At 37.1% G+C, this 288,358-nt stretch overlaps 1 protein-coding gene across 1 annotated transcript; it reads left to right on the top strand.

The window, feature by feature from the left end:
* The first annotated feature begins 53,035 nt into the window (after nt 1–53,035).
* On the top strand, nt 53,036–247,656 carry THSD7A (thrombospondin type 1 domain containing 7A). The gene is made up of 28 exons (XM_061344712.1): nt 53,036–53,871; nt 128,733–129,564; nt 146,968–147,216; nt 148,780–148,961; nt 156,080–156,235; nt 157,971–158,174; nt 177,572–177,763; nt 185,668–185,902; nt 188,889–189,004; nt 191,757–191,889; nt 194,901–195,004; nt 204,649–204,843; nt 207,177–207,440; nt 216,663–216,841; nt 220,392–220,397; nt 221,072–221,205; nt 222,685–222,838; nt 223,679–223,820; nt 224,273–224,388; nt 230,071–230,188; nt 231,846–231,991; nt 232,529–232,703; nt 234,783–234,956; nt 235,919–236,014; nt 238,089–238,171; nt 238,508–238,718; nt 242,120–242,207; nt 243,762–247,656. The coding sequence occupies exons 1-28, from the start codon at nt 53,712–53,714 to the stop codon at nt 243,844–243,846; spliced, it is 4,929 nt and encodes a 1,642-aa protein (XP_061200696.1). The 5' UTR covers nt 53,036–53,711; the 3' UTR covers nt 243,847–247,656.
* The last annotated feature ends 40,702 nt before the right edge of the window (nt 247,657–288,358 follow it).

The following is a 288,358-nucleotide window of genomic DNA, read 5'->3' as shown; positions in this document are numbered from 1 at the left end:
TTGCACCACGTCTGTAGTCACTGCATAGCCCATGTGGACAGAACTGATTGCACATGTGGGTTCTGATAGTTTTCATGTGTGAAGTGAGTCTGAAGTAGTGTTGGAGAGTATTGAAATTCCTGCATATGCACAGAACTTCTGTGCAAGTAAGCCTTGGAGTTCGTTAGTGAGTGCACAGTGGACACATCAAGGATTATAGACTCCTGTTACTCAGATTCGAATGTTCCAAGTCCTTCTGGGAAAAAAATAATCTGCTAAAGAAAAAGAAGACTTTCCAGGTATGTCTTTGTTCTAGGAGAAGAGAGCTTATACTTAAGATTTTAGGATTTATCTTTATCTATTGAGGATGTTAAATCCATGAAAAAATCAATGTTATTTTGTATTTCTGTATTCTCACTTGTGCTGTATAGTGTCCCTGCAATTGCCTGACGAGATTGTAAGATTAATGATTGACTTTTAGGAGAAGCTGAGATGCCGCATGTGTGCTAGCTATGTCTGATGCCCAGATCAATGTGAATTGATAAGTAACTGCATGATTTTTATTTTGTATTTTGTAGGTTGTATGTGGTGGCTTTTTTTTTTTTTTTTTTAATGGACCTCTCATGTTCTTCCATATTCTCTGACATTTTAAGTGGAGATAATCTAGTGGCTAAATAACCTTGTTGTAAGTCATCCCAGAGACCAAAGAAAGGTCTTTGTGATCATATGGTCAGAAGAAATAGCTGGAAGCTAAAATATCTATGATGGAAAAAAATCAGGAGATGGGTAAATGAGGGAGTGAAGGGAGGACAGAAAGAGAAGTAGACTCTCCTTGAATGCTGTCAGGAAAACAGGCGCATCAATTTTGATCTGAAAGCACAGAGCAGCAGGACCCATGAATGAAATCTGGGGAGTGATCCCACTTCCAGCATCTGCAGAAGGTGTGGGAGACAGCCTGGCAGTGGGGCACTGAAGGAGAAATGACACTGTGTCAAAAAGTGACAAAAGTTGAAAGGTGTGGAAGACATGCTAATCACCTTTGGGGTTATGGATAATGTCTGTGCTATTTTCCCATCTGACAGCATAACACAAGATGATGTAGAGATGTGTCACAGAATGCATAGAAAGGCACATAGCTTATCTGGGCCTGAACTTTTGCATTTATTCTGCATGTCTTATCACTTACCTTGCATAGCAGTCTTGAGTAGATCACTAGTAGCAAAATTAAATATTGCCTTTTTTTTTTTTCTTATTAATCTGATCACTGAGGTGTTTTCTAAACCCAGAGTTTCTAATGGAGAAAAGAGGGATTAGTTAGTAAGTGCTAAAATAGATGACCCTAAGTCAAGGTTTCACATTTGTGATAGGGTAAATCTCTGGTCACTTAAGGAGGGAGATAGTGTCCTGCCTCTTCCTGTGAGCTGAATTGGAAGGAAGAATGGAGATCTGAGCAGGGCAGGTTGATAAATCTGAAGAATGGGACTTGCTGCTTCTCTTGCCAGCCCAGGGACATTGTGAGGGTCTCTCATTCTCTCAGGATATGCTCCTCCTGTAGTAAAAGCTGTATGAATTGGAGGTAAACTAAACCATTAGTGGCTCCCTCTTTGCAATGTCTCTTGACTAGGTAGAGCAACAAAGCTTCAGTGGTTGTATTGCTGGAGGTGGAAAAAAGTCCTGCAACTTTTCTATGCCTTGATGATCTACTTGCTTCTACATATAGTTTTCTGCTTTCATGGGCTGTGCTCAGAGCAGTAATATAAAACTGAGCTAGTTTTAATTTCCTTCAGCACCCTGTCAAACAGCCTTTGAGAGATTGTATATCATGTACTGGACAGCTTTCCTCGAATGTGATGCTTCTTTTAAATGCTAATGATAAGTTACTTTACTGAGCTTTGAAATGAATCACAGACGATCAGAGTAAGCCTCAAAGGGCTCTTTAACAGGACACACTCCAAACATCCTAATAGGTAGATTGTTTTATCCCTTGAGTACCATAAAATGCTTATGTTCATTTAAAACCTACTAATTAGATTACTGCTTACAGCCTGTTTTTCTCTCTAAAAAGGTAATGATATGTCTTCAATTTTATCTTATTGCAGTCTGGCCAATTTAACAGAATTTAGCTAAACTTCAGTAGAAATAGAGAGGGCTTAACTTGGAAAAAGCAAAGCTTAGTTTCTTACTTTTATTAATAAGAGAGTAATATTGCACTGAACAGTTCTGAGGTAGTGAAATCAAAGTGCAAAATGAATTACCCTGTTGTAACTTAAGCTTAAACATGTGTAGCTTTTACAGAAAACTTCGACACTATGGATATTTGTAACAGAAAGACTGGGGGAAGTTTGAGAATACAGATGCATGTAATAGGCTGTTCAAAGACTATCCACAGTGGTATATCATAGAATCATAGAATAGTTTGGGTTGGAAGGGACCTTCAAAGGTCATCTAGTCCAGCCCCCCCTACAAGAGCAGGGACATTTTCAACTAGGTTAGGTTGCCTTTTTGAAAGGAATTGAGTGTCAAATTGATACTTCTGTATAGTTTCTTTCTTTACCAGGCTATCAAGCACAAGACTGATGTGAAAACATTAATAGTAGTTGAGTAATTTGATTTAGAAAACTTCCAAACTGTACTATGTATATAAGCAGAAGATTCATAATTATTCCTCTCACTGGACAGAGAAATAGTGGATGGTGTGGCATGGATACTAAAAGAACTTTTTTTTTTTTTTTTTAATTATTATTATTATTTTTTGCTATTGTGATTAAACTAAGACATACAAATTTTTTCTCCAAACTGAGACTTTACAAATTCTGTACTTTAGAGTTGATTTGTATTTTCAGACCTTTTTGTTCAAGAGTTGAGAAAGAGTAAGAACTATTAGATTGTAAAGTTCATGTATCTGTCTTTCATGTTGATACATAGTGGCATGATTGATCAGTGTACTGCATAAATACCACACACAAAGCCTGGTTATTTTTACCAGTCATAGGATGTGTCCAGCTCCTGTGTTCAAGAAGCTATAGATCAAATTATCCCTTGAAGTTCACATTGCTGCTGTCCTGAGTTCTGACTGTGGCATCTTTTGTTTGTGTTTTGATCTTTCATCTTGCTGAGTGCTGTTGTGAAGAGCTGTTTTGCATTGATGTAGTTTCTGATTGCAGTAATACTTGGCATTGACGTGCATGCCCTGAAGTTACTCTGTGTTGTGCTTATCAGAAACAAGAACAAATCTTTATTCCTACATATTTAAGAATAACAATCGTAGGTTAACATTTCTGTGGGTACCTGTTCTGAATCTGTATTGAGCTATTCCTGTGAGACTCTATAGATTAAATACACAGCTAGAATGGTTAAGGTTTCCAGCGCCCAAGATGGAAATTTTTAACCAATTTTGTGATGCTGCCCAATAGCTGGACACTGTAGCAGGAAGCCCCTTGACCTCTGGGCTGGGGTTTGGGGTGATGCTGCTGTGAAAGGCTTCTTCATCTAGGAGTTGCTGAACAGGAGTAGAGGCACAGGTGGCTGCCAAAAGCCATGTCGTCACCTCTCAGCTCTTCCCCGCTGTGACTGTCCTGGCAACCTCCTCAAAATATGCAACTAGTGCCGTGGGTCTGAGCAGCTGTGAGCTTCCTGGGGTTTCACTGTGTCTGGCCCCAGCCATCTCTTCCTGGATGTGCTCCTTGCTCTGCTCCCTGGTGGGTTGTCACTCCAGGGGTGTTCCCTGACCCCTCACTTGGACAGCCAGAGGTCTACACAGAAAAAACACAATTTGGAATGGGAAATATTAGTCATCTGTGTTGCATTGTGTTCCCTTCCCTGGAGGAGTGTCAAACAACGTGGTATGTGCATGATTTAAGCCCTAAATAATATGAAGAAACTGAATTATATGTAGGTAGCTTTGGTATTTAACCCTTCCTCAATCAAGATAATGGGAAGTCGGTGAATTTGGGTTAAATACAATGTATATGTAGGACTGTGTGCCACTGGTACAGTAACTCTAAGCATTTTGTTACTCAGTTGTCATTAGTTGCCTATTGGATGGTAAGAAGGTTATCTCATGTTTAGCAATCAGTAAACTTGTCAATATTCTCACTGAATCAGTTAATGTAGCATTTTGTGTAAATGGACTGTGTACATTTGTAATGGTAGGCTATCTTTAACAGAAAAAAGTAAAGCATTTGGAATTTTTCAATGGAAATTACGGTATTATGAAGTTTTTTTCTTACTATTTTAAAGATTAGTTTTAAATGTATATGAAGACTTTGTCTTCACTAGTGATTCCAATTAACAGAGAAGTAATGTAAGGATACAGTCATGCTGTAGGGTATTTGAAAATTGCCTCCAGTTTTCTCAGTAGCTCAAGGCATTTTGATGTCATGGGTCTAGGGCTGTTAGAGATCCTGTGACAAATTCTTGTCACATTTTGTATTAGGTTTTGTAAAATTGAATTTACCAGTTCCCCTTTTACATAATCTGTGTGAATAAGGGGTATTTACCATTGAAGAGATTAATGAATTGTTATCTGTGAATACCTCTCCACTATTTGTGGAAACATGATGTGTGTCATATTACAGGGTTATAGATTACTAGGATGAGAAAACTAGGTAGAAATGGTAATCATTCATGTGAAATGAAAGAAAAAGTAGGTGAAATCCAAGCATTCTGAAGTGCTGTGGCAACTGATGATTTCATTTGAGGTTTGATTTCACCACAACACTATTGAAGTCATCTTACAAGCATATGCAAGTGCAAGTTGTCCAGTAGTTTTTTGTTGTGGTCTTTGACTATAACCAACCTCAAATAATAGCGCTTTTTTTCCACATTGATTTTTGGCTATTCATGACACCTGCATATCTCATTTGCTTTACCTTTGAAGTGAAAACCTAATTTTTAATGGAGGTGCTCTTCCCTTGCACCATAGAGGAGTTTTGCTCACATTATATATTTTAGCTAGACATTGTGAATGCTCACCATGAGCCAAACTGTGTGTCTCTGGTTGTTCAGTCAGCTTCAGTGAACTCAGCAAGATCACGTGGATACAGATCGGAATTTGTTTAGTATGGTCTATTAGCATATATTCTATTAACATGTATTCTTCCATTGAGAATAATAGTCTGATATATTATTCAGTGCTTTCATGAAATCACAAGGATGTGTGTAATGGAAATGAACATTATGGGGTTTTTTTCAGGCATGGTGAATTGTTTATAAAGTTCTTTGTAAACCCAACAAAAAAACCCTCTCAGAGATAATTGGTTTGGGTGAGTATGTTAATTCTGTACCCTGAGTAAGACTGTATGCTCATGCTAATCAGTTAATTCTTGAAAGGAATTCCAGTAAAGTAAGCAATCTAGGACCCAAAAATGTGAGCAGTACTAGGTATTTACCACAATAGAAGCAAATTTCTATGGGCTAACTTTCCTGAGTAAAATGGGACAATAAGCATTTCTAAGCCTTCCCTTGGGAGAGAAAAAGACCTTTGGCCTAAATTTACATTCTGATAAAGAGAAAATACATTTTCATCCATTACATTTTAAGCTAATGTTACTTTTCCAGCACTTGGCTCAAAACTGTTCTTGGAAATAGCAGTTTGTTAAGAAACTGTAAAAACTGCAGATGCACTGGATGTGGTAGCATTCTCTTGTCTAAATTGAAGAGTGCTAATATGACTCTTTCATGCTTTTTTTTTACTAATACTTGAACTGTTTGGTTTTAGATGTAAATATCTGGTTTTAGATGCTTTTCTTGTGCCCTAGGATTCCATATGCCTATTCATTTACACAGGATTTCTTGTAGAAAATACTAATCTAAGAATGTCAGACAAAATAAATGAGAATAATGTGAAAATAGAAGACAAGTGTTAAAACTATACATAGAGAAGTCTAATTTGAAGACATGATGTGTGGGATATTTGTGCAGTGGTTTCCCTGATTTCCAAGAGGTAATTACCATGACAATTTGTTGTTAGGTCACTTACATTGCATATATAAAGTCAACATTGGGAGACTTGGAAGACATTAGGGAGTGTAGTGGTAGGACAAGGGGTAATGGGTTTGAACAGGGACAGTTCAGGTTAGATATAAGGAAGTTCTTTACTGTGAGGGTGGTGAGGCACTGGAATGGGTTGCCCAAGGAAGTTGTGAATGCTCCATCCCTGGCAGAGTTCAAGGAATTATTGCAGTGTTAATAAGACCTATTTACTATCAGATTTATTTCTGTGCACAGTAGTTATGGAATAACAGCCTCCATTGGTTTGGGGGTCATGGCCAACAATTCAATAGAAGAGAACTGGACTGTGGTGCAAATAGTTTGATAATAGTGTCTTGTAGATAACAGTAAAACAAGACCATATTTTGACTGAAATGGATGATAAAAGTTGTAAGCTTCTTGACACTTGGGTCTTAATTCAGAAGTGATTTTGAAGAAATGGAATTTGAGGTTCCTGTTTAAAGCTTATTAACATTTTATGGCTAATAGTGTGGGTTGTTGTTTTTTTTTTCAAGGGAGTATTTTGGAACAGCGAAAACAATTTTTAATTTCACGTTTACTTGCTGCAGTTGTAGATGTCAGAAACCTGAAGAGCATCCAGTCTTTTTCAAGTTTACTAGGTAGACCAGTGGTACAGACATTTTCTTTAGTGGTAAGCCTAGTATTTATCTTCTCCTGATCTCTGGAGGACTTGGATCTATAGGTTTCATTGCATGGATGATGGGGAAAATATATTTTTTTGTTAAAGTTACTTGTCTTCATTGAAACATTCTGCAACACAAGATGCTACACCTTAAGAGATGAGCTAATTGCAGCTGGGATAGTCATTCATGCACTTTCCTTTAGTGAATATTCGGTATTGTCTTACAAAACTGTCCAAACCTCCTTGTGGAAGCCCTAATGTGAATCACTCTTGACTTCGATCTCCATTGTTCCAGGGTATACAACTCTTATGGTAGCTCATAAAACACAGCCTGGCCTTTTGTACAGTTGATTCTGAGTGTTAGTGCCAAGATCTTAATGGATTAGAAACTTCCAGAGGGGCATTAATGTCTTCAGAAAGGAATTGCTTTTGCACAAGGTGGCTTCACTTTAGGAGATGTTAGGTAGCTTCTTCAGAACACCTAGTTTCTGTGTTGTCCTTTGTTTTGCTGTGCATCATGTGTTTGTATTATCTAATAAAAAGCTACATGGATTACTGTGAGATGGCTTTCTTGAAAAGGAAAGTGAGAGTAAAAGAATATGTTGCCCTTAGGAGGCCCTAAATTGTCTCTGCCTTTCAGGCTTAGTGATACTTTTAGGTTTGAAGATGAGTTAGAAATAGTTGATATGTTCTACAGGATACAGAAGGAAATGGTCTGTAAATGCCAATATTAAATATAAAAACTTGACAGTAACTAAGGTATATGATTTATTTACTTGAACTAGTTATACATAAAGTTGTTTGTATATGTGTGTATATTTATATGCTTTAGGTTCCCTGAGTTCCTGGTAGCTCTGTAATGAATTTTTTTTTCTGGAATTCCTGATATTTAGCACATTAGATGGAGAAGTAGCTTGGAAGTCTGGGTCCTGCTGCTTTCGCAAAGAAGTACATATGCTCAGTATTTTCAGCCTGCCCAACAGTGTCCCCATGTGCTAGACTCCTCAGTGAAATAAAAATTGCTGTTTATCTCTAGGCATGGTTTACTGAGGTGAACGTGTGGGGCATAAGACTTGTCACACTCCACAGTGAGTGTGTATTGTGTGTCCTAATCGTGCTTCAGAAAGGCTTTTCTTATGAAGCTTGGATAACACACAAACTATTTCTGCTGAAGGGTTGTGGGTTTTTTTTGCCCTTTCCTCTGAAATAGTCAATCACAGTGACATGAGGTAGGATTTTGCCCTCATGTACACCCTGCCTGGGCTTGTTCAGTTCCAGGAGTCACAAAAGGACGTTTTAGACATTAAGTAGAAAATGTCCTTGCAATATCTTTCTACATCATTTCCTTCTGCCAGTGGAAACACACACCACTGTGTCACGGTTATTATTTGGCTAGGGCACTTGCAGAGATTACAGGGTGCTGTCACAATTTCTAGTAACTTCAACAGTCAATTCTTTTAATAGAACAATAGAACCAAATGACCCTCGATCAACAATTTTTCATAATTGTTTTATTTTGCCTATGTTGCACTAACCAGCTTATATCAAACTCTTGTAGTCTGTTCTTGAGCTATACATTCAAAATGTGTTTTATATTTTACTTACTTTCGTATAAATAGAGTGTAACAGTATATGAAGTTTAATGACACTTAGATTATCAACAAGCTTAGCTAGCATCTAGTCTAAGTGTTCACTTAGAGTGGTAGTTTGTTTAGCAAGTTCATATGTGGGGGTTTGATAGATGTGACCATATATCCTGAGAAATACTAGCTGCTATTCCTGAATAATTATTTTAAATATAATTTGTGGGGACAGTTTGAAAAAATAAGTGGCAGTTTGGGAGTTTTTACTTGATTATATGATTATGTTATTAAAAAAAAAAGGCAGCTTTGTTTGCTTGATTAAAAAGTGAGGCTAAATGTTGTCTTTAAGCATGGAAAGGACTACAAGAACAAATTAAGGTTATTCCCTCTTGTAGCTGTGAAAACAGTGTGTTTATTCTAAACTTTCTGTGAGTGAGTTAGAAGGATTTTTGAGCTAACCAATCTGGTTTGCTTATAGAAAAATTGAACTGCAGTCAGTGGAGGTTTTGTTGTTTATCTGCTGTCTGCTTTGTTCCTTTGGCACAACAGGGCTCTGCACAGTAAATATTAAGCTTCCCTGCCTTGAAGATAAAAGTCCTTACGGGTGAATCTGAAATGGTTACACAGACAAGAGCTAACAGCAATCACAGACCTGTGCTTTTCTTAAATAGGCAGAAATACATTTTTTGTGACCTTGTTTTCTGTAATCTAAGAGTACAGACAACTGTATGGTTATAGAAATCACAACATAAACAGGAATGCTTTCTTAGAGCAGCATACTGTTTGCAGTTAGCATATATGTCTGATAAAGGACTGATTTTTATTATTTATTGTCTCCTTGCAGCCAGTTTGGAAGAAAAAGATACTACCTGTACCATCAGTCTTGCCTCACTTAGATCTTCAGGCCATCATAACTCTAGAGGTATACATTTAGCACTACCTAGAGCAAGCCTTCACTGTCTGCATTTCTTCTCCAGTGGAAGAGGAAAGGGAAGAAAGAAGATGTTTTCATATACTGTAATGTGGGAAGATCTTTAGACACTCTTAGCATGAGAGGCATAAGGAAATCCATGAATTCTGAAAGGAACAATAGTCAAAATGAATATAAAGATCTAGTTTTCAACTTATTTCCTCAGTAGCTGGTACCTTAAAAGTATGGGTATATAGTAAATGATCTGAGAAATTTCATTTCATGCACGGCAGAAGATTTGGAGAATTTCATTTTGAGTGATGCATCTTTGAGAGGCACTGTGCTAGCTTTGTGTTCGCAGTTCAGCACTTTCTCTATAAGGGCCATGCTGTGACATGGCAGAGATGGAGTCGATGCTGTGTTCCTGGATGTTTCTCAGACTGTGCACACCAGGTTTAGAATCAAGTGGTCACTGTTGTTCTCTCTGAATTGCAGCCCATGTGGAAGGGTGGTAATTTTTTCATTTCTTTTTGTTTTCTTGTTCAGTATGGATGTCTCATATCCTTAAGTCCTTGTATTCAGAAACTGGAGCCTGATAAACTGAAGTGTTTTGTGTGTGTTTTCTTGAAGTGATGCAACCAATGTGGACTGAAATACAAAATTTAATTTTCCTTTTTTGCTTAAAAGCTTGTCCTTTTCAACTAGCATCCACCATGAACATTCTTTCCACTTTGTATCTGCAGATACTGGCCTGGGTGAATAATTACTGGTGGGTTTCTGTTAACATCAAGACAACAGACTAAAAATGTGAATAGATTTTTTAAATTTTGTTGAATGTAATTAAAAGTGAAAGTGGGAGGAAATTAGATACAAGGGTATATACCAAAAAACTTGCAGAACAATGTCATCATTTGATGGAATTCAGTGTTTGAGAATCAAAAATCCTAATTAAAATGCTAGTCTATCAGTGGGATTGTTGTTCTGTGTTGGTTGTTTGGTTTGTTTGTTTGTTTGGGTTTTTTTTCATTGAAGAAGTGGTTCACGTGCTTTTTGTGCTGTTTCCTTGGAGTTTGGCTGAATGAGAGTGTGCAAACCTGCTTAAAATATTTCATTACTATGATTTTGACTACTATTTCTTGTATATGTTGCTTAGGATTAAGTGTAGTTGTGCTTGGAGAAAATGTAATAAGTTTCCAGCACAATGAAGCACAAACAAGGAATGCTTAAGTGAAGATTAAATGAATGTTATTCAATGCTGATAGTTTGTGTTTTTTGCTTTTTTTTTTTGACCATGTCAATCAAGAAACAAGGCATTGCAGTATGCAGACCTTCAAGTGAAAAAATTGACAGCATGTAGAAGGAAAGATGCAAGAATATGGGAAAAACAAAGCCTGTTTGTGGTAAAAGCAATGTATATGGTTTTGTCCAATTATTTAAAAGTATTTGGGATGTTTTTGTTTTGAAATTATGCATCCATTCAGTTACAAAACATGAAAAAGTCTGCAGTATCTGGAATGTCAAAGTAATGTTTGTGCTTTTTCTAATTTATTATTTCTCTGTCCAGCACTGTTCTAGATTGGACTTCAGTATTTTGTATTTTAAAGACAAATGCATTTAATTGGAATTGTGCATCAACGTATTTATAGATTGTAAGCATTGGTTGATGCTGTTTGTTTTTTCAGTACTACATCCCCTCTCTGCATATGCAGTCTTCTGTGTTCCTCCAGCTCTTTGCCAGACTTCTGGGAACTCAGAGGTCTTGGCCATGCATATGTTACTCATATGTCTTCATGTAACTTGTGTATTTTTACTATTTCCAGTCATAGCCCTTGGTCTTTTGCATATTATTTCTTTTTTCTTGATATTGGATTTACATGGGAAGACTGCTATAGGATGTTTAAGTGAACTTCTTGACCTTGTCATTTCCCTGACCACTGAGATCTGAGTAGTTTTTTTCCTATGGGTGTCTCTACTTGCACCTCTTATGCTATTCCTTTTACTGGCAAATTTACTTTGTTATTTTGCTTTTAATGTTTTAAAATGCATTTTTCCTCTGGAGATACGTGATTGTGTCCCACTTCTGTAGAAAGGAATAAGCTATATAATGGTCTTGTACACCTGAAATTAGTCTTTCTTACTGACTGCTAACAGCTTAAAAATGTGATTTAACCTTTTTTTCTTTGTCACTGTTTTTAGCTTGACATTCCTTTGCACCTAAATGTTCAGATTCATTGGTATTCATGTTTATCAGGTTTAGCTAGCTAGTTTAAGACTGTTTTTGTCAGCTCAAAAAGATGTATTTGGCTTATCTTTCCTAATCTTACATGCCATTTCTCTTCATCTCCAGACATCGTGATCTTTATCATATGTTCTTGCTTTCTTAAGTTAGCAGACTGATCAGCATATCAAAAAAGTTGCTGCAGGCCCATTCTGAAAACTCTGCAGCAATGACGCTGGTTTCCCAGAATCACCCGTAGGGAACCATGTGTCTCCCTGCCTTAATCCTTTATTAATATCAAATTGGGCAAGGACCTCACTCAGTATTAGTGCTTTTCTTTTTGAAACCCTCGACTGTATCACTGTAGTAATTTTATAAGGGGTTCCTGATTGATTGCAGTCCAGAGGTCATCTCATGCTGTGCAATGATTACATGCTTTCTTTAAATCTGCTGTGTACTCTGGTCTTATTTTCTTTTAATCTCTTTCATTATCAGTTATGTGATTTGAAATATTTGAAACACTATTTTCTTATTTCCTTGCTTATTTAAACCCAACTGGATGGGAAAGTTGTTAACAAAGTTAACAGCCCAGGGTTTTTAAAATAATGCTGTGTGAATAGACATTCTTTTTTCTCATACCTTTTTACTTCACAAAAAATACTTAGGTAAGCCAGAGGTTGTTACCACAGTTATGCTTAAACATCACACATTTTTTTAAGTCAGTAATTCTTCAGTTTTCAGTCTCACTATGGGACTTTCTCTGTTGCTATATTTAAAGGAAATCTTTAGAGCAGGCTGTTTGAGAACCTTTGTTTTCTCTAACCAGGAATAACATGGCTGACTGTAGCTTTCTTTTTGGATGATCGTTGTTTCCAGAGATTATACCTGTGGACTTAAAATGGCAGTTCTCTTCCCTGACTTTCTTGAAAGTATTTGTAATGTGTTTCTTGATTAGATTGTTTTGTCCAATACCTGCAGCCCTCTTGAGGCAGAATGCCTTTGCAAACTGTGCATGTAAATATTGAAAATTCTGTCAAAAATTATAAAGCTTGTTACTGTCTTTCATAAAGAGAGATCTGTTTTTGTTGTCTACAATGTCAGTGCATATAGCTGAGTTAGCATAAGCTCCACTAAGAGCTGTAAGGGACAGAGAAGCACTTTATGGTATCTTTCATTTATTTGAGATGTCTGCTAGGAGAATGACTTACTTCATCCTTAGGCAGCATTGCCTGGAAGCGTAGCTTAGGTACCTACCTTATGCTTATTTTTATATGGATTCTGTGCATGATAAAAGGTTAATATGAAGATTGTAGTCTTCAGAGAGCACAGCTTTCACTTAACAGTTTTAAAATTTAGGGCAGCCCCCTGCATGAGTGCTTAGTTTAGATTAAGTTTAACGTTATCCCAGGAAATAGGGAGATATGTAAGAAAAGAATATAAAGTACTTCCTAAGGTGCTGGAATATGAATTTCCTGAGCAGAATATATGGATGAGAAAGATTAATGTCAAGGGGGGAATCTTTTCACAGAGTCTTGATATTTAAACCTGATCTACCAGAGAACCAGTCATGAATATGAAATCCAAATGTCATTTTGTGCTGGTGTAGATTTGTTTCTTTGTGTTGCGGATGTCCACAGCTGTAAGCTATATAATCGTGTTTACTATAGCAGAAACTGTCAGATTTTATTATTATTTTTTTTTTCCTAAAGAACCCAAACAAAATAAGGAAGTCACTGGGCTGACCACTGAATTCTGACTTCCAAAATCAGAAACCAAATAAACAAATGTAGGTGTAAAGCACTTTTCTGGAATTAATGCTAACCTTTTTCACTGCTCTTAGATGGACTTGTATGGTTAAAGGAAGTACGTACTGGTCAGTCTGGTTCATAGATGTGGACAAGCCTGGATATCTGATACAACTTTTTTTTGATCACAGTATACTCCAGTATTTTCTTTCTTGTTGGTGCCATTCTGGAAAGCAGTGATTACTGCTCGTTTTTCCTGGGTGATTTACAGACCTTACTTTGTCAAAAATGGTATAAATTGAAATTTTTCTTTAGGCATCACAGTGAGCAGTCTCTTTAATTCTTCATTTCCCCAGAACTGCAGCACAACTTCCTAAAGTCCAGGCATCCCCAGCCACCAGAGACACCTACTGCAATGCAAAAGCTAAAGCTGAGGCCAATGAGTTGACCGAATTATAATGCTATCCACAGTGTTTCTCTTGCTTGTTAGTTATTCCCAAATCTCAATATATATGAATAGTTTGTTTTAGTTAATAAGAAATATTAATCGGTAAATGAACCTCTGAGGTGCTAATAGAATCTTCTGAATAAATACCAATTATTATTCATTAAAATGCAAATGTGGACGGGCACTTTAGAGACTGTTTAGGTAGCCAAAATAAATTAAATAAAACCCAGAACATTAGTAATTAGGCACTTACAAGGTGCATATGATGTATTACTGTGATTGCTGGACATATGCATCATAAAGCTCCATGTTTTTACTTTGGCTTTGTGCTGCAGCCTCACAACAGTTTTTGTCTCTGATGACTGTTTAATATATTCAGGTACCACAGCTCATACTTATATTTTATTAGATGTGTTCTAAAGATAACTTTTCCTATGGCAGTAAATTTTAGCTGTATGACTTCCACTCAGTTTAATGAATTCTGTAGTTAGATGCCTGTGTGTTTTTTAAAAAGCCTACTTTCAGCCTACAGAGCATAGTGGATTGGGGTATTTTAGTTTAGCATTTATGTGCATGTGCTTCCCAGTTTTATATAGGTTTTGTACTTTCAATTCAGTGCACAGGAAAGCCATTAAGCCCTTTACAGACAGATGTCAGTCAAATAATTAATGAAGAACAGTGACAATGAAAATTTTGTGAATTGTTCCTTCCCAGTGATATGGAGGGCTCGTTGAAGGAAGTGCTCGGAAAGGTAATGCTCAGCTTAAGGATGATTTGTAGTGACTGTTTTGGTTTTAAAGTGCTATCAGGAAACGTGAGTTGAACAGCACGGTTTAGCAGGACTTTGTGACTTGGACACATCAGCAAGTGTTGTTATTAACTTTTAAATGTCCTTTGAGATTATAAATTTACAGCAATTTGCTAATGGCTCTATGATAGCAGAGATTGCCATTGGTCTAATAACAATATTGTTAGGAGTCTGATTCATTGGGCTGTGTCTGTGTGTATGCATACACATGCATAAGTATTTCTAAGTATTAGCTACATGTCAAGGTTTAACCCTTCATTATCTCTTTAGATCTTAAGAAGATCAGTTAACATAAAAATAATTATAGGTAATGTTAATTAGTAATCTGTTGAATCCCTTGAATGTAGAATAAAATGGAGTACAAATATAAATTGAGTAATGGTACCCTATTTACTGCTCACCATATCTGAAAGCAAATTTGTTTTAGTTATTATTGAGAGCAAGACTTTTTATATTTGATAACTAATTTATTTATTTTTCTAGTGGGTTACGTGTCTGATTTTCATACTCTGTAAAAAAAGCTTGTTTTCATCATTTCTTGTGAAATAATATTGTGAAACTAAATCATGTGAGATATTTTTGCAAGTAATATGAAATAGAATGTTAGTAAAAAAAGAATTGCTTTTTAGGCATTTGTTTACCATATGATAGTACCAAAATGGGAGATTATTTTAATGTCATTAGAATTAATTAACATATATTTAGCAAATAGAAACTGTGGTCCAAGTCCTAGGTGAATTCCAAATTACATTCAAATTGCAATGCAATGAGTGGTATTTTACGGAGGACAGTCTCCAAGACTTTTTCCTTTTGTGTCAATCCCAGAAGTATTATGTGAAAGAATCATTAGGTAAAGTCCCACAGGAACTGTTTTGCTCTTTCCTGAACCCAGGCATTCAGTGACATCAAAACCAGATGCAAAGCATACTAGACAACGATCTGGAATTGTAGCGATGAGAGGAAATGAAAAGGGGTGAGAAATAAATATTGCATACTTTCATTGTGGTTACGCATAGTAAAGGCAGAGGAAAGGCAACGTTGCAATGAAATGCCCTGTGTAAATACCAAAACAGAAGTTGGATGATTGCACTTTTTCTTTATGTACATTGACCCTTAAAGGGTTTGGGATGGTGGTGGTTGTGAATTTTCACGCTGGTATCACTCACTGCTCACCCCTCAGCCTTCAAATAATAAAAAAGATGTCAGATCTCATTTTCATATGGGCAAGTGTTTTACTTGTTTTCTTTAGACATGCAGGCAAAGTGCTGTAAATGGTAGAAATGGAAATTGTCTGCATAGTGGCAGGAGTGAAATAATATCACTACAAAGGCTAGAAATAAAAATCCCCATCCCTTCCCAGTGTGAAAACTGTGGGTAACAGACAAAAACTCATTTCTTGCTTTGAATTTATTTCCAGTAGTTACATCAGGACTTTGTGGTACTTGTAACATAGCCTTCACTTTATATTACCTTTTTACTTATTCATCTAACACCTTCATCCATCTGCCCTGCTGTCTGTTATTATATATGACTCTTAAGGTGAAAGGGTATGTCTACAAAATAGTATATTTCCTAATAAATGTTTAAAAAATTATATTATTTTTCATTTTAATGTCATTTAAATGTTAGATATGGCTGCAGTTATGTCCTGCTTGAGCCCAAAGAGTCAAGACTGTGTAAATAAATCTAAAGAAAACCATCCAGTGCCAAAGATTTTAGAGCTAAGGTGGAAATTCAGTGGTTTAAATTTATTAATATAATCCTCTTTGTAAAATTGATCTATCTGATATTATTATTATTCTGTTCTGATACATCTGTGGCTTAAAAAATGTGCAGTTGTAAAAATACTTCATCCTGTGCTGTGATAAAAAGTATATTTGCACATGGGACTGTTAGATACATGTATATGTCAGAAAAGACACAATGAGGAGAGAAAAGATCCAAAGTAGATTTGTACTGCTAACATATCTGAGACACATAATTTCAAGCCAGGATTACATATGCAAAATTAGGAGCCTAAGATATGACTTTATGCTTCTGCTTGGGTTTAATTGCATAAATGATTCTTCCAATGACCTTGTAAGCTCTATCATATGTAACTTTTATGTGCTGTTGATTTAAAAAAAAATATTATTTATTTTGGTTATGTGATGTCTGTTACAGATCAGGTTTCCAAAAAGTTGGAAACTTCTCACACGGTACTCCAAAATGTAGTGAAAGATTTCCAGCTCTGTTATACCCCAGAAAGGAAGAGGAAAAAATGAGATATCAGAAATGCTGTGTGAGTGTGTGTGTGCACATCTTCTGGTCATATTACATTAGAAAATGAAAATTTCTGTTGAGGGCTAGTTATTTGAGAATGTATTGCATGAACTGTATGTATTCACATACAGTTCAACTATAGAGAGGGTGAAAACACTAGATATTAGAATCCAAGACTATTTAATGGATCTACATGGAAATTGCAGAATGCAGAGATGTGTCATAGCTTTATTGGTGTAACAGTTGTGAATAAGTGGGATATTCTGAAAAGAAATCTTTTCAAAACTGAAATGTGTATTGAGAAAAAAATCTGCATTGTTAAATAACTACCTATTTGCTTTGGGAATGAACAGATATGAATCAAACATTGAAAGACTATGTTATTACTGAAAGTGAGGTTTATCAAATGATGATTAAAAAGAAGTACAAATTGAAAATGGAAGCAATGGTAGTTTTACAGTCTATCAGCTGTTTGCAAAATAGTCTAATGAGTTATTTTTGTAGGTTACATTGAATTTCATATAAAACAATCACAAGGTAGCGACACTACGAACAAAAAAGACACTTGAATTTATTCTGAGCTGTACTTTTGCCAAGGAATAGGAAAAATGTATCCTCTGGTAAATAGGAGCTCATCATATTAAGGGTACTTTAAAAAAGTTTGAGGAAGGTTCATGGGTTATATATCTTTTTGTAACTGAAATTAGTACACTGATCAGAAAATCATCTGTTGTTTAGGTCCCTCTTTAAGGCATTTGTTTTGTTTCATGATCTTCTGTGTATTACAATAGTAAAGTGAGACACTTCTGGCATTCCAATTTCAATACAGCTTTCTGTTTCCAAGTCAAATAACAGGATACATATTCTTGATTAAAAGTTTTGAGTGCTGGGTTGGTGTAACGATATTTCCTTGTGCAGTCTGTTGGAGATTCTTGTGATAAATGGCAGCAGACAGCCCTGCACTGTGATTGTGTTTCTTCATGCAGTAGAAACAGCATTCAGCTGTTTGTGGCACCACTATTTATTAGTGGAAGGCCCAGAGCTAGTTTTGGGTAATTTTTTTAAAAAAACCTTTAAACTCAACTGCATGGCAGCAGGAGGGGGAACATCTACATCAATTGCATTGACTCATTGGAGCTGCACTTAAGTCATAAGGGTTGGAATTGAGTCCTTTTTCAAAGGAGACTTCTCTCATTTAAATGCTACTGTCATGTGAGGTGTGATAGACCAGATGGGCTTTAGGGTTGAAGTCTGAAGCTTTTCAACTAGAATTTAGGAAAGGAGAAGAATCTGAATTATCTTGTTGATATTTATGTTACGTCTATCAAATAGAAAAAGCCATAAAGAGTTTACTGTTCTAATACACGGTTACTGAATGTGAACTGCATCTCATTCCTTAAATGTAAATTCACTTATTTTGAAATGTCAACAATAGGCAATCCATCCTCTAGCAGGAAATATCTGGTACAGTAAGGGCTTGTCAGCATTTTATTATAATTTCATTCTTCAGGCTGTAAAAAATTGCTTGAAGCTGAAAGCTGAATATGAAATTTCAGCCTCATGCTAAACTTCCTTTATCAAATTTGGCTGAAATTGGCTTCATCTTAAACAGTTCAGAGGTTCAACCAAAAAGAAATAGTCGTATCCCCTATCATGTGGGTGCAAAGGACAATTGTCTTGTTACTTCAGTTCTTTTGTAGTAGTCTGTATGAAACTGTAATGTTAGAGCTTAAATGTGGAACCAATTTGTACAGTAAGATCTAAATTATATTAATTATTTGCATGAAATTTTGACTACATACAAGTTTTCTGACCCTGATTTATCTCTTTCTTGGGTTTTTAACAGTACAAGCTAAAACAGGGTAGGAACATCCAAATTGAGATTAGATATAAGCCTAGAATTTTCTCAGTGTTGGCAAACATGGGTGCAACTAAGGAGAAAATGGTCCTTATTGTGGTACGTCTTATATTCAACCTGTTCTGCTCTTCTGTGTCCTTTATAAGATGGAAGAGGGAGGTTACATTAGCAATAAGGCTGAGGATTTTCCTGGGCTTCAAAAAAGGAGTTGGGACATGGAGCAAATGGAGCAGAAGACCATGGCTAACAGTCAGGATATTTTTCTTTTTAGCTGGCCTATTTTTCCTAGCTAAGGAAATGTGGGGGTGCAGTTGTCTAAATGCAGAACTGTTCTTCCTGTCCTGTTCATTACTTGGTGCCAGTGTGCTGTACTCAGTATATTAGATTATGCTTATATTATTTGGTTGCCTAGGCCAATTCATTTGTCAAGGAGTTGGACTTTTTTGATTTTAATAAGCATCTGTAAAGATTTAATCATTTTGGGCCGTACTGGCTGGCAGGAAACAGATTGTTTTTATTTTTTTTTTAATACCTTCAGACTGAAAATAAAAATCTCTTTCAATATATTTCAAAAAAGTATGGGCAAGACTAAGACATAGTTCAGAGGAGTGTCCTCTTAAATTAGAACTTTGAAATGGCTGTAAGTGATGTGATCAGATGGCATAAATGGAAAAAAAGAATGAGAGGAGAAAAGGTTGAAACCAGATGCCTGGCAGCAGTTTTTCACGGAAACAAAAAATGTGTGGAATGACCTTCCAGGCATGATTATGCAATGGAGACTTAAATATTGGGCTATTCAGGCAAACTAGAAATCATCCACGGGCACAGGAAGTTTTGAAATGGGGGAAGAGATTAAAATCTGCTTATCTCCATATGCTCTTAGGTATGTAGAGGTGTTAATGCTGAATTTGCTATTGGTTGCACATAGTTTAGATCATTGTAAGACACTGTCTATCAGTACCCTCTCCTTACTGAATTATAGAATCATAAAATAGTTAGGATTGGAAAAGACCTTAAAATCATCTAGTTCCAAGCCCCCTGCCATGGGCAGGGACACCTGCCACTAAAACATGTCACCCAAGGCTTCGTCCAACTTGGCCTTGAACACCACCAGGGATAGAGCATTCACAACTTCCCTGGGCAACCCATTCCAGTGCCTCACCACCCTAACAGGAAAGAATTTCCTCCTTATATCCAATCTAAACTTCCCCTGTTTCAGTTTTAACCCATTACCCCTTGTCCTATCACTACAGTCCCTAATGAAGAGCCCCTCCCCAGCATCCCTATAGCCCCCCTTCAGATACTGGAAGGCTGCTATGAGGTCTCCACGCCGCCTTCTCTTCTCCAGGCTGAACAGCCAAAGCCGATCTTCATACAGGAGGTGCTCCAGTCCCCTGATCATCCTGGTGGCGCTCCTTTGGACTTGTTCCAACAGTTCCATGTCCTTTTTATGTTGAGAACACCAGAACTGCACACAATACTCCAAGTGAGGTCTCACGAGAGCAGAGTAAAGGGGCAGGATCACCTCTTTGGACCTGCTGGTCACGCTCCTTTTGATGCAAGCCAGTATACAGTTGGCTCTCTGGGCTGCAAGCGCACACTGAAGCTGACTCGTGTTCATTTTTTCATCGACCAGCACCCCCAAGTCCTTCTCCGCAGGGCTGCCCTGAATCTCTTCTCTGCCCAGCCTGTAGCTGTGCCTGGGATTGCTCCATCAAAGGGACTCATGAGTAATTAGTTTAATTTTTGACTTCTGACTTTTCATCTGCTTACTTTCAGGTTTCTTCGAAGTTCACTGCACAGAAGTTACCTGTCCCTGTGGTGTTGCTTTAGCATGCTGTTGATCATAGCAGCTGTAAAGTCCCTCATTGCCAGTGGAGAATGAATGTTTACTGTGGCAGAAAGGTATGTTTAGTTTCTACTACTTACAACTTTTTAGACATGGAGAAATTCCATATGAAATAGTAATTTGTCTTTTACTTATTAACTCTTCGATACTTACAGAAAATTTGAAGTCAATAGCAATTATTTTTTGCATAACTGAAACACAATTTATAGATAGAGCTACAATCTGCATGAAACAATCTTAACAAATAGTCTAAGAAAGCAGACATGATTCTTATGTGGGTAACAGTAAACTGCAGTTTGTCTAAATTAGATGTAGATAGTTTCAGGTCTATGTTTTTGTTCCAGTTATAAATATGCCTGAGTAAAGAAAACTGTCTCTAGGCACCATTAGCTACAAAAATTAGGAGACAAAAAGTCCCTTGGAAGGCAGGTATGTCTGGGTTGTATACAAACTACTAAACCACAGTTAAATCCTCTAAAACATCCTTAACAGTGTTTTTGTATAAACTATATAAAATATGCGGTGCTTTTGATAGCGTAGCTGTTGCATTATTGACGGTTAGTTGTCCTGATAGACAGATGGGCAGCCATTCAAAATTCATAGCAGTAAATCCTGTAAAATATTGCAGACAATAAAGATCTTGTTTATTGTCCTACATAAATCGTGCATCTTATATGCTCTTATGAATATTCTAAAACTTCACTGTTTTCCATTTTTTATTTATTTTTATTTTAGAAATAATAAATAAACACTAAGTAGGATGTTAATGTTAACAATTTCATGTGACCAATCGATGATGAAATAAAACCAGAATGTTCAGGTATTCTCATGAGAAAAGGGAGTGAGTAGTAGGGAGTCTTTTTGATTGCTATATTGTATAAAAATAATTGGTTCATTATCATAATTACATTCTTGTTCATGATATCAAGGTTGAACAAAATAATAGTAGCGGCAGAGGGATGTAATTTTACTGATTCTGGCAGATATTAATTGAGGCAGTAAGAGTGTGGTGGTGCTGAAGAGGCAGGTGAATATCAAACCCAGAGGACCTCTGCTGTATTTCATATTCTTTACCATCTGTGTTAGTAATTCCAAATTCAGCCATGGACTGGGAAAAGACGAAAGGTTGCATCTCCTCCTTTTCCATATTAGTTCTTAAAAGGTGCGGGTTTCAAGATAATGTTATAGTGAAATGCATGTATTTATATTTGTAACTTTAAAGTTTAGCTGTTTTAATAGAGTAACATAATGTTTCTGTTAAATGTTTGCATTTTGAAACACTAAACTCTAGATTATTTATTCTGGTTCTATCAATTTTCTCCTTGGTCATTAATGAAAGCAGTTAATGGCTTCAGCAAATGAGCATAGCCGGTTTCTCTCCCTTACCCCAGAAATCTTTAATATTTAGAGGAACCATTTACTTTGACCTTCTCAGTGGTAAAAATGAAATAGTTTTAAAAATATATGCAGTAGAACATGGAGAGCATAAATTGGGCTTGACATTGGTTCTAAACCCAATAGGTGATTAACTGGACAGTATTAATGCATGTTCAGAGACATTTCGATTAGTCCATACTACCAGCTCAACTTACTAGGAGAGAAGACACGGTGATAAATGTGTTAAAAGAACTATGCTGAATAAGCAGTGGTGGTGTTCTACACAATCCCAGGCAATGTAACTGCATATGGAGTATAAAGCCAAAACTTTATCAGGTGAATAAACACAAGAATGGGTGTTGGTTTTTTTTTTTTGGGGGGGGGGGTGTTTGTTTGATTTTTTGTTTGTTTGTTTGGGTTTTTTGTTGTTTTTTTCTTATGCAAAACTGTTGTGGTGGTTAGAAAATTCTTTCTCCTTAAGTTCTCCAGTAACTCATTTAACATTACCTAATTAGATTTTCTACACGTTGAGTAGATATTCTTGGATATAGGTTTGAAATGACGGTAAGGTTACAAAATTGAATATTCAGTGTGTGTCTCAAATTACAGCAGCAGTGAATTTTTCCTGAGTCTAATTGGCTGATTTAGCTAAAACTTCATAAAAATGTCATCTTGATGGACACATGGAGCTTGAAAACATCATCTGAATGCTTGGCAAATGTAAATGTGAGTTTAAAAAAAAACTCAGGAAAAAGAACCTCAGAAAACTCAGAAACAAACCATTAACTTTTGGTTAATGAGATAAAAGTTCTGGATCTTTCACGGATGCATCTGCCCTCAGCTGCCCCCTTACTGCTCCTGGCTCTGACCAGCACTGTGTCTGTATGGTGGCTGGCTCTTAGGCATTTTTGGCTGTTTGAACTAAGGACAAACTAATGTAGGTAAACACTGTAGTCTTATTTAAAAGATAAAGCAGTGTTTGCTGAAGGTGACCTTTATTCTGAAAATGAATTGGACATGTTTTACAGTGGTTTCAGCACATACAGTTTCCTGGGTTATGAAACCAGATTTCATTTTTTCATTGTGCTGCAGAGCACAATGTCTTAAATAGAGTATGAGCAGTACCAAGTTTATGAGACTGAATGTGTTTATGCTAAATATTTGGTCTTTAACACTGGAAGGTTTTTTGTTTGGTTCTATCCTGTGGGTGGGTGGCGATGTGTAATTGAAAGGAAATGTCACAGACGCCCATAGAAAAGTTTAAAACTGACTGCAATAGCTGGACATTTCTCTTAATACATGTGTGTCAGTGTTTGGTTAAAGTTATGTCAATTAAACAGATTCACATTTTGAACTGTTAAAAGGAAAGTGTTTGGGTTCCAGCTGGTAATTAACCCCTTAAGATCTCTTCCTTGGGCTTGCCTCCTCTGTATTCTAAAGGGAGGACCTAATCTGTCTTTTATCCTCTAATTGTCCTTATAATTGAATGTATATGTCCGTACCCACCGCAGTGGTTGTGGCTCTGTTTTCCCATTCAGGAAAACAGATTACTGATTCACATCTGCCACACCTAGCATTAGAACTTCAAGTTTAGAGTGCAGATGGATTTTTGCTTAAATTTTGTAGGATTTGTGGGAAAGGAGAAGAAAGGGCATCTTGGGGTTTTGTTGTATTGCTTTATTGTGCTTATGACCTTTTTTTGTTGCTTGTTTATATTAAATTTATATTTTTTTCCAGTTATTTATTCCCTGTGAGCCTGTGGCAGTTGGTGTTGCTCTTGTGCAGGTTTGAGTGGCATGACTTTTGGCAATAGGCTGCATCAGTTCTCACTGCAAATAATATTTGATCCCTGCACAGCAGCTGGCCCTGCTCTCCAGCTTCTCAGTGTAGGAGAGCATCTTGTATCTGCCCATTAACCAGTATAATCTGCTACTGGCCTTCTCCCATCAGTGCTGACTTTTATTCCTGCTTTACCCTTGCCTGTCAGGTGCTGTGGGACCTGGGAGCCCTCCCAGCTGCCTACGCATCACATTATTTTTCAGTAGCTGGAAGGAAGAATTATATAGTTATCCGTGGACATCTCTACAGGATGCATTTAATGGATGGCCAGGCTGTCAAATATTTGGAAGTGATGTAGGAGAAAGGTTTCTTGCCAGTTTGAATAAGTATCAGAAAACTGCGATTTGCAGTTAAGTGCTAAGGTTCTCAGCTTGCCTGCCCTCAAGAGCTCTGGAACTAGAAATTAAACTGTGGCATGGCTGTGCTCATAAAAAAGTCAGTATTTGCCTGCTCTATTGATGACAATTTTTAGTTCTTCTTGTAAAATGCTCCTTAGTTAAGCACTGGCATGTGTTTCTTTATGGGAACTAATGTTTATTTTCTTCAGAAAGAAAGGAAGAAATATTTCTCAGCCAACTGGGAGGAATTGGCAGCTGTGCCCGAGCTCCTTGATACCGCTTAATCGGTTATTGAACAGAAATGGAAAGCCAGATTAAGGGTTATAAAAGTTGCATGATAATTTTGTTTCCTTCTTACTGATGTGACATGTATGTGATATGCAGCTCCACTAAACTTGTCTTTTATGTGGGTGTGTATAAATATGTTGCTTGTGCTGAGTCACACACTTCCTTTGTCCCCACAATTGCATGAGCAGTGCAGGCAAACAGCTCATTAAAGTGGTGTAATAGTAAAATCTGGTTTAAAACAGTGTTTTAAACACTTGAGTGTATCTTAGGTCTCTACTCTGACCTGTCATAAAAGGCTCACACAGAAGACTGTATTATTAAAGGTATACAGCTACTGTAATATGTGTAGTGATCTTACACCCCTTAAGAAATTTCTTGCTATATATATGCACACCTGCTTTGGGTAAGAGGGGAGCTTTTAGGATATCAGGTACTGTCAAACGTGAGTTAATGCCTGAATTTTGGCACCAAACCTGGTATAGACCATTAGTCCATGCTGCAACACACTTCTTATGCTTCTAAAACAGCAATTTGTCTATTTTTTGGTAGGTGCCTTATCTTTGCTCCAAAGTGAAAAATAGAAATTACGAGAAAAGATCTCAGTTGGAGTGATTTTCACTAAAAGGAGCAAGGTCTAATGGGGATGGCAGATAGCCTGGTTGGGTTGTGCCAGCCAGATCTAAGAAGGTATTACAGTGAGGTGTTCTTGAATAATACATTAACATAAATAGGGCATTTTAATATCAGCTATGGAAATAGGACTTTGGAAATCAAGGGAGTGGGCAAAATTGAACGTGGTCCTTTGCTTCTTTTGTATGTATACATAAGATCTCAGTCTTCTAATGCATGATATCCTGTTATGTATGGGAAGGAGATTCCACCCACCTGGCACTAGTGATGCAGCAACCAGCAATCTGTAATTGCCTTTTCAGTAGCAATGGTTCTTAATGAATAAATTGATGCTTCTTATTTATCTGTTTCTTACTCTTTTTTGTATGCATACTATTTAGAGAACATGTTGACATACTGAATAACAATTATTTTCCTAGTCTGTGATGATGGTATTGTAAACTGTTTGGGCTGGAAAATGAAGTCTTGAAACTCAGAAGGTGTTTCTAAGAATGTGTGATGACTTGCAAACTTCTTAATTAATTAATTGAAAGTTTTGTCTTCTCAGGAATGTGTCTGGACTAGTTTACGATGTACAACACAGTAAAATAAATTTGTAACTTATTTCCTATGGAAAAAGTTTAGAACAACAATGAAGAATGATTTTTGATTCTTTGCATTCACACCACTCTCTGTTTTTTTGAATAACTTTTTGGATGCAAAGTAACTCCTCAGAAATACTGTAAAATGAGAAAAGCTTAAGGGCAAGTTTTACTGTTAGTGAGTGATGATGCTTATATCTGGCAGATCAGTCAGCTTGAATAATACAGGGTTTACATGATTTGTTACCTTATGATACTGAAATAGTATCTACTAATACAAATGTTTCCATTAAAAAGAAAGGGAACTTACTAAATGCAGAAGATAATGTTTTATTAATTTTTGTTCTTGGTTTTATAGTCTTGTGCCCTGCAGCTCTAGTGCAGCTACTCTAAGTGCAAATGCAAATACCAACTTGCTTAATGAGGTAATTAAAGACAGTGGAGGAAAGTTATGCAACGGATACCTACTAAGAATAAAACATACTCAAGCCATCCCAAATTTAAACTGTGGAATTGTCTCGTGGAAAGACCACTTCTTGACTAATTCTTCCTCTAAAATTGGATGAGGAGAAAAAAAAAATTAAAAAAAATCTGTCATTATTTTTACGAATTCTGAATTCTTTTTGTTCATTTTACTTGAGTAGGATAATTTAATGTTTTTCCCTATTATTAACCCAGCTTCCCTATATAGTTAAAAAACAATGTATTGAAATCCTAGCTCGCAGCTGCATGACCAGGAAGACCATTATGGAAAAAGAGTTCTCAGGAAAAGTGCTTTGTCTTCAGATTATATCCAGCATTCCTCTCTGCAGCTTTGTGTAGAGCATCCTGAATGAAATTGAGGACAGAATCCAAGGGCATAGTGCATTGTGTAGTTAGCAGGGGGAAACAAAACCTCCATGTGTAACATGTTCAGAAATCCCTGATTCAGGAATTGAAGACTTTGTTTTCAAAATGGCGGGCTTTTAAAACTGAACTTTATTTGTCTTTTTAAAACTAATATGCAACATACTGGGATAGCTTCCAATACACTAGGCTTCTCAGATTTTTCCAGTGGTGTAATATTTGGGCTACTAAGTAGAATTGTGTTCATGTAGTAATGAAGTGTAAAATTCAAGTGTAATTAGCAGTTGTAACCGCAATGGTAAGGTCATAAATACATAAATGCGTATCTGAAAGGAGATTTCTTTCTTTTGAAATAATGGAGCATAAGCTGGGGTGCTATTAGAAGAAATGTATATGAGACTACAACCTTAGACATGTTTTAAATGAATTAAATAGATGTTTGAAGAAAATACATAGTAGTTTAAATGACGTTTAAAAAATTCTTTTAGTGATGAAATGTCAGACTACAGTAGTGGAACACTTGGAAGGTGTGCTCTGATGGCATATGACAAATTGTCTTTCTGCAGTTCATACCGGATAATTTTAGGTAGGGTCCAGCTTGAGTCAGTCCTGAACTATGAGTGACAGTATCACTGAATGTCTTTCTTCTCCATCCTGTCCTCAAACCTATCTCTTTTCTAAGTTGTTTTCTATTTCCTTACATTCCTTAGAATATTAGATTCTAGTCTGTCAATTTATTTCTACTCCCTGCCATCACGTGCTTTTACGGAGACAGTGCTGGGAACACAAGCCACTGCTCTGGGTCTGCCCTGCAGTGAGAAATGTGATTCTCAGCAAGGTTTGTGCTTTGCTGTTACAGTGATGCTTCTCGTTCTGGCAGGATCACACCTGAGTAATTGGACTGACACACAAGGCAGAGTGTAACTGCTGTAATGAATTCTTTGATCAGTGCTCTCCAATTACTGACTCTGCTGGGAATTGCATGACTTGTGATTCTTAAACTTTTATTATAATTCTGAGCGTTCTGACTGGTCTGTAATTGCCTGGGTCACCCATTTTCCCCTTCTTGAAACTGGGGGTTATATTTCCCTTTTTGCAGTCATTGGGAACTTCACCTGACTGCCATGATTTTTCAAATATGATGGACAGTGGCTTAGCAACTTCATTTGCCAGCTCCTTCAGGACCCATGGACTTGTGTATGTTTAGATTTTTAAGGTGGTCTCGAACCAGTTCCTCTCCTGCAGTGGGCCCAAGGTCTTCATTCTTACAGTTCCTGTGTCTGCCTTCCAAGACTTGGATGGTGTGGTCAGAGCTTTTGCCAGTGAAGACCGAGGTAAAGAAGTCATTCAGAACCTCGGCCTTCTCCAAATCCTTTGTAGCTATTCTCCTGAGAGCTTCCTGAGGGGGCCTACATTCTCCCTAGTCTGTTTTTTTATGCCATCAGCATGTATTGAGCACCGATGGGTCCTAGCAACACCTGCCTCTACAGTGGCTTGTTCTTTGCGTCTTTTTGAATCCTGCTGTAAAAACAATTACATGAAAACAGTGTTAGTTTGACTCTACCATATTGAAAACTTAAAGCTTTTAGTTTTTTAATTCTTTTAGTGTTTCTACCTTCTCTGCTGGATTGACTGCTAACACTCCAAAACACAGCACAAATTCAACTCTATCAGTCAGCCTTCAAATTAACTCACAATATGATGGCTTTTTTTTTTTTCTTTTATTTTTTTTTACCCCACAAGGGTAAAACATCTTCAGTGTTTTTCATTTGTCCCTTTACCATTACAACTGAACAGTGTTTTTCATGTGTCCCTTCACTATCACAACTGAACACATAAGTAAAGAAGAGTTGTACAGGGTAGCAGTTTAGTGCTTATAGTAATTAAAAAAGTAGTAAGATTTGCTTGATAGGATATATTTTTCCATTGAATTATATTGAATGGCACTTCCTGTGTACCTCATCTTTAAGTTATCTGTGTTTTGTGTACTCTCTAATGTATTTTAAAGTTTTCTGATAAAGGTGAGGGTAGTAAACAGCCAGGCTTTGATAAGACACATAAAAGAGTCTGTGTTGAAATTCTAAATTGAAGTTTAGCATCCCATTTTAGCAATAAAAATATGAAGAAAAACGCATCAACTTGATTAAAGAACTGTGGGTGGTCACACTGCAAAAAGAGAGAACTAGGATCATTATTGACTTGTTTATGTTGAAACCTCTCTGCTTTAGGAAACACTGATGCTTTATATTTTACATAGTAGCCTGTTTCAAAATTGTTGCATATGAAACTTGCAGTTGATAAGTTGGTTTTTAGGCAGTGGAACAGAATAGTCCTGGGAATAATCTGGACTGGTTTGTAATATGGATTTATGCAGGCAAAGTATGACTTTGTCTAACCAAAGTCAAAATCATACATCTAGAACAAGACGTACAAACTGTATTTTCAGAAAGCTCCTGGATCTTCGACTGGGGAAAGCACTGACTAGAGAGGGCTGAAGGAGTCAGAGTAGAAAAGTAACTACTCCTGAGCTCCTGGTTTGACAGAGATTAGTTCAGTCTCTGGCTGTGAAATAATGCAGGAAAGACTAGAAGTCAGCATTTTAGCCGAAAGGCTAAAAGACTTATTTTTTAATCTGTGAAATCAATACTGGAAGAGTTCTTAGTGATGGATGCTGATAGTTTAAAAGGCTGCAGAAGAGCAGGAGAAGGTGTAGAAGAATGTCATGTAAATATTGCATGAGGAAACTGCAAACCCCCCTATTTATTTCAGCAGCAACAATCTTAAGTATTACTAGGTATAAGATGCATAAATACCTTCAGAGTGGGAATAAATACAGGGTGCTAAAAATATTCTGTTCAAGTAGATGTGTTTTTGAAAAATGCACATTGGAGAATGGGTTGCACTTAGTGATTTGGAAGTATTTGAGGAGTTTAAGGTTCTGTAATAACCCAGCAAAATCTTCTGGCCCAGTAAACCCTAGGAACCTGTGAAACTAGGGAAACATATTTTATGTATAGTCAGAGGTGCTGTGTGAGGAGTACAAGTATCCCATTATATTCCGCCTGCATTGTGGTAGACACAGATAAGCAAGGTTGAGATTCCATAATGCTGGCATCTCTTCACTTTGGGGTGTTTGGTTTTGGTTTGTTTTTTTTTTTTTTTTTTTTTTGGTTAATAACCGTAGTGATAATTTCAGTATTATTATTGCCTTTTGAAATAGTTGTTGGGGTTTGTTTTTTGCTGGGGGGGGGGGGGGGAATGTTCTGTGGCAGTTGTAGATGAGTTTTTGGTGCTTTGCTGGATGCTGATAAGAAATGTATATAGCCCAGCCCTCAGCTCTCAAATCTGCATTCCAGTCTGGCTTCATACTGTTTGCTTGGTTGTGGCAGCCTGTTCTTCAGGCTTCAGGATTGCTGCATCACTGCATTCTGGAGTTAGGAATAGAGGAATCTGCCCCTATTTTATTTGTTTCAGCTGATAGCTGCACTGCCACTGCAGAGGTCTAGAAAGAAAGCAAGCTTTTTCATTATCATTTAGCTCATGAAAAGTTTTAGCAGGTTGTAGAGGATATTCTTTTCATTGCCTATGTAGATCTCTACTTCTGTATGTCTTGCTGGAAGCAGAGTAGACTGGCTTATGAATGGAAGTGTTAAAGAACTAGAACATGGGCTTAATCTAATTTAGATGTCTGTGGTTGTGTAGGTAGCATGGCATGTCCTCTATATTCAAGGAGCATTTTTAGTATTTTGGGACAGGATTCATCTGACTGATTTCAGATACCTACTGTCAGGCAAGATAAATTTGATCTTATTGACTAGATCTTCATTGACTATAATGAAGTATAGCTGTAAATAGATAACAACAATGGACACTGATGAATCCTATTCAAGCTATGTATTGGAACACTCCCACAGGCAGTGCAATATTGCACATTTCCATCAAAATGAATGTACTTTCTGAAACAGTTGTGAGCAAATTATATCCCTTCTTCCCAGCATAGCAATATGAAAGTTCAAGCACTTGATTAATGGAGAAAAATAATCAAATGCATTGTATGGTTGACTGATTTATGCTGAAAAGTGCTGTTTATCTTTGAACTCTCAGATTGTGGGTCAGGCTGGGTTGTGTAACTTTTCCTTTGTTTCAGAACATTCTGTGCAGATGTGGTTGGACAAATATGTGCATGAAAGATTTCTGTCAGACAAAAGCTGAGCAGACTCCTCCAGATGTTGCCTATCCTGGATACAATGAGTACAGGCTGGGAAGTGACCCTAACTCTAATAAATTGCGCTAAGCTTTTAACTGGTATTACAGAGCAAGGGGAGGAAAGTTCTGATGAGTAGTTTTGTCCCATTTTCCTCAACTTTCTTCCCTTAAGAATTCTAAGTACTTTACTTAATTAATTAACTTTTCGTGTTTGTTCATGTACCTTTCTGCACAGATGTTGAGGCTTTATTTATGTACTTCAGAGAAAGAATTTTACAGGAAGTATGAATATTTTTAAGTGTTTGGCAACATACCCAGAGTAAATGAGACATTGTTCTTTTCACTTTTGTTGTTAAAGTTGCCTGATAAGCTAGTTAACTTCTGAATGCGCTCTAGTTTACTTCTTTGCTTTTAACATAAATTGGGTACTGACATTTGGTGGATTTATATTTTTTTAATGAAAAGACTGAGATTTTTTTTTATGACTTGAAGTGTTAAATGACATGTACGTGTATTATACTAAACCAGAGTTTTGGTGACTTCTTAGTGAAAATAAGCAACAGGATGCTGGTAACTGCCAGAAGCATTGTGTTTTTATATCATCTGGGAAGAGGACTGTACCTTTTAAAAGTCAACAAACTAAGTTTAGGAGAAATTGTAAAAATGAATAGAGGTATTTCTTACAATGCTCTTCTTATTTAGTTTTGGAGCAAGAAAAGGGTTTTTTTTTCTTCTTTACAGTCATACTGGAGTATTGAAGAGTCTGCATGCTTAGTAATTTTGTGGTGTAAGTAATTACTGATAAAGTTCAGAATGTAAGACTGAAGAAGTTGAGAGAATATTTATTCATTAAAAGTACAAAACATAGCATTGATGGCCTGCTCAAGGGTGTAAATGCTTGTCTAAATGCAAGATGAAACCTGATGAAATTCATCCATGGGTCCTGAATGAAGTTGCGAAGCCACTGTCCATCATATTCGAAAAATCATGGCAGTCAGGTGAAGTTCCCGATGACTGGAAAAAGGGAAATATAACCCCCATTTTCAAGAAGGGGAGAATGGATGACTAGGGAATTACAGACCAGCCAGTCTCACCTCTGTGCCTCGCAAAATCTTGGAGCAGATTCTCCTGGAAGGCATGCTAAGGCACATGAAAAACAACAAGGTGCTTGGTGGCAGCCAGCATGGCTTCACTGAGGGGAAATCCTTCCTGACCAATTTGGTGGCCTTCTATGATGGGGTTATGAACTGATGGACAGGGGTAGAGCAGTTGATGTCATCTACCTGGACATGTGCAAAGTGTTCGACACTGTCCCACACAACATCCTTGTCTCTAAACTGGAGAGACATCAATTTGATGGATGGACCACTCGGTGGATAAAGAACAGGCTGGATGACTGCACAAAAAGAGTTGTGGTCAATGGCTCAATGTCCAGCTGGAGACCAGTCACAAGTGGTGTTCCTCAGGGATCAGTGTTGGGACCGGTCTTGTTTAACATCTTTGTCACTGACAGGGAAAGTGAGATTGAGTGCGCCCTCAGCAAGTTTGCCGATGACACCAAGCTGTGTGGTTCGGTTTATACGCTGGAGGGAAGGAATGCCATCCAGAGGAACCTTGACACGCTTGTGAAGTGGTCTGATGCCAGCCTTATGAAGTTCAACCAATCCAAGTGCAAGGTCCTACACCTGGGTTGAAGCAATCCCAGGCACAGCTACAGGCTGGGCAGAGAAGAGATTCAGAGCAGCCCTGAGGAGAATGCTACATCCCTGACAGTGTTCAAGGCCAGGTTGGACAGAGCCTTGAGTGACATGGTTTAGTGTGAGGTGTCTCTGCCCGTGGCAGGGGGGTTGGAACTGGGTGATCTTAAGGCCCTTTCCAACCCTGACTATTCTATGATTCAGTGATTCCAAGATGATTCCATCCATGGAGAGCCCTTTTTAATATCTTACCAGCACTGGTAACTGTAAAATGTCCATGCAAGGTGGTGAAATAGAGAACTTTAAAATTCATGGGTAGCAATTTCTGTTGTTTCTACACTTTTGCTGAATAAAATAATGTAAGCCCCAAGTAATCAGGCACGAGTTCAATCATTTGGATTGTCTGTGTGTCCCATTTTAATACCCTGAACTACTTTGCTATTGTGTGAGACATAATAATTAACATTTTTTACATGTTTTTAGTGTTAGGGAATAAAGGAAACTAATTCAGTGCTGTGTCATGGTAAGTGTGCCTCTTGCTTCTTGGAAAGTCCATGGAAATTCTGTTTTGGAAATTATCAATTATAGAACAACTATATAGAACTATACAGAACTATAGAGCTACTGGATCAGCTTATGTCTTTATTCAAAACTGTAACTGGGAAAAAATAGAAGCATTGGATGTTTTTGTTTTGAAGTCCACTATATGTGTATAAACTTTTTTTTATTTTAACTTTAATTTATCTTATTTTTGCTTCATTTGATAATGCCTAGTGGTTTGCTGTTATAACAGTTCACATCTTAGCTTTATCCTTTTTGTTTTCATGCATGAGATAAGATCGTGTGCCCAATATATTAACTGAATCTTGATGAGAAGCATGTCCATATGTACTAATCATGAAATCTCTATCATTTGCAACATATAGTTTACTTGGACTATAAATAATTAAAGTATTGTGTAGTTCTGTGGGATTTTGTTTTTTTTGGGTGACAAATCCATCTCAGTGTCTTTTTTAGTTGTTGTCTGTACAGTTATTGCACAACTTGGTGCTGATCTCTTTTTTTTCTGTGACTGATTAATAGAAGCCAGAGCTACAGATATTTGTTCCATCACTAGCAGGAAATATCTTTATAGTTAGATTTCTTTTTTATTTTAATTTTTTTTTCCCTCACAGTAGCTCTTGTAATGTTTCCAATAACATGTTCTTTTTCACTTTTTATCAGTATCCATTAGCTTTCATGCCTCCCTCGCAGTATTGATAATGGAATTACGAATAATGAAATAACAACAATGGCTAAGTGTGAGAAGTCTCTAAGAATATCTTGTACTAATGTAATGCCACACTCGAATAGTCTTATATTTTTCTGACACTGTAAATAAAAAAAAAATAGTCTTGGTAGAATGATGGATTTATATGATTCCATTCTAATTTACATGTACTCTCATGTATTAATAGAACTGTTTATAGGTTATAGAGGTAAGTCATAACTTAAAGTTACAGTATTACTACATCTAATTTTAAGGAATTAGTTAAAGTTGTAAGCAGGTAATAGAACCATGTTTTTGCAGTCACTTGGAGCTTAGAATGCTCACATTTTGTATAACACACAGTTTCCTAAAATACCTCTAGCGACCTTGACTGGGAGACTTCGCAACAGTGAATCTGGATTTATTCCCAGCTCTTTATTATTTCTCTGAAAAGAGCAGATGCTACTTGCATATGCATTTCTTTAACTGTTACCTTTAGTTTCAAATTACTGAAAGATTACTAATATTATTTCTCTTTGTGTTGTCAGCATTCTTGAGATGTTTTGCTAGAATAATAAATAATCTTGGGTTTACAAACAAGGTGTCTGGAAATTACATGGTGATCCTCAGTGAACCTGAACTCTAAAGTAGTGCAAAGTCTTGGATACTAAAGAGCAACACTGTCTGGTTGCCCTTCAGTATTCGTGTTTTCTCTGAAGTCCCATCTTTTAACAACCACTTAGGTTCTATAGAAAGATGTAGAATAATAATAATAATGAGAAATTAAAGCTTAGGTCTCATTTTGAGAATTTATTTATTCCTGTACAACTTTAAAGCTAAGTTTAGTGTTCGTGCACTAGTCTGTGAAAGCTTGTCCCACAACTATAAATGCTAATAGTCTGCACAATGCAGCAATTGGAGGCTTTCTAGTCTTCAAAATATTCACTGAAAATATATGAGAGTACTTTTCAGGCTTAGAGTTGTCATTTACTGTGTACTGAGAGACCACCTGGTGAATGAAGCCTAGTAAAAGAGATCTTAAAGGAAAGTTTCTGTTGTTGGATATAGCTGAGAGAGAAACCTATGAGCACTGCAAAAATGTACATATCCATTCAACAAGAGGTCACTGAAGGATAACATGAACTAAATGATAGAACTAAACGATCGGGGAGAAGAATCTTCTTTGCAGACTGAAATGCAGAGCATTTGAACAAGCAGGCCAGTGCTTTGTTCTAAAATAAAATACAATAAGCATAAAAAAAGCAAGCTTTGGCAACCTGTATTTTTTCTGCTACAAAAAATACTTAAAACCTGAACTTCCACAACAGTTTGGGCAAGCTAGTGGTTGATTTTGCAAACAACTGCTTTATAAATTATATATATCAGCTATAACTTATAGCTGCTGATCATCAATGAACTACAGGTTTAAAAGTTGGTCCAAAAGTAAATCTTCCAGGAGTCAGATTTCAGAAAGAAAATACCTGTTGTGTATTCAGACTAATCTTGCTACTAACTGAACATTCTTTTGATCCTCAAAGTACGTTGTAATAACTCGGTAAATTTTAAAATTTTGTGATCACAAGTATGAAGTAATCAACTAAAAATATCAACACCTTTAGTCAAAATAACTAAAAATGACCAATACTGTGAGGTACTTACAAGGTATTTCACAAAAATAAGGTTGTTTCAACCATTGCTTTGGTCAGTTTTTCCTTATTCCCTTTTTCTTTCTAGAAGATCTATTATTCTTTGTAAAACTCAGTTCTAGAGCCTTGTCAGACATTGAGATATAATGGTAGGTCAGTTCAGTTTAGTACAACACAGCTTTTCTGTTGTGGATTGCATGTGTTCACAGTTGAGCTTGCTGGGTACCAGAGCCAATATCTTAGCAATCTACTTCAACACACACTGTCACATCAATTTGGAGCAAATAGGTCAAATTTGGATGTTTACCATGACTTCTAAATATGCATTCTGTCTTTCTGCTGCAGACAAACTGATTCATCAGCCAAATTTGGCTTGAAAACATTTCAAGTTCATAATCTTTGTTGGGAGAACAGCTTCATGTTCAAGCTTATTGTAAAAAAGTGAAGAATTGTGCATTTTTCTAGTAACGTTACATTCAGTGAAAGAAGTGTTTTGCTGTGCTTTATGTTAGAATAAGTAATGTGCATATTAAGTTCTGTTGTTTATTACTCTAGGACTTCAGGTTTGCCCATTACATGCAGAAATGACCATGCATACTTGGGTGTGATATGTGAATACCTATCAACTTAATTGCTTGCAATTTTTCGTGCACTATTCGTTTTTCTAGGGTTTTGAAAATTAGGTTCATATGGGTCAGATTGGTGCCCAGTGGCACAGGTAAGATAAAATGTTGTCTGTAGTTGGAGAGTACTGTAAAGCTATACAGGTAAGTGTTGTGAAGTCCTGCTTTATAAAGCCAGGTGCAACTACTCTATATATGCAACCCTCTGTTAGTGTAATAGCAAATAGGAAGCAGAAGGTAGAAGCTTGAGCACTCCTAGAGTAACCCAGCCTGCATATTAGTCTGAATCATAGAATGATCTCAGAGGTCTTATCTCAGTGTGACCAGAACTGCTCTGCTTATGTATATAGGGGCATACCTTTGTGACTCTATTGTTGAAGAAATGTAGCCATCTTTAATGAAGAGTTACATGGAATGACTGAATGCTACTTGTAAAACCACTTCATGTCAGAATACAAAAATATTGTTTGTTTGTGCTGAAAATAATTATATTACTAATGTTTTATATACACATTCTGAACATTATACTTACTTTTGTGTAAGTATGTAGCTGTTTGACAACATGTTTTGTAGATAAATACATAGTAAACCTTGCTTCTCTCTCCCCCATCGTGTATCACAGATGGAGTAAATGGGGCTGTAACTCCCCCGGGTTTTTTAAAATGCACTGGCTCAGTTCAGATGCTGTGGCTACATCACTGCCTCTCTACTAGAACTGTCTGACTCAGTGTGGCATGCTGAATGCAAATCCCTGCTAGACTTAAACTGACAGCTTTGCTTAAAATCTCTTTATGGATTGTTAATCACCAAAACAGATTGTTGCAGATCTGTGTTGCAGATATTTACTGGACTGCAAGTGCTACCATGCCTGGATAGTCTGGTATATTTTTAAGGCAGTGGTGATGAGATGTTCTGAATTGGTGAGCAGCTATTCTGAATCAGGAACCAGGAAAAATGTGGAAGTAGTATCAGTAACAAGAGTTTTGACTTACCTAATTGAAATGCTTGTCTCTCAACCTGGCAGAAGTCTCTCTCTCCCTGGAGTTCAAGGAAAGATTTCAGGATTTACTCATAAAATGATCATATTAAATGACAAGAAGGATGTTTGAAGTACTTTGTGCTGCATTTCCTTTTTATGTATGGAGCATGTTGGAACATAAAATACCGTTGAAATTAGTCAAAATCTGTCTGCTCATACACTCACTTCCCTTCCTTATTTTTCCAACAAACTAGTATCAGTTGTGGTTTCCTATTTTGTAACTTGCATAAGTTGATGTAATAAAATTTAACTAATCTCTCTATTAATTTAGTTAGGAGTTTGTTTCCTGCCAAGGATTTTGTTTTGGAGACTCAGGTCTTACTCTCTCCTCACCCAATGACAAACACATAGAGGAAGTTAATGTTCTAATCTTCTTGGAAAGCATATTAACAGGAAATGGGGGTTATATTTAAAGCAGAAAAGGAAAGTGTTAATTATAACAGGATGTTGATGAACATAATTGCCATACAGATTTAACTTACTGTATAAATTATATCAAGAAGGTATCTAAATAGAAGAAATGCAAATTGTGACCTATGGTAAGAAATGTGTTTTGCTAATATAACTCATATGTTGCATGAACCTATTGTGTTATTTTGATAGTCTCTGAACCCTAATGTTGACTGCAGTGTCTTGAAACTTTTCCCTTCTTTTATAAAGTTTAGCATGCACAAAAAATCCCCAAACCAAACCACCACATCTGCTTTTATTTTTGAAATTATTTAATTTAGCTAAAGGATTTTCTGTGTTCACAATCTTGTAGCACAGCCATAGAAGTCCCAGTGGATAGTAATCTAATGGACAGAGATGAGCAAGACAGCAGTTGAAGAATGCTAGCAAGATTAGGGTTGTTCTCATTTCAACGATGTGGCTAAGTGCTCTTGACTCAAAGGGATGTCAAGTGTATTCTTTAATCCTGCATGAATGCAGTGCTCTTACAATTTAGCTCCTCTTCACATTCTGTCTGATTTTATGAATTTTGAAATATTTTAATTTCCTCAGTTTTATTCACGTTAATTAGACTTTCACTATGGCTTGGGAAGCAATTTGGAATCAAGCACAAACAACAGCGTATTTTATGAAGCTATCATTAATATAAAGCATTGTGGTAAAGCAGTATCTCCTCTAGAGATAAAGATAAGGTCCAGCCTCTCCAGCACTGCATGTTCAGTTGTCATCTGATAGAGAGTTGCAGGATTGTGGCTGCACAATCCCATTTCCAGCATCCTCCCACTACCCCTAGATGGGGGTCCTGTGCAACACTGTTCTGTTGTGCTGGGTGCTGAGCCCCTTCAGCTCATTCATCATACTACAAGATAAGGTAGCCCAGAACCTTCAGAACAGGACTGGGTGTCATTCTTTTGCACTGTTTAATGGACTGGTTAATACTTACAGTTGCAGGCTTACTTTGTTGGTCTTCTATTTTGGATAACACAAGTGTAGGCCTTGTACTTTTCCTGTGCCGATTTCCTGATTCAGAGTCTGTGCCAGTTCCCACTGACATCAGCACTGGGGCTATTCCAGTAATTGTTTTAGATGGAGAGTATAGGAGGAGGCCTCAATTAGACTCATTTTCATCATGTTAACCATTTATTTGCTGGTCCCTCTTCTAATCACATTTTGTTTATGTGACCTGTAGTTATGGTGTCATTACAATAAAGGTACGACATTTAGGCATTACAAATTGCAAGTTAAATAAAAGGCAGTGTAAAGGTGGCAGATATACTTAAGGAAATTTGAGCTTCCAGTTTCCTGTGGCTAACCGTATCGCCTATTTTGCACTTGTACTCCGAGAGTTATGTTTTTAAAGAGCTGTCAGTCTGACCAACTACTTGTGTTGAAGATCTGGAAAAAACTTCCTTTTGAAGCCTTTTTCTTTTTTTAACCTTTTTTTAATGTATGATGGGTATAATTGGATTAATAGTTAAAGGACTTGTAATCCTGCGTAACATCTAGTGTTGCTTATTTTATCAGTACTATGGCCAGAGTGGATGAAAACAATAAACAGCTAAGTCTTGTGACTGTGAAATGAGTGAGGTCCTGAGGATTTATCAGAATAGACCTCATTATTTGGTTATCTTCATGGGTGAAGATTGAAAGGCTGAGCTGAATGTTACAACTAAACCTAGAAGAGACTGTTTGAAGTTGGAGGAGTTCAACAAAGAGGTGGCATTTACCTCAAAATGTGCTTAATTTAGCTCAAAATGAAACTGGGTACTGCTTCTTTTAAATTAAAGGCATGTCTGGAGTGTGAATTTTATAAAGTTAAAGTTTTTTTTCAATGCCTTCAAAATCTTATTTTACACTTTAATTTTTATAAATTGAGTGATTAAAATAAATTTATGTTTTTAAAATTAAAATATATTAAAATAATAATTATTAAATTATAAAATGATGAAATTGTGTAATTATAAAAGTATTGATAAGCGTTTCTTAGGTAATAGTTATAATTCTGATACTGTACTTCACATATTTTATTTTGCTCCACTATAAATTTATGTGTATATTAATCTTTGAGATAGTTCCTCAAAAATAGGTTTTCTGACTGTAACTACCCTTACAATATCAAATATGTAATTTCTCATTCAACATCTGATAATATTCTATATGTTAAGGAATTTTAATGTAATGCTCAGCTTTTTTAACAAGAGCAGCGATGCAATGACTGGTCTCCAACTCTGAGCCATATTTGATCAAGCCTGTTGTTGCGTGTTGTTTTAGTAACAAGTTTTATGCAAGTTTAGAAGCAAGGCAAAAAATATATCTTCTGCAGCTTTGAGAAGAAAATTTGCTCTGAAGTGTTGAGCCTTATATTGTTACTGTCTATTAAGCTCGACAGTAATTACCACCAATGCTAGTTCTGTTACACTTGTTCTTTTCAAGACAACAGATGTTTATGAATTTTAAGACATATTGTCCTGATCTCCATCATTAGTATTACTGAATCAAGAAATAATAATAAATCATGGTTGCAAGTAGAAGTTGTGTGGGCTTAAAAAAAACCCTCAGTATTTTTACCTTCACTTGGGTGAAAAATGAGAAAAAGTATACTTTTACAAAAGTTTATCATTGAGCAAATATCACTGTTTGAAATAATGAAGACAGATAAAAATAAGCTAACAGTGCACTGTGTCAAACACATGATCTTGATCTTAAGTTGTTTCACTTAGCATTTAATCCCTAGAGTGGGGACTATATTAGCCCCACTGCTGTTACAGGCTTTATTGTATTGTATGAAGTCAGCCACTTGTAACTTTGCCTTTTTAGGTAACTGAAAAAATAAATGCATTTCTGTTATTTTTCTTGTTTGTTTTTTTTTTTTTTTGGGGGGGTGATTTTATTTTTTTTATTTTTTTTTTAGTGTTAGTTAGTTGTTTCAAATATGGAAATAACACAGTTTTAAATGGGTAGGAGAGCAGTGGATTGGACCAAACCTGGAGAGTGGGAAAGTAAACAATGGAGGCATGTTTTCATTAGATTAGAAATATTATTCTTTGGAACTCAAGGTGCAAATTATGCTGTGCCATAATGTCCTTTTCAAACACCCGCGATAAAATTTGCATATCTAAATTGGATCAGCTTGAATGGATTTCCCTGCTGTCTCATCCCCTCAGCTGCAATCTCTCTGAAATGGCCTGCAGGTAGATACAAATAGTAATTTTTAAGCCTGTTTTTAAGAGCATCTCTAAAAGAAATATTTTTTCTTTCAGTTTTATATTGATTTCTTGCAGTGAACATCAGCAAAAATTCTCCTATGCCTCATCTGAGTATAATCTACATGGTAATTGGAGGTTTAAACTTAATCCTGTTTACACTGACTCATAGAATAACAATTTCAACTGACTCAATAAAACCCCAATTGTCTTGTAGTGCTAAAATAGCACTAGTTTTTTTTTTTTTTAATGAAACATAGAATCACAGAATAGTTAGGGTTGGAAAGGACCTTAAGATCATCTAATTCCAGAGACACCTCACACTAGAACATGCCTCCCAAGAGTGTCCAACCTGGCTTTGAACATCTTAGAAATGTATAATTTCTTCAGGATAAATGTGAAAAAAATTGCCATCCAAATGGAGAAGACCCAGCAAACAAACTTATTCTCACTGATACTGTATTGATTCAGTTTTCTCTTATCACTTTCCATAAGCTTCTTTCTTATAAATGAAAATATTTCATTACATTCATCTAGGTGGAGGTGTATAGATTATTCTCCCCTTACAACCATTATATTCTTAATAGGTATTTCTCAAGTACGGTTTTAGTTCATTTCACCCATATGCTCAATTTATCTTTTGTTCATTTGGTAGAATAAGTACTTTTAACAAGGAAGAACAGCAAAAGGAATACTTCTGCGGACAACAGAGCTACAGTCCAGACATAGTGCTTTAACTCTTGTAAAATAGAGTTAAAAAGTTCTAAGGGGAGTATTTTTATAGTGTCTCTCCATAATTACAATTTCAATTATGTGGAAAAAAAAAAGTTTAACATGGTCTTAGGCTGCAATGGTCTCTGTATATGACTCTAAAAAAATAATCCCAAAGTTTGGATGACCTCAAGCTTATGCCACTTCATCTGTGTTTTACTAGCTAGCATGTATTTTATCAGTGCAAAATTTTCACGTAAAGAGCATACTGTAAAGAAAGTCTATGTGTTCTGTTTCATGAACAAATAGAAGCAGGAAAGCGCATGACATCAGCATCTCTTCACGAGTCCTTGTCCAAGGTGCTGAGTGTTAGAATTCGTCTCAAGGTTTTGTGATGGTACCGCACCTGCTGCGACAGGCCTGCTCAGGGTATTTGAGGTGGTCTTCTGTAAATCATTGCTATTGTTGCAAGGCTGTATTCTGGGTGGGTTTGGGGTTTCATGCTTTTTGGTTTGTTTTGGGTTGGGTTTGAGTTTTTTGCTGTTGGTATTTGGTGTGTGTGTGGCTGTTGTGGTTTTCTGTAGGGATTTTGTGTGTGCGTGTGTGTTTAACTTCCCATCTGGTATCTGTAGAATGTTAGAGTGTGATAGAAAAGTGAAATTTGTTTGGTAGTTTTATGCAAGGATGGTTAAAACTCAACACCAGTACCTATCAGTATTGACCTTAACTCTGGCTGGTGCTTCTGTTCCTTTATCTGGAAGAACTGAAGGCTCTGTTAAGTTCTGCATATAGTTCTGATTTATGTATTGATGGAGTTTGCTTCTCTTGTTCAAAATAATCTGAAATTTTCTGAGAGTAAGCTAGAATTATTGCTTTATCCCATAATGATGATACTTATACATCAGTCATAAATCAAAATTCTAATTAGCATTTCTGCATGTAATATCAGCATGTTTTTTTTGAAGTTCCAATAACTCTCTTCTTCTCAGTAACATTCAAAGAGGTGTGGTTGACCTAGAGTTCAATGACTATGTCTAACTCGTGGAGCCTACTCTTTTATGTTACCTCAACAAGATATTAATATTAGTACTTCTGTAAAAACATCTTGGATATCATTGAGGGGTAAGGAATTTGAGATATAATCCAGTGGTTGTTCTTTGACTGTAGGACTAATTCTCTTGTTTTATGCTTTTAGGGAATACAGTTAAGATCTAAATGTTATTTTAATTATGGAGAACATAAAATGCCAGCATTTGGGAGAAGCTTGTATGTTGTGATGGGGAGAGGGGGAATTGAGCCCTAGGCAATGTGGTGAGGTTGTGCTCAATTATTAGTGGACCAAGCAAGGAAGGATGGGATGTGTGAGGGAAAGCTTCTCGCACGTGCAAATGTGCACATACACATCTTGGAAAGTTAACCAACATATGCCCTAATTAGGACTTCAGTGTTTTGGCACATCTGAGCTGGGGTGGGGGGAGAATGCAGCACTTAGCACTGACTGGCCCCTGTGTACCCAGTGTTCTCCTTATCTCTATGAGCGTGTCTGTATGGGTTAGCCAAACAGCCACAGACTGCAGATCAAATCAGCCTACAGTAGTATTAGGATGCACCTTTATAGAGAATTCAGGTGTTCTTCTCCTGTAACTTGTTGATCCATGGCCTGTACTAATGTTCATGACATTTTAACATAAGTGCACATTTCCATAGGTCACATCTTGGACACTATGTTGTAGTTTTGAAAATAGATGAGTAGAATATTTTGTGTGATAGCATAACCATTTGGCTTTGTTTCTGTGATACCTATGTATGTTTGCCAAACTGTAGGTGTGGTATTTGGCTTTTTATAGGAAGTCTTAGGCAAAATATCATCATAGTTTAATGATTTGTAATGAAATTCCATGCTAATGACTTTCTGGATAATCCTTAGTCTTCTAAATTCTGTTTACTGTTTATAATGATGCCAAAGTGTTTCAGTGTAGCAGACATAATATTTGTGCTAAGTGTCCTTTCTCGTTTTAGATCTGTTGAAAGTATTTGCCATCAGATAGAACATGGATTATGCATTCATTAGGGAAATCAGGGTACAGAAAAGTCAATTAAAAATGAAATAGTTGCTTTTCTGTAAGACAAGAAATACCTTGAAAGTTTACCAGTAATCTTTGTTAAAAAGCATTGTATGTGCTTGGCAAAGAAATCATTTGTTCTGCCATAGTGAAGCTAATTATTCTCAACACACACTAGCTATGTCAAATTGTGAAACAAACATCAGACTTTGTGTGTTGTAGGAATTAAAACACCATCGGTTGAGTTAATGAAGAGCATACAATGAATATGATCTCATTTTTGCAATGCAGTTAAAATGAAAGCCATTTGAAGAGCTGTTGCGAAAATCGTAATTTAGGGGAAAACAATAAAGCAAATGTTTACTATCTTTTTTAATTACTTTCTGCTTAAAGGTATGCATTAGGTTTATTTATTGTTTGAATTCAAGTTCTTCATTTTAATGGTTTAAGAGTACAGTGGCTAATGGTCCATTCTGGAATCGAAGGAATACAGTCTTCTGTATTCCATTATATAAAGCCAAGGAAACTCATTTGGGGTTGTTTCATTATATCATTTGAAGATCACTATTTGAAATCGTAGGTTAGCATAAGAACAGGAGTGTGAAAGAGAAAATGAAACACAGAAGAGAAAGAGAATCCTTGCACTTTTTTTTTTCCAAATGGGGAAAAGAATGAGACTGGATTTCAGAATTACATTCTGAAGATGAAATGGCAATGAAAATGCCATTCCCTATTCCTATTTTAATTATTTTTCTTTTGTACAATTGCTTACAAAGAAAACACTACAAAAATATTTTCTGTAACAGATGATTTCCTATAAAACTTGTTAAAAATAAGTTCTGTCCTGGCCAAAGACTTATAGCTATTTTCTTTTTACATACATGTAAAAGTGATAGGAAGATTAATTTTCCTCCTTTCCTCCAAAGATCCAAGATATGTGGTTCTTCCCTTTGTCTAAACTATGTATGCAGCTAGAAAACTCAGGACATGAAGTCAGAAGTTTTGACCCTAACAGAGGCTGGGAACCCTCAGTGCACTTCGTTGGTCCCTTTAGGAATAAAAATTAAATCTTGGGAGCTTAGAAGAAACCCTGTCAAACTGCATATGCCCACATCAAGAAAGATTTCTATTAGAGATCATTGTAGTCAACCCAGTATAGATGAGTTTCACATTAAAAAACAACAACACGTGATTCACACAGTCAGCAATCAAGAAAGTATTTGTTGGCTGTGAGTCAACCAGTTACTGACAGTGAGGGGTGAATTGGTGTAGGAATATGCTTGTTTAAAGTGTTTGACATAATGAATCATATCAGTTTAATACTTTGCTATGGCAACCCTGTAACTTTACAGGAGGTTATTTTATTGAATTGTACCCTATTTGAGCCTAAGTGAGGTACAATGTACCCTGCTATTCAGCAACTTTCAGTATTTAGGATGTATTCAAAGGCCATATAATATTTAAACTCCTCCTTCAGATAAGTGCATGTGCTACAATAAGATACGGGCAAACTTCTATGTATGTTGTGGTTATGACTGTGTGTCTGTAAGAAGAAAGAAGAACTGAAATGATGAAATGATGTGAGGATTTAATATGCAATTATCCTCCAAGGTCTCCAAGCCAAGTTGCTTATAATGGTTTTCTAGTAGTTTTGGGAGGAAACAGTATATTTTTTTTTCTTTCTTCATCTTCAGGTAAATTCTGAATTACTTGGTTTTGTAATTCATGTAAAAAATATTAAAAATAGCTTTTGTGAACACTGACAATACCTCCTAGAGTCAGTATGTGTGATGGAGACATTAATGTTGGAGTATATGTAGAAGTGTTTGCAGACAGTGGGTGGAGGTTGGCCTACTGGTGAGATTATTTCAGCCACATATTACAAAAACTGCCATTTTCCTTTCACCGTGTGGGATATCTCAGAAGGATAAGCTTCTACTCAGGCAGTGATACTTCAGCCAGGCAGCTAAAGTGAAGTGTGTTATATCTGTATTTACATATGGGTGCTAAGAGCATTTAGGCTGACATAAATTATGTTGCTGTTTTGTTTGTAAAAGTGATAGATTCAATATGTACATGAAAAAGCATTGAAATGAAAGAATCATAAATTATTTTTTATCTAATTTTATCCTATTGATACATTTAGGAAACAGCTTCTTATGTGAAGTTTGACCTCTGCTTTATGCTTACCGTGCCTTATTTTGCATTGCTGCAACACATTCATCTTACCTGAACTCAGGTGGTTGTTTTATCAGTGTCATTCAAGCATTGCTGCTGTGGTTTTAAAGTCATGCTTCATTTTTATACTGCGTCCTACTCCACTTCATCTGTCCAGATTTAATTTCCTTGTCCCAGAGAAATCATGCTCCACTCATCCAGCTGGGTGGTAATAATGGAACTCAGTGCTGATCTACAGACAACTGCTTTGCAAGTTTCTATACTATTTCAGTAATAGTGCAACTGCTGAGAAAACTTTCTTCCTTCAGTAATCAGTGTACAAAGTTGTTACATATTCTGAGGAAAGTATATAGATGCAACTGTCAGTTATTTAGACCAAGGTTAGTTTTGAGACTCAAGGGGAAAATTTGTAGAAGTACCAGAGCTGCCACTAACAGTTTAATTGAAAAGCTTTTAATCTCATTTTCAGATACACAAGTATAATACTTACTAAAGAAAAATGGCAAAAATGTCTTTTGCTACCATAGGGAAGAGCAATGGTGCCAATTTAATGGTTTTTTTTCCTGTCCTGAAAGTGTCGCACCACCTTAAGCTTGGTTTGATCCCCCTAGTGAAGCTCTAATTTTAATGCTAATGTTGATAATTTAAAAGATTTTTCAGCAGCTCTCAGAATGTGTTAAGTATGTTGTGATAAGTATGCAGAAAATCCAATTATATGTGGTAGTGATGTCATCTATCTCAGTGCAGAGATTTGGCTACTTGCTTTCTTCTTGCCACAGAAATACTGGTTTAATAGAGTAGGAGAGGTGGTGCTGCCACAGCAGAGGGGGAAGAAAAGTCAGCACTTAGGAGAAGGAGAGGTCTTGTTAACACAGCTGTTTTGTGGAACTAGTTGTCCATGTGGTTTGAAATGTGTTACGCTTTCATTAACATAGTCTTAGAAGACATTAATTTTATTGCCATTATTATTTTGATTTAGTTTTTACATTGTAGTTTGCTACAGAGTTGACTTCAATAAGAGTGACCTATCATTTTCAATAGAAAGATTGATCAGTAGGAACATGTTTCCTTTCTACCCTCCAGTTAAAACATCTGATATATAATGAAAACATGACACCTGGAACACATTTGTGAATGTTTCATATAAAATGAGAGGGTGAAGGATTTATTTTTGGGTATTATATTCTGTGCTGTAACTTTAATTATAACCTAGGATTCTGCAAAACATTATTATTAATGATATAATATATGTATCTTAGGGTTTGGTTAGTTGGCAAATAACAGTTTAACCTTGGTCGTTCATTTAATAGGGTTTGAATCTCACTTTCTCTTACCCCATGTCAGAATGGTGCCAGATCCATTAATCAATTCCCTGAAGTTATACTCCTCTTGTTTACTGTTCTGTTGAAATCGGTGCAAAACACACAGTTGTACTTTGGCTCGCTAAATTAGGACTCTTAAGAAATTAACAAATCATTAAAAGCTATTTCCAACTATATTGTGTTTGTCACCACTACTGAGCCTATCCATTTCTGGAATCCATTAAATGTATTGACTAAGTTAATAAAACCCTAATGGAACAACTTACTAAAGACAGCAGCCTTGTTTAATTTTGTTATTAATTTGTATTACTTAACTAATTTGAGAATTGGTAGCAGAATGTTTGAGTGATTTATGACTTGAAGAAGAAGACCAGCATTTCTCTCCTTGAAAATGGAAATTGGCTTGTCAGACATTTAGATGAAGAATGATCAATCAATAAGGTTTTAATAAGGAGAAGGTTTAAAATTGACTGAAGGTGGCTTTTGTTTAAGGTGACTTGGTATGTGCAGATTACTAAACTCTCCCTAGAGAGGGTTTTCAAAGGCAATAATGGGCACTGATTTTCTTTGTTTATTCCTTTTACCTTCTGTTCCCCTTGCCAGGAATTTCAATACTTACCTCTTCAGTGTGTCTTTGAAATCTCCCTGCCTGCTTCTTAGGTCCTGTGAATTATTCTACTTATTTGCATTTACAACTATCCTTTTTAACTTGTTTTTCTCCAGTAAGCATGTAAACTTATTTATTTCATGTTATATAAGTTCATGTTAGGCATAGGGGATAGATGTTCCCATTCATTTTAGAAACAGAAATTTCAGAAGTATATGCACACATTGGAGGAACAGAGCTGACTTGGAAAGCCCATTGAAATTTCACCTTTTGGTTTTCTGTTGGAAAATCAAGTATAATGGGCTTGGGGATAGAAAATTGTTTCTGGCAATTATGGTCACCTGGGTTGGTTTCTTCACTAGTGAAATCTGCATTGGACTTTCTGAAAATGAGGTAACAAAAGATAGATTTAAAAGCTCTGTTCTTTGTGCAGTCTTAATCACATAGGTATACAAGCTGTAGATCCATTTCAAATGGGTTGAAAGAGTATAGAGTAAATAGCATACTGTATTTTCCTGCAAGTTCCACCAGAGGCTACTAAACAGATCTCTGAATTGCTGAGTAAATATTGAAAGCTGGAGTTCTCAATAGAGGTGACACTTCCTAACAGGGAAATATCACGGACACCTTTGCAGCCAATTCTGATCTTTGAAAAGGTTCTGCTTCATGCAGTCAGCTTTGAAGCCAGTGTAGAGGACAATGTTCATTCACAGAGCTTAAAGCTAGAAGGCAGAATTAGCTCATTTAATCTGACCTTCTGCAGTTCTTGGGTCACTACATTTCACAAAGCTATTGATCTTCTTAGTCAAGTAGCCTTTCCTTGGTTAAAATATGCCATCAAGTCAAAACTAATTTTTTTTTTTTTTGAAGACAGAGATGGTAAGTACTCTTTTACCAGGTAGCTTGATCCAAAACTAGGTGGCATCCTTGGTAAATTCTTTGATTTCTTACTTGAATTCCTCTAGCCTTATCTTCCAGCAAGCAGTTCATGATTTACATCCTGATCATATATTAATGTGCCTTTCTCACAAAGAATACGTTCTTACTGTGGATGTTCCATGTCAGGGATGTTGATTGTTACCAGCCAAAAGGATCTACAAAAATTCAACAGCCAAGTGTTAAAACAAACTGAGAAACTGAGAAAAACTCCGCCCCTTACCAATGAAAGAATGGTTAGGAAAACTTCTATATTAAACTAGATTAAAAGCCACACATCTAATACAATCAAACAATTAACAACAAAACTCAAAAAAGAGAAATCTGTCCAAGAATTACTAACTTAATAAAAACAAATCATTTATAAAGTCAGGACTATATGGCTAGCTAGACGTTTGCTGCTTATGCATTCATACAAGCAGAATGTTAATTAATTTTCCAAAAATAACTTTTTCTTGTTGCAAAGATTTTTGAAGTAATTGAGAAATGGTGAAGAGTTTAAGTGTACATTATTAACATATTCTAGTCATTTTATGCATGTAATGCTTTCTTACTTCTGCACAGCTCACACACATAAGTCTTAAAGTTCCTGATTTGTCTTCCAAATCTGTGATCCAAAAGAATGACATAGATTTGCCAAACAGCGGTCATGGTACTTCTAATGTTTGCAAAAACAGTTACTCTGGAAAAACCAGAAATACTTGTGCTGTTTGTATGAAAGAGGCAGAAATTTGCTGGGGGGTTTGTTGTTTATTTATTTTTTAGTTATAAGTTTGAAAAAAGGATGCGACTTAGTATCACTCCTTGAAAGGAGCAAATCAAGGTCTCTTACCTGCTATAGAAGAATTTTGACATGGTCGAGTGTGACACCTAGAGGCCATGTTTAGGATCCCTACAGAATAGCTTCATCTGCAAGTTTTGCACAGCAGATTTAATTTTTGATTTAAGGAATGGAGCTGCCAGATTTTGAGAGATTTGCAGCATACTATCTTTCTGGGTTTTTTTTGTGCATGTTTAGGAAATTTTTTTGTGGCTTCCCTGACTAGTCTCCTTAGCACTTAGGAAGGAAAATAGTAGACCATTACTGAGTGTGGTGAAGAGTGAAGAGCAAAGCCTAAAAGAGCCCTGTACAGCTTAGTTGAGCCTGAAGTTCTCAAAATCAAATAAAATTCTTGCAAGTCCCATCTCAAGAGATTCCTTAATATACATATATGTCTTGTAAAATATCTGCAGGAAAGTCAGGTGCTTATAAAATGCAGAGCTAGAAGTTTTGGCCCATGAGTTAATGTCTGGGAATAAAGAGAATATAAGATTTTTTTTTTTTTTTTTTAGCTGTTACGTGGATTATTTTTAGATCATGGATCTTGCAAAACAAACATGCATTTAATGAGCATACCACACTTTCCTATCTTCTCGAAAAGTTAGGGATGCAATCATATCTCTGCATCCCATACAGAGGATATAGCCAAGGGCATTGTAAAGTGACTGAAAGAGATCAATATGTTATTGGATATTTGCTGTACTAAACTCATTGTAACTCTAGAACTCTTTTCAGGGAAATAGTTGACTTACTCAACTTTGACAGCACTTGTTTTTTCATGTCTAAGTGAAGGGAAGAAGTCTTGAAGATAAATAAAAATGAGTAGAGTTCAGATGAGGAGGATTTTGGCTTTTCTACACAAGAAAGAAAATATTTTTCTTTCTTTAGAATTTGGGTGATTTTTGTGGTATTCTTGTACAAATGGTTTAGTAGGGTACAAATGTAGGGTTTGTAAAACATCTATGGTATAGAAGAGTGAACTAAAACTTCTCTGAAGATTTTTGGCTTAACCACAGTCTGTGAAATCGAAGGTGGATGAAAATCATGCTAGACCCACTTCTTAGTTGAGTGTTGTTGACTCGAGAAACAAATGTGCCACGTATATGTAGTACTTTCTGCACACTCTCTGACTTTACTATACATAGAAATATAACATAGTCAGGATAGAAAATAATTTGGTCGTGAAGCTTTTATTGATGAAATCTCATAAAAAAAAGAAGGGTGCTAGCATGGGACAGCCTGCTAGCAAGTGAATACCAGCTGAATGAATCCGTCTGGCAGGCAGCAGCAGCTAAAAGGTTTATATCTTGTCTAATTTCTCTTTCCACTAAATAAAAAGTATTACATGGGTTTTGTTTCTTATCCTCTAATTCTTTAATTTTAGGAAACATGAACAGAGTAATTCCAATATTTCATGGCTAGTTGAGGTTATATGTATTTCAAGGCCTTTGAGGTTTTTTTCCTAGAAAATGAAAAGGTGCTAACTTGTCAGTCACTTATGTGAGGAATTTATAGACTCACAAAGCTGTTGTGCCTCAGGTAAATAATTGTATCTGAGTAAAGGTTTTACTAGACACCTATGTTGGTCCTTTAAGGTACAGTGCTGACAATGTTACTGATACGGATACTAATATTGATTGCAATTTATTTCTAGGCTTTTTCTAGAGGTTTCTTCTCTGAAGCACTCTTAACCATTTCTTTGGAATGCCTAAGCTGTAAACAACTGATAAATTGTGATCATTAAGTATGTATTAGAAGGTGGGTTGCCATCATGGGCTGGAATTAGTGGTTGCAGTTGGTAATTGGGAGGGAAGTCCTGCATTCACTGTAGCAAATAAGAAAAGGGTAAGCTTGTATTGGATGTGCTGGGGTGGTAAAGGCTAACAGCAGCTCTCTGGGTAAGGCATACTGATGGTAGCTGAAGCTTGCAATCAAGATAAGTTTCCTCTTGTGTCCGAAGTCTATTTCCTGGTGTGGATGTTTCTGCAGGCATTAGCATGCTCTTTGGCCTGTGGTTTCCCTTGCTTTTCACTTCCCTGATTAATAGAAGATGAGTGTATGTAGTGTAGGAGTGATCTAGTGTTTGTCAAAACCAGCTCTTCAGGAGTCCCTGTTTCTTTCCCAGACACATAAATATATTAGCACAATAAATACTCTCTTCATTCTGTCTCTGTGATACATTTCTGAGTAGTTTCAAACACACCATAGCTTTTTTTTTTTAAAGGTTAAATTGTTAATTTTTAACAGAAAAATGGTATAACCGTATAAAGTAGTGTGAAAATTTTATTTCTATAACATCTATTTTAGTGAAGTTTTAAAAGTATGTGGTATAATGGTTGCATAACTATAGAAAATATTTGAGTGTTTGTTTGTGTATGTGTGCTCACCCTCTCTTGTGTTACTGCTTTGTTCTGCTGTCAAAACCCACTTTGATTCATTGAGCCAACTACATGGATGATCTGTTCCCTGATGATGTTTCCGGATGATCTGAGTCACGTACAAAATATTTTCAGAGGCTTTCTTTGTACATTCATAAAAGCTCTAGGTATAATCCATCCTATTTAGTAACCCTGAAAAGGGTGCCTTTCCCCCAGTCACTCTGTAAACTTGATTTTGCCCCTGGTATATAGCTCCAGCTAGAAAGCCAACATTTTTACTCTTTAATTTTTCAAAGGAATGTATAAGTTATATATGTTTTATTTTATTTCTGTAAGTCAATAAAGCTGTTGCTACATATTTCCTGATGAACTTAAAAGTTTTTTTTAGCCTTTAAATTCTTAGTCTTATTTTTGATAAAGCTGCTGTTATTTTTAGTAGGTCAGATATTCTCAAGTCCTTGTATGTACCATGAAAAAATAATTTGCATGTGACTAACTTAACCCTGAATTAATCAGTGAAATTGCTATGATTCTATAAACTCAGAGGGCATTTGGATTTAGAACAGTATTCTGTCCAGTCCACCGAAGCAAAGGCTGAGGTCCTAAAGAGAATACAGCATGATGTAGCAGATGTGAATAAAATGTATTTCCAGAAGTGCTTTAGCTGAGGGTGTAACTTCTGCATCAGGATGCTATAAATTCGTTAAGATCATGGCTTTCTATGTATCCCTTATCAACCTATAATCTCTTGATTGTTGCCTGTTTTTCAACAGCTGAGGAACAGTAATCCACACTTGCTTATCTCTCTTAATCACAGCCTCATGGTGCTAGAGCTCCCTGAGCCTTTAATTCCCTCTTAGAGGCGTAACAGAGTGGAAAGTAAACAAAGACGAATTTGCAACCTTCAACATTGCTAATTTGCTCTGATGTCAGAATATTTAAACAGGCAAAGACTTGAGAATTATTTGATCACGGCTGATTTTAATCTAATGTATGTGAAAAGGCTGAGTCTGGGAAGGTTGTGCAAAATGACAGGCGTCCCAGGAGAGGTTGACTGAAGGTTTCCTCTCTAAACAACAATAGCTCCATCATTTTCGAGCTATGGGCCCTGTGTTCTTACTGTGTATTTTTGTGGCTGTTTGCATTTTTAATGAAACTTTTTGCATATGACAACAGTTTTTTTGAAAATTCCTCATTTGTTTCCCAGCTTATAGGTGTCCAAACCTGGGTTTTTAGGGTTGTTATTGCCTCTGTTCACTGGGTAGTGGGAGGGAGAGATAAAGAAAGATCCCTGTTTAAAAAGCTTTGTCTCCACGTTTCTGTATCGTCAAGACAGCCTAATGTAACCTGAATACTTTCATGTGTAAAATGATTGATAACTTGATCTTGAAATTATTTTAAATTACACAGTTGACATTTATGCATGTATACATGTGTACATACTTGCTGGAGAGGAAGGGATGTTATCTTGCATTATATATTACATGCACACTTCATCTACCACAGAGGTGATGTACTTACACATACATACATGTTACCATATACGTATATTCGTCTGTCCTCACAGCAGGTATCTCTATGTTATTACCTGAAACAGATTTGATAAATATGCAAGGCAACTTAGCAGATATTTTTTATTATTCTTCATTTTTTCCCCTGCATTGTCTTCTGTCTGCCTTCTTAAGGTCTTAATTGTCTATTTAATGCGTGTCCTAGCACTTATTTTTATTGTTTACAAAATGGTTAATGCAGCATACATATTATTATCTGAACCAATGCCTGATGCTCTCTTAATTAATATATATTGTGTTTATATCTGTTCCGGTTGTACAACTTGTGTTTCTGAAGCGTGTCTGATGTTGATTTCTTCTTTTCTTCTGAGCATGTATCATTTGGGATATTCCAGGGAGAGACGTGTCTGAGAAGCCAGCCTTTTCCAGTCACTCTCTGTGTTGCAATTACAGCACTGGGCTATTTGTGTTCCTCTTCATCCCTGTTTCTCTGTCTCTCTCACTCTCTCCAGCTGGTGTAAATGACTGCTGCTGCCTCCCAGAGAAAGATAACCTGCTCAGTCAGCTGGAGCCCCCTGCGGACAGCTGTCTCGCTTTTAGCTGATGGAAAACTGCTACTAACTGCTGAATGGAAGAGCGTGGAGCAGCAACCATACTAGGAGCAGTAGCTGCTGCCGCCGCAGCAGCAAGAGCGAGCAAGGACTCTATTGTTCCCTGGCGTTAAACAGTTTTTCCATTTCAACTGCCATGCACAATAGCAGGAGAGAGGTTTCCAGTCCCCTTCTCCCCGGGAAGAAATTCTGAAGAGGGGAGTATTGCTTGAAGAAGGTTTCGTGGTCGTGCTGAGGGTTTTGGAGGTGGCAGCAGGCTGCTGGAGGCATGGGGTTGAGCAAGGGGAGCGCTGCTCTCTGCCGCGGTCCAGGGGTTTCTGCCGTGCCAGCCCGGTGCGTGGGAGTTCTTGTGCTGCTGCTGCTGGGAATCTGGGACGCTCGTGCACAAAGTGAATTTCAAACTTCATCAGTGTATTTGTGGAAGACTGGTAAGTAAGGATGCTGCGGTACACAACAGTAGGGTATTTATGGTTTTGTTGTAAGTAATAACCTTTTTGTGTGCTTTGTGTATGAGTAGAAAGTTAAATCTGAATTACTAATGTTTACTTGCAGGGTTATAGGGAAAAAAAAATTAGGTCATCTTCCAGGTATCCACCAGCCAAGCAAATATGGCAATTAAACCCCTCACATTTGTGACTCTGTGACTCTGTTACTGGGATTTCTTATGTATTTTCTATGTCCTCTGAGTTTTTTTCATATATTTTTTAGTAGCCCTGTGTTAAATAGCAAAGGTCAGGGCATTAGTGCCAGTTCACAATGGGAAGAAACGTTTGTTACATAGTCAGCAACGTTAACAGTGCTCTAAAAATATTGACATTTCACGAAGAAAGATGTAATTCAGCATATCTAATCTTTGTGTTCCATGCTGACATGTAATATATTCAGTGTGGTAATGGATGGGGAGATGGGATTGTTAAATTTAGGTTTGTTGCACAGTATATAGGACACGTGAAAGCTAATGATGGATTAGGTGAAATAATCCAAGTGATGCCAGATCTCATAACTAAAGAGCCAAAGGCAAATAGGCTATGTGGATTCAGCATCACACTAGATAGATAATTTCTTCTACTTTGATACTAATGAGTTACGTGTCTGTTTTAAGGGTTACATAGTCATAACAGTGGTCCAACCTTAACTTTGCATTAAAAATCAATAGGGAATTTTCTTGTGTCTATTAATATATTACATTAATTCAGCACTTTAGCAGTGGTGAGTATATGTATTTTAGTTGTCTAATATGGTTTTAGTCCCTTTGTAAGCAGAGTCAAAGTTTCCTTTAGGAAATTTAAAAATTTAAAGCCATTGCATATTTCACATCGGCTTCTGCAGCTGGCTTTCTTCCCTGTACAGTGCCAGGAATAAAACAATCCAAAAAGTAGTAGTTTTATTTCAAAGCTGCTTTTCCATTAAAGGATAATATGGTAGTAAGAGAGAGCGCAAATTAATCATTTGTCTGAAAAACAACTTTAGGACAGTCTCTTTCCTGGATGGAGGGCCCCAGCCTTCTGCCACAGAAGCAGATCAATGTACAATTACAGTGATACCCTGAATTTTTTAAGAGGCTCTATCTATCCAGCAGCTCAGGGAGGAGATTAAAAGGAAATTCATTTAAACAAGAAGACAAGCTTTCCAGTAACACTGGAAAAGAGAAATCTGAAGGAGGGAAAATCCTTTGCAACTTTCACTTCTGACTGAAAGATGGGTTGCACTATGACAGTGACTGATTTTTCTTTTTCTTTTGAAGCACTGAAAAATTCAAAACATATTTCTCAGTTTCACTACAGGTTTGTATATGTTCATCGCACACTTAAAAAGAGAGAAAATTCGTAAACATGTTTATGGAAAAGCCTAGTGATAATGTAGCATTTTCATGAAACACTTTGCATTTACCCTAAGTTGCTAGGCATCAGTAAACTCTCCAGCCTTTTATTATGTCTTCATTTACCGATTTAACAGATTGTATTTAAAAACGTAAAAATAGTAACATAGGTTGAGAATAATAACAACTCTAGCTAATACTTACAAACATGCACTATCAATTTGCTGCAGATGTAACTCTTTTCTTTGGGCAGAGTACATGTGCTCTGAAGTCATGTCAGTTAAGCCAGCAAGAAGGAAACTAGGTTGTCTTTTGCTTTCTCTCCCTTCCTGGCAAAGACCACTCTTAAGAAACTTTTGTTTAGAACAGGTATCTAATTATGTTGCCTGATGAAGAGCTAGTTCTTTATTTCAGCTTCTCTTCTGTGACCTCTCCCTTCTGTCTTGCCTAGGATAAGTATGTTCACGGTACAGTTTTTAATATAACACCAGTGATTTGATGGCAACATGCTGAAAAACAAGTCAGTATGGCTCTTTTCAAACAATGAATGGCAAAATGCAATAAATAAGGTAATGCATCTGTGTTTGGCTTCTGATTGTATCTTCGCACTCTTTTTCTTAACTGTTTACTGAGTTTTGCTGGTTTTCCTCTTCTCTTTGTGGGGGGCTCTAGGAAGTGAATTAGGGGAACCAGTAGTTCAGTGATCTGAAAGAATATCTTGTACAGGGTGTATAAAGTTCAGGTAAATTATCAGAGGAAATAATAAAACTGAAATGAACTCATCCAACTCAAATGGTATTTTGCTTTTTCTTCTGTGAAGGAAACAGGTCAGGGGAATGTATGCCTAAGACTATGTCTGGGAAATCAGCTTGATTATATGCCTTTTGAGACTGGTTATGTCCGTTTTTTGAGAAACATACTATTTTTGTATTGAATTTAATTGGGTGTCACCTTTTGTAAGTGCTGTTCATGACATGCAAGTGTCTTTTTTATTTCTAAAGATTTTTGAGGTAATATGTCTTGTGTATGCTACCCCATGTCTTCTATATTGGTTTATGGCATTGTATATTCTTAAGAATGCCCTTGACAATAACCTGCAGGGGTTGTGAGGTTTCAGTTGAGGCATTCTTTTTCCAATAAAATAAGAATTGTGGTATCTGGTACAGTTTATAGTTTGGTGGGGTTTTTTTTTCTTTTTTGGGGGGAGGGGAGTGATGGGGTTTTGTTTTATGGCATTTAGGTTTTTCTGTTGTTCTGGGAGCATACTTCTAATATAAATTCCAACCTATGGAAACCTGTTGGAGGTGAGGACTTTCCCTCTATATGTCTATTACCATCCTCCTGTCTACTACTGTAGATTTTTGAGGTGTTTGTAATACTCAGATTAACCATTTTGGGGTTTAATTATCTTTGATTCTGCATGGACAATGTTGTGAGCAATCTGCTTTCTGCAGGGAGACAGCTAAATGATCTCCAGAGGTCTCTTCTAATCCCCACCATCCTGTGATATGGACACCATCACCAAGTCATTTCTACCACTGCAACTGAAACTGCTTTGAAGTTTTGGCTTTTGTAACTTTGTTTTGATCTCTTGTGAGAATTTGCTCTTCATATTTATGCTGCTGTTGCGTGGTGTTTAATGTTCTTTCAGTGTGTGGAATGGCAATCAGGTGAACAGTTGGTAGTTACTGGTTACTAGGTTTCTCGCCAAACACTCTCGTTCCATTCCATGCAGACTTGGTGTGTGCATTTTTTTCAGATACAAATACACAGCTGGTTTGTTTTGTGTGGTCAGTGAGAAGGCCATCTGTTTGCTTTAACATAAACTAAAGCAAGGTCTCCATCTGTGCAGAATACCAGGCTCTTCACAGCAGAGTGATGAAACAGCTATATTCCAAGATTTGAATCATGGTGTCTGTTCGAGGTAGAAAACAGCAGTTTTTAGCAACTCATAGAGCAGCAGTTGTGGTATTAAGGGGTGGTGATTCCACTGGTGTGAGGTGTGCACACACTGCTGAGCACTGGACTTTCGAACTTGAAAGAATCTTTGAATTGCCTGTTTTGTTCATCAGTAATTGCCCTTCTCTGAGTCCACTGATTCTATTTGCAGTGAATAATTGTATGGTTCAGGTTCTATACACTGAACAATGAGTTTATGAAATGCTTTGTATTTCATTCATATTCTACCTTAAGTATTATGAAATCTTAACTAAATTGTTTCTATATATGCGCAAAAAAAAAGTAAAATCTATGTGCCACAATTGAGTAAAAACTGCTTGCGTTAACTTTTTAAAATGTAATGTCTTTTATTTTTTAAGTGAAATTTTCATATTCAAGAACACTTCATAATCTTATTTATACTGCCCACCATAGGCTTTTTCATGTATCTGTTTTACCGTGAGCAATGTGAGGAATGCTGATTCCTAAACAGACACTGCCATACAGTTACCAGTCTTCCAAAATAAGAAGATGCATATTTTTATTGGTCAGTCATTTCATGATGCAGGCCATATAGACACCATTTCTATACACAACTGACTGTAAGCATTTATTGTCACATGAGAATTCTCCTTTACTTCTTTCTACCCTGTGCTTTATTTGATTTTTGTTAACCAACACAGTGGTCTGGGATGCGCTCTCAGCATCGGGTGTAATGTCTGCCTACTGTTACAAATACAGTTACTCAAAAGCTGCACAAAATCAGGTTAGATATAAAGAAGTTCTTACTGTGTTGAGGCACCAGAACGGGTTGCCCACAGAAGTGGTAAGTGCTCCATCTCTAGCAGTGTTCAAGGTCAGGTTGGACAGAGCCCTGGGCAACATGATGTAGTGTGTGGTGTCCCTGCCCATGGTGGAGGGATTGGAGCTAGGTGATCCTAAGGTCCTTCTCAACTATAACCTTTCTATGATTCAGTGATCAGCAAGGTTCGATCAGACTGTAAAATTGCTTCTTCTGACAGTTTGAAGTAATGCACATTACACTCTTGAAGTGAAATATGTATCATTGTACTGATATCTCTAGAACAACGGAAGTCCTAAAGAAATATCTGGGAGGCAGTGCCTTTGCCATCATTATCTCTTTTAAAGACTATTGATCACATCTCAGATAGTATAGATCAGTATAGCTCTGCTGAATTATTTACTGAGCTATCTGCAGTTGTGTGATACCAAGATATCACAGTTGGATGTTTTCCCCTTATTTTTTAAAAAAGGTAGAACTTGAAATAGATTTTCTGTAGGGAACAGTGCCTTTTTAAAATCAAAGCAAAAAGGTCTTTGTTTCCTGAATAGAATATCTATATTTTTATACATGTGTTGTGCCTCAATAGGTGAGAACTTGTCCTTAGATAATAAATTGTTTGACATTTGAGGCAGTGAAGACTCAGAGGAAAAGTGACAATATGGGTGTAGGAGACATGTGGAAGATCACAGGTCCTCCTAGAGTAGTGGAGGCCAAGAGTGAAACCAATGTGCCAAGTGGACAAGAGGGCTTTTGCAAGCTCTGCAGCCCAAGAGCTCTCCTTAACCTCTTTATGAACTTTCTCGGGCAGCAGCATCATCTCTGTGAGATTTTTCCTTTTCCATTGTCTTGGGAAGAGGACTGCACAAAGGCCTCCTACTTCCCCTGAAGAGCCTCTGAACAAATGTTTTTGCTATTTCAAGGTGTTAGTGTGGGATCTTGTAACGAAGTCATGCTTCTTCAGTGCTTGATATGAACTTGGGTCTTAACCTCCCCTGATTTTTTAGCCTCTTGGTTTCCCACTTACCTGTGGAGTAGAACAAACACAGCCTCTGTACCATCACATTCTTTTCTGATTTTAGAATTTTTACACATTCCAAGGCCCAAATCTGTTTTTAAAACAGTTTGGTGCCACAAGTGGAATTGGAGAGAGGAGGTTTTCCCACACTTCATCGGAAATTCCTTTTCTAACACCTTTGGTAGCTAACAAACATAAAATCACTGAATAAAATGGCCTTATTTTCCCTATGTATGTCTCCAGGACTGTCCTTATTTTCACAGGACTGAGTGTTCCTATCACATTTTAATGCCTTAGGAAGGCAGAAGTCCTTCCTAGGACCATCAGTCCTGAAGGCATTTCAAAATGTGTCTAAATACACACTGACAGGAATGATCACAAGGGAAGAGGGAGAGAGAAATTACCTAACCATTTCTCTGCTTAAAGCACTTACCTTTCAGGGGTTGTGTCAGCTTGTTTGTTGAAGCTGTTTCATCATACAGCAGAAAACTTTCCATTTGTTTCAGGGTTTTTGTGCTTTTTTTTTTTTGTTTGCTTTGTGTTTTGTTTTGCTTGGTTTTGTTTTCTAAAACCAAAGTAAAGAATTTTTTTCAGTAATCACAACTTGAGACTGGAGATGTAAGCCTGTGTCAGTAAATAGAAAACTCCCAATTTTAAAGAGATTATGAAGAAATGATCTGAAGAGGCAGATCAGATGTGGAGACCTAGGGAAAATGCTAAATGAGAAAAGATGTTTGAACTTGAGGCCTGACTCTCGGGAAGGGAATTCACGTGATGATACAAGAGAGCAATGAGGACCTCTTAAAGAGAAAATAGAGCAATACTTACGGTGTGATGAGCTGGTACCTACACATCTTTGGGGAGGGAGACAGAGAGGTCAAGATCTTTAAACTGTCAATGTAAAAGGTGTTTTTCAGGATTCATCTTTTTGATTCTCAGGTCTTCAGCTACAGAGTAAGATATTACTAAAAGCTGCATTTCATTAGCTTTTCAAAGAATAAAAAAATATTGAAGCAAAATGTGCTAAAGATGCTTTACTGTTACCTCATTGATTTAAAATATAAATGATCCTCCAGGACTGAACGTGGTTAAATATTGGTTACATATGCCCTGCATACATTCATAGTAATTAGAGTTAGAATTTATCACTTCTATTGCATTCTGTAATGTGCATCTAAGCAACCACACTGTTTGGTGTCTGTGTCTCAGTTAAATCTGACGTTTATGTAGTCAAATGGGGCTTGTCAATCTGTGACTTGAATAAGGAAATATTAATTTTCATTAGGCATGTTCATCACTCTTGCTCTTTGCCCTAATTTATCAAATATGCTTTTAGGGGTTTTTTATTCAACAGAAATTATGTGAGGCAAGTATTAAGTCTTCGATCAATGTGAAATGTTTTTGGTGCACCCTGGCAATAAAACATTTGGCAGAGATGCAGAAAACAGTTGCTTAAGGAAATTATTTATAAATGTTTTTTAGTAATCTGTCCTTATTTAACAAAATCAGAGCAAATATTTAAATATTTGAAGAAAAAGATTGTGCTGCTGAAATTCTTTTTCTTATGTGGTTAGTTTGCTGTAGCTGAAATAAAAAAAAAGAAAAAAATGTGGCTGATACTATAAGCCTCTAGTTAAACAAGTAAGGTGATCTGGGCTAATGGTTGACTACACTTGTAGGGTAGCATTTTGAAGCTGTCAGAAAAGTGGAAAATGGTAGTTGATCATCATGTACTGATGGCCGAGAATGTCTGCATTGGTTTTAGCAAGTGCCCTGAAGTGCATATGCTAACGGGATCAACTGAATACCTGACGTTACAGGGATGCTGGGATAAGAGAGTTATCTCAAAAGCTATGGGTTGTTTTGTTCTGTAGGCTGGCTGCCCCAGTGTTGGATTAATTTAATCTATTAGTCTCTTATAGACAGGTTTAACTTTACAGTTCCCAACTCTACTTGGTGTTGATGTCTGCTTTTATTATGTTCATTGTCCTGGGTTCAGCAGTAGCAGTCATTTTTCTCTTTCTTAGTAGCCGGTGCAGTGCTGTGGTTTTGACTTTCAGCCTGGGAACAGCGCTGATAACACCAATGATTTTAGTTGTTGCTCAGTAATGTTTACTCTGACCAAGGACTTTCTGAGTCTCATGCTCTGCCAGGGAGGAGGGGAAGCCAGGAGGAAGCAGAGACAGGACACCTGACTCAAACTATCCAAAGAGGTATTCCATACCCCAGCATGTCATGCACACTATATAAAGTGCTAGATCACTGCTCGGGTCGGGCTGGGTATCAGTTGGTGGGTGGTGAGCAGTTGTATTCTCTTCCCTTGTTGTTTCCCTTATCATTATTATTATTGGTGGTAGCAGTAGTGGTTTGTGTTATACCTTAGTTACTGGACTGTTCTTATCTGGACCAGTGGGAGTTACATCCTTTCAGTTTTCCTCCCCATCCCCCCAGGAGCAGGGGGGCAAAGAGGGGGAGTGAGAGAGCGACTGCATGGTTCTGAGTTACTGACTGCACTTAAACCACATTCATCCACTCAGTTGTTCAGATCTCAGAAGTTTGTGTTTTAGTTATGTAACTCCATATTTAACAGGAAGCCCCATTCATATATAGGCTAGTATTCTCAGAGACAATTTATAATCTATATTTTGAGGTAAAATTTGCATGTGATATATTGCACATTGAACTATGTATTGTGGCTGAGAAAGCAATTTCTGAGGTATAGGGTGACACATATATTTATTCTGTTTATTAAAGGTTCTTTCCTGTATTCACAACTTTCTTCATTAAATATGTGGGGTTTTTTAGTTTGCTGTTGTTGTTTTGTTGTTTGTTTTTTCTTGTGTTCCTCTGTGGTTTGTTTTCTGTCCACAAACAAGTTTTCTTCATGCAGTGGGACTGGGAGACCCTTTTCTGGATGTATGTCCAGACAAAATCTTCATTTATCTTTCTTAGACTAGTGAAACTGAAAAAAAACCCCATGGTTTATTCCTTAGGTGGGTAAAGATATGTTTCAATTCAGATTGATAGAAGTTGAACATCCAGTTGTTTCGTGTGGACCCTCAGAGGAGACAATCGGCTGGCAGAGCCTACAGTTGGAGACGGCAGTAGTATTGACTTCTATGTATGGATTTCTTACTTCTTTTTATGTCTATTTCTGTCTACTAAAGCAGAAAAAATATCTAGAGTTACTAAAATGATAGAAGAATTGGAAGATGTCCTGGGTTCAGCAGTAGCACTCATTTTTCTCTTTCTTGGTAGCTGGTGCAGTGCTGTGTTTTGACTTTCGGGCTGGGAACAGAGCTGATAAAAATGATGTTTTGGTTTGGCCAAGGACTCTGTGAGCCTCATGCTCTGCCAGGGAGGAAGGGAAGCCGGGAGGAAGCAGAGACAGGACACCTGACCCAAACTGACCAAAGAGGTATTCCATACCACATCACGTCATGCCCAGGAGGTAACTGGGAGTTACCCGGAAGGGCTGAGTGGACTGCAGGGCTGGAGGATGTATCGGTCAGTGCTTGATCGGGCCGGGGGGACGAGTTATTGGTCGCCTGGTGATGGGGTGTTGTATTCTCTTCCCTTGTTTCCTTTATCATTACTATTATTGGTGGTAGCAGTAGTGATTTGTGTTATACCTTAGTTATTAAACTGTTCTTATGTCAACCCGTGGGAGTTGCATTCTTTTTGATTCTCCTCTCCGTCCCTCCTGGAATAGGGGGAGGGCAGGAAGGGGGCGGGGAGTGAGTGAAAAGCTGTCTGGCTGGGGTTAAACCACGACAGAAGATAAGCATATCTAGAAACCCTAAAAAATTCACATTGTTTGGTAAAAGTTTTCATAAATGCTCACAATTAAAATAACTACTGTATTGGATATTATATCTCAAACAGAAGTCAGTGTAAGCAGTTTTGCTACCACTAGTACAAATTAAGATTCCCTAGATCGCCCTTATTTAATACTTTTCACATATGAATGTTGTATAGTGCTAAACATATCAGTGTCGGGGATTTCACACAAAATCCAATAGACATTTATTGTAGCAATCAGCATGTTCTCAGCATTAATTAGCACTGTGCATTTTAGTGCAGCTGACGTTTCTGGAAGTTGTCAGTATCCCCCAGCAGCTGTTTTTTTGTTTTTTGTTTTTTTTAATATAAATTCACTTTATTTTGTGAGCATTCCCAGGTTATTTTGGTGGTTTTATATGTGGGGCATAAACAAGGAAAATCCGGTGTATTTGCATGGATTCAGGGAAGGAATGGCATTAGATACACCACTTACTAACTGGCCCAATGGAGGTTTCTTGTGTGATCGGTGGTGGTCCGTATTGCTGGGAACACAGCAAGATCTCCAATGTCCAGATACCACAAAGAATTTTGCATAGGTATTTTGAGACAGACAGATAGTAAGTAACAGTTTTGTGTAGACTGTTTATATTGCCTAAAGTGAGTTTGAGGATATTAATTGGAAATTGTTTCTGATGTAATGAGAGATACTTAAACATTTTAAAGATTGATGATATCTGCTAATCCAATGAGAAATTTCTTAATGAGGTACGTTATTACTTTCCACCTTCTGTATTATGCAAAATGAAATGCTTATATTAGCAAACAGTAAAATAGCTCCCCTTATGTGTGCTGGGGAATAGCTATTTTACCACTAAGCCATTAGAGAAATAGAGACTAGAACAGAGAGAGATTGTTTTATAATGACTTTTGGTTGTACAGTGCCTAGCACAGTTGAATTCGCTTGCTGCTGTTCCTCTGTACTACAGCTTTATACAAAATAACATAATTAAGAAGTGTTAAAGATGCTGTTTATAAAGATACGAAGATAAATTATTAATGTTCTAAAAGAGCATTCAAGTAATTCCAAATGCCAAAAAATAGTTCAAATAGCTGGTATCAAGGTGCTATACTAGTTGATAATACACGAGAAAATTATTTTCATAGGAAAACAGTATTATGGAAAAACTTGGTAGCAGGATAGTCTGTGTAATAGTTTCAAAATGCATTGTTGAGAGAAACTGTCTTCAGTAGTGAGATGGTTTTAAATGTTACTTAGCATTTCCACATTTACAGATTTGGCAGTCATCCCTTCTTCTATTTGAATGTAGCAAAATTCTTGTTTTGAATTTTGATATGAATGCTCTTGATTATCCTAAAAGATCACTTGTGTTGCGTAAAGTTTTGCTTGTTTTGCAGTTTTCTACTGATGGGTTGAATCAAGTGTACATTTTGATGAATTTTGTTCAGTTTTACTCTGCTTTACTTGATTTTTGTGTGATTTTTCTTTTTTTTCGGAATAATGCCCGAAATGGGGAAAGAGGTGGAAGAAGATGGTAAAAGCCATTACAGTAACATGGCTGATGTAATTACATCTTGCAACAGGCAACATCAAGCTTTTTTTTTATTTTTTTTATTTTTTTAAATTATATGCCATTATAAACTAGTAAAGAGGCTGGATCTTGACTTCAGTGTCAGCTCTACAAGCAACATACAATTCCCAAGAAACTAATGCTTTGACACACTTGTAATACCATATGGAAGTAAAACTGGATGTCATAGAAGAGATTAGGACATTTTGGAAACAGGAAGTTAACATGAGTGGAGAGTGCAAATATGAAAAGCATGGGGCAAGCAAACAGCAGCAATTTTCTGTTGAATACATGTTTAAAATTGATTTTTAACTAACATGAGTTTTCTAATGAAACTGTCTGGAGGCTGGTTTTGTATGACATTTCCGACCATGCATATACCTGTTTGGGTATCCTTGCATGTGTAATATATATCTGATGGTCTGAAAACATTACTGAACAAAGCTTTGTGGATCTAATGGCATTACCTTATAAAATACATGTAACAGAAGATTACCTAGGTCTTCAGTATCAGACTAAAATAGTAGTACAGCTTCAATCTGTGGGCACAGCTAATAACAGAAGTGTATCTTTTTTACATAGCACTAACAAGAAATTCCAGTTTCACTGCTGCTGCTTAGTGTGCTGTTTTTAAGAACCATACTGAAGGCTGTCATTGAAATAACTTTTTTTTTTTTTAACTCTAAATTAAATTCACAGTCAGTGTTGTTTTCTAGACAGCAGCAGTGGAAAGACCGATTCATTCCTGTAATTTATGCTTGGTGCCATGCAGAAGATAATGAAAGGTAGAGGAGGGACAGTGATAAAGCAGCGGAGCACACAAGGAAGACTTGTGGTCTTTAACTTGACATGGATGAATGACTTGTAGCTCTCTATATTTCAAACGGATATGTGAATGTCAACAGCTTAGGAATAGTTCGTGCACCTGAACCATAAAGCTAGGAAATTCAAGTTATTTTCTAGACCATACTTCCATGTCGTTATAGGAAGCTGCAGGAGAAGTCTGTAGTCTGTGCTGCACAAAGGTGAGTGGTCTGAAACTGTGCAAAGTGCATACTATGACAGGTTTGCATAGGTGATTCACAAATTTACTAGTGATAAATATTTGATTTCCCCCCTCTGTGTTTAATATACTTTAGGAGTTTTGTGGCATAAATCATAATGAGTATATGTTCTGATGGTATTAGAGTCTTGACTCTTTTGTCATACCACAGATTTAAGCTATTTTATCAGATGTATTACCAATTGCATGTGATGAAAGTAAATCTACATTTATGATTTTGTTATAAGCGTGTAAGACAGCTTGTTTTTTGTGATAGCATCATTTTTGTCTTATTCTATCTCTGCAAGAAGTTGCTTTTATTGCCCTGGAGACATTGTGTATTAGATACCTTCCCTTAAGAACCCCTGAATTTGCAAGATTACATGCTTCATAGTTTAACCTGAACAGTGTACTATTTAGTTTCTGTTGTATCACAAAAGTAATTGCCTTTAAGGTTCAGATTCCAAAACAAAGCTAAAATTGGGTAGTAAAGATTTTACCTTTTGGGTGCAGAAGTAGGTTTTCCAAAGTATGTTTTTCTGAAGCCCCACATGTAAAGGGGCATTGCTGATCAGAAATGAAGTAACAGTTCAGTGAACCAAAAATTAGCACCATGCAAACAAAAAAGAGCCTTTCAAAATGGCAAAATCTGTTGCTTAAATGATGTCACCACTCTCATTTAAGAAATAGAAGTGTGTTCATATTGATAATAAATCTTTCATGTTGTTATTAGATTAGAAAAAGATGAAACACTGAACCTGTGTCTCAGTAAATTATGTTTTATTACTGTTCGTATGTAGATGCTGGTTTGAGTGCAAGCCATTGTAAGAAAGGTGATAATTTGCTTCTAAAGCAGTTTGTTTCTCTTACAAAGGTTGTATATACATCTTCTGGACTAATAACCTTGCTGGTGTTCATCTAATTTGCTGCAGTAGCTTATAAAGGAGGAGTTCATTTGAAATAGTAGTGTTGCTTTTGGTTTTGAATTTTTAAAGTAAAGATGAAGAAGGCTCCCTAAAGATAGAAACTCATTAAGAAAACCAAGGGCTTTTTGGAGAATACATTCTGTTCAGGGTGGTTTTTTGTTCCCCACTTTGTATGTCTGAGAGCACACTGCAGCTTCTAATGAAAAAATAATGCAGTTCATTAATCTGGAAAAACTTCTGAAAGTAGCTACATTCCCACAGTATTCTGGGAATTAGTTTGAACATAATTGGTTGGATGTCAATATTAAAAAGCATTCTAATGAAAAAGGAAATGCTTGAACTATGATAGTTTCTGCTTCTGATGAAAAATTTAATGAGGCTGAATAATTACCCCTTCTCTCTTCTGTTTTCCCAATCTGCCATGTCTTTCCTAAGCTCTGCTTTACATTTATTGTAAATATTTTAAGCAGCAGGATTTCTATTGGTGTAATTGAAAGACTACACTATTGTCTGTGTGTCACACTATTTTACAGCTAGTTTGCCTTTTTTCCCCTCATGACTAGATTACTCAAGAAGAGTACTTGTCAGTTGTTCTGCCCCTCAGCTATCGCTTAGCTGAACTGCAGTTAGTGAACTCTAATCTTTCTTGATAAATCAACCTATTAGTGTTGTGTCATTTGCATAACAGTTACTCTAGTTGGTTTAATGTGACTTTAATGTTCTAACTTCAGGTTGAGAATTACTTCTTTCTGAGATGTGATCGTTGCCCAAATACATATACTTTCCAGTTACTGAGTTAACTGTTAGTCATTCATATAATAAAGGTAGGAAGCACATGGAAGCTGGGATTTTTCATGGTAACCTCTTTTAAGAAAAAAGCCCTAAACAACATACACACAAAACAGATAAACCACAAACCCACATTGTTTCAGTAGAGGGCCTTATGTTTTGATAACTATAATGTCACAGAGTGAGATAGTATCAGTTTTATATGATGCACAGTTTTCTTAAATGTTTTAAATTCTAAGTGAATTACAAATAGATGAGAAATTAAATATTCAGACAAATTCTTTAAAACACAGCAAGGTTTTTGTATATACAGAGGTTTTAATGAGTTTTCAAATCTATCTATGAGTGCTTCTTTCTTTCATTTTGCTTTATTTGGTAGAGATAGTTCAGGTCCCCATCCAAACTTCTCATACAACTCTTTATATCCTAGCCCTTTTCTGTCTCTGGGGGCTAATGGATGTTGTATGAGATGTTTGTCCCCATGGCCTGGGTCTGTATTAGCTGTCTGTTGAATAACTGCTCAGTATTCTGGTGAAGAAACATGTGCTGTTACTGCCATAGGCAGTAAGAAACCGTGCCGCAAGAAGCAGTGGTTCACCTTTTTGTGATGTTGTATTAATGCACTTCCAAAGAGAAAAACGGAGACACGGAGACAGTGTTATATATCTTGTACTGTCAACACCTAAGAATTTTTATCAAAGATGAATTAAAATTTGTTAATGATACTCTAATTTTGTTAATGATATTCTAATCTGTAAATTACGAACCCTGAATATCAGTCACACCATGATGGTAATACAAAACTTGATTTTAATATTCAGCTGCACTCCATAGAGACATTTGGTGTTTCAGAAGTCATTTAGTGCTGTTTCTTTAGAACCTGAAGCCTCAAAGATGACATGGAATGCTAGATTAGGAAATTGATAAAGCCATCAGTGGTTTGCTGTGCTCGACTTCCCAGGTTTCAAGCCACTCTTTCACATATAGTGCTCATGATATCATCAGATATGTGACATCAAGAGATCACGCCTTTTTTCCTCACTTCAGAAGGTGAGAAACTTTTGTTGTAAACTTCATAAGCAAAATATGACACACATTTACACAATCTCTTAACAGGAATTTTTGTCTTTTTCATAATTCCATTTCATTTAATAATTATGTGTTTTCCCATTTTACCATGGTCAAGAGAGAGGCAAATCTGAATCTTTCTATCAGGACATTTAGTTTAAATGTATTCTCTCACTATGCAGATTGCAGGAACAGTGTATTTCTGTGGGATTTTCTCCATTGTGAATATAAAATTTATGGGTTCAACTTTATATGCATTCAGCTCCTATAACTTCAATGTCATGAATAAAGGTTACACTTCAAGAAGTGCTTAACATCAGTTATGGAACATAAGAATAATGAGGTAGAAAAACCAGCAGTATTTTCCCTCAACATAATTTTTAGGTGTTTACAGAGAAAATATTTAACTAGTAGTTTTTATTTTAACTAGAAAATGAAGGCTTGAGATTAAAAGTATAGAAATGTAACTTCATGTTTATTGGATAAAAAGGGTGAAATACTCATCCTGACACATTCCTGGATGAGTTTATAGCTATTTAAATTTAAATTTTATGCTAAAATTTAATCTTTAATGTGTTTTGATCTTATTTCATTTTCAGGAGATTCTTAGATATTAGGTAGATTAGCCTTTATGCTTTAGTTAAGGAATAACACCTAATCCCTTGAATTAAAAGGAATAGGAAGCAGGAGATGAAGTTGAGCTTGGGTGGTGCTTCATTTCCTCCTGTTTTGGAAGGATTTTTAGAAAAGGCTAAGTCTGTATCCTTCAGAAATAGGGTGCCTGTTAGAATTGATTCTGAGCATAACGCCAGTGTAGTTTTGACAAGCAGACCCGTTAATACCCATATGTGGGTTTTGGATTAATATAGGTAATTTTAGAATCCTTTAATTTTTCAGTTGTAATGAAGGATGCATTCTTTGAGCGACAGGGAAATTTTAATGCAGCTTTTTGTTAGTTCCTATAATTACTATACATTTGTATTTGATGGTTCAGGATCTTGTTTAGGAGTCAGGTTTATGTGCACAATCCATTTCTGTCTCCTTTTTGCATTCACCAAGGCCATGAATTTCCACTGAAGTAGTGAAAATGCTGTTTACTTGCGTGGTTCTTGCCCCTTCTAAGGTCCTTTGGTTATGTAGGAAAAAGAATTTAAATTTCAGTGCAATACAGGCAAAAAGAAATTTTGTGATAGCAAAGGAATCTCTGAGAGTTAAACTTTTCGAGTATAACTCCTGTCATTTTGAAATCTGGTAGGTAAGTATCCTTGGCTTGGCTGTTGCAGTGATTTTTTGTTTAAACAAGTTTTTCATTGCTGTTCCATTTGCAAAGCAGAGAATGTCACGTGTGTTCAAAAATAACTGGTCTCAAGAATTTTCAGACTCGGAACATAGTTTTAAACGTGCTGAATGGAAAAGCTTTTAAACTGACATTTGTTTCATGGTAGCTACTTGTGAGAGAGGCAATTCAGTATGGTTCCAAGCTTTTGTTTTTATCTGCCTTGATAGAAGTGTATCAATCATCAGTGGTGGTAAAGATACAGAAATTGATCCCAACAGTATAAAAGCAGTGCCCAACTTAATTTTAAAAGTCATGCATGTGAAATGCTTTTTGATGAATTAGTAATCAAGTGATCTTTTTTGATAACCTTTCTTTTTCTTTATTTTTGTGGAATTTTAAGATGTTTTTACTTTTCCAATGTAGTATTCTTATGTAGCTTTTCAGTACAATGTGGGAAGCGAAACAGTCTTTCTACTGCAGGGGTAGAGAGTTGATCAAAATATAAAATGAATGTATGCCATCCTTCTGTCTCTAAGACTGCCTGCAGTTTGAGTGCCATCCATCTACTGACAGTAGCTGATGAGACATTTTTTGTACTTTGTTTGCAAACAAGAAATTGGGTAAAGCATTTTGAAATGCACATTTCTTCTTGGGGCAGTGCAGTCAAGAGTTTCTTAGTTTGCAAATTATTAGAGTCTATTTTGTTGCCGCTGATGTCCTTGTAAGAGCACATTTCACCAGCATGACCGGGTGTTTCTGTGTTTTAGAATATTTTTAAACACTTTGTGGTCATTAGGTAGAAGTGGCCTGTTAGAAATACCAATGTTGTTATACTGATGCTATAGCATTACTTACGGTAGCTTGCATTATTGAAAGATTTTTTCTTTCTGCTTCTCACTGTCAGGATTTCTGACATCCTGACAGATTATTGTAGCTTAGCAGATGGCCTTAAACTCGATCTTTAATCGCTGAACTCAAACTGAAGGGTTCATTCTTAGCTATGGACTAATAGTGGGACAGATGGATTCACCCTGGTCAGTGAAGTTGCTATATAGAGCACTCTCTGGAGCAGTAACTGTTGCTGTGAAATACAGCTAGCAGCACTGTCATTTTGTATTGTTGTGCTTCAGTTTTCATGTAATTTAAGCCACTCATTTTTGAAATGAAAACCAAACCACTTTTATTCCACTTGCTACAAAAGTCCTTTACAATTTTAAAGGGAAGCTCAACTAATTTCTAGTTAACGTCTAATGTAAGAAAAGGTTAACACCTGAAAACAAATAAGGAAACAGAAACGTAGGTAACCAGTTTCAACTTAGTTACCTATTGTGTAGCGTTTTTATTGCTTGTAGATAACTATTTTTTATGAACATTTAAAGACTGTTTAAAAATGCATTCTTGAAAGTTGACTGTCACAAAATTATTTAAAAAAATAAATTATTTCTGCATGTTAAGTTCTTAAGTGCAAAGGAGATTTGTTTAGCTTTTCATTTTTTTTTGAGAAACATATGTTACAGCTGTCAATAAAATGGTTGTTTATAACTGAAACCCACAGTACTATTAATACTGCTTTATTGGCGTGTTGTTTTCATACAATATGTTCTCTTCATGTCAGAGTACTCTGCCATTAATTCAGTGGATTTTGTGACAGGTTGTTATAACTGCATTTCAGAATATAGAGATAAAATCATGATCTCTGTAAATATATATATCTGTCAACCAGAGCTATCTGCTTCTTTTAAACTCAGAGTAACCTTCATGCCAGTTTTTTAGAAGTTCACATTTTGCGCTTTGTTAGCAACAAAATTTCCAGGAAACAGAGAAAAACTTAACATTTTACTGATCAAACCTGTACTTTTCTGAGTGTTTGTTTTTTAATACTGTGATACTTTCAAGTATGACCCTTAATTTCATCAGCAGAGATTTTGAGTGTAAATCAGCAGGGGAAAAAACAAGTCCCTTATATTGTCACCTTTTGTGTATCCTGAAGTAATCTATCTTTCTTCAAAGTTTGTGCTGCTGTTTGTTTCCCAGAGGAGAATGATGACTGGCTATCCCTGCTTAAAAGCGTAACTTTAAATGATACTCTTGACCCAATCCTGGCATTTAGAAATAATACTCTTTTTTATAATGAAAAATAAAAAGTAATTAAGTGATTGTAAAAATAATCTTAAATGTGTAATGCAGCATTGACATGAGCCTTTATTTCTGTTATTTTGGGCAGTCTTTCCTAAGCAAGGATTTATTAGTGGTAAATAATCTTGCTTTGCTTAAATGTGACTATCAAATGGTATAGTTAGACCTTAATATCAGAGGTGAGAGGTCATGCTAGCAATAAAGCTGACTACTTTAGAGTGAAGTTGACTAATTATTGGTGATGAAGTGCACTAATTATTAGTAATGGTTGGATTTTAACTCCTTTTTTCTTCTCCCTAAGTATGGTGTTTTGGATATTCAGCGTTTTGAACTGCATTAGAAAAATACGCCATATGGTGTTGCTTGTCTTTCCTGATTGGATGTAACACCAGCTGTTACTTTGCAGATTCCTGAGTAGACAGCATAGATTTCATCTGTAAGTGCTGGGGCATTCACTTTCACATGCATTTTCAGCATGGATTGTCTGAAAATTAGGTGATGATTTATATGAAAATATGAAAGGGATCTGAGTATGGATATTGCTTAAAAGCAAGTGCAGTTTCAGTTAGCAGTTTAAAACTTTATATGCAAGATACAAGCACAGCATAGTGTGGCTTATTTGTAAAGCAGAGACTTTTATTTTGTGAAGTTGCACATGTAGAAGTAATTAATGGTATTTCTTAAAAAAAGGTAAATAACTCTCTATGGAGTCAGTTTTTATGTGTCTCATTTTAGTGTAATATAAATGACTACACTGAATAAACATTTCATGCTTGAACTCTTCTCATTTATGGGGATTTTTAGAGTTACTGAACTGGTTTTATTTCATTAAAATAATGAGTTAATGTTTTTTCAATCATACAAACACATGGTTATGACAAAAGTTAAAAGGTTTTTCTTAACATGTATGAGTTTGAAAGTAACTGGATTAACATGGCCATGAAATAGTTTTTTGTATCAGAGATTGGGTAGTATTCGTATTTATTTGTTTAAAATTTCCAGTAAGTATTTCTTCTATTGCATCTTGCTTATTGTGAAAGCAGAGGCAGCAGAACTGACCAGTGATTTTGGAATGCTGGGAAGAGGAGAGTGTTACCAGGGTGACCACAAGAGCACCCAAAATCATCTGATGCAAAAGTTCAAGTCCCGGGTTAAAGGAAAGTGTTTGTACTCTCAAGTTCTAGCATATAGGATGGTGTTTATAGTACTGTGGAAAAGACTGTATTCTATATCATCAGCTTATTAGATTCCTTCTGTTCCCCAAACTGCTGGATGAGAACCCTTCTTCCCTTCAGGTGTTTATGCAGTGGCCTTTGCTGTAACTGCCTTACAGGGACATGCAAGTTCCTCAGCTGCTCTGCATCCACTGTAGCATGGGTGAATATTTTCTCACATTCATAGTAATTCTAGTTGGATGGGTTATTGATGAAATTATAGTTCAAATCTGATGACAGTTTAATACAGTACCTGATAACTGAACTGTGTGACCTTTGCTGCAATTGATATTGGCCTTTCTCCCTGTTAAGTGACCACCTAATTTAGCTAACTTATAGGAAGTACCGTGATTGCTGAATAAACTGTCTTGGACAAAGATATCCACCATACATCTTGAAAAGGTTGAGTGGGCACTAGTAATCAGAAAAGGTCAAAGAGCCTAGTTTAATATTGTTTAAATTTAGTGCTGTTTTTCAGAAGCAAATGTACATGACGTAACTGAGTGTCCAACTCCAGTATTGCTTATTCTGGTGAAGGCAAACCAGTGGTATAGAAGAGTGTTTTAAGAGTGTCACCCAGACTGTAAGTCTGTAAATGATAAACAGAACAGAAGAAAAGTTTTATGTTTTCCTTCAATTTTTACAGTTGTGTAGTTATCTAGTTTTATCATAAAGTTGTATGGGACTTTAATATGCATGTATTTAGTATTTCCAAGAAGCAGACTCAAATGGTTATCTTTAGGGAAAACTGTTAGATATTGATCAGTTAAAATGGGATACTTAATTTATACAGGATATTTTTCTAAGAGTTCCTGCTGTTGCAGAACTCATTGCATTCAAATGACTGTAACTACCATGTCTATGCTGAAGCACAAAACAATCTGAGAGAAAGGAAGAGCAATGGATCTGCACGTTTTTCTTCAACATATATTGATTTAATCCATGCAGATTATTTTCTGTTTGATAATTTTGATTTTAGCAGGAGATGAACACATTTTTGTTCTCTCCTGCTTTCACTGTTGCCTGATCGCATTGGTGCATTATTTGTGATGTATTTGTGCATACAGGGTGCACAGGAATTTAGTGTTTACTTAGAATATCATACAGAATGAGCTTTAGCTCTAAGTACTAACCATGGCTGTTATGATTTTTGGTAGGTTAGCACAGTGACACTACCATTTAAATGGATCAGTTTTTTCAGAGTTTTATGAGACACCCAGGCTATCCTTACATGAGTGTATTCACAACTGTTCCATCTGGACGCCCAAGTTAACTTGCTAGTTCCTTTGGAAGTTAGTCTGTTTGAACTATAACCGGGGATTTGAATTACTTCAAATCATTTAGGTAATCTAATGGGCATTTATCAATTATTTTTATTACTTAATTAGGTGAAGTTCAGTGTGTGGATGGAGTATGCATTTCACTCTTAAAAGGGAAGTAGCAGTATGTTTATTGACATAAACCAGAAATTTTAATGAAGTTGGTAGTAAATGTGACAGTTGTTTAACAAGGTTGAATGGTGAGGTAAGCTTGTTTATTTAACTGAGTAGAAGACAACATCAGACAAAACTGTCAGGGAAGCCCTCCCATTGAGTCATGAGATCAGAAAGAGCCCTCTTGAATTCTGCATTCCTCAGAGAGGAGTGTACGTGCTGCTAGAAGAAGACTTAGTCACAGACTTGGTCAACAGTTTATTTCTACAGGAATATATATATGTGCCAAATCAATCCCTTTTATCTCTTAGCAAAGATTTCAAAATTTAGCATGCTATTTGTAACTCGCCAAGAATCTGCTGTGGCAAGGAATCTCTCAACCTTGAGGAGTAACCTTGAGAGGGGTGTCCATACTCAAGGGCAGATGCTGGTGCACAGCCTACTGCTGTGCAGAACAGCTCAAAAGGCCCTGGGCTATCCATTATTTATGGAGTAAGATAATTGACTCATAGTCATATTTTCCTACCGACTACAGAAGATAGTTTCTTCATGGCTTGCGTGAGACCTTGACCAGTACCATGGTTAGGGGGTTGCATTGCTTAGATTTGGTCTTGGCTATTGTTTTATTGTGTAGTGGTGGTTATTGTTTAAGCAGAGTTATAGGAAATAAAGGTCAGGTTGTGGGGCAGGAAGAGCACACTGTGAGAGTTTCTCAGCATTGATGCACTGTTGCAGAGAAGGGCTATACTTACGTAGTTGTGAGATTTAAATCTTTTTTGGATTGTCCTAAACTGACCTTTATTGACCCTGCAAATAGAAATATAGCCACCTCAATTTCTTGTCCTTATTTTGGTCAATGATGAGACAGAAATACATGACACTTTAGTCTGTGTGTTAGCATGTTTTACTTTTACCTTTACTCATCGCATAGGACTGTAGTAATCATTCCAGTATGTCTACTCACGTGTGTATACATATGTGTTTGTTTACCCAGTGCACAGTGTGACTTGATTGTAGTTTCACTATGAGCTTGTTAACAGCTAGGTTAAAAAAAGAGTGTGTAGACTGGTTGTTAATTAGTTCCCATCACTAAAGTTATTAGCACAGTAGGTCAGATTACTCCTGCCAAATGAAAGCTTCGATAATCAGTACTGTATTTGGGTCAGAGACCAATCTGGTCATAAATACTGTGATTGCTTGGGACTGGAAGGCACAGGGCCAGAGTAAGCATCATCACAAAGCTGGTGATGTAGGATTCCTTCTCTATCACTGATAAAACTAGATGCTGGACTTTAGTAGTAGGGTTTGTTTTTTCTTTAAGTTATTGCTGACACTATGTAATGTTGTCCATTGTCAATAATAATGTTCAAGCATGAAACAGCAGCTTGCATAATGAATTGTCACCACAGGAGATGTGTGAATGGAGATGTGTTTTTTTCTTTCAAAATCCTGAGCTAATAAGGATCCTATCACAGGAGATAGTAGTTAACAGTTAAAATGCTAGAAATAGATTAGTTAACTTGGGAGCTGCATTCATGCTTAATTCAAATGGGAATAATCTATTACATTACACTTCTGTGTTCTGAATCTATACAGGGCATCTTGAATGATGAAGTGTATTTTGCAAAGAAAGTTAACAAGACTGAGAAACTGTCATACTGATTTGTCTTTTAAATGTCTGTTTATGCAGTTCACCTAAAAGGACAGAAATAAAATTAGTCTGGGGACAGCTGATATCTTAGAAAATGGGTCAGGAACTTTCCTACTTTATAAAGGACAGCTATAGTATTGTTCAGTTCCTTAGAGCTGTGTGAAAATATCTTGGCTCCAAAGAAGAACCACTGTCATACATAATATTGGATATGAGAATGATTAAAGGTCTGGAGCATCTCTCTCATATGAGGAAAGGCTGGGGGAGCTGGGCCTCTTCAGCCTAGAGAAGAGAAGGCTTGGGAGGGATCTGATCATTGTGTGTAAGTGTCTGAAGAGATGGTGTCTAGAGATTGGGGCCAGGCTCTTCTTGGTGGTGCCAGGCAGTAGGATAAAAGGTAGCTGGCAGAAACTAAAACACAGGAAGTTCCACCTGAACATGAAGAACTTCTTTACTGTGAGGTAAAGTAATAAAAAAATACTGGAATGTGTTGCCCAGAGAGGTTGTGGAGTCTCCTTCCCTGGGCATATTCAAGAGCCATCTGACATAATCCTAAGCAACCTGCTCTGAGTGACCCTGCTTGAGCAGGGAGGTTGGACCACTGACCTCTGGTGGTCCCTTCCAACCTCAGTCATTCGGTGATTCTGTAATCTGTCGTTTCCATCAAGGTTGTTTTTTTTCAACATTACATGTGTACTCACTGGAGAACTGTAGGACATCTACTGTGATAACCTGAAGCAAAAAGATACAGTTCCCTTTCCTACAGGGAAAGAAATTGTGAGCCAAGTTGCATGGTAGGAAATGTTGATAGTAATTTTCTGGGAAGCAAAAGCATGTGCTAGGTACAAGTAGGCGATTCAAGCAAGTACTTCCCTGGCGAAAATGCACTGGTTTGGTTTTTTTTTTGGGTTTTTTTTTTTTTTTAATTAAAAAATGAACTAGTATTTTCCAATAATACTATATATTTATTAAAATATGCTTCTAATGAACCTGTCCGCCTGTCTACTGTTTATTACACTAGACCAGAAATTTTAAAGGTGGTGTGACTTCCAAATTTTTATTCTTGCTGCTCATAGGTGAGACACCCTACTGCTTGTATATCAGTGCAACAGCACTGTTTTATTTTGAAAACAGAGAATTTTTATTGCATTTATTATTACTCAGTTTAGAAGAATAATATTTCTGTATACTTACTTTTATCCCTCTGGCACTCTGTATAGAATTGCATACAATTCAGATTTCTGTTAGTTGCTTTTTATATTTCCCTTAAAAAACAGGTGAGTGCAACAAAACTATTGGTACCATTTTCCAGGTAAGTGTCAATAAAGGTTTCTTTTTGATCACAGCGGTGTGGCAACTTCAGACTACTTTTGGCATATTAGTAGTTTGTAAAAGGATGCAGTAGATCTTTTGAGAAATTATAAGCTCTGTCTAAATTAACTGTAGATCACAAACATTTGAGGTTGTTTTGTAATGATTTAAACATCATAGATAATGAAACAGCATAGAAAGTTGTGCTGTTACCTGTTCAATTTTCTATGCATTTTTTCTCTCTCATAAATAAAAGTTCCTTGGAAATAACTTTTCTTTGGCCAGTGTTTGCTGATGTATTTTGGGTTTCCAGTTTGCATTCATAAGCAGTATTTTTTATAAGGCTTTAAAAGTAAAATCAAAAATAATGGGAAAGTAATGATTGTTTTGGTGCTCTTTGATTTGCTTTTATAAGTTAAAGCCAGAAGTTCCAATGACAGTGCTTTATTCTCAGCTTTTGCTCCAAAACAAACACCAAAAATAAGGAGAAAATAAGATATCTTCAGATGTTTGTGCATTACTGTTCTGCCCACATATCTAATCTCTTAAATTTTGTGGTTTTTAGTTCCATCATATAATGCTAGCACTCTAGGAATTCTTTTCTTCCCCATTTATCAGTAATTTGCTGCAGTCTTGGAGGACTATAAATGACATTTAGGATAACATTAATGACTTCTATATTAGGATGTTTTAATTTCATACTGTATTTTCTCAGTTGCTGTCTTCATTAACTGGTCTAGAATATAAAAATGTGTTGTTTAGGAGACTTCATCTTTTAGTCCTAAGATCTTATGTTTATAAGGTCACACTCTTTTAGAGCTGGTATGACCTGCTCTTTGATACAGGCTTGCGCTGCCCTGCTTCTTGACCTTGCTTTTGTTACCTCTAGCTTTTCTTTATCCCCCTTATCACAGCGCTCAAGGTGTACTCTGTGGTTTTTACCCTCAAGGTCTTGTGGTGCTGGTGCTTCTTTCCACTCTGTAAAGCTTCATTATTCTGTCAGTGAGCAGCTTAGTGTTGAATGGAAATTGTGTATCACTCCTTTGTTCTGTGGTTGTTTTTTTACCCCCTGTTAGCAGTAATAATCAAGCCAAGGTCTCTTAAAGGGCAGAGTTTTGTGCCCTGTGTCAAAGGGCTTCTGGAATTACTTTTAGTAAGTGTACCTTCTTAGTTGTCATTCTCACATTCATCTTATTGCTCATTGTATGACTGAAACAACATAGTAAATGAGAAATGTCTGGTTATTAGTGATATGGGATAGAGCCATAAAACTCCTAACACACCAGTTTGCATCCAGCCCTTGTAAAACCCCGAATCTCAGAACTGCTGTAATTCTTCCATTTATTTCACAGGTAAGTTTGGCCAGGGGTTTGGTAAGGGATAGATAACTGTGATAATGTGTGGTACTGTGAAAAATAGCATATGCTGTAAAATTAATGAGTGCATAGTATACCAATAATACACACATTTGTATCCCTAAGTATATCTTTTCAAATGTTGCCATAATGTTGTTTTAAACTTGTCTAGCCGTAATGCTGCTCCTCAAGTGACAGTATTTAGTAAGTTTAATTTTTATTCTTATTTTTTTCATCTTGGAATTAAATACTTAAGGTATTAATATATATTCAAGTGAATTCTTAGCCGAAAATAAAAGCACAACTTTATAGTGGACTATGTGTTTGCATGTCAGATCTCAAATCAGTATTTGGGTTTGACTTTCATTTCAATTTTCATGAGAATGTGCTAAGAGGGAGAAGCCCCGGAATGAAGCAGTCATGGATTTTTCCATGCCCATTGTTTCCCTGATTCTGATTTCCTTGATGTTTCTCTTCCCTTCTCCAAAGCCCATGCTTCTTGTAGCATCTGTTTGTAGAAAACTGACTCTCTTGTCCTCCTTTTCACTAATTTTGGACTTAGTTGCACAAAGTCCAGATTTAAACCGAATGCAGTGTTTAAACCTGAGAGAAGAGTAGAGGCTTCAGAGACCAAAATGTGCCTATAAATGTGTAAATGTGAATATCCAGGGAGAAACCCAGCAAAATACTGTTGTCACTGAGGGGAACAAGATAAATGGCTCTCATATGTACTGGCCACCTTTCTATATTGTTTACCAGTTTTATATCAGTTCTTTTACACTATCAATTCAGCTGGAATAAATTACTTACCCTAAATTCACTGTTTGCATCTAATACTTTTTTCATATTTCTATTACTCTTTCATATTTATTTTCAGTGGCCTGGGTTAAAATTGTAGCCAGTGTTTTGGGGCCTTCCCCAGCAAACCCAGCACTTGAGAGAGGACTCTTGCTGTGCATGCCCTCTTCCCATGCTGTCCATGCATACTTTGAAGTGGTGCTGGCTGTTCAGTGAGCATAGTACCATGGACTCTGGCTCATCTGTGCTGTTCTGGCTAAGAAATCACGCGAAAGATCCTGCCCCTTTCACTGTGGTGCCTCTGCTGCCTACATTGTCCAGGGCAATGTCCCTCCCTCCCTCCCTCCCTCTTCCCCTTTCCTTCTTTCCTCCCTGAGCCATTGTGTAATAGTCTGTGTAATACTACCAGATTTGTAGGCTATGATAAGAAGCTGCTGGTACAAGGCATTAGCCAAGTTTTTAAATTGCTATAGCAGGCACTCAGCAATCTTTGAGCAGTGGGGGAGCCTTGTCAGGGAATCTTGCAGTCTTTCATGCAATGTGTAAATTGCTGCTTCTCAGTGAGAAAAACTTCTTGTGCTGTAGTTGTTGCCAGCAGCTGTAGAACCTGTTTACAGAAATCATAGCATTTATTGTGACATTGCAAGTAACTGCCAGAAAACTCCTGGCAGCAATGGCATGACATCTCTTTCTAGTCCACCTTCCCAAAATCTAATCTTAGGGTGCAACTGGTGGTAGAAGCACAAATGACTATAGTGGAAAACGATCTGCTTTGTTAGACACTCGGTGTGTTTGTGCAAGATGTATCTTCCTTTCTGATTTTAAGGTGGAATTTGGTGTTATTCAGTAACTGTAAACAGGGAATTTTGACATTCTGCATTTCTACAAATACAAAGCGATGTACAGAATGTAAAAAAATGCTGTCAAATGCTAATCAAACTTGTAGAGCTGGGAAAGAGAGTTGAGAAGACATTTGACTTCAAAGTCTGAGCAACCTATAAAATACTTCTCAATACCAAGTGCATTATGTAATTTGTGCTTTCAGCTTTGAATTTTTTTAGTTAGAAACCTCTTTTGCTTCACCACAGGATGATCTGAACCAGATATCCAAAAGTTTGAATGTAATGTGAAAGCAGTAATATTTAATATATCCAGAACTAGAAGACACCTAGTTCTGTGTTTAATATCCTCTCTATGGGTATGAGAGGGTCAGAAGTAGTACAAAATAAAACATTTGATTGCTAAAAGATAATCGTTGGATACGAAAGAAAATAGGAATTTGGAGGTACAAAAAAAAAGAGCAGAAACAGAATGAGGAGGGTTAAAAAATAAGAAGTCTAATTAAAAATTTACTATGTATTCTAGACCCCTCAGGCTGCTAGAGTGCTTTGCTCTGACAGGTACAGAAAAAAGGGGTGAATTCTGCAGGTTTATCATCAAGGTTGCCACTAAATCCAGTTCTCGATGCTGTGACTTCGCCTGTGTGTGAGACGCACTTTTACGATACTATATAGAAATCTATATGAAGTATGCATAATATGTTACACGTTATGTATATCACATATGTACACACAGAGCAGCACTTAATGATTTTGGCTTCCTGACCGGTGCATTAGCCTTTGCTTGTAATTCATCAGCTGTTAGTCTTTCTTCTCTGTGGTCACACATCTTTTTCATTTGTTTGTTTTGGATTGGATGAATTTAATTGCAAGCTTTGTGGTTTGAAAGATCTGTTATATTTAGCTGAACATTCAATCAAATTTTTCTTCTGAAAGAGATGTATGTAGGTGTCACTTGTGTCTTCGACTTTGTTCCTTCAATATTCTGTATTGCGACACCACCTCATTTATCCTGGTAGTCAGAATTTTGGCTTGTGTCAGCCACCACTCTTTTGTTGAACAGATAGGATTGCCTGTTACTGTCAAACCTATCTACAATACTTATTAATATGAGCTGTCTTATGAGACTACAGCAAAAGCTCAGCTGGTATGACTTTTGTTTCACAAAGCTCAGTATTTTAATTTCTAACTCATTAAACTATATTGTGATGGCAGTTCTGACATTTGCAGTGTCAATATGTGAACATGCAGTTTTAGGAAGCAAAGTCATACCACTGTAGAAAATAGAACTAGAAGGATCTTTTAGTTCAGCCTTGGCGAGATTAATTTCTTAAACCTACGTTAGTAGAGGTTTCATGGTATTCATGGGCAATCTAATAATATGTTAACAGTTTTGCTGTTATTTAATGAGTCTTTTGCTTTGTAATGTTTTCATCTACTGATCTCTAAACTGAGTTTCCAGAAAGCAAATTTAATTCATTACTTGTTTCGTTCCTTGTGAACTGTTTTTTACTTCCTATGAAACAAACGTTTCCTCTGTGAAGTTTGTTTTGCCATATTTATCTCTCTTCTTAAAACTACAGATACTGCCTTTTTTTTTTTTTTAATCAGTCTTTACAGTAGTTTTTTTTTTTTCCTTTTTTCCCTTCTTGTTATTACTGTTTTGATTCTGTCCAATCACTCTGGTAAAGAAAGTCCTATCTATCTAGGATGAGCTTTACTTCCACAAGGTAATTTAATTTATATTTCTAAAGGCAGCTGAAGAAATAACTGTGTCCAGAAAGTCAAAGAAATAATTCTGAGACATTTTAGAACAAAACAATTAATGAGGTTTGAGATTTTTGAATGTAGACCCAAATAATACTTAGTCCCACCTCTAGAAATATCTTTTCCAAGCAAGCATAAGTAATGTCTTAATTTTATTCCCTTTTGTAGACACATTTCATCAGCTTCCTTGTAGGCTTGTTGAACTTGTTGCAATTAGACTGCTTATGGTACTGATCTTTTTTTCTCCCTCTGGGTGGAAATTCACAGCACTTTAACAAAAGTTGTGGTATTGGCAGCCTGAGCTAAAATTTTATGTCTGTCTGCTTTCTGAAAGAATAAATAAAGTGTGGAGTAAAACCAATCCAAGATAATGGTAGTAAGAAAACAATACCAAGCATATCATTCCCAATTGCTTAAATTGGAACCAAAGCCAAGACAGGTCACAGTGTCAAAAGCTGGATTTAGTGGCAACATTGATGATAAAACTTGCTCCCTCCCACCCCCCTCTAGCATGTTTTGACTTTAAATTTCCTCAAACTGCCTCTCAAAACAAAAATTCAGAAACTATGTGGAGGGCAAAACCAAACTCTTGTTTTTATTTTCCAGTTGATTCTGATCCTCCTACTTGTCTGGTAAGTGATGAAAATGAAGATAACAATTTTAGGAAGCTATCAGTATACCTTTTTGTCTGAACTGAGAGTCTTGTGTGTAACACTGGGTAAAAGCAAAAGAGGATCATAGAATCATAGACTATTAGGGTTGAAAATGACCTTAAAGATGACCCAGTTCCATAGGCAGGGGCACCTCCCACTAGACCAGGCTGCTCAAAGCCCTGTCCAACCTGGCCTTAAACACTGCCAGGAATGGAGCAGCACCTCTGGGCAACCTGTACCAGTGTCTCAACACCCTCACAGTATGATCTTTTGATGCTGCAGACATCTGACTCCAACAAGGCGCAACTGATTGGAAAATAAATCAGGTGGGGAGGGAGATGAGTACATGATGTGGATAATGCTGCTGGCAAGGGGAGGAGAGTGGCATAGCAGAAAAGAGAAGCTATCTTCCTTGCTTGCTGGAAGATGAACCTTTTCAGTGCCTTGTCTTTCACTTGCTGATCCACCTTCTGTGGAAAGGCCAGAAACAGAAAACAGGAAAATAAAGTTTATGAGGTAGAAAACAGTGGAACTAATGACATTCAGATGACTATGGGGAGTTTCCTTATTTTAAACCTCCAAAATTTCATCTTTCAGTTACTTCATACAGTTAGCATTGTGCTTGACTACTGACTATTTCTTCTGTCAGTGCCATAAATATATTGGTCAGATTTCGTAGTAATTATCAGAGCAGAAATAGTAAATAAATACAGCTATTATAGTATTTTAAGTCACAGTACGTGACAATTTCTAACAGTAATGTAAGTTATCTAATTCCATAAATTATGAAAGGCATTCAGTGTACTTGCTAGAATGAGTTGGACACTTGACTGAAGAAAAATGGTCAGTGTTAGAAAGTTGCATTCTCTGAAGAATGTATTTTGAGCAGCATGATTTACTGTGAACATAAATGAAAAGGCTAATGCTGCCATTACAGTAATTAAATGATACTGATTTATTTTTTTTTGACAGCTGACTGTGGAAGGAGAAATACCACCTTGAATGGATTGTTTCCTTTCTGCAGCCTGAACTCCTACCTAGATGTGAAGGTGATAAATCACTGACTGAAACAACAGCAGGGATCCTTATTAACAATAACCTTCATATCTCTCTGCAGTCACTCCAAGTGCAAATGACACTTGGAGTAGAAGTGGTGGTGGTTTTTTTTGTTGGTTCTTTTGTTGTGGTTTGTGATTTTGTTTTTGGTTTGTTTTTTTGTTTTTTTTTAATCCAAACTATGCATTTTCTGCTAGCTAGGAAATTTGCCTACATTGAAGGGAGCCTTCAGTTGCCAGATTGAAGTTTAGTGGTTTGGTTTCTTCCCACTGCCTCTCCCAGAAGAGGCCCACATCTGCAATGAGAAATCCAAAGGAGAGCTGGGAAATAGGCAGCAGGCAGATTCCTAAATAAGTTTTTTTTTTTCTTTTTAATTATTAAACTTTTCTGAGTTATTTATAAGCATATTCATTCTTACCTTTGTCTTCTGGGAAAGCTTTTCTAACCTTTTAATTTTGAATTTGTTTCTTTGAGAGACCTCTATTTCTTAAGAGCTACATCTGTAAGCCAGGCACAATACTGGAGGATGTCTGAGGTATATTGGCATTAGCGTTTTAATTTGGAATAAGAGTGGTTTTTTTGCACTGAATTATGCAGTTCTGTAATTACCATGCTTGCTTTCACACTGTAAACCAGTATGCACAGATTAGTTTCCTTTGAATGAAACCAAACTGAATGATGCTCTTTGCAAGTGAAATTGATCTGTGTCCCACTCTTAAGTGGAATTTGGTCTATGGGGCCACATCAGATCTGGCACTTGATAAAGGGGATTGCTGTTGCTAATTTGATATTACTTGTTTGGGAAACTCAGTGCTACCCTAACAGTGTACAAGTAGTGTGTATGGGAGCGGAATGGGGAATTCTGTGACCACTATACAGTTGTCCAGTTTCTGACATATTCCTTGCCACTTCTTGCAAAAATTTGCATATACTATGTACGTATAAAATGAAGATAATGCTTACTGGAGGTCACATTGCTTCCTTCTTCAGTAGACCCGAGTCAGTCTCTTGTATTTGCCATATGACTGTTCATCTGTGATTACAAAAGTGTGTCATTAGAGTTTGTAGACTTATGATCATTTTCCTTGTTTTTCCTATGTGGAACTCAAACATGGCTTACTATTGACAAGGGAATGTTGCTCCTACTGCAGATTTTTTTAGGTGCCTCTTAGGAATTCATTTGTTGCAGACCAGTGTAAATAAGATGGGAAAAGAACCAGTCTTTCTAATAAAACAGCTCATTCTCTAGAAACATATGTACTTGTAGCTGATCTGAAAGCATATGTAAATCAGGGGCAGCTCTGGGAAACAGGTTTTATTGTCTCAAAACTATTAATAGAAATTACAGAGTGGTTCCGAGTTGTTGATTTTAGGTAGAGAATCTAATCTTCTAGTTTCTGTAGTACAGCATAATGAATTAAAGACTGCCACAGTTATTGTCTGTGCATGAATGCAAACAGTACTTAATCTGTATTAAATGGTTTTTAGTAAAAATAACCCTGCAGATACAGTGTTGTCATTCACTTGAGGACACTAGGTGAATAACAAGAAAAGGTGGGCAGCTCACCAAATGGTTGCCAAGTTTCTGAAGGTACTGTGGGTTGAAACTGTGATTCAGTGTGTCAAGCGGCCTTCCTCATTTAGCATCATTTGCAAATACAGTGCTGAATGCATCAGTTCCTGGGGTACTGTGCTTGATATTGAACACCAGCTACAACTCAGGCTATTGAGTCTTGGAGCCAACAGTCCAGCCAGTTTTCAGACAACCTAGCAGTCTGTCCAGGCCTCCTCTTATTGATGAGAATGCTGTGGGATTCAGCATCAAAAGCCTTCTTGAAGTCAAGTTATATTGCACTGCTTTGTCCTCATGTGCAGCACTTGTGTTGGTCAATCTATTTTGAATATTCATGATGCTGCCTTATTGTCCTTTACGTATTTGTGAGTGCTTTCCCAGAAGACTTGCTTCATGGCCTTGCCAGTGACTGTGGTGGGGCTGCCCTAGCCTGTGGGTCCCTGGGTTTGCCCAGTTTATAGAATGCCTGCATGTATCTCATAAATGTCCAACCAGTAGTGTGAGTTGCTGCAACATAAGGAATCTCCTGCTGGTGTAAACAGAACATGCGTGCTTTTCTGCTTATTCTATCAAACACTCAGACATTCCTTTTTGTAAAAAAATGTGAATGCTGCAAAAGCAATGATGAAAAGGGGCCCACCGCTCTAGCCAGCAGCAGCCAAGCACATGTGCTTGAGATGAAGTGCAGCAGTACTTTGCTTGAAGGGAGCCTTCACACAGGGGTTATAATTTGGTCCATGTAGTTTTATGGTACCTGGGCATGAACCACATGCTTCCCTTGATATTAATGAATAAACTCTTTATAACTGTTGGAAAGGGTAAACTTTATTCCAGCCAGCTCTGTTGGTGCACTCTTTTTGTCATGCTGTTTGCTACAGAAGTGTCATTTTCATATTGGTGATCTTTGAGTTAATATTGCAAGTGGAAAAAAATGCTTTCAGAAGTTAAGTGATTGTTTAAGCATCTCTTGTGCTGCGTGAATAAATGTACTGACCGTGTGACACTGCCTGGTGTGGTTACATCATAATAAAGAAAGAGCCCAGCCTTTTCAGAGCTCAAATTGCGTAGGCTGATGTCATTCAAAGTGAATTGTGATTGGTTTTGAATGGAAAATTGAATCCAGCATTTATAGAAAAATCTGGCTTTGCTATAAAATATTAAATGTATCAGTGCTTACAAAAGGGAATGCTGTGAATGAAAGGTGATGAACCCAGTTGAACTATTCATATTTAAATAATATCAGTAATTCCTTGTGGTATTATGACTTATTTTCTCTTGAACCTGAAATTTTATTTATAACCAGCACTGGGACAATTCTGTGAAGTCCATTTTCTGAATATCATCATAGTCGATGCCAATTTAAGACTATTTGGAGCAAAAGGATAGAAAGGGGAATCATTAACACACATGCACAGAAATCAATCTATGGTATCTGTTTGCCAGCTGACCTCAGGCCAAAATAGATTGAAGAACAAAAGTAGTCAAAAGGGAAATTCTCTGTCATTATGAAATGCTTCAACATGTCTTCTATTATGTGAGTAATGAACCTTTAATTTTGGATTAGTGTGTTTACAGTTGCAGCTTGATACTTGAATCACAATTATACATGGTTTTGATAAGCAGAGATCATTTAGATTGAGAAGCAAATGTGAAACATTCATCATGAATATAAGTATTATTTCAATTCCAGGTGCAGAGAAATAGAAATAGATTTTCAAAACTGGATGGTTAATCTTGATCCAAAGCAAGCAATAAAATATTCATAGTTCCAGCATTAAAAAAGTTGCTTGCAACCATCTGGTGAAAATTATTCCCTGTAATGTGTAGGTTTGTAATGTAAATTGTTATTTTGTCCAGTTCTCCTACCTATAGAGATTCAAGCAATAGGTAGAAGGATATGTTCTATAGTTTATTAATAAATTATCAGTGAAGATGAGAATGAATGGCTTTTAATCAGACATTTACAGGAAATATTTCATAAGCTTTATAGGTAACCATAGACTTTGGAATATTGAAAATTATGAAATTAAGTGCTAAGTTTTTCCCACAGTAACTGTTTCTAGTAGTGGTAACTGTTGACCTACTTGTTTTGGTGATCTTTCATTTTGCTTGGTGTCTTAGCATTTTAAAATATGGTCAGCTACTAGTGACAGTGAGATAATAAGCAAGTTGTTAGCTAGTCTTATGATTTAAGAGCACCACAATATTTATTTTGTTGTTTTCTATAGTTACATTGGCTAGTTTTGATAATTAAATATGTCAATGTGAGGTTTTTTTCAACTGCCTTTTGTACATAGAAAGCATGTCTTTTAACATTTTAGTTAATACTTTAGATGATGGACGTTTCTAAAGTATAAGCCTTTATGTGTTTTGGTATAGTTACTAGAAATTCTGCCTTTTTTGGGTTGTGCTTCTGCTCCCCTTCTTTCTTCTCCAAGTCATGAGTAACTATTTGTTCCACATATATAACACTTTCCCACCCCAGTTTCAAAACTGAAAATATCAACCTACCGCTAACTTTTTTTTTTTTTTCTCCTGATCTAACTGAAAATAGACGAAAATGTGAGTTTTAAATCCAGCAAATATGTGTGTCAGTTGCTTATGGTATATATCCCCTTAACTTCATGAAAGTCCGTGCCAAGTTTAAGTAGCGAAGTATCTGGCCCATTAACTCCCCCCAGAGAGGTGTCATGCGAGGGTCAGAATTAGATATCATAATGTGGATGTGCACCATTGAAAAGCCGTTTTTTAAAACATGCTTAGTGAGCATCTAATAGGAACTCCAGCTGTAGATAATGTTTTGTCCTCTTGTGATGTGTGTCTTAGAGTGACTTTGTGCTTTCTGGTTATGTGAATGTAATGTAGAAGAGTGCTGATAGTAACATTTCCTTTTGAAAAGTCATTGATATAGAATAGAAAATTCTTACCTCCCTCATTTTTATTTTAATATACAATTCTATCTACATTCAGCACTAATTATTTTAGAATTTCCTTTTTAAAAAAACCCAACTTCATCTTTTGTTTTCTTCATTCTGTTAACTATTTTGTTTGCAAAACCACATGAACTTTTCATATGCCTACTTTTACAGAAAGCTGGAAATGAGATACCTGAAATTCAAGAGCAAAACTACTTTACCTTTGTATCTTGGGCATATTTTTATATTAATAACATGAACTTCCTTTGCTGCTCTTTAAATAGCTGCATTGCACTAAAAAAGCATGAAAGGGAAATAATGCGAATTGCTATCTGTTGTAGTACAGAAAAAATAAAAGGAAAAGATGAAGACAAGGTCTTCTTTGCAAGGTTGCATTTTCACAGAGCAAATAATTATATCTTGAGTGGAATAAATCACTCCACCATGCACTCCATCACTGCACCATCACTCCACATTTCTTCAGAGCAAAACACCTGAGGTGCCCAGAAGTGTCTCCATAGACACTCCAAGTAAACTGGTGAAATAAAAAGCCAAATACTTTGTAAGAGAGTAAGCAAATTAAACAATTTTGCTCCAAAATTGGAAGTGATCATATTATAATAACAGCATCTTGTTTCTGCATACAGCTGCTTGTAAGTCCTGGTGATTTGTGATGCCAGTGTCATAAAGGACGTACGTAATGAGACTTCGAGGTTATATTGCAGTCCATACAACATAAAATTCTATGCCTACTCTGGATTCCTGTAGTATTGTTTTGGATAACCATTGGTGGATTCTGGCTGTGCAGGTTACAATATTTTGTGTTAGAGCATGATCTATTCCAAACTGATATTTATGTACGTTTACTAAAATATAATCAGAGAATCATAGAATGCTTTGGGTTGGGAGGGACCTTAAAGTTGGTCTAGTTCCAACCCTTCTGCCATGAGCATGGTCCTCTAGACCAGAGTGCTCAGAGCCCTGGCCAGCCTGGCCTTGAGCACTGTAGGGCAGCCACAACTTTTCTTTGCAACCTGTGCCAGTGTCTGCACAGATGCACCCTACTTGCCTGTGCATGGGTGCACCCCACTTGCCTGTGCATGGGTGTTTGGTAAATGAACTCTCTATATAAATATTGTGTGTGTGTAGGTAGGCTAATATGGGATGAGATTTGGGGCAGGCTGAAGCGGAAAATGGATTGGAAGGAGTAAGAGAGTTTGCAGTTTAAATCTGAATGTGCTGGGACTTCGGAAGATGGGGCTTGGAAAAGCACTAAGAATGAAGAGGCTGGCTCAAATGCATCTGAAAGGGAGATGTGGATGGGGAGGCTGTGTGCGCACAGGGCCAGGCTCTAAGCATGTGTGCAGCATGGATGCAGGTAACCAAGATTTGGGGTAGGGTGGGAACATGCACGTAGTTTTAATAAATGTATTAACATATTTCTTTAGGTTTATTTTTTACTCTTGTAAGTACATGTGCACAGGTACACAGATACCATTATATGTTACCTGTATTTATTAATTATTAGCTGATCTTCACTGAAAGGCAAAAAAGCACCCCACCACTCAACCCATCCCCAGTGGTTATGTTACTGTAGTTACCAAACTTTTTCATCATTTCAAAAGGCTCTTTCTGCTAATAGAAATTTGTTTACAAGAATTTAAACCATTGGAACACTGTAACTGCCATGTTCTTTATCCCTGAAGAAGGACTTGTGAATTGTCTTATTAGTCCCTCACTGAATGATTGCAGCAGTTGCTTGACCTTGAGAGAAATGGGACGCTGCCAGTGTTCTCCAGAGGCCAGTATTATTAGTGTTGGCTGACCTCGGGGAACTGGGTGACCTCCATTTCACCTTCCAATCTCCCAGCACCAAAACAAAGAAGTATTTTGCAATGTAATGTGTATAAAAGACAAAGGATGTCTATTTTCATAAATAGGGGAAGAGTGAAAGAGGCTGCTGTAGCTTTGATTAAAAATCACAATGCAGTATAAATACATCTTGTAACAAATAAAAAATCCAGACTTCTACACATTTTTTATTTATTTATTTTTTTATTTTTGATAAAGCGCTGTATTTGACTTGAAATGTGAGGCCACTGGTATAAAATCCACTAATGCTTATACTAGTGTTTCAGAAAAAATATGTCGATTTGACTGTTGCAACTTCTGAAGAAAACAATAGATGGATTCTCTTCCTAGTAGTTATTGATCAGGTAGAAGCTTGAAGTCTTTCAAGTTAAAAAGAAAGAGCAAACTCAAGCATGTTCTTTTTTATATTTAATTTTTCTTTTTTTTTTTTTCCACAGAAGGTTCCTGTGTCCATACCTATGTATATGCAGTGCAGTCCTACTTAGTCACAGCATGACGTGATCTAATGATGTCAACATAAATGGTAGTAATTATTTGGACCTACCTTGTCAGCAGTGAAGTTTAAAAGGAGATACAACAGTAATTATGGTGTTACTGAGCATGGACGATTTGACTTTCTTTAGCTATACCTATCAGCCTGGCAGGACTCGAGAAGTTGTTCAAGGATGTGGGCAGACAAATGCTTACCAGGTCTTCTAGGGTATAACCTGGAAGTTTTCTGATAAGCCATGTACTTCTGAGGGAGTGTTTCACCACCGTATTTTCTTTAAGACTAAGAGGAAGAAAATTCAGCCTTTCCCCCCTCATTAAGCTGGCTGAAGATCATGATACTTGGAAGCTGAACTCCAGTAGTGGGTTAAAGCTGTATGTGAGGTGTTTTGGAACAGGCGTCTGGGTATGGGTTAACGTATGCCAAATCTGCTGCTACTTGATGTCAGGCTAATTAACACTTGCTATTTAACCCTGTGAAAAGAAACTTTATTTGATCCTGCTGGTGGAGAAGATGAGTTGTATGGTTACTGTTTAGGTACAAGTGTCACTTTATGTAAATTGGCCTTCTTTCACAATCCCAGAGGAGGTAAGCAGGTCAGTTTGGAAGGCAAGTGTATGATGCTGGACAATTGACTTCTGAAGGTAGCTGCCTTTGTGTCCTCTGCTGTACTTTGTGTCCTTTTCAGATCAGTTTGATCTGAAGCTGATACACCTCATTTCTGGTGTGCTTAGGGGATGGTTCTAAAACTGAATTTCAACAGAGCTGTATATGTGAAATTCATTGAAACAGATTTCTTGCTGTGAAATAAATGTGCTGCAGCATAATGTAACATAAATATATTCCTGCTTATAGACCTATGTTTTTGATATCTAAAGCGTGAAAGCTCTGATATTTGTTTACATGCATGCCAAGGTACTCTGGTAATTTTGTGTATATTTATGCTACATGTCTGGTTCTCTTCTCCCTTAAATCACACAAGCAACTTAAAGTGCCTTTCCTTTCAGGGGTCAATGCATGTATTGTTTAGAATTCAGTGAGATGGCAGTCTTGTCAGAATATTGAAGCCAGAGGCATTTTCAGATTGAAATGGATTCAGCTAATCAAATAACCATGCTGACTCTTCTGGCACTGAAAAATTATGATATATTGTGCTATAAATTGGACCTTGGCTCAGTACTACGTAGCACCCATAATTAATTTTGGGTCATCTAGTTTTTGTAGGAGTGTGTGAGGAGGAAGAACTTCATATTTGAGAGCTACTTTTTATCAGAGGTTTGTAAGGTTTACTAGCAGGTGGGGTGTAGGAGGGAAACAATTATGTAATACTTGTGATCCATAATGTGTCTATATTGTCTATTTTTCCATTAATAACTACTGTTTTTTGTTGTTTCTAATAATTCAGCCATTAGGTTTTATCATTTTAACCTCTGTCATACAACTTCAACTTTGAACAAATCCAAGTTGCATCGCAGTTAAGTCATGAACAAGCTATTTCATAGCTGAAGCTATGATAACAAAGTAATAAAAAAGTGGTTATAGAAGTATGTATCTCATATATACATCTCTGGTGTCAGAGTTATGTGTATGTATAGGTCCTATATATAGGACCTATAAAAACTCCTTTTCCATCAGACAGATGGTGACTTTGTAGATGGAAATACTTTTTGGTCAGGCAGTCTAGATCTGCTAAGTATATATATGGGCTATAAGTAAAGGTGTAAGTGAACATGTTTCTCCAATGAACTGTAATGGCTCTGGCTGTCACTGCACTTGGCTGCATTTGTGCTTTATCTCACCAATCCAAAAGTGATCATATACATTAGAAAACTTTATAGATACAACTAATGTCCATTGAGGAGCTATGAAGTACTGTGGTGATGTTCAGGCAACAACTTCATTTACTGTCAAGTGGTTTATTTTAGACGAAGTAGAATTTTTAACTCCATATTTTATCAAATTGCATGGGGGAGCAACACCATCATTTAACCTTTTCCTTAAGAACTACATGGATGTGTAGAATGAGATCCCCAATTATAAGCCATGCTTATGTATCTGGTAACTACCAATGTCAAGCCTGAAGTTCTCCATTCAGAGTGTCATGGTTTAAGCCAGCCGCAACCCAGAAACCATGCAGCTGCTTGCTCACTCCCCCTCCTTCCTCCCCCTGCTCCCGGAGGGATGGAGAAGAGAATAAGAAGAATGTAACTCCCACAGGTTGAAATAAGAGCAGTCCAGTAACTAAGGTATAACACAAACCACTACTGCTACCACCAATAATAATAATGATAAGGGAAATAACAAGGGGAGAGAACACAACCGCTTACCACCCGCCGGCTGATACCCAGTCTGACCCGAGCAGTGATCTAGCGCTTCTGGGTAACTGCCCCCAGTTTATATACTGGGCATGATGTGCTGTGGTATGGAATACCTCTTTGGTCAGTTTGGGTCAGGTGTCCTGTCTCTGCTTCCTCCCGGATTCCCCTCCTCCCTGGCAGGGCATGAGGCTCACAAAGTCCTGGGTCACAGTAAACATTACTGAGCAACAACTAAAACCATTGGTGTTATCAGCGCTGTTCCCAGGCTGAAAGTCAAAACCACAGCACTGCACCTGCTATTAAGAAGAAAAATGACTGCTAATGCTGAACCCAGGACACAGAGTAAGAACATTGATAAAGAGTATTCAAGTAGCAATGAAACACTGATGTGTTCTTGTGTGCATCCACATGATTTCCATGAAATTTCAGTTTAAGGATCTTACTAATATTAGGAATAAGAACTCTGAGCAACAGTAAACAATAATTTCGGCTCTACAGAAAGTAAATGAGCATTTCTCTGCAGCAGAGAGCTGGAAGACAGGTGTTTCATACCCTCAAGGATGAAGGTACACCAAGAATAGGTAGAAGTATTGGGTTGCTCGGTGATTATGGGACCTGAGAGCCTTTAGGATGATTGTGCTTATGATTTTGTGATCTCTTTTTAGCGTGCTTTCTTCCACAGCCAGAGACTTAACTCTGTGTAGTATCCTTGTTTAGCATAGTCTCACTTGGTGACAGATGCACTTTAAATGCCAATAAATGATGTGAAACTCAGGAGTCAGGTTCACTGCCCTGCAGACTTTTAGAAAATCATGTATTTTAAAACAATGAGAGAAGATATTAAAAGAGAAACAGCAGTGTTGAATTTATATTGCGTCAGGTTTTGTTTTCCAAATGCCAATTTATTTTTTGAGAAACAGCCTCAGCATAAGCCAAATCTTTTCAAAGAGAGATCAAAGACAGTGAGTTGTGCTGAAGTAAAAGTGCTGATGAGCTGAAAGCTGCAGAAGGATCCTTGGGGTGTTTGGGCCTCTGGTACTGGCGTATGTATTTTAAGTGAACCAAAATAATTACCTCATTGCTGAAGGATGTGCTTAGTTCTGCAAGCTATTCAGGCACTGCGAGGTGTATAGATACATGAGTTTGAAAAGGAGATCTAGCCGTGTTTAAAAAATTAAAAATTACATAAGCCACTTGGGACTTTTAATAAATGACTTGTACTTTTCTGAAAGTCATATTTGATGTGATTCTTGTTCTGCAACAGAATTGTGTGCTCTATAGAAAGCATAGTCTGCCTAGGAAGCTGGAGTAGAACTGAAGAAATAAATAGTTCATTGACCAGAGGCTGTGATACAGATGGGAAGTGTAGAGCCTATGCATCTGAGATCCCTTACAGTGCACTTGTGCATGAGTGTGGAAAGATCTTACATGTTCACTTAAAATTACACATGCCCATTGTTGTGTTACACCTGGAACTTCATTCTACAGAAGTCAATGGTTCCAGTGAAAAAGGTGGTTCCCAGTCTTCCTTGCTACAGTCAGTTCCTTGTTATTGACAGTCCCACAAGCCAGCTTTATACTTTATATGTGGCGGTTGAATGATGTAATGGCTAGTGCTCAGCTGCATCAGCCCACTGTGTAATTTGACATGATTTTTGGATGATCTTATCATCCAAACAGTCAACCCGAACTGCGTGTATGGTGTTTGGCTTTTTGTTTGTTTAATTTTTTGTTGTTTGATTTTTTTATCTTTTTTTTTAAATAAATTTCTGATCTTATTTATGTCTTACAACCCAATTGCTTTTCTAAGGACTTGGGGTTAGCTTACCTGGCATTGGGTTTACTGACTGATAGTTCTTTCTGGTAAACATTAGAAGTAAATATTTTGTAATATACGTAACTTTTTACTCTTGCGCTGAAATTGTTTAATGTGTGGAAAGCTTGGCATGAATCAATAGATGTGATGTCATGTATCTGTCACGTACTAGTAGTTTATCCATTCAAGTATGATTTCTGACACAGAACTCGGTTCAAAAATCTATTTGTCCTGACTTCTCTATAGTAAAATGTAAGTGAATAATCTGGCAAATGGGATGGAGGTAACAAAATTCTAAAATTCCTATTAGGAGTTGTGAGAGGGTCAAACCCTTGGGTCTGGGAAGAGTTCTGTATGCTTTGAGAAAGACCAGATAGGTGTTTTCATACACCAGTGGCATATTGCTTCCTCTTTTGACATGGTGGCTCCCATAGTTAACCAAAGAGAGTTTGGGGATCCTGAGTGAGCTCAGTATGGAGACTGCTTTTGAGGAATAATGATCATAGATGAAGAGAAGTGTTAGGGATTTACATATTTCTGTGGATTTCTGTATCTCCTGTGTTAAGTATTAATTATAGCTGGATGTAGGTGTTTGTGTATGCTTTAACTGTTACCTAAACTGGAGATCTGAATCACAAGACAAGAATCCCTCAGGCAGAAATGTGGCTGTGTCTGAAGTAACTGGCAGGGTGAAAGCCTCAACACCCTGGTTAAAGCTCCTTGATAAACTGGTCTGTACAGTTCTTTTTCTCTCATGCCATAATGTCCGTTTTTATCATGTGTTAAATGAATAGCCAAAACGGAGTCTGACTTAGGCGACACAGTGTAATCACAATGCAACAAAAATACACACCTTACAGGGTAGACTTCATCAGTCCTATAAGTATGACTTGTATGTTTAGAGACTAGGACACAGCCAGATCCTTAATGGAAGCTGCAGATATAAATAGCTAATAAGCATTTAAGGGTTCATACCATTAGCAATATACAAAATGGTGACCAAACCCATAAAATAGACTCCAAAACTGTGATTCGCATCAGTTAAACTCTGAAAAAGCCTAATTGATAGTTTGGGAAAAATATAGAAATTAATATCACTCTCTGTAGTGACTCCTATTGTCCTGTGACAGCCAAAGTCAATGAGTATGACATGAGCAAGGTTCTAAGACTCTAGCAGTGAAAATGTTAGAGGATACATATTGTAAGGGATTGGGGGAGGTGGAAATCTGTAATATCAGCCCTAGAAGAACACATGAAGGTGCCTATGGAGTAGGCATGCTGTCTGCAAAAAATGAAGGCAAAATCAAAGCTAATTTTGTGTCAGATACCAAAAAAAGAGCAGATCAACAGTTTCACTGGAGAAGAATTAGGGACTTGTAGAGAGTAAAATAAATGAAAGTTTACAATACATATTTGGAGGGTGAAAGGCTTATAAAACAACTACAAAAATACAAAAGGAAAGAGGGGGATCTCTTACTGCATGGTTTCAGGTTGATTAATCAGGAGTTGCATCTTCCTGATTTTCATAGCAATGGCATGAGGAAGCTGTAAGTAGCATCATGTAAATCAAAGGACATGATTAGGAATGGGTGTGTATACTGCAGGTAGAGGAAACAAAGTCTCTGTGGCAGATGGCCTCATGTTTTCAGAGGGTTCACAGGATCAAGAGGTTTAGGGACTGAACCACTGCCAACTTCTTCAGGAAATCCTCATTGCTTCTGTCAGGCAAGGTGCCATGGAAGTCTTCAGGGCAACCTCATGGTAGTCTTCCCCTGCAAGTTTTGCTCAACGCAGAATAGCACGATTTGTGTCAAGTCATCAGAAAGATAAAGCAGTTACTTGATCCTAACCCAGTCCTGAAATACATCATCTCATAATGCTGCAGACTTTGAAGGTGTGCTAACAACGTGTGTTTACATCCTTATTGTGCACGTTCACTTATGTGATCAATTTTCCTTTTGATTGTTCAAGTTGATACAGCAAAGTGATTTTTGGAATATGGGTTAATTTCTCATGGATGCGCTTAATTTGAATAAAGTAATTTCTAAGCAAAGCCAAGGCAGCTACCATCAGTCATCCTTAGTTTACCAGCAGACTTAAAAAGCCTTCAGCTGGAATTGGACTTGATCTGGTTGTTGATATATCTGCTGTATTTGGGTCACAGTATGGCCATGATGAAGTCAAATAGTAAGATGATAGTGTTAAGACTAATCACTTACCTAAATACAATTGAAAAGATGGTTTATGTACAAGCCATTGGTTTTCTGCCCTTTGATAGATGCATGTAACTTTTTTTTTCTTTATCCCAGGCTTAATCTGCTAATGGCCTTCACAGAAGGTGATTACTTTTTAGCTTGGTACAGATTTGATTGGACTTGTGCTGCAACTGCCGTGAGCGTAGCCTTTGTGATAGAGTCAGGATGTCAAATCAGAATCTTATCTGTCGTCTTTTGGAGTGTCTTTTTTGCTAATAGAAGTCTCTCTAAATTACATACATTCAACACAGCTTCTTGTGCAGATTCAGTACTGTCCTAGAGCACTGAAACATCTTTTAAAGTAAAAAAAGCATGAATGCTAATGTTGAGTTTAGATTTTTTTTTTGTAAGAGAAAATCCGTATATACTTTCTGAACATAAGGTTGACAAATACACAGCTTGAGAGTGATCCCAGCACTACTGTTTATGTGAAAGATGCACACACGCTGTTATCCAATGTATAACTGTCTTATTTACCCTTCTTTCCCCCCAAATTCAGCATTTTTAACTATGTAACAAGTATGTTTTCTCATCTTTTTTAGCAGTGCTTGTAAACCATTGCAGATACACATTTTCGTTGTCACACAAGTTACAGGGTATTTTTGTCAAATTTATTAAATTGGGATCTCAAAAAGCCAGCAGTAGATGCAAGCAACAATGTTTAATGAGTACAGAAATGTCAAAAGAGATTGTTATGTGTAAAGGAGCGTTTTGCAGATGGCTCTTCCTTTATTTAGCCTTCTGGGTATTATATACGGGTTCTGGTTTGGAACTAAATTGTAGGTCTCTGTAAGATCATAAAATGGATAGATGACTGGTGATTTTAATTTTTTGCCATTACAAAACCGATAACTTATGAAACTTACATAGCAAAGCTACAGCATTTAAAAATCTAATTGGATGTCAAAACTGATGTAAGACTGATTTCACTGTCAATCTTCGGGGGGGCAGGGGAGAAAAAAGGGTAAATAGAATTAACTCTGGCAACTACAGAAGAATAACACTTGACACTGTCCATTGACAGGAAGGAAAAACTTAAAATGTGGTCAAAAATTCATATACTTTGGGTACTTTCTGAGTATGCTAGGTGAATGGAATTCTGTCTCATTACTGACAAATTTAGGATCACAGCTGGAGGAACATGTTAGGAATGTGGCTTTTGCATCCTATGTAGCCACTGAAAATGTGACATAAAAATGGTGGCTAAAATGCTGCTGTATTATGTGGCAATGTCATTATACCAGGCCCTTTCTACATAAAGGAAACCAAGAGGTATCTTTCAATTTGTAAGGCTGCTGCATAAAACATGTACTTGTGACTATCAAGGGGATGTTCGGCCTGCCTTGCAGGAAGGACTTGTATGAAGTTGCCTTATTTAGTCAGAAAGGGAAACCTGAAAAGGAATGCTTTTCACCTTAGGCTCCAACACATTAAAAAAAAAATAATCAAAGAGTTTGTGCAAAAAACCCCAGCTAATAGTTCATGAGAAGATTGGTTGAAGATGAGTATATGCACACACACACACACATACATACATATATATTTATATATGTATGAAAAATTTGGCAACAAACCAAAATGGAAAGGGAGACCTGGAAACAGGTTTCCAGGTTTCATACCAGTAGTAATAGTTAAGGTAAAAGGCCTAATTATTTTAGGAAAAATATCAGAAATTTAAAAAATGTTTTAGATAAATGGAATGTTTATGAAGAGAATACATGAGATATTTATCTTAAGTAGCAGGCGTTTGTATTTGTTTCCCCTCCTGCATTCCTATTTTAGAAGTATATTGCTGAAAAACGTGAAAGGTAGAAATGCAGAAAGACTGAAAATTTTATCTGTATTGCAGTGCTGTCCAAACTGCTCTGTAAATAAATAGATAAAAATTCTACTTGTACTATCTTTCTAGCTTGGATGTATGGACCTGTAGGAGATAGGACTGTAATTGCAAATTATACAGGAGAGGCATGTTCTGTCCTTAGGGTCAACCTTGTTCAGTTGTTTTTTTCTAGTGCGCTTCATGCTGCATGTGCAGCCTGCTGATCCCGAGCAGCATCTGAGCTGTGAGGCTATTGCATCTTCGTGTGTGGAATGCGCACACTGTAGAAATAACTCTACTGATTGCCAAAAAAAAAGAAAAGAGGAAGAAGCAAAAGAAATAGTTAAAATGATGGAACAAATAAGCTTGTTTGCAGCTCTTCCTACACCTTTAACTTGTCGGAGAATGAAAAAATATTTTGGGTTTCAAGTGAATCTGACCCTCTCTTAACTAGAAGCAAGAAATTGTCACTTAAATGTTGTATAAATACATCAGTTTTTATTTTTTTTTTTTTTTTTTTGAGGGCATTGGCAGGTGAGAGAGGCTCTCACCTTCTAACTGGGCTTTGAAGCAGGAATTATTTCCTCCACTACATCTTTCATCACTGCTGTGCTGATTGCTCTTTTTACAAATAACTGTGCTTCCCTCTGCTTACATCTTCCAAATAGGCTAAGCCAGAGCACCAAACAGAAACCACTTGTCAATATAGCATCACTTTCTATGTACTGTTGCCTGCCTCTCTGCTTCCCCTTGTGCAAAGGCTATGGCGGCTCATTTACAGCACTGCTTCTTGAAGAAAATTTGACCCCGTAGAGAGGCTCTGCCCGTCAGAAAATCCCTGCCCAGTGTACTGAGTGAGGCAGCCCTTTCGGAAAGGAAGATGGCATTAGGAATTAGAAGAGTACTGAAGACACTGATTAAGTGCAGTGGATTTGTCATAAGGCAGTTCTCTGGCACATTCCCTCTTCTCTGTTGCTCTGTAGTCTCATCTGCTCAACAACCTCAGCTGTCATCCATCACATCAATGCTTAATGACAGCTCTCACTTCTGACCCTTCTCACTCTGGCTCTGTCCCATTGCCTTTTGGATTTCCTTACTGATTTCTCAGAGGAATTTAAGTTCATCTGTTCCCAAGCAAGTTAAGCCATGGCCTGCTGTAGCAATTGCAGGTTTCGGATCCCTTTCTTGTTCCTGATCTTTGCATCAGCCTTACTTGCCCGCTTTTCCCGTGTTGCCCACTTGCTGAGTTCTATTTAAACTCATTGAATCACATGGTGACAGGAATTACATTTTACACAGAAATTTTATGTTGCGTAAACACAGAATCATGAAGCTGGCAATGAATTGTTGGTCTTACCGGTCCATGGGCATCATGAAGGGTGTTTGCCTTCACTTATTTTTTAAGGAATTCCAGAGTGCGGAAAGATGTGACATTGTGAGGTGACGTATTCCTGTACTTCATTACTCTTTTCATAAGATTTCCCCCCCTTTAAAATCTAACCTGTATGATGCAACTTTCAACCACACTCCCTCTGCTGCTGCTCGTACGACAGATGTGAAGAGTAGTACCTGATCTTCTTTGCCATCAAAGCCACCTATAAAGATTCTTTTCCCCACCTTGTGTCCCTCTAAAACCCATACCAGTATAAGCAATAAGCCCCCAAATCTTTCATTAATGTCAAGAAATAGGTGGAATTCTGTTAGAAATAGTTTTGATCCACAGTATTTTCATCATAAGAAATACCATTACTGTTTTATATTATAGTATTTATGTATCTCACGATAGATTTTGCTTCAGCTGATGACTTTTAAAAATCTTGAATTTATATTTTAGCTTCAAGGTTGTATAGTAGACATGAAATGTCATAAGAAAATCAACACATTCACTTAGACTTATCCTTTATATTCTTTTAATCTGTAGATTAAATATCAACATTTCTTTATGGTTCATAGAAGTCAGTAATTAAGTAATACGTTAATAACTTCAGGAATCTGTTCTGTCGCTCCAACAGTCTCTGTTGGCAATTACAATCCAGTTAGTTCCTGGTTTACTGTCAAAACAAGTCCATGAAGTGATTCTTCTTAATGCAGCAAATATTTATTCATAGTAGAAATTTCATTGGGGTTTGTTTGAGCTTTCTATCTCAGAAACCAAATATATCATAACTGTTAATAATTTCCCACATATACTTAAGTGAAGCACAGAGGAACAGTACTGTAATTCTTTGACATGTCAAAATAATACCTGAAAAAACCCCCACCAAATTTAAAGACAAAGGAGCTGCTTTACTCCAAAGAAAAAACCCTTCTCCAGATGTAATAATCTGCTAATTTATTTATAGCTCAATTTAATAACGGTTTTCTTCTCACTATTTTAAAATTTTCGTTTCCAAGTTCATTCACTCAGGAAAAAAAGAAACATTCAATGAGTGAAATAGCCTTCTTGCATACAAAAATAAAATGGCATAGAAATAAAAGGCTGATCTAGGATTTACAAATGTCTTTATTCATGCTTTTAAATAAAAACTATATGCAAAAATCAGTATAAATTTGATGAGAACATAAAAGATCAAATGCTGTTACAAGCAAGTCTGGCAAATAATCATTATTCTGATAAGAGGAATGTGCATCAATGTAATCCTTTAAAATAATCTCCAAAATAACTCTAATCCTGAAAATAACTTTTTTGAATTTGTAGAAAGATAAAAAAAAAAAAAAAAGAGGTATTAGGTGAAATGCTTATAATAGAAAATCAGAGTAGATAAAATACCTTAAAGCCATGGGAGTAATTCATTGTTGATTCTTAAACAATTTTTTTTTGGGAAAAAAAATATGTTGTAAAATGTAAGAAACACAATAAAAGCTACACATTGTGTGAAGCCATTAAGGCATTTTTCAGAAATGTAAGCACATATGCACTCTCAAGTGGGATTTTGAATGCAGGCTTTTTTCTGCAAAAAAATTAAATAGAAACCTTCTTTTTCATAGAGAGCAGTGAACCACCTGGAATTCAGAAGGATCATTTTAAAAACAGTATCATGAATGCCATTATGGTTTGGGAGGTAGATGCTCTGAATTTTTACTGGCTGAACCAAGATCTAAGGGACAGTGGTGCCAGATATCCAGTGACCTGAGGATTTGTTCAGCTGCCTTATTCTCCTCTTGTTTCCGAGACTGTGGCTGTTAAATATATTTGTTTATATTGCTTCATCTGTCTAAATACCATAATGTATCTGAAGCTTTAGAAATCCCTCCTTACAGAATAAAAAGCTAGTATGAAAAATAAAATCTGAAATACTTCTATGGCTGCATCTCTTTCTAATGCATCAGCTGGGTGGTTCAGTACATGTAGAACTGATGCTGTTTAACTTACTTCCTGGCTTCACAATGTGGAGCTGGCTGGTAGTTTGTATGCTGAGGGAGTAGGGACTGTGGGCTTTAGTTCTTCTAGGGGTTTTAGGATGTGTGTTTGTAATCTAGTTATTTCTGATTCAGCTGTTACAGTGAATAATTTCCAGCTTTATTAACTTTCAATAGCCATTCTTCAGTAGCTAGTAGATGGACATCACAGTTGTGTCCCTCCCAATTTTCTTCAACCAGCTTACTTTGCATCTTTCACAGTGACTGCTAGTGCAGCCTCTGTTGGCACATGAATACCTTTCAAATGCACACCTATTTCCATGTTATTTGCTGTACTTAAATGTTCAGGGTTAAGCAAATATAAAAATTATGATCTGTTGCAAAGTCTTTTGCTTTCCTTAAGCTAATAGAGAATATTCTAATATAACAGATGATAACCTGAGTTGTTTTCTATTAGTATCACAGTATCACAGTATGTTAGAAATTGGAAGGGACCTCAAAAGATCATCTAGTCCAATCCCCCTGCCGGAGCAGGAACACCTAGATAAGGTTACACAGTAGGTAATAGCCTTTTAACACAAAAGCAGCAGCAACAGGCATTCATAAAATAACAGTACTATACACATTGAAAAGTTTTAATCATACTTTTATAAAGTAAGGTGACTGAAGATGCATTAATGCATCACATTCTCTCAGCAGCATGTGACAGGAATGTTGTGCTGACACTGCAGTCAAAGTGAATCTCAGTCATTTTGCACCCACACTATAGTTTCACACATGGTATTTCACATCAGGAACTAACTAATGTGATAACCTCACACTAAGGTACATTGCCACCCTTGAAATAAAAGTTGGAGTACACTCAGCTCCCAAAGGGTGCAGCCAATTAGCACATTTCTTAATGGGGTCTTGCTGTCAGGGGGTGAGAGGTTTATTTCCCTCAAACTAAAAAATATTCAGGCTCCTTAAAGGTTTGGTTCTTGAGAACTGCTTTGTATTTCCTGAGTGGGGAACAATTAAGGAAAATGCCTGTCATATTATGGAACCTTAAGGTACTGATTTGAAGTAGAGATGCATTTGTTTTATTTTCATATATACTGATTAGGAAACATACTGGCACCAGAAAAAACCAGCTGGTGTGTTGCTAAAGAAGATCTCTACTGGTGCTGCCTGGAAAATGAGGCGGGTCGTAGTAGTAGGGGACTCTACTTTGAAAGGAACAGAGGCACCCATCTGTCGGCCTGACCCGGTCCCAAGGGAGGTGTGTTGTCTAACAGGAACGCGGATCAGGGATGTTGCAGAGAGGCTGCCTGCTCCAGTAATTTCTGCTGACTATTACCCACTTCTAGTGATCCATGTGGGTGCTAGGGATATAAATAGTAGTAGCCTGGAGAACATGAAGAAGAAATACAGAGCCCTGGGAGAGGTGGTCAGGGGCTCTGGAGCTCAGATTGTCTTTTTTTCAATTCTGCAGGATAAAGGGGAGGACCCTAAAAAGGCTAGGAGGATTGGCCAGGATAATAAATGGTTAAAAGGGTGGTGCCATAGTCAGGGGTTTGGGTGTCTTGAACATGGGACTCAAGTTAGTAGGCCAGGTCTACTGGGGGCTGGTGGAGCTGGTCTGAGCAGTTTTGGTAGGAGGCTTGACAGACCGGTCAAGGATGCTTTAAACTAGATGTGTTGGGGGAGGGGGTCATCATTCCATCCCAACACACCCAGTCAGTTGCCAGCACCTGTAATAAATGCTCGGAGCAATGTAGAGATATTCCAGCTGCTCCAGCCAAGGAGCTGGCTTCATTTGGAGCTTGGCTCAGGTACCTCTATACAAAGCCCGTAGCATGGGGAACAAACAAGAGGAATGAGAAATGTGTGCACGTCTACAGGGGTATGATATAATAAGCATCACAGAAACATGGTGGGATGGCTCCTATGACTGAACTGTTGGAATGGAAGGTTACAGGCTTTATAGAAAAGACAGGCCCGGCAGGCGGGGAGGGGGAGTTGCTGTTTATGTTAGGGATAGGCTGGAGAGTATGGAACTCTGTCTGGGGACATGTTAGCAGTTAACAGAGTTTGTGGGTCAGGGTTAAAGGGAGAACAGCTATGGGAGACATTACTGTGGGGGATCTGTTACAGACTGACTGATCAAGAGGAATCTGTGGATGAAGCGCTCTATGGACAGCCTCACGTTCGCAGTCCCTGGCTCTCATGGGGGACTTCAACCACCCTGACATCTGTTGGAACGATGGTACGGCCCGGCACAAGCAATCCAGGAGGTTCCTCAATTGTGTGGAAGACAAATTCCTTCTGCAAGTAATAGAGGAGCCAACAAGGAGAGGTGCCATGCTTGACCTCGTGCTCACCAACAGGGAAGGGCTCGTTGGAACTGTGATGCTGCAGGGCAGCCTTGCATGCAGCGACTGTGAGAATGAAGACCTTGGGCCCACTGTAGGAGAGGATCTGGTTTGAGACCGTCTTAAGAACCTGAATGTGCACAAGTCCATGGGTCCTGATGAAATCCATCTGCAGGTCCTGAAGGAGCTGGCGAATGAAGTTGCTAAGCTGCTGGCCATCATATTTGAAAATCACGGCAGTCAGGTGAAGTTCCTGACAACTGGAAAAAGGGAAATATAACCCCCATTTTTAAGAAGGGGAAAATGGAAAACCCAGGGAAATACAGACCAGTCAGTCTCACCTCTGAGCCTGGCAAAATCTTGGAGCAGATGCCCCTGGAAGGCATGCTAAGGCACATGAAAACAAGGTGCTTGGTGACAGCCAGCATGGCTTCACCAAGGGGAAATCCTGCCTGAATAATTTGGTGGTCTTCTATGATGGGGCTATGAACTGATGGACAGGGGTAGAGCAGTTGATGTCATCTACCTGGACTTGTGCAAAGCTTTGGACACTGTCCCACAAGACATGCTTGTCTCTAAAATTTGAGAGACAACAATTTGGTAGGTGGACCACTCGGTGGATAAAGAACTGGCTGGATGGCCACACACAAAGAGTTGTGGTCAATGGCTCAATGTCCGGCTGGAGACCAGTAACGAGTGGTGTCATTCAGGAATCTGTGTTGGGACCAGTCTTGTTCAACATCTTCGTCGCTGCCATGGACAGTGGGATTGAGTGCTCCCTCAGCAAGTTTGCCGATGACACCAAGCTGTGAGGTTCAGTTGATACGCTGGAGGGAAGGAATGCCATCCAGAGGGACCTTGACACGCTTGTGAGGTGGGCTGATGCCAAACTCATGAAGTTTAACCATGCCAAGTGCAAGGTCCTACACCTGGGTGGGAGCAATCCCAGGCACAGCTACAGGTTGGGCAGTGAAGTGATTGAGAGCAGCCCTGCGGAGAAGGACTTGGGGGTGCTAGTCGATGAGAAACTGGATAAGGCGGCTTCAGTGTGCGCTTGCAGTCCAGAAAGCCAACAGTATCCTGGGCTGCATCAAAAGGAGCATGACCAGGAGGTCAAAGGAGGTGATCCTGCCCGTTTACTCTGTCCTCATGAGACCTCACTTGGAGTATTGTGTACAGTTCTGGTTTCCTCAACATACAAAGGACATGGGCCTGTTGGAACAAGTGCAGAGGAGGGCCATGATGATCATCAGGGGACTGGAGCACGTCCCGTATGAAGACAGGCTGAGAAAGTTGGGGCTGTTGAGGCTGGAGAAGAGAAGGCTGCGTGGAGACCTCATAGCAGCCTTCTAGTGTCTGAAGGGGACCTGCAAGGATGCTGGGGATGGACTCTTTCCTAGGGACTGCAGTGATAGGAGAAGTGGTAATGGGTTAAAACTTAAACAGGGGAAGTTTAGATTGGATATAAGGAGGAAATTCTTTCCTGTTAGGGTGGTGAGGCACTGGAATGGGTTGCCCAGGGAAGTTGTGAATACTCCATCCCTGGCAGTGTTCAAGGCCAGTTTTGACAGAGCCTTGGGAGTCATGGTTTAGTGTGAGGTGTCCCTGCCTATGGCAGGATGTTGGAACTAGGTGATCTTAAGGTCCTTCCCAACCCTAAGTATTCTATGATTCTATGGTTAGAATGGTTAAGAATAGAAAACTAGTCCAGTATTTAGATCTGAGGGTGTTTTGCATTCCTCCTATGGTATTTTTGTTCTTTTGTCCTCCTTCCCTCCGCCTTCAATTGATAAAGGATATTAATTCAGAGAAGTTGTGGGTGCCCCATCCCTGGAAGTGTTCATTCCAGGCAGACTGGGCTTTGAGCAACCTGATGTTGTGAAAGGTGTCCCTGCCACAGGCAGGGAGGTTGGACCTATATGATCTTTAAGGTCCCTTCCAACCCAAACCATTCTATGATTCCATAATCTAAATCCGCTTTGTGTTTTGTGCACGTAATACTAGAATTAAACCAATTTTTATGGTATAAAAACTTGATAGCACACCTATGTTCCACCAGCCCATCATGTTTTTTTTTTAATAGGTGCACACACACATGTAAATGTAAATTGAAAAAAAAAAAAAAACAACCCTGGAAACGTCACCTGTTTCTACATCACAGAAAGATGTTTAATTCTACGTAACAATGATGGAAACTCCCCTCTTACAAATATTTACCTTGCTTATTATTTACTGAAATATCCAGAACTGAAGGAGAAGGAAACCTACAGTACCTGTGGTTCATGTGCTGTTTTAGCTTTGTACAGATAACACCTTTGAAGTTTTCCTTTTTTAGGCTTTCTTTGGACTCTCAGTAAGCAACCCCTTGCCCTCTAAAGCAACACCTTCTTGATGTTTCCTTTCATGTTTTTCTCCCTCATAGTTCTCTACGAATCCATCTTTTTACATAGTTCCCCATGTTAAGTGTGGTGGCTTTTGGTACACACTGGGCAGCATGGACCTAATGAAAGCATAAATGATAATTTGGGGATAGAAGGAAGAATTTTATCATCATGGGGTTTTATACATGCTGATTAAAAAAGAGAGCAGTCATATCAAGGTTGATCTAACACAATCCTTTCTGTGACCCTATCTGTTTCTGGATGCCTGGGGAAGAGTGTGAAATGAGGACAGTCATGTAGTGATACCACATCTAAATGTTACCCTTGCTTTCAGCAGTCTTTCTAAGCCAGTGGCAATCCTGTTCTGTGTAATAACTACTGTTAAATTTTTCTCTGTAACTATGACCTGGTGCTTTTTGGGTATCAACAACTACAACAGGAAGTTCCCAAGCTGTTTTTACATATTATGTGAAGAACCTCGTGTTTTGTTTTGGTTTTAATTGCAATTTGGTTCTACTTTTGTTTGAAGCCACTCAATTTTTCAGAAAAAGATGGGCAATAGTGACTGTTTATTAACAAGTTCATGAAAGATAAGGCTTGTCTGAAGCTTGATCCCCATCATCTTATTTGTATGTGTATGTGTAAATGCTAAGTATGACCCCCAGTGTAGGTATCCAGCACCTTGGGTGTATGCAGTTTTTCACAGGAAAAATAAAAACCTGTTTTTAAAGTGCCTTGCTTTAGGTAGTATTACCTGTTTTGAAATAGCAGATGCTTAGAGAATGATAAAGTTGTTGAGGTGAAGATCTTAGCAGATTTCATAGAAGTAGTATTTTTACAGCTAAGGAGCCAAGCCACAGTTAAGAGTCCGGTCAAACAGAATAGAATAAAATTGTTCAGTTGCAAGGGCCTACAACCATCTAGGCCAACTGCCTGACCACTTAAGGGCTGGCCAAAAGTTGTAGCATATAAGGTGGTAGCCCAGCTAGGAATCCAGCTTTTCATAGGGAATAGACCTCAGGAACTGTCACTCTCACAGCAACAGTTCAAGCTTGTAGATAGTTTCTTGTCCCCCAGTGAAACCTCTACCAAAAAGTGCTTCTTAGCCATGGTTTGTAACTATCCAGCCCCCTCCTGCTGCTTTGGGGGATCAGCTTGTCTGGATCACAGGCTTGGACTTAACCTGGGAAATTTTGTGCAAGTGTTTCTTTATTGGGTTTGCATGACAAGGTAGCGGGGAGGCTACAGGGTGGCTTCTCTGAGATGTTGCTAGAAACTGCCTGTGTCTGATGGAGCCAGCCAGCTCCAGGACAGACCCACTGGTGGCCAAGGCCAAGTCCATCAGCAGTGGTGGTAGCTCTTCTGGGATAATATATTTAGGAAAGGGGAAAAGTTACTATGCAGGAGCAATTGCAGTCAGAAAGAGGAGTGAGAATATGTGAATAAAACAGCTCTACAGACACCAAGGTCAGTGAAGAAGGAAGGGGGTAGATAGTACGGGTGGTGGAGCAGAGGTTCTCCTTCAGCCCATGGAAGTCCATAGTGGAGCCCAGGAAGGACCCCACACTGGAGCAGTGGGATGCCCAAAGGAGGCTGTTGACCCCGTGGGGAGCCCGTGCTGAAGCAGGTTTGCTGGCAGGACTTGTTACCCCGTGGGGGAACCCATGCTGGAGCAGTCTGTTCCTGAAGGAAAGGGATGCACATTGGAGCAGTTCATGGAGGACTGTTTCCTGCGGGAGGGACCCCACACTGGAGCAGAAGAGTGTGAGGAGTCCTTCCCTGAGGAAGGAGTGTCAGAGACAGCATGTGATGAGCTGTCTGCAGTCCCCATTCCCCATCCCTCTGTGCTGCTGTGGCGTGGGGGTAGGTGGAGAAATGGGGGGTGAAGTTGAGCTTAGGAAGATGAGAGAGAGGGGTGGGAGAAGGTGTTTTAGGATTTAATTTTATTTCTTGTGATCCTACTCTGATTTGATAGATAATAAATTTAACTAATTTCCCCAGGTTGAGTCTGGTTTGCCTGTGACAGTAACTGGTGAATAATCTCTCCCTGTCCTTATCTCCACCTGCAAGCTTTTTGTTATTATTTCTCTCTGTCCAGCCAAGGAGGGTAGTGATAGGCACCTGGCATCCAACCAGAGTCAACCCACCACAGCTCCAAAAGCTTTTGTCAGCACTAATGTGATCCAGCAAGTTCGGGTGATGAGCTTCGCAAGTGCTAACCTTTCTAGATGGTAGAGGTTGGAGATCTGCCTGTTTTGAGCCAAAATTTCGACCTGTAATGTGAAGGTTGACCCTAAAGGATTTGAAGAGTGAAGGCAAAGACTAGGAAGAGTATATCTAGCCCAACTGCTGCTTTGCTTTTTACCAGAGGCTGAAGGGATTTTTCATTCAGCCCATGAACATTGTTGAAAGGTTGATTGTTCAAAAGGGGATTGTCAGGGATGTTAAAGGATGAAGGAAAAAAAAAAAAAAAAGCCTGTAATGGTTCCATATACCTGATAACAGCATGGCCTAAGTCGTTTCTGAGATGGTATGTTTTGAAGCATGTTATCTGGGTAGTGGTTTAAAGGCTGTGCATTTTTGAGTTGCAGCTCAGTGCCCTTGACAGCCTATTGTAACTCAAGGGCCTGGAGCTTGTATGGGTATGAGACTTTCAGTCACTGGAGAGTAGCTCCCATTGTCTTGTGTTTGCTGCCTCTAGCATAAGGTATGCCTCTAAAGATGAGTCTGTTGAATGCCATCACCCCTCTCTGCAAACGCTTAGCAAAACCTCCAGTTCCATTCTTGCCATGCATTTTAAGAATATTATCCTGTCATTATATGCCTTGGTAGGAAAATTAATGTGTACACCGAAACTAGTCTTTTGGTAGGTTTAGGTGGTGTAGGAATGTGTACAGAGGATACAAAGGCTTGTTGGATTGTCATTTTTCATCTTGGACAGTCTCAGGAGATGCTGTTATAGTCAGTGTGAATGCAGTTGGGGTATTTAAGGTACAGGGGCACTTATTGGCTTGGGGTTGACCTATGAGAACAGGATTGACCTATCCATTTTGTCTACCTCTTCTGTAAACTGCTGCGAAATAAAATCCATTTTGTTAGTTGGTGCCTAGCACTGTGTAAGAATGTCATTTCAGGTCAAGAAAATTTTCTCTGCCTGAGTATTAATCACCCAGCACCTCAGACCTTTCAAAAAATACAGACAAAAGCAAACTGGACTGTAAAATTGTTATTGGTAATAGAAACCCTACTGGGGCAGGGGTGAGAGGCCTTATCCTTGATTCCTTCATATATCCTTCTAGCAGAGAGGAATGGGAGTGAGAGGACTTGCTATCAGCAATGTATGCATGCTCCCATGAGGCTTTGGTGGTTGCAACCAATGATTTGCAGCAGTGGTCTCATCTTCTTCTGAAACATATTAATGGAATTCTCTTTGATTGGAATGAAAAAAAAGGAAAATCCTTAATTTTGATCTTGAAATTTCTAGGGTTTATGAGATTATAATGGATCAGTCCTTTTACGGTACCCAGGTGTTTCTTGCCAAGTAAAACCAGGACAACTTAAATAATGGCCATTCCCTGTTAGAGAAATCGCTTTCTCTGTTTTACTGTTTTCAAGCCTTTATGTTTGCAAGGTTTCAGAGAAAGAAAAAGAAGCCGAAAAATAATTAGAATGCACCACTGTATTACAAAGCATGTCTGATAATTTGTATCATCTAAAGAAAATACTGGATTCTTTTATAGAAAATGTTATAGAAAATCTCTTGCATTTACATTCAGACTTTCTCTTATTTATGCTCTGTAAGTTGTGTAATACATTTGGTGTATTTAGTTGCTGATAGTGAACAGCCTGTTGGCTGTAAAGAGTGTTTGAAGTGAAACATGCAAGTAGTATTGAATTTGCTCAGATAAGTGTTCCATTTCTTACCAAGAAATTATGAAAGCTTCTGATATGATTCCTGGTAATAGAGGAAGGTCTGTTGGCATCTGGATTAGTGACTGAAACCAAGGTCTTAAAGGCTACCAAGGGAGTAGTAGAATCACTGTCAGAGCTTCTGTTGTATTTTAACTGCTAGTGTTTGAAATATTGAAAAGGAAAGCACTAAAATAACTGAGTTTATTTTAAATCTCTCACTGTAATATGTGCATTTTGTATCTTTATTTAAAAACTGAAGCGTACATCAGTAGAAGCTATTGCTTCAAACACATTTAATTCAAATGTATTAATGGGTACAAATACATTCAGTTACTTGCTTAAAACAGTGCTCTCTGCAGCTTTAAATGAATAGTGATTTGTAGACAGCACATGTATTTTATTATCTCTTAGAAGGCAAGAAAACAACCAAACAACCATTCCCAAAAGCATATTTCAATCTTTCTCTTTTTTTTTGGTGTCATATTTTACTGTTAAGATATATCACAACAGATTGATTGGGTAATAGTAATGGAGTGCTCCAAATGCAATCATGCTGTAAACAATGCTTCCTGGTCCATTCATGGTATTTTGACTTTTACTTTTGAATTAACATCTAGCTTAAACTTAACTGTTTTTTCAGCTGGTGTCTAATTTTAACATATGGTCAGGTACTGAGGTGTGAACAGTAATGAGGTCTGACAACACATTAAAAAACAAAGTTTTATTGAGCTAGTAGGAAAGATGAGCAGCAACATGGCCTAATCCCCAACAGCAAACACACAGTGATAAGCGATGGTGAACTGCCAGGAACACTTGGTGTTCGGGTCATCTGGCATCAATAGCCAATTGTGCAAATACCTTTTGCATGCGGGTGGGAGTCAGGGGCATATCTGCCCCTTGGCTCCAGCAGTGGCAATGTGGTTGGAGGAAATCCTACTTTACGTCAGTAATGTGGGCAGCATCCTGCTTATGCTGCCCATGTCAGGCAGGAGGCAGGGTGTCAGCAGTCTGCCTACACTGCTGACATACTGGTCAAGATAGGGACTCTGGAAGCAGTGTGTCAGCTGTAAGAAAACAGTTACTTCTGCGAACATCTTTAGTTCAATATTTTGTTGCAGAGCACATGACATTATGTGGATTGAAATACTATCTGTTTTGAAAATAATTTAAGATTCTTGCTCAACTGAGGCAAGATAATTTAAGGTTTTGAGACAGCTGAAGCCTCCCACCTGCAGTGGCAGTTGGAGACACAGCTAAAGTAGGGGCTTTTTATATTTGAAATCCACTATTTTGAACTCTTGTCCCTTTCTGATTGACTGAAGCATTTCTTCCTGCCTTCTTCACAGTCACTGTACCTCAGCTGCACTCACTCTTCTCTGCAGTTTTCCCTTTTTCTTCCTATTTCACATAAAACTTAACAGGAAAGCCCAGCAAAGCAAGCAATCAAATAAATTAATCCAACTAACATACGTGAAGTAAACACATATTTTATGCTTTACGTGCATCATGCATACCTCCCCTGAGCCTGATCTAGCTTGTGAGCTAGACCTGTGGCATAGCACCTGGACACTTATTTCTCTGAAACTGCACAATGCCTAACAAAATAAGGTCAGATGTTGGCTTGTTCTTAGATCAGTAAAGTGAATATGAGTAATAGAGTGTATATTCCAGAATAGTATCTACTTTCAGTCTGAAGGGAGAGAATGCTATCTCCTAGGTGATTTGTTTGAGTGGTTGAAAGAAAAGAACTCTTATTTCTGTTTTGAGTTCTTTTGTCGGGTAAGATCTACATGGTCCTGTGATGTTACAGGGAAATTCTCATCAACTGGCATGAAGTCAGGTTTCTTACTGCTATAATCTCTGGAGTGGCTTTATTGCCTTTAAAAGTCAGAACTGGAAGGAAAAATGCAGAGCTTACTAATTAAGCAGAATGCAGTGATTTTGCATATAATGAGATGCATGTGGTTTGGAAAATATTGTATTCTCATTGCTACCCAGCTGACTTTTGTTTCTTTAAGCAGTGCCATACTGGGTTGAGCTTTCCTTTGCTTACATTAACCTGCTGTTGAACAAATAACTGCTCTTCTTAAAGTATGCTCATTCTTCAGATGACTGACCATTTTTCACTCCAAGTAAAAGAAATGTCCTAAATAGTGTTATAATAAAGGGGCAGGGGGGAGGGAAGGGGAGGCAGAGAAAGAAAGGCAGTGGTATTGAGGATTCAGTAGAGGTCAAAGTATAGAAAAGAAATTCAGGCACCTGCATTTGATTTATAATTAGTTATACTTCTGTAAGAGACAAATTATTGTTATCCAGGCATGATCTTTATATTTTAAGAGGAGCAAGAGCTTCTCCTATTCTTCAGTAAAATTGGAATTGAATCAAATTTTACATTAGGATGGAGACTTAGGCCAAATGTATGTGTGTTCCTGCTTACACCAAATTTGTTCTTTGGTAGTGCATCTGAAAAGGGTGAGAGAGCTTTTATGGCTGCTAATGTAGCCTGGATGGATAATTACACATCTAGCAGAAAAATAAACAGTGGCCATATTACTGCAAATGTCCTTTGAGACATTCGGATTCCCATAAGAGTTTTCTTTCTCTCTCTCTTTCTCTCTCTCCTTTCCTTTCTCTTCCCCTCCCTCCCTCCTTCTTCTTTTCCCTTTCTCTCCTTCCATCCTTCCTTCTTAGCCCAGCAAACGTTTTCATGTTGATGAGTTTTAAAAATTGTTAGGAAAAACTTTTCTGTCACTTCTACCCCTTTTTAAAGAGTCTCCTTGAAACAAAATGACCTTTCTGTTTTTCAGAGCCTTTTGAAGATTTTTCAGCATAATTCAGGCTGATAAGGATCTTTGCATCACCTATTTGTCAAGAGGGCGAGTGTTTCTTTGTCCAACACTAACCTTCCTTCTCTACCCATTATCTCTAGTGAGGGCTGTTTTAATTGAAGTCATCCCTTCTGAAAGATATCTCCAACCCAATTCGTTACTGATTTTGAAAGATCTGGCCTGTTAAAATATCCTTTCCAATGAGTTAACCTTTTACCTGAAGGTGAATTAAAATAGAGAATGACATTTCTAATCTCCTGAGTGATGTAGCTGAAGGAGCTGTGCTAAAATGGTATAATGCTAGCTCAGGCTTTTAAAAGGATAAGATCTGTTGTTTACCTTGATGAGCCTGCTTGGGCTTTGCAACAACAGATCTTCATTCAGGTGCAGTTGCTTTCTGGACTGGCTTTTAAAGGAGTATTATTATATCACAAAGATGCTCTTGGATTTGTCTCTCTTTCTTGAAGTTCTGCTGTGATGAAGTTACATGGAGAAATTCAGGTCTACTCACTCATTAGCAAAATTGAGGACTGTAAAGTTAACTGTTTGCTAGCTAAGTAAAATGGACATTTGATTGCCCTTACATCATAGTATTATTTCAGCAGTTTTGATGAACTGGGTTCTGCAGGCACTTTTTTCAAATGTTTTTTTCCCCTAATTCCAGCTGCGGTGGTTTCTTGGTAAGTACTCAGACAGTGTCCTGAAATTTCTGCCAGTGTGACTAGCTAAATTACCCTGTCCCTGTTCACATATATAGATCTCTCTACTTATTTTCTCCTTTAAATAAAATTTGCACGTGAGCTGTTCTTTCACTGTGCAGAAGATGAGCTTCATGTTTATCTAATAAATCGATGTACTGGGAGGAAGAATTTTAAGAATGAGTATCTGTATAGAAATACACATTGTTCAATGGAGCTTGAACAAGGGGGTTTAATGCTTGTGGTAATCCATAAAGAGTGCATTATAAAGTCTTCTCAGTGCATTAATTTTGAAACTTTTCTGCCATTTTATGTCTGTCATATTTATTTTTATACTCATCTGGAGTTAATAAAAAATATTTAGGAATCCATTTCTAGTGTAGTTAATATTTAATGAAGTGCAAATACATGTTACATATTTGAAGTTTATGGGCATTATCTGTTAGTTAAATTCTGTAGATATTTTTAATAATAAATCGTTCTTCCTGTAAGTTTTCTGATACAAAATTTCTGGCATGGAATTAAATAGCTGTTTCCAAAGAAGTACAGGCTTTATACTAAATTCTATAATTGATTAACCCCAAACCCTAACAAATAGCATTTTCTTAATCTTTTCTTTCTGGACATACCTACTCATGAATACATGATGTTTTTTAGCCTTTATATAGTGATTTAAACTTTGGCATAGTGAAATTTGGGAAACAGAGTCTGGAAAATACATATTCAAAATACTTCCTTTGTGACTTTTGTATTTGATAGTGATATGTGCGTATTTCAGGGAGTCACAGAATGGGTGAGGTTGTGAGGGACCACAGGATGTCACCTCGTATACCTTGCCTGCTCAGGCAGAGCCACCTAGAGCTTTTATGCTTCATGTGCATCATACATACCTCCCCTGAACCAGTTGCCCACGACTGTGTTCAGATGGCTTTTGAATATCTCCAAGGAGGGAGACTCCATGTCATATCTGGGCAACACGTGCCAGTGCTCAGTCACCGTCACAGCAAAACAGTATTTCCTGATTGTTGTGGTTTAACTGGAGCAGGCAACTAAGCCCTACACAGCTGCTTGCTCACTAACCCCTGGTTGAATGGGGATGAGAATTGGAAGGGTAAAAGTGGGAAAACTCATAGGCTGAGATAAGGATAGACAGAATCATAGAATCATAGAATAGTTAGTGTTGGAAAGGACCTTAAGATCATCAAGTTCCAACCCCCCTGCCATGGGCAGGGACACATCACACTAAACCATGCTACCCAAGCCTCTGTCCAACCTGGCCTTGAACACGGACAAGGATGGAGTATTCACAACCTCCCTGGGCAACCCATTCCAGTGCCTCACCACCCTAACAGGAAAGAATTTCTTCCTAATATCCATTCTAAACTTCCCCTGTTTAAGTTTTAACCCATTACCCCTTGTCCTATCACTACACTCCCTAACGAATAGTCCATCCCCAGCATCCCTTTAGCTCCCCTTCAGATACTGGAAGGCTGCTATGAGGTCTCCACGCAGCCTTCTCTTCTCCAGCCTCAACAGCCCCAACTTTCTCAGCCTATCTTCATATGGGAGGTGCTCCAGTCCCCTGATCATCCTCATGGCCCTCCTCTGGACTTGTTCCAACAGTTCCATGTACTTTTTATGTTGAGGACACTAGAACTGCGCACAGTACTCCAAGTGAGGTCTCATGAGGACAGAGTAGAGGGGCAGGATCACCTCCTTTGACCTGCTGGTCACGCTCCTTTTGATGCAGCCCAGGATACGGTTGGCTTTCTGGGCTGTGAGTGCACCCTGTTGGCTCATGTTCATTTTCTCATCGACCAGCACCCCCAAGTCCTTCTCCGCAGGGATGCTCTGAATCTCTTCTCTGCCCAGCCTGTAGCTGTGTCTGGGATTGCTCCAACCCAGGTGTAGGACCTTGCACTTGTCACGGTTAAACTTCATGAGGTTGGTATCAACCCACCTCACAAGCGTGTCAAGGTCCCTCTGGATGGCATTCCTTCCCTTCAGCGTATCAACCGAACCACACAGCTTGGTGTCATCGGCAAACTTGCTGAGGGCGCACTCAATCCCACTGTCCATGGCAGCGACGAAGATGTTAAACAAGACCGGTGCCAACACTGATCCCTGAGGAACACCACTCGTTACTGATCTCGAGACGGACATTGAGCCATTGACCACAACTCTTTGTGTGCAGTCATCCAGCCAGTTCTTTATCCACCGAGTGGTCCATCCATGAAATTGATGTCTCTCCAATTTAGAGACAAGGATGTGGTGTGGGACAGTGTCGAACGCTTTACACAAATCCAGGTAGATGACATCAGCTGCTCTACTCCTGTCCATCAGTTCATAGCCCCATCATAGAAGGCCACCAAATTGGTCAGGCAGGATTTCCCCTTAGTGAAGCCATGCTGGCTGTCAGCAAGCACCTTATTGTTTTTCATGTGCCTTAGCATGCCTTCCAGGAGAATCTGCTCCAAGATTTTGCCAGGCTCAGAGGTGAGACTGACTGGTCTGTATTTCCCTGGGTTTTCCATTTTCCCCTTCTTGAAAATGGGGGTTATATTTCCCTTTTTCCAGTCGTCAGGAACTTCACCTGACTGCCATGATTTTCAAATATGATGGACAGTGGCTTAGCAACTTCGTTTGCCAGCTCCTTCAGGACTCGCGGATGGATTTCATCAGGAACCATGGACTTGTGTATGTTCAGATTTTTAAGATGGTCTCGAACGAGTTCCTCTTCTACAATGCGCCTAGGGTCTTCATTCTCACAGTCCCTGCGTCTGCCTTCCAAGACTTGGGTGGTGTGGTCAGAGCCTTTGCCAGTAAAGACCGAGGCAAAGAAGTCATTCAGACCCTCAGCCTTCTCCAAATCCAGGGTAGCCAGTTCTGATAGCTTCCTGAGGGGGCCTACGTTGTCCCTAATCTGTTTTTTATTCACTACATACATATAGAATCCCTTCCTGTTATCCTTAACATCCCTAGCCAAGTTTAATTCTAGCTGGGCCTTAGCTTTCCTAACCTGGTCCCTAGCTTCCCTGTATTGTTCCCAGGCCACCTGTCCTTGCTTCCACTTTTTTATAAGCCTCTTTTTTCCTTTGATTTTTCCTCAGCACCTCCTTATTCACCCAAGGAGGTCTCCTGGCCCTCCTGCTGCACTTCCTTCTAGTTGGGATGCAACAATCCTGAGCTTGCCGTAGGCGATCCTTGAATATCAACCAACAGTCTTGGGCCCCGCTGCCCTCTAGGGCTGTATCCCATGGAACCTTACTAAGCAGGTTCCTGAAGATGCCAAAGTCTGCTCTCTTGAAGTCTAGGGCAGTGAGCTTGCTGCACGCTCTTCTCACTGTCCTGAGGATCTCAAACTTGACCATCTTGTGATCGCTGCATCCAAGGCTGCCCTGGAACATCACAGTTCCAACCAGCCCTTTCCTGTTGGTGAGCACGAGGTCAAGCATGGCACCTCTCCTTGTCGGTTCCTCTATTACCTGCAGAAGGAAGCTGTCTTCCACACAATTGAGGCACCTCCTGGATTGCTTGTGCCGGGCCGTACCATCTTTCCAACAGATGTCAGGGTGGTTGAAGTCCCCCATGAGAACAAGGGCCTGTGAGTGTGAGGCTTTTCCTATCTGTAGAGCACTTCCTCTGCGGATTCTCCTTGATCAGGCAGTCCGTAGCAGATCCCCACAGTAATGTCCGCCATCTTTGTTTTCCCTTTTACCCTGACCCACAAACTCTCTGTTATCTGCTCACCTGTCCCCAGACAGTTCCATACTCTCCAGCCTATCCCTAACATAAACAGCAACTCCCCCTCCCCGCCTGTCTTTTCTATAAAGCCTGTAACCTTCCATTCCAACAGTTCAGTCATAGGAGCCATCCCACCATGTTTCTGTGATGCCTATTACATCATATCCCTGTAGATGTGCACACATCTCTAATTCTTGTTTGTTCCCCATGCTACAGGCATTTGTATAGAGGCATCTGAGCCGAGCTCCAAATGAAGCCGGCTCCTTGGCTGGAGCGGATGAAATATCTCTACATTGCTCTGAGCATTTATTATAGATTCTGGCAACTGATAGTTTTATCGGTAAAGCAAAAGCCATTCACACAAGCAAAACAAAACAAAGAATTCATTCACCATTTCCTGTTTGCGGGCAGATGTTCAGCCATCCCCAAGAAAGCAGGGCATGTACTAAAAGATTCTGTTTTTACTTATTATGAAATGACCCTTGTGAAGTAACTTTAGAAATCAAAGATACTACTAGCAGTGGAAAAGTAGTTGTTTTTTGTGCTAGAATGGAAGACTAGGGCAGAGGTCAGTTGCTGTGTTCCTGTCCCTTTTTCTTTGACGGGTGAAAGGAATTGAAGCAATGTTCTGGAGATTGCTGATCTAAGAGTAATCTTGTGATGCCCTTCTTAAAATACTGGTGTACTTTAAAAATTTTTCAGTAGTGATGCATTGCATTTTTAATAGGATGTCTTGGGTTCTTCTGATAGATTAGTGATAATACCAGATCATGTTCATGTATTTTTAAACAGAAATCCCTGCTTTGATTGAGGGGGAGTACTGTTTAAAAGCTAAAGTTATGATATGGTCTGAGATACTGAAATGACTGCCTACATTAATATTTCAAGAAAGTTATTATTTCTAAAACAAAAACTGGAAAAAATATTTATATGGAACAGTTTGTTAGGTATATTTCCAGTCTCACAAAAATAGACAAACCCACTTATTTTAATACAATTGTGCAAAGCATTTGCCAGATGGAAGTAAGTAGTAATCACTTTTTTGAATTATTTATCTCAGTTGTGTATGAAATGAAAATTATTTATTACAGAAAGCTCAGATAAAGACATTACTTATTTTGCATACATTGCATTGACAGGTTTCATATAGTCCTGACAAGACTTCTTCAAAACTAATATAGATCTATCATTGTCTGATACACAGCAGCACTTGTATTTTCAGTATGCCCACATGGCTTAGTTGGCTTTCCTTCCTGTAGTTTTAAATACTATGTCTATGTAATGAAAGCACCACAAGTCTAGGGGAAAGTTGCCATTTGAAAATTGAAAATGGGTTCCACAGGAATTTGGCAAACTGTGGATGATAATGAATAATAAATGAACAGAGGATATGCTGGAGAATGTATCTCAGCAAGACATAAAGTCTCAGTGCACTTCAAAAGATTTATGATTGAGTTATTATTTCAGTCCAACACATAGGCAATTTAAATAATGAAATATTTAAAGGTGAATAAAAAAATGTGTAGGCTTGACCTTTTATATAATGTTCTGTGCTTACAAGGTGCAATTTTATCAAACTTTCTTTGCTCCAATGAATTTGAGGAAAACCAAAAGGATGACAGGTCCAGAACACTAACTAAGGGATATTCATTAGGTTCAGGCCTCCTAATGTTATTCCGGTAGTGGTGAACAAAACAACTATAAAGAATCCAGATATATGAGAAACCTTCCTATTTGATCCTTGAATATCTTTATTATCTCTCTTGTGGGCAAAGAGGCAGAGGGAAGGCACAGATGAGAAGTATTCATGCTGTGCTCTATGAATAAGATTTCTGTCAAGAGTAAGAAAAAGCAACAGCTTATTGTCTGGGCTTCTTGCTTTTTTATTAAAACGCACCTTTCAACGCAACTGGGATTTAGGGCAAAACTCAAGGGAAAGATACTGAATAAACTGTGTGCTTCCAGAGAGAAAATGACAGAACGTGTATTCCTACTGCTGTTTACTTCTTGCACACCGTTTTTCATCAATGCCTCTAAATGGGCTTTAAAAATTCATATTGTTGTCCTTGCCTTAGAGAGAAGAAGCTGAATTGCAAGGAGACAGAAATGGCATATGTGGATCATCCTGCAGGCTAGAAATGGGGCTCAGAGTACAACCTAAATCTACTTCTGACTTCATACCACTAAATTGTAGTGCCCTCTTACAGCCAACTATGTGATACCTTATCTGACAAAATATCTTACAGGAGGTCTGATCCTTTAAAAAAATCAGTGTGCAAAGATAGTACATTTTGTTTCTGATGTCTGGTTCTAGTACTCTATTCAAAAAGCTGTAGCCAGTCTGTGAAAAGCTCTAGCCATAAATTTCTTCATGTCTCTGTGAAGAAGGTTTTTGACTTGTTTCCCCTTGGCTAATGTAAGCAGAGACTGGGATTACAAACGGCTGAGCTGGCACAAGAGTGATGGCTTGTGTTGACGGATGTACCCTGTGGTTCCAGCAGCCTCACAGCTAGCACTTCTGGCCATCAGCACCACAGCAGGAGGTTATGGTGAACAAAGGAAAGAAATAAAAGGACAGAAAATGAGACAGAGGCAAAAAATAAAAGCATTCATTTGTTCTTCATGCTAATTGAAACAAAGGTATTTTGTCTTCTCAATGTATCAGCCTGCGTACAGAAGAAAATCATGGTTAAGAAGTTGAATTGCAAAATTATTCATGATAGAGGTGAAAATGGTCTGATTCAAAGCTCCTGTAACCTGTTCAACATGGCTGATTAGCATGCAATTGCAGGAGACTTTGCACAGAAATAAACTTTTCTAATAGTACCAAGAAACTGATGCTGCAATGCATGCTGATATCCAGGTGTCATGACAAGGGCTAGTGGTGCTCTTTCGATGGATCTGATTGGGGTTTACTCTGGTGAAAAGGGAAGGACAAGCATCAGTTAGTTGAATAAGTGCAAAAATCTGCATTTACATGTGTAGTCATTAAGAATAATATTAGCAATGAGATTTTCAGGTTAAGTGACATATTCTTTTAGCAATATTGTAGTAAAAAAATTGCTTTGAGGTTTGTGAGTAAATTGAATGTGAAATACCAACAGGGAGAAAGCAGCAAATCTCGATCCAAAACCAGTGGAAAAACCTCATCTATACAAATCAAATCCTCATCCTTAATAGGCAGTGGATCTTGAAATGGTTTCTCAATAATCTATCCCTTAAAATCAGATTCTGATGCAGACAGAGCTGTTAAAATTTACAGGGGCACAGATAAGAATAATATGTGGTGTTATTGCTGCTCATATCATTAGAGAGCTTTCATTGCAAAATGTTAATATTTACTCATGATTACAGTCTGTGTAATAATTGGAAGTAACTGTTGATTTCACAGATTTGCTCATAATTGGTTTTGCTGTTCATGGGGGCGTTTTTTATTTCGTTTTTCCTTGCCCAATGCTTAAGAAAAAATAGGTTCCATGCCTTGTGTTTTCTGTCATGACGTTTCTGGTGGCTTTCCAGAGAAAAAAAAGAATAACAATTTAGGAGTTTCTAATATGATTTCTAAAACTGATCTTCTGTATAATGCAGTTGAAGAACACATGGACATTCTTTATCTGCTGTGCATGTATGATTATTAATTGTATTAGAAAGGTTTTACCAATGTGTCTGCTGTGGTGTGTGAGCTGGAAATGGTGGGAAGCTGGGATGGTACCACGGAAGGCATTGGTTATACTCGTGATATTTCTGTACCGTCATCAAGCTTGTGTTCCCTGTTGCTGTAGGAGGTGAGTACTGGGATAGGTAGTACTTCAGTCTGACTTGGTAAAACTGTCTGAGGAGATTCAGAGCAGCTTTCAGCTGTTGATATTTACGAATAAACAAAACAGACGCGGGAAAGATACAAGCAAAGGTTAATAAAGCCTTTCATCCAACTTACAAAGCCTGTAAGAGTGTTTGCTATAAATGGGAATCATCATTTCTCAGAAGAGTGTTAATCTGGCTTTTCAGCCAGCAGTGTGACTAGAGAGACAACATAAGCAGAGGAGTGCGAGGGATACATTAGTATTGCTTAACACCACCACTATTAACTATGAAATGTTCATGAACCAGCTCTATATGTAAACGGACTGTGGGCTAGAATAAACTGTATTCAGTATCTTACAATATCAGAAGTATTTATTGCAACATGACTAGAAGCTCAAAGCAATGTAATTGCTTTGTAGAACATGCAGGCTGTATTTCTCTTTAAAGCATGCTGCTTCAATTAAGTATTCCTTTCTGTGTTCATCCTGTATTCATTTGGCCAGCTGCTGCTACACTGGGTAAAGGAAAAATGGTTAGAGGAACTTATGCTAAAAAAAAATAAGTAAATGTTTGGAGGAAGAACCGTTTGAATAACATTTTGAGAATTACCTTAAGTTTATAATAAGCCTAAAGCTTATTAAAATAATAAAATAAACCTGCTTCCATTGCAAGTTATGACAACAACACAAAGCCAGGTAGCTCTGCACTGTGAGCTGTCAGCCTTTCGTGTTTGTGTGTTTGCTAGCATATACTTCAGATAATCATTTTGCACCATTACTGTGAGATAGAGACTCTCAGAGTAGGTTGTGATTTTCAGGGTGTTACGCCACTGTAGTCAAACTACTTTTGGAAGAAATGTGGTATAAAAAGTGTAAGCCCTGATGCAGTTTACTTAAAAATTTGAATCCTTACAGCCAGAACAAAATATGTTTGAGGTTCCTTCCCTTTTCTTTTTAACTGTTAAACTAGGTCTTCAGACCTGGCTGATGAAGAACTGGCATTATATTAAATGAAAGAGAAAATTTTTGAGACCATTTTGGTTTTTTATAGTTTTCTTTTTGTGCTATTGAAATAGATACTTTTTACCCTTTCCACGTTTACTACAGACAAAAGAAAAAAGAAAATCAGTATCTCTTGTAATTGTCACAATATAAAGGCAGAAAAAACATAAAGCAGACGAAAAACCCCTCTACCAAGTGAAATAATAGTGTTAAAACTACAATGAATTGTAGCACAGAATCCCACTTTATCAACACTGGGAAAGCATGTTAAATCCAAATTTTTTTCTTATAAAGTACATAACTTGGTTTTGGACACAGCAGTTTTCTGATATAAAAAAGGAATACTCGCTGAAGGAGAACAAGTAAAATTTGGTTCCAGTAATTTGTGAGGCTCTAGTATGAAAATGCTTAGTTAGGGAAACACTGAATAAGTGTTATGCTTTTTGTGATGTCAGAATTTAAACTGGTATGGTTACTCTTAGGTTCATTTCATGTGTTTTATATTAATTAAGAAAAAAATGTTAATTACCGTGCCATTAATAGTATCAGGAAAATGTGTGAATGCATTTTCCCAATGGATATTAATAGGGGAAAAAAAAAAGGGCCCAGTTATATAAAGTGCCTTAGTAATTGTGTGGACACCTAGAAAGATACCTAAGTGGCTGCTATTTATATAGTTTCAAGTTTGCCTTTGTCTTTATCCTATTATTTGAAAGTGTGCCTTGGAAAGTTGGGGAAACTGTTTTTTAATGTTATTTTTTATATTTCCTTGTTAATTTGAGAAATTTCAGAATTCTTGAGATTCTGAAATCATTTGAACTGTAGTACTGTTTACACTTTCCCTTATACTATCAGGAAATAAAAAATCTGACCTAGGAGTCAAATCCTTTGTAGGCATATTTGATTCCCCATTGTCTTCCTCTGACTCACATGTGTTATGTTTTATTATCTGGAGAATCCTTTAGTTTTTTTATCTCTCTTCTATATCCTGAATCCATTTTCTTTGATGCAGACACTGCCTTGCATGTTCTTTTCAACCTCTGAAAGAGGAGCTGAGAAAGACAAAAGCATTAAATAGAAATGACAGTCAAGGTGATCCATAGCACTCCTGGAGGGGAGAGTTTGCTGGCAAATATAGCAAGTGGCAAGTCATACAGCACCCATGGAGCCCCGCCACGGGTGGGAAGGATGCAAAAATAAAGGTTTTGTTTGTGAATAATTTTCTACTGTCTTGACACTCCCAATAGTATAAATTACAGAATCTGTCTCTCCAAATGCAGCCGGCTTCTGTGTTGTCACATCTCAGATTCTATACTAAAAAAAAACCCCAAAGCTATCAATAATTTACCTAAAATTATAGCACTTTGCTGTATTGCTTCATTTCAGTGTAACAGGCAATGTGTCTGTCAGTGAAACTCTTTCCTATTTAGACTTCCCCAGTTATCTACTGCCTGTCATAAAAATACTTTGTGATTGCAGTGGTGGTTTCTCAAGTACTACCATAATCGTGTAAAGCAAATATAGATAATATCGGTACACTGTACCGTGTTATAGACATGATAGTGGTATTTTAATTTAGCTGAGAGGAACTGCAAGTGACTTTGGCGGCAGCTCTGAAGCTGTTACATTCTCAGTAGCTTGCTGTTCATTCTGCTCCTTGACCGGCTCCTCTATCAGAAACTGTAGATTCAATTCACTGTCATCTCCTGAGTCCTTCAAAGACTTTTTGATCTGTGTCTTTCTGACCTCTCTTGAGATTTACTGCTTAGGCTTGAACTATATCTTATAATACCACTGTCCTTCTGACTCCCAGTCCTGTATCACCCATTAACCTTCTTGGCCCTCATCACAAACTTCTCTTAATAAAATGTAATTTGAGGTTTCCAATAGTGGGCAAAGTTAGCTTGTTTCTGGAATTAGAAATAGTAGATTTCTGCTAATTACTCTGTCAGTAGTCTCTTTAAATACAATCCTCTGAAAATACTGAAAACTAAGCTGCTCATTGTCTTGTGCTGTCAGTCTCAATCTCTGGCATTAAACTGTTAATGCTACTTACAGACACCAAACCAATAATATAAATGGGTCAAAACCACTTCTCACTGAAAGTATAGCAAAATTCAGATTGAATCAGTGGTGAAATCTTCATGTGTTAAAAATGGGAGTAACGTCTTGCTTGATGCTTTAAGATGTGTTTTTTGGGGGGATAGCTGGGGGCTTGTTTTGTCTGTTTTTTTATTATGCATGTGGAGGAAAGCTGAATGGATTTTTATATAGCCTTATTTGCCCCAGATCAAAGTTCAAAACCAAGTTTTTTCTTCTTCAAATAGTGATAATTTTAATACCTGAAACAATATCTAAGATACTAAATATGATAGCTTACTTTGTTCTCAGCTGCAAAGCTATGGGTGCTTTAGTGAGAGGATTAATTTTAATTTTTGGACTCCGTTGTGTTTACTCCCTAAAATTTCAGAATAAACTTGCAGTAATGGTTAATTCACTTACTTTCCTGGTCCCTAAAAATATAAATGTTAATCCTCTAGAAGCTTAGAGGGAATCTTAATATTGTATATTACAGTAATCTCTTTAAAAGACAAAGAATTACAAATGACATTTTAAACTCACTAAGACTTAAGTGATAACTCTCAACAACAAAGAAGAAGCAAGCTTCCTGTTTATTTCTGTAACTGCCATATGTGATATGCTAATTAAACAGAGAGCAGATAGACGATGGTATTTTCATGAGACAAGTACAGCTCACTACAGGTAAGCTGTGACTCATTTGTCTAAATATGTTTAAAACTAAATGCTAAGAAAAACTACTTTGCATTCACAGCAGCAGCTTCTTTTCCCCAATGCAAATGGAGTGGATGTTGCCCAGGCGTCCCTGGATCAGTGCACAGCAGGGAGAGCAGTGTCTGCATGAGGACTGCTTCAATGGGAAAGAGAGAACCTAAAGAATATTCATAGAGAGCAAATTAAAGCATCATCTGAGGCCTTGATTAGGCTCGACAGCTTGTCTAAAGATGTTCTGTTGTTACTAGTGCTTAAGATTAGCTGGGTGTTTGTGAAAGAGCAGTCACCTCCTGCAGCCTTTCGGTGATGGTGGTGGGTGAGACTCTACATTGCTAATCTTTTTCATTGCTAAGTTGCATACCTGTGCTACACCAGATTCTGTGACGTTAATTTTATCCCCAAATTTCACATTTACAAATGTTGTGGTAAATGTACTGCCCATGATAACGCTAAAATACAAAAAGCATGTTGCAGGTGGTCTTTATGTGGTTTTCTCATACTTGCAGATCATTCAAAGCCTCCGTCTTCTCTGTTTTTTCATCGTGTATCTTCAGTGATGCCTTGACCAGCAGACAAAGAAATACTGTAAGCATGTGCTGGGTGCTTGCTCTTCAGTTTGTGGCTATGAGTAAAAAAAAAAAGACAGTGTATTAGGGGACTAGTTTGGGATGTATTTCTTGTTATTTAGACAAAGTCGCAAAGCTCCTTTGCTCAGTTCAGAGGAATTTCTCTTCCTGCTTTTCTGTGGTTATTTTCAAATGACAACCATGTCTGGCCTTGGTGCTTGCAATGTGTTTGGGGGCCACTTGAGTTAGAAGTGAATTATTCTAGGCTCTTGTTGTAAATGGTAGAGAGAGATGCATACCTGTGAAGGGAAGCGCAGAGGAACCTAATCTCTCTTTTTGTGAGGTACATATAAAGAACGTATGGCAGCAACATTCCTCAGCGAGTGCTTGAGCTTAACAGCTGTGACTTATGATCCTGCAAGGAAAAGTGTATAACTTAACTGAAGGTTTCAAAGCAGGTTTGTGCATCTGAAAACTGATAGGAATATCAGTTAATACGGTTACCAGAAGTAGTTAAGAAAAAATTGGTCAAAGCAAGTTTTTTGTTAATATTGCTAGAAATACATATTTTTTAAATTTTATGTTATATTTTTAACAGCTAAACTAAGTAACAATGTAAATTCCTCTTCTTCCTTTGAAAAAAAGGTTAAAGTAACCTGTATTCACAGGTATTTTGAAATTAATTTGTTGGAAGGTAGCTTGGAACTTTATTCTAAAGGAGCACTGCAAAAAAATGTGCAAAAAATACAGAGGAGTTTCCACGGTCTGAATTAGTCTCTGCCAGCTGGCATTGCTATGAGGTATTAATGCTTAGGATTTCAGAAACTGTTCAGCCTCAGTGTCCTCTTAAAAAAAGAGGCAATAAGGAGCAGAGGTTAAGTGTATAGTGTATCATCAGCCCATTCCCAAACTGCTACTGAAGGTAATGTTGGATGAACAGCTGAAAATTGTGTTGAAGTCAGTGAAGGTTGTGGGAATCAGTAATCAGATGTGGTTTCATATTCTGTCATTATCCAGTCATTCAGTAAGAAAGTGTTGTGAATAATTTGTACCTGCCATAGTTCATTTAACTCTTGTGCAGTCCCAGAATTATTGTTAACCTGCTTTAGAAATAACAAAAGCTCAGCCCAGCATCTCCCACAACTACTCACACAAAAAAATCTTGTTACAGGGGTCAGTAAGATAAATGAGGATTTCATGGCCTGGCCCCAGTTTCTTTATGGAGCATGAGCACTCCTCAGTCAGCCGGAATGTCTTCTGTGTGACCAGCTGTCTGCAGACAGACATCTTTTCTTCTAGGAAATGGTTACATTTTTTTTTCTGTATGATTTGTCTTACTTTTTCATAGTAAGTCAATGTGCATGAGGTGTGTATGAGGGGAGGTCTTAAGAAATGAGAAAAAAACAAGGATTTTTCCCTCTGATCTCTGGATTTTGTGAGTTGAACTGGTTGAATATTACAGTTTTTTAATAATGGAAAAAGTAAACATATCAGATTTTGAGGAAATAGGTTTTTATTGGTTTTGTTGATACTGATTATAACAACATTAATTTTGTTATAACTAATTATAAATGTTGACTATTTATGATAGACCTTAGAGATTTAAAAAAAACAATGGGTACAAGTTACTTCTGGGGAGATTCTGACTGGGCACAAGAGGAAAATTTTTCACAATGAGAACAATCAGCCATTGGAATAATGTCCCCATGATGGACTCCCCAACGATGGACACTTTAAAGTTTCAGCTGGACAGGGTGCTGGAGCATCTTGTGTAGATTGTGCTTTTGCCATGAATGGTTGGACCAGGTGATTCTAGAAGTCCCCTTCCACCCTGCTATTCTATGGTACAGTAACTTCTGTTCTGTGGAGATTTACCAGTTGGTATGTCTCTGTCTTCAAGATCTTTTTCTAGATAATGATTTCACAGATTGTGTAGAGCAAACACTCCTTAGAGGGCTTTTAATTTTTATTTTAGTTATAATAAAGGAAAGGATAGCAGTGGCCTACCTGAAATTACCTCTATTCTTCAAAATGTTTTATGTTGTTGTTCTCGTTATTTAATACAATGCAGGAAGATGAGAATATCATATTAATTAGCATCAGGGTGTACAGAGTAGTGCAGTAGAAAATGTGAAGCAAAAATCAAAACAGTCCAGGAAAGGGTATTTATGCAGATGAGAGAGAAGATTAGATTGATGATTTCAAGGGGAGCACTTTGGCTGATACCTTGCTAGTCAAAGCTATGTGATGACTTTGTCATTGCTCAGTTCTCAGTTTTCTAATGTGAATTCCTGTGTATGTTCTTGAAATTGAATATTTGTCTAGGATAAAAAATGAAATGTATCTATAATCACAAAAATAGGAGATTAAGAGTAATCCCATACTTGTTTTATTTTCCAAGTTTACGTTTCTCCAAGAATTAAATTCTTAGCGGAAGTGCAAAAGTAGTTCTATGAGCTTGGTTTTGCAACACAGCATTAAAACAGTGACGTGTGCAACAGTAGCATCTTCTCTTGTTTTGCAGGTCCATGGGGGAGATGTATGGGAGATGAATGCGGCCCGGGTGGTACCCAGACACGAGCGGTGTGGTGTGCCCATGTGGAGGGCTGGACCACACTGCCCACAAACTGCAAGCAGCCAGAGCGGCCAGACAACCAGCAGAGCTGTTTTCGGGTTTGCGACTGGCACAAGGAGCTGTACGACTGGCAGATCGGCAGCTGGAACCAGTGCCGGCCTGTTCTTTCCCGCAGCCATGAGAAGCCCCTGGAGTGCATCAGAGGGGAGGAAGGGATCCAGACAAGGGACATCACCTGTATCCAGAAGTCCAACGGGGTGCCAGCTGAGGATGTCATCTGCGAGTACTTTGAGCCAAAGCCCCGCCAGGAGCAGGGATGCCTCATCCCGTGCCGGCAGGACTGCATTGTGGCTGAATTTGCCCCCTGGTCGGAGTGCTCAAAGACCTGTGGAAATGGTCTTCAGCATCGAACTCGGCACGTTGTGGCTCCACCACAGTTTGGTGGGTCTGCCTGTCCTAACCTCACCGAATTTCAGATCTGTCAGTCTAGCCCATGCACTGCTGAAGAAAGCCTGTATAGCCTAAATGTGGGACCTTGGAGCACATGCTCAGTGCCCCATTCAAGACAAATAAGGCAAACGAGGAAAAGAGGGAAGAACAAAGATAAGGAAAAGGACAGAGAAAAGGCAGTTCGGGATCCTGAGGCTCGTGAGTTAATTAAGAAGAAGAGGAATAGAAACAGGCAGAATAGACAGGAGAACAAATATTGGGACATACAAATTGGGTACCAAACCAGGCAAGTCACGTGTACTCACAGAAATGGGAAAACTGCTGCTCTGAGGTAACCACTACTTATTAATTTGCACCTCTTTATTTTTCTCTGTTAAAGTCAAGCAAGCATAAGTGTACACTGGTATTACTGCACAGAATCCTGAATCTTCAAGCAGTAACATCATCTCTTCCAAACATGCTTTTAAGGCTCTGGGCGCAAAGACTAACAGGAAACTGGGCTGGGTCAGTCTCACAATAAAACAGAAAACAGAGGAAGATGCTGCATGAGGAGTCAGTATCTATTCTTTTAAAGAGCATGAAATACTGTTTGTCCTTCTTGATTCCTGTAACAAAATTCCTGAAAGGGAGATGTGAAACCTCTTTGTTTCTAACATATACTTCCTCTTTTTGTTTCTTCTTTGCACCTTTATGCTGTCTGGCTTTTTGTTCATTTGCTTGGTTGGGTTTTTTTCCCCCGATTTCTTATTTACTTATTTATTGCTTTACCTTTCAAGAGGTTTGGCAGTTACAGATCTTTTAATAACTTTTTCCATAGGCTGGGTACATTTCTGCAACCATGTTATCTTCCACTTCTTTGTTTTACCTGGCGTTATCTTGCTAGCTCGTGTTTTTTCCTTCCTATCTGCTAGAATGTTTTTGTCCAACTCAAATACCTTCTTTCAGTCTAGTGTACTTTTTCCTGTCTTTGATGTGTTTCTATTTCCTTCTAGTTCATTGCATGGTTAATCAATTTTACTTCAACTTTGAAATTATTAAGGTATCTTGCTGAATGAGGCTGACACCCATTGCTGCTAGGTTAATGTTTATGAACTTTATTCAGAATATTTGACTTTGGAGTATTTGTCGTGCCAGTTAAATATTCTACCACAGAACTTGTAATTGCTTCAGCGTTTCCTATCAGAAACCATATAGGATAGCTTTTCAAGTGTAGTAAACATTTTTCAGGTGTATTTCCTTTCAAGAGAGGACCCAGCAGTAAAACAGGAAAGTGGTGAGAGGTTCCTGAAAGATTTGGGTTGTTTAGTTGGAATGAGAGACATAGGAATGAAGAGGTAAAGTGCCTATGAGCATGTAAACACCTGTCACAAGGGAGAACGGAACAAGCTATTCTCTGTATATTATGGACATATAGAATTAATGGGGTAATCACAGCAGTGCTGAATGCAGTTAGACTTCTCAATACTATTGAATAGTGAAAAGCTGGACAAGATTGCCTGGGGAATGCATGGCACCTCCGTTTTTGAAGCTTTGGGAGAATAGGCTAAAAGTGCATGTGTCACAATGTAATACCCGAGTAACTTGCGGCTAGGAAATAGGGGGTGACTGTATGGGGTTTTTGCAGTCTCTCCTACCTCTGGTTTTCTTCAGTGTTTTCCAATTTCAACCATTATTTGAATGAATGTCTGTGTGTTGTGGTTTAAGCTGGTAACTCAGAACCACGCAGCTGCTTGCTCTCCCCTTTCTTCCTCCAAGGCTCCTGTCAGGATGGGGAGATTTGAAAGAATATAAATCCCAAGGTTGAGATAAGAACAGTCCAGTAACTAGAGTATAATACAAAACTATTACTACTACCACTAATGGTAATGATGATAAGGGAGAGAATATAAAAAAAGAAAAAACAAAACCAAACCAACCTACAAACAAAAAAACCCCAACAATAAACATAAGTGATGCACAATACAATTGCTCACTGCCTGCCAATTGACACCCAGCCCTACCCAAGCAGTAATCTGCCCTTCAGGATAACTCCTCTCAGTTTGTACACTGGGCATGATGTGCTATTGTATGGAATACCCCTTTGGTTAGTTTGGGTCAGGTGTCCTGTCTCTGCTTCCTCACGGCTTTCTGTGCTTCTCCACACTGTCAGAGCATGAGAGGCTGGGAAGGTCCTTGACTTAGAGTAATCTTTACTTATCAACAACTAAACACATCAGTGTGCTATCAACGTTGTTCTCAGGCTAAAGTAAAAAACCCAGCACTGTACCAGCTACTGAGGAGAAAAATGACTGCTACTGCTGAACCCAGGACACTGTACAACCTGTCTCAGAATCAGCTTGCACGCTCAGTTCCAGATATTGGCTGCAGCACTGTCTCAGTGCTGGTTCAGGAAGATGTTGCCTTGACCCCTTCCTTTTCCAGCCTCATGAAGCACACTGTGCCTTGTCTGGAACATCATTATCCTTTAAATACAGGGAATAATTTACTAAATGTATCAGTTGCCAGCAGATACGAGTCAGCCACTATGTTTGAAAGTCCTCAAGTTTTTGTAAGATTAAAGAAATAATTCAGAACTACCATATTTAAAAAAACATTAAAAAAAAAGTTTATGGGGGGAGGGAAACATTCATGTGCTGAGGCTGTGATGGATGGTAAAAGAAAGTAAAAATATAATTGGAAGTTAATGGCATACTTTATCCATCATTTTTACACTCATGGATTTGCTCAGATCGGTAATGCTGCCTTAATTTCAGATACCTCTGTGTTATACCATATATTCACGTTTCAGGCTGTAGCAGGGGAATGGATGAAACGCTGCTGCCTGAGGCAGTGAAACGGTAGATAATACAATGCAGGAGTGATTCTTCACAGGGGAGAAAGTGATACAAATGGTGCAGTGGACATTTTGATGTCTAAAGGATATAGTTTCATGTTGTAAACGCACAAGGGATTTCTAATAGTCTTCCCGTCAAGTTTAATGTAGAATCTTTTTCTCCAGTTGTATAGTGAAACCAAGAAAGTTTGATTAAATGACTCATATGTGAAATTCTGTCACTGAAGCCTTAGCTTTTAGAGACCTATCTATGTATGATACCTATATATCGATTTGTTTCATTTATACTGCACTCTTCACTAAGTGGTCAAATGCTTTATTCTATGATTTACATTCCAGAATCTCAGCAATAGAATTATTTTTCTGCCCAGGTTGTCAGTGCAGCCAGCTCAAATGATTTTGTAATCTCCATCACACAGTAACTGTGTTACTAGATAGTACAGACAAGTAAGGTGACTAGAAAACCTGCTGTGCTCATATGAAATGCTCTTCAGGTTGAATAATCCATTTTAAGGGAGTTTTGACTTTAGCAATCAGAAACAATCAGCCCCCTGGCAGCATGACTGAAAGAAGAAGAAAACCCCTCAGGCTAGTCATATTTTTTTGCAGAGGTAGGAAAATTGATAGTATAAGAAGTGTTTCAAAAAAACAAGTTTCAGAAGGGTGCTCCAGAGGAAATGGTTCTGTAATGCTGTCAGCAAAACTTCAAAGAGGCAAATTCTCTCGACACTCAGCACACCAGGCATGGTAAAGACAAGTGAAACAAGAAAATCAAAGTGTAATTTATACACTTCATTGCCGAGTGAGCAATACGTAGTCTCCCGTGAAGGATGAATTATTGGATTTTGTATTGCTTATTCTGCAATAATGTATGTGTTACATGGCCTGTATTTTTATTTATTTTTTTTTTTTACGTTTCCCCTAGTCTGAAATTCTGGTGCACTGATAATATTTTAAAAATAGAAATGTTGGAGAAGACTATTAAAGTTGAACAATTCAGTTATTAAGGGTGGCTTAGAAAATTACTGCTCTGGACAGCTAACAAAACCCGGACACTGTTACGCTGCTAGCGTAAAGGACAGTTCTGATTCTCTGAAATGTTTCCTCTTTTTTTGGTGAAAGTGAAGTTTGCCCAGGGTCCCAAAGAGACGCATTAGACAGCAAACTGTCAATGTAGAGAAACAAAATGTACGTAACAATTCGTTTAGAGTTACAAATCTGCGCTGTTACGAGTTGTGATGATAGTGCCTCATGTTAAGCTCGTAATTTTCTGTTGTTATATATTCTCTGGTTTTGCTTTCTTCTACTTCGCCAAATTATTACCATTGGGTCTCAAACGTTCCCTCATAATTGTCTTTCTGAATGAACTTTGGGGTAAAGTTTAGCAAAAATGTTTTGTCTGGTTTTGTACAAGTCTAAGAAAAACATATTTTGTTTTAGCAGTGTTTAATTCATGCGACCGTTCTATTGAGATGCTTTGATAAAACCCCACTGAAATGGGTGAAGATTTTGATATTTGGAAGGACTGGAGCAGGTTATGATGAGCACAGACATTTATTAACTGTAAGAACATGGAATAGAACTAGTGTCTTCTTGGCCTGGATGTTTCTGCACATCAGCAAAATTCTGAAATTCACAGACAAAGTGCATCAAGTTCCCCTGTAGCGGGTGGTCCACAGGTGTGGAGACAGCCTGCAACTCCTAAAAATCACTTTGGCTGCAGTCCACAGAACTGGTTCATATTCCCTTGGCAGCACCTCTGTGGCAGAGACGTTTGTGAAGTTGACCATTACTGATGACTTGAAGTAAAAATTCAAGTAAAAAAAATACAATTTTAGATATATTTCTTTGCTGGGAAATTCCAGCCAACTTCACATAGACCTGTATCTGCTTAAAGCACAGCCACTGTATTCACCGTTGGCCACAAATTTTAAGCTGAATACCCAGAGTCTGAGGAATTGGAGAATGGCCAACACAGTATTTAGGCTAATGGGTGAGTGATATTCAGGATGCACACGCAGAAAAAGAGAGAGAATCTGTTCCTCTAGGATGGCATTTTGACTTTGTCTTTGCATGTCCTGAAACTTCCTAATCCAAGTGCTTACCTTCCAAATCACACAAGAAATGACTCCATCCTCTTTATGGACTCTCATTCTTTTAAGTTACAGACTGTGTGAAGGAGGAAGATTAAAAAACATACAGCATAAACCTGTTTCTTTCTTTCTGCCATTGATTTGGAGAAGCAGACAAGTCTTCCTGAGGTGTATGCTGTCAGACAGCAAACAGAAGAAAGATTCAGACAATACAGCAGCTTGGTTTGTTGCACCCTGCAATACATCCCTTACTTAGGAAAAGCCTCTCTGTACTTCTCTGAACAGCTCCATGAGGCAACAGGCAGAATGGGTGATGTGTATGAAGGTGGCAGCGGAGTAGCTTTAGGAAGACAGACTGCAAGAAGGTGAAGGAATGGCAGTGTAGAGAGGACAGGTTGTATAGATGAAAGGGCATAAGCAACCTTTAGCTTGTTCATTGAGGACCAGATGGAAGCATGCTTGTTTACAGGTGTTTTACGTTACTGGAAAGGCAGCTCTGAAGTTGTTTTTGGAGAGGAAGCCTCTAAGCTCACCACACTGTAATGTTTTAGTGGTTAGTTAACAGAACTTCTGTGAATTTAACATATTTGGATAATGAGATACATACAGTGATCTTGATAAATTAACTTGAAATCACTTAATGCACAAGCTTTTAACAAATGGAGAACAGGGAATAAGAAAGTAATCTCAGAGGAAAAACTTCCTGATAACTAAACAACAGCAGGGTAATTGTCAGATGCATTGGGATAATAAAAATGTAAAATATTATTAGAGAAACAGAACGCAAACATTCTGCTTTCCTACCATTTTGCACTATGCCTTTAGAATTTCCATGAATTTGAAAGTCAAAAGCATCCCATAGATTTTTAATGTGATTTTGGTGGAGACAGTGGTTTTTGTAGTTATGCGTATCATTCACTGGGTGTTCCTTTCTATTCTAAGCACCTGCTCCATCATCTTACTGAGGCTGCTGTTTTGACAGTGGCTTGTCAGTATTGCTGTATGTTTGACATACAATGCCAAAATCTAGATTTAAGGTGGAAGCATACACACTGTGCTGAATAATTGAAACAGCAGCAATGAACCATTCTTCTTCATACCATATTTTAAGTCTTTTCATATAGTGAACAGTTGTTCTGTCATTTAGATGTATGACATTCATATATTTCTGTGGAATGCATCAAGATTGGATGCCTTTCTAGAATATATTTTTTATTCAAGTACATGTTACTGGTCTTAGCAAAATATAATAGCCTGTAATGTAATGAGGGTTGAACTACATGTTCTGATAACCCCTTGTGGCCATAAATCCTATGAATGAAAAAATGAATTCTGTGAATGAATGCTATCTTGCATTTCTAGTCTTAATTTAGTAAGAAGTAAGAGGCACAGTGGTAAATGGAATTAGGCGTTGAGATCTTTAACGAAAATTCTCCTGCACTGTACATTTATACGTCTTTTCTGCTTTGTTGTCAGAGAATTTTTATTTTAATTGGTTTCAATAGGCCTAAATAAATACAAATCAACCAATATTTTTCTAAATTACTGATATCTTAATATCCGTATCATATAGTCTGTAAATAGGCCTATAAGGAAAAACTAGAATGTATTCCATGTTTAGAATTATTTTGTTTTCTATTATGTGACTGCTACAAGTAAAACATGGAGTATGCCCCTGTTTTCTTGATGAGCTTTTTAAAGTTATGGTACAGCATGTCAGCTGAGTATCCTCCTCGGAGATCCCAGCGAGTGGAGGACTGCACAGCATGGGAAGTCATGGAGTTCAGCTCCACTTGCAGATCCACAAAATGGAATAGTTGGGCACTTCAGTGCCTAACTTTCATTGTTCCCACTGACAATAAGATGTCCAGCCTACCACCTAATGACCACTTTTTCCAGATGTTGGAGACTGATAGGAAACTAGTGATACTGTCAAAGCTAAGCATTGATACTGGGGACAAATCTAAAATAATATCTGAAGCACAACGAATAATAGTAGTATAATTTTCAGTAATATTTTTTATTATTCTTTTAACTTCAGTATTGTATGTATTCAAGAAGTTCAGCTTTGTGTTTATTTTTCCTTGCTGGTAACTCCATGCATCTTAACTGTTAGGGTCAAAGTAAATGCCTATTAATGCTATGTAACTAAAATCCCCACTGACAAAGGGAGATCGCCCTCCACCCCTCTCCCCCCCTCCCCAAAGCTTTAAAAAGTAATTTGTGTAGACTGTTGCTGAATAACCTGCTCTGCCAGTTTTAAAATTATCTATAGCATGGGATGTGCATACATGTCACTATCATTGAACTGTGAAAGACAGTACCTCTCCCTGAACACTTCTGCTTTCTTGTCTTCTTAGATGGTCACGGTATCTGAAACAGCCCCACAGCAGCCATTGTTACCCTTGTTTGGGTGTAGTAGAACTTTTTGCTGCTTTGCCTGTATTAGCCGATATATTTTTTCTTGATACAGTACTTGTTATCTCTGTTTTTTCCCATAACGTAGATAGCCTGAGTGGTTTTGTGTTTTTTTCCAAAATTGTTTTGGCTGTGACTCTGTTGGCAGAATTAAAGCTGTGAAAGGATCATGGGAAAGTAGTCTTGTGAAAAGCACTTAGGTGGACAGTACTTGAATTGTAAATGAATAAAAGTGACCTCATTGTTTTTGTGATTATAACAGCCCATTATACCATGAGGTACTAACAGTTTCTCAGAACAATGTACAATATGACGAATACTAATCAGTGCAGCTGCAGGGAAAATGAATCAGCACTATGTCATGAGGGATAGATACTCGTTACATTTGCCATTAGGAAAAAATACAGACAGTGTATTTTCACTAACTTCTTTAAAGAAATAAGTGTGTACTAACCATAAACTGAAACTCTCAAAGATGACTAGACCTTACAAATTACATTTTATATCTTCAGAGTAACTCATGGGAATTGTCTAAACTCTGGATTTAAAACACCTTTGTACTACTTCTGCTGTATAGTACTTGTTCCTTAAACAGAATTATTTTTTAAATTTAATTTTATTTGTAATAAACTTTTTCTCTTTTTTTTTTTTTTTTCTGAAAATGGAGTAGTCTTCTTCAAAATCCAGCTGTACCTTTAAACTAGAAATGACATAAAGTTAATTTGATTGTTTTGCTTTAGAGGTTAATGCATCCAGCAGGCTGTATGAAGTCTGAGAACACTGTATACAAGATAAAATACCATATTGCAATACACTGAGACATTGCACTTGATTCTTGCCTCCGTATGTTAACTCCAAAATGACCTTTACTCATACGGACTATAATTTAACGTTCCATGGTAGTCAGATACAGAGCAAAGAGACTCTACACGTGCAATATTAATATCTGGATTTAGTCCCAAAGAACATGAAAGATTTATATTCAGCATGAATATTACCGAGTTTACTCAGGCCTCCTTTCCAGTAGAGTGATCGTTCAAGGTTGCCATAGAAAATGGCACACATGATTTTACTTTTTGACCTGACCAGGTTGCTTCTCCGAGGCAGTTCTTTTAGAGGGTATGAGGATCTAGGCTGTGGGACTGTCCACAAGCAGTCTGATTTCCCAGCAGTGTAAGCCTGAGCTTTTCTAGGATGCGATGCTAATGAGCAGTGTGGTGCACGTCTTAACTCTTCACTGTAAGGTTACAGTTGCAAGAAGCAGGTGCAGTGTTTGGAAAGTGTTCCTTAGAGTCTCTCATTTCTTTTAGCAATCTACTGAGATTTAAGCAAACTTTAATCAATCTACTGAATTTCTCTCTACTGAGAAAAGTAAAATGCACTTGTATTCAAATCCTGCCTTAATTTCTTTATTGTTCTAAGGATTCTTTGGGAGCTGGATCAGTGTGCATTCATGGCCGTAGGATGTCTTGCAGCGACATCCTGTTTGTCCTACTTAGTGGTTTGTTTTTGTGGGGTTTTTAATTGTTACTTACTTGAGTCACAAATTTACTTTCTGATTCTTTTCCAAAAGCATCCTCTAGCTTTAGTTTGCCCTTCAGTCAAAAATGTAGCCTCTACAAGCTTGCTTCTATGTATTGGTGTTTGTGGATGTAATTTTGGTTTTCAAGTGCTAAACTAACATCTAGTTTTGTGTTCTCTAAGCAATTTGTCCCGGTTCCAAGTCATTCTGCAGACAAGTTTGTTTGGTCAAATGGACTTGCATGTCAATAGTTTTCATCTTGTGGCTGGTGAGAACGATTGAAAATCATTTTGCTAATGGTGTTCAATGATGTAATGTCTCATGGGATCAGCAAGAATTCCGAGAGACTCTCATGGTTCCTAATGATAAAGCTGGTTGTGGGAGATGCCTGATGGTGTGCAGGATATTCAAGGCCAGGAAATGGTTAAATTAATTCTGCTCTGAGGAAGCCCACTGTGATTTCTTTTATCTGCTTTTCTTATTGTTTGGATAAAGCTACTTTAAAACCCATTGGAGGAGTCTGGATTTCTTTATCGTGTTGATAGTGCTTTGATCTGAAACCTTCAGAAGCAGCTCCCTCTCCCTGCTGAACTTCTGAACCTCCTCATATCACACTCAATATGGGTTTCTTTCCAGGCAGTTACTTTAGGTTTTGGTTATATCTTCTTCACTCCTCTCAGGCTATTAATTCATTCATTCAATCTTCATTGTTCAAAACGTATTATGTTGTTGGAGTTTGCTTTGGAATACAAGCAGAGCTTGTATTTTCTTCTGAAAATGGAGTAGTCTTCTTCAAAAAGAATGATAAATTTTCTTCCCAAAGGGTACCGGGATTGAACTCCTCAGCAGAGAGTGGGTTCTGATCCCACAACCCTTCCTGATCATGAAGAGCATGTGGTGTCTAATCCTTCTGTATAGTATGAGAGAGGCAAGGACAGGAAGAATGCCATTTCCTAGTTTTTTTGTGCGGTGTCTGACAATGTAGATGTCTACAGAGTGTGGATCGTTAATGCCTGCTCTCACACTGAGCTCTCATGAGAATGGTGAGGTACAGGAGTGTCTGCTTTTCACACCAGGTTGGCTGTGCTAGGACTAGAGCAGCCTGGGCAGACCTGCAGGTGCAGCTACAAGGAACTTTAGAGTCACAGGAATGAAGAGCCTGTGGACATAATGCACTGCCACATCAAATACTGATACAAGCTTAAAAGATTACAGTTTTCATTTTTCAGGTGAATTCCGCTTAAGTCCTTTTCAGTCCAGGTCTGATCCATAGCTTTTGTTTCCCATGAGTGCCAAAGGTTTATGTTGGCATCAGTCTCCCGCCTGAACCATAGCCATGTTATTAGTTGCAGAACAATGGAAATCTCTGTATGTAATCAAATGAGAAATCAGCTAGAGAAAAAGTAAATATATCAAAATTCCTGGAGAATGAATGTGAATTAAAATAAGGAGTATGAATTAAAATAAGGAACAATAGCTGTGAAAATGTTGTTAGAAAAAAAACTAGCAAAGCTGAATGTTGATAATGGTGAAGAAATTGAGAAAATATAGCAAAATAGTGCAGGCAAAAATTATTAAAGAGACTGTCTTGCATTAACCTTGTAAATTGGGCTTTATTACTTTACATTATAGGTAAAACCAGTACATAGTAGTTCTTGTTAAATATTAGAACTGGGTGAATCGATTGAATTATTTGGAAAAGATGTTCTTCACTGTACAAATCTAGATTTAAATTGCAAACCTCACATTGGAGCTGTGTTACATTTGACCATGAAGAGCAGCTGTATCAGGAAAAGCGGTAAATTCATTTTCAGAATTGTGTCTCCTTAATGCATTGGATACATGGACTCATATTTCCATTAACTTCTAAATCATACAGATGGTAATGAGCAGATACTTTGGAAGTGTCCTCAGAACGTCGAACAGCACTCAAATCCAGGCCAGTTTTACATCCCAAAGTTGCACATGCGATAGAAAGGATCTCTAATTGCAGGGCATAACTGTGATCAAATACAATGAGACTAAGTCAAAGTAAACTCTTGAACCTAGCAAAGAAACAGCTGAGGAGAGATCTCTTAGAAGTCTCTAAGGTCAGAAATGCTGTAAATGCAAGAAATCTTATCTGTGTTCAGAAGGCATGTATACTAATTCATGGAGGAAAACTCTATATAGGGCTCTGCACTGCAAATACACAACTTATTTTCAGGAAATCTTTAAGCCACAGTTTGCTGGAAAACTGAAGGGTATTTTGGGAAAGTGTGACCAAATATATGCCGTCTTTCCACTTTTGTCTGTCATTTGCTACTGCCAAGGCAAGTATGAAAGCAAAGGGATTATTAGTTAGAACCATTCATCCATTCTTATGTTGCTGTTCATGTTTTCTCATTAACTCTTCTTTTTGGTCATCAGTCCAATATGGTATGGGAGAAATGCCAGCAAAAGTACAAAATCTTAGTTGTATGAGTAAGTTATGTGTAGCACAAAGAGTGAAATGAGTCCTGTTCCCTTTCTTAAAACCTGTATATTTTTCCTATTCATTCATCATAAATTTAAAGGTAAGTCTTATAATCAGTCATTACCATAGAATTGGTTTATGCATGCAGTACGCATGGCTTTATCTACTGGAAAAATAAAAATTAAAAAACCCAGAACTTTTTTCCTGGTTTAGCTTATTGAGGAAGAAATTTCAATGGTCTTTTTCATGACTTTTCTGTGCAATTTAAAAGATTAATTTGAAACACAGATTGGCATATAAAGTCCAGTTATCCAGTTTTTTTGTTGTGTGTTTTTTAAATTTTTTATTTAATTAAAATCAGGATTCACTCTCAAATAGAAATTCAGGATACTTCAGAAAAATTTGTTTTACCTCTTGACTGGTCTAATTCTATCACACATTAAAAAGCTCATCTTCCAAAGAAGAGACTGCTTTCAGCTGCACAGCTTGCTCATTTGTACAAAGGTACTATGATGCTATCTGCTCCAGCTTCACTCTCTATGTAACTATGTGACTATAATTATCCCATAAATTACTTTGAAATCCTCATGGGAAACTTTTCTGTCCAAAGTAATACTTATTTTTTATTTATTGCTGTAAGAGCAAACATGAGGCTATGGAACGTGTGTAGACACAAATTCCTACCCACACGCCCACAAGAGACTGAGCAGCAATTTTGCTTGTATTTTGCCCTTTGAAACATTGCTGCCTTTTTCTTTATTTCGTGTATCAAATCTGAGTTTTTGAGGTTGAGGAATAGATTTGATGTTGGCTTAGTAGCAACAGGGATCGTTTGTCTCCTGTGATGTTTTATTTTGCTTGGAATTGCCTTCTCTTTCCACTATGTCATCTATGTGCTTAGATGTGCTTATACCTTGAGTTCCACGCTATTATCTACTATTGTCTGAAATGGTACTTTCTCAAACTACAGCATTACTTCATATTGTATAATGCTCCCTGCCAAAAGACTGACGCTCAGGACACTGTTGTTTGAGTGTATTTAATAATTGAGAGCACATTCCTGCAGGCTTTACATGTTATCCTTGTGCTACCTCTTCTTGTATCCAGTCTGCTGTATTGACTTATAACAGCATTTTAACACAAGTAATATAAATTCTTTGAGCTTTCCAAGGAATTACCTGTATAGAACTGTATAGACTGATAGTGAGGACTTATTTGTGTACTCCCTGCACTTTCTGAATGGCTAACTTTGCATATAGTGTATACTTAAATGTTACTGAAGGGACACAGAGAATGGAGAATTTTGATGCAGAACTACCAGTGGGTTGTGCAGTATCATGAAATGAGACCTTATAGCAGCCTTCCAGTTTCTGAAGGGGGCCTATAGGGATGCTGGGGAGGGACTCTTCGTTAGGGACTGTAGTGATAGGACAACGGGTAACGAGTTAAAACTTAAACAGGGGAAGTTTAGATTGGATATAAGGAGGAAATTCTTTCCTTTTAGGGTGGTGAGGCACTGGAATAGGTTGCCCAGGGAGGTTTGTGAATGATCCATCTCTGGCGGTGTTCAAGGTCAGGTTGGACGAGGACTTGGGTGATATGGTTTAGAGCGAGGTGTCCCTGCCCATGGCAGGGGGGTTTGAACTTGATGATCTTAAGGTCCTTTCCAGCACTAACTATTCTATGGTTCTATCTTCTGATTTGTTACCTGCCCATTTGCTTTTTCTCTTGCGAGAAGATTCATCCAACTTTGGGTAACTAAGTCAGGTGCAGAAGTCCGTCAAAATGTAGAGAGTGATTTACATGAAATTAAGCTTTGATTAAACTATTTTTTTCAGACCAAATCAGTAACACACAGAAGACACTATTTTATGTAACAGACAGTCCACGGTTTTAACTGGGAATCAATCTATGGAGTTTCTAGGATCAGACTTTTGAAGGAAATGTGACAGACCTTCTCAGCTAATGTAGTACATATGTACAGCATTACTTAATTTTTATACAGTTTAGTATTAGTATGTTTAATTATTAATATCTGTTTATATATAGTAATCTGCACTGAAAGGTGTGAGAAACATCTCTTTCTCTTGGTTAGATAAAGTTTCAAAATCTTTTGCAAATATTTTAAAGGTGTCAAGAGTAAAAAAGGAAGAAAAAATATCTTTGAAACATGAGAGGGGACTTTGAAACATCACATCCATTGTTTCAAAAAATTTTCTGGGAGAGGGGGATACGTAGAGATGCCAGATGAAATTAAGTATAAATTGTTTTAGTTGCAGGTAACAGGTATAGATACACTTGGGATAGGGGAAGGTGGAAGTGAGGGAAAGGATTTGTAATCTGTTCTGGAAGCTACTTTATTACCTTCAAAGAGATTGAAGCACTTCCATAATCTTTTATTTATCTGGAGAGTTTTAAATGGGTCTTGTTTGTAGAGATTTGTGGTACTGGGAGTTTAAATGTGATGCTTCCCTAGTCCCTACTTGACCTGGAATGCAACACGTCTGTTCCCTGCAACACAGAACCATAGAATCAACTATGTTGGAAAACTTGATAATGGCCATTTGCAATTAGTTTCTTCAACTTGTTTAAAGAAAACCATGTGTTAAAAGAATTTGCTTGTCTGACACTTTTTTGCTAATTGCAACTGTCTCTGCCCTCTCACGAAAATAATATGACTATGTATAACAGTAAAGAGATTGTTTGCTGGTGACTTACAATGGTATTGGTTATTTGTCAGTATTTGCGTAATACTACAAGTGCTGCATGGTTTTAATAAGCAAGCAAAAAAACAAATGGATAACTCACTTTGCCTCTTGTTTATCTCTCTAGTATGATTTATGATCTCGTTACAGGAACTTAAGAAATTAATTGATTTATATTTCATTTTAAATTGATTAATTCTATGAGTAAATATTGGAAGGAATGCTTTAACATGCTTTAATGCTTTAATTCTATCTACGGTCATAAATAAATAATGAGATTATTAGCATGGTACAGTTATTACTGGATCTTCTTCATGCCCGCATATGGAAATAATTAATATAAAAAAAGATAAAATGACCATTCTAATTATATAAGGTATATCAACAACAGGTTTTAATAAAAAGTGAAATGAGCATGAGGTGGAAGCCTGCTGAATCTATGCCATTGACCAAATAACTCTTCATCCAAGTCCTGTCAACAAATCTATGTCTAAATTTTAAAAAACATTTGACATTATGACCCAGAAGAAGAATTCAGCATTATGGCATTCAGGATTATTAGGGGAACTGAAAAGCAAAAAAATCTTCAAGAGGCCTTTTAACATATGTAGCAATTGGAGTTTAAGGATCTGTGAAATGAAAATTTGTTACCTAAAGCTGCAGTAATGCCTGTTGGCGTACTTGACTTGTAAGTGCCTGGGATCTTTCAGGAATCATAGAATCATAGGATGATGAGGTTTGCAAGGGACCTTAAAGATCATCTAGTTCCACCTCCCCTGCCATGGGCAAGGGCACCTTCCACCAGACCAGGTTGCTCAAAGCCTTGTCCAACCTGGTCTTGAACACTGCTCGGGCTGGGGCATTCATAGCTTCTCTGGGCAACCTGTGCCAGTGCCTCACCACCCTCACAGTAAGGAATTTCTTTCAGATACCTAAATCTACCATCTGTCAGTTTAAAGCCATCACCCCTTGCCTTATCACAAGGCCCTGTAAAAAGTCCATCTCCAGCTTTCTTGTAGGCCGCCTTTAGGTACTGGGAGACTGCTATAAGGTCTGTAAGTAACTATATCTTTAAAAATAGAGATATATCATTAGTTTGCAGGGATGGCCTTGATTTTTAATGGAGTTGATTGAAAACTTTCTATTAAAGAGTTTTTTTCAATTATGGGTTTAGAAAAGTGTTTGTTGTTTTTTTTTCCAGGACATGGGCTCTGTTTTTTTTTCCATTTGTTCAGAAAATTTGTGATAAAAAATTCTTATGCAGTTTAACTAGCTCTTAATATTTCTGGTTTTTGTTGTTGGTTTTTTTTTTAGTGGTAAGTTCATTAGATTTGAGCTCAGTTGGAGCTCAAGGTCTCCTTTCTCTTACGTATCACTCACCCAAAAAAACTTGCACCCTTTTGTGTTGTGGTGGAGTTTTCACTTACCAGGGAAAGAAACAATTTTTGCATGGACCTGTGTGGGAATCACAGCCAGGGACACCTTTAGGATTCATGGCAATTAGGGGACAGAGGCAGGTTGAAAGCAGCTTCATTGAAGAAAGATTTTTTTAATTTATTTAGTAAAACAACTTCTGAATATTAGTCATTCTCATGTGGCATGTCTCCCAAATTAGTTCTGAGGCACATACAAAGCCGATAGAGTATTACGCATCACTAATTGATCTCTTCACTCCGCACTGAAGCTACTTTGTGGTGGCAATTTTGTCTGTGTTCCCTGGCAACATGTGCCTGTAATTAAACTTGGCCTCAGTCACGATATGAGTGAAGAGGCTGGTATTTTCTGCTCTCAAAGGAGTCACTTTGGAAAGGAACTTGGGAGGTGATGATATGTGTGTCATCTGTTATCCAGAACGATTTGCAAATACTGCCCATGTTAGAATCCATGAGTAATAGATCTTTTTTCCAGTCATTAAAATGTGTGTCTTTGTGGGGATGAATGAGCCTATATGTTCTGTCAAAGGTACAGAAAGTGCTATATTGAATTGGACAATACTGTAGTTCTGTGCCAGGTGGGGCTACATGAACGTGAAAAGACTCCATTATTAAAGAACAGTGTTCTAAAAAGCTTTGAGTGTTTCTCACCCCAAACAGGGCATAGGTTCTGTCTTTAAGCAGAATAAATGCTGTCTATCATGTGTTAGGGTTTCTCCTGTACCCCCTTATCTTTCACATAATAAGGATGTAAGAAATCCCCCACTGAGTAATCTCCTATGTTCTGTCAAGCCCAGCAGTGTCTCCAGTCTATTGTCTCCAGCAGTGGTAACGGGAGATTTTATTTAAAGACCAAGCATATGAGGCTTGGCTGGCTTTTGCAGTCCACTCCCTTTGTATTTCTCTAGTATCCAAAGTCAGTGTATTAGGGATGGTGACTAGTATATGACTGCCTAGTCATTTTAGTATCACTATACAGATCTATTGCCCACAGATTTGTCTAACCTCTTTGTGAACCTGCTGATACTGTCTGTCTCCGCAACCAGGATCTTCTGTTAGCAAGTTATATAATTGTACTGTCTCTTCTATATAGAAATGTGTTCTTAAATCTCCTATTAGCCTTATCAAGTATCACTACTTCTAGTATTACAAAATATTGTTAATAGCAGTTCAGCATGTTGTTGCATATATGAGTAGGGAAAAATTTTGTGTAGCATCAAAATTGTTGTAAATATTCATTGTTCTGTATTATTTTGTATTCTATTACAAGGAAAAAAAAATGAGCCTTTGTTGTGTTTTTTATAGGACTGATATGGAACAGAACGTTTCATTGTGCCATCTGCAGTGCCAGTAAATCTTTATCCTGCCTGTTTACTGCAGAAGTGAGAATTTTATTCCCAAACAGACACAATAGATATATTTTATGTTGTAATTATAATAAAAAGTTAAAGTTATGATCACTTTAATTGTAGTTTAGATTCTGTATTGCTCATTATCCTATTGTGAATCAAACTTTAAAATAGGAATGTTGGTTTCTAGTTGCAATATGCCATTTAAAAATGCAGAGGCACTTAGAGGGAGAATATCTTGCTGACAGCTTATATAGCACGTGAATGAAGCAGTCGGATGGAGAATGGAGATTAAATGACGGCCTTAATGAGTAGCAGGAATTTAAGGCCATGGATTCAACGTAGTAGGGAAGGCTCTAATATCAATGAGGAGATGTTCCCCTTTTAGACCATGAGGCATCACTGTGGCAATATAGAGCTGTTAACAAAGCAAATTATCAGTGACTGAGTATTCAATGTATTTGACATTGCATTTTTAAACAGCTTGTAGTCTGGAGATGAGAAGAAGACATAATGCACTTGGTTCTGTTCAAAACCTTTGTATAGCCATATCTGTTATTGATCCTTCACTTTCCTTTTGTTTCAAGAAAAATGATTGAGTATACCTAAAAATAAAAGGTGAGTGGTGAAAAATTGGTTTATTTCCTCTTTGGACTTCTAGATACGTATGAAGACTTGTTTTAATTTTGATCACAGATATGGCAATACTGGTCATTTCTAATTCTAACAAATCTTATGTAATGGTTTTGAGTCACTTTAACCAAAAGCCCTTTTGCCTAAATTTGGAGATTAAATATATGTGGACTGGAATTTAACGATTTTACAAATATTTACTGATTTTGCATGTTGCAATGGACATCACTTTTCTGTAGGAGTTCATGACTGTGAATATGTGTGCTGAAAATTGTAATGCTCTCATATTGCAGCTTCTGCAAACAAGACAAGTTGCCCATTACGTTCCAGTCCTGTGTGATCACGAAGGAGTGCCAGGTGTCAGAGTGGTCAGAATGGACACCCTGCTCCAAAACCTGCTTTGACATGACTACCCCTAAAGGGAATCGTACAAGATCACGGACCATTAAACAACTTCCTATTGGCAGTGAAAGTGAGTGCCCACAACTAGAAGAAACAGAGGAGTGTGTTTCTCAAGGAGATGGTGTGGCACCATGCATTACGTAAGTTGGCTTTTTTCAGTTCTCCCTATATTAAAACGAAGAATTTCCATTAAGTGCACAGGGTTTATGATGGAATATCAACCAAATAATTATTAAAGAAATAATATGTTTGATTTTATTTTATCCTTTGCTTATTCAGTGCTCTTCTTAAAAGCCTGAAGTCTACAAGTATCTGCTATTATAATGAAATCACTTCCTTCTCTAAAGACAGGAGAAATAACACATGCATATTTTTTCATTAATGTTAACTTTTGAAAAAGAACATTTGTGGATATGCAGGCTCAGTCAAGACCATAATAAATTAATTGTATTAATTTGTTAGTGATCTTTTCCCTGCATAACATTTCTACCAGGATCATTGCTTTCTGGAGCAGTTGTATATTTGCAGACAAAATGCTGAACATAGGAAAGAGGAGATAAATATCTATTTAGCAAGCAGACTTTTTTAGTGAAACTTGTATTCAGCCTAACAAAGGCAAGACTGGACCCCAAATGGCAAGTGGGAGAGGCTAACAGTAACAGTAAATAAATTAACTCTGTTTAAAGTTTAGGAGAAATGACAGCAAGCACTTTTTGATTCAAGAAATTGCTGTAATCCTTATCAACTAATCGAGATTAAAATTTCAGTCCCAACTGTGCTTTTTCTTTATCAGACTGAGAAGAGAGTCTGGGGAATTTGATGTTAAGCATCTTAGGCTGTAGTACATATTTTTCATTTAAGATCTGAAATGTCATCTTTCTCCATCTCCAGCCACATTAGGAAGCAGTTTGCTTGCTTTAGCCTTAAAGGGCTTGTTGGGCAGAAAATTCTGTGTCATTTCTTTCAGTTTGTAATCCTGACTGGGTTTTAACTAGGAGTCACAGATATTTCGTGTGTGTTCACTGACTAGAAAGCTCACAGCTTCTCATTCATCAGTACACAGCAGGCATGCCTCAGTATTGCATAGCCATCTTTCTCTTACTAGTGAAAAAGGAACTTACTGAAAGGCTTTTCTGAAGTAATAATAAAAAAATACAATGATAGTTTTACCTTGATTTTCAGGAGAAACTTCTTTGTACCTTATCAAAGATAAGCAAGAAGCTTTGGGGTTGTTTGGGGAGGGTGTTTGTGGGTTTTTTTCCCCTCTCCTTTTCTGGCTCTTGTGTTTCTCAGCATGCACACTTCTTTTGATATTTTGGCTTTGGTTCATATGATCTGTCTAGCTCTAAGCAAATGCTGAGTGTCACAACACTGAAAGTTAGCTTGTCTGAACATGGACTGTATGTCTCTGTATATCAAGCTTTTCTTCCCTCCAGTAAAATACTTATGTGTGCAGTATGTTTCAGGAATTGAACAGAAAAGATCTGTCTAAAAAGTAATGATTTCAAAAGTGAAATAACAGAGGAAAAGTTTCAACTCACATAAAATATTAGACTTAATGCATCCCTGGGTACAGGAAATTTTGGGACTCAGGTTATTTAGGAAATTAATAAAGCTGGTAAGGTGTTTCAGCTTTTATAACTTAATGCTGTATAAAATGGATTCATGATTTCTAAAGACCAAATTAACTGATTTTGATCCAGGTATGGTTGGCGCACCACAGAGTGGACAGAATGCCGTGTCGATCCTCTCCTCAGCCAGCAGGACAAGAGGCGAGGAAATCAGACGGCACTGTGTGGAGGTGGCATTCAAACGCGGGAAGTGTACTGCGTACAAGCGAATGAAAATCTCCTCTCCTATTTAAGTACCCTTAAGGAAAAAGAAGGTAAATTTGATTCACTTGCCTTTGCATTAGTGTGAAATCATAGCACTTCAGCATTCCAGAGCTCCTTGACAGCCATTGTTCTCTATCATCAGTGCCTTTTTACCTTGCAGGTTTCTGTTATTTTCTTGTTCAGATGAAAATACTTAATTGCAGTAGCAGAGATTTTAGTCTCTATGCGCAAATATTGATTCTTTGCTAAAAATTGCTATTTCTTAGTATCTATTGAAAAATATTGTCTTATGTGAAGGATATATCTCAATAAGAAAGAGCATGAGAAGGTGAGTTGGAAATCCTAGATTCTGTTTCTTCCTCTACTGTAAATTTCCTGTGTATCCTTAAGCTGGGTGATGAACTTGTGTGGTTTGATGTGCAGATGGAATATGTCAATTCTGTCATGTAAGCTCGATATAGAAATACACAGAAATATGACCAGGTTTAACTCTTGGGGATTATTATTATTATTTTTTAATTATTATTTATTTTCTTCTTCTCTTTTTTGATTCAGTCAAGTTTATAAGTTGCTTTCAGGACTTCAAGCCAATATAATTTCATGGGTTTGTTTCCCTAACTGAAAGAGAGAGGAGATTATTCCCTGTCACTCTTACCAGCTGGTACAGCAACTTAAGCAAAGAGAGGATAGCTTAGAAGATGAAATCTTTAATTCATTTGGTAATATATGTACTTAAGAATAACACTTAAGTATTTTATGTAATGTTTACTTCTGCATATTAGTGCAGCACTGGAGATCTAGAAATCAGTAAATGCATTTAGCTTGCATTATTAAATTTTAACTTCAGTAGCTGTTTCATACAAGCACACATTAATATACAGCCACATACTTCAGGAAAAGTGTTATCATTATGCAAGTCATGTGATACAACATTTAGAGCAGAGCTGACCAGACTGCAGGCTACGGAGGTTTCTGCTGTAGAATCATAGAATCATAGAATAGTTAGGGTTGGAAAGGACCTTAAGATCATCAAGTTCCAACCTCCCTGCCATGGCCAGGGACACCTTGCTCTAAACCATATCACCCCCGTCCAACCTGGCCTTGAACACTGCCAGGGATGGAGCATTCACAACCTCCTGGGACAACCTATTCCAGTGCCTCACCACCCTAACAGGAAAGAATTTCCTCCTTATATCCAATCTAAACTTCCCCTGTTTAAGTTTTAACCCATTACCCCTTGTCCTGTCACTGCAGTCCCTAATGAAGAGTCCCTCCCCAGCATCCCTATATGTCCCCTTCAGATACTGGAAGGCTGCTATGAGGTCTCCACGCAGCCTTCTCTTCTTCAGGCTCAACAGCCCCAACTTTCTCAGCCTATCTTCATACGGGAGGTGCTCCAGTCCGCTTATCATCCTCGTGGTCCTCCTCTGGACTTGTTCCAACAGATCCATGTCTTTTTTATGTTGACGACACCAGAACTGCACACAGTACTCCAAGTGAGGTCTCACGAGACCAGAATAAAGGGGCAGGAAGGTTAAGGATACTCTCAAACTTGTCATAGAGGTAGAGTTTGTGGGAAATATTAATGCCAACATCCATTTCAGTGTGACTTTGGATCAGTAGGGTGTGACTTGCGTGCTCATGAGCCCTGCATCTGTATTTATTAAAGAAGCAGCTTCCAAGCCTCTTCATATAATGCAAATCAGCTGCCCAAGGGCTTTTAGTAAATCTCCTCTGCTGAACAAAGTTTAGATGCCCCAGTGAAGAAGTAAAGGAGTAAAGCCTTCCAGCTAAGGAGATGTAACAATAAAATCAGTGGCAGCTTACTGTTCAGAATGATGATTAGGATTTTGGTAGGCTGTGAAGTCTCGCCAGTTTAGGCGGGTGTGAAATCTGCTCTTATCAGACTGTGACAGGAATACATGGAACCCATCAGGAGGTAATCTCTGCAGGCCCTGGAAAGCTGATTAAAATGTAACTAGTCTTTGAATGCATAAACATGAGAACAATTTCAGGAGCTCAAAGAAGGGGTGAAGTGGGTCGTAGTTTAAAAAGGAGCTCTGGGGTGTTTCCATATTAGGGGACAGATCTTCAGAAAAGCTGCCTCTCCCTTCATCCTCCCTCTTTCCTCTCCCATCCTGGATTTGGGTGTAAGAGCTGCTGTCAAGGGCCTCCTAAGAATGAACAAATCAGTGCCTCTAAAACAAATACCATTTGGAAACTGTGAGTAATTTGAGGATGGGAAAAAGCCAGGGGAAACGCCTACCAGTTTTAGCTGTGGGGAAACGCCTTTATTTCAGTGTAGTTTGCTGTTGGTTGTAGTGAATGCTTTCTTGGTAAGGCTGCTTCAAAGACCTCCATTCTCATATACTCACAGTGGCGTTTCCCTGTTATTTCAGAAAGTCAGTCACAGAGCAAGTCGAAGGCTAGTGCTGCACCTCTGCTATCGATCACTTTTGAAATAACAGGTAGGTAAATTAAGGCCTCTGACCTGGCCTTTCAATCAGAAGCATGCAAAGGAGGCACCATCCCTTTCAGAGGACCTATGTTGGCTGTATGTGCATAATTAATGTGGTTATGTAGCTGTGAGATAGTTTGAAGGATTTGTACATTCTCAGGAAATTTCAGATCAGTTTGAAAGTGACAGGTCTAAACTCAAACTAATGAGACAGCTAGGCCAGTTCCCTGCTCTTGCTACTGAACCATTTTAGCAAGTGACTGATTTTCCTCTCGACTCTGAACACTGGGAATTGCTTCATTGCGTTCATCACAGCTGCTACTTCCAGTCCCTTCTGCAGATTTAAAACACTGAGTTAGGGCTCAAGTAAGAATTTTAACTTTTAATACTTAGCTGAACCATCTGTGTCCATATTATCTCCTGTCAGAATTCATAAATTTAGACTTGAGGAAGAAGAGGGAGCATTTGGTGTAGTAATTAGTCAGCTAACAATCCAGATTCCTGGATGCCACTGTCATTTTGCCGTTTACTTGCCACTGACTTAAATTGTTTCATCTTTATTCACCTATTTAACTGGCTTAGTCACAAAATTAGAAGCAAGTAAGTACTTTAGAGGAAAGTAAGTCTATGAGGTAGGTTGTATCATCTTTTTCCAAGTACCTTTAAAGCCCTTGATGTAGAAGGATGGTAGGATGAAAGTTCCTTTATTGGTGAAATTTTATTCTACATCTGCAAACACACACTCGATGCCCTGTTAAACACAGAGGAACTGCTTATATGCATGGAGTTGTGCAGTTGCTTACAGGATCAGGTCCTGAATTATGGGCTGGTTTTGGGCGACAACATTCATCATTATAGAAAATGAGGGAAGAATGTATATTCCTTTGTTGTTGGTCATAATGTGTTTTGGGCTTGGCGTTTTCTTGCTTTTTTTTGGGGTGTATTTCAGTTTAAGGAATTTCCTTCTGTTTGCTGTGAAACCTGTGTGGCAAATGACCAGGACTATGAAGTTGTGTCGGCTTATGCTGGTGCAGCCATGTACAAATTCAGTCTCTTTGCTAGTCTGGTCATTACTGGGCACTAGTCTTTTGAGGGCTCCTGGAGAAGAATGGGTTGAAACCTCAATAAATGTAGCAAATGTATCTGAACTGTGGGTGGTTTTTTTTGGTTCTTTTTCAAATGCAGTCATTTGTGTATAAAATATATTCAGATATAATTTCAAAATACAGTAGATGATTTGATGACAGGGTGATTGAATTTCATTTTAGTTTTTAGGTCACTACCTGAAAGCTGAAATTCATTTAAAACTGAGTAATTTTTTTAGTTAGAGTGAAGGAGAAAGAGAGATTGTCAAAATGCATTTACTTTTCTTTCAACTTTTGTCCTCTGAGTTGGTCAAATTCGACACAGAGCTTGTAATACTACGTACACTCTAATCAGCATTCAGTATCACTGCCAAGGAATAAAGAACAATCTTTACTGCTGCCACAAGAGAGTATGAAAGCACAGAGATAAGACAAGGTTTTAAATTGTAAATTTCTCCATCCAGCATCATCTTCTCTCAAATCATCTTTGCTAAACAATAAGCAGTAAAAGCTGAGGTCGTTTATACTGTTTTGCTTATGAAAGAAATCCATTTAAATTTATGGGAGCGAGATGTTCATCAGATACCCAGGCAAGTTTTCTTATTTTACTGTCATCTCAAAGAAAGAATTCTGAGTAATCCTGGGTGAAATACACCCTGAGTGTTCAGTGATGTAAATATCTTTTAATGATATGGAATATAACTCAGCTGTCCTACTGTTGAATTGTTTTGTTTTAGAAGCAGTATATAACAGATATGTTAGCAGACAGTTGTACATCACTTATGTTCTAAGAACAGCATTTCGGAAACATTTTGACATATTGAGAGGTTTATTGATAACCATTTACCTGTTCCTAAAGTACTTCTTTTTTTCTCATACACTCTACTGAGTGATGGAAAAGGCAGATGTTTTCAGTAGTTTCATGGTAAGTTTGTTTAAAAATTTTTGCTGACAAGACCTGGAATTCTTACTGGACAGATACCTCCAAAAAACTGAGAAAGTGTTCCTGTTACTTAAGTTGCCCTCTTTAAAGCCACGCACAATCACAGTTCCTCATATTTCAAAATTAATTTCAGGACCATCACAAATTTAGATTGAAGTCAAGTGGATTCCAACAGCACTGCAGTAGTACCTTCTATTGCAGACTCTTCAAAAAAATCTGGTTGAGATATGGAATGTCCTGTCCGTGGTATGGAAATCTGCTCCTTAAAGCTTCTTGACGAAAGGTCTTTGTTATTTTTTCTGAGGAACATCCCATGAACTAATGTGATGGTAAATGCTTTATCCTGATGCAGGCTGGAAATGAAGCGCAGCATTTCTCAGAACACTTTCTCTGTTCCCTGAAGCAAGGCTGTGTCTCAGGGGTGTAATTGACTCTTAATTTCAACTGTCTCACTTTAGCAATTCCCTGATTAAATCAAGGTTAAAAAAGTATGTTTAGCAATTACTTACAGGGCGCTTTTTTTTTTGGTTTGTTTTGGTTTGGGTTTTTTTTTATTAGAAACTATTCAATAGAAATTCAGTTACAGGCAAATTATGTTTGTTTACATCAATGTTCTACACAAGATATGCATATTATGATGATTATCATGCACATTATGTGCTCATGTCAAACATATTGTAAAATTCAGTCTTCTGTCATAAAATTTAATTCTAGCATAGCATTATGTAAATGTTGGCATGTTTGTTCCTGTATTATTTTGTGTTAAGAGATTGGTGATCTGGAGGCGGTAATGTTGAATGACTTTCTGCCATCTTCATGCTTTCATTATGTGGAGCAACAGAGTGTAAAACCATGCCAAAGGAGGCAGCATGGGAAACCACAATAGCTTGATGAGTTTTTTCATTTCCTTTCCCCTTTAAAAAGTGAAAATTTACTAATCCTTCTGTAACTGGATGGATCATCTACTTAAAAAGTCTGAATGTAAAGACAGACATCCATCTACAAATGTGACCATACTTTTCCAGCCTAACGTTTAATGTTTTATCTGTGGTTATTGATCTCATCTTTCAGGTGGCTATTTTGCCATATCCTGAACTTATTTCAGAATATGTTTCATCAGAGAGCTCTTTTAATCAAAAGAGATTATTTTTAGTGTTGGCAATAAATTAATATTTCCTGTGGAAAAAGAATGCTGAGGGAATGGGATGAGAGTGGTTTAAGTTAAAGAACCACATCTCTTCAATCCACCAAAATGAATTCACATGGCAGACTTAAGTTTGCCTTCTAGCAGTTATTCTCTTCTTAGTGTGATAATTTGTCAAGTCCTATATTCTGAAAAAGAATTAAAATCTTGCTTATAATGAAATGGTACATTTTGGTTTACAGTTTTGTGCCTTACTGTAGCACCTTATAGAGTTGGCCTATTTTCTGTGTAACCTGGGAATTCAAAAGAGTGAAATATGGAAGAAGGGTGATTTTGATCTGTTCAAGGGCTTACTGATCCTTAAATAACAGAATAATCTGCCTTCACGTGTTTTTTTAGTTTGAGAATACTTTCATTTGTCTTGTTTTAATTATTTTATATATATTATGTATATATTTTTATATTATATGCAAAACATATACGTATCTAAAACTTTCTTGAGCTAATGCTGTTACTGCACAAATCTTACTGCTGAGTATGCACTTGAAGGTCTTTAGAATAAAAAAACCCACTAAAATTTTGTCATAATTTTAACCTTGTTTCAGTTTATAGCTTAAATATAATCTTCTAAATATTAGTTAACCAGCCTTTTGAAGTTATAGTATCATATAGGAGCAAAGGGATTTATATAGCTTTTTGTTCAGTTTCTTAAGTGAAGACATAATAAGACAGCAGGACATCGATTTACAGAAAGCATAATATGAACAACTGTTGTAGTAACATAATCTATCCATTAAATGAAAGGACCATGTCTGAGAGGGTGCTGCAATACCTAGTCTTCCTGACTACATGTAATCGGATTTGGCTCTGTTCATGCAGAGGGTAAACTGACTTCTGTTTCTTTGTTTTCAAGACAGGCATTTTTCCATCACTTAGAATCATAGAATAGTTAGGGTTGGAAAGGGCCTTAAGATCATCAAGTTCCAACCCCCCTGCCATGGGGAGGGACACCTTGCTCTAAACCATATCACCCAAGGCCTCGTCCAACCTGGCCTTGAACACCCCAGGGATGGAGCATTCACAACCTCCTTGGACAACCCATTCCAATGCCTCACCACCCTAACAGGAAAGAATTTCCTCCTTATATCCAATCTAAACTTCCCCTGTTTAAGTTTTAACCCTTTACCCCTTGTCCTACCACTACAGTCCCTAATGAAGAGTCCATCCCCAGCATCCCTGTATGCCCTCTTCAGATACTGGAAGGCTGCTATAAGGTCTCCACGGAGCCTTCTCTTCTTCAGGCTGAACAGCCCCAACTTTCTCAGCCTATCTTCATATGGGAGGTGCTCCAGTCCCCTGATCATTCTCGTGGCCCTCCTCTGGACTTGTTCCAACAGATCCATGTCTTTTTTATGTTGAGGACACCAGAACTGTACACAAAATGATTATATATTAGCCTTTCTGAATGAAGTATGGTTTTGTTCACTTAATGCTGAGGATTGTGGCATGTGAGAAATGTGTTGACTTTGTTTTGACAGCCTCGAGGCCAGTAGACCGTAGGCTGTGTACAGGACCTCTTCCCAGCACTTCTCAGTTGTGCAGTATCCCCTGTCCTACAGAGTGTGAGACCTCAGCATGGTCAGCTTGGGGACCATGCACCTATGAAAGCTGTGATGAGCCTCAGGCCAAAAAGGGTATGTAAATTTCAGTGAAGCCTTTTAATTATTTTGTGTTCCTAAGACACTAGGCACCTCTGGCCATGCAAGTATACTAAATTTTGTGCCAAGAAGGGCATATCCAGTGCCTTTGAGCATAAAAAAAAAAAGTCATTCAATTATAGGACTATATTTAGCGTTACTGCTTCACCAAATGGCAAAAATGTAGGCTTGTTACTAGGTTCTCAAGGTTATTTGGGTTATTTAGTATAGTATAATTTGGGTTATTACAGGTCAATTCCAGTTTTAGACCTTCCTCTCAAGATGAACAGGACAGTTTCTATGTTTTGAAATCACAATTCTGGCACTGTTTGAAAAGGAGGACAGAAGCAGCCTTTAAGGTACACTGTCCAAGTCACTCAAAGATTTAATGTTCAGTAATAGCTTAAGAATTCATCGGTAGTAGACTGTAAAGCATGATCTGGCAAAAAGCTGGGACTATTTGCTGTTGATAGGTGACACTGTTTTACTGATGACATATGCTGGTTTCAATTTTCACATGTTTTACAGTTAACTCCTATGCAGAACAGATTGTAGTAACCTGACATCAAAATAGGAAATCAAGAATACAGTGACAAGGATTTAATGTAGCAAGTCCGTATGTTTCTGGCTGTAAATGAGAAAAAATGACCTAGTCATTGCTGTGATGTGATTATCTGACAAAAGCTGAGCATACAGACTTGGTTCCTTGATTAAAAACACTCATAAGAAAGGGCAGCCACATACATCCACTTGAAGGAGGAACTGTAATTATCACTTTAGCTTCTTGTTCCTTGTATATTGCTAGCTACACCAGTCTGGGCAGCAATAACACAAGTTTTATAATGCTGTTTCATAGTAGTGGGACCCAACCTTGAACAATTCAAGTAGGAAAAAGCAGTTCAGTATGTAAGCCTATTGGATTAAGTCTTCTCTGAGTACAGCTGTCAAGTAGTCTGTTATGTCTGTTGCTGTTACATCACTAAAAGTTTTACTACATTTTCAGGGTCAGTGTTTAGGTTTATGAGACTGTTTTGGACACCTGTGTAGTGGAAACAGGATGTACTTCATGCAAATCTTCATTCCTGAACACATGAGCAGGGATCTTCTCCCCACTGCCAATGTTTTCCTCTTATATGGGATTTTTATATTTTATTTTATAATTGCATTGACCGTTTTTCTGAGAGAATGATGTAAAAGTTGTACAGGCACTCCCAGTTTTAGCAGGATGTGTTTCCTTGCCTTCCTGTCAATCTAGTATTTCTTTTTTTTTTTTTTTTTTTTTTTTTTTGCGGGGGGTGGTGTTTATAAGGTGATTTCACTTGATAGTCAATCCATATTGGAAGATACCTGAGAAGAAAACGAACAACATACTTGAGAAATGGCAGCCCAGCAGTCTAGTCAAGGTTTGTTAGATGAGGTGGATCCTCAAGAGTAATGCACAGGACCACAGACTTTCTGCGTTGTGGAGTACATGAGACTTAGGATAAACAGGGATTAAAGGCAAAGCTTACTGAATGAGCTCAGAAGTTTTGATTCCCTTGTTAAGTTTTACTTCTCTGACTCTCACTTTAGAGTTTTCTGCCCAGTTATTTAAAATGCGGTGGTGTGCTGTGATACCTTTTACACAGAAGAGAAGCAGAACCGTTCATTCAGGTGTAGATAGATCAAAATCTCTTCACTTTGGATTTAGAATTGAATTATTCCACCCTTTGTATTTTCTTGGACGTTTCAGGCTTTAAGCTAAGGAAACGGCACATCACGAATGAGCCTACCGGAGGAACAGGAAACTGCCCTCACCTACTGGAAGCCATCCCGTGTGAAGAGCCCTCCTGCTACGACTGGAGAATTGTGGGGCTGGAGGAGTGCATTCCTGACAATGAGAAGCCATGTGGCCCTGGTACGCAGGTTCCTGTTGTCATCTGCGTCAACAGTGACGGTAAGATGCTTTTTCCCCTTGTCCACACCAAAAAGAATGAAGATGCTAAAATGTAGTTCAAAAGGATAGCAATTTTTGTTGTTCTCAGTCCTTGAGATCAAGCTGTCTGGAGTACAGAGAAATGTCCTTTGGTACTGGTTAGGAAGGATAGGCCCTCTAGTTTCTTTAAGATCAAGCTTCTTCACCTACGCACCATGAGTTTTCAAAGGTTCCTGAAGAGACTTTGGAAAAAGTAAATAGAAAACAGTTTTTCAGTAGGTCAGACTCATGCCTGCAATGACTTGACTGAATTCCCTGATGTAATCCCACTAACAAAGCTGATCCTCTTGATTCCAGAGCCAAATAAAGTGTCAGTAAAGTTGGACACATTGCAGTAAGTATAGCTGGAAGAAGAATAATAATGTTCATTTAAAAGCATGATTTGATGCGTATTGTAGAGTTGGTTTGACAGCCCAAGCTGACTTGCTTCTTCAAAAAGTAAAAAAAATCCACCATTATTCAGTTATCTTCTGTGAGAGAAAGCAGATTTTGCATGACATAATCATAAAAGCCAATTTTGAAAGCTGCTTACAAAATAATCTATGGAAGATTCATGAATTACTGTTGCAAGAATACTCTTAATTCATTAGTGGTATTATAGTCTAAAGCAGCATATAAATGAAAATAATGATACTGACTACAGTGTAGTTCTGGTAAGACATTTCTGACTCTACAGATGATTAAGTAAAAGAACACCATTGATGAGTGTTTAACAGCTGCAGAATGTATTTTGTCATAAAATTGGTCAGAGGTAATAGGAATTTCTTATAGAGATTTTTAAATCTTGACCTTTCATGCTCAAGAATTTGGGTCATAATTGAGTTTTGGGGCTAAAATTGGAAACTTTAGAGTGTAAGCTGTATTTTTCTGTATGCAACTAAGAGAACTGGTAGCCATCTTTAAAGCTCAGAAACATACCAGCCTAGAATTACAATGTTACATCTACTACATGTGATGTCCTTATCTCAAAAAATTTCTCCTCACAGTCTAATAATTTCTTGGCAACAGTTCTGAAACTGTTTGACATTTTATTTTTATACATTTTCAATGGAAAATGGCCTTTTCCTCATAAATGAGAGTTTCCTAAATAATTCTGAAATTTTTCTTTATTAAGAAACTTAAATCTGTAAAACTTTTTTTTTTCTTTTTCCTTTACTAGATTTTGGATAGTTTGGCTTACCTTTGGTTTTGAGGAGTGGTATTTGCTCACATGTCTAACTAAGTTGTAATATTGACATTTATATTGAGTATAATTTCTTGTAACCCTGATATATTTAGGACATGAGACCTAGCTACTAAAATTTTGAGATATCTTTTGTGGTATTTGCTTCTGCTCTCTTTCAAACTGGATCTGTTGTCTGTACTGCACTTCTGAAGGGCTTTGGTTTTGGCCAAATTTTGCTTAGAAGACTTGTAATTAACTTTTTTACTCCCAGTATTAGTTTTTGTCTTTTTGTCTTCCTGAGTTATATATCACTGTAATTACATGGCATTATAAATTGCCTATATTGGTAATTTGTCACGGAAGGAATGATAAGTCAGGCTTTGGCCATGTGCCAGGCAGTCTTTAAAGAGTTGCAGGCACAGCTTCGAAGAAGGAGGAAAAAAACCTGCAGTTATGGTTTGGTTTGCAAAGAGCCAGTCACCCACAAAGATACATGTTCAGTATCTTTTGACAGAGCACAAAAGCAATGGAGAATAATGTCGTAGAATGCCTCATCTCTTCCTTGAAATCCCTTCTCTTAGTAAACAGTTTTCTGTGATCTACACCAGTAATACCAAGTGGTTTTTACCTAGGTCTCTCCTCAGTGAGATTAGCATGGTACAGCAGAAACAAAGTATGAAATAAGAACTCACCAGCCTTGGTTATCTCTCTGTCCAAGCTAACCCTGCTCAAGCATCTCCTGCCACAGCACCACACACTGAAAATCCTGTAGGCAACTCTTAAATGCTCCTCTAAACTCTTACACCGCTAACTCTTCCCAGGTAGCACCTATCTAGTACTCAGGCCTCCTACATTGGCACAGGATACAAACATTTGTTGCGGGCATCCAGATTCCATTCTGCAATCAGCCCCTAGGTAGGTGAGGTTGGATCAAAGGGACTTAAGTGTATTAAAGCAAAAGAGCATTTTTCCCTTGGCTTCTGCTTTATAAAATGAAAAAGGTTGGTGGTGTAATTTTCAGAGTAAGCATTGTACTGTAAACGTAATGCTTACATTAGTAAGATATACCCAGCACTGATGAGTATGTTCTCTTTCTCTGGATTGTTGCATGATTCTATATGTTTAAATCATAATTAGTTAGGATAACATGCCTTGAACTGGCTGTTTTACTTCACAATTAGAATCAAGTAGCAGTGTTTGTGAGATTGCTTTATGTAATTGGAATGAGCTTCTCCAATTTCCTGTAGAGATAAGAGTCATTACAGCCTTTGAGACAATAGCAAACGATAGATTATACTCCCATGTTGTTGCTGGAGGCCTATAATTGTCATTCTTTTCCCACAGTGCATTGCAGTAATCGGAATTTTCATCTGGGCTGAAAAAATATGACAGTCAGTACCCCAGGTTGTCATTGCACAGGCTATAATGAACTTTGATGTGTTTTATTACATAAATGGAACTTCAACCTCTTACTGTGGAAAGAACCTTTTCAGAATAAACATTCTTCGTCAGTCTTCCAAAGAGCTCCTTTAAGTAAAAATCCCTTTTGGGTGTGGAAACTGCAAGACTGAACAGAACCTGATCAGAATTCCTCCATTATATACATTATATTAATAATTAGAGATCTGTAGCTTATGTTTTGTGCTACCCATGATCTTTTTGTAATGATACAATGACTTTTTTTTTACTGAATCGTAATTTATGTATTTTTATATATGTGTAATACAAGGCATACTTGCATGCATGCACACACAGAGGTATGTACATATTATCTATTATTAAGTGGTTTAATGCAGTTAATGTAGAGTGATTTTACAACAGATGAATTTGCTCTATTCTCTGTAGCTGTGGCAATCTATGAAGAATGCTATTTCAGTATTTAAAGATTATTTCCTGTAGTAGGAAAGCTACCCACTTTAGCAGACACATTAGTGCTACTCCTCTGTAAATTGGGAAAAAATAATTTCTGACATAAAAATCTGTGAAATTGACTACTGCTGAAAATGCCTACAAAATACTGGTTCATTCATTATGGATTTTCCGATTTTAATCTTTGTGCTGAACTCTGGAACACAAGTGCTAGCAGTGGCTTTGGTGTCAGTGTGCTTCTGATCATCACATAGTAGGCTGAAATTACTTGCTTATTTTAAATAATAAATTTCTTTACAGCCTTCATAATATCTGGGACTCTGTATCACTGCATGTGTTACTCTGGATTAAATAGATCTCACTTCTGAGGGGCAAATTTCCTTCAGACCTTCTTCAAGCTCACTAATTGTTGGTTTACAGTGAACTCCCCAGGAAGAAGGAATGGACTGCTGCCATCTCCTGCCTCAGTGCTGTGAGAGATGACTAGCCTTAGAAGAGGCAGGCACAGCAACAGCAAGCCTCGTTGTTTATATACAAACTCTGAAGTAGCAGAATTGTTCCTGAGTTGTATAGGCAGAGATGTGTTTTGATGTAGCTGAGTGTCGTGAGTTCTTTCCTGAAATCTGGACATAATGTGAGTGACACAGGTCTGGTTTTCCTGAGACTGGAGTACAAATACATGAGTATATCCTAATGTAAAAGAGTGGGCTGTACCCTATTTGCAATACTGGGGAAAAAACAATGGGTTTAGTAGTTCATAAAAATATGTAGAAGGTAAAATAGTCTGCTTTGTTAAGACTCAGATGTAAACATTTCGAACCAATTAGTTTAGCTACTTTGTATGGAGTGGCTTAAACACTGTACTGTCCAAAATTGAGCAGTGTACATCTCCTTCATCTGTGTTTATTCTTAGCTAGTGCGACTGACAGAAGACACCACGTGTCAGCTATATGACAGTTCTGTATAATTTAATTGCTTTACTGTTTTTCTCTAGACTTAGAAATATTTATTTCTGAAATATTTCTCTTATTTCTTTTATTGAATTTTACTTTGCAGAAAAGCTCATAAAATTTGTTTATGTACTTTAAATTTTCTTCTGTAGTTTCCTAATCAACATTTGTATTTTGTTTCTTAATTTTAACTTTATGTCTTCTTTGTCTTTATTTCTTCTTATGATAGGCATCTAATTAAATAAATAAACTTCAGTAGAAACTGAAGATTGGCTGGTGCAAACATTTTCACTTAAAATATTTGGCTGGTTTAAATGTTGACTCTTTCTGTATGTTTATAGTTTAAACAAAATATTTGCTAAATGAATAACTGCTGGTCTTCATTAATTTTTGTAATGGAAAACATTAAGAGAATAAATAGAAGCTTTGTAGGTGTGCCCACGTATAAAGAGTCTACTTCTTCTGTCCTCTCAATCATATGGCTGTATGCATTGAATGAAGAAACCATCACACTTAGACTTTTTTTAATGATTACTTAAAAAGAAAGTGCCCACTTTATGTCACTTTATGAGTTAGCTCTTTTAAAAGAATGAAGAAACAGATCCAAAATTGAAATTGCATTGAATTATTGAGTTAATCGTGTAACAGAACCCAGGTCAAAATCTGCCCAATGCTCAGCAGTCAATTACTAGAAAAGTACTGTAGCTAGTGACAGATTCTTTCAGCACATACTGCCTTATGCTTACAGGAACTTCGTTATATGGGCATTAGTCATCATTTCCCAATATTAATTTCTTAGCTAATGTCATTACAAAATTGATTTGAACTGTTCTTTTCTGCCTGACAGCCTTTTGGCTGACCATCTGAGGCATTTAAATCAAATGTAATACTCATACTTTGTTCTTCACTGTAAACACATGGGATATGAAATTTATAACCTGGTCCTTTCTTTAATTTGTCTGGTTACCTTAACACTATTAAATTCTTTAATTGGATATTTATTAAATGTAAGAATTTGCTAGGGGGTAAAACAGCCAGTTTAAAGGACCTTAAATCTGATCCTCTCAGACCATTAGGTTTCAGAGCATTGAATTTTAGGGCATTTCTTTTTAATAAGATTTGCTGTATTTGGTATAAAGGTATATATGGAAAAATTACTGCACAGTACTGCTTAAATTATACCATCTCAGTTCTCAGGAAGTTTGATAATCTTGTCAATAGAAGGTCATATTTAATATGTCATACAAATTCCTTTATGTCTCATCTTGACCAATAGGAAAATTGACATATCCCTATTAAGTTCCCTGTAAGAATAGATGCATTTAGTGTTTGCGTAACTTACTTATGAGAAGACTTAAATTCATCACTTGCTTTGTCAATGTCCTTAATAGTTGGCCTAGATTGTGATGTGATGATTTAAATTAAAGTGATAAGTAAAACAAAACCAGAGTTTAATCTGCATAGTCCAATAAACAATATATTTATAATGACTTAGTGCAATAGACCATTGTTTCAAATTTGCCATATATTTTTTGCAAGCCAGAGTTGCACTTGATATGGCAATGCCTACAGAGACATTAATGTTCATTACAAATAGAATTAAATTAAAAATGGGTGGGCCAGAATAACTACTAAAATCTTTTTCTTGTATCATAGATTATAATTTGACTGTCTAGTCAGCTGAGTTTACTGGCCTTTGGCATGTTACTTCTAAAATGCACTATAATATCCTTGCAGCAAAGCAGTACTGGTGTATTTAAAATTTACTGGATATGTAGAAATAGCAGTTGCTATAGTGGAAAGCACAAATATTTTGGAAATACACCGCAGGGAATGCAAAAGTAGGATGTTGCAAGAACTGCTTGTAATAGCAGTGGGTGAATTAGGAGAGGGGAATTTTGATGCATAAATTTTGGGTTACATAGCAGAATGCAGAGCAGAAACCAAATCCTGATGAAACCCAAAGCTTCATCAATAGCAATAATGCAGAGAAGCATCATTTGTGTCATTTTGCAATTCTTGTAACTTGCGTGCACTGTACAAGCACCATCTTTGCTGAATACTTAAGAAAATTCAGTCTTAAAACATACTTAGCCACAATGATCACTCCAAAGCAAACATCTGAGGATCCCAGTCTCTCCAGTATTTCCAGTGATCTGCTTGAAATTTCGGAGTATTGGTAGCTTTTGGCAAGGTTTCAGCTATGTAGAGTCACAGACCTGTTGGAGAGGGAAAGGAATGGATTTGTGAAAAGAGGGATGGAAGGATAGGGTGAAAAGATGGATGGAAGGCAAGAGGGAGAACTGGTACTGACCAAGCAATGAGGTTAAGAGTTGAGGAAGGGTGGGATTTGACCCCGCTTTTCTCCAGGACAGTTTACTGAGATCAAGTAAGAAATCTGAAGTTATGAAATGTCTATACATGGCCAGGATTAGGAATTAAACTAGGGAGGGATTCAGTCTAGTGATGATCTCCCCAAAGGAGGATTTGACAAGCAGCTGGAGAGAACTTGGCAGGGCTGGGTGAAAGGGACAGTGATATGACAGACTGGGATTAATGTCTGAAGAAAATAAGGCTGAATAAGAAGCCACAGAAGGGAAAGAGAGAAGGAAATTCATCACCTCTAGAGCTGGGAAAGCAGCTTGTTACAGGCTGCTCTTGCTTTTGTCCCTGAGATCAGTGGCAGAGCAGTAAGTGACCATAGTCAGTGTAATACTCATTTCAGAAGTACTATTTTTCATTTGGCTTGTGTTTTAAACTAGAAATTTGGAAAGAAATGTGATGCCAAAATTAAGTATTTTAGCTTACAAAGCCAAGCCCTGAAACATTAGGAAATTAAGGTTGTTTGTTGGGGCCGTATCTGAATGGAAGTCTTTAATTATTTATTTGTGCCTACATGACATTTTCCCCACAGAACCTGCTACTCATTTGTGAAACGGATATAACTCCTCTGGGGATAAAGTGGGAATTTTATAGTAATGAAAGCTTTGTCTTTGAGACAACTAGCCTTAGTTGTCTCATTCTTCAGGATTTAATGTTGCTCTGCTTTTGTTCAGCATCAGCAAAATCTAAATAATACTGACCTGTCACATCTTGAATATTCTGAAAATAAATTTGTTAGTTGGTGTCTGATAACCATGACAGAAAGATCTTAGAAAGATTACCAGTTCTGTTTTAGTAACACTTTTAATTAATATGTAGTAAATAAAACATAAGCTCATGACTAACCAAAGAGAATAAAATTAAAAATACCAAATAGCTACTCATTAAGGAGTTTCCAGTCTGTGAAATAAAAGAGGTAGGGAACCAGTGGAAAAATAATGAGCATGTGATTATGCAATTTAAAAAAATGCATTATGCAAAGGCAACTTTAATGCTGGCATTTACTGCTGTTTGGTTTCTTGACATAATTTTTGGGGTAATTTATGGATTAGTAAAGTAAATCTTGCCCTAGGAGTTTTCAGATGTTTGGTTTTAATTTTACTGATTTGAGATGTCCTTTATTGGTACTGATATTATTTTATATATAGCAAAGTGCTGCATCAGTGTTCTTCAGATTGTAGAACCATAGAATAGTTAGGGTTGGAAAGGACCTGAAGATCATTTAGTTGCAACCCCCCTTCCATGGGCAGGGACACTTCGCTCTAAACCATATCACCCAAGGCTCGGTCCAACTTGGCCTTGAACACTGCCAGGGATGGAGCATTCACCACTTCCTTGGGCAACCCATTCCACTGCTGCACCACCCTCACAGTAAAGATCTAACTCTCTAACAGTAAAGAACTATCTAACCAGACCTTCACCTGTTTAAGTTTAAACCCATTACCCTTTGTCCTAATTACAATCCCTAATGAACTCCCTCCCAGCATCCTTGTAGGCCCCCTTCAGATATTGGAAGGCTGCTTTGAGGTCTCCATGCAGCCTTCTCTTCTCCAGCTGCTGAATAGCCAAATTTGCTCAGCCTGTCTTTGTATGGGAGGTGCTCAAGCCCTTTATAATCCTCATGGCCCTCCTCTGGACTTACTCCAACAGCTTCATGTCCTTCTTATGCTGAGGACACCAGCTGCACACAGTACTCCAGATGGGGTTTCACAAGAGCAGAACAGAGAGGGAAGATCATCTCCTTCGACCTGTTGGTCATGCTGCTTTTGATGCAACCCAGGATGCGGTTAAAAAAGATAAAATAATAAAAGATACTAAATAGAAGCTACATCAAATCTCTTATTCTGAATCTCTTGTTTTGTTCTAAGAGTGGAATAAGAAGAATGCTAGCTAGAAACATCTTAAATCTTGTAGGAGCCTTCTAGAAAACCAGTGATGCCTTCTAGTAGGGGATAGTCTTATTTCCAGGGTACAGCTGACTTCTCTGAGTACATGCAAATCTGTACTGAAATCATTCAGATTTCTGTGACCTTAGGGCCTTAGTTTGTATAACTTGTTAACAGAGTAGAAAAGTTCTAATGTCCCTATACTTGGAGATGTGTTCCTGCTAATTTTGGTTTTGTTGTGTGATGTTACTGTATTTCCTTAATTTAGCATAGGTTTATAAGTTGCAGTGGTATTTACCTCTGGTTGCTTTCTCTGAATCCATATACTGAGAGGCCAAGGAAAAGCAAAAGTGAGAAGGACAGGTTAGTTTTAGTCTTCCAGAGAGGAGTCAGTTATGAAAACGTTTTCAAAGAGAGGGTTAATTCACAGTCTTGAGCTCCATAAAGGTATGCTATGCCTTCCACTTGTAATGATGAGGAGATATTCATTGTAAGATAGATAAAAAGATGTTCTCCAAAGACTGCATTTTACTTGCCAGTAGTAGGACATAGACAGAAACATCCATGAAATTAATTATGAAACCATTTCTCAGAAATGTGTAAACATGACAGTGGCAGTGATCTCTTACATACCTCTTGGGTCCTGTGTTTTAACTGTGATTGAACTGAACTGTCAGATTACATATAGAGTGACAACTCTTTACTAGCTGCACCTGGATGAATAATGCAAAGAAAATGTTTGCAATCATCTTTTACTATATAAAATACTTTTTCTGATTCTCTTAAAACCCCTTTTGAGTTACAGGTATACTTGTGTGGCAAGAGGCATCACATATCACTTATGAATGCATAGTTGTAAATTTGCTGTAAATTCATTGTATAGTTCTGTAATATTACATAATTGACAAACTGAAAAAATCATCTAATATTCTGTCAGCTGCATGCCATTAATCATTCTCTTCAGCTATGTGTTATGCTCTTTCATTGGAAAATACTTTGTGATGGAACTGCAGTGTTGGAGTTTTTATGAATTAATTTATGATACAACCCTGCGAACTTACAAGCTTAAATTTATAAAGTTATCCTCCAAACTTCATATTTATGAAGAAAATTAGAAGCCTGAAGTTCAAGGGTTGATATTTAGTGTTTCTTTAAAGCAAGGCCATTTAAGGTGGTCCTCTAAAATATGCAAATAACTATCTCAGTGTAGGGAATCATTGAAAAGATTGACTATGGTGAGACCTGTCATTCTACTGACATTAGTGGAGCTGGCAGATCATATTCATGCTACTGTTTTTGTAGTCTTGCGTATTATTTCCTTTTTATGCTTCTATTCCAAACTCATATCCCTGAATGTTAATCTGGTTCAGATGAGCACATCAGAATTATAATTTATAATCAAAGTGGTTTGAAGTCATTGGCATTCCATTGCCCTTCCCAGACTACTTCTTCTGCTGATTTTGAGCTTTTTGGAGAGGAGAGGGAAATGCCTAAAATAGTAGTTCCAGTGAGTGCCTGTGAAGCTTTTTTAAAGGCTACAAAACTCTGTCCTTATCTGATCAATTAAAAAACTTAATGAGACTACTCAGTAGTGAAAAGTAATAAAATGTTTGGGTTTTTTTTCTAAATAAACAAAAAGACATATTACAATGCTAAAATAGAAATGTGTTTTATTTCAGATACATGTATTCAAATCCTACCATTACCAATGTTCAAAATAACACTACCAATATTTCTAAAGTCTGTCAAAGGAATTTTCATTGTTAAATGCAGTAGAGTTTCTGTAACATTTTACAAACAAATGGAGAAAGCTGGGGTTTTGTTTGAGGGTTTTGTTCTTTTCCTTTGAAGTCATACTTTTATAGCTTTTTGCCACTATGTGAATTGTGGCTTGATTGGGAAATGTTTATGAGAATGTCCAGTTGATCTTGGGATCAACTATATCTTTTTAAGGTGAGTTGCTGCTTTTGCCAAGTGTTCTTAGAAATATACAGCAAATTTTCACGTGGTCTCATCCTCCAGATTCGCAGTGTTGTCTTGTTTTCTTATAGATCTATCAGCACTTTTCCCCTTCTTTCTCCATTCTGTTTAAAATGGCATATTGGTCTGATATATCAATCCCACTTGGTCCCATGACTAATACTGATGTTATTCTCAATGGGACCATAGTCTGTCATCGAACTTTCTTTTTCTTTCATATCAAGATGATGTTTGATTGGCTTATTTGACTCTAGAAGGCAACTGCACTTGGTTATGATCAATGCACTTGTTTTCTCTGTTCCTTATCATGCTGAGTAAGGCTACATTAGCAAATGAACCATGAAAATGTTTCAACTACCTGTCAAGCAGTAGGAAAATCTTACTTCTGTTGTTAAGCAATGTGTAGGTACTCTGATGGGCTCTTTATTAGAAACACTGGAATACCATTGCTCTGGTACAAGTCTACTGTGGCATAAAGATTTTTGCCTAAAGGCATATAATGTTTCAGTTTTTGTTTACTTTGGTTCTCTGCACGGAGCCACTTAGGAAAGTTGATCCAAGTTAACTTCAAAAATAATATTAGTTAAACTATACTAAATGTGTACATGAATCCTCTTATTCAGAATTACAGTGGCCTTAATTCTATTTGTTAAGAATTTTCTCTTTCATTCTGAATAAGGATAGCTATACAAAATGTTAATACAGTTTAACTAATCTTCTTCAAAGCCCCATTTTAATTAATTTGGATTAATTCTTCAGTATTCCTATTAAGATCTGTCTTTTCAGTAATACGTTATCACTAATAGTTCAGATACAGCCTCTTTCATGCTGGGGGATATTCAGTGGTATCAGAAGTAGGAAAAATTCAAAGAAGGTATCATCTGCAAGAAGAGTTTTCCATTAGTCTTTGACACATAATACAAAATATGCACTCAGTTTATAGAGTTTTGTCAGAGATAAAAAGGCTGTTACTTTATAAGTCATAGCTAGTTCTGTAAGACACTCTCAGTGTGCCTCTGTGTGTATGTATGTGTGTGTGTGTGTGTGTGTATATTTTAACTGGGAGCTTTGCAGGTAGCCAAGTGGCTGCTCTATGCTTGGGGGAACGGATGCTGTGGCTGGCATCACCACTACCACGTACAAAATTATGTAAATAAATACAGGGAGAATTCCATATTTTTTGGGGTGAAATGTATGTAACTAAGTTTTTTCAGCCCTAGTAAATCTAGCAAAGAATAGCGAAAAATAAGAGAGGGGATAAAAGAATAAAGTGTGAAAGTGGATACCACAAAATGTTCTTGTTAAGATGAAAATGAGAACAGAATAATTTCTTCCAGTATTCTCATTCTTAGCAAGTAAACAAATTCAAGCATAAATAAGAAGTTTGCACTTTAATGGAAAATAAGTAAATTTAGTGGTTTGGGTTTTTTTTTTCCCCCCAGACAAATACTTTAGATTTCTGTATGTTTCTGAGTTAACGTAGTAATACTTTTTTTTTTTTTTTTTTCAGTCTGGTGAGATGGCACTGCATTTTACATTGAAAAAAATATTTGGATAAAGAAATACTATTTCTTTCCCTGTTTTTATTTCCCTTCATCAAATTTAGACTCTACATGACTGTAATCCTGACAGATGACTCTAATATAAATGGAGGTACATAAATTCTTCTATTACCAGACATGGAAATGGGATTACTGGAAGCATTAATATGATATCTGAAGGTCTGAGTTCATTATTCTTAAACAGTTAACATCCAAAGAACGTCCAAAGTTATTTCCCATCTGAAGCAATTTTTACAAGAAATATTTATCTTTATCATATGTTTTTAATTCTTAGTACAAAGTTGTCCCTTTATTCCTGTCATTCTTTCATAGTAAGGAGTGTTACTTCATAACAGGTTTGATTATTTCTGTAACTGTTTTGTATACGGCACAAAGCCTTACCTTCACCTGATGCGTTAAGGAATACTGAACTGGATCTGTTAGCAGTGGCTGGCTTTTCTTGAAGTTTGTGAGATTGAAACTTTGGATGAGCGTAAGGGCAGGGAAGAAGCTTTGGAACCATTACTGTCTTACCTGTGTAGCAGAATGCCTTTCACATCTTCTAGCTTTCGTATGCACCACTCACACAGGGTTGGGTACATGCTCTTTCATTCTTTCTGTGCAGCTGTGACACGCTGTATTCTCGGAAAGGTTAACAAACGTGCTACTCTTTAAGCTGTAGCTGAGGTGTAGTAATAGCACTTACCAGTTCGGTTACAGAGAAGGCTCAGAAGTGCCCAGGTATTATTTGTGAAATTAGATTTCTGCATGAATATAGGAATTCTTGAAGCCACTGTTTCTCTATCCATCAATTTTTTTTTCCCATAAGGTGAATATGTGAGGAAAATTGCAGTCATCAACAAGAAGTTATTGCTTGTGAGATACAGCGTTTCATCTTTTTAAGGCATAGAAAATCTTAGAAAAATGATTTTTTTCTAAAATGTGTTGACATGTCTTTGATTTGAGAAACTCTTGATATGGAGTGTTTCTAAGCTCCAACTACTTTCCTTTTGTATAGTATTATTTCTTGCCATTATCAGTCATTTTTCATTGCAAATGTTTGCTTTTTAAAACAAAAAAAGACAAACCCACATTTTTAAATTGAGGATTATATTTTAAAAGGTATTTGTATCTTCTATTATTTTGAATAGTGAAAGATTGAGTAGTAAGTGGCCTTTTCTGTATGTAATTGGTTTGTGCATGCAGTTGTGGTAAATCTGCAAATAAGATGAAGGCGTATGTGCTTATGCTAGACAAGTTTCTCATTAAAAAAATAAAAATCCATCTATGTTTATAAGATTCATGATGTTTTTTGAATAAGTGGCCAATGTATAATGTTTATAATTTTTCTTTTAGTAAGGAATAAACTGTATGATGTTACATTGAAACCAAGCCATTGTAAATGTTCACACGCAAATCACCAAATCAAAGTTTACAATCCTACAATGTTTTCATATCATTAAACTATTAGATCGCTTTCATTTTTGCATAATGAACAGATGTGAGAAAATGGCGTATTTGTCTTCATTGAAATCAGTGCCATTTCTACTTAGGCTTCTTAGTAGAGAATGACTTCACGAATATTAACTATCAACTAATTAAGATGTACCTAATTAAATGCAAATGCTACTTAGCAGAAGCAATTGCAAGAAAGGCATGTGATTAGGGAATTAGAAGTCGTTCTAACACTTGGAGCTACCAGCTAAGCACCTAAGCAATAGAAATGAGTGCAGACACTTCATTTAATAAGAATACAAGGGAAAAGTACACCATCTTTTCATGTGGTGTTTGTTGAAAAACTTTGGAGCCAATGAAGTAGAATATATTGAGAATATAAATCGTAGTTTAGTGTAGTTTGATGTTGTTCAATATCTAAAAAGATTAAAAATTAAACAAAATGTTGAGATTTTATCAGCCTACCTCATGCAGAGAGATTTTTTGTCATTCCGGTCAGCTTTATCTTTGGAGCAGATATGAATATGCACCATGAAGATGTTATGAAGGCCTCTGGGATTAAGTTTCTTAATGTCTGTCAATGTATGAGTAAGATACAAGTACTGAACTGATTTAAGAGCAAATGTTGATCTGTCAATCAGGTGCTGTTACATGTGTTGCTTTTTTTTCTTTCAAATACTCTTTAAGATTGTTAAGATCTTTGATAACTGATCATGGTAAATGATGAATTGCCTGTAAATATTACTCTTTCCCCTTTCTGTGGCTTATTTTATTAGGTTTTCAGAGATTAACTTCTAAATTTTCTCTACAGAAAAATTTGGGTTAGCCTTTTGCAGTTGTGTATGCATTTTCATTAGAGACGTGCTATGAGAAGACAGCTTTCCTCAGAGAGTTCCTCTTGTATTAGAAAAAACCCACAACTAAACAATAAAAAAACAGAATTCCTTCCCACCCCCCCCAAAAAAAAGGTCAATCGTGGTATGAGACTGAATTTCCAATCAGCAGTTCTGATAAATTTGAAATAAAGAGGTTTGAGAAGACAGATTACAAGTGCCTGATTATGCAAAAGGGCAGAAAATAAAAGAAAGTATCATAAGCCTCCACTTTTTTCTATGCATAGTTCACAGCATATGGTAGTTTTCTATCTTTTCTAATCACTGATAAAATAAAAATCCACAGTACTGCTGCAACACCATGGTTTGGAGGGAAAAGTTAATTTACTGTGATTGTCCATGATAGGCAGGCAGGATTTTTCCTTTTGTGGTAAGCTTTGGGGGCTGGTAATTGCTTAGTGATTTGAAAGAAATGCAACAACCGTATTAGAAATTAAAATGTTAGTTTATCTTGGTGATGGATTATTATCTGCTTATTAGCACATACAAGGTATCCTAGCACCAGAAAAAATATATGATTATTTTTTTGTAAATTTGTAGCTTTCCTGTAATGTGAAGAATTTCCCATTTTGCATTAGGCTAATCAGCCAGTGTGTAGACAGGGTTATTACAGATGACAGTGTCTAGCATAGAACTTCAAATTTGGATAAGTTTGTAAGTTTTCTCTTATTTCAGTGGATTTCTTGAAGTTGGGGTTTTCTGTAATTTCTTTAGAGTAATGACAGCTAAACTCATTAGTGCTTTTTCTATACTATTACATTCTAGTCATGACGTTGTGGAAACTTTGAGGCAATTAAGCTTTAAACTAGGATTTTCTAGCTTATTTTTTTCCTGGCATTATAATTAAAACTGACACTTATCCATTTCAGAATTGTAAGAAATTGTAAGATAATATAAAAACTGACAATGGAGTCAGAATAAGGACATGTGTAGGTCCTCATGTGGAAGGAATTTGAATGAAAAACTGCATGGGAATTCAAGATAAGGAACAGTCTTGTGTACCATTTCACTTACAACCCATACAGGAGGCAGTGCAATACTTTCCTGTTGATTTTTTTTTTTTTCCACACAGGGAAGGAAGGAAACTGTAAACGTAACCATCACAGCTCACAGATTTCAACATCATGTGAACTAACTGTGTTTTTCTTCCTGTGGCCTCCATGCTTAGATGCATTACTTTAGGCAGCTGAATAACTGAGTAGGCTCAGTTGATGTCATTACTTCTTTTATGAACTTTAAAATACAACTGCAGAATTTGTTTTACACTGGAATATTCCTGTTTTTTACTGATTACACAGGCATTTGAAAAATAATGTTTGATATTAATGTTCAAAGAACTCTCATGACTTGATCCTATTTATTGTGATTTTATCATCAATTTTGTACTTAGTTTTTATCAGATTACAGTTCAGCCTTTCAGATACTGTTGCCAGGTAAAGGACTGAGACCAAGTTGTCTTATTGTGTAGGACTCCAGCAGCATTTTTATTTTATGTTGATTTTGTTGTTGTTGTTCTCTATGCTTCATTGAATCTTGCAGTGATTTTGCTGTTCATTTTAAGGCTTTTAAAAAAATTTGCCCTCTGTTAAGCACTTGCCTTTCCATTTACTACAGGTCAGAATTTGACAGCAATTTTTTACTGTGCACTGAAGCACGTATCATATTAAAAGATGCACTATAAGCAAGAGGGTTTCCTTACTGTGTGTCTCTAGTGGTACCAGCACTGGGAATGCTTCCCATTAGAAAGATCTTAAAGCATTTTACAAGAAACTTAAATATCAGACACATTTTACAGATGAATAAACAAAACCACAAAGGAGTGAGATGATTCAACTACATTAAACACAGAATGTAGGTCTTCTGTGGTCTAGCAGAAACTAGACAAAATTATTGCCATACCATATGTACATTCTATACTGATGATACAAATCTGTAAAGATCCCAGCAAAAGTTTAAACAGTTCTTGACATTTAAATCTTTGAAAAAGAAAACTTCTTTTGCCTCTTGGCCTGTCTACATTCAGTCACTCCCTTTACTTCCTTTACTGCAGTTTGGAAAATTTAGCCCAAAATGTGTATCTGTTGCGTGAGGGAAATATTCAACTACATAGGCGCTGTTTCTGAATATGGACTATTGAATATGAATCTAGGTTCCAGATTTCAATGTATAAATGTATATCTATGAAGTTTAAATAAAATCACAGTATCATAACTTCATTTGGGTTGCAAGCGAACTTAATGATCACCTAGTTTAAACACACACACTGCCACCCCTGGCTTGGGCAGGGACACCTGCCACTAGACAGAGTTTCTCAAAGCTCTGTCCAGGCTGTCCTTTAACATTGCCAGGGATGGGGCATAGTTACCAGCCTATGGTTGAGTGGTTCCTGGTAGTTGACTATACTATGCTCTTTAAAGAGAAAGGCAGCAAAGGTCAAGTTGTTCATAAAATCGTTAGTGAAATGTCAGAAGCAATTGAGTCTCAATAAAATACTTCCCTGAAGATAAGAAGTACCCATTATAAAACATTCCTTCCACCTACATTTCTGTGCTGTTGAATTAATCAGATAAGAATTGGACAGTTGACAATAACTAAGCGCTAATATGGAAGATATCTATTTCGAGTCTATTTTTCTTGTAAAAGCAAAGGATAAAAGTTAAAAGTGGGGTTTTATTTTGGGAGAAAGTGAAGGCTTTTTTTTTTTTAAATATAAACTCAGACTGAAACTAATGCAATTTCTCATTGTGACCCCAAATTTAGCTTGATTTTCAAGTTAACATGACCTAACACCACCTTAGTTGACAGGAGATAAATAAGGTCAATATTGTATGTTGATACTGTGACACACTTCGTTGTAATAGTAGTATTTTTTGCGAAGTGTGAAAGTATCCCGGCAGCTTACCTCATAGCATCTTACCTGGAAATGGAACAATTTGAAAGTAAGGTTCACTCCTTTTGCACCTTTTTTGCTATTCTTTGGAAGACAATTTTGAAGTGTGATCCTACGTCTTGTTCTTTAACCCGAACCTATATTGTTCTGCCAAAGCACGCAGGAATCCCTTCTGCAGTTGTGTCAGGGTGTAATGACCTGTGATACAAAAGTAGGAGCAATTGATCCAAAGATTGAGTCCAGTGAGAGAAGCAGTGAGGGAGGAGATCTAAAAAGCCTTTGGCAGGGCCCAATTTTGTGGTTTATAGTATAGGAAAATACAGTTTTTGTGACTGTCTCAATCTCAAATGTCTTTATAACCCAGATGACTATGACTACTTTAGGCTGGTTTAAAAAGCACGTTCTTCAGGACTTCCCCTGGTTTGCAGAGCCAAGAAAGGTTGATGTTTGCAGTTCTGTTGTGTCTGAAGGTTCTGTCTAAAAATATTTACCTGGATGAAAGGCAATAAAAGATTTACCTGGTAATAAAATATTTACCTGATTGAAAGGATAATACTGGATGGATGGCTCTCATCTTTTTCTCTTTTATAAAGAATTTGGTCATTAATAGTTCCAGGACTCATGACATATCACTAATACTAAGGAACCTTCTATTTTCAGGAACATAGTTTATCAGAGATTGAGAGGTTTTGAGACTTTGTAAACCTTGAATGACAAAAATGTAGTTTCTCTTTAGGTTGGCATTTGATTCATTTTATTGTTATTCTGTTAAGCAATAAAAGCCTAATTTGAGACTTGGGTAAAGCAGTGTTGATAGTTTTTTGGCTTAATTTACAGCAATCACAGTTCTCACTGAATTAGCTTTTCAGAATCCAGGTGGTAGTTTTTAACACTGGCTGATGTCTTCCTGTACTGTAGAGTATTTAATGTTTATTTCTAACAAATATTGTGTTGTATTGAAGAGATGTTCATTTGCATATCTTGGTGATATGCTGTTTTGTAGATGTTAGCTATTAAAACAAAGGGATTGACATGGATGGACTGTAGCAAGTGCAATGCTATAGACACTCCTGTTCAGTCCCGTTAAGATCACGTATGCCTCAATAGTGGCAGATTGAGTAGATGAAACATAATTCAACAGAAGGTTTTATGCCCTATACTGAAAGATTGTATAGCAGAAAAGGCATTCAGATGTTTCAAAATGTTACACTTTTCAGGAAATAAATAAACAAAAAAATCATGTCTACAAATGAATTGGCTTTTCCCGTGCCTTGATCTTACCCAGTTAACAGGGCCTCAGAAGTCCAGTGTGCTCTTACATGCAATTTTTTCACAATTCTTGTAATTGGCATAGCATATTGGGCTACTGCTCAGTTCATGTTGCTTTTCATTGCAAGCACTTTCTGTAAATGGTTTTTCATTTTTTCCGTCTTAGTTCATTTTTTTCAACCTTAGTTCATTTTTTCCATCATCTGCTCCAAAGTGAGTATTTATCCTGCTGCTTTTGTCACTGTCACTGAGTTTTACCAGCCTCAGAATATGTGATCATTTTTTCATTCCTCATTTAATGGATATTAACTGATTTCATCAGGAAATCATATGTCACCTTACAAAACTAACTACATTGTGGTTAGGGTGCTGTTCAGACAGATCTCAAGCACAGGATTTCCTTACTGAAAGCAAAAGCAGCTCTGCTACTTAAACATTAGCTAGTATTTCATTAAACAGATTATGTTTATAATAAAATGTGTCGCACTGATGTGACAGAATTCAAGTGCATAGATCTTGTTATACTTCCATGACACAGTGATGTGTTACTGGTTTGCTAATGAATGAAGATATTTCTGGCCAAACAAGACATGCTGACACAGCTTACTACAGCTTTCTTCATATTTTGATGCAGGGCTGAAATTCAAAGGATGAATTGTGGGTTATAAAACTGGCTAAGCTGGAAGTTAGGATACTTTTCACTTTCTCCCATGAACATGGGTGAAGAAAAAGTGATTACTGTATATACGTTTCCATGCACATAGTTTTCCATTGGTGTATTACTCTGTTATTCACATTAGGATTTTCTGTGGAATCAAATATGAATTAACAAAACAAAAGTCTAAAGACCACCCAGGCTGGCATTCGCTTCAGCAGCATATCAAGTTAAACTAGGTTTAAGCATGTTCTTATAGAATCAAAGCAGAGGAGACAAGTCATTGTAATAAAAAAAAATAAATCTATTTACCTTGTTTATATAGAAGAGAATCTAATTTATTTGTGTGCCCATCTGGACTAGATTGCTCATTTTAAGTTAATTTAACAAATGATAGACTGCTACTGGCCTTTTCTTTCCCAGGAGAAGAGGTTGACAGACAGCTGTGTAGAGATGCTATCTACCCAGTCCCAGTCGTCTGTGAAGCTCCATGCCCAAAGGATTGTGTTCTCAGCATGTGGTCTGCGTGGTCCTCCTGCTCCCACACCTGCTCCGGCAAAACCACAGAAGGGAAGCAGATGCGTGCCCGCTCCATTCTGGCATATGCAGGTGAAGGTAAGGTCGCATACTCTTGCAGACTCTTGTTTGACTGTGAATTCCCAACTCTCTTTGTAATGTCAAAGTAATTTCTTGATCGATAGAAATGAATTATTAGATGGAGTTCTGGTTTTTTAAATATAGAACAATTATTAAATGCTTATCCTACAATTACTCATAGTACCTAAGCTGCTTTAAAGAGGAGATTTTATTTTGCTTATTTCAATTAAAGTTGCCTTTTTATTATTCTGCATAATGTTACTGTTTTGATTTCAAAAGTATGGGTTTCTCATTTTCTATTAAAATTAAACAATGTAGATACTTTATCCTATGTGGACCTCTAGAGAGATATTTAGAGTATTGTTAGTAATTTGGGAGGATACAAATATGATGCTGAAAAGTTGAGAGTTTTAATTGGTTTAAATGCTAACAAATGGCTTTTGTAGCTTCTTAGCTCAAATTGGTAAATAATGTTACCCAATAACATTTTTATTCATATTAAGACCTTTGTTTTACCCTGCAAATCCTCAGTCACGTGAATGGCTTTCATTCATGCAAATGATTGTTGTGCAGCATCTGGAGCAAATGCAAAGAGAAGATATAGCTGGGGTATAAATAAGAAGAATAAAAAGGTTTTAGATGCATGTTTAGTGTCTATCCTTTGATGATTTTCCATGCTTCCTATAACTCGTTTTGTTTTATTCTTAAGTATTTTGTTTTATTCTTAAGTATTTTGTTTTATTCTTAAGTATGTTCGGGGGTAATAAAGCAAGCGCATTCTATATGTAACATGGTTCGAAACCAGCCTTGTCAGGTGTGCCAGGGTCCAACTGTGAAAATTCCTTGTGCAACACCGGGGGCGAGGAGACACAGCCACCATGAGTTACTGGAAAACTTTTACTCACTTGTATTGCTGACAGGAAATTTCTGTGCCTTCAATATAAAAGGATGTTTTAGTTCTTCCTTGAAATCATTAAGCATTTTATTACCTCAAGATGAAATGATGAAATTCAGCTGAAAAGTTGAAGCTGTAAGACATGGAAGCAGTGAAAGAGAGTATCTGTTCTGAGAAAAAAAAACAACAACAAACAACAAAAAAAGGCCAGGCTTCATCTTATACCGAAACACTTATCTGTTTGCAAACACAATTAACCTCATTGCTAAAATATACTGTGTATTTGACAGAAGTCAGGTAATTGTAGACAGAAAAACATAAAAAGTGTAGCAGCGCAGGCACATTCAACCTTTTTCCTGAAAGGGACCTTTGCTAGAAGTGTAAGAGGCAATCATAACTATACACATTTTAGTAGATGATTCAAATTACTTAGAAATTACTTAGATAGATCTATGTAACAAAGTAGAAAAGCTCTTAAAATAATAAGAAAAATTAGTTTATGTTGTGTTTGGGGTTTTTTTAATAATGCATGAAATGGACTCATTGAGAGAAGCAGTCATGTTTCATATGGATGATAATATGTAACAACATGCTAAGGCTTCGAAGGTTCTTTCATTTATTTATATAGTTCCATTCTCTGGAGTTTGTACACAGTGCAAAGGAGCATGGTGTTAAAGATAATCGTATGATAATCAAGTAAACATAAATTCATGTGCTTCTTGCTTTTCCACGAAGGTCAAGATAATAGCTTTTCAAAATGCTTAAGAAATTTTAGAGACAGAAATTTAACATCTTGACAAGCATGCCACAGAAGTGACAAACTAAATCACTCCAGAAAAGGAATCCTTTTAAAAAAGATATTCATTTTATTATGACTTTGATACTTAACACAACTTAGACTAATTTGCAAGGCTACATGTACAGCAAAGCAGTTAAGCGTTGCCTGGATTTTTAGCTATGTGAATTTTATTTATTTCTATTGTACAATGATCAGAATCAGTAATGAGTGATCACAAAGACTGATAGGTCTCAAGCCACAGAGATACTACTGAAGCAATCCCTAAACTACTGCTGAGAAAGCTAACTCATTACCTAGATGTTGCAGTGTGTCAGCTTTGCTCGAACCCTGACCTCTTTACTGCTGTTCCAAGATAAGGTTATTCTGTGCTTTTTTCAGGGATACAAACCTGTATGCCTACCTAGCTTACAGCAATTCACTCACATCTTGGTCAGATATCTTAAACACCATGCTTCTTTGCACTCTGTATGAACTCCAGAGAATAAAAATACATAAATAAATAACCTTCCAAGGCGTAGCATGTTTTTACAACTCCGGCTAGAAGGTATTATTCAATTCTGCTTGTGTTACATTCAAAAAGTATTAGTTTAGCTTTTATGTTTCACTGAAATTAGACTTATTGTCATCTGTCTCCTAGCACATCATTTATGCCTTTTAGTCATTTGCTGTGTGACAAATAACTGAATGACTTTTCACCTTCAGAATTGCATGACAGAGATCAGCTGTGTTCCCAAAACATAAATCATGGATTGAGTAGTTGGTGCTGGGGGGTCATTTTATGTTCTGGGAGCACATAATATATTCTCTATTCTGCTGATGTGAAAAGGGAGCTTCATGTGAACCATTTTGAAACATGCAGGTTTTAGTTCTATTCAGGGATTTAAAAAATGTGCATTATTGTTGGTGAAAACTCTGTAAACACCATGTATAACTAAAATTCTCAAATGTCGTAAACATAATAATAATTCCATTTGCACATTAAAAGTTCTGAAAATCAGTTCACTTCAGATGAACAGTCCCAGAGGTGTTCCCTTTAGGATTTTTGAACCTTTCCTTGAGCTGTTGCTAACACTTGCTGTCAATATTAATTAATTAAAGAACATGCAACCAACTTGGATACTAAGATGACTTAAGGAGTCCAGGTTTAATACTGTGAGCCCTTGTTCACATGCATCTTCCTGCTAGTCATGAAGAATTCAGCCTGCAAGCCTAGGAAGATCAAAGCATTGCAGGCTTTACATATACAGTGAATATTGCAATCTCTCAATGTGTCTGAAGTGCTTAATTCTTGTTCACTGGGGTACTTAAATATGAACACCCCACTGAAATTTTTGAGGTTCTGTAAATAGGTTGAAATAGGTTTTTTTATTTGGCTCTCGTATGGCTCCATATTGTCTATGATGGTTCAGTTCCTTTCCTCTTTGAAATAAAAAATACTATATTCTGTCATTTTGCTTTTAGTGTTGGCAGATGACTGTCATGCTATGTCATTTCACACTTTTAGACCTTATTTCTCTTCTCAATTACCAGCTATCTATGCTGCTGAATTGGTTTGAAGAAACCATCAAGTTAGCATAACTGGCCACCAGGAAACAGTCACAGTATAATCAATTTTCCTGGATGACTTAGAATAGGAATAATTCCATAGTATTATAATAATTCCTTGGTGAGAAGAATAGCTTCATACGAAAATTGAAGCCATATGTAAACTACAGTAGTGACAACTTTTTCTAATGAGCTCTGGGATACGACTGCCCCTCCAGCAGCACACCGACTTCTGCTTGAGCTGTGAGTTGACCTCACCTGTACTCTCTTAGCAGCATTTCCTCATTCTGAACAACACCTCTTCCTCATGGTCAAACCATACACACTGCAGAGCCTCAAGCTCAGTGTGGTTATGCACATCTGTTATGGGCTTATTTAGTAGTGTTCAGTGGAGAAAGAGAGAGGAGTCTCTTTTCCCAAGATAAAGGTTTTTCTGTGGTTTGTGAGATGACTCCGTGTGGAAACTGGTGTCACAATAACCATTTTTATATCTTTTCTGAGATCATTGCCCTCAGCTTGAAGGTTTGCAAGGTGAAATGATTTATAAGTTTGCTTGTCTGTGAGCCTGTCTATAGTGGTAGCTCATTTGTGTCACTGTCAAATACATCTTCATGGTACAGTAAGAAACTCAGGAAAGCCACTGTCTCAAAATATAAAATGACAGCAAAGAACATAATGATGTTACCTGATATGGCTGTTCTGCGTAAGTCTAGTAAAGACATCATATGCAGCTCAGCATCTCTCTGTTGAACGTAGGGTTTCTCTATTTTTGTTTTATTTTCTGTTTAATATATCTGTAAATTCCTTTCCTGCTTACAAGAAATCTTATATAATTAGTAATACACTCTAAGACTACTTTACATAGCCCATGACCTGACATTAAAAAATACTAAATTAGTCTTAATTTTTTAGTAGATAGTAGATACACAGATTGATTCTGTATTAATTATGCACTACCATTGATTGACACTGCAAAATCAGTGTCATACAGCATAACACTAATGCTGTGGATACATTCCAAGTTTTATCAGTAGTGAATGACTGATACTAATCTTGGAAAAGTAAAGATAGAAAAAAAATAAAGAATCCCACAAGTCAAATGCAAAGAAAAAAAAAATCATCTGATTAAAAAGAAGCTTAATAAAATGAGAGTGAAGGACTATTTTGTTTGAAATATTTCTTAGGGCAGGGATGCATATGCATGGCAATGTCTACTGTGGCTATTGTATGTTCATAGATTAGCAAAGTATAATGCCAGAAAGACTATTTAATGTGACCTCATATATCACAGACAATTAAATATCAGAGTTAGTCTAGAGCATCAGTTGTCCGTCTCATCAGGTATTCTCTTTGACAAGGGCGAACAGCTCATACTTCTCATATATCTTACTGAACCTGTAAGCTGTATCAAAGGAGTTTCTTTGCAACTTCAGGGGTCTTATGGTTGATGTGCTTTAAAATTTGATTCCTGTTAAAATTCCAGTGCACTTTGACTTCATAGTTGCAAAAGGGAAGTTATACTAAGGTATTTTCAATGGAAATGAGTAGCACCTCACTCCAGATTACAAAAGGTACTTCAGTCACATGTGTTTTCTCCAGCTTTAGGATTATTCCAGCGGTTTTAAAAAGCATATATAAAATTGCATGCATTTGTAAAATGAGTGATATCAAAATGCTTAATTAAAATTATCCTAAATGCTTTAAAAATGTTTAAGCATATTAAAATTTGGAAGCTGTAAAGAAAAGTCACAAAAAACCCCAAAAAACCCAAAAACTTGAAGAGCCAATCGTTTAATATCCTAGAGTGAGATGTGTTACCCATTAGCAGCTCCAAATCAGGTAGAAAAGCAATTTAAGCTTATGACAATTTTGTTAGTCTTCAAAGAAACTAATCTTATATCTCTTCTATTTTATGAGTAATATGGAAGTCCCTTTGTAAAGATAGCCTTTCATTTTCAAGCTTGATTTGCTTAAGTATCCAAAACCAGAAAGAAATGCTTCACCTCCAACTGGTTTTGCACCTTGAAATGATTATTTTTAGTACAGCCAAGCAGTTTACAGTCATCTGACCGTGTATTATATAAAATGTAATTAGGATTTTATGTCACTTTTTCATATATCCTAAGAGTAAATGTCGGGGGGGGGGGTTGGCTTTTTTTTTTTTTTGCGTGATACCTGCTTGGTGAAAGGCTCTTAAAGCCCTACCCTTGTTACCCCTACACAGATCTTGTAAAAGGCATCTCTAATTGCCAATTTTCCAACCCCTTCTGCTTATTTCTGTAACTTTTTTAATTTGAGGGACGCAAGAAAATACTGTTTTCCTGTAAAGAATGGTATACTGATTCAGAAATAAATAATATATTTTCTATTATTACAAAGATTTGGTATAGTAATAGTTGGTTTATATTTCAGTACTGTTGTTTCCATATGTTTTCATTCTTTCCATAGTTTTAAAAATACTAATATAATCTGAACAGAACTGGATTCCCACAGAGCTGCAGATATTCATGCCCCAGTGTTTTTCATTTACAAGTCAATGTCACTCCTAATTTTTCCCTGAATATACATTCTTGCATAGCTGTCAAAACTGAATCAAAGTTGTCACTTTATTTTCAAAAGCCTTAGGAACTGGTGGCTATGGCTTCTATTCCTGGGGAAACATTTTTTCCCACACACACCCCTTTAATTTATTCAATTTGCTTAAATATTTCCCTTTTGTTTCTCCTTCAGATGGAAATAGTTAATTTTGTAACCTTCTGTATCTTTTCTAAATTCTCCTTTATCTAACCCTCGTACTGGGGCAACATGTCTAGATGTCTCATGGGGATCAATTTTCCTCGTATGCCAAATAATTTGTGACTTTACTATCTGAATTTTTTTTTTATTTATTTTTTCAAAATACACTTTCCTAATTTTTTTGCTTATATTCCTGTCAGTGGTAGATAGAAAAAAATTTATTTCCTGAAGGGATCTGCTTGAATAACTTTTTGAAACTGATTACATTACCATAAATTTGTCATAATTTTGTTTTACCTTTTTTTTTATTTCTCTTGGGTTTTTTGGAAAATGGTTATGATGTTTTATCTTGATGCTTTGGATATTGATATATATTCTAAGCAATTCTAAAAGACTCAAGTTGCACCTATTCTAAGCCAAAATCCAATTTAATTCCAGTCATTGTTTAATTACTTTCTCACATTTTTAGGTTTTTCTAATGGCCCTTTGCAAAAGTTAAGATTAGCTAGTCTTTGGCATGACATCTCAGTTAATAAGATGTTTGCTGTTGCTTGCTTCCATCAATATTTTTAACCTGAAGTCAGCATTTAAAAATATCTCTATGGAAATAATTTGAGAATTTACATTTTTGTCCTGTGGTTTCACTATAATGGCCTTTTCCTCAGGTTTGCTGCAGATCTAGACACCTCACCAAGCAACTCAGAGTATAAAGCATTTTCAGGCTTGTGACACTTCACTTGTGTTGGAGTACTTGAAACATCCATTTTTAATTTTATTACATTTAGTTGTTTGTTCATTTTCTCTCAACAATAACTGCTTAAAACCACTTCACTCTTGCATTCCTCTGGAGCAGGAGGTCAACCTGAAGTTCAGTGTTGGAATATAAAGGCTGTTATGCTGTCTGACATGCACTTGGTGTAAGCTGACAGTTTTATCTTTAGAGGAAAGTTGTATGGGTCATCTGCAGTAACTAATTAAAAGTTCCTCTTTCAGTTATCTTTCTTACTGTTCTTGTCTTTTAGAGAAAGACTAAATTGTTATTTAGATTTTCTTTGACTAACCATCACTTGGAAATAAGAGTTCTGTTGTTCCTGTGTAAGCCACGAATTAAGTCTTAAACCTAGATTCTGTATGTCTAGTAACACTAGAGACCTAGCATACGTGCTGTCCATTCACAGAGCTAGACATCTAGTAGCCTATGATCATGTCTAGTAGGAAAGACCTGTTCTTTACTCACGGAGGATTGGGAGGCCAGATTAGCTTTGAAATGCTTGAATATAAGAAAGTGAACATATTATCTGAAACTGGACACAACAAAGATGGCATTATCTGAGCTTTTCTTCACAGTTATTGACACATTAATGCATTTTAATCTCAACTTGCAACAGCCTTTGTTAGCTCAGTCTGGACCTGAAATTACCAGCTGTGCCACCCTCTTTGGTAATTACATAACATGGGGAAATATCCACTGGGAACTAGGACAGTAGCTCCAAAATTCTTTTTAATTGGTCTGTGAATTGCACACAGACAGTGGTCTCTACACATGCGTAACTATAATATTTAACCATTTCTTCTGCCTAGAGCCTTCACACATTTTTGTGTTTCTTGAAGTCTCTTTTAGAGAACCCCAAAATAAAAAGGCTGTAGATTACTCCAAGCACATTAGTGTGCTATAAAAGTTATGATTGTTTTGGCATCCTTATTGTACACTTTTATATTTACTGTCTATATACAGTCTGTTCTTTGTAGTTTGTTGCCCGGAGTTTGTTCAAAGTCAGTATTGGGCATTTGAAAAGGAGGAAAAAAGAACAGCATTTCTTTCATGTAATCGAAGTGATAATATGTAACTAGTAAGATTTCAAAGTGGTCATGTTTTGTTTGTTTTTTTTAATAAAACACTTGATTTCCTTCCCCTCTATGAACTTTTGCCCTGTTTTATTGTTCCAGGAGGAATACAGTGCCCAAATAGTAGTGCCCTACAGGAAACACGCAGCTGTAACGAACACTCTTGCACTGTGTATCATTGGCAGACTGGCCCATGGGGACAGTGCATAGAGGACACGTCTGTCTCTGCTTTTAATTCCTCTGCCAGCTGGAATGGGGAGGCCACCTGTTCCGTAGGGATGCAGACAAGAAAGGTCATCTGTGTGAGAGTCAACGTGGGACAAGTGGGCCCAAAAAAGTAAAGATTTTGAACAGTATCTTCATGCTGTAGTTAACTTATGTATTTGCTGCTTTATATTTGTATCACCAGCGACTGCATGCAAAGGCAAAAAGACCTTCTTTGTGTTCTCATGAGGGAAAAATTAACCTTTTAAAAATACAAAACTGAAGCAACGGGAGGACTACATAAACCCATTCTTGCTATTGATTTTTACAGTGGTGTTTACAGTGCTGATTCTGCTGACAGCTGAGTGACTGCTAAATCCAGTTGGCCCTTATCATCAGGCTGAGTCACAATAAGAGTCTTGGGGTACATGGATGATGTGCAGTGCAGCTACATGGATGAGTGCAGTTCACTAAAATACATGTTTGGATCTAAATACAATACAATCCATGTTAGTGCACCTTCTTAGAAGCAGACCAAGGAGGTGAAGCACAGTGGAGCTCTGACAGGGAATTAGTTTGACAGCCTTTGTGAGGATTTTTTTTTCCCATATATATGTTTAAGACATCCCTTTGGCCCATTGATTTAATTTTACAGTTTAATATATGACCAGGGTTAAATACAGATTAGCTGCTAGTAAAATGCATTTGATAATATATTCATGCAGTTTTCAGTCTGTCAGTATACACCACCCAGGATAAATTCAAAGCTGGAAGAGGTGATAGTAGAGGTCATTTAGAAGGTTCATGAGGCAGCTGTTCTCACACTAAATATTTGCATGGTGTCTGAAATTTGTTTCTTTACTCAACAGTAGACTTATTCCCGATTTACTTTAAATGGAAATATGAGGACTAATACCAGCATATTTGGTTATCTAAATTGTTGCATATCTGCATTAAGTTGCTGTTTTATTCAGCCATGATACCATTATATCTTTTATTTGTTACTCATTTTACATAACAAAAAGACAAAACAAAACACAACACTAGTGATTTGTCTTCCTCTTAAAATCCACTGTTAATGTCTCTGCCTTTGATTCAACCCTAAATTTTTGAGAGAAGGCCTGTTTTATTGTGTCATAAATGGATCCCCCCCACGCCCCAGAGCTCCACCCCCACCCTGTGAAACGAAATAGAAGTCTTGGTTGACCCATCAAATTGTCACGTTAAAATCACTGAATTGTTTTTAAAGACCCAAATATTTAACATGAAAGTGTAAACATAAATCTTGTTTTAAGTTCCCCTTAATAAAAAGGATTCCTGTGGTAAGACACAATCAATATTATTGGCCTTATCTACCTCAAAATTTGCAGGTATCTTTTCTGGTTTACTTGACCTTGAGTAAGCACTGCAAAAAAAATCAATACTTTAAGCCACATATACTAAATACAAACAATATAAAAGATAGAAATGGAGTTCTAATTGAACTAATTGCCTTGCCCAAGAATCTGAAGAATTGTAGTGTTCAGTGCTCCTGAAAGATGAAACAGTGAATTTGTGAAAACAGTGAACGTGTATAATTCAGGCTTTTTTTGTATACTTACAATCTTTGTTGTTCTTTAAGGAAAAAGTCATTAGTAGGCCTATGTTCAGTACTTTTTAGAAGTGCTTTTAATTTTAACCTTAGATAAATTTCTGAAAACATAGTCAATGCATTTAATTGATGACACACCTTTTTTTAAGACCATATATAATCTGATTTTACAAAGAAACAAGGCAAAACTTGACTTAAAATATAGAGAGAGTTTATGCAGAGGTGATGGAGGTTTGTGTTGCTATAGTTAGAATATTCCATGGTCTTTTGCATAGGTATTTTAAGGGAGGAAAGGAAACGATGTAGATGTCATTACAAGAAGGCACCAAGAAGTTGGTGCTGGTTCACAGAATTGGATCATACTCTGAGAATTTTATGTAAATTGACAGGAAACTGCAGAGACAACCAATGGAAATAATGAGCTAGTGAGTGTTATTGCTGAAGAGTATGTTTCTGTAAAGCTTCAATTCAACTTTTCTTCTTTGCATCTGCTTCTCCCCCCCACTGCACAGGCATAGTTCTTCACTCACTGTGGAGATCACATTTTCTAGGTAGTTCATCACTAGATTTGCCTGTGCTCCCTTCAGCCTGCCAAGAAAGATGCCTTGAGAAAGCCAAGCTTCCCCAGCTCATCCAATCCAAATATAAAACTGGTCTCTCATCCCTCTGGTCTCAGACACCCAGCAACCACAAATCATAGTAATGATTTTCTCTAATGAGCCAAAAGCTCCAAAATGCAGAAGTGATATTTTTCTTGCCTCTTTACATATTCCCCTGACAGTCCACAGTCTGTATGCTTTTAGAGCAATAGTAATTTTTAAGTTTTTTTTAAAGATTTGCAGTACTTCTGCAAGAGTTATTACATCATTCTGAAAACAAGTAGTGCGGCGTAGAGAGTTGTTTGTCCTTGATGAAAAAATAGGAACACAGAATGGGGAAAATGACCGGGGTTAATGAGTCCCATATGCGGCAGTCCAGTAATCCCTTTTATGTGCTGATCCAGAATCTTCCTAAAGCAAGCGAGTTTTCTGTCCCTTCTGAGCGTCTTTCACAGTCTCATTGATCTGGCAGTTTCACACCAATTTCTGGTTTCTGTCATGATCATGCCGAGCTTATACCTATTTGTTCCTGGATTAGCAGTGTTCAGTTTAAACATTCCTCCTTCCAGAGTTTATGCTTCTGTATGAGGAGCTAAAAATGTGTTTCACTAAGCTAAACTAGATCGTTTTCCTTCAGAATCATTTGAAAGCTTGAAAGTAACGGTCAAAAGGCAGAGATTGGAATGGTGAGTGAGGAATGATTATTTTAAGTTAAATCCCCAGGTGCAGAATACACCAGGTTTCACTTGCTTTCACCAGATGTATTTAAATGCTAATAGTTTTTATTTCTGTGCTTCATCCTGATGAATTCTGGGCAACTAGCACTCCCATTGTGTGCCTACAGGCATTCAGTACCTCTCATGATTCTCTGCTTCACAGCAGAATGATTGTTTATTTGATAATGCTTCTTTTTCATTTTTTTTTTTTAGATGCCCTGAGAGCCTCAGACCGGAAACTGTGAGGCCTTGTCTGCTTCCCTGTAGGAAAGACTGTATTGTGACTCCATTCAGTGACTGGACACTGTGTCCTTCTTCATGTCAAGAAGGTAATTTCAGCCATTGTGTGCTAGTAGACAGATTTCAAGAAAGAAAGAGAGACTAGCAGTCACTTATGGCAACGGGCTTATACACGTCTCTTTCTGACAGAGTACATGTAATAGCTGGTACAGCAGGTGCAGGGAGGATACAGCATTTTTTATTAAAAGAATGGTTATTTTTATAAATTTTCTTTATGCATCTGGTTTTTTTTTTCGCCATTTTATCAACTTTTATGTTACAAAATCCCATTTGCGTCTTCTGCTGATAAAGAGATAACTACTCATGGAGTAAACACATAACAGAACAGATTTAGAATTGTAGCATTTGAATTACCAGATTATAAAATGGTCACTTTTGGTCTTTGAAAATACACATGCTGCTTGCTCATGAGAAAAACTTGAGGCTTTATCCACAAGGAGATAGACAGGTACATAGACGTGTGAATAGATATGCATGTGTTTATAATTTTGACTGGTTTCTTCTACTTAAAGGAAAATTGAAGGGAAGTTAATAAAAAATTAGGTGACTTTTAAGTTGATGGTAATGGTCCGATTTCAACATACATTCCACTACCGTTTTAATATATTTGGCAAAGCTCTTCAAAGCAGTGCAGGTCTCCCCTGAATTTTTATTACACTGCAATCGTACATGAAGTTAAAGTGATGACTGGCTTAATATTGCCTGCATTTTTATGCCTTGTTGCCTTTTCTGTTTCAAGCTTAACCAGAGGTGATTTTCTAATATGCACTATTGCAGACAGACTCTCTATTACCCCATGTTCCACTGGCTGTTAATCCCTGTGTGGGTTGTGGTGATTTCTCACAACTACCAGAATGTAAGATACTGTGACTTCAAATATACACACTTTGAATGTTATGGCCAATCCTGTATGCTTTTTAAAGAACACAAGTATAAAGGCAGACAATTAAGACCATTGAATCTGAATCTGTGAAATAGTTATTCATTACTGGCCTTATTCAGCTGGGACAGTTAATTTTCATCCTAGTAGCCAGTACTGTGCTATGTTTTGGCTTTAGTCTGAGAATAATGTTGATAACACATTGATGTTTTAGTTGTTTCTAAGTAATGCTTACTGTAAGTCAAGCACTTTTCAATCTCATGCTCTGCCAGTGAGGAGGGCCACAAGAAGCCAGGAGGGAGTGGAGACAGGACACCTCACCCAAACTAGCCAAAGGGGTATTCCATACCACAGCACGTCATGCCATTACAGGAACTGCCAGTATAGGAACATGGCACATCATGCTAGTAATAGTATGGAACTAGGGGGAGTTATCTAGAAGAGCAGATCAATGCTTGTGTTGGGCTGGGTCAGCAGGTCGTGAGCAACGGTATTGTGCATCACTTGTCTTTCTTGGATTTATTTCTTTCTCTTTTCCTTATTATTTTTGTTGTTATCGTCATCTTCATTATGATTATGATTATTATTATTACATTTTACTTTATTTCAATTATCAAGCTGTTCTTATCTCAGCCTACCATTCCTACCTTTTTCCAATTCTTCTCCCCATCCCACTGAGGAGGGGGGAAGTGAGTGAGCAAACGGATGCATGGTACATAGCTGCTGCTGAGGTTAAACCACAACATTAAATACTATGTTATATTGCATCATAATTCATATTTTTGTTGGGGCAGATCATCTTGGATGAAAATGTCATCCTTTTGTGTCCTCATTTCCATGGGTATTAAGAAAGTTCATAACTGAATGAGCATTTCTTCACACATATTTACTACAAAGTATTATGTAGGCTCCTGTAAAACAATGTGGTTGTGAACGAGTACTAGCATTCTGTCTATTCAGTGAGTCAAACTCTCTTTATACTACACAAACAATTTTTATTTCATGGGGTTTACCCATTTGTGTCAGCAAGCTGGTCAGCAGCTCTGCTGAGCCACATGTCTGTCCTGCCCCTTTTGCCAGCTCCTGGCATCTCCTGGAGCTGATTGACTTGTGAGTGGAGGGTTTCCTCTGCGTTGAAAAGCAGCCAGGTGGTGGAGAGCCACCACTGGGATTCTCCTACTGCTTGCTTGTAATTACAATTGTTTGGCCATGGTCCAGTGTTCAGACAAGCTGCAGCTGCTGTAATAACCCGCCAAAAGCTGGTATCAACCCAGTCAACCAAATGGCTGTGCTACAGCTATCTGGGGAAAAAAAATAATTTTAAAAAGTATCTAAATTTCCAAGATTTTTACCAAACAGTGTTTGTAAGTTAGGTATTTCTTTGGAAATAACATAGATTTGTGGCTCTTCTCTTAACTTTCTGCCTGAAGAGCTGATATCTGAAGATGAGTGAAATCAAAATTCGTACGGGAACTATTTATTGGTTATCATTAATAATGAATGACTATAGTAATTAAAACCTGTAAACTGTAAATTAAGTCCAGATTGGAATTTCTGTTTCTGGTTTTACATGGAAATGATTAGGGCAAACTTACACTTTGAAAGTGTAGGAGCAAACTGAGCTGGTTTAATTTCTGTCCACTTGAACTGTGTATTCATATCAGCTGTATATTCATTTGTTCAGTATTACTACTATTGCTTTCTGTTTAGTTCTGCTTCCTTGCCTTTAGCTGAGATTAAAATGTTTTCTCTATTATGTTTTATTTTCTGCTTATGGACAAAATAGCATATCAGTGCTACAGCAGTCTGTTCAAATACCGGTTACGTTAAATCTTATTTTTGCCCTAATTACTGTCATCCCTATGTAGTATCAGGAGAAACAAGTTCTTTACTCTTTGCAGGAGGTGTCACAGTAAAGAAACAGTCTCGTCACAGAGTCATCATCCAGCTTCCTGCCAATGGTGGTCGAGAGTGCCCAGACTCTTTGTTTGAGGAAAAGGAATGTGAAGCTTCTCCCATGTGCTATAGCTACAGGTACTGTTAGTCTGCAGACAACTCAGGCATGATTTTTTTAACTTGTACTACTACTAGAGTTTGCTGAATTCGTAACAGGAGGTGGCTCTCTGGTGGTAGATGTGCCATCCCTGGAGACATCCAAGGCTAGGCTGGATGTGGTTCTGAGCAACTTGATCTAGTTGAAGATGTGTCTGCTCATTGTCGGGTCAGTTGGGCTTGATGACCTTTGAAGTTCTTTTCCAATTCAATCTATTCTATGATCCTATGATTCTAGTATGTATTGTGTAGAAAAATAGGATTCATAGCTACTATATCAAGCTTTCAGAACAGAATATAGACTTAGTTGGGCCCATAGTGAATTGCTGGTTCATTTTGTTCCTGTTTCTTTGCATGAACATGGCAACAACTAAGAATTATTTTCCAGGATAAATATTTCCTAGCAACGACTTTGACATTCCATACCATAAAAAAAAAATAATCGTACCTTCTAAACTATCCAAAGCATTGAAATGCAGCATTATCTGTTTAGGAGAGCTGAGTCGTATGCCACACTGTACCATGGATTGTGTCCTCTATCTTTCCATCCTGTCAGCCCTGAGACAGTCCACAGTTGAGACAAAATTGTTTGTGTTGACCTGATCTTCCCCAGAGAATGCTGAGAACTGTTCCAGCCATGGGGATCTCCGGCCTAACTGCATAAGCAAATTTTCAGGCAGTTCCATAGTATGCATCTGAGCAGTGTGGGAAGGTCTAGACATACAACAAGATCTGGCTGCTGACACAATCAAAATATAGAAAATTCTGATGCAGTTGGTTGGATTTACTTGACAAAATTTTAAAAATTCCTTCTATTTTTTTTTGATGAATAATGAGTATCAAACATTTTTGGAAGCCGATGTTCTTTTTCTTCCATGAAATTACTCTCTGTTGCAGAAGTGCAAATAGAATTTAGTCTTTTTTTAGTGAAACAAAATTAAGATTAAAGAAATATGATACTTTCATCATCTGGTACAAATTATTACTGCAAATTCATTAGGAGATCACCTGTATGTAAGTGAAAGATATGAAAGGATGTAAAAGAGCATTGGGAAACTACTAAAATCAGTACTCCAAACATCAGAGAAATATAGCTTGAAAACGTTTTCTAGTTGATCCAGAGCCAGAGTTTTGTCTTTTAAAGTGCCGACTCTTGTCCCTTTAATAGCTTCAGTATCAAATTTTCTTGAGCTAGTGCATTATAATGTCCTGAGCAGAAGAAAGGAGTTGCTGAGGAGGGGTAGATGAGGTGATTTGCATTTCATGACACAAACTAATACTAAACACATTTTCTGTCTACTTCCTTTAGCATCTTTCTGACCTATGCACATGCTGCAATAGGTGGACTCACATGTTCAGCTTGGCTCATGCCTTAGCTCAGATACTGGCCTACAGAGGCAGGTTGCAATGAAACTTGAGGTGCAAAACCGTTGAGATAATTATAAACATGAGAGCAGCTGATGGCTTGAGCTGTGGATGTAGCTTTTTTTTTCCTCCCATTCTGAGTAATTCAGACAACTGTGAATTATTTGAGATGTGACAATAGCCTGACTTGTCTGGGTTTGTTATATTTAAGGCCTAGGGTATTCTGCATCACTAGAAGGAACTTTTTAAAAGTAGCAGTTTACATTCATGACAAAATTATTTAAGAAGCACAATACTGCATTTGTTATTAAAGTTTTTTGCATGTTGTTTTTGTCTGTTTTATTTTTATGTGCTCTGGGCCCATGTTCACACTGTGTTGGGTCTCTTTGTATGCTTCACATTTGCCATTCAGTTACTGGAGACCCCAGGTGCTCTTGGATTGCCTGAGGCACCCTCATAGCCATTTAGACTGACTGTCCCAGTACTTTGCTGTAGTTGGGGTTTCTTTTTGATTCTGATTTCTCCTTTTGGGATAGTATTTGGAAGATGAAGCTTAGCAAAGGAATTAGCTTGCTATGAAAACTTTACCCTTGTAATCATGTCATTTGAAATTTGAGAAAACAAAACATAAATCCCAAGACTTTGCTCATCTGACCTCATCTTTGTCTCTACAAACTCCAAGACTTGTTTGTGGTTCAAGCAAGGCAGAATTGCTCCACTTGCTGTTGTGTTGCAAGGCATGCCTAAGGGAAGGGGAGGGGGGAAGCCCTGGGAAAGAGCAAAGAAGGAAGAGGAGGAAATGCTCTGACACCTATATGAAACTACTTGCCTATATGAGTACTTATTGCCAAAAGACACTCCCAGTACTGCATGAATCAGAAATCAACCCTGGAGCTTTACCTCTGGACTGTATTTTCAAAACTCCAACACATCTTTGCTTCACTGAAATATGTGGAAAAAAGAAAGAAGTGAAAGTGAGAAAGAGGAGAGGTTTATTAGGGAATGCTAGTATTTAAAAGTCATCCTTATTTAATGGGTCCATGTTGGTTTTATGAGATGTAAGTGTCATGTCCCTAAATCCACTTTTCAAATTTTAGTATGTCATTTTGTTGACTGGTAAGGTACTCTGAGGATTCTCAGGTATAAATCCATAGCAAAGAAATTATTTTATTAAATGGGTATTCAAGTCATATAATTTAATTCTTTTATATAGTATTCTCTTTTTTGAAATTTCTTTCTCACGTGTTATATAACTGTGCTAATACTTTGTATTAATGTATAATCCTCATATTGTGGTTTGTATTCACTTTGTATTTATAAGGTAGTGTTAATGTACCTTTGTACTTTGAAATTCTTGAAAATATGTATGGTTTGCTTTCTCTTTCTTCCTTTACCTCCTCCTTCCTTCCCTGTGTTCTCAATGGCCTGGTTCTGAAAGGAGCAAAAAAGTTAATAGGAAAGAGGGAAAAGTTTACAATATTGTTACTATTTGTCGTGAACTGTCTGGGACCAGTTAGCATTAATAAGCAACATCTTATAGTAGTTTCTAATACTTGTGCTGCCACAGTTTTGATGGCTACAAGTTTAGATGAATTGTTTGCAGTTGATTGCTTCCCCCCTCATTTCAGGTGGAAGACCCACAAGTGGCGCAGGTGCCAGCTAGTACCATGGTACGTGCGCCAAGACAGTCCAGGAGCACATGAGACTTGTGGACCTGGTCTACAGTCAAGAGGTTAGACCCTTTGTTTCTGTCATTATTCCTCAGAAATCTGTAGCTGCCCTAGTGTGGGAGATGCCTAGAATTTTGGTTATTATAACCTAACATTTATTTTTATGTAACTTTATACACATTGGCAAAGGAAAATACTGAATGCTAGCAGTGTGCTTCCTAACCAGTATCTGACAAATGTTTTATTCATAATGTATCAGTGTTAATCTATTTTTAAGTATAGCTACAACATTAGTCACTTATTATATGGTATTGTTTGTTAGGTTTATTTCACTACCCTTACCTGAAGCAAATTTGCAGGGGTGTTTCTGGAAAGCATATGCTTTGAACCAGCTGCTGGTTGGACTTCAAAATCACTGACCATTTAAGCCCAGTGATCCAGACATTTTTCCACCGTTTCCATCTAATAGCAAATAATTTTTGCATTCAGTTCCAGCTTTACTGTCACCTGTCTTCATAGAGAATTTTGTAGTTTGAACAAAATTGCATGTGTGTGACTCTGTTAAATGTAGTCAGGAGAAGGGGTTTCTTAGGTGCATTAAATAAAGTCTGTGTGAAAATAAATGTAGTTCCTACATACTGTGTTTCAGTGACTGAATTGCTTTGAACTACTAGTCAACCCTGAATTCCAGGAAGGTTTTTTTCTTTTGCCTTTTCTGAGTGCAAACTCCTATCCATTAAAACAATATCGGCTCAGCAGATTGTGGAATTCCTGAGCAAGGACACTACTAACTGCAGAAGGGTCATTAACTTCCTTGAAGTATTAGAGGAGGTTATGATGTACTTAAAAAAGTCGTAGCATACATCTTCAGCTAGTACCTCCTACCACTTACTCAGTGTTGCAGATCAATTTAGGACTTACCACAGAATAAAACATGAAGGTATTGCCTGCTAATACAAAAGGCTTCTGACTGTGGTAATTCTTTCAAAGGTCTATCAGTAATGCAATCTAATTCTATTAGCTCTGGAGGATAACATTCAGATTACACACTGAGAAAATAAGATTTCTATCTTTGATGGTAGGAGTTCAGATAATACAAAATGTCATATTGTATTTGTATAGTAGTACCTAAATCTCTTGGCTGCCCCAAAGTCTGTTAACAAAGAAACTGTAGTGCATGCAAATTGCTTTTTAATATTCTTGTGTGTCATAAGAGTTTCTTTTTTCATAATTGTAGCTCCAGTCACTTGCAGTACATACACATATTAAGAAATACAGGATTCTGGAATTACTGGCCATACAGTTTTCAAATTTGGTAAAACAGAATGGCAAAGTTTCCTTCTGGTACTACACAGAGTTTGATCTTGCAATGGACGATGCTTTCAAGCAGTAGTCTCGCTCCTACAAGCAGATGTAATCAAAGTAGCTCTCTAGTGTAGTGGTCAAGCAGTAGGATGAGCAATCATTAATTAAGAACTGTGGGAGCAGCTAAGCCTAAAGAAAGCAGATGGGTTTGGTATAATTCTGTAATGTTTCTGAGATCAGCTGTTAGAAAGGGAAGATTTTTGTTTGCTCCTGTTTTTATTAAGTCTATCCAATGTATAAATTTCATTATAGAATACACAGAGGAAATTATTTAAGTTGGATAGCCAAGGATTATCTGTGACTCAGTCTTAAATACCTAAATCTTATCTAGCCTGTTGCAGTGATGAAAGTTATAGGCATTAAAGACAAAGCATTTTTTTTTTCCAGTATTTTTCGCAGTGACGTAAATGACATAAATTAACATAAAATGTAAGTTTTGAGCACAGGTATATTATGTCTCAAGTCTCAGTGTTTTAATACCTGGCAATACGTTGAATAGATCTTTTGTGCTTAGTAATGTAAACTGTTATTCTGAAGGAGCTAAATAAACTAATACAGTTTTTCTTTAGATTCTGAAAAGTAAAATATTTTGTTGTTCCTTGAGCACATTTATAATGAATATGTCTTGGAAGTTAAAGTTGATTTTTTGCATTCCCTTTCCCCTCTTACATTTCTAATTCTGCCGTGAAAATAGCCATGTGTGAATTTTCAGGGAAGCACATTATTTTGTTTGGTCCTCTGCACAAGAGTTGATTTCATGCAAGGTGCCCACAGAAGGGATGCTGACCTGAAAGCAAGCATCTTCCTGACTGAGCTCTGCTCTGGATAGTATTAAGAAGATTTCACCAGTTTCTGAATAAAGACTTTGGAAGAGGTTTTGTTCCCTCTCCCTGCTAATTCTCCTGCATACTTATCTTCTCATAAAGTTTCTACTGGCTATGGAAAATGTTGCATGATAATATGTTATTGAAAATTCTTTACTATAATCATTTATTTAAAGATGATTTTGTGATGTAGATTCAGAAAAAGACTGATCTACTGTGAAAGTCCTTTTAACAACCCCAAAATCATGAAATGCTAAGCACTGAAATATGAAATCCACTTTGTATAGCATTCTGATACTTCATTCATAATGTGATACTGGAATACAGATATTTTGAACAGTACATTTAACTGATAGTGATTTCTGTACAAATGTTTACCAAAGTGTGAAAACTGTAGACATAGAAGCATTCCTTTTCCAATTGAAAAAGAGTTGTCTCTGAAATTTATTATGCTCATGAATGCAGAAATCACACATTCATCTGTTTGTGGTAATTTACTTTTGATGACAAAGGGAAACAATAATCTTGCAGAAGTAATCTCAGCCCATGTAATGCCCTTTCATTTTTTGTCAATGTAAGTTAAAGCAAGTAATTGCATTCTTGTGTGTGGGAACAGTTCTCAGTTCTTTTTAACTGCAAAGGTATGTTGTCAGTGCTATTTGTTTGTCCAGTTTCTGATACGATTGCCTATGCACAAACACTGTAACACATAATATATCAGTAAATAGGTTAAATAAGAAAGAGTGGGAATGTACACCAGGGAAAAGGATCAACTGACTATACATTTATTAGCAGTTTATTTTGAACAAAATAATCTTGTTATTTTTCATACTTTAGTTAGAAAGATAATTTAATTTGAAGGAAATCTAGAAGTTGGAAATTATTAAAAATGACTGGTTAGGTGTCTGATCTTAAGAGTCTATACGTAACAAGAGCATATGCATGCTTTTTTTTATATCACAGCTTTACTATTTACATTTCTGTTCTTCAGATTTTTTATCACATTGGTGTTTCTTGGCAGAAGAGATATTTGGGTGAATCATAAAGTTTTGAACTGTGATTCATTGTTAAAGACAGTTCTCTTTCTAAGTGTCTTGTATAATAAAGGTTTTGTTACCAATCATGTAAGTTTAAATGAACAAATGTCACAAAATTAGAACTTTGGTCAGTGTAGAGTAAGCATAATAAAAGGGTTTGGTGGGTTTTGGTTTTTGTTTTAAGGAAAGATTTCCTTTAGTTTTTTTTAAAGAAAAATGTTTGATCATTATTCATGCACATGATGAAGTTATTTATATCTAAACCTAAGCACAGTAATATAGCATTTAGTACCTAGAGCAGAAAATTCGTTGTTACAGTCATGAACCTTATTTGAGCAAGGCAGATAGTCATGACAATTGTGTTGAATTTCTATGATGAATGAAAATTCGCAATATCACTGGTAAAATGGCTTTTAACAGTGGATAAGCAGGGCAGGAATATTACAGAATTGCAGTAACTTTAGGCTTCTTATTGTCTTTTTTTCAAAACCCTCAAGAGAGAATACTATGGCTGCAACAGCTAAGAGTTTGAAACTTTCTTTTGACACTACCCAGAAAGAGTGGGACATGTAGAGAAAAGCCATATTTTACTGCAACAGCATTTATGTTGTGTTTATTTTTGTAACTGTTTCTCCTTTAAGATGCGTAAATTGACCAAATGTCTTGGTGAGTCTCCTGAAATCCAGGAGGGAGAGGCAGGCAAAAAGTGCTGGTGAATACAAAATAGCAATAAAAGTACAAAAACCAGAAGAGAGTAAATGTTTGATAAAACCAGGCTACTAGAATTCGGTGGAGATGTCGGCTATAAAACTCACTGTGAGAGGAACTTGCTACAGATAGTGTGTGCTAAGAGATGCTGCTTTGTATTTTTAAGGCTGGATTTATTAGCACATAACTCCAAAGTTACGTACAAAGTTTGGAACTGTGAATAGTATAGGTTATGTTACGCTCGTATCTTTAAAAATCTATGTCAGTAACCCTCATGTCCAGTGACATCTGAAGGAACTTAGAAATAAAGTTCAAATCCCTTTTGTATCATATAGGAAGGCCTTGTAAACTTACTAAAAAACTTGTTTTGCCAGTAGCAGATTTAAGTAGGGCTTGTTGGACTACACCCCAGTGCTGGTCAAAAAGACATGTAGCAGATGAGAAGCTCGAGTGCCCAAACTTAATTAACCTAATTGCCTAATCACAACATGATGTATGTGGCTGGATGCACATGGTAAGGGCTACCCCAGTGACAGAAAAGAGATCTGTAAAAGGATGCACAGGCTGCAGTCCTTGCCACCATAAATCTTCCTCAGAGTTTTGTAGGGGGAGTGGGATGAAAATTTTGAAATCTGTCAGTGTATTCTGTAATACCAAGAGGAAGATTATTTGTAAAATTTAAGCAGAAGTATAAATAACCTGGTTATCAGAGAAAATACCTGAATAGCTTGCTTGATGTCACTGGGAATTGGCCATTATTAAAAAGCTGATCCTGAGTTCCCACAGTTTTTCATTTGCAGGGTGTACATAGAGTTATTTGAAAAACAGTAGAGCAGGGCATTGGGCAAAGTTTCCCAGGATGGCTGTGAGCACACGAGGAAGCCTTGCAGGCTTCTCTAGGCACTGGGAAGGCTCAGAGGCAGCGCCGGTAGTCAAAAGCTCTTTCTGCTCACTGTGGCTAAGCATGGACAGCAGCTTACTCCTCTGGGCATTGCTTATGGGGTGGGAGGATTTGCTCTTGTGGGGCTTTCATGCCCTGATTGAAAGCACAAGGAAGGAGACAAAATCCTGAAGGAGTGGTGTTCCTTCATGGAGCTACAAAAACTATTTAAACAGATGAGAGTGCCCTATTGTCAGATTCATATTTTAGTCACTGCAAAGGACAACGGGCAGCTTCAGTTTTTGTACTGAAGTGAATTTGGAAAAAAGTGCTGAAGAGCACTATTTTGCATGAGAAATAATTTTTTATTGACAAAACAAGAGCCAAAATCTCTAGACATTGTTCAGCAAAACACAGTGTTATTCTCTTTGGCTTCTATTTTTACAAAACTACTGGCATGTGCTTCTTCTTCATAACAGAAATATTTTATCATGGTCTATCTAGTCTGTGGTGTCCCACAGAAAAAAAAACCCAAGCAAACACAAAACCACAGATGCATTCATAGCCTGTGCAGCATTGATAGGTGTAAAAACGTTACTGTGCTGAAATAATTCTTGCCTTTCTGTAAATTAAACAGAATGTTTTTATTGTTAAAAATCATGGAATCATAGAATAGTTAGGGTTGGAAAGGACCTTAAGATCATCTAGTTCCAACCCCCCTGCCATGGGCAGGGACACCTCACACTAAACCATGTCACCCAAGGCTCTGTCCAACCTGGCTTTGAACACTGCCAAGGATGGAGCATTCACAACCTCCCTGGGCAACCCATTCCAGTTCCTCACCACCCTAACAGGAAAGAATTTCCTCCTTATATCCAATCTAAACTTCCCCTGTTTGTTTGAACCCGTTACCCCTTATCCTATCACTACAGTCCCTAATGAAGAGTCCATCCCCAGCATCCCTATAGGCCCCCTTCAGATACTGGAAGGCTGCTATGAGGTCTCCACGCAGCCTTCTCCAGGCTGAACAGTCCCAGCTTTCTCAGCCTATCTTCATATGGGAGGTGCTCCAGTCCCCTGATCATCCTCATGGCCCTCCTCTGGACTTGTTCCAACAGTTCCATGTCCTTTTTATGTTGAGGACACCAGAACTGCACACAATACTCCAAGTGAGGTCTCATGAGAGCAGAGTAAAGGGGCAGGATCACCTCCTTCAACCTGCTGGTCACGCTGCTCTTGATGCAGCCCAGGATATGGTTGGCTTTCTGGGCTGTGAGTGCACACTGAAGCCGCCTCATGTTCATTTTCTCATCGACCAACACCCCCAAGTCCTCCTCCACAGGGCTGCTCTGAATCTCTTAATATTATAACAAATGCTTAAATACTTAACAATTGAAAAAATGGTATCACATGTGTTGTAAAACAAAGGATATAGAGCAAACCCATTTATAAAACACTATATTTTAGATGTAGGAGTCACTGAATCTCACATCTCAGTGAAATCTCAGTGAAGTATACTAGTGATAATAACACTGGCAAGGTTTTTATATAAACCCACACATAAAAAGACTTGTAAAAATACAGTCCTAGTGTTTCATTATGCCAACAACAAATATATTAGCTTGTAGTCCCCTGTGGCTTGGTGTTAATAATGCTATCAGATAAAGTTTTAATTACATCAAAGTCCCTGTCTAGAAAATTTAGACTGAAGCTTATTTCACACCTTTCTTCTGGGAGATAAGAATTGTTAAATACCAAAACAATTTTGTAGGTGGTTTCCATGTAAATGTGATTGGGTTTTTAGCTGTACTGGTGTTTTATGTTTTCACGTAACAATTATTTGGGCTTAATACAGTAATAGAAGTACCATGCTCTTTACACTTCCTGCTAATGTCTGTAATAAATATAACATGGTTGTATAGGCAAAATAATTAGTCTGGCACTGCATGGCTTTATAGTAGTTGAAGACATTTCTCTGTATAGTGAGTTCATCATCGATCTCAGTGATTTTTGCAGAATAGAATTAAGGATCAGAGAGGCAGGGGATGAGTTTGCCTGAATTAGGTTGTGAGTGAAAAAAGTAACTCCAGTAACAGTAGAAGCTTTTCAGATGTCAAGTAAGACAATTACCTGACCAAAATAATGTATTAATGGAATGCATATAGTTGTCAAAATCCCAGCTTGGAGTAATGGAAAAATACACTCTCTTCAACAGTCAAAAGGAGTATAGACCTTTCAAATTGGTACTTGAATTTGAATAACAGGAAAATGGAATATACAACAAATCATCCAAGTCTTGTCAACTAGAAGTAGCATGAATAGTTATGGACAGGCACTGTGAAAATTAACATTCAGGAACTGATTTAGTATGCCAAGCTGTCCTCTAATTTGTGTTGTTATTAAGGTAAAATATTTAGGTCTCAAGAATGAAGAGTATTCCTGCTTTGATTGCTACAATACAACTGACAGTTAATCTGGAAAAAAAACCCCAAAGTGTTAATCCTCAGGGGAGCTTCTCACCTGGGTCTGCTTGATGTAAATTGGATGTGCTAATGCAGATCTGAAAAAAATTTATGGCAAAGTGAATAACCATCCACAGAGTAATCTTTAATAACCAGGATAGATCAGGGAATGAATATTGGCTTAAATAAAAACTCAATTTAGCTAGATAGAAAGAATGTTCTTCAATGGACAGTGTTTATGGCCTATCAAAGGACTAAATGGAGATGCAGTATGTAAAATGGATATTAAACTTTTGAAGAAGGGTATTAAAAAAGGTATTGGGTTAATCAGTGGACTGTCTTTTAATCCTTGGCTGGGTATAGTTTTCATTACTAAAAATGGTGGCCTATATCTCCCTGAGAAAGCTGCGAAGATAATAGTTACTTTCACTGATGCATGCACATACCAAGGTCAACCAGGTTTACCTCAGGGAAACCAGTGTGTTATTAGCAGAAAATATCTCACAAGAATCCAAAATCATAGCCTAGGCTATGGTACTGGTTTACTTCTAGCCTAGGCTATAAGGTACTGGTTTGACTTGTTATTTTCAAAAATAATTGTGCAATTTTAGAAATTCTATAGTAGGTACAGTAAACACATTCTTAGAATAGCTTTTATATGGATTTTCACTTTTTAGATATCTGATTTTGCTTATTGAATCACTGTAATAATATCTCAAAAAAAAAGGGTTCCCTTGAGTAAACTATACTAATAATAATAGGATTTGTCAGAATAATTGTACTAGACAATGTTGGGGTAAGTCCCCAAATAAGCACAACTTAATGCAGTACTGAGCCTATTACAAACAGTGCTGTCAGCCTTGCCTCAAAGGGTAGTCAAGGATCAGGAAAACTGTTTGCTTAGCATCTCTGGAAAAGTAAACTCCCCTCTTTTCACAGTGTTTTATTGCAGATGTGTGGCAAAAACAATTCACTTGGGACCTTTGGATGTTTTAGTAGGCACACAGGCTTGAAGTAGACCATTTGAGTCAAGTTCAGCTTGCTACAGTCATCATGAGGTAGAGACTTAGTTTAAAACTGTTGGACAAAATCCGGTCACTAAAGCTTTAAAATTACCTTACAGCAGTCTAAAAAAAAATAGTTTCCTGAACTGTTTCCTCCAGGAGATAGCACTTATTGCAAGTTCTCTATTTTATTCTGAAATGTTGCATTCAAACCCCATTTTTCTCCAACGGTTGAACCTGATTATGCCATAATAGTTTGGTTAGCAAAATTTGCATTTTTTTTCAATTCATAGACCAATAGAACAATTATTGTGAATACAATTGAAATGCTATGCTTAAATTATGGAATCAAGCGTATTATAAAACACAATATTCCCTCATATGTATGCAGAATGCTATATTGTGTTCAGGTGCAATGTTACTGCAACAACTGGTGACCCAAATTGCTTTCACAGTCATTATGAGGTACTGCATCTACTGTGTGCTGTCAGATGCCAAGAAGCATAAATATTATTCTATTGTGTAAACAGACAGCTAGAAGTTTCCAATCTTGTTACTGTGTAGTAAGTTTTATGTTGTTTTGGGAGGGGAAATAAAATTAGATTTGCTGAGGCTTTTGTTGGAATCATAGATAAGCGACCAGTTAAAAAAAAAATCCATGGGAAACAATAATAGAGCATTGTAAGGGGCTATATTAATGAAACTTCCCTATTCTTTATAAATTCTTCTGTCCCAACTTCTTCCTTTTGTGCCACCTAAAGTTTTCTTAAGAAACATTTTTTTTCCTATAAGTAAGAAGCTTTTATTCAGGACTTGACTCTCCTGTTATAAAAAGCTGTACCCCTATTGGCTGGTACTCCACCCCCAGCTATCATGCTTTGTCCTTCAACCCTTTTTCAAGACTAGAAATTACGGAAGAGCATCAGGCAGCAATACTGTTATGAGTGATTAAGTGGTATCCAGAACACAAGTAAGTTTCTAAGTTTTGTGTCTATCCCTTTTTCTAAAACACATGCTGCTGATAAAACTTTATAAACTACTCACTACTTAAAATGGTATTTCACGGTTTCTTAATGTCTGAGTTATAGGCTATGTCAGTAGGAAAAATGATGATGTGAAAAGTGGTATAACAGGTGTGGATAACATGGTGCAACCTTTATAATATTTACAGTTGTCTGTAGAACTTTTCTTTATTTTTTCTTTTCCTGGTGATTCCTGGTAAGTAGTGATTTAAACAGAATGACCATAAAGTCAGAAATGCCAAATGTATTCATTCAAGATATAATGGATTGCAAATATTAGAATGTTGTATAGCTATTCTGGGCTTTGAGTGTGCTTTTGTGGAGAATATTACAGACTTACTAAACTGAATAGAGGCATTCATGAAAAAAATGCTTAATTAAACCCCATCCCTTTTTGCTTCCAGCAATTACTTGTCGTAGACAAGATGGAGGGCAGGCTGACATCAGTGAGTGCCTTAAATACGCTGGCCCATTACCATCCCTAACACAGATGTGCCAGATTCCCTGCCAAGATGACTGTCAGTTTACAAACTGGTCAAAGTTTTCTTCCTGTAACGGGGACTGTGGAGGAGTCAGGACAAGAAAACGTGCTCTTGTTGGTAAGAGTAAATAGAAAAATAATGCATCTTGTATTAATTATTGCTACTGCTTTAATTAAAACCTGCGTTGTTCTGAGGCACCCTTATAAGAAGCAAGCACTGTTTGTCATAGTGGCAGAAAGCAGTCCCAGTGTCACTGCCATGCTCTGTATACTGTCAGTGGAACAAAGAAACACGGGAGAACAAACTTCTGCCATATGTCTCAAGACTCTTGATTACTGGGAAGTGGCTAGGCAGAAGATGAGAGAATATAGGAGGCCAGGGTTTCTTCTAAATGGAGCACACATAGTAAACAGCAAATCAGGCCATTTCTTTTCCTGACAGGCAAGCAAAAGATATCAGGAAGGTTGCTAGTTTATGCTTTATCCTTTGTACCGAGTTATACCATTGAGATTATCAATTTGTGCTAACCATGTAACAAATATAAGCGACAGACCTTTGAGATTAAACTCTCAAGCAATTCCTGTGAGTTACAGCTTTAAATATGAAAATATTTTTTCAAAAGTTTTCTCTCTTTTTTTTTTTTTCTTTTTTGCTTAAACTTTATTTTACTGGTAGTTTTCAGGCAAATATTGGACAATTTACTGAATGTTGAAAAGCACGTAACTCATAGACACTGACTGATTGACTTAATGGTGTAAAAAGCCGAAGACCTTGGGGTCTCCAACATAATGTAGGTATTGGGCACTTGGCTCTTACTTTGAAACTGATGCTTTAGTTAACAGGATAAAAATTTTTTCCAATTATGTCCAACCCTTTTCCACAAACTTTTCTTTGATCCATGAGATGGACACTTTGAAACTTTTTTTTTCTTCAACTTCTTATTAGTCTGGTTTTGGTTTTGTTTTGTTTCGTTTTTTTTTTCTTTTTAAATTTCTTCTGCATGAAATGAAGAGAAAGAAGTATGCTTTGCTTCTAAATTGTAACTAAAATCTCAAGAGTGAGATTTGGCCTCTGTTAGAGCACGGTTTGCCAATTAGTCTGTATTTCTGTGGAGGAAAGCTAGCTAAGGGGGGTGCCCATTAGCAGTCTCAGAAAGAATGTGATATGATCCAAACAGTATCCCCTGCTTCATCCGCCTGTAAATCAGAAAACCTGTGGATAATGAATAATTCATGATCCTCAAGAAGGCGCACTGTGACAGTCTCATAATTCCAGTGAACTTTATGCCAGGTTTGCTTCCACAAGGGCAAAAAAACCCTGACAAACAATTTTTATTGTTACGAAATATAAACAAAGAACCAAACACACACACACACAAAAAAAAAAACCCAACCAAAACAATGAAACAAGAATGAAAAGATTCTCGTACCACACTTTTAACACTTCAAAATACTTCCCTGACCCTGCTTGAAGTAATCCCTTCAAACATGCTAAGACGGTGCTGTGCTCTGTGGTGTATTCTCTGTAGCAATGTGATAAAGCTGAGTTGGAGTGAATTCATAATTATTTCTGGTAAAATGAATAGGAGGAGAAGTGTATTTTTAGTATGAAGTTGTTTTGTCGAAAGATAAACTTTTCTTCAGGTACTTTTTTATATTTTAAAGGAAGGCAGCACTAAGGGTTCTGCAAGGTTGTGTCCAGTGTCTTGTTTTGAGTAAAAAGGAAAATAGAATAATAACTTCTAGTAATTTCTAAATAACAAGGATTTTCAAAAACTACTTTTGCAAAGACTTGTACATTAATATACATGAGCTGTCTAGAATGGAAAAGAAAGCCAACCAAATTTTACCAAAGAAGATTAAAAACTGATTTAATGCAAAGTGGAAGGTGAGTGGATGTCTATGCTCCAGTTGGGGAATGTAAAAGAGGAGAGATTTGAAAAGAAACAAATTCACAGAAGGAGCTTATTCTATTAGAGGGGAAGAACGATAATTATTAACAAATGTACTGTAACGTGATAAAATTAAAGGATTTTAACATTTTGAAAGAAGGCACTACTGTAGTAAAGATGCATGGTATTTCCTTCTGTAATTTCCTTCATTTTGAGGAAGCTTTATCCAGAGACTTTTTTTTATTGGACTGTGCTCTGCTGTTGAAACAGGAGAAAAATGGTATATTTGTTTAATTGCTAACTTTTTCAAACTGCATGCCCCAAGCACTTTTCTTGAAATTAGATATAAATATATGGCTTTATTTATGTTGCCTTTGTGCAAATGTAGATATCAGTTATTTCAGAAATTCATGTCATTAACCTAAATGAATTAAGATTAATGTAACTAGTTTTAGGCATATGTATTTAATTGCAAGCATTTGTTACAGGTGCCTAAATGATTTTTTTAAGGAGATGTATACTGTTACAAACTTTCTAAAATAATTATTTCTCTTTCTAGGAAAAAGTAAGAAAAGAGAGAAATGCAAAAATTCTCAGTTGTATCCTCTGATTGAGAATCAGTTTTGTCCGTGTGACAAGTACAGTGCTCAGCCTGTGGGAAACTGGTCAGACTGTATTTTACCAGAGGGTAAGATGGAAGTATTGCTGGGAATGAAGGTGCAAGGAGATGTTAAGGAATGTGGACAAGGCTATCGGTACCAGGCCATGGCATGCTATGACCAAAACAATCGACTTGTGGAAACATCACGATGCAACAGTCACGGTATTTAGAAACCTCTTGTTTTTCATCTGTTTACATATCATCTGTATACATATATGATTTATTTCATATAACTTTATGTATGTACAGGTAGAATTAGCAGATTAATGTTTATTGCTTTGGCTGCATTTTATCCCAAGATGCTTTCAAACCCAGCACGTTTTTGCTGAGTCACAAAACAGTAAACTTAATTTTTACTGTTTAACTACAGTACAATATGTAGTAGTAATTTACCATGATTTTACTAGGCACTTCGATAAAAGTAAAATCTTGTTGTTTTTTCTGATAATAGTCTCTGCAAATTTGACAATAAAGGAATTTAGAAGGGTCAAATCCTCAAAAAAAAATAAACAGGGAGAGCACAGGACTATTTTGGAAAGGCTTAAACTATTTCCACAGATTGTTTAGATAGCTTTAATCTCCTTAAATAGCCTTATCTCTACCATTTCCTCCAGCACCTTAACAGGCATGCCTTGACCTGAGGTCAACAGCATACAACACTTTCTCTGTGTAACTCTATCATGTGTAAAACTAGGATGTTTAAAGACTTTATATTCTTTGTACTCACATTGCTCCTGGGGCAAACAGTATTCCTTCCTAAAGTGGATGCATCTATAGTGTTAGGATCAAAACTGACACTTTCTGATTTTCAGTGAGTCAGAAGCATGCTAATTTACATCACTGGAGTTTTTGTGTTCATTTGCTTTCATGCTTGCAGTGCAAAATTGTATCTGAGCTATTGGTATGAAGAGCTGGATGTTAGTCTTAGTGCCATTAAAAGGTCAATGTAAGTTTAATTTGTATATGTATTATACTTTCTAATGCAAAATTAAGATAACAGGGATTTCATTTATTTACTTGGATAAAGTTAAAATAGCTAATCAAATAAATTGAATGATTTAAGGGGATTTTAATTAGTGCTATTAATTCCTGTTTAGGAACAATAAATGATATGATAGAGACTGAATTTATCTAGCTGAGCTATAGCATATCTTTGTGATTCAGTGAAAAGTGTGCATTCAGCTTAATATCCCAAAGCAGAGCTGTAAAATAATTTTGTGAAGAATTTTCTCCTGTTTGTTTTTATTCAACATCATATTTTTGCTGTAGTTAGCTCCTACTGAAAGACTAAGTTTATATACGTATATCTGAATGAAAAAAGTCTAAATCCTAAACTGTCACGGGACAGGAGATATCTTTCTCTGCTCTGAGAATGTTTAATTCTGCTCTCAGCTTTCTGCTCTGCGTTGAGGTCCTCAAAGATTTCATTTTGTTCTTTCGTGTAGTCTAAAGTGAACACGCTACACTTGCTTAGACTGATGAGGACCATTTGTCATCTTTGGAGTACCAAAAGACGCAGCTACCTCTAATGACCTGCAGTTGTGTGAGCACAGATCTGTCTGGGATGGGTAGTTGTCCTGGAGAGGTTAGATGGCTCCTCAGATAGCTGTTAGGAAATACAGAAGAAAGAGTTGTGGAACCACATGAATTGTTCAGCATAAAGTCCAGAGCCGAGTGAACTTTGAGAAGTGGAAAATTATTTAAAAATTACATGCATAGAAAACTATCATGAATGGTGGCCTACTGCCTGTCAGTTTTTGTTGGCGTGAGGAATGGGGACTGTCAGGTTATGCCAGCAGCCAAGGGAAGACACATGAGGGAAGAAGTTATCTGTCCAAGAACAACCTGTAGCTGTTGTATGTGGTAGGTAACATGTTGCCTCGATGTACCTTGACAAAGAGATGAGAACTCTCTTTGTGTGGAATGAGCATGGACGCAGCTGCTTTCAAGCCCTTGCAGTACAAGAATCAGAGATACAAAAGAGGAAAAAAATGAGGAAAAAAGGATGTTTTCAATGATCTGTGTTTACCTTGTTATGTCTCTTCATGGTAGCAATTTCTTACCTAATGGATTTTATTAGTGAGTGTCACCTATACTCACAGTGACCAAAATGAATAATAACAGAGCGGAAAAGCTACTAATAGTATATTGTTCCTAAACCTGCTGTAGCCAGGGTTACCATTTGCAGGCTACTAACACCAGCAGGCTCCACCTTCTCAACAACAATATAGCATTGGATTTTTTTTTTGTTTTATTTGATAGTTCCATCCCATTTTTCTCACAGAAGATTTGAAGACTCTTTCAGCTCTTTTTGTAAACTGGAACTGTTTGTGAGTCAGTTTTTGGAGTTCTGAATGACGTTTATTAGGGTGGCTGGTTCTTTGATGTGTTGTGCCGCCCCCCCCCCCTCACCCCCCCCACCCCCCCCGGGTATCCCTACCTGTTTTGATAGAGAAGTACAAGGCATCTGTAAGTGTTTTCTTATCAGTTCCATTTGAGGAAGTGAGTACCTTTATCTTGGTCCATGGTGCAGTGCATGGGCAGATGAAGCTTGGAACTGATGTTGAATTAATCCTACATTCCTTGTACTTCCTAAAATTGTTTGACAAGAATTTCAGCTGTTCAGGGAATGAGGTATCTAACCTGACTTTGATACTAAGAAATTAAACTGATGCTAAGAAATACATCACTAAAATGATGGTTTCCTTTCCAGTAGCTCTTCCAGAACAGCAAGCTATTATTGATGGGTGTGGTACATGAATACAGTAAAGATTATTTCTAAGGAATGCTTTCAGCATTTTTCCAGGTTTAGCATACTTTCACAAGCTAAAAGGTACAAGGGGCTAGAACAAATGATACAGACATTTCTATATAATTTCAGTATATGTTTACTGCCTTTTTCTGAATATGTACTTTGTATTCGTGGATTATGTTCTTCTGACTTGTTTTATTTTTCTCAACATATGCAAACTGCTGTTTTTCCAGGTAGATCTTATTTCATATCTTTCTGGTATTTATGATGTCTTTCCTGTTATTTTCATGCCCTTGTTCTATGACAGTTCTTCAGTTTGGCATCATTTCTAGATTTCAGTGTGCTGCTTGATTTTTTTCTTTAAGAGAAAACATAAAAAGCTGTATTATGCTAAATCAACAAGGGACTTCTGTGGTATCACAATAGTTACCCCACCTGCTAGGAAATAAAGTGCCTTGTAGCTTCCCATCAATCTGCTTTTAGTTTTTCAAGCTAAACTTGACAAGACTCCTAATTCAAGCCTGCTTGTGTTATTTTTGTAAATTCTAACAGAATTGCTTATTTCCTTATGGAAGCTACAACACTGAATTTTTCACTAATGTCGTAACTGATCCAAAGGCGAATCAGATTTACCCACTCTGTTATCTGCTTTATTCAGAAATCTGTTTTACTGTTATATACTGCGAGCCTGTTATTTCTTTCCAAGCAGAATAGTACGTAATCACAGTTTTTATGATTTGGCAAATTGGCTAGGAGAGCCAGAGGGCTAGGAGAGAAATCAAGACTGTTATTGAAGGGGAGATGTTTACTCTGCAGTGTCCAACTTTTACTTGAACTTTTGTCATCTCCTGACACTTTGAAATCATGAGGTGGAAAATGGGGATGATGGTACTTCTTCGCCTGTGAAAAGCATCCTCTAAATCTAGCAAGAGTGGCAAACTACACCCACACTAATGTTATTAATATATCATGGGATATTTTGTGTGGTATACTAAAACACAACCAGAAACTCATATTGTGAGACTGTCAAAAGTTTTTTGTAAATACTTCTAAGTAAATTTATGATCTCACAAACAGGTCAGTATTGCAAGTTGCTCTGTTTTCAGTGTAAAGAATCAGAAGACTGACCTGCTGTGCAGTGGCAAAAAAAATCATAAGCTGTTTGTTATATGAAACGTTGTGTGCTGAAAATCACAATTCAGTTGACTTACTCAGGAAAGAAATGCAAACAGGAACGGAAGAGTAAATACTTCAGAGCTTTTTTTTTATTACTTGGCACATCTCATTTTCAAAACATTTGAGAACAGTCAACTAACAGTTTCACAGACACCTAGGAGCTAAAGGAAGGGTGTGACATAAGGAAGGCCCTAAATTAGTAGGACCATAAGAGGACTCCTGCAATCATCTTTAAAATTTTGGGTGCAGTTTTAAAGTCCCAAGTACACACAAGTTTCTCAAAAAGGCAGGTGTGAACATAAGAAAAAAGGAAAGGCAAAATATGGCTAAATAAATCTGCTGTTACTGCTAGGAGAGAATGCTGGAGAAGCGGAAGGCAGTCTTTCTGAAGACTGTCCTTAGCTTACTAATGTAATGTAGTGTAATGAAGTAATGCATCAAAAGATGTCCCAACATCTGCAAATAGATGTAAGTTTCAGCTGCAAGAGGACAAGGTGGGTTTTTTTTTGGTATTTTCTTTTTATATGTGGGTTGTTTTCAGTGGGTTTTTTTAGTATTATAGATGCCTAATATTTTGATGTTTCTTTTGAAAATGTTGTATTTCCAATTTGAGCTGAATTTGTCAATAAAAGAGATAGCAGCATTCAGCTGCCATTGGAAAAATTTTGCCGCTGATATTTTTCCACCATACCAGTTCTGCTGAGTGTGGGCAGAAGCTAACAGCTGGCAGCTGGCAGCAGATATGGTTATATCAGCTAAAAGTGGCAACTAAACTGTTGTTTACCTGTTTTCCTTAATGGAAGGCACATAAATTGCTCTTTCTCTGGTGCCTGCTTTGTTTCAGTACAACACAGGTAATTTTGCTGGAGAAATACATAAGTGTCTAGTTTGCTTGATAGTTAAGTGTGAGAGGTTTTTTTTCCATTAGAAAAGCCAGCAGTTGTTTTTCATAGCTTTATCCCTGTCATCACTAGCCTCTCTACAGCTCTGTGGATAATGACATGTATCAACCAACAATCTGTTTTAGTGTGTTTGTGAAAAAAAAGGAAAGGAAGAATCATCATGGTCCCTTTAAACTGTGCTTTGGAATTTTCATAACCAAAAAAAGAACAAAAGCAGGCCGCTGTCATGCTTATGGACTACCCTATATAAACCTCAGTATTTACTTTTCCTCCATCATATATTAATTATGAATCATGACCCACATAACCTGAGTGATGGTTGTGTTTGTGTGTAGTGAAGGCAAACATAGTAGCATGGCAGACAGATGCAGCATCTTTATATAGGTCGTATTACCCTTCTTAATTCATGTCAGTTTACTGTTAAGACCTTAGGCACAGTCAGTCAGTCCAGGATAGTTTGTCTGCTGCCTTATTAGTGTGAGATTAGTTCCCCCTTTAGCATTAATTAAATGAGATGCATTGATTTGTGCTGACTCTACAAAGCCCTCCATGGCTACAAGGCTTAGGCAGGGGATTAGAGAGGAATATCGGCGTATCAGCAAATACTTTTACAACAGCTGCTAGGAGTATCAGTGTGAATCGAGGAATTTTGTATTTAATTGCTTATGTGTGCAATATAAAATCTTATGTGTTATAACAGAGTCTATTGGATCTGAGATTTCAGTTAGAACTTTCTGTATCCACTTGCATTAGAATTAGTTTTTAAATCTTTTTTTTTCCTCTTTCAATGTTGTAACCTGGAGCAATGCAAATTTAGAATAAAAAACAGAAGAGTGTTAAAATGTCATTGAGACTTTGTCAAACATTTATTTTAAAATAAATATATTTCCCATAGGAGGTTTTAATCTAGATTTTAATCGAGGTTTAGGTTCTCAAATTGTTATTAGGTTACTTTTTTGTTTCATAGCTTGTATCTTCTCTAAGATTATTTCTAATATATACAAGAAGCCATATTTGTCCTATTGTATGTTATCTAGAAATATGCTACCTATTGCCCTACATCAGAAATACATAGGCCACTTCATTATGCTGCCACTGTGTCCACCCTGTCAACGGGACATCAGTCATGAAGCAGACATTCAACAACCCAAAAACCTGTAGCTAGTTCACCAGAGACACAGTTGCTGATGAAAAAGATAGTTAAGCATTAGCAGTTGTTCACAGGTTTTGGAGCTCTGAAGGGTAATCCTTAAAAAAACAAAAGAAAAAGGAAAAAAAGTCTTACAGAGTTCAGTCTGTCTTTCCATGGCTAGGCAGGAATATCAGTAGTCTCAAGAAATACATACATTATATTCTGCTACATGCAAAATGGAAATATTTGTACATTTCTTTGTCTTGGAAGATGAGATCCAAGAACTTTATATTTTCTTGGAAAACAAACAAACAAACAAAAAAACCCACAAAAAAAGAAAAAAAACAACACAACAAACCCAGCCAAACAAAACCAAACAAAGCTGTGTTAAAGAACATAAACCATTCTGACATCGCAGGTTTTTTCCTGGAAACATAGCGTGACATAGTCATGTCATGAGAGCAGGAGCATAACTCTGTCAGTCCTAAGGACAAAAGAGCTCATGTAAACACTTTCTAAGATGTTCTTTACATCTGCACCCTTCAACTCAATAGTCATTCTGTTCTTGCAAATTGCAGGTACAGTTTGTGGGGGTAAAACCTTATATCCACCTACTTAACCTACTTTGTCATTAGACAAAAGTGTGAAGTCCATTAAAGTACTTCATTATAAATTATCCATCACATCTGTTAATTACTTTGTTCTAGAGTCCATATTTTATAGCCAATTAGCAATGGGATAATAAACCTTTCCTTTTCAATGAGTAGTTTAGTTCATACTCCTAGTGGTTCAAAGCCATTTGTTAAATTCTGGTTCAGTAATCTTTAATGCATAGCCATGTTCTTGCTCATAGTAGACAGCTGCCTGTTTCACAGCCTTGTGAAGTTCTTCTGATAAGAACTGGAAAAAAACATGGACAAGGTTTACAAACACAAGCACCTGAAATTTAACAAAAACAACCAAAACCAAAGAGTATAAGCTTTTCAAAGTTCGTGAACATCATCTTTCTTTGATTTGAGGGGTGATGGATATAAACTTCTGGAGATTATCATCCTTAGTCACTCTAAAAGATATGTTGACATGCACACAGAAAGGCATCTGATGATGTGCTTCAGAGAAGCTTTTCCTGAAAAATACCCTTAGATGGGTAGTAGATTTGGTGGAACAAGTCATTTGCAGTGAGTAGTTTATTTTTTGTTAATTCCATCATAGAATAGAATGGTTTGGGTTAGAAGGGACCTTAAAGGTCATCTAGGTCCAACCCCCCCCATGCCTTATATTTTTAAAAACTTGCATTTGTTTCTTCCAGAATTAATTACAGAGGCAGAAGTTTAACAAATGCTAAACGGCATAATTGTGTAATTGTAAGAAAGAAATGGTAAAAAAAAAATAAATTAAAAAAGTGTAAAAAAGAAAATGTAATTATAGGAAAGCTTTCTCCAGAAAAAAATACTTAGAAGTTATATTGAAAGTAAAGGCAGCATTTCAGAATCTCAAGAAAATTCATAGAGCTATAAAACCTTTACTTTGTTCTGTCAGACAATAAATATCACTTATTGCTTGGAGGGAGTTGTTTCTTTTAACTTTTTGTTTTGTCCATTTTCCTTCAGAAGTTTCTTGATTGTATGAATATATGTTTTTGTATAGCACCTAGGAGGGCTTGTTAAAAACTGATTTCTGGGGAAGATACAGAGTTTGATATTAATGCAGTCAAAGTTCTTTGTAAGATGGGGCTCTGAGATAGGGTGCATTGGATTTCTGAGACTCACCCAGAGATACCAGGTAAGGTGAAATGTAATCAATTTTTCATTTACTGCTGCAGGGCATTCCGTGTCAACACCTCTGATACACAGCGATACGATCTTCAGAAAATATATTTTGTCTAACACAGTGTACCTTTCATACAGTATCACTGAACTGATCAATCAAATGGAGAGAGATATTTAATAAACATACTTGTAATTCAAGTTAATAACATTCTAGGAATTTTAAGGAAGATACATTTGGTGAACAGTAGTTTCACACTGCTCAAATTCAGAAAATACTCTGTGTATTTATTTAACTATTTAACACTTCGAAACAAAGGAAAGCTGTAAAGGATAAAATCATCACCTGGATTTGACAATAAAATATTCTGAAAGTTACTGTATGTTTAAAAAAAACCCCAACCTTCTGTTATTTATATCTAAAACAAATCAATGGAAGCAACTAGAAATAGATATATAGAATTGAAATCTTTTAACTGTTTTGATTCTTTGCACAACTTGTGATAGTTTTGTACTGGTTGCTTTCAGAAGACACAGAATATCTTTACTTAGAAGTATAGGTTAAAAAAATAAGGCTGCCAACATCAGCTCTGATTAAAATGACAATGATCGCTTGCAAACTAAAAAGTATTCAAGATATGTGAGAAACATTTGAAATCACGTCTGACAAACTATCTCAGTCATTTGAGAATGATCTTACTGAAGTATGTGTTAATTATGCAACTGTGTTCATCAAATATTTTAATTTACTTTTAAATGAGGTTAATGCAATGAGGTTTCTTTCATCTTTAAAGTGAATATTTGCCAACAGTATATCTGTTGCATAAGGAAAGGGGAGAGGAGTGTTTGGGTATACTTGCAGTAAAAATGCAGTAAAGGCCAGCTTTCTAGTTGAGGATTTATAGCTTCTGCTGTAAATATTGGCATAAGTGACACATATTGGAGGGCTATGGTATATGTTGCTTTTGAAAGAAAGACATTTTCACTTATTCAGTGAATTGAGGTCTCATGTTACTCCCTGCAGACCATGTCATACCCCTTGCCAACCTCTCAGCACCAATGACTTATCCAAACCAAACATCTGCTTTTCCATTCAGTGCAATTATTCAGTGTGCTACTGGGGGCAGATGGTTGTTAATCGGCAGATCATTAACGTGGCAAGTCACTCTTTAGCCTTAGGAAGGTCACAAGGTGTTAAGGTCCCTCGCTCCAAGCTGGTAAGGTGCATATCTTTTGATTCAGTTGAATTTTTTATGTAAAAAGCAATTGAATTACTTCATATAGTTATTGACAATCTTTTAATTTAATATTTTTTCCTTAAAAAAAAATAAATTGTTTTACAGCTCAAGAATGGTGCAGTCAAGAAATGGTTAGTGTCAATTACACTGTAGCTGTCAGAAAGTTACAATCCTGAAATCTGGTGTGAATCCTAATCAGATAGTGTTGAGGATGCTCAGCTGCTACTCTAACACAGTCTCCAGCTATGTGTGTCAATTTTCTGCAGAATTTAATTTAGCCCTAATGATGAAGAAATCTCTCTATTCACACAGTTCTGTCGAGTCAAACTTTGGACAATCTAAATGAAGTAGACTAGGGCTTCAGGGAGAAGTGGCAGAATGACATGCTAAGATTGCACTTTCTTTTCCATTCACGCAGGTTATATTGAGGAAGCCTGTATTATCCCATGTCCCTCAGACTGCAAGCTCAGTGAGTGGTCTAACTGGTCTCGCTGTAGTAAATCCTGTGGGAGTGGGGTAAAGGTTCGGTCTAAATGGCTCCGTGAAAAGCCCTACAATGGTGGAAGACCCTGTCCAAAGCTAGATCACGTTAATCAGGTAATTTGATTTATATTTACATTATTTATACAGCTTTTTCTGTACCTCAGATAATTCTTTCAGCTGTATTGTTTGTTGATGTAGAAAAACTATACAACATAAAGGGGGAGATGCCGGTAGAAAGAGGAGTATACGTGGGTTTAGATTTCCTAAGTCAGCAAAGGATCTGCCTTCACTACTCCTCATCTGCAAGAACTCACAACATTTTCTGAACTGCAGATTGGAGACAATAAAGCATTCTTACATGCAGATTGTGAAGACCAGTTTTGTTTCTTAATTAACTTCTCTCACAATGGGTAAAATGTCTCAGTAGAGATTCTCAAACTGGTAACATGCTTAGTGTTGTTCCCTAACCATTTTAGATCACAAAGTAAATGAAAACTTCTCAGGCACTCACACAGCACCATCCCAGTGTCCCTTAATGGGTTCAGGCTGGAGCTTGACCTTCCAGGTACACTTGCTGTGGCACTGCAGTTCCAGTCAGGGATTCACTTCTGAAGTGAAAATCCCAGTTCTCCCACTAACCACACTTGATTTTTTTTTTTTTTTTGGAGTAATCTGGCTGCATAGTCTAGATCCTCTTCAAGTGAAACTAAACCAGAAAATGTGATCCAAGAGCATACTTGGAGTGCTTTGACCTCTAATTAGCAATTAGTCTTTGGGACCAAGTTTAGCACTAGTCCGAGTCAACCCCCTGAAATTTGGTTCAGAGGTTTAGAACGAAAAACCTTCCTTGTCAGTTGATTTATGCTCTTCAGAGTTGATTTATATTCATATTACTGTTGAATTTAATTTAATCTGCAGAGGCATGTTAAACAGCCACACAGTCTTCTCTGTAAATATTCAAAGATTGAATAAAAATGTGCTGTCAATTTACATTTGAATAAAAATGCATGTACTTAATATTATCCTATTGACATTTTGCTAGCAGAGAGTGAAATTGCTTGTTGATCTGATTTTCTACTTTAGGGAATGTAATTAGTTCTAATTTAGAAAGTAATAAGTGTTAAACTGTAGCTAATAAACTAAGTTTGTGATCTACTTTAACAAAATACAAGCTAGAATAAGGTTTGCTGGATTTGAGTCAGCATGTAAATACACTTTAAATTAGGAGGTATGTGTTTCAATAGGAGCAAATTATATTCTGTACAGAAGTCTTTTTCCTTCTCTATTATGCATGTAGTACATAATAAGCTTATATTTTTCTGCATCAAAGGTGATTTTGCTAGAGGTCTGTTAGCCACTTGTATGCAACACTATTGCCCTCTACTGGCACTTTGACTGGAATTTGATTTTTGCTATGTTACATAGTACTTGCCAAATGATAATAGGTAATTCAAAATGTAATTATGGTAAAAATAAAATTGAAATTTAGTACTTTCATGGAAAGGGAGCTCTACAGATAAGATAGGAAGCCAAAGAATATAGAGGCTGTATTTTTCATTTCTAAATACATTCATTCTCAATTCAGAAGCACGCAGAGGAATACACCTACATTATAACTTTCAGTTAATTATTTAATCCAAATGTGATCCACCGCTCATTCAGCTGGAAAACTACTGACTCTTCAGAATATTTATTTTAATTATTAAATGTAATTTATTTAGGTATTTATTACTTATACATGTAGCATGCTTATCTGCATACATACAAGGCACAAATGTTTAGACTGAGTCTTTGAAGCCCGTAAGTATGTGGAAGATGATATACATAGGGTCTATGTTGTAAAATGAAATCTAGCAATTCTGAACTCTGAGGAAAAACTGCAAGGTGTTGGCTAGCCCGTTCAGGAGAAGTTCAGAGGGAAGATGCTGCAGTCTGCTAGGGTGTACATAAAAGGCTATTGCAAAGGAGGAGGAAATAATCCATTTTCCATAGCCAGCGTGGACAGGATAAAAAGCAGTAGGCTTAAACTGCTGCAAGCAGATTTGGGTAAAGCTTTGGGAAAACTTTCTAATGGTAAGGCTAGTGAAACATTGAAATAAAGTGCTTAAGGCATTTGTCAAGTGTTAAGAGCATGCTGCTCTATTTCTGTCAGGGCTGACATGTATGACTGTATTTTGGAGAGGGGCTGAACACAGTGAATGCTGGATGTTGTCTCATTGAGAGGCCATGCACACCAGTGTGATTCCCAAACCACACTCCACCTGAATGAAACTTGCTTAGTACTCACTTCACTAGGCTGTAAGTCTTCATAATTACAATAGTAATAGTGTCAGGTTTGTTACAAAATCATGCCAATGGCCTTCAGAGGACTTCAAATGAAGAGGCTAATCTGACACTGTTAGAGAAAATATGGACACCCATTTCTTCACTGGCACCAGGCATTATTTGCCCCCTTTTCCAGCAGGTGGGTGTGCAATCCTTACACCACACGACTGCCATGGCCTGCAGTCACTTACAAAAATGCCAGTAAGGACAGTAGCGCACCATTAAATACATGCAATGTGATACGGAGTTCTCCATTGTCTTTCTGTCAAAATACCAAATTTTTATTTTATTGGAAAGGTGTATGAGGAGTCTATGTATTTCTTTCTATGCCAACTAGGGTGAGAAATATGCAGATATTTCCCTAAATTAAAGCTCCCTTATTCTCATTTTGGAAATCCCAGATACTTTCCACATGGCTGCAAGTTGTGCTGAGTCCAGTATCTTCCTTAACATGCATTTACACCACCCATCTTTGTGTCTGAGTTAATGCTTATGTAGTTCAACATGCTGACTATGTTCATTTTCTTACGCGTGGGCTGATCATCTGCATACTGATACATAAGTTTCTCTACACATTCATTGTGCGAGGCATTATTTGTGTGTGTGTGTGTGACTGGTGGTATTTTGTTGCAGGTTAACTGATAAACTGTCAAACCATCAGTCCTCTTTCTACCCAAGCAGTGTTGCTGAGAGGAAATGAAGGACTTGTTTAAGACAGTCTTAGATGGTCTAGAAATGTTAGTTGTGCTGACTTGATACCGAGAATATGTGAAGTTAGCTGGTATAAGATAATCTTGAGACAATGGCCTTTAAGTAATTTATGCATAATTAAGCTACTCAGTAAAGGACTTAGGAACTTTTGAAGGATGAGTAGTGTCTGTTCCTTGTATTACCATGAATCTGTTTTGCTTAATGCTGTCAGAACAATATCAGTTAATAGAGAATTCTAGTATCCTTCAAAGCCATGGAGGATTTTCTCTTGTCTTAGGAAACTGCCTTCCCTACTGTGTGAAGAGTTGATGCTCATTACAGGCAAAAAGAGAAAGAAATTTTATCATGTGTTAGGGACTGAAAAAGAGGATGGCAAATTCACAGTCTCTTCCCACCAGTTGTCATTTATAAACTTTCATTTTCTTCCAGAGGCAAACTTGCAAAAATGCCGTGTAACAGCAAGGGAGATGGAAGAGGAAAAATAGGATGCTTTTGCTTGGCAGAATTCATAAAGTATTATTTGAATAAAAGCAAAATTAATGCAATTTAAATACTTTTGTTTCACTCTAATCATTCTTTCTTTTTATCTTTGTTTTTTCTTTTGGGTTCATGAAATAATGTTCATCAGGCTCAGGTAAGAGTTTCTTAGAGAGATAACCTTAACATATGTTTCTTGATTATGCTCCAATGTTTTTGTTGTCTGTTTTTTCCTTGCAATGTATGGTTGGGAAGATATATGGAGTACTGTAGAAATTACTATATGACATTATTTCAATTTTTTATTCAAATCTAAACATAATACCAGTGCTGGTATGCAAATATATTACAGTGATTTTAAATATCCATAATGGAAAATAAAGTGAACCTGTACTGGTATAGCACACCTTGTGCTTACATCTCTTCAGAAATACAAAAATCCCACAATGAATGACAATGGGATGGAACAGTTGAAGATAGATGTGAAAGACAGAAATAAAGTTTTGACAGAGTTTTAGCATAATTTTTCTGAAAGGTTTACTCGTGAGCTAGCCTAGTTACAGATTCTGTTAGTTGTGTGGAAATAGCATAGCATGGGTTTGGGGGCAGAGAAAACCAGGGCATCTGTCATTAGATGTCTTAGCTTCAGAATTTTGTTATTTCTGTAGTTTTCTATCAGCCATTTTATCTTTATTATTACTACAGCTTCTCAGAGCTAGTTTACATTTGTTACTCTTACCAAAAAAGAGCATTAACCTTTTTTTGTGTGATCACTGTTGTATGTTTATCTTACTTGGGTACAACAAAACTGACTGACAATGTCGTCTCCAGGTATATGAGGTAGTTCCCTGCCATAGTGACTGCAGCCAGTACATATGGGTTACTGAGCCCTGGAGCATCTGCAAGGTGACCAATGTGGACTTAAAAGAGAACTGTGGAGAAGGTGTTCAAACAAGGAAAGTCAGGTAAAACAGTTTTATTCCTCCTTCACTTTAGAAAAATGTTTACTGAACCTGATCTAATCTATGTTTAAGCAATCTATGCTTGCTCTTCATCCTAGAGCTCAAATCAAATGAATTAATTAAAATTAATTAATCTCACATGATATTGTACAAGAGCAAGTAAAGCAGTACATGGAGTTTGGGTTGGTTGGGGTTTGTTGTATTTAATGGCTACCTGCAAAATGATACACAATTTATAAATCTCAAAAATAAACCATAACGTGAATTTAGTTTGAAAGTCCAAAATGAATCACACAGTGAACTGCTAAATGCTCTCTTTTCCTGGCCCCAAGTGCTTATAAACTGGCACACTCATGTACACGATTCTGTTTACAATAGCACTTGTTTTCTCAGTGTAACCATTTAGTTCAAGAAGGTCGAAGTCTTAATCCTTGCTTGAACAAGGTTAGAAACACTATACATAACTGGTCTCACACAGTAGCATGTAATAAGAATATTCTTTAAAAACCCTCCAGTATGAAAAGTCAAAACTCATCAGTGTTTATGTTGAAAAATAGACTTTAACCATCAAGGATAAAGAAAAAAAGTGTTTCAGCCCTTTAGGTCTAAAACCATTGAACTTTTCATTTATTATCACATAATGCCATTAAAGTACTAAATCTATATGCTCCTGATATATCTCTTGTGTTTACCTTAGAACAGGGAGAGTGTTTCAATAAATAGTTTAGTTTGATAATGCATGACAGTTGTAAAAATATAATGTGGTCAAATTAAAGAAACTTCAAATACTTCCCTATGTGTGAAAGGCTTCCTATTGATATGAGCTTTTGTCTTGCAATTCTGGAAAACAAATGTATGCCTCTTAATTTGAATGATCCTAGTCCTGTACTAGTTGGTCTTCTGCTGACAGATGGAAGGGATAAGTTAATGGTAGATGCCACTTCACTGGAAATACTGTGAAGACTGTTGTCTTCCGCTCTATAAAACTAAGCACATTCGTTTCTCATTTTAACTGGGCCTCCATCTGCTAATTTAATATAATAGTATTTAAAGAGCTTCCATGTAGATTAAGGATCAATACTAATAATATAAAATTTTAAAAGTTTTAGTAGGTCTAGATTTAAAATTATTAGTTGAAGCATGCACAAAATATGTCTAAACTATAGCTGATTTGCATTATTCTGGCTTAGAGGTAAGCTAATGTCAAGTAAATCACCTGCCCAGAAACTGTCAGCCAGTCGTTGGTAAGATCTGTCTAAATTCTGTGTATTTCTTTATATGCCTGTTAACTGTACAAAAGAGGATTATTTTTGTCTCTTCAGCTTTTTTGGGATACTCATGGATCAATACTTAGCTCTGTTACTTCAATTACTTTATGATGGTTATGTGCTGACAAAATGTTATGTTTCAGAATATTATGGAACAGAGTTGCTGTACATAATCTATGGCAAATGCAGTTTATGTGCAGTTCTTTTTTTCCAGGTGCATGCTAAACACTGCGGATGGTCCTTCTGACACTGTAGAGGACTATCTCTGTGATCCTGAAGAGATGCCGCTTGGTGCTAGAAAGTGCACATTACCATGTCCTGAGGACTGTGTTATGTCTGAATGGGGATCATGGTCTCGATGTTCTTTGGTAAGCAGTATAGCGAAATGTAACATCTGTAGCTTTAGGAGGTACTTAAAAAATGTGTACATCAAGTATTGTGCAAAGATGTTGAATTGAGTAGTGATTACATACATAAATATATGTATTTACTGTCATCTTCAGTGTCATTGATGGTTGCAAATAAAAGCGTGCCAGTATTTTCCCTTCAGTGCAAGAGCTGCAAAACACAGCCTATAATGTCCCCAGTGGTCATTCTTAAGTATGGGGTACGTTCTGTGTGGTGGAATAGCTTTGTCAGTGGCTTGTGAGTCTGTTTTTGAGCCTAGCTGTCAGACTCTCAATAGGAATGCAGTCACTGTACTAAAAATGGCACTATTCTGCTATGCGTAAAATCTGTAGATCAAGACTGAGCATGGAAAGATCACTTTGGGTCTTATCTCCCCTTCCTGCCAGCAATTTCAAAAAGAAGTGTCAAAAAACCATTAAACTAAACATAAAAATGTGTTTCATACCTCTCAGTATTCAGGCTCCAGTGCATTACGTTATAGCATTTGGAAAGTGAGCATCACAATATCTAGTTTATGATTGAAATCGTTCCAAAGCACTAGTAGTGAAATATGAACTAGTTACAGAACTACCAAGGGCTTACCAGTTAGAGGGTATTCCACTCTGGGTGGTACCAAGGTGAAAGTGCACACTAAATTCTCCCTGAAATAACAAGGAAATAGTTTCTCTTACACAACAGCATGAGCCCATTATTTTATATTTGTGTTTTGTAAACTGATTACTTAAAAGGCAGCTATAATGTTGCATGAAAAGCTTTTAGGGGGCCAAAATACCTAAGCTGTTTCCAACCTCCCTTTCAAGCCATGCAATGGAAGTAGTGTCCGTGAAAGGTCAGCTGAATCCCTGAGACAACCAAATGATGGAAAGTCTTGTCCTGCTGCCACTGAGACAGAAGTCTGCACTTTGAACAAAAACTGCTACCACTATGACTACAATGTGACAGGTATTTATGGTGTTATGCTTTAGTGACAGCCAGGGACTATGGCTTACTTCCATTCACCTTGCAGGACAGATTTTTCAGCTTTCTGTTATTATCTGGAGGGAGCTGTGAAGCTTATACTGAAAAGTGATTCAGGCTATTTGATCCAGAGAAAATATTACTGTGGCTTTGCAACTTGGGTGGAGTGTGCATGCATGTCCAGGAAATTTATTTCTCCTGTAATTTTGTGATTTGCGAAATTCCATGCAGATAAAACCAACTACAAACTTTTTAGGAAGGCAACATGCCACTATTTGTAGTAAAAGTGTAGCAGCTGGGCTCCATGAGCTTTCAGGTTTGTAAAAGTTGCTTGTGAGGATTATTTTAGGCCATCAGAATTAGAATTAGGTAGGAGACTAGATCATTATGAGTTTTATCTAAAATGTCTGCTGTGGTAATGAATTCCTTATTTCCAGACTGGAGTACATGTCAGCTCAGTGAGAAGGCTGTGTGTGGTAATGGTATCAAAACACGGATGCTCGATTGTGTTCGCAGTGATGGCAAATCAGTTGACCTAAAGTACTGTGAAGAGGTGAGTGCGTACCTGTTAGTAAGCTCCCTTTTAATGGTGCTAATTAACGTTGAGCCATCTGGGCTATACAGCATGTAACCCATCTCTGACAGATGTTTTGCAACACTATTCATGGATTGTTAAGTACCTCTGAAATGAACTGTGCCATCAACAGGGATTTTTATAGAATTTCCTTTGGTTATTTCTGAGTGCCTCCATGAACATATGCTAATTATTGTGTCCTGAAGGAAAAGACACAATAATTAATAAAGTAGAATAAAGTTAATAAATCTTAATCAGAACACTAATCATTCTAATTTCATACAATTTCTGCATGGAACCTTGGACAGCTGCCAGTATCAATCATTTACTCAATGTGTTGGAAAATATTTCTCATGTGTCATTCTGCAGCATTGCTGAATGCTAACTTCTTCTATCCAGCTGTGCAATGCAAAAGATACCCAGCTGTTATGAAAAAATGTGCAGCATGAATGCAGTACTAAATAGGAACATATATGGAGAATAGGGGAAGACAGGGGCCCTTAAATTTTGAAGGAGCCATTTGGCAAATATTTAAACTAATTTAAGATTTGACAGCCCTGGTTTTCTGACACTCTGCGTGTTGGTCCTAATGTTTTTAGTTACATGGAGTCAGTAACATGAAGGAAAATGGGAAGACAACACAAGTGCTATATTAAAGGCAATCCCACACGTGTTTCTGATGGAAAGAAACTGAGCTCATTTCGGTTTCCATTTTCTTGCCACCTTGACAACAGAAATAAAATCACTTGCAGTGAGGGACTAAGACTGAGTGAGCTCCACAGCAGCTTTGGTACCAACACACCTTTTCGTTGAGCTTGCCTGGCTGGTAGCTGCTTGTCCGGGTTTCAGGACAAGCGGAGGGAGTCAGGAACTCATCATGTACTTTGGATTATAGTTCTGTAATGGTCTATCTGACCTACCTATCTGACTTCAATCCCCTCTGATATCTGGACTCCTGAATCCACAAGTCCTTAGCAAAGACAGGCACCTGTTGTCCCAAGTTCCTCCTTCACACATAGCTTTTGGGTTTAGCATCAAGTCTCATAACTTGATCATTTATATCTCAGGAAAAAACTCAGGAACTGGCTACCTACCAGCAAGCTTCTCTGAAGTTAATAAGGGAATGAATGCATTAATGCATTCTGTTAATGCCTTAATGCATTAAAAGAAAGACAAAAAAGGGGCTCTCGAATTATTTGTAGGAGACTGCAATATTGATTAATTCATACCAACATGATTTAAAACATCCATCCACATGAATATTTCAATAGAAAAAATATATATTTAATTTTAAGGGGGGAAAAGTTATTTTACCATAAAGCCAAGAAATTATTCTTCTTATTAACCAAAGATTTTGAACAGCATTTAGAACAAATTGTACAGATGTCGCTGAAATGGGGTACTGGCTTTATCATTAACCACTGTGATAGTGACTTATTTGCTGCTTTTATTTGCTAGATCATACAGAGATACATTTTCCTGTAGAAAGCTGTGGTCCACTCCTCAGTCATACTGTTAAGACCATTTGTTGAATTAAGAAGTGGTACAATGAGGTCAAAAGCTGATCCAATAACTGTGAGGAGTAAAACCTGTTAACCTGATTAACAAGAAAGCCAAGCTCTTGAGATTTTACCAGACCCTTCACTCTAAAGATGTGAAAGCCAATTCTGTGACCTTCCAGGTCATGAGAGGAGAGTATCCAAGAAATCATCAAAATGTGAATGCATACTATTCACTTCTTACTAATTTAATCACAGATAATTCTTCATAGTGTTTGGTTTGGTTTTTTACTGTCTTTTGCATTATAAGGGTAGTGCAGAAAGATTAAGGGAATTTCAAAATAAGGTGTATGTGGACAGAAAAGTTGATGCAAAGAGAAAGGTGGAATAATTTTGTAATAACTTAGCTAATGGAATATCCTTTGGGTTGTCATAAAATTTTATCCCAGATGTGTGAATAAAACAAAAGTGTTGTTAGATTTATATGTAGTTGCATTTACAGAACTATGATTCTTACTATTATATGCAAAGAAGAGAGATCGGAATAGCTAAACATGTCCTGATCCCTAAGAAATTAAGATGCCTGATTGCAATATTTGCATTCCTATACAATACGTGGTTCAAGAAAATAATAAAAACCATATATGAAAAAAAACCAAACCCAACCCTTCATGCTGTGTTTTTACTATCTCCATCTCCAGGCATGAGCATCAGTATCGTTAAATACATTTCTTCCAAGCCCTTGTGTTCCGGTTTCCTAATGCACCCATATGATCTTGTGTTTGTTTCAGTCAATTAGCTAAAGAAGCTAGCCAGTCATCCTGATTACTGCCAGGATGAATCAATTTATAGAGCTTATTTCCAAGTCCTTGTTATGTTAACATAGTTCCCTTCAAACTCTCAAGACACAGTAATACTGGATTACTTGGTGTCTAACTCCACAAAATTAGCACATCACAAGAACTTGGCTTGTTTTTTCCTTGAGTATTTGAAAATCATATCACCTAAAGCAAGCTGTTCCTGGTTATATTCACATTTATGGGCTTATTTTTATGCACTTATCCTTAATTAAAGATGAGAAAAGCTTAGAAACCAACAGTTTTGTCTGCATTATGAGGCAAACTTTTCCAATGGCAAATAGTCCGCTTGTCAGATTACATGATTAACCTCCAGCAGAGGTTAATCTGCAGTGCCAAACGTTCCTATAAACAAATACAGATACATTTTGTGGATCACAGGATTGGCAGAGCATGCTGGCCTGGCAGCCTGCTGCCCCTGGCATGTGTGACCAGTACAAGGCACTCATCTAGTTTTTGATGTAACTCCTCCAGTTCTTGCCATTCTTGCATCAGAAACCACAACTGATCCAGAACAGACACTCTTCCAGAACAGATGCTTAAGGCAAGTACTGAACACTTTTCCAAATGTTTTCTAAGTTCTTGAAGTGGTTCATCAAGGAAGGAGAAGGATGAGAAAAAATATGTGAGAATACTGGCAACCTCTGACAGTTGTTTCCCCAGTCTATTTCAGCAGCACTTCAGTATCTAAAGCATGCAAATGGCAGATCACTGTGGGTAAGATGGCCTTCATCTTTCACCCCTTCACTTTTATATCTCTCTTGGGCTTTTCCTTCTCTAGATACCAAAGTCCAGCTGAGAAAGCCAGTCTTGAAAGAGAGTGGTCATGTTTCTGTAAACAGCTTTAAAACATTTGCTCAGAAGATTCGACCCAAATATAGACTTCAAACACAGTTCCCTAGTTTACCCAATTAGCCAAATTCCAGATTATGCAAAGGTTTCATGTGTTGCCTGTGTGCGATAGCTGCATAATTGTTATGCTGTACCACAGAGAAAAGCCAAGAACTCATTCTTTGATGTGTAAAACAGAACAGAAGTCCAAGACCTCATTTGTCTCAATAAATGGTACTGCAAATGCAAATTTAAGATTTGGTGAGTCTATCGGGGTTAGACGTTTCCAGTACTTTGTAGTTTATTTATGGAGGACATGTTAACGTTGTGCCTAATTATTGCTCTATGCTTCCATTTAGTGGGAAATAGTGTTTTTATTTCCTTTTTAAAGTCTGAACTGCTGGTTTTATGTCATGAACCTTTCCAGTCATTAAAATTAATAGGTTTTGAAATGTCTAGTTTGCCTTTTTTTTTTTTTAAACTATGTGAGGGTTTTATTTACTTAAAGATGTCCACAGCCTCCTGGGATTCTGAAAGGCCTCAATGATGATCAAGGTCCACTGGTGAGGGCCAGTGAAGAACAGTCTTTTATGCTGGGAAGCTCTTCATATTGTCAGGATTGATTTTTCTTTCCCATTTTATGTCATGAACACTGTAATCAACCTATCCTTTTAACTCATTCTGAAGCTGTGCAGGCTGCAGGGATTATTGTTGTCATGCTAATATTTTTGCCATCAGTCGTGTTCCATCTTGCATCATATATTATTATGTGTGTTAGTGGTAATACTTCTTTCCTTCCCTGGATGGGGAAAATCTGGAGCACAGGATTTTATAAGAACATATAAATGGCTTTACAGGATCAGACCAAAGGACCATCTAACCACTGTACTGTCTCCAAGCATGGCCATAAATACTCTTCCTTCCCTGTGGGTGTTTCATCATTTGTTAGTGTTAGGCTGACTCCCCAAGAGAAATGATCAGTACGAAGTGTATTTTTGGGAAACATGCAAGTCTGGCTATTTTCTATATTCCCTTCTCTCGTATTCCTCCAGCATTTGCAGCTGTTACTTTAAGCATGTTAGGGAATTCTGATTTTGCAAAGCATTTCAGGCACAGCAACAGGTTGGGCAGAGAAGAGATTCAGAGCAGCTCTGCAGAGAAGGACTTGGGGGTGTTGGTTGATGAGAAAATGAACATGAGCCGGCTTCAGTGTGCGCTCACAGCCCAGAAAGCAACCGTATCCTGGGCTGCATCAAAAGAAGCGTGACCAGCAGGTCAAAGGAGGTGATCCTGCCCCTCTACTCTGCTCTTGTGAGGCCTCACTTGTAATACTGCATGCAGTTCTGGTGTACATAAGAAGGACATGGAACTGTTGGAAGAAGTGCAGAGGAGGGCCACGAGGATGATCAGGGCACTGGAGCACCTCCCATATGAAGATAGACTGGGAAAGTTGGGGCTGTTGAGGCTGGAGAAGAGAAGGCTGCGTGGAGACCTCATAGCAGCCTTCCAGTATCTGAAGGGGGCCTATAGGGATGCTGGGGAGGGACTCTTCATTAGGGACTGTAGTGGCAGGACAGAGCCTTGGGTGACATGGTTTAGTGTGAGGTGTCCCTGCCCATGGCAGGGGGGTTGGAACTAGATGATCTTAAGGTCCTTTTCAACCCTAAGTATTCTATGATTCTGTGATTTCTGAAAAACACGCAAAGTTATATTTTTTAAAAAACAAATCAATATCTTGTCAGTATTTTTTTTTGCATACAGTCTAATGGGTAGCATAATATATATAAATTAAACTTACACACCATATTAGGAAAAACTTGAGAGGTTTAAGCAGATGTCTAAGGAAGAGTAAGAAGGACGACATAAACTAGTTCCATCTGCGCCTCTCAGCCTCACCTCTTTTTTCATCTCTTGGACTGCATTTGCCCTATGGATTCTGTGTGTTTAAACCTTCAGATTTATCATCCATTAACTTGTTCAGTCTCTTTTGAACTCCTGTAAACTTTTAGCATCTGCAGCATCTTCTGACAAACTGACAGTGCATCCTCTTCCTTTTATTAGTTTTGAACCTGGCTCCTAGCATCACATGAATTCAGCCATTAATAGCTGCTGATAGTTCAGTATTTTTATATTCCTATTTCAAAATACATTATTGATGCTTCTTATTGATACTTTGTCCTTAACCTATGTATAAAGTAATACTGTAGAGCTGAAACCCTCCATTTATGGGCTTGAATTTGGAAAATGATTGATGAAAATAGGATTTAAGCATGTATTTAAAAGTTGGAATTTGCATTAGGACTGTCCTGAAGTGAGATTTTTAAATGTCTTAATTGCTTTACTTTTTATTTAGTAATGACTTCATGCTCATTTAAATCTTTAGTTGTCTCAAATTCACCCTGTCCAATTGCACAGCCTGCACTGGTGATGCAGACTGGGTGTTATGCTCACCACTGGGTTTGTTTGTTTTTTAGCTTGGGTTGGAGAAGACATGGCAAATGAATACATCCTGTGTTGTGGAATGTCCTGTGAACTGTCAGCTCTCTGACTGGTCCCCTTGGTCTGAATGCTCTCAAACATGTGGCCTTGCAGGTCAGTGTGTACCTCTGGCATATTTTAAAGACTGAGGGGTTCTTTTTGTTCTTTAATAAAAGTGGTAATACCTATTTTCATAGAACTAGAAAATGTAGCTAGCTGGTGAAAATGATGGGGATTTAAGTCAGCCTTAATTCATGGAAATAATATGCTTCAGTGAGGCTGTACTCACTGAGACAATAAGAATTTGGCCCTGAATAGTTTCGGTATTTTCAACAGATGATGGCAACCTCACATGTAATCTTTGAAGCTATAATTTTTCTATTAGGCAGGAATTTGAAAGTAACTGCTGTTTTTCAGTAAGTAATAACCATCTAATAAACCCAGTGACTACCCGTGCAAATACAATAAAGTTGAGGGAGATTTCTGCTCATTGATGTTCTTTGGGGTTTTTTCACCAGTACTTTTTAGGAAAATCCTTTTTCTCATGTGACATCTCAGTTGGAGCAGCTGTGAATTTGAGGATAATGAGGCTGTACTTGGCAAACACTTTTCTATTTAGCTGTTGTGAACACAGCTGTCTGGGTGATGGATATAGTTCTGCTGATGCACTGTGGCTTGTGTAGCTTGCTCTCAGCAAAACATGCATGTCACGATCATTAGGGTGTTCAATTCCAAATGCATCAGATTGAAATGTGTAATTAAATATTGTTTTGGCCAGCTAATACTGGGTGTTACGTAGATAGATCTATGTAATGCCTTAAATTATTATAAGCCTCAGTATACAAATGTAAATATATACATCTTATTTCAGACTTGGTTCATATATTTATCTATATATAGATTAAAATACCACAGCTGTGTTGTGTTTTTGGAAGCCTTTGTGAGGTGCCCTCTCGAGAGCAGGCACTTTACCAATATTTCTAGCACAAAAAAAATTCTGGCTATATGACATGACCTCTCCATAATGAAGCATAATGGCATAATGTCCACTGCAAGATGAAAGAAGCAAGAGTTGTCAAAAGGATAAAAGTGTCTTCCTCATTCTGCTTATACAAGTATCTGAAACTGAACCTGTATCTCAGTGATGCTGGGTAGTGTGCTACTCCTGGTTGAAGGGAAGGTTAATGTTGGATAAGCCTATTGTATTGCTATTTTCTTTGGGCCTGAGTGAAGAATCCTCCATGTCCTGCAAAATCTGCATGTCACATTATCCAGACGGACAGTGAGGGAGAGTTGCAAGCTGCTTCTGATGCTGCAATCAGACAATAATGCTACACATGATTCTGCATTAAACTGGGGAAGAACATGGCATATTGGTCTCTTCTAGCAGCAAATTCCAGATGAGAAGCCAGAATCACCAATGAAGTGCCACAAAAATATTGTCACATTCAGAAAGAGTATTTTTGCCTAGGCTTTTTAACTAGGAAGTTACTACTTTTGTTTGCTGTTACAGCAATCTGAAATCCTTAATCAGACGTCTGCCTGCAATTCTTGCAGTACAAACAAATGCTTGAATTTAAAGTGTCTGAATTGAAAACTATAAATCCATGTAACAGGCAAGAGCCAATAGATCTGCTTTACAGTCGTTTTTCAAATGTGGGAAAAATTACTTTATTCAAACACAACACTTTTCACCAAAATAGAAGCATCTTGAGGAATAAATCAGTCTAACCACTTTGTTGCTAGTTATATTGCTGTTTCTTATTTACAGGAAAAATGATCAGAAGAAGGACCATAAATCAGCCATTTCAGGGTGATGGGAGGCCTTGTCCTTCTCAGATGGAGCAATTTAAACCCTGTCCAGTAAAGCCTTGTTATCGATGGCAATACGGTCAATGGTCTGCATGCAAAGTAGAGGTAAAAGCTATATGGGACTTCAAAGTTACAGAGTTTGTATATGTAGGCATAATTGTGATATGCTTCATTACACTGTGAACAACTTGCTTCCCCCTTTTATACAAAACCTAAAGATTTATTCCAAGCTCATATTTCTCAACAGATACAACAATGTCCTACAGATATTGAAAGTATAAATGTAAACTTTAGTAACTTTGCTAATAATTAAAATCTTTCTATTATAAAAGTATATCTGGGAAAATACAATGGCATCCTAGGAGAGATCTTCACTTGCGATATTGCATTGTTGCAATTCAAAGGCAGAATTAGCTCCATATTTTAAGAAACAGTGGTAGCAGCCAGCAGAATTTTATGTTTGTTTGTGTGTGTTTCAGAAGTAAAGAAAAATGTTGTGGGGTTGTTTTTCTCCCTGTTGGAATGAATAAGTATGTAAGAAAAAAAAAAACCCAGGAGATAGAGTGGCGTGTAGCACAAGACTAGATCTAGTCTTTTGGCACTTTCTTTCTGTCGGCATCCATGTGTGTCCTCTTTCCCCAGGATGCTCAGTGTGGAGAAGGAACACGAGTGAGGAACATTTCCTGTGTGGTTTTTGATGGCTCCATTGAAGATGTTGGCAGAGTAGTAGATGAGGAATTCTGTGGAGAAATAGAGCCTATTATAGACGGTAATAAGAAGATAATACTTGAGGAAACCTGCACTGTCCCTTGCCCAGGTAACAAAGCTATTCAAATGTTGCATTTTAAGATTGGTTGGGTATCATTACAGCTATCAGTGCCTAGCATCAGCCACAGGCAATTAAATCTTTTTCACATGTTTTATTGATTGGAGTCATCCATCAAATGACCAGCAGACTTAATTTCCAGTACTAGCTTCATGCCAATAAATTAATTAGAAAAAATACCAGGTATTAAATTTTATAAGACATGTCTCAGTCACAGATTGTACCTAATAAGAATATATTTTTTCACAAAATATTTCGAAATAAAATCTGCTTAACTCTATAACAAAGTGTTAATTTACAGCTGATTATTTGTTTTTAAGTGCTTAGATCACCTAACAGCTTTATTAATGCTTGTAACAGTGGCTAAGAACTTGATGCCTTTTATAGGTATCTAAGGAAGTTAAGCAGAGGTGTCTATTTTTTTGTTTAAAGGGACTATTCCAAAGAAACTAATATTTTTATCTCAGAAAATGTGAACATTTCCAGCTGTTTAACTTGCTGTATGTGACGTGCACTATCATTGAACTTGAAGACTGAATCCAAAGGAGCTGTTATAAATTATCAGGTTCATGACCCTCATACTGAGAAGGATTAAGAGCCTATAACAGCTGTTTAATAGCCAGTAAAACCCCTCCAGTTCATTTCAAACACTTATTTGTAGAAAATTTGAAGTATATTGTTGTTGCTCAGTAGTCATTAGCACTACATCTTCAGAAGCAGTGATTAACTCCTTCAGTTCTAATATAGCTATCATTCCATACCAGTTCTCTGGTTTTGTTTGTTGCAGTTCTCTTTCTCAGATCTTTTTTTCCTCAGTTAATTTCAGATTGGATTGAAGGTAATGTTGCCTCAATAAACAGAAAATAATAAAAAATCAAGAGGCTTCCTTTGCTGCTTTGTGCACAACATTCCAATTGCATGATTTTCACATATTTTTACTTATTAAATGAAAATTGAAAGAATAAAAAGATTGTAGTTATGTTTTCTTGTTAGTCAAATTTATAAAAGAATAGAGACACTCACTGCTCACTTTTAAAAGTTTTGCTGAGAAGGAACCTGTTCTTCAACAATCTCACTGCCTGTGGGGATGTGCTAATGATAACGTTCCAACTAATGTTTCCAAAAATCACTACTTGTTTTCCTATTATGTGTACATCAGTTCTTCAATTATTCATTTCTTCACATGCTTTCCCAACACTGGCAAATAAAATTCCTCATTAATCAGGCATCTGGTCAACCCATAACTGATTATATTTGTCATCAATATAATGCAAGGTAGCATGAATTTTTAATAGCTCTTTCACTGAAATAATGAGAACTAAGAGGTTTATTTATGAGTCTGTGCACAGTCTAGTCCCATTTTCTACTGCAGTTTTAACAAAATGGTCTCTTTGTGCTGTATCTCAGATCTTCCTTAAATGTTCTGTAGCTGATCCTGCTAATTAGTATCATTAGTATGACTTTATTTTTTAGTTTCACACTAATGTGTGAAATTTATAGAATGTAAGATAATGTTCTATAAATCTCTATTATCCTATCATGAAATAGCCAGAGCAGACATTTTAATCACCTTCCTGTTTCACTTTATTTGAAAGAATATTCTAGCAGTTGCATGTACTCTCTCTTTAGAGAAACTCTGCATGAAGATAAGCAACAATTAATCCCTTTAAAACTAAGCAATGTTTTCTCCTTCTAAGATCAAAGGAGAATTGTGAACATGATACATAAATTTAGCATAAGGCATACAGTGCAGAATACCCTAAAATTTGCAACAATTTAGCCACTGGGTGGAGTGTTACTCATAAATTTCATCAGAAAATGAACTTACAGGAATGCTACAGGAAACTACTCTGCTTTAGAACAAATAGGTTTTATATAATATTTTTATTCTACTGCACAGATATTTAGAGAGTGTCAAATTACTATCTTAAGTCACATCTAAAAAGAAGAATGAAAGGAATTACAAAGAGGGAAAAATTAAGAAACTGGAGTTGGACATTTTATTCTATGTACAGCATCAAAAATTCTTCACATCTGATGATTATGCACCTTAAAATGGCTATTTGACAGGGGACTGTTACTTGAGAGAGTGGTCCGAATGGAGCCTTTGTCAGCTAACCTGTGTTAATGGTGAGGATCTTGGCTTTGGAGGGATACAAGTCCGATCTCGGGCAGTGATCATTCAGGAATTAGAGAACCAACACCTCTGTCCAGAACAGGCTTTGGAAACAAGACCATGCAATGGTAAGCATCAAAATATATATAGAGGCCACTTCCTGTAAGAAAAAAATACAGAACAATAATTCTGCTTTCTTTCTGTTCATGGTATCAAATCTAGGCAAATATGGATTTGATGGACATAGAAATGCACTTAATTTTTTGTTTTCCAGATATCAAATGTCAACAGAAAAACTTTCAAATGCTATCTATCATATATCAACACTCTAAACACAGTCTTTGAGAATTGATGATGCTTTTTTAGTAACGAAATTTTATTATATGGGGAAAAACAGTTACCTTATCTGTTTGATAACATTAATAAAAAGGAATTTGTAAGTTTTACAGAAGTAAATTTAGATTCCTATTGACTCTTTCAATTGTTGTTAATCATATGGCAATGACATTTAAAAAATTTCTGTACAGACATTTCTTGTTCATTTAGAGGCAAGACAGATCAGGCAAAAAGGAATTTTATTTTTTTAAGGAAGCTAAGATGTAAAAGGACTTCATGATTTATCCCAGGTCGTATGAGAGATGTACAGCAGGGCTGAGACGTGAAGCCAGATGCAGCCCAGGCCACTTCACAAAGCCCTGGAGCACTGACTGAAGCTCAGTGTTACCATAAAGGAGTCTGACTCTTAAATGAGTTTTGTGCAGCAGATGAGCCACAACCATTATGAGGTTATTGGAAACATCTGTTTTGTCCATTAACTGCATTAGTCTTACTCCATGTGTACAACCATTACAGTTATTGTCCAGGACTTGTCTGGTCTATTCTGTACGTATCCAGTAAGTGCAAGAGATCTCGAAACCTCCATGCATGCAACACACCCTTCTAAGTTGCTGGGTGGAGGAGGAAGGGGCCTACTTAGTTATAAAAGCCGTTAAACATAACAAGTATGGTCTTCAGATGAGTGAGGCTGCTGCAAGTGGTAGCTTAAAATCTTGTCAGCAAATTTCTTGATAAGTGAATGTTCTTTGTGTAGATGGCCAGTGCTACGAATACAAGTGGATGGCTAGCCCATGGAAGGGCTCTTCTCGAACGGTGTGGTGCCAAAGGTCAGATGGTTTAAACGTCACAGGTAACTGCTCTTTCTGTATTTGCACAGAAGCCTAGAAAACAGGTGGATAAAGTCTTTTCCTAACAAATGGAAATTTTTTTTTAAAGAATCTGCTAAAAACACTCATTCTGATGTATGAATCAATATGCTGTTGTCTTGAATCATCATGTTTTTGCATACTAAAAATGTAATTTCCAGAATTATGAAGCATGTGGTAAATACAAATATTATCTTCTGTAGTGGACCTGGAATGTTTTACATTGGTTTTTGTTTTTTTGTTTTTTACCATAGACATCTTTGCACTTCTAAATTCAGGGCTTCAGATTTCAAGCCCTACAACAAATAGAACTTTCATGTATTAAATTGCATTTCAGTGCCTACACAGAGGCAGAGAGAGATGTAAATATTGATAATATCATGCATATATCATATATCTCCTTAAAATTACAAAGTACAGAATTTTAATATATGTGCTAATATAAGTTTATTTCTTTACTTCAATGACATAAGCATATAGCAGGATAATTCTGTGAAAAGATGTGGGATATAGTTACTTTTTGTGCAATCCAAAGTAAAACACGATGAATTAAGAATGACTGAGGTCTCAAAATCAAGAAAATCTTTATATATATGCATATTTTTTATTTAAATGATTTTCTATCAGCCCAGGTGATAGTAAAGAATCCCAGAGATTGTAAGCACATCCTTAATGCCAGCCAATTTATTTAAATTAAGATTACCTATTTTGATCTAGAAGCAACCCATATCTCTGATTATTTTCTTTGCTGCCTTATTGCTGCACATTTGGCTCTAACATAGTGTATTTTAATTCAGACATTATCAAATTTTTATTCTGAGTCCTGTTGGTATTTTAAAGCCTTTATTTATTTACTTACTCGCATAATATTGTGCTGAATAGTTCTTTTTTACTTAAAGGTGTTGTTTCCCATGGGTGATGAGGCCTCTCTTCCTTCTGCAGCTTCCTTGGATGACTGATATTTTATTACTTAGATTCCCACAGGCATGTGATTTGTATTCTAGGATGTATGATTTTCCTTTCTGGGGGTGGGGAAAACTTATGGCAACTAGCAGGGTTTATTTTATTCATCATCGTCCATCCTGTTAACACTTGGATCTATGTAACCACACCTAACTGCATCTGCTATGGTCATGACCAACCTCAGCTATCAGGATTTCATCATCATATCACACCAGTATATAAAAGTGGTATTCATTTTGGGGATGCAAGTTATTCGGTCCTATAGAATTATAAATTTTAAACTATATGATGCATATCCCTCTTCTGTAAGCTAGAAGGAAACTTTGGTAAATTCAGACTTATTCTAAATACATTTCAAAGTCGTTCTGGCTGAAATGATAGTGAAAGCCTGACTGTGTGTATTGGTCTATAACAATAACTGCACTGTACATAAAGCTGAGATGAGAACTAGGACTACATAAAAAAGAAAAAGACTGAAACCCATTATCATCAGTATCATAGCATTCAGTACGTGTTTTACTGATAATACTTCTTTCATTCTGAAAAAATCTGTCTTAGACTAGCATGAAATGTGGCTTCATAAAAGGCAAAGCTGTAGCATGGGTAAAAGTGACTACTGAGGAGCAGCAGAAAACAGGTATCCATTCATAAACTGGATAAGTAGTTTGTTTTCAGTTTAACAGGCAAAGATAGAAATAAAAAATATTCTTTTATTTTCTTTGTGGCCACAGTCTTACTATGTAAGTTATAAGGAGGGCCCTAGAGAACCAAGATCTTTTCTGACAAGCACAACAAAATATTTAAACTGTTTTTTGAGCAATCCATCAAAGGAACAAAGGGGAAAAACAAAAGGTTCACTTGCCAAATGCATATCTCTAAAATGCACATGAATGCAAATACATGTGCTGTATCTTTACTCTACATATAAGAAAATACCTGATACCGATTATCCTTCACCTTGGAATCGAGAAAGATTCTTAAATGCAAATTAGCAATAAAATTGTAATCCATAACATACTGTAGCAAATAATGACGTCAATAATTTCATCAGTGGTGAGATATTACCATGTCAAAATCTGATTTTCTGTCCTGCAGGGGGCTGTTTAGTGATGCGCCAACCAGATGCTGACAGGTCATGTAACCCACCGTGCAGTCAACCCCACGCTTACTGCAGTGAGGTATGTGCTACTGCATTGGAGCATAAAACACCCCTGTGAGGGCTTCCCACACATCTCTCTGGATTGCAAAGATTATGACAACAAAAAGTATTTTCAGAGATTTTGCTGATTACTAGTTTGCTAAAATCAACCTCAGACCATCTTCTACCTTTCAATTAAATGTTGCATAATCTCTGTTGATCTGGTACGAACTTGCATAAAAATACACAAAGAGGTACTCTCCAGCTTAGCAGTCATCAAAAGTCTTCTCTTCCAGTCATCCATGTTGCTATGCTTTATAGCTCACAGAAAACTGTGTTTTTCTGTTACACAGTGTAAAACACTTATTCCCTACAGACTAGAACATGCAGTTGTGAAGACGGATACACTGAAGTTATGTCCTCCGATGGCACACTCGAACAGTGCACTCTCATCCCAGTGGTGGTGATCCCCACCATGGAGGACAAAAAGGGAGATGTGAAAACCAGTCGAGCTGTGAACCCTACCCAGCCCTCCAGTAACCAGTCAGGACGAGGAAGGACCTGGTTTCTGCAGCCTTTTGGGCCAGGTGAAGTCATGCAATGAGCAGTTCTTAGTGCTAAGTACTGCTGCAGGGTCTGGCATTTACTTTTTTGTTATGCCAAGGAAGAAAAGAAACAACCTTTAAGCGTTTGTTTAAGAAGACAGGCAGCTGCCTTGACTGAAAACAAATGAAGAGACATAAAAAAACCCTAGCCTTCTCAGCTACTCCATCTATATATCTAATGAAATCTTGTATTGCAGAAGATTTCCTTTTAATCCCATCAGTGTGTTAAAATTCACAGCAGATGTGACTTTAGAAAGGAGTTGGAAAGTGTGACTTTAGAAGGGAGTTGGCTGCAGAGGTGCAAGCCAGGGTATATAGATTATGCTGTCTCAACCAATAGTGCTGTTGAGGATAGAAAAGGTAACACTGAAGACTGCAAAGGGTAAGGGTTGCTTTAACTTTGCAGCTGTGGTGTAAATTGTGGGAAAATAATCAGTATAGATATGCTAATGCTTTTCTGCCTTATCCATATTTAAACTAATTCATGTTATACAAGAGCTAACCACATTATTGGTATTTAGCATAGACATGCTCTAAGTCTCAATAGCCAATATTTGCTTTTAGGATGGACCATGTCCTTAGAGCTGAGCAAGGACCTGTGTGCAACAGTGGCAAGAAATGTAAGACAGTTATCCCATCAAAAATACTTTATAAAGTCCATCACTGAATCAGATTTAAGTAAATCTTTCCTGGTACTATTAAGCATTGAGATAAATAAAACTTTAATTAACAAAATATTTTCACATAAAGAGATATGATACTTGTAAAAAATGTTGAAGACAGCAATTGGTTGTCTTCTTGAATCTTTTAAATCACGTAGAGTTAAATATTCTAACACTTGTGTCTTAGGGTGTTCATTTCTTTCTAAAGCTTTTACGAATGTTTTTAATTTGAGAATTGAAATAGTCTCTTTGTATGCATAATCTGTATAATGCTGCAAACTGAGAACTACAGAAATACTTCTAATAAGCAGATTAAATCATGTTCAGGTTAGAAATACTTTTGTTAGATCCCATTAGTCCTACTAGTTGTACTGTTACTTGTACTGTGATGCTATATTTGATACCTACAATAAAATAATCTTTACTCCAATTAGTTAGTATTTTAATCCACGAAAAAAAAAATTAAAAAAATTAAGCTTTTCTGGTCCTCTTTTAAAAAATAGCATCTTACCAAGTATGTTATCTTTCACTCATTCTAGCTAACTCCACCTGAAAAAGGCAAAGGGTGAGTTGTAGCAGCCAGAGTGCCAACAAATAGGCAAATGTCAGACAGTCTCCTTCAACTATTCAGGAACATGGATGCTCATGTGAGCTCAGACGTGGGGCTTGGGGCAAGGAACAGTTGAGAGATTTCATGAAAACTCACCAATTTTCCAGTAATTCAAGTTAGAAAGGAAACATAGCTCAGATAAAACCAATGGTTTGAATAAAACTAATGCTTTATCCAGCAAAGGTAGAAGAAAATGTGAAAGTAAACATTTTGCACTTCAGATGACATTTGTGCTGGATTGTTATTAATTGCAGAATCAGGTATCTATTGGAAAAGTTTTTGCTTACTTTAGCCTTTCTCTTTCTAATCTAAATTTAAAATAATTGTTTCACTGTCTTCAGTAAATTATATTGCTTTTCCAGAAAGGAAGGTATTAAAACTATCCCCTGCAGGTGTCTATGTTGATGTATGACCCAAAGCAGAAGAGCTTGAGATGCCAATTCCCTTGTATACTTAGAAATAACCTGTACAGGCAGAATTCAGAAAACCCAAGTTAGATACCTGTAGTTGCATGATAGGAGTGACCTCATTAATAGTTCCCCGCTTTGACAAAAATAAATAAATCCATACACAAGGTAATGCCAGTCTTTTCTTTTTTAAGGAGATAATACTATTTTAAAACAAGCAAACCCAAAGCAATTTGGAACCCCATACCTTTACCAGTGGAAATAAGCCAAGGAGAGAGGAAACTAACCTATTTAGCAGTACTGAGGTCTGAATTCCTATCATTCATAGTATCATATCATTGGGTATGTCAGGTCAAATCTACTGTTCATCTTTAATGGATCAGTTCTTTCAGTTATATCAGTTATTATCAGTTATAATGTTTCATTAGCTTTATTAATGTAATGAAGCAAAAATGTTTTTAAATTTATTATTCTTGAACAAGTTGTCCACATGACTGCAAGACTTTGCATTGCTAGAGAACAGAAATCCTAAACTTAACTACACAGCAATAGAGAGCACTACTGACTAATTTTTTTGTTATTGTTTTGGAAATATCAGCTGCATTGATAATGCCTTCTTGTTCTGCAGAGGTATCAGGAAGCAATAAATATTTAGTCAGAAAAACTGTAGCTGTGTTTGCTTACATTGAAAACTGACATGACTTTATGAAATAAAAATTTTGCCACTTGTAAATTAAATAATTCAGTTTTTTGTGGAGTTTTCATTGTCAGGGAGGTGCAACACAGCTGGCTCACCTCCTGTGAAAGAATGCTTTCAAAAAGCCAGTTAGAAATTTGCAGAGTCAGATAAAAGTAGTGAGTCAGATAAAAGTAGTGAGTCAGACAGCATGCCCTGAATGTGTGTCGTGACATGCTCATTGGAGGTTCAGAGAAAAACCCCACAGACAGAGGAAGTCATGCTGTTCTTCTTGGAAGAAGTGGGTGCATCTAGGATCAAGGCAACAAGGAGAATGGAATGTATACCTCGGCTTGTAGCAACATCACGTCCAAAATACAGGCTGCACAGGCTGCAGATTAATACCATTCTTACTAACAACAGACAGTTGTTCTACTTATGAGCGTGGGTTGTCTTTTTTTAGGTTTTTTTTTTTTTTTTGCTTGTTCTATGGGGGGAAACTGTTTTATAACAACAAAGCTTGTATTTGGTGGGGGAAGAAATTGAAAAATTATTACTTTATGTAGTGGTGAAAGTTGAGTTGTGCAGTTACGGCGTGGGTGAGGTAAAACATATTAATGGTATTTTAAAACATAAATAGTAGTCAAGAATAAAAATAACAGGCAGGGGCTAGAATGGAAAGTAATGTTAACAGCATAAATGAGTCCTGGGCTGATCTGCTGACCTGCAGTCATAGTGAAGGATTCCCACTAAAAGTGAGCCCAGGGGCTGGGTTTTGGGGTGTCTCATTTGCTGCCTCTGCCCCACATCTCATCTCTATTTGGATTATCCAGACTTCATCTGAAAAGCAGAACACAAGTGCACAGAGAAGTTACTGCTCAGTTGTTTAATTGTACTTACTCTTATTAAGCTGTATTTGCTAGTGAAGACATATATTTTGGACTCTAAAAGTATTTCTGCACTATATCAGAACTAATAATTCAACAAAACTAACTTAAACGCTACTGACTAACATTCATTCCTTTTAGATGGGAGGCTGAAGACCTGGGTTTATGGTGTAGCTGCTGGTGCATTTGTTTTACTCATCTTTATTGTTTCTATGATCTATCTAGCCTGGTGAGTTCTTTAATTATTTACAAACAAGCAGTCCCACACAGACTGTAGTGCAAACATTTACATTTGCCACTGTAGAAACTGCAGGCACTTCTGTGAACTGCAGTATTTAATTTTCCATGTAGTTTTGTCCAAGCTCAGGTTAGTGGATTGTGGTTGTGGTCTAGATGATGGATGAACACATGCCTTCCTGAGGTTAGTTCTTACAAATATGGGGTAGCTTAGTGTATATTTTTGCTCAGTTTATCTCTGTTAAGAACGTATTGTGCCCTCAATAATTCCACTGTGCCTGTATCAGAAAATGCAGAGGGAAATAGCAAGATGGAAATTTAGTAATCAACCAAGTCAGATTTGATATTTGGCAGGATATAGAGATATACAACCAAGAAAAGTCTGAAAACTTTCTCATGTGTTTTCATACATAAGTTAGTATTTTGTTGCCTAATCTTGGTGCATGTGCAAGCAAATATTTTTTGCAAGAACAAGTCACTTTTGAAAATGCTGTTCCTGATGCTTTCTGGGTCCTGTTTGTAATTTCTGATCCAAACTACCCTGCAGGTGAAAGGTGAGGGAAGTGTGGTCATACACATCAGGCTCCTGGCTATATTGCATTAGTAGGCATTTAGAGGGGGTTCTGGATTTGTTTGAGTTTTAGCAGACCTTCCCCAAAATCTCACTTCTGCCTAAGTGAGGGAGAAAAAAATCTTTTATGTTTTTCAAGGGAAAGAAAATTCCCTTAGCATATTAGCACTGCAGATTCTTCAGACTGGAACCTGTGGCCACTGCAAGCCTCTGTAACAGCAGGCTTGGTAACAAAGATTTAGGTTTGGGCAGCCGAAGTGAAATACCTGAAATGATAAGATTTTTTGCGCAAGATTGAGGATGCACAGGCCTGATGAAGAAACGCTTATATTTCACTCTAAAAGAAGACAAGTACTAAAGCATGCATAAACATGCATTTTCCTTTGTCTTAGTAATTTTTTTAAGCTATACCAAATGATTGGAAGTCTGCTAGATTAAAATCTAATTCAAGGCTAGACAGGGAATGGTTATGGCTAGTAACCATATCCCTGCTATTTATGACTGGTTCACTTACAGCATCTAGAATTAACTGTAGTCATTCCAGCAAGTATAATGAGATTAGACTAATCAAAAGATAGAACTTTCCTGTGGAAACCCTTGATGTGTCAAGAGAGGTTGAGATTTGAGACATCTAATTTAAAAGAAACTGAATGCAGCTTTGATACATGACCAAATATTGCACTGCATGCTCTGAGTTATTCTGAAAATTGACTGATCTCACAGGAGTACCTGCCAAGGATTGTCAGCACCATAACAGCCCGTTCCTGAACAACTGAGCTTTGAAGTAGATGTTGCTTTGTCTTGATAAAGAGATAATTACTGATCCAAGTAAAGGTTTTAGGCTTAAGGCTTTTAGGAATGAAAAACCAAATGCATAATCTTGAAACAGCACACTTGTCTTTCATTTAAGACTGCAATCCGTCTTTGTATGTTATTAGTTTCTTGTTCTATTTACAAATTATCTTATTGTTTCAGCAAAAAGCCAAAGAAGCCCCAGAGAAGGCAGAACAACCGACTGAAACCTTTAACCTTGGCTTATGATGGTGATGCAGATATGTAAAATATATCTCTTGGTGACAAATGGAGTCTGAATTAATGGATTGAAATCAGATGGTATCCAAAGCCACAGGGATTTTCTATGGAGTGGATTAAGTGTTTTGACTTTTTCTTTTTTATAACTGCAACATAGATAAAGAAGGATGGATTTCATAATGCCTATGGATATTCAAGGTATTAATTGCTTTACTTTAGACCATCAGCACTCAGAAATATGGCAGATTCATGTTAACAGACACTGCAGTTGGAGATCTGTGGTCTTTCCTCAATCTTACAAACTATAAAGCACCACTTCTGTCTCCAGAATACTATAGCTGACATAGTATTAACAGTTGGAAGGCGCTGCATCATTAACCAAGTATAAACAGTACGCATGAAGAGTTTGTACCAAGCTGTCTATGACTCTTTATATTCAAGCATAACATATATACTCAGTTGAACCATATGTATTACTCTACCAGATTATATACTTATGAAAGAGCATTTTAGTGCTTACCACAATATTCAGTTTTAACCAGGATTAATCCACTGAGCAAGTTCAACAGTTTGCTAGTTGATGATAGCTTGTGTTAACCTGCATTTCAGAGGGCAATGACTCACTTGCAAAGTTCTGTCCTGTTATCACTACAAAAGTATAGAGGCCTCATATGCACATCCAGAAAGGAGGCATTCTCAGATTCAGTATTTTCTAGTGGTTGCTGTCTGGAAAAAGAATACCCATTGTAAATGTTACAATACGTTTCTACTTTCTCTAACTCGAACTGTTGCCTGCATTTTTTTGCTACATGTAAGGCAAATTTTTGCACTATATTAGTGCAGCATGATATGCACTTAACTAGTATTGCCAGAGAAACTGCCTCTTTTCAGAAGGGATGATGATGTATCTTGTGCAAGGAGCGTCAAGTAGACAGGTCTTGAATCCTGAAGAGAGTAGCATTTGGTTTGGACTGTGACTGGATGTAACTGGCTAATGACGTGTACTGTACACACCACTTCTCGTCACAGCAGCCATTCATAGTCTACATCATGGCAGTAATACAAGTGTCTAGTTTCTTGCCCCATCTACCTATACTGGTATAGATTCTCCTGCTGGTTTCTAATTGTACTTTGAAGGCTGTTTATGACTAGATTTTTTATATTTGTTAACTTTGTTAGAAAAAAAAAAAAGAAAAGAAAAAGTGGTTGCCGTGTAATCCTGAGTGACATACTTACTGTCTAAAAAGGTATTGCGATTGTTCAACTAAAATAAAATGGTTTTGCTTTTTTTTTTCTTTGCACTAGTGAGAGCATTTTCAGTGTTGCTGACAGTGCAATACTCAGAGCCCTTTTGTCTTTTCTAATCAGGATAATCGGATAGACTTTTTTAATTATTCAGTTAAACTCTTGAGTATATTGACAAGTAAACAATAAGATCAATAGTTCTGCTGTTTTAATACTCATGACTTTTTAAAACCTCCGGCAGCATGAAAACTCACTATTAACCTTTTCTGTGCTCATGGCTTTTCAGTGTTATGCTTCCAACATGAAGCTCATTGACTTGCCACTGTACCTACCTGCCTGTTACAGATGTGATTCATGACCTGAGAAGGGTTATTCTCATCAAAAGGCTTCCATGTGTAGCCTGAACATAGAAGAGACTGTGCCACTACTAAGCAATACAAAACTTTTATCAGGCAACCTCTCAAAAATAATTGTTATATAAAATTCAATATTAGCTTCTCAGGTCTTTTTTATAACCTAACCATTTCTGCCTAATCCTCACACTATTTACTCAAGAAGCACCAGGTCTTGCACATTGAATAAAACTGTATTTTTGCAAACTTTGGCCCAGATTCACTGAAACTGATGACATGACTCTTATGGACATCAATTGGTAACATCCGTCCTTAAAAATACCTACCTTTGTTCCATGTAGAATAATTCTTGGAAACAACATGCATTTTGTGAATGTTTAAGAGAGACTATGGTTATGGTCCTACTTCAACTTAGCTAACTTACTTATATTACCATGCATCAGAAAATAACCTTCGTCCCACTGCACAAGCATTTTCCATATGGAAATGATAAGCAGAATGGAACAACAGTAAAAATCTTTTGTACAGGTTGAATTTCTCATTTTATACCTTGATCTGGCTGCAGCTAATGAAGCGCCATGGCCCAGCATACCACATCATTCATATATGTGTTGCAGGACTGTTGATTTCAGTCTTACATTGCTTTGTGAAGATCCATAGTTAAAAGAACAAACAAATAAAAACCAAAAAACAAAACCGAGAAGTCTTGATGATTTAAATTACTTCAGCATTCTTTAGTAGAAAACAAGAAAAAGCCAAGTTGATTCTTATTTTGTCATACATACAAAAAATAATGTGGAAAAGTTACAAAATTTCAAAGAATGATAACCATCATGAGGAGACATAAAGCTTAAACATGATTTGTGTATTTTTAGAAGTCTGATTCTGTGTTGTCAAATAGTATTGGACCAAGAGCGAATTGAGGGAACAGTGTTTCTTTCATTGGCAAGGAGTCATCCTTATTTATTAAACTGGCTGGTCTTAGCAGGAGCTGTTGTGTAGTTCTTGCCTTGAAGAATTTTTATGTCCTAAATCTTAAGAATTTAATAACTTGCAGTTAAAGGTGTGACATCTCTTTTTTCTCACTATGGAAAATGGGCAAACAAAGAAAGAGATGGGAGGAGTTTTTAAGTATGTTTGGCCTTTGCAATCCGTGCAAGTATTTTAGTATGTGTTACATTTTATATATGATCAGTGAATTTTGCTGGTGCACAACTGCATCATACTAGTGCTGCATTTTAATTCAAGAGTGCATTTTTATTTATTTATTTTTTTTACTAACAAAGTGCACAAAAATTTGAAGTTAGAATGGTTTCCCTTGTGATCAAGAAAAAAATACTAGACTATAAGGAGGGCTGAAATTTTATATAAAGCTAAAAGCTGCAAAGGTGATTAAGCCCTTTAGCATTGAAGCAGAAATAAAAAAAAATATTATGAATCAGTATGATCAGGTGAATTATCACTATTGAATTAATAGCAATTTGCTTTAAAAATCAGAGTGCTTCTACAAATCCAGTGCCTAAAGCAGCCACTACTGTAGATTGTTAGTTTGTGAAAGTAATGTTTCCAGTGATCAAATAAACCATTCAGAAAATAGCAAAGTAGACATTTTCCTGTGAACGTGGTGGTTTGTATTTTCCTTTTTAAATCTGTAGTTTCTAGATTACTGTGTCTGCTTTGAGTCCTGGAGCAGATCCTTTTTGAAGCTTTGATGCAACCGCACAAGCTTGTTTATATTTGGTATAAAGCATCAATTTTGAAACTCCCTTCCTCCTGCCAAAATGTAATGAAGTTTGTTTTCCAGTATTACAATCTGAAGAGACCAATTTAAAAACTCTGTGTATAAATCACTGTAAAATATACCTTGAATGAAATGGAAATCTGTCTTTTTACCTTTATGTAAATTGTGCTCACCCAAAGTTAAGAGTTTATTTTGCCTAACTTAATTTACTTGAATATTTATTTTGTAGAACAAGGAGGCAGCTGTCTGAGGAATGTTTACCTTTTTTTGTTAATGTTTATTTGTAAATTGTGTAATGCATTTTTATTTTTAAATTATGTATATTTCTTTTTTAATGCACAAAATGTTTACGTACAACTACTGCAGATTTGTGTATATTGTCACTAAGCTTTATTCAGTTAATACAGATTATGTGAAAATGTAACAAGTCTTACATTTTCACCTGGGTTATTTTTACATAACTGATGTATTGCTGACAATAAATATAAACACAAAATCATTTAATGTCTTTTTTTTTTTAACTGATATGGTAGTACACTATGCTGGGATAAGGTAACAATAAAAGCCAGACCCCTAAAATACGACCACCTTTTAAATAGTCTCTTTTTTGGAAATAATTTAGCAAACACATTCTTGTTAAAAATTAGTCTTTCTCTTTAAAATGAAATAAAAATACTTTCTGATGTTATGGTAACTGTCAAAGTCCATTGCTACAGTCCTTGTTGACGCAGAATTTTACAGTTGCATAACTGATTGATTAATTTCCAATAAATGCATAAATCAGTGGTATTTTAAATGTTCTTCCTTAATTATCATTTTTAGGTCAGAAAAACCAACCCATTTGTGGAGAACAAGGAGTGGATTAGGATCTCATTAGAAGACATTTATTCACTTCAGGGAAGCTGAATCTGTCCCTGTCCCTGTATAAGAAAGAACAGGGAGCAAAATCCACCTCTTCCATATAAACCAGCATGCTCAATGCAGTCAGTAAAATTGTCATTTGCATCTCAGCTGTTTAATAATCTTTACCAAATTCCCTCACATTTTTCCTAGAATCAAGAACTTCATGTTGAAGAAAGAAGAAAAAAGTGACTCCCAAGATTTTTTTCATAACTGCTCATATTCTATCTCTGTGCTCTCCAAAACACAGTTTTTTCATGTCCATTTCTGCAGCATATATTTACACACCAGTTCATGGGGTTTTCTCCAACTTCAGTAGTTATTACCTCCACAGTAACCCTTCCAGGCTAACCATTAAAATGTTTAGACCCAACTTTGAGAGCACACAACTCTGATTTTAGAGGCATTTCAGGATTTCTTACCTAAATTTTCTCCTGCTGGAATCCAGAGTAAAGTAACAGAAGCATTGGACTCATCTTCCTACCTGCAATTTAGCTTTTTAGATCACTTAAAGTTTTTAATTTTTAAAAGTTGCTTGAGAGAAGAAGATAAAAATTCTCATTTAAACTCTGCAGAAAAGAATATTCCATTGTATACTAATGAAGATCATATGGTCTCCACATTCTGTAAAGAAAACTAGTGACAGGACTTTGGCAATTGGTTGTGAGACTTGTAGAGTAATGGTTTACTGATTGCAAAATGTAGTCTTAATTTAAAAAAATGTCAGGACAATACAATTTTCCAGTACAATTATAATGAGAGATAGGAAAATCAAGAGGCTTAGATAAGCCTTGTAAATATTTTAGCCCCCTAGTAACGTGAAGATCTGTAGTACTAGGTCTAGAAAATTACCCTGCTGAAACAGTAGTGAGTTTAAGCAGCCATTCAGGATCTTCTTGGCATCACTAGGCACAATCTGGCTATTGAAAACATTATTTCTGAATCTTTCATGACCAGAATTTTGGTAACAGAATGCAATTTCACAGTTTGTTGCCTGTCCAATACTAACAGATTATTTTTAATGTGCTGCTTAATGAAACAGCTACGGAAACCTCTCCCAAACTTACTTGCACAACTTGTATCACAGAAAAAAATATGCAGACTGTCACAGAAAAACAGAGGAGGGGTGACATACTGTGTCTTGCTTTCATATTCTAAACCTGATTTCTTTAACAACTTTCTTCTTTCTGCCTATGACTCCATTGTGTCTTGGTGCTTGAAGCAGATGCCAGATTTCATCTTTGTTAGCAAGTTTTCTGATTTGCACTGATTGCTGTCGCGGCCTTAATTCTCTTTTTGTGTCTTCTTACTCTAAGATCATGGTTAGACAACAATAGTTAGTAGTTGACAATTTACAGGTATTTGAAGACATGCTGTCAAAAGCAAAAAAATTGCGTATTTAAAATGTGAATTTTGAGCCTGAAATAATTTGTTTCTTCTCTTCATGCAACCAAAGCAGCAGCTATGTATTTGGAATCCTTGAAGATACCAAATCCTATGCATTTCAAGTTCGATCACACTATTTTATTCCTGTTACTTTACACATTTCTCTTCTGTTCCCTTGTTATACACATTTTTGTGTTAATTTTCATTATAAAATCATAGTAAAGGCTGTCTCCTCTGTGTGTACAGTTATAGCAGAATGGAGAAGTTCCTTTTTAGAAACCTGATAGTGGTATGACCGTAAACAGTGATTAACGAGCTCAAATCCTCAGTATTTATTATCTTTCTAAGAATGCTGGGGTGAAAGCTTGGTAGAGTAGCTAAATCCCTGAAGCGTAAATCACCACAGAAGTCAAACAAAGCCCCTCTTCCCATGAGCATCTCCATGGCGGGAGGTTACATATTCACATTTCCTATTTTGAATATTGCCCTAAACACACATGGATATTCTAGTTTTACTTACTTTATCTATAAGCTATACCAGCAGCTTAAAATCATAAGTAGTGCAGATTAGCTCAAGATATATTTAAAACAATTTATCACAGATGTGTAGCATCATGCATATGATAACAGAGAGCTGAGTTCAGGTCAATATTCCATGCTTAAGATCAGGAGGGGACTCCTGTGTAATTACCTGTGTAATTCAGCTTTGGATCTAATTTTTGGTTTTGATACTCCACAAAATGAAAGATATTTTCATCACTGAATTTCAATTGAACCAACATAATAGAGACTAAAACATGCTCAGAATAATACTTCCCAGATGCAGATTTGCTCCTTTTCACCCAGAGGCCTGAACCCGCATAATTCCACTTCTCCAGGCAGCCAAGCAGGCCATCCAGGCCCTCGCTTCTTTTTATCACTGGCTACTTCTTCAAGGACCGGTTCTTGCTGAAATCACTCTCTTCAAACAGGCTGTGTTAGGCATTCAGCTAGTTACTAGTTCCCAAAACAGAAGCTACCATTGATTAATACTGTCCCCATGACCTACTAGCAAGAAGCAATGGCCTGTACAGAGCTTGACTCACAAGACATTTTTACAGACTGGTAGGAAATAAGTTTCACTGGCTGAGTGTTACCTGTTATTTTAAGGATTACACTGGTATCTTCCTCACTGCTCTGTTCCTTCAGGCTCCAAGAATGAAGAATTCTGTATCTCCATTTTACGAGTGGAAATTGGTGACATGAGGTTTCACTCAGCCGAGGAAAGAAAAAAAATAATTAGCTGGCAGTTTTGTGACTGCCTAAAGTTGAACTTAATGAACTGCAGCAAAAGCTTTCTGCAACATTAGAACAGCAGCTGGAGCTAAACCCTACGTTTCTGCCTTAAATGGCCTCCACTTACTAGTTGATGAGCAAAACATTAGTAGCAGTCATTTATTCAGTATTACAGAAATGTAGAAGCTGTGCAGCACAAGCGAGAAGTTAATTGTCAATCTCAAACTGGATCTCCCTCTGCAGAATTACAACGCTAAAGAAGCCAGGTCAGAAGTCTAATGGCCTCAGAATTGTAAATGGGCCCTTTCAGAAAGGCAAGAAATTATTTACATTAAAATTTGCTATACGCCATCTCTGTTAATACATTCTCTTTGAAGTGAGGTGATACTGCATAAGAGAAGACTTCCATCTGCCACTTCAGTACAATGAAATGGCAGTACAATGTGTTTCTCCAGAATACTTCCTGGGTCTCATCAAAAAGCCTTATTACCACATACTAAAATGCTTTATATACCTATAACAACAGTATAGGGATTATAAGAAAATAATATAAGTAAGTTCTAATAACATTTATTATTACTTGTTTACTTTGGCTGAAGCTTTTAAGTCCTACTTCAGTAGTTGTCAATTACCATACAAAATATCCCAGTCATTCTCCATGTTAACTGTATTAGACTATGCATGTATGAAGAAAACACATATGCAACAGGATTGGGAGGGTTTTTCTCCAGCAGACTCACAGGTCAATTAAATAAATTACATTAAATTGCTTTCAAAGACAGGAAAAATATTATTTTAAAGAATTCTCCAGATTACTCCATGCAAATTTCGAGATTTTCATTCTCATTGCTGTTCAAAAAGAGTCCCAGACCTTCCATTCAATAAGCACAATCCCCAAGGGCAAGGAAGAGAATTTTTCATTGTTCTCTTGGTTTCTCTGTGGAAGACTTGAGCAATCCTTTGTCTTTGCATTTCTTCATACTTACATAGCCTTTCTGTGTAAAAAGAGCTCAACAAAAAAAAATCCTTCCTCTTTTAATACCAGTATCACCGCCACCAGCATGAAACTACCAAGCTCAGCACTCAGAGGACCAGTGGAGATGCAAGCCAAACATGCAGGGAGAAGGGGTAGGCACTAGGAGGTGTGTGTATAACAATTTTAAGTACGTTATCAGTCTTTTCTTAAACAGATCTGGACTAACAATGGCCAGACTGCTTCGCTTTCAGTCATACTAACAATAATAGTTTTATTTACATAAAAGGTGTGCTTCCTCTGTGCCCATAAGCAAAATTTTGAAAATAAAAGCTCTGTGGCAGCTGAGAGAATTCTAGGGCAGGTAAATGAAAAAAAAAAAGGATAGATGAATTTTTGAGTTATATGAATGTAAATACAGTAATCCTCTGCTGGTACATCAAATTCAACATAGAAACAGTAAAACTTGAAAGCTAGAAATATACACTTTGGCTTCAAATCATTAGAGAAATGGGTAGAGATGAAAGCAAAGGTGGTCACTGCCTTACGGGCACAATTGCTATTTTTAATGAAGAAAGTCAAGCTAATTTAGTGGGACCTTTTAACTCAGAACTGAACCAAAAAAACTAAGTTTAAAAAATCATCTGCACTATGTGCTAAACAATGTGATGACAGAAAAAAAACAGTTTTTGTTGGAAATAGTTATTTATTACCATAAGCAAGGATTTTATCCTGATGGTGTTGGCAGATAATGTGTCATGAGGGTGACTACTTGAACTAATTTTGTCCACCTAATATATCAATAAGCTAGAAACTGTTCAGTAAGGACACAGAACTTGCTAATGCTAAAAAAAATAAAAATACTGACTGAGCAGACATGGTAGAAAAGCTGATGGGATATTTACTGAAAGTAGTGAAATTGTGAGCATATGAACAACCAGAACAAAAAAGTGCCTGGAGTGAGTTAAAGAGTAGCTAGGATTAACGTGTGAAACACTGCAAGATAGCAGCAGGGGACAAAGAAGAACAAGGGAAAATATGTCACAAAGCAATGAGCCACAGCAAAATCTGTTATGATCAAAGACATAACGAAGCATCTACTGTGAGGCTTCTCGCCTCCAAGAGCAGAATAGAATTATTTCAAAATAACTTACATTTGTTTTAGTGAATAGCCAAATAGTGCCTGCACCAAAGAAGTGGTGAAGACAGGGACAGCACAGGCAAGGGATTACTTAGTAGTATACAACATCTCTTCTCATAAAACAACTGACTTATTAGCAAAATATATTAAAAAGTGCAAAATTTGAAAGTAATGTTTGAAGAACAAAAAATGCAGACTTTTCGTAACACCCCAGAGGGCCTTTTCTTGCATTTACACTATCAAGCCAAGTATCATTTGTCTCAAGGCTCCCTAGGGCAGCAATTGTCCATCAGCTGCTGTATATAGCAGACTTAGGTGTCTTTTTTCTTCTATGATGGGAACTACTTTGCTTTTGAACATATGCCACATCTTAGCATCCACTGTTCTTCTAAGGGTTCCGGGGTGATCTGGTCAGAAATAGTCTGAGGTATGGTCTACAGCAGGTGCCATTGCCATAAATTCATAAAAGGTGAGACACGGGAGTGTCTGGCAGTCTTCGCTTTCCTCAGAGCATGATGCTTCCTTGGGCAGCAAGGGTAGCTTATTGTACAGGTAAGTAAGTGCTTGAAACATGCCTGCCCACTAATAGCATGCTTGAAAGTCATGAGCTGAAGACACCTGAAAAAGTTCTTTTGAAAGGAGGAACTGAAGGAATGTGAATGACACAATGAGGTGAAATAAGAACGGAATTAAATTCCAGCACATTCATAAGAAGATAATTAGCACATTCAGATATTCATAAGAAAATAATAGCACATTTGGATATACCAAGCACCGACCCATACGTCCTCCAACCCCGCAGTCTACCAGCCCTTCCGGGTAACTCTCCGTTACATCCTGGGCGTGACGTGCTGTGGTATGGAATACCTCTTTGACTAGCTTGGGTCAGGTGTCCTGTCTCTGCTTCCTCCTGGCTTCCCCGCCTCCCTGGCAGAGCATGAGGCTCACAAAGTCCTTGGCCAGACCAAAACATTGGTGTTATCAGCTCTGTTTCCAGGCCAAAAGTCAAAACACAGCACTGCACCAGCTACCAAGAAGGAGAAAAATGACTGCTACTGCTGAACCCAGGACATGGACCTAAAATATAGTGAAGCCGAGAGATATTAACTTACCACCTTCATTTTTTTACCAAAATTGAATAAGATTGAGAAATTATTACATTCCATCACTGCAGATTTCAGGCTTTGCATTTACAAGATCTGCTTTCTGAGAGCTGAGTGTCGTCCAGGTTGCCATCACCACATCAGTATAGCAAATTAAGATGACGTTTCAAATGAGTTTCTAATTTGTTGGCTGAAAGAAGAAAAAGAAAAAAAAAGGCATGATTTCGCCACATAAAACTTCCCTGGTTGCCAGTCTGCATCCAAGCAATTTGACCTCATGGCATATACTGCCATGTTAGATGACTTAATAGAGCTTATTCAAATTAGCTTCACTTTCCTGGCATTGTCTAGATTATAATTAGAGCAGGCTATTTCACACACTGTACACTGGGTTTATAGCAAACATATGTGAGACTTCTGAAATGAGAAAGCTGATGTACCAATAAGTATGCTAACAAATTCAGGCAACATGTTGTTAATTTTCCACTTCTAGGCTCTTATCTTCATCTAAGAGGATAAAGTAAATTTTCTGTAGACTTTAGTGAAGGAGTATGTAGCTACGCCTGAATGGTTTCTCTGGCAAAGCAAATATCTATTTCATGGTATTTCAACAGCAAACACTCAGAGTCATGTTTATGTTTCTTCTCCTCTCCATAGAAAAGCATTATAGTGCTGCAAGATGAATATTAAATTACCAGGTTTGGTTTCATATTCGCCATAGCTGTGTCCTGTGTGGCTTCCTAAAACCCTCTTTAAAACTCAGGTTTCTCATGTGTTGGACTCCGATGCAAAGTAAATCATATCATGAGATTAAAGAACGTCTGTAGCTATAGAATAGGTCCACTCAGCTTTGATTGTCAGAAAGATTTCCCGACAGTCTGGTGGTAACAGAGCAAAGACACAGCACTGGAGCACTGAGATCTGTACCGGTGGAAAGTGGTATGGAGCATAACTGTGTGAGCCTACCAGAAATAAACTACAGCCACAACACTAGAACAATTCATAAGCTATCGTATCAGTAGGAAAATGGTAAAAAAAAAAAAAAAAAAAGGAAAAACTGCTTTGCTTATTTGAACAGCAGAGGGCCAGAGCAGCAATAAAACTATGCAAGAAACATGTAATAGCTAATGACTCAAAGGAGGAAAAAGATGGAGACTTCACTGAATTAAGGATGAAAAGAAGTCACTGTTTTGACTGACTCTTACTAAACTAAGAGACAAAACACTTAGGTAACCATAGAAACTTTTAAAATCTTTTTACCATTGAAGCCACAAATCATAGAAGATTTCTATTTCATAAACAGAAGTTTAAAAAAAAATTATAACGTTTGGTTACATGGAAAAACAACAGAAATTACCAAAGCAGTGCCAGGTTGGGAAGACCTTAAATGATTAAGGAGATCAGTTGATAGATAATGTGAGAAATGAAGCAACAGAAAATCAGCTTGTTCACAATGTCTGCTTTGATCTTACAGCTTGCACTGGAAATTGCAGTTCCGGTGAATACTGTACGATAAAGAGCAGAGAGATGCTACAGCATTATGAGGTTTTGCAGCAATAGCAATGAAAGTCAGCCAAGACAGAAAGACTGGCACAGAGAAGTCTCAAGATTGCATGTTTTTTCTTGTCCAGTACTAATGATTGTTCAAGAAGAAACAAGAAAAAGCAAGAAGAAATTAGGGTACTCATGGAACATGGACAGGCAGGTACAAAACCCACAACCATCTCCTAGAGAATTACAGATTCATCAGCTGTGATTACAACACAGTCTACAGAGAATACCATGGTATCTTGACAACTATTTCATTTAGAAGGTAATAAATGAAGCATACAAAGGGAGAAACAGATGCAAAAATCAAGATCATAGAGGATCTACTATTTCACAACACAATTAACTGCAGCTCTTGAAAGATTAAAAAACAAAAGTGGAATATATCCTACTTGGCATATATATGTTGGAGAGAGTCCAGCGCAGGGCAACTAAGATGATTAAGGGAGTGGAGCATCTCCCTTATGAGGAAAGACTGAGGGAGCTGGGTCTCTAGTTTGGAGAAGAGGAGATTGAGGGGTGACCTTATTAGTGTATATAAATATATAAAGGGGGAGTGTCACGAGGATGGAGCCAGGCTCTTCTCAGTGGCAAACAATGAAAGGACAAGGGGAAATGGGTACAAACTGGAACACAAGAGGTTCCACTTAAACCTGAGAAGAAACTTCTTCTCAGTGACGGTGATGGAACACTGGAACAGGCTGCCCAGGGAGGTTGTGGAATCTCCTTCTTTGGAGACATTCAAAACCCGCCTGGACACGTTCCTGTGTAACCTTATCTAGGTGTTCCTGCTCCGGCAGGGGGATTGGACTAGATGATCTTTTGAGGTCCCTTCCAATCTCTAACATACTGTGATACTGTGATATACTCTGAAAATGCTTTCTGTCCTGCTCCCTCTTATGGAAAAGCTGCCCCAGCTATGAACAACACATTCACATGCCACCTCATAAGTGAAGTGCCTGTGTACTGAATTTCAAGGATGGCTCACCCTGTGACAGTCAGAACCTCCCCATGCAATGCATATATGGAAACACAGCCATTACAAGGCAGTATGCACAAACCAGTCTGGGCAGCAAGGGGTTTTTTGGTGGTGGTTAAAGGAGAAGCAATGTAAGAATGCAGCTCTGTTAACACAAGATGTGCCATGCACGTTGGGTTCTCAGTCCTGAAGAAGATGCCCTAGTTGTGGTCTATCATTAGCACAGATCAAGCCACAATGGCTCAAGGATGCTGTTATTGACTCAGGTAATCAGAGAAATGCAGCTGGGTTTCCAGGTGTCACTGTGGTACCTGAAAGGCTGCAAAATACAGTCTGTGAGTATCGTTTTAGACTTCATAGATATGTTCTATAGGACTGATTAACATTTTGACAATAACATATTTATACTTCCATGTGCTTTTTTCGAGTACAGAATGTATGGAAATTCTTAATACCCTTTTAAGTAGTTCAGTAAACCCAGGTACGCAGGTCTTTTTACTGCTGTGAAGGTAAAAAGCCCAGTTATTAAAATCTCGTTGCGTGGTCTTTCAATGTTCTTGCCTTAGAAAAAGAACAAAGACTCAACAGTTTCAAACATTTTTCCTTTCTCCATTAAAGCCCCCTGTAGTCTGAGGTAAAAGCAATTTAATAAAGCCTCTTTCTGATGTTTACAGCTCTAAAAAAGAAGAAAGAAAAAACTTCAGAAAAGTTTACCAGAACATTAAAACAAATTGGTGGCATGTTTTTTCTGACACTTTTGTGTTGTCTTCTAGACACTTTTATATGTCATCAGACCAATTAGCCAAAACGAGACCTATCAGTGAACAAACTGAACTAGAATGACTTCATCATTTAATAGGAATAGCACCTTCAAACATTACCATCCAAGTTTCATTTATTTGAATCAAAGTGGGACATCAAAGATATTAGATAAAAGCAAAGTACCATAACTGCTGAAAAAAGTGATGGGCCAAGAAAAAAAGATTAATCAAGTAGAGGTGTAAATGACAGCAATGAATCTCTAGCAGAGCTTTTAGTATAAACATTAGTTTTTGAACATCAAAATAGGAATGGCAAAAAACTTTACAGAATTTTTCAAGTGCTAATTATAAGAAACTTTGTGCTTCTGAAAAATATACTTATAGTTTAAAATTGATCTGCTGGTATATATGTATGTCTTAAAACACTGGAACTACCAGTGTGTTAGAATGTCTTGGTACAAGACCAGGGAGGAAAAGCAAAATGTTTTAATGAAAATCTTTCTACATATCTGAGCTGGTTTTAGTCTATGTCCAACATCCATTGCTAGGGACTAGCTCTGGAAACCACACTAATAATACCATTAATTATCAATAAATAGATATATGAACAACTGAAAACAGGGTACCAACTGTATGAGGCAGGGTACCTGTGAGCCAAGACATACTCCTAAGCCCAAGACATTAGACAGTGTTTGAGTATATAAGGCCTGAACTTGGATATGTGGATGACAACACATCTTCAAAGGCATTTACTTCCCCTTTGAAGACCTAACTGTAATATTTTCACCCTTGCAGAATGACAAATACCTAGGAGTCCCCAGGAGACAGCCAGGTGTCTAGTGCTCTGCCTTGCATTTTTTGTGGGGGCCTGAAAAGCAGCTAATTAGTCAATTAGACAAGAAATTAGTCACTTGCTGAAGTGACATATTCATTTTTAAGCTTGACATCGGTGAGGATCTCAGCCTGTGATTATAGTTAGCTTTCTCTTACCTTACAAATCAAATATCTGTCAGACATGAAAACACAATCACCACCAAGCAAAGTAACATCTCTTTTACTATCACTGTCAAGCACAGTACACCTCAGACCAAAAACCCACAGTGGCTAAGTGAATGCATTCTAAAGCTTCACATGTACCAAGTTAAAGTGCAGAACCAGGAGTAACCTCCCTTGGAACAAACGGTGAGATGTGAGGTGGTTGCTGTGGTGTCCTGGGAAGATGAATGTTCTCACAGGTCTAGGCAGGTTAAACCTGATGTTTGCTAAAGGTTAGACCTGGGAAAGTTGATGGTGGGCCTACAGGATAACTTTGATACCTTGTTTGGAAAACTAAGTCCTGCCCTATTTTTACATGTGGAATCTACAGTTATTAACACTATTACTAGGGGGTGGGGAGGTTGGGGGGGTGTTACCCTTCATGCCTGCAAAAATACAAGAGCTATTTCCTATCCCTCCCCCAGTGACAGATGAGGATGAGACCTCTTGTCATGGACACATGTATAATGAGCAAGGCACACATTTGGATAGAAACTACACAACTGTCTTGTCCTCTGCTTCTTTCTGTTGTCCATGGTATTCCCACTTTATAACAGTGCTTTCAAAGGATTTCTCTGAAGAAGACACAGGAATTAAATTACATCTCTACTTTTGATTGACTGCAAAGCAGCAGTCAAACAACCAAAGTGTCTCCAATCTCCCTGACAAATTACTGTAAATAGCTGCTACAACAAACTTTGCCAAGCTGGTTAATGCCTAGCAGTCCTGATGCTGAAATGTGCAGTGGACTTAAATAGGAGAGAAACATATTTGGCGGTAGGTAGTAAAATGAAGAGACAAAGCTAGTAAGATGCCAGCCAGTATAAGCTTATGTGTTTTGAGAAGGAGAAAAAAGTCAAAAATGAGATTGGAAATAAACACAAGGGTTATGCAAGTATTTCATATTTTGGTTATCAGAGGGCCTCATTACCTGAAAAATATTGAGGCTTCTGTTATGAAAACACATTGGCTGCATCTGAAAAATATTTTTGCTGTATCCATCACCATGTCTGGATAATGACTATTTTGGGTTCAAGTGATATCTTGATAAAGTGATATCTTAATTAAGGGACCCCTCCTGTCCTCCCCACCTAAGCACAATACCAGAGTTTTGCAATACCGGAGTTTTGGCAACCCTGACGAAGCTGAAGGGAAGCTGAAGGTCTTGCACTAATGGGACAGTGCCTTTGTCTGGCTTTCCAGGGAACTATCCTTGACAAGATGGCAGAGGGAAAAGGAAAAACAGTCATTAGGGGAGCAAGGAGGGAGGAGAAATGCAATGAAGTGTCATCTGGCAACTTCATAATGAGAGCGCTCCCTTTTCCACAATCAAACAGAATCTGACATCAGGCAAATTTCTTAGATTTTAAGATGCTGTCAGGTTTTAGTCCGATGCACCCGGACCTCACGGCAAACCGTGCACAGCGTTAGCAGCCGCCGTCCCCAGGAGACAGCGCCATCAGTTTCCTCCCATCCCCATGCCCGTCCGCTGAAGACGGCGGCGCGGTGGCTCGGCTTCCACGAGGTGGCACTCTTGCCAAATGCCTCAACATCTTGGCAGCTGGAGTTAAACCAGATGTTTTCTTCCCGTTCAATTCCAGTGCATAAAGCTGGGCACGGCAAATCAACATCTTCGCCGAAAATGCACATACGGTTAGATTTTGGAGATGCACATCCTGTAAATTCTTCCAATATTATGTCTTTGTAGCAGATGCAGAACTAATATCAAGGTATGTGGAGTTTTGGGGACACAGATTACACTGGGGAGGCCCCATCAGAGACCAGCGTTTGCTGTTTCTATTCCTGCTTTCATTTACATACCTTTTAATACAGCATTGCACCATCCACTACAGCACATCTGGAAAACCCCTGCTCTGGCAAAGTTTTATCTGGCTTTAGCTGTCACCGCTGCCACTGCCCTGGCCCTTTGTGGTCCTTTTTACTGATTCAGCACCCCTAGCAACATTGACATGTATATCAGCAGTGTGTAGATCTCTAGATTAGCACATATGGTTAAAGTCCAGTGAATATCTAATAACTTTGAGGAAAGACTTCAGTACTGTGAATAAGCTTTGAAAAGAAGATGGAAGTAAAGTCATAAGGTAGAAGGAAACAATATGAAGCCATTTTCTAAAGAGATAGTACAAAGCACAGCAGAGTGAACGCTGCTGATGAAGAGCAGGTACAATCATATGCACTAGTGAGCAGTTCCTGTAAATAAATGGAAGAAAGGAATAAGGAACAGAAGTTTAATAAGTTTGTTAAACATTTTGGGAGAACTGACTTGCAAAGACAAAAGTGCAAGTATCCCGCTTAAAAAAACTGCTTACAAAGGCAGCAGCATTCTTGCAGAAACTAAAATCTGCAGAGAGATTTTGCCACTCTTGCTCCCTGCAAAAGTCCAGCCAAGAGGACAAGATGTGCAGGAAAGCAGCTTGGCCACAATCATTTGCTGCACACATAATGGGACAAACTCAAAATTGATGCCTTTCCATTGAATTTCACAGCCATCTTTTGGCTCCAAGGAATGATACAAATAAAATAAAATCATGCAGTTGTTCCCTGCATGTGGATGCTTTTCCCTCTTTGAATGAACTGCCGACATAGCTTTATCAGAAATTCAGGGTGGCCAGTGCCATTCTCCAGTTTACCCCAACACTTCCCAGAATTCAGACAAGTTCTGAGAGTTAAAGGATTGGAGGTCTGTAGCCCAGTTTCTACAACATAAGGCAATTCTTGTCCCTATTTCTTGCCTGAAAAGCCAACAGTCTAACTGCTGCATATGGAAGTCAGCACTTTTTCCACCCCCAAGGAGGCAATACAGAATATATGCAGTTGCAGGGGGGTTGTAAGTATATGATCTTAAGGTCCATTCCAACCCTAAACATTCTATGATTCCATGATTCTATTGCTATCCTTTGCACAAAATTGTCACCTCTTGTTAAACTAGTGATATACTTTTCTTGATTATTTCAGAAGGCGTAAATTGTTTAATGGGAATTACAAGAAGATACACCACAAAAAGAAAATATATCCTGCAAATATTGGAGAGAGATTACAGAGGTGCTGAAATAGCTCACAAACCTTGAGATAGGTCCTGGTGGACAACATGCTGACCATGACTCAGCTGCAGACCCTGACAGTGAGGAGGGCAGCTGCACACAGGGCTACATTAGCAACAACTTGAAGGAGGTCATTAGTCCTCTCTGCTCTGCCCTGAATTTGCATCTCTACAAACTGGTCAGAATCAAAGCCAAAAGTAGTAAACAAGACTAATATATCTTTCTTAAGTAACAATAAATTAATCCCATCCTATCCTATCCCATCCCATCTTATCCTATTTCTACTCTACTCGGACTAAACCAGACTATGATTATGAATGCCAACATCTGCTTTCTACACTAAGTAGTTATCATACTATTTTTACTTGTCTTAAAGGGCTGGGCTTTCAAATATTTTATTAAAAAAAAAACTCCAGACAATAAAATGTTATATTAAAAAAAAGAAATCTTGTAATGCTTTTGAGTATAATTTTGATCCTGCTGTTTGCATCCTTATATATGCTTTCAGAAAATGCAGAGGATGCAATATAGCCATGTCACTCCTGCTGGTAGAAAAGCTGATTATAGCCATAATTCTGCCATTATTCTTATTTATGTAGCCTGAATACTGACATTCTATACCGGAGCATTCTCTGGTTGAATGTATTTCAAGGTAAGGCAAGAGAGACCCTCTCCATATCACAGGTACACCCAATCTTACTTTACCCTCGCCTCCCCACCCCTTTACCCCCCCCCTCTGTATACACTGCTTTTTTATTTCCTTTAAAAGCCCTTGAAAATATGCTGGAAAGGGCTGAAAAGCCATCTAAAAAAGAATGAACAGTCATTTTTGTAAAAACATGTAACTTCTCTACACCATAAAACCACCTAGAGCTCCAAGGACAAAGAAGCCATTCTGATGGTCAGCTTGTCAGGTCCTATCCATCCTGTGAACAAATAGCACTTCAGCAAACTATTCCTTTGGCACCAGCTTAGCCTTTCTCTAAAGAGGAGACATAATAGAGTATCGTAAAAATGCCCTCAACCAATCTCTCCTGAAATACTGTACACTCAAAATCTACGTGCTTTTCCTTTGTAACTCCCACTCTATTTCACAGGATTCACAAAAGCACGCTGATTATGACTTAATTCCTTAGACTTACTCTTTTCACCCAGAATGCCTAGTCTAAAAGCAAGGGAATACAAGGCTTGGCTACACAGATAAGGTGGTATGCAGGGAGATAGAGGCTGCTTTTACAGCACATTAGATTGCAGTGATTCCTCACAGAAGCAGTTTGCACTAAAGGTGCCTGTGGGACCTTACTCCTCTTTGAAAATATGCTGTACTGCTCCAAGGGTTACAGTGGACCAAATGTCTTATTCCTACCCGAATTTACTAAACTGGTCTTACTTGTCGAGAATAAATTTAGCCTTCTTAAAACTGTCTGTGGGATTTTAATAATGGTAGTACTCTTTATGTAGCTTATCCTCGAAATCTTTGGTGCTTACAGGGATAAATATTCACACTAAGGAGAACTGCTTTCTCAGCAAAGGTGGCAGCAAGGATTTGTATCTGGGGTTCAAGTGTTTCTCTGGTCAAGCATTTTGTTGTGTGTATGGTATATCAGTGAACTAAAGTAACCTTTCCAGAAACAGACTGAGCACCAAGTTTGCAATAGAAATTCTCAGGGTGAGACAGAAGGGGAAAGTTTAATCTGTAGCCTATATATTCCTTTAGGATCCTGCTCGATAAAGTAAGATGTAAAATATGCAAGGTGTAGGGCATGCTTAGGCACAAATAGATCTGACTTATGCTTCCCAGATAGATAAGGTAATAAAATCACTCTGCCTCTCAATTCCTCAATCACAAATAACATTTTTTACCACATCTGATGGAAGGATAGCAGCCTCAAGTATACTTCCGTCTTTTAATGAAAATGGATGGCAAGGTACAGAGGTGTTCCTAATGTCAGAGAAACTGCCACGTAAACTCAGACACCCATATTCTTAGGAAAGCAGAGAATTGCACCCCAAAGAGTTCTCAGAAAACCAGGCAACCAAAGTTCTCATGTTTTTGGAGCTCTTTGCATCCGTGGGGCTTAGTGAGGATGTCCCTGTTAACCAGACCACCTCCTTCTTTGACTGGACAGTGATATATTATGTAATGTTATTCGAAAAATTGCATTCAGCACTCAGTTTCAGAATACATGAGAAAAAGTTTTAGAGTCCCTTGTTTGGACAACACAGCCACTACACCCAAATATTATGCAAATACTGAAGTTTTCATTCCTTTTTAAAAAACCACTAATATTCTTACTAAGGCTAATTAAAAGAGCGAACCAGGGAAAACTACAGATGTATTTCAGTGTCACATAAAGAGAAGAAAAGGCAGTTTCCTAATACTAATAAATTGCATTATTTTTTGCAGAACAGCACAGATCCAATTCCAAAAGCAGCACACAGCTATGTCAGCAATGTATGCTGACCACAAAGAAAAAAACAGTAAGGTACATTAATAGGAAAGATTGGTGTTTATATCACAGACTTGGAAATAAACTGTTATATGCACTAAATCTGTCTTAGTAATATTCAATGGAATAAAATAAAGCAGTGTGAAAGGCAAGAACACATTTATCCAGTACTAGTAATTACTATAAAAGTTCCACAAGAGAGCAGTATATACTTGCTTTGAGAAAGAAATTACATGTACCTGCTCTTTTCCCATCCTTTTCCCTCTTCCATTATTATTATTCCATTTCAAAAAGGTAATGAATGCAAATGCACCCAGGCAGTTGGTACAAAGCAGTCCTCAAATGTCGGGGGACTCCTATCTAGCTCCAAGCTGGCAAAATAGAAGGTGGTCACATGAAACACAAAATAGCTATTAGGATAGGATAAATTAAAAACTATGAAATATATTTCACCATGGAACTTCTTAAGGACATATTGTGGGAAAGAGATCTATTTTTATTAATGATTCACAGAAATATTATGGAACATTTACATCCATGATTAGGGATATGAATATGTAAACAAAAATTTATGTAGAATAATTTGGTAATTATTTCAAGAGTGCTGGAAAATCTCTGCATGAGTAGGAAAAACTTTTTTTTTTTAAATTCAGTTCATAGAAAAAGACGGTTTTGCCATTTTACTAAGTTACCAGTTTTACATTAGTAGCACACAAAACCATGAGTATTTCTACACATTCCTAAAGGAAAAGAGTTTTTAAACCTCTCAGACATTAGAGCTTTTTCTGAAAACTCCAGAAAAGAAACTATAACCAAACCAAAACAAACCCCCCAGCAAACAAGTTCTATAGATGCCTTTAGCTGCATGCTTTCCATACTTCCATAAATCCTGCAGTTCAGGTGAGAATGTTACTGGTCTGTACTGAAACAATCATAACCTCTCCAACACCAAAGCAGAACTTCAGGAGTTGTTCAGCTGAGTCATGCTGGAAAAAGAGGGAACAGAATTGTCCACATTGATGCTGAAAAAAAACCCTACAATTAAACCAAAACTCATTCCATAATACTTGCAATATAATTGATAAAACAAACAAACAAACAATTTTGTTTTGGAGGACATCTCTCATTAGGTTACAAAATCTGATTAAATCCTCTCATTAAGTGAAGAAGTTTGTGTCCAACACAGACACTTTGGATGATGCTGTTGAAGGGACCACAGTTAGCAAAAATGTCTGACTGGTCCCATTAGCATTTCTGGGTCATGAACTGCTGTGCTGTACTCTGGTTTTCACCACTATCATGTTCTGTGGAAGACAGGCCCCATTCAACAAAGATTTAGAAAGATGCTGGGAGGCCAGTAGAACAGAAAAAACATCAGGCAAATATTTAAATACTAGCAGTGCTTGGTGAAGTAGGAGATTTGTTCCAGTTTGAAAGTAATTTAGAAAAGAGCTAGCTATCATAGATGTCAATTAACATCAGATCAGTTGTAAAATGGGTAGATGACACATGGGCTCTTCCTTCACTTCAGTGCATTTGGAAATCACAGTATTTATCATCATTTGGGCATGATGCTTGCACTCCCTTCCCTCCTTCCCCTGCATCTGCAGAGACAAACCTTCTGTTATAGATGCCTTTCTGATTCTCTCTGTGATACTCATTTCCAGAATAATGAAAAGAACTATTAAGGGAGAATGATACAGGAAAAAAACAGGGATTTCTGATTTTTTTTTTTTTTTTTTTCCCCCAAAAGCAGCAGAGGAATTATGCTGCAAGAGGTGGGTCATCAATAAAGAAGCAGCCATCTGGATGGCTCTAGCTGTTTAACTAGCTTTTTGTCTTTCTAAGGCTAAGCCTCAGAGCCTCAGAGAGAACCCCATCAAAGACATTTGTGGCAAGATTGATACTCCAGCAGAAAATATGTCACATATAATCTTTTTAAAAAAACAATCATGCAAACAACTGCAATTTGCATCTTCCAGTTTCAAGATGGCATTTAACTGTGCCAAAGCAGCCTTATAAATGGACAGATAAATACTCTCATGTATGGTATTGTTTTCTTGCTGTATGCTAAACATTTTGGAATCAAGGCTCCCCTAAATGGCAAAAATGCATCAGTTTAGGATCACTAATGTGATCTGTAGGATTCATGTTAGTCCTCAGCTTTGTGTGTGGTTAGGCCACATGAGTCTACCAAAGACAAGCAGTAAAAAAGAACCAAAAAACAACTGCCAATGGGGACTTCAGATACAATTCAGTCAGAAATCGAGATTTTCTTACTTTTTTTTTCTTTCTCTCTCTCTATATATGTATAATTGCAGGATTTTTAAAACAGTGATGGTAAGGATATAGCAATGTTTCATGTAGTCTTTCTGCCTGTTTCTGAACTCAGTTTAAAGATGCACAATTCAGGTGTTTTTCATGTGCAAAATAATATGGTCCCAGATTTTTTATTTTTTTCTCTTCAATTACTCTTTATAAATGTAGTTTTCTAAATATCTGATAAAGAAATTCAATCTTCTGTCAGCATCATCTAGATGTCCCTTTGTGCTGGAATGATTTCTTTCCAAATGTAATCTACTGTTTTTAGAGATTTTATGGTTGGTGAGGGTCTCTGTTCTTCCTAATCCTTCCTTCTATTGAAAAAAACCCTGTTTCATGACAAAGAACTTTATATTATGGGCTATCATGGTTTTGCAGTCATTAGTAGTTTATTTCTCTACACTATTATTTGTTACAGGCTGCAATCATTTCCAAAAGATATGAGTGCAAGAGAACTTTGATACTAGAGAGGTATATTGGACTGGTAGGTAGACACTCATTTCAGGACAATCTATGAGCTAGCCAGAGTACTGTAGGATAGTTGTGTGTGCTTGACACTTATGAAATTGCATTTTAGATAATGATACACTTCCCACCTGCCTAATATCTATTTTCCAATCAATTCCTATCTGCTTCCCAGGACAGTAAAACAGTTGCTTTCTGTTTAACACATACCTTTCTGATTAATGACTTCTTTCCTTTGTTGGACTTAATAGGCTGAATGCATATTAGTACTCATAATTTAACCATAACCGTGATCAAGTTTATTTTCTCTTAAAAAAAAATCCCCACTACTCCCAGGTTATTATCATACTGCATGGAAAAATATATTACTTTTAATACTATATTGGGAAGAAAATAAGCACCAGAATTAATTATACTTTGGACCATCCATTCACAAGCATAAAGTTCTCATGGCCACATGTTACATTTTATTAGTTTCAACTTACCCTAGGATGCAAATAATAGTTCTTCAAATAATAGAAATATTTCTACTTTATATAACCCAGAGATACTGCATCAAACTTTTACCAAGTGGGTCTCAGCTGAGTCATTTATTTTTGTGACACTTTTAAAAGATAATGATTTGAAGACACTAATTTTTCTGCTTCTATATTTTACACGTTTTAGCCATTTTTCCAGAGGACATGAAAGAAATGTTGCCATACTGTGTAACAAAGCAAGTATATTCCCAGGTTTGGACAGAATGGACATGTCATATTTTACATATTGTTCATGCATCATTTGTTTTATTTTGAGAAACTCTGTCCTTTCCTGTTGTGCTGCATAGCTATATTATGTGAACTGTAAAATGAAACTCTAGTTGTCATTCAAACACGCTTGCTGTCTTACTAAGTGGAGAATGTTATCTCTCTTTCAGATATTTTGGCTTCTGAAGGTTAAGGTCCTGGGGATTCTGCCAGAAGGCAGATGCTGGGCTGGCAGACGGCACATCCTTCCAGTCATGGGGGTGCTGTCCTTCACTTATTCTGAAAGAAAAATCTTTCAAGTAGCTGTACGACAAAGTCTTTAAACTTGTCCTTTTCTACTGATAAATTTAGTAGTCCTGTAAAAGGCCTTTGGGATACATTCCCACCCTGTACCCAAGGATGATCATGGTCTTATGGCCATTGTTTACTTTAGCTTTTGTTTTTATTCTTTATGAGGAATGGCAACAGCAATATGCTAGGTTCTTACTTCATTCCTTTGACAGAGAAAAGTATTCTGTTTGATCTAATACGCTACTCGTTTACATGTTTCCTTACCTCCCATGCCACATTCCTGATCCATATAGCTAACCTCTAATTCTAGCTGAGGGCAAACAAGCGTAACTGTCAGAAACTGGATTAACAACAGAGTTCTGAGCTTAGTTTATGGGGAGAGGCCCACCTAACTGTGCTTCCTAGCTTCCCAGTCCTATTTAGTTTTTCAGGTGTGGGACATGAGGACAAGAAAAGTTGTGTGACCTGCACTGGAAGAATTGGAAGGGACAATACAACACAAAATCATGGTGGTTTCTAAAAAGAAAACCAATATGATGAGACTGATATTAAAATATTCTTAAATTCTGGGAAATCACTGTTTTCCTCTGCTGGTCAAATTTTGATTACTTTTGTTGAATCATACACGTCTTTTAGGATCCTGGGGCCAGGGGACTACAGAAAGGCACAAGGGGGTCTAATGCAAGGCACAAGTGGGGCTACTGCAAGGCAGGGAAATGGGACTCTTATCAAAGTTCCAACTGGTTTCCTGTATCAGGGACTATTTTTACTGTCATGGTTTAATATTTAAGGGCAGGAAAATAATTTCACACCAAGTGACTTGCAGCTGGAATTATTTCTAGTTGCAAAAAATAGGTATTTTAAGTGGATCTGTTTGATTTTTGCATAACATCCACCATTCGAGTCCAACAACTCCTGTCCTCTGCAACTAGACTTGTTAGTGTGTTAAGCAGCCTGAGAGCAATTTCTGCTCTCCAATTTCTGCTTAAGGCAACAGAAATATCTCAGCTGCTAAAGACAGATGCTCGAACAATCAAATACCTAACCAGGTTATACAAACTAATTTCAGTTCTAAGCAACCATAATTTCCACCCTCTTTTTCAGAATCAAGAGGGAAAACTTATTTTCAAAATGAAAATGAAATGGCCTAACCATGTGCAATTTCACTTTCCAAAAGTAATTATTAAACTGCTTAACTCTGGCAATTTAAAACCACCTTCCGTGAGAAGCAGGTATAGAAAAAACCATAATGAGGAAGACAACTCTTTTCTCAATTCCTGCATAAACTGGCTTGAAGTAAAGTTTGACTACAAAAGCCTGCTGAACCACCAATCATGTCAGCTGTGAGGCTGCACTTCCCTGATGCTGATTTAGCTGGTACAATTTGTGTTTTCCAGAGGTGCCAGTTTTGAGGGACTGAGTTCTTGAGAGGGCAGGAACATAGGCTCGTCAGAAGCAAACCCCTTTGCCTGGTATTCACTGGTTGCTTAGTGAGAGGTTCAGGGGTAAAAATAAAGCTTACGTCTACAGCAAGATTGAATTTTCAATCTTGAAACAAAACAAGTCTGGATATCAAAATTTCCTTTTTTATAAGCACATTGTAGAAAAAAATTGTTTTAAATAATACAATTGAAACTAAGTACCTAGGCCATCAGTCTCTCTCAGATGGTGTAATTATCATCTATCAACAGCAGAAGAGAACATTGTTCAATTACAAGATGCTACAAGAGTATGTAGGCACTTATTTCACAGTTCCCCAAATACAGCAGAATCTTATCTTTACTTAAAGGTTGGAAGATTGGGGTCTAAAGACTGAATATCTTGCTTTGGGAGGCAGAAGATTATCCATAAATTTTAAGAGAAGACTACAGCTTTCCTACAGTCTCAGAGATTTTTTTCATAAGGCCATTTTCTCCTCTTTAATTTGCATGGGTTTTGGGCAGGTCTAATTAACATCCTTTGGCAATCATTATATTGAGCCAAATTAAAATCAAATTAGATTGGACCTAATATTTTTCTTTTTTTCCCAAACTAAAAATTAAATTAGTAAGATATAAAAACTGAAAATACAGGACAGAATGAGTAGCATGCATTTCTTTATACCTCAGAGGAGAAAGAACATAAAAAATCAAAGAAATATTTCATTTTATTATAAAATATATATGTTTTGGTAAATATGCTTTTATCAGATTTAACTTTCAAACACAAAGTTTAACATGCTTCCAATATTCCCTCCTGATTTTCATAGGGCAGTAAGAATTACAGCCAAACGATCTCTTTAAAGTCAGTATTTTGGCTTATATATTGGCCAGATTTTGTTCAAAGGTTCTTTGTGAATAATAAATGAGTAGAATAATAAAATACAGCCTTCCTTTGTAAACATTAGCATACTATAATTTGGCTTATATAAAAATTAGTTTTCCTTTTGTGAATCTAGTAATATTATAGAAACATAGTTAGTATTTCTCCCTATCCCCACATATTTTAAGGCTATTTATTTTAATTTGCATATCTGATCACTTCAAATATTTTAATGAAAAACAGCTTATTATTTTACAAGAAGATAAGAAAATCAGAACATTCTGCTGTAGTCACAGTGGTGATGACTATACACAATCAGCTTTAGAATTGTTATTAAAGTGTAATTAAAGGAACAGCAGTGATCTCTCAAATATTTTCTTGAGAAAATACCACTGTAAATTGTCAACACTGTATACATCTATCTAATATACAGTGGGGTGGCAGGAAGATGGTAAAAACAATCCAGATGTTATGATCAAGGTTGGAAGGAGGACAGACATCTATACAGAAGTACACATATACGTTCATATTAAAAATGTAAATATACAATGTTTATATTTTAATATATTTATTTTGTATATACTTAAAATTTTATAGATATAGTTTACATTAAAAAAATCTTAACTTTTAAAATTGATGCATAAACTAAATATTTATTTTGAACTGCAAAATCTGAAACAACACTAAAACCAAAAATGTAAGTTCATTTAACATGCAGAAAAAAATATTACTTGATTTAGACCCAAATTCATAGCCAGGTACTTGATGAGAGAGTTGTTGTTTTTCTTTTTTTAAATACACTATTCATCCAGTGTTTGTAATATTCAGGCTGTATAACATTTATTTTTCTAAATGCAGAAGCCTTGTTCCAGGGCACTGTGTGGAAGGATGTGCACCGCATTGCACAAAGAACTACAAAAGAAGCTAAAATAACCAGAAACAGGGAAAATCTCACTGAAATGCAACAGAAAACTTTGTTTGCCTTTAACAGAAAATGAAAAAGAAGGGGTACTATCATACTGGACACCAGGACGCCAAGGGCATAGCTCATGTTTTGTTGCTGTGAAAGACAATTTTTTGCTAATGTTGCCATCTGTATTAGTGAAGCATCACATGTGATTTCTACAGGAAGCTATTAAAAAAAGAAATCAAAATGCTCACAAAACATATTTACAAGTGGTGCTCTATACCAGATTTTAAATGAGATGAGGGTGTAAGCAGACCTACAAAGAGGGCAAAAATCCAAACTGTAGGAGAAAGAGTTGGCTGCCTGACTTAACTGTGTGACAGAGCTGGGAAGTCGCCTATAAATATCCAGTTGATCTGTGCTCAAGGCTGAGCCACCAAACACATCCCTGTCTTGAAGCGACAGTGTAGATGTGAAATGTAATTAATCAATTTTGCCTTTTACCTTGGACAAGAAACAAGAATTCAGGCTGGTAGGAAGAAGGACAGTAGACAGAGGGACAAGTACACCTAAAAACCTAATTTTTGCTTCACAATTAAGTCTGCCTGATGGTGGATGCATGAAGATAAATCTGAAACCTGCAAACTTGCAGCGGTTCATACAGACGGTGTTTGAAGGTATCCACAAAGGAATTTGGACACTGCAGAGTGTTTCTTTCCCCATTGCAAAGAAACAGCTTAGATACCTGGCATGATGATTAAGAACAAGTGCACTCCAGCAAGCATAAACCAACCCTTCCCCCTGCCATGATCAGAGAGCTGAGACAAATCCTATCACTCCTAGGAAACCTGAACCACCACAGCAACAGAGGCAGCAGAGACGATAATGAGTGGTGTAGAGAAGGGAGGATGGCAGCTCCTCATTAACAGAAGAGCAGTGGGACAGTCAACAAAAGCAAAGCAATGACAGAATTCAAATCTGAAAAATATCTTTGTTTCTTCACACAGCATGTTTTTAGGTGGACCTGTAGATTTGGCCAACCCGTGTCATTGTTTTTTGGCATTAAAGGTGGAAAGGATTGATGCAGACTAATCATGGTAGATCATATCATAGCCACAACACTAAGTTAATGGTAGGAAAACAAACTGGAAACGTTATGCTGTCTGTGTCCTGATTCATGGTTTCAACTATTTTTTCTGGTGTGAATCATGATGACACATTTAGGGAGGGCAAGCTATGATCTTTCTCTTTCCTCTGAAGAATCTGTACCAATTGATCTGCCAATTACTTGTCAGGTTTCCTGCTATTTCCACTTAATGTGAGACCATAGCATAAGCCTGGTACTTCAGAACTTTCTGTCACTCAAGGAAATGATGTTACTGTCAATCTTCTGAAGGAACACATCCCAGGATTTTTTCCCTTGAAAACTGTCATAGGGATGCAGTATGAGGGTTACAGAAATAATTAGGGTTGTGTATATATGAATCCTTCTGTTATTAAATTGCTTTGGATTTTGTTATTGAATTATGCTGTTCAACATATATGAACATGCAGCTCCATGTAAAACTTAGCTGACATTAAATAGGATGCTTTCTGTCTTTCATGTGTATTCAGACTAAGACCACAGTCTTGCAACAAAAAATACTTTAAAAGTCTGTCTTATAGTTTGTCACTTATCAATAGATCCACCCTACTAAAATGTAAAATAAATGGCTAAGCCTTTGCATATGACCCATGCTACCTACAATAAAACAAACCCAGCAACAGAATCAGGAAATAACATAGATCAACAACCATAGCATTAAAAAAGAAAAAAACAAACAAAAACACAAAAACAAAAAACCAACCCACAAAAAAAAACCCCAAAACAAATTAAAAAACCCCTCTATTAATTTTTTATAACACTAGCTTTAAAAGATGAGAATTCTGATATGGAAGATGGGTCTCTTAAGACTGAAGTATGAAAGCAAATACTGAGCCAACACTGTCAGACTTCTTAATCTGTATTTAAATTCCTGTTAAAAAATAGTTTGACTTTAGTAGTCAGTAGTCACACCTGAATTAACTTTTGGTTATATAAATCATCTGGGAATTTGATATTATTGCTATCCTTTATTAAAAATGGAAATAGATGACTTTAAATTAATGAAGATCTGTCATAGCTTAGGTATAAGAGACTGAAAAGAGAAATAAAGGACTGTGCCTTAAAATTTTCACCAGTGTTCCCAACACTGCCTGTATTTACAGGAACAACACTATTGAAGAATATACCTTTCCAGTCTTTACAAAATAAAATTGCCTGTTTGGAAATTGACGACTCCTGAGGGACTCTTATAAACAATACAATTTTTTTTTTAGACAGAACACAGTGGATATTTTGTAAGCAAGATATTTAAGAAATAGGAATAGGCTTCTCAGTCAGGTACCAGCCCTCAGCCATCATGAGATGCTAACAGGAACATAGAAACCCCGAGTATGTAATGAGCTCAGACAGCATTGCAATAGATGTTTTGAAAATATATGGTAAAAACCTTACAAGATAACAATACAACCAGGAAGCATATTTTGTTTACCTGCATTTATGCTACAAAGTCTTTTGAAAACAGGCAGTGTGGTAGGCATCAAGTTGCTTTTCATGCGAACCTGACAAATTTTGGAGTCTTTACACCTGTTCTAACATGTTGCTCTGAAAGAAAGGAAAATAATTAAACACCATGTACATAGAATCAGAACTTGTAATAATAATAGTAATTTATTTAGCCCACACTGATTATTTGAAATATGAAAACAATTCTGCAAGGAAGAAAGCATTAAAGTTATCTGTGTAAGCATATGCATCCATGGCAAATCCAGCCACAAGTGGTACTCCCCAGGGCTCCATATTAGGGCCAGTTCTGTTTAATAATTTTACCAATGATCTGGATGAGGGTTTCAAGTGCACCTTCAGTAATTTTGCAGATGACACCAAGTTCATCTGCTTTAGGGTACAAAGGTTCTACAGAGGAATCTGGACAGGCTGAATTGATGGGATGAGGTCAGTGGTATGAGGTTCAACAGGGCAAAGTGCTGGGTCCTGCACTTGGGCCACAATAACCCCACATAATGTTACGGACTTGGGGAAGAGTGGCTAGAAAGCTGCCTGGCTGAAGAGAACCTGAGGGTGTTGGTCTTAAGGTCTTTTCCAACCTAAATGAATCCATGATTCTGTGACTCTCTGGAAATGCATTAGTTTTCTGATATTTTGAAAAATCAACTTTAGAATTAAATCTGGGGAAACAAAAATCAGAACAACTGGAAGATGTTTATAAAAATTAAATGTTTCTTGGATATTTATGAACCTGTAGGACTTTCTGGCAAGAAGACATATAATTTAAAGAAGTCAGAACCTGTTCCAAGTTTTAAAACATTAAGAAACAGGAGTTAAATTCAGAGCAGGAATGCCCAGCTGCTTCAGCGCAGTTACCTACTTATGCTATTGCTCAACTAAACTACAGTAAATACTGGGAGGAAAAGAAAAAAAAAAAAAAGAGAAAAAATAAATGTGAATCATTCTTTCTCCTTTTCTGAACTGCAAGAAATTCAGGACTCTTCAGTTCCCTTAGGTAACACCTACTAACTCTGACTAGGAATTGCATTAAATTGAAATATATAATTTCCTAGTATTTAAACATCCTCTAGTGCCCAGGCACTTTCACGATAGTGAAAGATGGTTTTCAATTCAGCAGGAGCCCAAGTACCCTCTCTCCTCTGCTTGCAATATCTCTTGCTTGTTAATTGTAGGACGGCAGCTCCCATTCCTTACACATCCCAGGCATCCAGCTCAGTCTGGATTGTATTCTGGGGCCAGGTACCCACACATTACACCGCCAAGTTGCAGGCATTCATTTGCTCTACTACATCTAGTACTTACCCCTCTAGATCTTATTTCCTAAAGTAGAAGTAGTAGTATATCTATATTCCTAAGCTAGGACCTCACAGATACTGAATGAGAAAAGACTATTACTGGTTAAAAGGCATTAATTTGCTATGAAGTATAAACATACAGATAGGTTCAGCTGAGGTAAATTTATGGGCAAATTAGTACCCTGCTCATTACTTTCTTTGATGATGCAAAACTTTGACGGTTTCACAGAAAGTTTAAAATGTGAAATTATTTATTGACAGTAAAGCTTAATATGTAAAGGTAAAGTAAGCAGGAAGATTAAAATTGCAATTATATCCCATGCATGTACATAAAGTATCTTGTATTATTTTTCTTAAATAGCTGTTATTAGAAATGCAGCTCTTTGTGGGTAAGTGTGGCAGATGGTGCATAGGAGTGAGTGGTGAGCAATTTACAGTAAACAAATTTTTTATCTCTGACGGGTCATGGGGAGAACTAACATGGTCCCCAATTCAATAAGGGAGTCATCTGAAAAACAGTGGTGTTGAAATGTACTAACCATGGCAAAATATGTTTAAAGAGAAAAACAAAACCAACACAAAGCCTTTAGATTGTCAAACTGGGAAGCACTTTTACTACAAAAACTTTAAGGACATGCCTTGCAATGTCCTTGCAAAATAAGGACACATGATGCAATTTGTAAAGGTGCTCAAGGGTACTCACTGTCTACTACTGAGAGCACTGTTCCAGCCTTTGCACCACTGAAGTGGTCAAATCTAATCCAGGTGTTTTAACTGACACACTACAGCTCTTGTTAGTAGCCTTTATATATGGGCTATTATGTACAAATAAGACTTTATAGCTACCTTAACAATCTTACAAGACAATACACAGTGCATGTCTGGGAATGCTCAGCAGGTTTTCCTCATGTTTTGAGATTGTAATCTGTGTCAAAAGCAGATGAATCCCTTTGAATAAAGCAACTGTTACTAAAGGTATGCGAGTAACCCTGTCATGGGATTTTTCATAGGCTGTTCAGACACAAAACATTCACAAGAAATTTAGTTCTGCCCATATTAGCTATGTCTGTCTGCAGTAGTACTATGAACTAATAGAGGCATAGCAATAGTTACCAAATGCATTTTCTGTACTTTTTAAATTTGGACTGAAACAGCAGTCTGTGCCTAGCAGGTAACTACTATCACTAGCTGTAGGTGGAATATATAATTGCCTTCTCATGTAGACGACAAGCTTGTCACGTTACAGATATTTCACAATGGTCTCTACTCCTTTAAATTAAAGTTAACTCTGCATGGAACATTATATATGTTTGGTTTGGGTCTGTTTTTTTTGTTTTGTTTTGTTTTGTTTTTTGTTGTTGTTGTTGTTGTTTTAAATCTGCTTAGATGTAATCTCACTGGAAATTGTTTTAGCTTGAAAGAGAAATTGGTAATTAAGCCAGTTATCTTCTCTGTCATTTTATTTATTTATATGAAAATACAAATTCTTGCATACTTTGCACAGACACTAACAAACTACCAAATACTGGTTTCCTTGCTCAGCAGCAAAATCCTACCAGACCAGCCTCCATCTGAAACCTATCTCCCTCTGATTCTTCAGTAATTTCCTGTCTCCTTCCTACACATGTAATTCAAAGGTACCATGGGCACATGGGAATGCACTTTGACATAGATGTTGCTTCCCAAAATACTTATCAAAATCACATTTATCCCTGAATCTCTATATTTTCCATGCTACTGTTTACTTTTCTAACCTTAACTGACCCATTTTCCCCAATTCATAGCTCATAAATCCCCCCACTCCTGCACATATCCTTTTTTCTTTCCTTAACTAAGGAACACATCTTTCATATTCCTTGTTACTTAGGCATTCTTCCTGAAAGCTACCCTCTGTATCACAGTCATACACTGCTGCAAAAGCCTCTGCAAACCTACCATTAAGTACTGCTTATAACATACAACTAGCATTTTCCTATGGAGAAGAAGATGGAGAGGTTTGAGATGATTTCCTGAGAACAGTGACTTGCAAAAATATATAGTAATAAATCAGTTTTAAAAAATAAAATAAAGCTCTGAACTCAATATTTTCCAGTTTCTTATCTTACACACTTTTGAAAGCCCCAAATCTTCCTTTGCCTGGCACTAAAAGAGCCATTAAAGCTTTCACAGAACCTAGTTAGTCATTTCCCCAGGGAAACTGCAGCGCCTATCACCGACATCAAGACCGACAAAATTACTTCTCTTCCCTCCCCATCACTTTCAGCAATGAAAAGATGACAATAGGTTTTCAGTAAATAAATATTCCCATCTAGTACTTGAAATCCAAGTATGGAAACAAATGCCATCATCACTGATTTTCACTACATACAACAGCAACACAAAGGAGAATTGAGCAACAGGGATGAACAACTGTTTCTGGTTTTAAATGCTTTGCTTTTTCAAGTAAGATGTTATAAAGATCATTGTTAAAACAGTTCTCGTTTATACCAAAAACTTCTGAATCTGAGCTTTCTTGTACCATTTTAGCCCACCTAATTATTTATCTGTGTTGATTTGTTCTTTGACATAAAGAAACATAGGTTTTATATTTCTAGCACTCCTTAACCATCCTGAGTAATCTTTTAAACTAGTTCTTAGAAAATTACATTAAACCTACACATGTGCATCTGTGCACAAGATAAAGGCAATCATCATTATGATTCATGTTTGAGACAATGGGTTGACATATAGAGATGTTGCTCTTATGAACTTCAACATCTCCAGCGTTGTGGAATATTACTGTGAGAAGTACTATGGTGAAGCAGAATTGAAAAGCTGTGGCATGTTACTCATTTAACCTAGCAGACCCTGACTGCTTCTCATTCAGTGCACAGAAAATACTATCTTCACAGATGTCTGCTATTCCTATATTCATGAAAGTTTTATGTTTACTTTCCTAAACCTCATTAACACTTCAATGCCTGGAAATTACAGTAAAAAAATCTTTTTTTTTTTTTTTTAATTAACTCCTGCTCCAGAGACGTTTGGAATATTTAAAACTTTACAAAACATCATCTGTGTTTTAAGTTAATAGAAATCTAGGGCATCAAGCAGGTTTTAGGCAAATGATTACACTTGTAAGTCACCTGCATATAACACAAGTGTATATGTATTATTCAATAGTTCTTTATGAAAGTTAACTTACACTGTGTCGAGTTTTCTTGATATTCTGTCAAATACCTGATTTGGTACTTCCTGAAACTGTGAATTACAAAATAAACCATTTAAAAACCAAAGTGAACAATACACCTAATTTTTACTATAATAACAAACTAACAGTTAATTAGAAATAATTATCTAGTTTCATCCCAGAGAGCTAGAAAGTACTAAATAACTTTGGGCAATTAACTAGAAAACATATAAAATCATTGCTGATTGATGTTAAAGAGCAGAGAAAACATTAGGCTGGAAAACAACAGTGAAGGTCATTTAGATGAACAGCCATTACTGATACATTTAGTCAATCAGATACTGTTTGAGTCCATCAAAATTCTAGGAAGGAAATGAAACTTACGTGTATGACCTTTGCATTAAATAAAATCACATTCATTTTTATGACAGAAAAATGTTCTTACCAACATAAAAAGCAGCATTTATACAGAAATTATTATGTATATACAGTTTCAAGAAGATATGTGGGCAAACATTTTATTATCAGCATTTTTTTACATAATATACATCCATATGTAATAATGGAACTGTTTGTGAAGTACAAATTATATTTGTTCTACATATATACATTTATTGTAAGAGCTGTAATTACTGAGATATTATTTGAAATGAGATTTCTGTGTGCTTTAACTTCTGTAATTTGGAGAAAAAAAAACACCCCAATAACCTATATTTCAGGATTGAAAGCAGGTTAGTTCTATATAATACCTCTTGAACGCACAGTTGTAATATAGTACAAGTCATTTTGTACAATATTCTGTACAATTTCTGTTATGTGCATCTACGCCTTTCTTTAACAGCAAACATGATACTTTTTCAGGTGCAAGAATATGAATTATGAATTTCAAGCTTTCCTCCTCTGAATCCTTCTGATTTTTTTTTTTTTTTTCCCCAAGTGCTAGCAGTGAATCATGTGTCAGATTTTTGGGGACAGCAGACAGGAATCTTTGACCACTCCCTTAATGAATGATCAAGGCCTTTTAAAATATTCCAAGCTGGGTGACACAGAAAAAGACGTATCTTAAAATGTATCCAAAACCTTAAAAAGCTTGATTATGACACGCTTCCATTTTATATAACAGTAAATCAATTAAGTTTCTCAAATGGGTTCTTTGCTGAATAATAAAAAATTTTAATTAGATCTGGGTCTTGCTTTTATTTTGGAGAGGATGGTTATAATGTCCCTGTAAGTAAACCTTTTAAAAGGAATTCCTGATCCTCTCTTGACAGTTACATATTGTAGCTCAGTATGCAAATCAGTTCTACTCCTCTTTCTCTCACACGCATACTCATACAAATATTTCTGCCTCTTTCTCAACAAGCAGTGCCCCATAATATAAAAAGAGGAATTCTGAATTAACTTGTTATCAGAAGCCATCAGATGAACTTATTAGTATTATTTATAATTGCTGCATTGTTGCCTAAGGAGGCAGTTGCCAAGGGAATCATTAAACCCACTGATTTTCACTTTTGTAGAGGATTTGAGAAAATTGCTTTTTAAAAGAAACGTCTTTCATTCTATCCACAAAGTAGAAAAAAGGCTAAACTAGGCAGAACAAATCGAACTTCTTTGAGATGTCTGATAGAAAATTCCCCCGGGTGGAAGCTTTAAATGGGTACAATAAATCTTGATTTTTAAAGGGGTTTTGGTACCACATACTTCAAGGGAAGAAGGGCAAGGGGTCTTACAATCATCTTCCTAACAATACATTTACAACAGAGTATGAACAATAAACAGAAACATTGTAACTGTTTTTTCAGCATAAACATATTAATTCTATAGTGATATACATATGGCCAGAAATATAAAAAATAAAGCACGCTATACCATCATCCTTCATTGTCTTTATTATACTCTTGCCTCTTCATCTTCTGTCCTGCCTTCTACACAATCTATATATATCTATACAATATAAATTCTGTTACTTTCTAAAGGTACACCAATACTGGCCTACATCAAGATTAATTTATCTCAGTGTACTAAGTGGTAACAGAACACAGAGTAGATTCTAAAACTACCCTTTTGTTAAAATAGCATTCCTATTTCAGCCACCCTTTTGTCTTCATCCTCCTTTGTATTAAATGACATTACTGAGTTCTTTCCTCAATTACACTCTAAACCCCGCAGCTGACCCTGAGAAGACACTATCAAGTCAGGGTTAGGTAGCAAACTCTCTGGGACTAACCAAATGCCAGTTCCATTCATTTAGTGAAGGCACTCCATTCTGAAATTCATGCCCATTAGTACACGATTACATGTCACAAGAAGCAAGCAAATGGTTTCAACACAGGGCAAAATTCAGCCTAGGATGTAGTTAAACCCTATCAGCTACTGACTCCAAAGCACCAACTAGTCTGGTACCAGTAAAAGATGAAGCAAAAAGGAAAAAAAATGCCAGCGTAATCAGCAGTTAGAACATTGTCGAGGAGGTTGAATGTAAGAATCACTGCATTCAACAACAAAATCAAGCAGATGAAGGTAACCTCTTTGTAGCAATTCTACTTTCAGCATTCCTGTCTGGCTTCCCACACCTTTTTTCAGTCTTTGGTTCTTCTCCACTTCAAATCACCTCTCCTGCTTAAGAACTGGAGACTCTAGCATAAAGCTTTTTCTTATTTTGGCAAGGGATTGTTTATAAAAAGATTCAAATATTATTCTAAATTTTGCATCCTAAGTTTTCAAGTTCTGACCAGGTTTTGAACAGTAATTGCCCTTCCTGTTTCACCCCACATCACCCAAATTTCCACATTCTAAAACATTATCAGGCCCTGGGTCTCTACATTGAAACATTTTAAATTTTGCCCAAATATTATACTCCCTTTGTCTCATACCTAGATGTAATAACTTGAAACATAGTTCCAACACCAGATGTACAAGTGAATCATTTCCTTACAGTAAAATGGTAACGTTTCTGTCTGGAAGCTCTTCTCTTAGTTCAGAAACTGTCTGCATAAACATTTGGAATGACGAGAGATCACAGAATATTTTGAGATGATGACAAATGATTTTTTTTTTCTCTAAAGAATTATTTTAACTCCAAACAATACAGAGGTTGTGGAAGAAAAATTACATATTGCTTGCACAGAATATGCAGTATTGACATAGGAGAGCAGAGGATGAGACTATGCATGACAGAAAACTTTAAATTTAAAGGAAACTTTTTAGTCAGCAAAAGTCAATGAAACAAACATTGATGTCCTTTGTCCTTTTGTAAATTATCATAGTGTTAAAAGATGCATTTATTTGTCTTCTTATCCTTTTCCTCGTATCAGCATCTCCAAAATGTAATTTAAAATCTTTGTTCCACATTATGAAGCATTAAGCAATAAAAGGATATAAAACTTCTCTGTTCTCTATTTTATAATTTACATAAAGGACATTTACACCAAAAGATAAGTTCATATTAGTTTTAAGATGGGTCATAGCAGAGCAACTGTGCTGAAGCATGGATAAAAAATGCCTATAAAGACCATAGGTAAAGTGTTATTAGAAAATGAGTTCTGAAACCTTCAAGAGTCTGAGGACTTCCTGAGATCAATTTCACAATGTTCTAGTTTGGACTTATATGATGCAAAATCTTTGTTATTGCTCTGAGATGGCCTCGGCAGTTTGCAACATTTAGAAGCTTTCGAATCTTTAGCAGTGAAAGGCTTTTTTTTTTTGCTCATGGTTTAATGGCAAAATTTGTCCTTGGTAGCTGGAGTACTTCAAAGAATATCATTCTGTGTGTGTACTGAACTTTCTTGCCTCTTATCTATTTGAACTTTCTTTTTTTTTTTTTTTAACATATATATATAGAGAGAGATTTTTGAAGCTGAAACTTCATTAAGAGAAGATAATTTTAATCCTTCATAAAGACAAATGTTAAATAATTCTCACCGCTTTCAGACTCTTCTCTCTATTAGCACAGTTATGATCTCTGATAGCTCAAAGCCAGATGTTTCTCAGTTGGATGGGGGTGGGCACAAAGCAGAGTTTTATGTGCTTAATTAATCTTACACAGAAAATTTCTAGATCTTCCAAGGCGCTGAGAGAACTATTTCAACATTTATATTATTTTAACAATTTCATCTATTAAACAACTTTCTTTTGTATCTGCTTCCTCTGTAATATTTTACTTTTTTTTGTAATACAGCTATTGCTCTGCTTTCACTAGCGTTCCACTACAGGACAAGATGGATACCTCATCAAAGTAGCACATGAGTTACTTAGGCATGATTTGTGCCACCAAATGTTTTTTTTTCCCCTATGTTGAACTGGAGATAGTTCCTGAAGCTGAACATAGGTGTTCATAGGAACATAGGAAATTTTTGATTCAGAATTTCTCCATCTGGTGTAAAATGGTCAAATCACTAAGACAAAAGTTTCAAAAGTAAAATGCTGGTTTTGCCCAAAACTGTGAAAGCATACTCACAGAGTGAGCAAAGATTGTATGGTGACAAAAAGACGGCTAAGCAAGTTTGGGCTACACACAAATGGCATATTTTTTGGCTGAATTAGCAGAGAAGGGATGAAAGTCTTCCACAATTCTGGTGGTTATTCAGATTATTTACTTCTGCCATTAACCATTCTGTACAGTGGGTGACTTCCCCCTAGCACCACCTGAAAAGACACGAAAAGCTTCTCTCTATTGTGGAACAGGATCAAACAGTGAAGCCCATTGTAGTGACTGTTGATTTTTTTGTAAGTTGAAACCCCTATTTTCATGTTGTTCCTAGCATTAATTCCTAATACTAAGTATTAGTAATTTTGGTCACTGGAGGAGTATGCCTGATGCTTGGTCTTTTCTTTTTTTTCTTTTTTTTCCAGAAACATGGACAGGACCTTGTTTGTCAGATTTCTAGAAAACAGCCCAGTGACTCTCATTCTGTGGTACATTTTGTGTAGCCAAGGCAAGTTTCTGTTTTCTACTTCCATCTGTCTAGAAGCTTCATTAAATATTCATGTGATAGGAGCTTGTTTCAAAGGAAGGCTACATGCTTTATTTCTGAGCCACTAATTTTAGTAGGAGCTGGAGTGCTATAAATGAAACCCTGTCTGCATAAAAGATCTGCTTTAAGAGTATGCCATTTAAGAGTGCCATCTTGGTTGCTACAAAAGGAAAAGCAGTGGGATTCCTTCCAGTTATTACTTTATAAATTGGAATTTCCCTTGCTGTCAAAAATTTTCTTTTTTTGTTGTTGCTTTTAGCCCACAAAGCAGAAAAAAACAGTATTCTAGGTTAGGCAGGTCTTTGTTAGAAAAATGTATAATCTTCACTAAACAAGAACACCTTCTTCCTTTTTTCTGTTGAGCCTTTCACTGTATGCCAGTGTAAAGCCCAGAGGATAAGCGATGGTTTCCCTGCACTTACTGTGTACACTTAGAGCTTCCGCTGTTACAGACCTTCTATAAACATTTAATTCCACAAAATTTCATATGTTTATTTCCCATATAGTGCAATCCAGGTTTGGAAAGAGTACAGATGTTACCTCTTCTATCACTTAGTCTCAGTGGGTAAAACGCCAAAGACCAGAAAAGAAAACAGATGGGCAGAAAGCCTTTGAAATCTCAGACTGAACAGGCCTGTTTTTTGGAACCAGCTAAGAGAAAACTGTCTTGACTACTTTTTATTTCATTTCAGATGTTTAAGAGAATGAATAAGGAAGGGAATGAAAACATTTCTAAATATTTTAAATTATTGATGTAACAAAACATTAGCTAAAATTACAGCATCTATAATAATGACAATCTAAAGACCCTTATATCTGCCACTATGGATTTAATCTGTCAACATTTCTGCGATTTTTTTCATACTTTGTCTATGTCCTGAAGAACATGATTTTCCTAATGAGAAGTTAAAGAAACATCCATCCAACTAAGTGAATGTTCTAGAGTGTCTTGTATTTAAAATCCTTCAATCTCAATTTAAACAAATCTGAACACATCACTTTTTGCAAAACTGTAAAAACGTTTGTCTATTTACGATTTTCATCAAACAAGCCTCAGTAGAGGCTGTTAAAGTAGAGGTCATAACTCATTAGTTATGGCTGCTTGTGCAAGGCATTCTATAAATACAGAAAAAATACTTTCAAAAAAACCTGGCAAATTACATGCCACACTATGATATTTGATTTGAAAGGCACAAAGAATAATTTAAACCTATATATGCAGGCCCCACCATATATGTTTTGCACATTAAAAGTTCAAGAGGAAAAGATGTTAACAAACAATGTTAACAAACCAGAAAGATACTCCTCAAGCAAGTCCATCTAAAATGTGTCTTTTAAACGCTGAGCACATCAAGAAACAACTGATGAATTTGTGTGTACATGCTGTTCTGAATACTGTGCTCTGAAGTTGCTTAGACTCTTGTAATGCCTTCCAACAGCATGATGACCTCTCTGGCAAATATGCTCCTGGGTGGCTAATCCTGCCAGTGGCGCTGAAGAGGAGACAGGTTTTCTGTTGCTCCCATTAGCTTCCAGTTAGTTTGTGGAAAAGGGAGACATTCATCAGCAGATTTCTAGAAACGTACTGCTCAGCAGTGCTCAGGCTGTGGCAGGGATAGCCAGCAGCACAGCTGCTGCTGGTGAGCTCCCATGCTTTGTGGGGTTGAAGGAAAGTCTCTAATGACTTGCTGACTAAGAGGAAAGACACTATAAATCAGTGAAATCCTCTGCAAATCTTCTTAAACACTGAAAAACTTTAATTCCCTAACAGGAAAAATGAGGGCCATATGTGTTAGAAGACTGGCTGTGGGTATAATGGCTTCTTTTTCTCCTGGGCATCATGTAAACTTGCAACATCTCTTCAGCCTGGGCACTGCAAGTTGTTTTAATATGATTGCTCTTATCACCCCCACATAGCAGCAGCAAGCTTTTTTAAAACGAATACATAAAACTGGTCTTACACAGTGATTTCTTTGAATGTCTGACTCTTTTCCTGGAGAGTCGTTGCACTCAGACAAAACACACATACACAAATTCCTGTTGGTCCAGTCTGACACCCTCACACTCCTCTGCATGTGCTAATTCTTTGTGATGTCTCTGAAACAGCACAAATGGCATAGTTCATCAAACCATAACAGGCATTAAAAAAACAAACACTAAGAAAAACAAAACCCAAACCAACTCTAGAGCTCAATTATGCTGACCTAAAAAGCCTCCTACTACGTAGTTCTTACATTAAGATGTATCTGCAAAAATCATTCCTGCTGGGTTATAATGTGCTTATTTTTTATTATTATTTTTTAAATCTCCCTCTTGTCAGGGAAAAAGCCATGATGTGGATGCTGGAACATTATGAAAATGAATTCATAAGCCAAGTCTATCTGCCAGAGTGTTCTTGCTAAATGCTGCAATGAGTGAGAGACTCAGCATGTAGCCAACTAAAACTGCTTCCTAAAAGAAAACAACAACAACAAAAAAAACCACCACAAAAAAAAAAAAAAAAAAAAAGCAAGGGAATGAGGGACAGAAAACATTTCTGACATCTATTTAACGATTATGGAGTTACATATGCGCAAAATCTCCATGGCCAAGAAAAGGATTCTTAATTCAAATCAGTAACCAGTCCAATAAAGCTAAATCAAAAGAATTGACTTCAGTCCCATGGTTCCCTCACCACACACATCAGATGACAGTGGGCCTGTGAGCCATGGAGCTCAGAAAGCTGTTCATTTAGTGTGCTCACAGCCAGCATACATGACTGCTAGAGCCAGTGCAACGCTAAGACAGGTAAGATAGAATCACAGCTGTGCTCACAGTGTTAGCAAGGATCCAGATGACCTTACATTGACTGTAAAACAAGAGCCGGAAAGCCTTCTCTCCTAAAACTAATCTGCACAATTTTTGTGTATCATTTATAGCTCTTCTGATGGGGTTGTCAAACCTCACCTCTGAGTTCCCCACTCTTGCCCAAGCTGTCTGGTGGCAGAGCAATGCATGCAGCTTTCCCTCCCTCAACACATTTTGTACTTCTCTTGCAGCATACTTCGGTAATCTCTTCACTCTCCAAAATTGTGTATCAAAGCAATTAGTCACTTCTTTGACACCTTCTTAAAGGCCTTGGCATCACCTCATCGGAAGCAAAATCCTGGTCTTATTTAAAGTAACCATAAAGAACACTTCATTCTATATTCTCAAAATTTTCAAAGTGCCACTTTCTCTTGAAGTGTTATTAGTCATCTCTTTGCCCTCAGTTAAATATCTGTCAAACACAACAGTACAATGATAAGTAGACTTTTAAATCAACCCTATACAATCAACAATCGACAATGAAACTGAGACTATATCAAAAAACATCCTGGAGATTGAAACTGAACTAATTGATGAATTAGTAGAAGTCCAACATAAATGCCCATAAGATCAATTTAGATGACACTAGTATGTGCACAGTAAGATTTATAATGCCTGCAATGTACTGCGGCATAATTAATTAAGTATGTGTAGGGTAAAAATCAAAATACCTAGTTAAAGAAGAGCCACTCCTTTCCAATTAGGTTGGAAATACACTGTGTAACATGCTGGAAACTGCAGAGTACACGTCCAAGCACAACTGTGACAAAGATGAGGTGAGAAGAAACTTTGTGCTGTATTTGATATCTATGCCTCAGTTTTTAATTAGACAAACCCTGTTCCAAATGTATTCATTCTGTCTCTTAAGTGCTTTTTAACATTTTCACACAGCTTTTTGGGTTCTCTTCCTTCTGATGTATATTCTTGTTCATAACCCTCCTTTTTCCATAAAAAGGAAACTGATCAGAGATGTTTCGACCTGTGATGTCACAGAACTGCCCATTAGCCATGTTCTGCAGTGATACAACACTTGTTACAAACATTGCAATATTATAAGCATTACCAAATGCCACCCAGTTGTAACTTAATAATTTGACTAATGATAGTCTCCTTTTCATTTCCTGTTCGGAGCAGAAGCTGGGAGAGAAACATAACATTGTCATTAGATAGGATTTTTTCTGTAAAACTAATGAAACTAACCCCACCTTACTGTGGTGTGAGCATGCCATTCCCATAGGTGCTTTAAATAAAGGAGGAAAACTGGGGTCACAGTCCCAGCGCATAGTAATGGAGATCAGTGCTTTGAACCTAACATCAGACTGTCAAATTCAAGCTGAGAACAAAGGTTCCACTGCTGCAATGAACATGGTCTGCTGTGCTTATGCTGCACAAGGTTTCTTGCAGATTAAGGCAAAACTACTACATTTTCTGGACACTTACTCAGATTTGTTGGCTTCAGACAAAAATTTTAATCTTTCTTTTCAAGACCTTTTTTCCTGGAAGAAACTTGCTATTCAGACTGCCTCAGCTAAAAGAAAATCCAATTCTCAGACCTGTCAACATTTATATACTAAGTTGCACTGTTAACCTATTTCACAGTCTTTTTCAGCTATTAATTTGCAGTATGCTGTTGCAGCCTGTACTTTTTCCTACCTCCTCATGTTCAAGTTATAAGCACTACTGTCATCTGCCATCCATCAGTCCGCTGTGCATTAGGCAGGAACACTGGGCATCAAGTGGAAAGAAGGCTTCTCTTTCACAGGATCTTATACTCAGAGACACCATGTTAAAAGACTCTTAAGTATGGATTTATATTTTGTGCTTCTTCCCATCATATTATTCTACCAGACTCCATCACATGAACACTCCATGTAGTCCTTCAGAATATGTAACACTGTACCTCTGTTAAGTTTTAAAACTCCCTTATGCTGTGTACACACTGCTAAAAAATATTACAAATGTCTTAATAACACATCACTGAACACTTGCCATACTCCTCTGGCAGCAATTTTCAGAGCAAGAAGACACAGCCCAGTGATCTGCCCAAGAAGAGGCACACTGAAGGAGCACCTATCCCTCTTTCCTTTTGTTGCACAAGGTCAGACTCACCACCCTACACCTCTATTGAGAGGTGGACAGTTATCGCAGTTTGTTCAATTCACAGTCACACTCCACCATGCTGCTCCAATTAATCCTCTCACCCATCAGTTCAGTGACAAGTCAGAGAGGACATTCCCTAGATAACCACCACTAGCTTCTACTATCTCTGTGCTGGGACTCCACCAAAGTTATCTTGGATCGCACCTGGACTGCCCGTCCTGGGTCTCATGAATTCGGTTTTGTGCCACTAAGTATTAAAAAATAGGCCAGAATGACCACAAATCACTTTCATTTTGCATTAATACAGTTAATGGTCATCTTGGACTAGGCTTTCAGGGTTCTTTTTACGTTTGTCTGTTCAGTCCAATATGTATTTTATTGACTGGAAAGACTTTTTGTCATCATGTTAATTCTCATCATGATTTCACATATTAAATTATTACTTTCTTTCATGTTCTTTCATGCAGTCTCAAGATAAGGGCCCTAAGCAGAGCTACTTAGTCAGGGCATTTTGCACCGAGGACAGAGACGAGGTCATTGAGGCAGCATAAACTAATCCAAGAG

Source organism: Neopsephotus bourkii, unplaced genomic scaffold (assembly GCF_033783945.1).
Source record: "Neopsephotus bourkii isolate Nb327-2 ecotype Australia unplaced genomic scaffold, CSIRO-AGI_Nbou_v1 NB_233, whole genome shotgun sequence".
NCBI classification, from domain to species: Eukaryota; Metazoa; Chordata; class Aves; order Psittaciformes; family Psittacidae; genus Neopsephotus; species Neopsephotus bourkii.
Note: the sequence above shows the minus strand (reverse complement) of the source record. Positions and strands in the feature narration are given on the sequence as shown.

Coding starts and splice junctions, on each gene's coding strand:
- THSD7A (XM_061344712.1), top strand. CDS start 53,712: ATGGGGTTGAGCAAGGGGAGCGCTGCTCTCTGCCGCGGTCCAGGGGTT. Junction 191,890..194,900: donor CCCATGTGCTATAGCTACAG/GTACTGTTAGTC, acceptor CCCTCATTTCAG/GTGGAAGACCCACAAGTGGC. Junction 231,992..232,528: donor GGTCTGCATGCAAAGTAGAG/GTAAAAGCTATA, acceptor CTCTTTCCCCAG/GATGCTCAGTGTGGAGAAGG.